This window comes from Harpia harpyja, chromosome 13 (genome assembly GCF_026419915.1).
Source record: "Harpia harpyja isolate bHarHar1 chromosome 13, bHarHar1 primary haplotype, whole genome shotgun sequence".
Taxonomy (NCBI): Eukaryota; Metazoa; Chordata; class Aves; order Accipitriformes; family Accipitridae; genus Harpia; species Harpia harpyja.
This window is the reverse complement of record NC_068952.1, coordinates 1,408,586-1,692,819: the sequence shown is the minus strand read 5'-3', so window position 1 is coordinate 1,692,819 and position 284,234 is coordinate 1,408,586. Positions and strand designations below refer to the sequence as shown.

General features: G+C 45.6%; 10 protein-coding genes and 1 non-coding gene across 21 annotated transcripts; 3 read left to right on the top strand and 8 right to left on the bottom strand.

Moving 5' to 3' along the window:
* Positions 1-24,766: 24,766 nt before the first annotated feature.
* TRNAG-CCC (transfer RNA glycine (anticodon CCC)) lies at positions 24,767-24,837 on the bottom strand. The gene has a single exon. It is a non-coding gene; the product is annotated as a tRNA-Gly (tRNA).
* Positions 24,838-55,645: 30,808 nt separating this feature from the next.
* Positions 55,646-84,728, bottom strand: DTD1 (D-aminoacyl-tRNA deacylase 1). The gene is made up of 6 exons (XM_052806162.1): positions 84,589-84,728; positions 81,737-81,827; positions 79,620-79,855; positions 70,298-70,395; positions 58,085-58,261; positions 55,646-56,259 (listed from the first exon to the last, which is right to left on the bottom strand). Exons 1-5 carry the CDS (start codon positions 84,629-84,631, stop codon positions 58,106-58,108), a joined length of 624 nt encoding a protein of 207 aa, XP_052662122.1. The 5' UTR covers positions 84,632-84,728; the 3' UTR covers positions 55,646-56,259; positions 58,085-58,105.
* Positions 84,729-88,443: 3,715 nt separating this feature from the next.
* SEC23B (SEC23 homolog B, COPII coat complex component) lies at positions 88,444-112,069 on the bottom strand. 3 transcript variants are annotated; one of them, XM_052805645.1, is made up of 20 exons: positions 112,053-112,069; positions 104,474-104,706; positions 103,361-103,418; positions 102,611-102,697; positions 102,170-102,406; positions 101,707-101,792; positions 100,772-100,916; positions 100,068-100,226; positions 99,133-99,248; positions 97,802-97,925; positions 97,216-97,296; positions 96,797-96,886; positions 95,885-95,991; positions 95,547-95,700; positions 94,057-94,134; positions 93,660-93,821; positions 92,717-92,803; positions 90,975-91,130; positions 90,063-90,128; positions 88,444-88,896 (listed from the first exon to the last, which is right to left on the bottom strand). In XM_052805645.1, exons 1-20 carry the CDS (start codon positions 112,062-112,064, stop codon positions 88,807-88,809), a joined length of 2,328 nt encoding a protein of 775 aa, XP_052661605.1. In that variant the 5' UTR covers positions 112,065-112,069; the 3' UTR covers positions 88,444-88,806. The 3 variants fall into 3 exon arrangements, with proteins under 3 accessions (XP_052661605.1, XP_052661607.1, XP_052661606.1); XM_052805647.1 differs by lacking the exon at positions 112,053-112,069 and adding an exon at positions 107,183-107,192; XM_052805646.1 differs by lacking the exon at positions 112,053-112,069 and adding an exon at positions 105,442-105,543.
* A 1,686-nt stretch (positions 112,070-113,755) lies between these two features.
* Positions 113,756-125,197, bottom strand: POLR3F (RNA polymerase III subunit F). Its single transcript, XM_052805648.1, has 9 exons — positions 125,082-125,197; positions 123,113-123,230; positions 120,947-121,014; positions 119,851-119,918; positions 118,984-119,096; positions 116,828-116,971; positions 115,968-116,075; positions 115,047-115,238; positions 113,756-114,431 (listed from the first exon to the last, which is right to left on the bottom strand). Exons 1-9 carry the CDS (start codon positions 125,135-125,137, stop codon positions 114,354-114,356), a joined length of 945 nt encoding a protein of 314 aa, XP_052661608.1. The 5' UTR covers positions 125,138-125,197; the 3' UTR covers positions 113,756-114,353.
* Positions 125,198-126,643: 1,446 nt separating this feature from the next.
* DZANK1 (double zinc ribbon and ankyrin repeat domains 1) lies at positions 126,644-152,446 on the top strand. The gene is made up of 21 exons (XM_052806406.1): positions 126,644-126,901; positions 127,855-127,979; positions 128,639-128,792; positions 130,174-130,291; positions 130,670-130,766; positions 131,534-131,658; positions 132,224-132,309; positions 133,009-133,126; positions 134,096-134,209; positions 136,493-136,585; positions 138,515-138,637; positions 139,681-139,845; positions 140,485-140,713; positions 144,107-144,210; positions 146,327-146,401; positions 147,340-147,436; positions 148,643-148,731; positions 149,959-150,039; positions 150,623-150,750; positions 151,182-151,256; positions 151,514-152,446. The coding sequence occupies exons 1-21, from the start codon at positions 126,798-126,800 to the stop codon at positions 151,677-151,679; spliced, it is 2,466 nt and encodes an 821-aa protein (XP_052662366.1). The 5' UTR covers positions 126,644-126,797; the 3' UTR covers positions 151,680-152,446.
* Positions 152,125-155,238, bottom strand: BIRC5 (baculoviral IAP repeat containing 5). 2 transcript variants are annotated; one of them, XM_052806409.1, is made up of 4 exons: positions 154,803-155,238; positions 153,725-153,834; positions 153,444-153,561; positions 152,125-152,784 (listed from the first exon to the last, which is right to left on the bottom strand). In XM_052806409.1, exons 1-4 carry the CDS (start codon positions 154,911-154,913, stop codon positions 152,701-152,703), a joined length of 423 nt encoding a protein of 140 aa, XP_052662369.1. In that variant the 5' UTR covers positions 154,914-155,238; the 3' UTR covers positions 152,125-152,700. The 2 variants fall into 2 exon arrangements, with proteins under 2 accessions (XP_052662369.1, XP_052662368.1); XM_052806408.1 differs by lacking the exon at positions 154,803-155,238 and adding an exon at positions 153,922-154,090.
* A 1,937-nt stretch (positions 155,239-157,175) lies between these two features.
* KAT14 (lysine acetyltransferase 14) lies at positions 157,176-176,885 on the bottom strand. 2 transcript variants are annotated; one of them, XM_052806056.1, is made up of 10 exons: positions 176,588-176,885; positions 174,023-174,141; positions 171,742-171,863; positions 169,000-169,181; positions 168,050-168,469; positions 166,503-167,074; positions 165,819-165,955; positions 165,130-165,305; positions 161,747-161,937; positions 157,176-159,054 (listed from the first exon to the last, which is right to left on the bottom strand). In XM_052806056.1, exons 1-10 carry the CDS (start codon positions 176,841-176,843, stop codon positions 158,881-158,883), a joined length of 2,349 nt encoding a protein of 782 aa, XP_052662016.1. In that variant the 5' UTR covers positions 176,844-176,885; the 3' UTR covers positions 157,176-158,880. The 2 variants fall into 2 exon arrangements, with proteins under 2 accessions (XP_052662016.1, XP_052662017.1); XM_052806057.1 differs by having other exon boundaries at positions 168,050-168,466.
* A 142-nt stretch (positions 176,886-177,027) lies between these two features.
* On the bottom strand, positions 177,028-182,290 carry LOC128150129 (protein PET117 homolog, mitochondrial). The gene is made up of 2 exons (XM_052806059.1): positions 182,128-182,290; positions 177,028-177,261 (listed from the first exon to the last, which is right to left on the bottom strand). The coding sequence occupies exons 1-2, from the start codon at positions 182,221-182,223 to the stop codon at positions 177,112-177,114; spliced, it is 246 nt and encodes an 81-aa protein (XP_052662019.1). The 5' UTR covers positions 182,224-182,290; the 3' UTR covers positions 177,028-177,111.
* A 13,684-nt stretch (positions 182,291-195,974) lies between these two features.
* On the top strand, positions 195,975-205,588 carry OVOL2 (ovo like zinc finger 2). The gene is made up of 4 exons (XM_052806102.1): positions 195,975-196,294; positions 196,968-197,158; positions 199,405-199,594; positions 203,424-205,588. The coding sequence occupies exons 1-4, from the start codon at positions 196,195-196,197 to the stop codon at positions 203,732-203,734; spliced, it is 792 nt and encodes a 263-aa protein (XP_052662062.1). The 5' UTR covers positions 195,975-196,194; the 3' UTR covers positions 203,735-205,588.
* A 1,491-nt stretch (positions 205,589-207,079) lies between these two features.
* On the bottom strand, positions 207,080-217,418 carry MGME1 (mitochondrial genome maintenance exonuclease 1). 4 transcript variants are annotated; one of them, XM_052806098.1, is made up of 6 exons: positions 217,292-217,418; positions 215,752-215,943; positions 211,765-212,366; positions 210,349-210,571; positions 209,745-209,877; positions 207,080-208,515 (listed from the first exon to the last, which is right to left on the bottom strand). In XM_052806098.1, the coding sequence occupies exons 3-6, from the start codon at positions 212,300-212,302 to the stop codon at positions 208,381-208,383; spliced, it is 1,029 nt and encodes a 342-aa protein (XP_052662058.1). In that variant the 5' UTR covers positions 212,303-212,366; positions 215,752-215,943; positions 217,292-217,418; the 3' UTR covers positions 207,080-208,380. The 4 variants fall into 4 exon arrangements, with proteins under 4 accessions (XP_052662058.1, XP_052662059.1, XP_052662060.1 ...); XM_052806099.1 differs by lacking the exon at positions 217,292-217,418 and adding an exon at positions 217,164-217,243; XM_052806100.1 differs by lacking the exon at positions 217,292-217,418 and adding an exon at positions 217,222-217,241.
* A 336-nt stretch (positions 217,419-217,754) lies between these two features.
* Positions 217,755-256,784, top strand: SNX5 (sorting nexin 5). Of its 4 annotated transcripts, none has more exons than XM_052805489.1 (13): positions 217,755-217,849; positions 226,919-227,023; positions 227,529-227,639; positions 228,215-228,336; positions 228,664-228,787; positions 229,417-229,512; positions 230,395-230,500; positions 230,580-230,655; positions 231,501-231,540; positions 231,629-231,715; positions 232,835-232,994; positions 233,753-233,838; positions 234,873-235,442. In XM_052805489.1, exons 1-13 carry the CDS (start codon positions 217,817-217,819, stop codon positions 234,918-234,920), a joined length of 1,194 nt encoding a protein of 397 aa, XP_052661449.1. In that variant the 5' UTR covers positions 217,755-217,816; the 3' UTR covers positions 234,921-235,442. The 4 variants fall into 4 exon arrangements, with proteins under 4 accessions (XP_052661449.1, XP_052661448.1, XP_052661446.1 ...); XM_052805488.1 differs by lacking the exons at positions 217,755-217,849; positions 234,873-235,442 and adding exons at positions 221,918-221,982; positions 251,428-256,784; XM_052805486.1 differs by lacking the exon at positions 217,755-217,849 and adding an exon at positions 221,929-221,982.
* Positions 256,785-284,234: the final 27,450 nt, after the last annotated feature.

The window sequence follows — 284,234 nt, the reverse complement described above, 5'->3', positions numbered from 1 at the left end:
TTAAGGCAGAGAGCTGGTGAGACACGCTGCAAAGACATGAGGTTTCGCCTTGTTTCGTGCTTTTCAAGAACAGCATTGCTCCATGGTCTAGTCCACAACACTTGCAAGCACCAAGTTATTCTTTAAAAGAAAATTAAACCCCAGAACAACTGTAGGATTTCACTGTACATTTGGAACTTTGTATTTATAGGGCTTAGAAGTGCTTTTTTCCCTCCAGAAGCTCAGTTGCCAGAAGGGAGTTGCAACCCCTAACTTGTAGGTACCACGAAAATCTACTGGAATCCAAAAATCCCACTTTATATGCCAAATCCTGTTTCCAATGGACATGGGAAGTTGGTTGCCCGTGTGTAGGATCCCCAAAACTTGGCAAACGAGTTACCTTGGCTGTTCATCAAGACAGACACAGAAGCAGCATGAGGATCAGAGTTAAAGAATTAACTCTGGACCAGAGGGAAGCGACCATCCCTGTATGGGAGCCACAGCCATGAATCCTTTGCCCCAGGATTTGCTTCACTTTTGTAGCATACTGAAATAGTTGTAGGAACACTCCTTCCCTCTCCTGAGGGACTGCCTGTGCTCATGTGTGCTCACAGCAGCAAACATGAAGAGAAGAACCCCATCCCCCCCCAAAAAAACCCCTAAACTAAATAACGTCTGTAATCAAAGTGTCCCTATAAACAGTGTTGCTTGATTTAATGAAATATTGATGTCCACATATTTGCCTGTGCACAACGCATCTGCAGATGCAAACTGTATCTATTCTCGATTGATTGCACACTGCTTGCTAGTTGGCTTATTCTATTGGAAACTCAGAATAAAGATCATTATTTCAATGAGGGCAGATGACCCAGTTGCAGAGTAGAAAGCACCAGAGTGCTGTTGCAGCTACCTGCCTACAGGGCCTTCCTACAATCCCTTCTTCATCTAAATTGGTTTTTTTTTTTCCTGTTTTCTCACTTTTTTTATCCACAGACTAAAACATCATCGATTGAAGATCGAAAGATTGAACTATCCAACTTCTTGCACACTTCAGCTAGCACTGCCCTCCATCCAGGAGCCAGTCCTTGCTGTGCTTACAGAGGATGGGAGACACCGAGCATCAGTTCCTCCCTCACCGGGAGAAGAAAACTGACTCTAATGCCCAGGATTGCGGTCCTTACCGGGGAGGATGGGAGACCTGTGGCCTATTCCCAATACACTCACCCATTTGTCAGAGGATATATACTTATGGACATAACCCAAGGCTTTCCTTTCTCCAGGGAACACCTGAATGATTCAGCTACGTAGTAATTCTCTTACTATTTGGAGCAATTGGTGCTTAAGTATCCTGTAGAAAGAGCTCTTCCCAGCAAGAGAGGGAGCGTGAGAAGCCTATTTCAGGACTCCTTATGGCCAGGTTGGCTTGGAAGTGTAAAATACGCATTTAGAGTCCTCCAGCAGAAAGAAAATTAAATCCTAGGACTGCCTTCACTGGCTGAAGGCTCTGCCTATTGTGTACTGCAATAAAGAAATGAGGGCAGGCAGAAGGAGACCTTCTGGATCATACACATTTAATCACCCAAATGTAGTATCTACTTTGTTATCAGCCACTTATAAACAGAACTTTTCTTGTGCAGAGAAAATAGCCAGAACAATCTCTGGACCAAAGGGAAAAATGTCACTGTAGTGATAACAAAGTATTACCAGCCTAGGCAGTGAAACTACCCAGGTGAAATTATCAGATTCCTAGAGGCTACAATAGACAACACTTAGGCACAAGCCTTATTGCCAGATAAATGAGGTGAAAGTACCATCACTGGAAGTAAAGTAGCTTTTAATGTTAAAAAAAAAAAATTTGGTAAGCATGTTCACCATAGACATCAGCGGAGGCCTGATCCTGTCAATTTTGTACTAATTCAGCTGCTTCAAGGATCAGACCTTGCGGCTATTGTCTCTACCCTGTAAATATGCAAACTGAAAGACTTCCAGACTCGCTAACATATGCAAAAGTAATTGCTTCAGAGACCCTAGATAATGCAAACAAATAACATGCCAATTTAACGTCTGCTTCTCTTGTTTGCGAGCACAAAAAACTGTCTCAGGGTTTTACATCTAACTATCCTAGATACTGAGGAGAAGATTTTTAATGAAGTTTTTTGCCAGGTAAAACTCTTCTTCCAGTATTTACAGATCCACAATACAAGCTCCCTAAACCAGCACACTGACAAAAAACACACATAAAAAAATATACCATGAGCACAGAGACAACACAACTTTCACAGAAGCAGGTTTTAGCATCTCCACCTTTGCCCATTGGGCCTTCTAATTTCTCAGACTCGGGGGGGGGGGGGGGGGTTGGTTATTGGGTTGTTGTTTTTTTTTTTTTAAACACTCTTGAATTTTTTATACAGTATATTGATTTAATATATCAAGAAATTAATTTCATAAATATTCTTAAGTGAAGTACATTGTAAATTCTTTACAACTAGAAAACAAAAAGGTATTTTTATCTCCAAAGCTTCTACCAAGTAGGTCCTGCTCTAGGGTCACAGGCTTCTGTGTATGAAGACTGTAAGAACAATGCTTATTGTGTACTGAATTCAAATTGCTTTTAAGTCTGAAATAAAGCTTTGATGCATGCACATGCTTAGTCATCTCCTCTTGAATCACAAGCAGAACATGGTTTTGCCACAGGCTTATTTATCTACTTCCAAAAACACTATTAACAGGGAAATTCATGTTTCTTTATTAAATGACCCAAAAAGTCAACCTGCTTCCCTGCTTTTCTAGTATGGGTAAGTCCATATCACATACAAAACATACCTGCTTCTTACAGCCTTAACTGCAGCACATAGACCAGCTCTGCAAAGTCATTATTTGCCAACCTTTAACACATAGCAGGCTCTGATACCACCTTCTTCCTATACAAGGCATGTATAGTGTTTCTATTATTTAAGGTCAACTCATTAGAAGCAATGACTACACCACTAAATTGTAATTGATAGGTTTTACGCATACATATTACATGCAGCAAGGCACCTCCTGCAAGAGCTTACAACCAATTCCCTCTTTAAGCATCTCTTAAGCTGCACACAGAGCAGCAATCATGAGAAGCCAACACAGGAGGGCATCTGCGACCCACGCAACTGGTCTGAAGCTTTAGCATAACTGGCAGCTGGGCCCAGCTTCAAATTGGTGCAGAGCCTTCATCTGTACCATCACCCAAATCCATCTCTGCCATCTCCCCCAGCCACTACTCAGCAGTATTAAACAACCATCTTTTATCCTCACCAAGTCATACTTAACCAATATCACTCTTGCTTGTTCTCCTTTTCATGGACTCAAAATTGCATGTTTTTCTGGGCATGCTACAGAAGGCTTTTTGTTCCTCTTGTCCCACCTAACTCAGGAACTTCGTAGGCAACCTGGCATCCACCCCACATACTATCTTTCAATCACAGGTGACTTGAATTCTCTTAACAATAAACACAAGCCTTGCTGTATGTTATTGCTCACATATTTAATTGCCATGGCCAAAATCGATCAATTAGTGAAAACCCAAAGGTTCAAACATAGGCAATGCAGGGAAGCTCTGACAATGCAAAGTTCACATCAGATGAGCTCATCAAGGAGCTGTTACACATGCTTACACGTTGTACATGTGCTTCCCGTGGGGTTATCGGAATCTGTTTCCATCACACTCCCCGTGAACCACACTTTTTCTTCCTTGGATTACATACTGAGAAATTGAATATACTTCTGTATATTAACATCTTATTTCATGCACCTGAACTCACTTCTTAAAAAAAAAGAAAAAAACAAACTAGCAACCAAGAGATACTAGGATTACCTTTGAGACCCACTGAAAGGAGCTAAAAAATCAGGCTACAGGCAGTGCAAGCACAAAGGCTGAGCAGGAGGAGATGTCTGCCCCCAGTGGCATACATACTTTCTCTGGCCAAAACCCAGCAGTACTGGACTAGGAAGCCAGACACAAGGGTTGGAAAAGTGAATCTACATCCTTTTTCTAACCTTTCACAATATTATTGCCCAGAAACTGTCCTAATAGTTCAGTAGGGTGAAAAGACATTTGTAGGGTAAAAAAAAAAAAGCACAGTCTGATATGTTGGTGTGATGAGGAGCTTCAATCCAGAAGGACAGAGAGGACAACTGAGAATTCAGGTGCCACCATGCAGAAATACCACCAGTTCTTTCCATGGGATTTGGAAGAAAACTATTGCAAGCACCCAAGTCAAATAAAGGAGCCAGGGAAAGTTTCCAAGGGAGTGGGAGGGAAGAGAGAACAAGAAGCTCTTCCAGAGCTAAAAATCCTAAAAATCTAAAAATCCTAAAATCAGTTTGGATGTGAAGAGTTTTGATCACATTCCTTAACCGGAAAAATAGGTTCAGGCTTCAATGTGTCTCTAGTTTAAAATATAGTCATAAATTTCACTTGAGCATTTAAAGAGGTCTAAAAAAAAAAAACCAACTTAAAAGCAGATGTGGATTTTTTACAAACATCTCATATACAATGTAGAAGAGCAAAGATTTTATTTTACAGTACCTTGGTCTGCAGGCAACAGTCAATTCATTTATTGGGTGCCACAGGCATGCAGCACATCTAGTGTTAAAAATAGACATAGAAACAAATGTAGTTTGTTGCAAACCAGCCCCTAAAGACAAATAAGGGCAGCATCTCCCTAGAGATGCATTGAGAAAAGACGACAAGAAAAAAGTGTCAAACCCAAGAGATATGAATCCAGCATGCTGGAGGCTGCAAATAATGCCACTGTAGTCTAGAGGCAGCGCTGTGCTTGAGGTCCTGGGATTTCTGAGGAGTGAGAGCAATCCTATCCTGGCTTTGTGGCAGGGCATGCGAGGAAGGAGTATAAAATCCCACGTGCTACAGTAAGGAACTTGGTCCCTTCCCTTATTCAGCTGCCATGACATTAGGAGTTACTTCATGTCTGCGAGGACAGTTTGGTGCAACCAGTGGACTGGCCTTCCTGTGAAATTCAGGTATAAACAGAATATAAAGACTGGTCACAGCCTCCACATCCTTTCCAGCTCCCTCCAAGGCTAAACTACGGAGGGGTTCATCCAAGATCCTCAGTCCAAGACCCAACCTTGGGCTACTCTTTCAAGAAAAGCAGCATTCATGTGGCTGCATCATCCTCACAGTACTTCCCTCAGCTCAAAACGCCTGGCAGCTTTCTCCTTACATTTCACTGACCCTACAGCACTCCTTGTAGTCTCTCCCCTAACTTCAGTGGTCCCAGTAACTCTCCTGGGCTGTTCTGTCATTCACATTTGGCCATAGTTGTCCTTTCCTTCCTTTCAGGTGGGAACAGACAGTTCTCTCTGCCTACCTCAAGCTCCAGGACCAGTCCCCCTCAAACACACATGATCCCATTTCATTTGCAAGTGGTATTTTATACATATTACAGGGGGGGGAGTTGTGGCAGAATTGTTAACAAACACCTTATACGCTGAAGCTCATGGTCACATACTCCAGCATTGAGTGGGGTACGTAGACAGAAGGGCTGGAAGCTGCAACTGGGCACTACGGGAAGGTGGATGCTCCAGGCTGGCAAGAAGAAGATGTGAAAGAAAGGTGCAAGCCAAAGGAGAGAGCAGCTACTCCCAGGGAGATGCGGGAGCACTGATGGATACGAGCTCCTGGGGAAGACCACAAGGACACTCTCACCACGGAGACAGAAGCTGACTGAGCAAACAAGCTGAGGGCAACCTCAGATGGAGATCCATGCCAGGTGACACAGGGAAATGCAGACCACCCCACTCCCTGGAGGACAGCGGGAGACAGGATGCAGAGGATGGACAGCTTATCATGTTAAGAGGGTCTAACAACTTGGACACACTCCCTTCCAAAGTCTGCAGCTGAATTTAGGACCACCAAGCCTCTACTTTCTTTTGCTGGGAATAAATTGATAAGAAACCTACTGGCAGGAAGGGAGTACATTTTATCTTCCTCTGGTTGGAGTCAAATATAGTGATCTAATATCCTGTTACCGTTATTTGTTATTCAAACAGCTCTGTGGTAACAATATGACCACACGGGCAAGAACCTCCTGACCCACCACAGTTTTTTTATTACTTTGGTTTGGGGATTTTCTCTCTTATTTTAATTTTTGAAATTCTCTCCAGATCAAAAGTCTTAACTTAAATGAGCATCTAAGCTTAAGTCCATCATTAAAAGACGGTGAAGCCCCTTAGGTGCATATGCATGACACCACAGCTCTTATTACATCAACATCTCTTTTTCAACGAGGTTCCTGCATAACTGCAGAATGGCTCTGTTATCTCTTGCTAACTAAACTCAGGAGTCAGTTAATGGATGGGGGAGAAGATTCATCTGACCCCTGTCTAGACACCCACATGGCAGAGGAACAGTTAAACACTTGCTAGGTGCTACACTTTCAGCATAATTTCTAACTTACGAGACTCTAGACATCTAAAGCTCAGCACCCTAACCTAGAAAGTAGTGACAGCCCCTCAGTCTCCTGGATGCAAAACAGGACTGTGCTGTTTCACAGGGTTTCACTGAAGGTGCATGCAATAATGTTCACGCAACTCTTTCTCCAGCATCTTAGGGGACCATGAAAACTTATCTTTGCCAGGGCACAGACATGCAATACAGAAAGGCCTTGAATGAGGAAAACAAAAAAGAATATTAAGTAATTACTCATTCTTTGAGCAGGACAAACATTTGCATTAGACCACAACTAGTAAGAAAACATTTCATGACACACATGAGGACTGTGAAGACAGGCTTCCTCCTTTGGCTTTGCAATCTTAATACCCTTTGCTTCCCTTCCTCTATTCCCTTTCCTGCTAAAGAAAAACTACCCCATCCCATAAGAGCAGCCAAAGGGGTATTTGTGACATGCCTGTCTAAGAAAGAGGATTAAATGGAAAAAATCCAACTGGGAAACTTAAGTTAATTCATCCCTCAAAGGTGTTTTCATCTTGGACTCTCATAGTCTAATTCCATAGTGGAGATGTGTTTGTTTTCTAAGCAAAGAAATTTATTTCCTGCCAGTTGGAAAAATTTGATACAAAATAGAAATTTAACACCACTCTTCAGAAAGAAGCTGAAAGGATGTTCCCTGACTGCGTGCTCATTTATAGTACATGTCTACTGATCTGCAGGGAAGCTTTCAGTTCTTTCTACTGTCATAACCCCATCATATGCCCATATGAACAGATTACATGGTATTTTCATTTGAGGTAATTTCTCCCATTTGTGCAAGATATTAGGGTAATGTTATTCAGCATACACGTAATGGCAAATAAAGTTTTGATCTCCGGCCTTCCCTATGGTTTCACTTACGCTGTAGAAGGCAATAACAGTACAGATGCAAGGCAGTAAATGATTTCTTGCAATAGTATGGGATATTTGACAGCCTAACACCTTATATGCCTTATTCATTCCAGCCACTGAGCTGTGCCAGGAGGAAGATTCAGTTAGTCATGGAAAAGCAGTGACAGTAAGGCACCAGGCCATTAGAACACAGAATTTCCACTTGGGCAGAAGAGTCATTAATAGCAAAAAACACATTCTTAGAAGGACCACACCAAACCCTACAGGAAGAAGGCACTGGGAAGGTCCAGGCACAAGCAGCCAGATGTAGAAAATGTAAATCATCTGGATGACACAATGCAACAACTTTTTGCACCTATGACTGACACCCACCTGGATTAGCAACACCAGGCAATTCAGTGAATTATCCTGGATCACCTCTCTGTAGGAAAGGTTTCAGTTCTAACACTAGCCTATTATAAAACACCAACATCTGAAAAAAAAAAAACATTTAAGATGCCATTTGATGCCTGTTTCTCCTTCCATAGTATCCCTTTGGTTTTTGTTTTGGGGTTTTTTTGGTTTTGGGGGGTGGGGGGAGTTGTTTGTTTGTTTTTTTAAAACAGCCCCTACTGCCATTTTCCTGTCTAATTAAATTAGACTGTGAAGAAGGACAGACATTTCCAGCACGCCTCATTAGACCACAATCAGAGCCTGAGGGACCCCACAACCTCGCAGCCCTCCACCACGTACCACAACTGCCACCGCAGCCGCGACTGGCTGCTGTTAGCCCTCCCATAAGGGAAAATATAGCAAGCATCGCAAAACAAGGTATTTATCACATTTCAGTGTTACACGGTGCAATGTAAAGCAGGAGAGACAGTTCCTGTGGTCATTATGACAAGTCATCCGAATAAGTTTTGCAGGAATAGGAGCTGTGTTCAGCCTGAATTGCCAAAACTCAGCCTTTCTTGGGGTCAACCTCAAGCCTCAGGCCCATGATTTCAGAGAATGGGTATGCTACACTTCAGTACTGGCATCTCGGCTATTCTGAACTAAAAAAAAGAAAACCAACCCCACATTTATAGAAGTCTACAATATGCAGAAGATAAAAGTCCAGGGACTGGTTTTGGCAAATACGGTGGCATCGCATCAAAAGGAAGCAACTGCGATGCTAATGTAGACAGTACATCTCACAGGGAAGCGTTCTGCCACGTGTCTAATAGATGTAGCATTTTGTATTTGTCTGACATGAAACACCCATCCAGTGTGCAGAAAAACAAAGCCCATAAAAAATACATGTAATGCTTCTCTTTTCTCTAGGTACCAACGTTACACTGAACAGTCATATAACTCTTCTTGGGCAGGGTAAAAAACAATAAGCTTTACTCCAAATAGCAATACATGCTCAAGAAGCTGGTCCCACTTTAAAAAGACTGATAGGAAACAGGATGTTTTAGGTGACCCAAAAGTAGTTCAAGAGACATAAGAAAAAGCCTATTCAAATTATTAAATCGCCAAACTACAAAGTAAGCATTTGCCCTTTCTCAACCCCTTGTTAGCCAAAAGTTACCCAGGAGATTATCCAGCCAGAAGGGGAGTTTGAGACACCAGTTTTCAATAAGAAGCTGTCATAAAGATGGACTGAATCAGTACAGGTGCATTTCATGAAAATTAAGAAAGCCCCCAGATGGTAGTGCTCCTCACTGCAGAGCTCAGCTGACTTGGGCAAATATATCAAGTGCAAATACAGCTCTGAGCAGCACTCTGGATGCTGCCAGCTTCAGTTAGCCAAGAGTCTGTAGGCAGAAAAAAAGAGTATCATAAAAATATGTTTGTCTGAAACAGAAGATGTTGGTTAACACACCAAACATATCAATGAAGGCAACTAAAAAAAATTATTCATATATAACCATATTGATGACTGGATAGTTAAAAGCATTCTCATTTGCAAACTTTTTGCTCCTGGCCTGGTTGATGACAGAGGAAGAAAGGACATAACATTGGCACTCATAACATCTGCATGCGGAACAGGGAACCCTCTAAAGCTAGTGCGTGGGAAAGCCTGCATATCAACCCCTCCGGGGATTAATGCCTGTACATTCCTGCACACACAAACAAGGCCAGATTAATTTCAGGCTGAGGTCTCCATCCACAATCAGAGATCCCAAACTGGGCTGCACTGGTGTTTCTCATGGAACAGCTGCTGGACAACTGCAAATTAGCATGGCATGTTAAAGAAAACAGGGATTTTCATAACACACAGCAACAGCTGTCTGAGCTGTGTGCTGAGACTTAGCATTGCAAAGCTCATTTTCCCCTCTGTTAAGATACTAAGCATGCTGCTATTTCAAGCAAGTATCCCAGAGATAATGCACACTGGAACAGAAAGAATCATTTCTTTCATGTTTGTTATGCATTACTAATAGAATGAAGATCTAGTAGTTGTTCAGCTGAGGAAACCCACCGATTTCTTTTTCACTGGGGACTCACTTAAATATTTCCAAAAATCCAATCCATGATGGAAAGGGCTTCCTGAAGCGTACGATTTCTAAGAGCAGGAAAGAGAAGAGCAAAAGGAAGCCAAGATGCTGGGTGAAACACAGCACAGCAGAGAATCCAAGCAAAGATGCTCTGGGGCAGGAGAGGCATCAGTCAGTAATTCTGGCTACGGACTACTACATAAGAGCACTCAGGTGCTGCTGTAATATCTGGTGATGATCGACTACACCCTCCCCCTGCCACGGCTCACTCCGAGCAGACAACCGGCCCGGCTGGGTTTTGGTTTTCCGACGTGCCAAGAGCTCCCCCAAGCTGCCGCGGGCAGCGAAACCCACCGCAGCCTTTGCAAAACATCTGGCTGCTACCGCTGGCAGCACGGGGAGGGGAGGGGGGGAGAAACGGCTGTCAGCCCTTGTAATTCCCGTTTGCTACATGTATACAACTGGCTGATGTGTTTAATTCCTCTTTATCTACGTCAGGTTTCTTTAAACCTGCCAGGCATCTGCTACTCCTCCCAGCCTTATCATTTTCTCTTTCTTTCTCCTTCTGCCGTCTTGGGCGTTTGCCATTTCTGTTTTTTCAGTTCCAGTTCCCTGTCACTCTCCCTTTCCCCTTCAGCCCCATCCCTTTCTCCTCACTGTACGTCTTGTTTTTAAGAGAAAATAATGAGTTATTCAGACATAAAAATCCATACATCTATTGGATTAAATAAATACTAGGATGTGTTTGACTCTGTGTAAAGAACCTGAACCTTTCTGCCCCTTTATTATGGTATCCTAGGCAACCTGAATTTTCATGCTGGAGATACAACCATCCAAGCTTTTCTTTTTTTAATATAAACATTAACCTTTGCACATCATCTGAGAATTTCAGAAAGCACATAACCTGATTATGCCTAAACTCCATGAATTATTCATTTTGTCTGCAAGTAAGAGAGATCAGATTTAATTACATTGGAGGGGCATCTTCTTTAGATTTAAATGGTGAAATCCTCATTTGCCTACCTAGCAGTTTTAAACACAACCTACATTGGGCATTAAATGTACATACATACGCACGGCATTAGTTCTGAAGACGCATGAAGGGAAATTAAAAATATACCAATACCTCCATACATATAAACAATAGACCTGTCTACTCAAGTCACTGGTATATTAAATCCAACGCAACATTATCTCCATTATTACAAAGTGAAACCAACAATAAATTAATAATACTACATTATCTAGAATGTGGCCACGGGTCATATAAAACCTTTTTTATGCACTCTGCTTATAAGATCAATTTCTTAAACAGCCATAGGCCAATGTTAGCCATCAAAAAATGTGTATCAATCACAAAGTAGCAGCTTCTTGTCAAATTTGGCACGCCTTAAATCAACTTCAAATGACAGACTTTGTAATCAATATTAGTTGTCTGTGTAAGCACTTTACAGAACACTTTTACTGTGAAACACTGACGAAAAGCATCTTACAAGAGCTATAATAATAATACAAATGCTTTCACCATTTCAAAGGAACTCATTGCCAAAACCTAAGAACACTCTGTTCCCCTACCCCATCAAAATTATTTATTTTAAGGGCTGAATCACCACTGCATTAATCTAATTTCACACACATGTGTAACCTGGAAGATTTCAGTGTAGCCATTCCCCAGTAAAACAAGCAGCATATCACAGTTCAGCAGTCTTATCCTTTCTCTGTATTGAGGGGTCAGCTTTAATTTTTTTTTATTTGGAACTGCTATTATAAAACAAAATAATTGACTGGCAGAGAACGCTTTTGTTTGTAGGGCCTGATGTACAGACTAGTTCCCTTCTGATGGCCAAGTGACCTATAGCCACAATCACAGTGTCTCACTCCCACAGCCAGCACTACAGGCAACCGGCAGGTGAAGAAGTTGCACTGCCTGAGTTTCTCTACCTAAAAAAAAAAACCTGGTGATATTGAACTTTCTTCATTTAGTATTTCAGGATCTACTGAGAAAAGGCCTGTTTAAGAGGCTGCTATTCTTAGCTGCTTACAGAGTAGATTTCCAAAGCCAAAAAGAGATATTGCTTTTTACTCTTATTTTCTGGTGGTGTGGTTTTTGTTGGGGGGGGGGGGGGGGGGGGGTGTTTTGTTTTTTAATGGAGTTAAGCGTAACTTAAGTATATGAAACCCTCCCTAGATGTTTGGCTTTTCAAAGGAATATAGAAAGGATTTGGAGAGCAAGCTAAGCTCCTCATTCTTCCAAACATTGCAGCTTTAAAGCCTGCAGCTCTCTTACTCCAACCATACAACTGCACTTACAAAAATTCATTTGAATGAGAAACAAAAGTAACATTTAGCAACAAATAAAGGATAAGTCTTCCCGGACCCCTGCATAAAACAGGCAATTCAGTGTTTGTGTGGCGCACACACACACGTCACTAGGTATATGACACAAGCAGTAGCTCTTGATGGTTTTGAACTGAATCAATGTTAAAAAAAAAACAGAAATTTAAAAACCCTAGGCTGCCCAAAACTTAATTAAACATTTAGTATTTCATTACCATCCCCCGATCACTACTGGGGGAAACAAGCAAGTGACAGGAATTGATATTAGATATGGGTCAATACTGCAAAAATCAGATCTGGACTTGGAATCCCCTGGAGACTGCAGGGGTGGGATCCCATATTTAATAACAATATACAGCAAAGGCTCTTCTCTTATTTATATGCCTAGGACAGCAGGAAACATTATTTTCAAACCCAGTAGCCTAAATCTAACCCCCTAGTTTTTGAATCAGAGGTCTAACTTCAGGGCAAGATGAGTACCATAGATACCAATTTATCAGCTTTCACTTAGTCTTTCTTGACAAATCTCAGTTGTGAATCACCAGTAAAGCAAAAATGAGCAAGAAACCCTATATGTACCTCAGTCACTTTCTCTGCCATTTGGCAAGGAGGAGGCCACAGCAGCTTAAGGTATTTTGTTCCAAATGTGGCACATTTTCACTACGGTAGCCTGAAGAGGTGCCTACGCTTGGGATGAAGCTTGGTTTATGCTACAGCTGGTATCTTACAAAGGACAGAGACAAACTGTTCAGCCTTCCCTGCCCAAGGCTTCACACAGGGAGCAGTGGTTCACAGGAGTAACCCCATTAGCTTCAGTTACTACTCAGCAGTTGGAATATCAGCATCCCGCTAAAGCATCTCCGTTTTCTGCCGCTGAGCACTCACACGTGCTCACGGAGCCAACAGCTCTGAAAAGTGTGTAATTCTGCCTTCAGGAGGCCAGCAACAGGCCTCTGAACGTGACTGTTATAGCTGGTGCAAATACACACAAATAAGTTGTTGTAGGTTTATCCCAGGGTACAACGTATAGTTTAAATATGTATGGCTGTAAAACCAGAAGTCACCCTGAAAATTGCTTCCCTTCTCCTATCTAGCACCTTTTTATACCACCAAAGCCTCACACGTCATGTAAATTACAAGTCTACCCTGATGGGTTTTTTCCTACAAGATGCCTTCTTGCAGTTTGTTTTCCATTGCAAGGCTAATAGCTAACATTGTATTTTAATATACAACATTTCATTGTTTTGTGAAATATTAATGAGTCCCCAATGCATCCTTACATAACTGCTGTAGGTGTCTAGACTGCCTGCTTACTTCAAAACTGCTATGCTGCATAAATTTACGTTTTCTGTTACTTTTCTAAATGCATCATTTTCTGAAACGAACACCCTGCCTAACATATATAAAAAGACTTTATGGATAATTGTCTTCACATGGCAGCACTCTTACAGGCTGAGCACAGGGGTCTTTGAGCCCACAGTCCTGCCAAGATTCATAAAAGAATTTAAGGATGCACAAAGTTTAACCTGACTCCTGCAGTACCCAGATAAATATTACGTATTCTCCTTTCATAAATCAGGATATTGCATTATATAAACATGCTCCTTCAGAAGTCACAATTCAAAAGCACCCATGTAGCTCCAACACCAATTTTAGCAGAAGCTAAAGTCCCAGAGGTACTTACACTCGTGCCAACATGAAGCCTCAATGGGACTTTAAGCACATGCCTAAAGCTAAATCCATAGTGGGTCTGGCTGAATTGAGAGAGATGCAAACACAGGGGCCCATGTGCTCTCCCAAGCTGACATCAGTCACCTGCAAAGGGCTTGTCTGATCAGGGCCAGCCCATGCAGCAGGGCAGGAGGTTTACTCTGGTTTCTTTCTGGTTTGGGGTTTGCTTTTTTCTTAGCAAAAGCAGCTAAGTTTTTCCCCACATGGAAAGATTTGAACTTCCAAAATTCTCAAGAGCCTTATCTATCTGTTCAAAAAACCCTCTGTTTGCTTGGTACCTCATTTCCACTTCTTTCTTATTCCCATCCCTAAGGCATGTTCTGCTTTTTTTATTGCTAGTAACCCACGTGATACTAATTTCATACAAGTTTAGGGAGATGGTAAAGAGCATAAAGTCCATTAACCACTCAAGTTGCCAGCACCTGTACAACAACTAGCACCTCGCCAAATCCTAAAAGCTCAACAGCAAGAAACTAAAACCAAGGACCTGCTACCATTCTCCAGTAACTCCCCACAGCCCTCCAGCAGCAGAGCTTGTATCATTTGCTTTACAATCAGCCCTCCAAATATTTTGCAGTCCTTCCTCCCTTCTAAGCTTGTAATCAAAAGTGCCATTGAAGCCCTTGTTTTACATAGATTTTGCAGGCAAACTTCGGAGCCTTTCTCCAGCTTGATGGAGCACAGGCTGGAAACACTCCTGTGTCACCCTCAGCCATAGCATACCTGCATCCTCACTGCCAAGACACACCTCATATACGGGGCTGGGGGTTACACATGGACTGCATAGTAACCATTTACATAGAGGTGGATTTCCACCAGAACAAAAATTGAAAGTGTTTGGTTTACTTCTTCTCTTGGGTGGTCTCAGTTTTTATCTCCATATGTCCGCCTGAAACAAGGTATGTCATGTTTGTCACCTACACGGGGTTGCTTATAGCTGTCTCTTTATCCAACACAGAACAGAGGATGTTGTACCAGTCTCTAGAAAGTTTTCATATGAGTCTGTATTGTAAGTCAGACAGTTACATCCCCACCCCCTGAGTAGAATAGTTTTATAACTTCATAAGATCACCTACAAAATTTACTACATTTTCTAACCAATTATAATATATGTGCTGCAGTTCTTCCCTATACAACATCGAGCTGCCAAAACCACACTCATTCTGGAGCAATTACACACACAGAGCCATAACCACAGATGCTGTACAGTCACATTTAAAGTACAATCATTTTCAAGGGGCTTTCCCTCCAAGACGCAGTGATCTTGCATAAGTGTTACACAGCCAATGTTAACCTTGAACGCAGCAAAGTTTCCAAGTCCACAGACATGTTTACAGACCCCACATCTGCTCCAAGAAAGGACAACTCATACTTGAGGAACCCTTTTAGCAATGCAACTCCCATCTGCCCACCATTACTCAAAGATAACACAGAGGAGAAGGTCTGTATGGTTTCAGTGCCTAGCAAGGCAACTAAGACCACTCTCCCAGCACCACCTAAGTCACACTTTAGCATTGACTTCAAATGCAAAAGTTTTCCTCCAGCTCCTCCCTCCAAGGAGCCTACAACACACAGCATGCTTTGCAGCAGCTACTCACTAAAGAACAAACTCACCTTTTGCTCCAGAGCTTGTGGGGGCACCCCCTGAAAAGCCAAAATATAGAGATCCCTTGATCGGGGGGCAGCTTGTGCAGATACAGAGAACTTATCTCACCTTCTAGTAAGAGCAACCACCAGACTTACTACTTATAGGTGCATGGAAATAAAAGCTGCTACAGCTGTGTGTATTTAAACAGTTCATGCCCTTTTCACTGATGAGTGATATGAGGAAGCTGGGAGAGTCCTAGTTCTGCTTAATAGAGAACAGCTGTGAAACGGTAGGACTATCTTCATGGGGAGACCTGTAGCAACATACCACCTCCCAGTAATCCAAAAAGGCTAAAAATTAGCTACAGGTCTTCAGAAACCAGGGAACCCGCCCTGGTGCTGCTGCTCTGGGCTAGAGGGCTGCTTGCTTATTCTGGAAGAGTAACGCCTCTGAGATTTCTCATCTGGCTTCTTCCAACAAGGCACACCCACTAAGATAAACTAAAATAGAGACTTTTTTGGCAATCTTGCAGGGACGGTTTTCTTCTGTCAGCAGCTACCACACTTCTTCAACCCCTCCTCTTCATGTACATTGCTGGAAGGGGGCTGCAGGTGTCCTCACCTCAACTGCTGAGCTTGTCCCTCCTCTCCTTGGCCAACCTGAGAAGCAGCAAAATTCTGGCTGTTGTCACAGGGTAAGGCCTGCGTGCAACACAGTCGTATCACCCTGGTTTCCCACCAGTGCAAAGCACCGCACGGCCCAACGGAGGCACGCGGCTCTTTCCTCCATCACGTCCTTGGCTGTGGATACGAGGTCCCAGATTTCCCCCCAGAGCATCAAATTGTTCCCAAGCACACTGCAGTGTAGTACCTCGACCCCTAACAACACACAGGTCCCCCCATCTGATATGCATCCCATCCCTGTCTGCTAAGCAGAAAGTCTCAACGCAGTCCCTTTGCAAAGGATGCTCACGTTTTGCGTGTCTTTACTTACCACTATAACCTTAGGATGTGTACAGCATGGAGCACGTAGGACAGTCCTTCAGACCCAGTGTCTGCGTAGCGAAGGTACGCTCTCCCGGGTTTAAAGCATGGGAGTCTTACCTTGTGGGTGTTCGACACCTTCGAAAGTCAAACAATTCATTGTTGTCACCTGAAAATGGACAAAAAATACGAAATAGGAGGTTCCAACCTGCGTGATTTGTTCCAGATCATGCAGCCAGAACTAGTGAAGACTATCTCCTCTTCGAAAGCACTCTTGATTTAATGAAACCACAAGTATTTAAAAGCAGTGACCAGAGCTCAGAGTAGCAAATTATACCTACAAAGGTGCCTTTATGAGCCCATCCAGCCCCCACAGAAATCAATAGGGTCCTGCCCGTGTTTAGCTCAGACCCTGGAAGACAGATTACCCTCCTTGTAGGAGTGATCCTTCACACCAACACTGTCTGAGCAGGGAAGAGAAGGGAGAAATTCTTTCCCCATCAGACGTGTTCCCTGGGCCAAATGCTCCAAGGCGCTCTCTGCTACATAGGCATGGCACAGCTGCCCTCTGTTTTCCAAAAGTTTGGTGTAGGTGCGCATGCTGCAGGTTAGCACAGTTTTCACTCCAGTTCAGAAAAGTGCCTCTTCCTTATCTGAAAATATGAAAGGTCAAGAAAGAGAGGCAGAAAAATATTAACCTGGCATTAAAAAGAAAAAAAAATAGAGGGAACTCAAAGCCATTTCAGATTTAATGGATAAGAATGAGGCATAGAGGTAGGGAGAGCAAAAGCGATGCACAGCCGTTCTCCCTAGCCTTTTGCCCTCCTGTCTGAGAAGGTGCTAATTTTTTCTGCAAACGCCATTATTCTGTCTACCCCAGTAGGGAACAACACTGTTTCTAGAATTAACAGAGCTCGTTAAAGTTACCTAGAGTTAATGCTGCTGATCTTTAGTCCCCTTTGCTCCATTTCATAACTGCTGTCATATGAAAGGCGTTTGAGCTGTGAGTTCACTTTTGTTGTATTTCCCTGTAGACAGGCAGTGGCCCTTTTGTGGAGAAACCCGAAACGAACTCTGAGATCCTATTAGGAGTGGCAAAACCTCCCTGGATTTTAACAGGGTTGTGATTTCACTCATGCTCTTCAGAAGACACTTTTCTGCATGGCAAACCCGCTGCAGAGTTTGGAGGGTTGAGCTGAGCCCCTCGGCAGAATTGGGTATGTTCCTTGCTTAAGTCTTACCTACACATATTTCTCCTATGAAACCTCACTTCGTTTTGCCTGCTGCAGTTTGAACACCATAGGTAAGGGTCCTGTCAGCCTGTCTCCTTGAAGATTATTTTATTGTCACTTGTCTAGACTGAACATATTGGACTCCCTGGTCCGTGCTTTTATTGCATTCTTGTAGCATATGGCCATATGTTTTAGTACTTTCTGCTGCCTCCAGAAATCTTTCACTTTTGACCCCACCAGGTCTTCACAGGAGATAATTAGGAGCACTGCAAAGCTGTGTGAAGGTGCCCCAGCCCAGCTTGATGCCAGGGTGTCAGTGACAGTCTGCCTCCCTGACCGCAGCCGTTCATAGGAGCATTGTAGCATCTGCTCTGAGAGCAAGGGCCAAATTCTACAGTCTTCATTTGAGCTCAGCTTGCGAGGCAGTCGGTTATTAAGGAGGGCAGGTTACCATCAGTGGGCTTTCTTCTTTCCTTTTTGGGCCCAGCTGGGGGTACAGGAAAGACTCCTGTTGAAGTTAGCAGAGCTGAACCAAGCCCTGGTACCAGGAGGGATTACACACCGAACAGCCCCTGCCTTTTAATAACACCCCAACTATATGGGCTCATATAAATTTTCTAGTATGCAATTTTAACGGCTAACAAGCCATATCATTTTTATTACTGAGATAGTAATAACACTTTTATTAGTCTTAAATGCTCTGCTGGCAGGCAGAGGACTTCCTCTTCTGCAGAGCATCTCTTGCTCACAAAGTCTACTGTCTGCTGATAGATAAGCGAGAGCTGCCCGTGTTTGGAGTGATCGCAGTGAAGACATTGGAGACAGCAAACAAGAAAAAAGTGAAGAGTGTGCTTCGATTCAGAAACCTGAATTAATCAGAACCAAATTAGTTCTGCCACCCCACAGCTTCCCGCTGCGCTCCCAGAGAGGCAGGCATGGTCCCACCATGGCCCCTCGGAGCTAGAGAGACAGTACATAAGCTTATGGTCGGTGTCAAGAGACAACATAAATGTGCTTTCCACTCTTTTTTCTGACCCTGAAACTTCTGCTGATATGTTTCTACATTGCCAGGTTGTAACATGAGACACCACCTTTTAAAATTTTTCTTTTCAGGCACAGAAGTCAGACTCAGGTCAGAGTTTCCGCAACATCAGGAAACTCTATGCAACATGCTCTGAAGGTTAAAATTTCCCCCTATGGTTTCCTCCATTCTTCCAGTCTCCCCACCTCTTCCCCAATCCAAAGCCCATGCTCTTGTTAGAGAAAAAGCTGCAGTCACTGCAACTCCTCCCCAGAGTAATATCTCGTCGTAAGGTGACTGCTCTGTAGTTGCAAAGTCCCTGCTAGTTTGAGATGCAAATCATCTTTTGCAGGAAGACAGCTGAAGACTGAGAGACTAAAAACTCAGGACGCTCATGAGGGTTAATAACAGGCTCAGGTGGTAGTATCATACCAGTAGAAACAGATTTTGCATTTTGTTGGCTCCGTAAGGTTGACATTGTTCCTTGTGACATTTGACTAGGAATTTTATTCACACCTGTTGCCAATGCCTGCATATATGCATGTTATTTTTGGTTGTCTACAGTAGGGTCTCTTCATGTTGCTTAGTTTCTGCAGTGCTGCTGCTTGGGTTGGCTTTGCTGCTTTTCTAATAATGGGGGAAGAAACCTCAGAACGATACACAGGGTTCAAACCCCAGGCAGCTGGAGGAAGACAACTGAGCTCCAAAGAAAATAGAGTGGAAAAGGAAACCTGCCTTCTGCTGAGAAACTACAGAGGATTTAGGCACAGGGTAGACAAGGTCTCCCCTTCCCAGTATCTTCAATATTTGATTTTACCATCTTACTCTCTCCCTCCCTTCACCCCCAAGTATTTTTAATACATTTGTGTGGGTGCAACTCTCTTAAGATTTTTCATAGGAAGTCAAAACTAAATTCCATCATTATTCATATGGGCAACCAGCAGCGTTGAAATCTTTGGACCCAAGCCACAGACCTTTACCTGCCAGGTCCTTCCTTCTGTGGTATGTCCAGCAGCTTCTCCTTGCTTGGAAAGTTTCACTGAAACCACAGGGTTTCAGGGTTTCAGGTCCCTGTTTTCAGTTTGGATGGCCAGGTGCTAGAGCCACCCTAGTCACAGGAAAGGTCCAGCTCTGTCCCAACCAGAACATGCTCAGTGCAGGCAGCTTTTGTCAGGAAATTAAGTTCCTAAAAGCTAAACAGCCTCTACGTTATTTGCACTACCTGCACTGTTTCAAAGGCATTTCACTTTTTCATTCTTCGAGAGTGTCTTCCCCAGAGCAGAAAATCGTCCACCTCCGACAAAAACACCATCTCGCCCAGAGCAAGGAGGAGGGAGAAGCCACCAGAGATGGACCACAAAATTTCAACCATGGCAAAACATTGGTTTTACTCCAACAGCTTAACGTGACTGAAGCAGAAACTCAACGCAGCAATTACCATTTAGCAAAACTCTGAGAAGCCAGGAATAGGTTAGATGAACACTAGCCCATATGTTGCCTTTGACACTGATGCCCCACAGGGAAGTGGCTTGCTATTTCTCCTGTTGAGACAAACCGCTTTCCATCGGTTGCGTCCCAGGACTGAGAAGGTCAATGCAACACTGGGGATGGAGACACCACTCCAAGAAGTGCAGTGGAACAATGTGCAATTTTCCCCTATCTTAAGGTATATTTAAATACCTTGAGGGGGATGTTGCTGAAAGTGAGTAGTTGGTGTGTTATATCTCTCCAAATGTGTGTACAAACACACTAGCTGGGAAGAATATACAGAAGAAAATATATCAGTGACAACCAGGGCAGCTTACATCTGCCCTGACACTGTTAAATGTGTAAAAAAGGGATTTCCTTCAACACAGTCTTACGAAGTGAAGTTCCATTTATTCAGCTTGTTGAAAAGGAGGTTGAGAGGTGACTCAATCGTTGTGTATAGGTAATTACATACGGAAACAGTATCTGATAGCAAGGGACTTCTTAGTCTCACAAAGAGCCAAAAAAATCATGTGGCTGGAATCTGAACAGAACTGCACCAATTCAACCTTGAAATAAAAGTGCTCCTGCCATTAGCAGTGTAATGGCAATTAGGGACTGGAAAAGAATATAAGGGGAAGCTTTAGAGTCGTTCGCTGGAGGTGTTACGACAAGATTAGGTATCACTCCAACAGATAGGTGTTTTATTTAGATTCTGAGGCACATTTTACTGGCTGCATATGCAGAGTCCAGGTGCACCATTGCGGCAGTCCCGTTTTGCCTTGAGACTGCCTTCCTGCACAGTCTCTTTCTTTGTGTTGTCCCTAACATATTTGTCATATTTATAATACTACCACTAAGATAACTACCACAATTTCACATTTTGGAGCATCAGACAACCTGCAGGATTTAGAAACACCGTCACTTCATATCCCACACACTCTGATTCTCCACTGCTGAGGCATATTCATCTTCTTGTTTTTCTATCATCTTACTTTAAAGAAAAAGGGATTGGACAGACCATCAATAAACAAGATACAACACACCTGGAAAGACCAATCAGAACTGCAAATGAGGAACACTCTTAGACACACCACTGGCATGCATCCCTTACATGTGCAGGCAAAACTAATACCAGCTTTGGGTAGCTAGGAAGGACCATCGAACAGAAATTGCCCTCATTTTTTCTGATGTCGTATCAGATATGATCAGCACAGTGGATATCAGCATAGGGTCAAACAAAAGAGCAAGAAGATAAATCAATCCATTAAATAACATTGTTATTGATATTTCACCTGACTTTATGCATCTAGTAGTCAGGCATCCCTTCAACTAAAAAGGAATACCATGAACGGGGAGTATTTTGGTCTGTCCTGAATGGAGATGTCTCTGGGTTTGCCACGTGCTAGAGACAGACAGAGGCAACTGGCTTGAACAGAGCGTGCAGCTTCCAAAGTCAGGTCGGTTGGACCAGTTTCAGAGCTGCCCCCTTTCCGGCTAGAAATGTGGGGAGCATAAAGCAAAAAACCATATTAAAATAAAAATATAGTCAATCTGATAAGAGCTCTCCAACATGATTTTTTTTTCTCTGACATTGTTTTTTAAACAAGAAGAGCGGTTGCTAGCACAATGAAAATTCATTGAGGTCAATGACTGCAGAACGAGTATTATTTACTAATACTGAAAATCTGCAGTTTGGTACAGCTTAGTACATAAGCAAATATTTAAACATGCAAAATTCACAAGTTAACCAGATTTTATGCAGCAATTTATACAGAGAAGAGGATCCCATTGATTCTATAACTCATTGTCTGTGAAAGAAACAGAGACTTTGAACCGCCTTCCTCAGCAAACAGGAATGAAAAACTGTAAAGCTATGAAATGCACCATTTTGTAAATTCATCTATGTAGCAGGTAAAACATAAACTGCTTCCATAAGCCTGGAAAAATGCATAGTTAGTTATTGTTCTATTCTAGGACAGCCTTTGAACAGAATAAACCTATCTTGGAAAATTTTCATCATGTAGCCATTACACATCTCCCAGTGTTCGATTAGTTTCAAATATCTCTCAGATCCTGGCTCCTAACACTGTCAGATAATTTGATGCTCCATATTTTGGATCAGTTGTTTTCTCTTGAAGAAAAGCAAGATGCAGATTTGGTTTCTAGTCCAGCTTTGGGGCAGTACGTGTGTGGCTGAACTGCAAGGGGTTGTCCGCAAGAGTAAGAAAGACCTTACAATTATGTTCTGCTTAGTGCACTTCTGAAATTCTTGGTCTGCCATCCCTCCCTTGCCCACCTTGCAGACAGGGACACAGACCACAGCTATCATGATGGGTACTGGGAAAACAGATTTTTTTGTACATGAGGAGACCAAAATTTTTACAGAAGTTCCTTTTATAGCTGGTATTTGCAATATACTGCAAGTCACATTAAAATTAAATAACAAAAAATAACATTCAGGATGAAAGACATTTGAAACTGGGATGTAATGTGAGTTACAAGGCTTAATTCCATCTCTCCAGTTCACAGATGCAACTCATAGAGGCTTCGCTTAGAACTGTAACTTTGTATTTGAGATGCAAAATGTATTCTTTAAAGAATCCTCACTCCAGATCAAAACTGTAAACATTCTGAAGGAATTATGTTGTTGATATACTAGTCACTGAGTAACAGAGACAATGAAACCTCTTGACTTTGAGTCATACTGATTTACTAATAATATTCCAATACAAAGATGTGCTCTTTGATAAGTATAAAAATGTTGACAAAAAGCAATAGTGGAGTGAAACAAGTGATAACAGATATTACTTTGCCAAGGATATAAAAAAAATGGGTCAGCTTTTAACCTAATCACAATTCAGAGCACACATTGCAATTGCTATGAAGTGAAAGGAAAAAATGTACCCCCAAAAATTCACTCCTGTGGGTTGGTTTGGTGTTTTTTCCACTGATATAAATGTATAGAATACATGTATATACAGGTCGACTCATTATATAGGTGCTACACTCTTTCAAAAAGCATTTAAATATCCCCCCCCTCTTTTTTTTTAGAATACATAACTACAAATTCTGAAGTCATTCTGTAGCACTTAAGTTCTTTTGTACAATCATTCCAAAATATCATTGGAGTAATTGTTAATTCAGACACTGATATGAGCATTGTATATTCTACTAAAGTAAACATGTATAAACCTGATCCACATTTCTTTTTAAGTGACACAAGTTCACGTTAGGTGGACAAAAAAATTCCTTTCAGAAATAGGAAATGTTTGCAGACTTAGAAAACTAGAGCAGACTTTTTAAACAAGTACGTGGTACAATGTGCAATGAACTTCCAGACGTGGTGCAAAACTGCAGCACGAGAAGACGTATTACTACAGACAATTATTTCCAGGAGCTCGTCTCTGGTGTCTGCTAATTCCCATAATGACATCTGCAGCTCCAGCATTGCGTCATCACCTAACACCAGCATTTCACGTTTCCCTCTCCTCTGCACGGGCAGGACTCGTTGGAAGAACTGCTTCCTCCATTCCCCAAAAAACCACCGCTCGTGGACCAGGCTGTATTGGGTTTGTGTTTTAGCTGGGGGGGGTTACAGGGGTGGCTTCTGTGACAAGCTGCTGGAAGTTTTCCCTATATCCGACAGAGCCAATTCCAGCTGGCTCCAAGACGGACCCGTCGCCGGCCGAGGCTGAGCCAATCCGCGATAGTGGTAGCACCTCTGGGATAACAGATTTAAGAAGGAAAAAAAGTTGCATGGCACACAGAAACGGCAGCAGGAGAGAGGAGTGAGAACCTGTAAGAGAAACAGCCCTGCAGACCCCCAGGGCAGTGCAGAAGGAGGGGGAGGAGATGCTCCAGGCGCCGGAGCAGAGATTCCCCTGCAGCCCGTGGGGAAGACCACGGTGAGGCAGGCTGTCCCCCTGCAGCCCATGGAGCTCCACGGTGGAGCAGATCTCCACCGGCAGCCCGGGGAGGACCCCACGCCGGAGCAGGGGGGTGCCCGAAGGAGGCTGTGACCCCGTGGGAAGCCCACGCTGGAGCAGTGTGCTCCTGAAGGACTGCACGCTGTGGAAAGGACCCACGCTGGAGCAGTTCGTGAAGAACTGCGGCCCGTGGGAAGGACCCACGCTGGAGAAGTTTGTGGAAGACTGTCTCCCGTGGGAGGGACCCCACGCTGGAGCAGGGGAAGAGTGTGAGGAGTCCTGCCCCCAAAGAGGGTGAAGCGGCAGAGACAGCGTGTGATGAAAACCCCATTCCCCATCCCCCTGCGCCGCTGGGGGGGGTTAGGTAGAGAATCTGGGAGTGAAGCTGTGCCCGGGAAGAAGGGACGGTGTTTTGAGATTTGGTTTTATTTCTCATTACCCTGCTCTGGTTGATTAGCAATAAAAATTAAGTTAATTTTCCCCAAGTGGAATCTGTTTTGCCCGTGACAGTAATTGGTTGAGTGATCTCTCCGAGAGTCCTTATCTCAACCCATGAGAGCGCTCTCTCCCAGTCCTTATCTCAGCCTACAAGGGCTTAAATATATTTTCTCTCCCCTGATCCAAGGTGGGGGGGATTGATAGAGCGGCTTTGATGGGCACCCAGCCAGAGTTAACCCACCAGAGTCTTTTTTTGATGCGCCGCCCGGGAATCGAACCCGGGTTGCAAGAATGGGAATCTTGCATGATACCACTACACCAGCGGCGCTCACGCTTGATAGATGCCAGTCCTGGAGACAAGCTCCTGGGCAAACCGGTCACCTTGTAGATGCTCACTCTCTAAAATGGACCAGATAACAAAAAATGAGCCAGGGAAGCAATAAAATAAACATTTTCGCTTTTATCAGAAAGTTTCATCCAACCAGCCTACAACAGTTGCTTGGGGAGAGAGAAGCCCATGCCGCATTACCAAAAAATCAAGAAGAATTAAGTCTAGAAAGGAGCAAATCAAGCAATAGAAACAAAACCGGCAACATGACGGAAGACTCTGTTAGAATAAATATTAAGTAATAGCCTGAGTCATCTATTATTGTTCAAGTTATTTTAAACTAACTTCTCTTGATGTATTAAAACCTGCTAAGACTCCTAATTACATTTTGTACACATATAAATCATGTTAGCTTGCATGCGTCAAGGTGAAATGAGAAACCAGTTCTTGGGAACCTTTTTTCTCTCGGTCTTATGATATATAATGCCAGATGTTCTCACCGTGTCTAACGCTGCTAAACAATTGGGGTAAGGATAGGCAGTGTGCTAAAAAATACACAAACACGTCTGTAAACATGCATTCACTCAAAAAAACAAACTTCAATACTCTGGACCAGCATATCCTAATGCAAGCCTGACATTTTTGTCGCAAATATGGTCAGAGAGACCCGACAGCAGAGTTAGCAAAACTTCAGACTGCAGCCCCCAGAAGGACTTCTTTTCTTCCACTCGCACCTTTGACTCCTTCACAGAAAATCTGATTTCTCACTATCTTTCATGACGTTTCTTGCTGGAGACCGACACCCCTTGCCCTCATTCCCGTTTACTGAGACACCCCTTCAGCAGCCCTCTGCCAGCGCAGAACGGTTGTGGTCACCCACAATTATATTGCACCTTTAATAACCTGAAGGTTTAAACCAAATCAGAAATATTAAGCCAAGTCTTTTTTCCAGTTACAACATGAATATATTTAAAGGAATATATACATAAGAGACTATATCGAGTTCTTTCTAAATGGACCTTGTAATGTCACAGTCAAGCCTCATAACTTCTAGAAAGTTGATTTAAAATTTGACTGCAGGAGGAAAAAAAAGGCTCATTTAAAAAGGGAGGCTTCCTTAAAACTTACCTACAAAGGAGATTTCTGTTTCTTTAGATGTTATAAGTGTGATACAATGACAAAGAACATAGATTGAACTAAAGTTGAAGCAGGCTGAAAAACATTAAAGGAATCTGCGCCGGGCTTTCTGCCAACAGCATTCAATGGCAGAGAGCAGGCGGGTAGCAACAGAGCCAGCAAAAGGTGTCGGGGCTAAATTTCTGGAAAAGAGAGCCTGGCTATGAGAAAAGTTCAAATAAGAAGGAAAAAAGCTAGAGAAGGCGGCATCAAAAGTAGCAGAGGACAGCTTCTGCCTTTTCGGTGAACTGACAAAGGGGCAAGTTATGGAAGAAAAGGTTAATTTAATTAACAAAATACTCAGGTGCAGACATGACTTCATGTCTGCTGGCTGACAGGAAAATAAAAACAATTTCTGATCAGAGTTTAACATAACCTTTTCAGTACTAAAAGGTGGTATTTTATCTTCTTGTTTGTCTATTTAGCAACTGACGATCACCCACTGCATCTTCACTATCCGTTCCCCGAAATGTCTGGTCTGTGGTTATGTGGTTTCCATAAGTAATTGGCTGACCTTTACTTCGAGAACAGGAGTGCAGCAGAGCAACAAGAGCATTTAGAAAATACAACAATGCATGTAATTGAGAGCTTTAATTGGGAAACAAAATTGTATTTATGTCCCCTATGCCCAGATAGGATGAGCCTGAAGTCCTTTGCATCTCTAAGCAGACTCAATCTATTCCTGTCGGGATGGAGGGAAGCCCCAGTCGTCATCTCCGACATGCAGCACGGGAAAATAAAATAGTTAGAATAATCTTGCCTTTGGAGTCCTCTGCTCCAACCTTTCCTTTAGTCTCTTTTCCCAAGATCAACACGAGCTACCACCTTGTGGATGGCCCTTGGTTTGCCTGCTTACCTGGGTGGGGAAAGCACCTCCTCCCTTGACAGGGATACAGCCCAAGAAAGCAGTCGTTTTCAAAAATGGACATATTTGGTGTTGACCACAGGCATTAGTGAGCAGCCAGGAGTCAAAAGGATCTCGCTGAGGAGGAGCGAGGGGAGCTGCTGCAGAAGGTCGCTGCACCCAATTCCCGAAGCAGTGCACTAATCTCAGTATACAAGCTATCGTCACCCTCACAAATGCTCATCTAAGACCAAAAGCATATATTATTTAGCAATTTTTCCCAAAATGATGATTAAAAACAGTGATCTAAAATTAAGAAGATCGATTCCTAAAATACTACTCCAGGCATGACAAATAACTCGCACATCTGAGCAAAAACTAGAGCATATGGTATGAGTCAAGAATAAACTGGCAGTCTTTAATACATATTCTCATTTGAAAATGGCATCTGTGGTTTCCTGTATGTATGTGCTTTTGTCGTGCACAAACTTGACATTACATATTTCTGGGAACCAGTTAACACCAACAATCACTCCAGTGCCTCCGAACCCTTCTAGAATTGCTTCCCCACTTGGATTATCCAAAGAAATTGAAAATATTTACTGCAGTTATTTCTGCCTTACTTATAAAAAAAAAAAAAATCTGCTTCAGTTTGTTTATTTTTTATATGGTTCAGGCTAGAGAGGCACCTGCTATGATCAAGCCCATCTTCCTCGTGGAGTTGGAAAATTTATCCCATAGAATAAGCACCTTCAGCGGCACGCTGCGGTGATGCTCCCCACAACAAAGAGCGCTTTACATTGCAGAGGGATACCTAGAGTCTCCACTTTGCAGACTTTCCTTCTAAAGGAAGCAACATTATTTATTTACTGTATCTCTGCTTTTTTTTTTTTTTTTTTTTTTTTTTTTTTAAGACCTTAAAGATGTTACTTATTGCCTATGCTGGGAACCGGTCCTTCCCAAACTTTCTCTGTAAATCCACACACCTCACCTGATTCTTTGAAATTCTAATTATATAAAAGAAACTGTGGTTGTAGGGGCTGCCATCCCTCCCAAGAAAAGACAAGACAAATTCTTCTGATATCCAAACAAAGTTTATCTGTAATGTTGATAAATCTCATGGCATTTATTACACGTTATATAACAACATTTGGTATATACGTTCTTTAAAAAGTTAGCTCCTGAGATGGATTGCATGAGAATAAGTACTGTTCCTAGAATCAGAGAAAATAAAAATATAAATTCTAAATATTCAAAGCATGAAGAAAAAAACCCACTCATTTCTTCAGTTCTTTGTTTTAAAATCATAATTTTCATTTAACTTCCTAACCAAGAGGGAGGAACAGGGGAGAGAGGAGTAATTTTAAGCTAATATTTGCAGCTTCTAAAAGCCTGGAACTAATATCTGAATGGCTCCTGTGTTCCAAAATATTTCTGAATTTAAAATTGGTAGACAAAGTGTGGAGACTGTCTGCAAGCAACACTGTGCTAAGAACAATAGTTCTTGGCAAGTAATAGTTATGTTCTTTGTGGAAAAGTAAGCGTCTACTGTTATCTATAGCCCAATCTACTGTCATCACTCCAATGATACAGAATTTTAGAACGCTCTCTTTTTTTTGTTTTAATGAAAAAACTTTCAACATTCAAAGCAGCTTGGTGACATTGTCATTGCAAACAAAATCCAATACCTAAATTATACATGACCTGCTTTCAGCAAGAACATTTTTTATTGCTACAGAAGCCAAAGCACAGTGAACGCAGCTGGCCAACAGCTCATAATCATGCTCCCAGAAACTAAGGCAGGCTCCGTTTCATAGATCAGGACCTATCATAACATGTAATTGAATACAACATTGCATATAGGAACTATACATGCTACACATTTAATGCTGTGTAACAGCTACGGATAAGTATTAGTTACTTTCCTGTGTTGAACAAGGAGATTAATGCTGGAACTCCCAGTGGCAAACAGCAAGTCATAACACTGATCAATAAAGTACAGAGGTCTCGGCAAGAAGCGTAGGATAATTATACTGCTATCATACTGTGAATCAAAAGCTAGGGATTTTAGCACATCGTCACCAATAAAAATGTGGCTTCTTATGGTAGTCTCCAAAAAGCACTAATGTCTGTTGCACTTCTGTAGCTTTGATGTTGTTTTCAAACAAAAAAGCAGTAGCTTTCCAAATCAAATCTTAGCTCCAGCCTACCACCCTAATGACCTGCATTCAACTTTATTCACTGCTTCCACAAAACAATTCCATTTAGTTGTATTTGCAGTCAAAAACATGAGTAAAGGTTTTTGAAAGTGATGTTTGCTTCACTTACTTCAATCATAATATTCATATGTTTTACATTACCTTTTGTGTTGTAAAATGAAAGTCTTACTTCAGGCAGCAGCAGAATTCAGCTTCTTGGGAAATTCTTCCATTGCACACTTGCTATTTCATATCATAACAGCATACTTTGAAGATGACTGCGTACATATCAGGTCACTAAAAAGTTCTTTCAAGGCAGAAAAGAAGCGGGAGGTTGCACTGAAAGTTTTCAATTTGTTATCAAATTTTAAGTACCGCGCAGCTCAGAAGTTACACTACATATGAAGTGAAAAGATTCACTCTTTTTCTTTTCCTGTAAGAACACAGCCCCCTCTTCCTAAAAAAGCCCAAAGTCGAGAAGAAAATGAACTCCTTCTTAAAAGGACAATAGTGATCAATGTAACAGCTGCAAGCAGTCACTATCTTCTCGAAGCAAAACTTTTTTTTTTTTTTAACAATATTGCAGGGGTTCAAAGAAAAAGCTTAAACATTTCTAAAAAGATAAATTATTTTATTATGTCACCTTTTACCCCCAAACCTCACTGAATAAACTTCAGGATAGGGAAAGACAAATATGAAGCATAGCACAGCATACACATGAAACAAAATGGCATTTTCTATTAGAAAGATGGGAGTCCACTTCCAGGCAACTTGATGGAGAAGCAAAATAAAAGTACTGCAGATTCTGTGGTAACTTCCTTGTTTTGTAAGACAGAGATTTATTTATCATCTCTGACGAGCAATGCTAAGACAGTCAGACTTCAAAGAAGAAAAGGAAAATCTAACAACAAGTAATGCCCCAGATATATGTCCTAAATAGCTCCTGCAAACTGAGAAATCATATTTCTGAAATATTTCACAATTGCTTACTTTTGGAACTTGACTTTCCCCTTTCTTAAATGGTAAAGAACATTCAGTTTTATCTTTGGATGATGGTTTACTCTTAAACCCTAGCTGCACCGTGTTCTCTTTGGTACGTACTCCAGCACCGGCAAGGCACAAGCAACACCCGCTTACTATTAACATGGACATCACATTCCAGAAATCAAAATAAAATTAAAAAAAAAAATAAAAATTAGGCATCAACATCACCATTCTTCCACAGGTTATCTTATATGTACTGATCCCCAAGCGAGCAACTGCCTAAGACCTTGCTTCTACCACGTGACAGAGGGAAACTGCGTGGTAGGGGCTGGGTGCCAAATCCGGGCTGAAAGAATGAAAAAGTGAAAACTTTTGACTTTTCCCCCCACCCCGCCTCCTCTCTTTGTGTTTGGTTACTGGATACTGAGCCCGCTGTGCGAGGATATAGCTGCTCGTCTGCTATAATTTCAGTAAGACTTCCAAGGATGGTTCAAAAAAGCCTGGGCAGTACCAGCTGCCCGCCACATCCTTGCTTCTCATGGAACGTAATTAAGTCCAAACTTAATTATGGACCCACTCTCATGGCTTTTGTTCACCGCGGTGAGCAACTTGCATGCACATAAAAAAATGAAAGTCAGTAATTATAGTTTTCGTATGTAAAGCTTCAAATAGCAAAGGAAACAAAGAACGAACTCCAAATTTCCCCAGGTGACCCCCCTTTGTCACTCCAAAAAACTTATGCCAATTAGCATTATATATAATATTACAAAGAAACTCTTCTCTAATAACATTAACATAATTTTAGCACCTTTCAAAGAAGAATTTTGTCAGAAATTAGTCACTACCAAAGGCATTTGAGCACAATTTTTTCAATAACACTACATACGTCCTATGGCAAAGTCTATATGTGAAATCTGCTTTTCTGGAGGGTGGCATTTGCAGACAAACAGCTGTTGAATTTTTTTGGCTCACCTCATTTTGATTATAGGATTGACAATAAGCTGTAAATATTTATTATGATAATTTACGTGGTTTGTATTTTAATGACTATCAAGTGCTAAGATAGCAGGTTAGACACTTTGTTATAAATACAAATCAAATTCCAAGACTAATAAACAAAGTCAGTGGGATATTGTCTAGAAAACGTAATCAAATAATATTCACTATCTTCTCTTAACCCTCCCAAGAGGCTGAAAAAATCGTATTAGGAGGGTGCAGCACTGATTTACATTCACTCCCCGTACTTGATTTTTCCCACCCAAACTCCTCCGCCTCGTTCCCGGAGTGCTTCCGTAGGAGCTCCCACCTCCCTTTGGGTATCAAAGGGAGTCAACAAAGAGCAAGGCCACGTCACCGTCTCCCAGTTCCTCACCTAAGCGCGGAGAACTGTGCCGGGAATGTACGTTTGCGTACATTTGCGTACGTACTCATACGGACACGCTTGCAACGACACCGTCCCCTTGCGTTCACGTGGACACGGTAGCTCATATGAAAAAGACCTCCTCGAAACACACCGAGTACGAATTAAACACCAATGCATTCACACATATTTTTTTTCCTACAAAGGTAATTACTATTTCTTCTCCCCAGTTTCTGGACATGAAATTACTATCGACTATTTGACTTTCTGTTGCTGTTGTGCATCAGCACAAAGAGCTGTTTCCCACTTCAATTCTGGAAACCGGCGTATACAGAGGGATTTTTTCTAATTGTACCGCTTACCAAAGGGACTGCTGGCAACCCAGGCAGCGTTCTTTCTGTGGCCTCAAAGGTTTTTCTCCACAGCTGAAGGGAGTACCTCCCCGCTTATTAATTCCAGAAGGAAGTCAAGGTCATCCTCATTCACAGGACAAATCCTACATAACAAAAATTTTAACATTTTACACAATAGCATAAAAATAATGAGAACAATACACAGAAAGCTTTGCTATCTTCTAACAAATCCTTACCAATCTACGTCCTAAGGACAGAAAACCATCAAAGACACTTCTGAAGTAATTTTGACAGCATAACCCTTGCTAATGCAATTAGGTCTTCCTCTGTTACTTTTTAAGAGTAAGTTAGACTGGTAGAAGAGGTATCTGCTTACAAATGTACATGCCTCAGTAGTAGGCAGCACCCTCCTCTGCAGCATTTTGTTATTCCACCTAAGCTCTAATAAGGTCTCCTGTTACCAGGGCTTTATAAGCATTTCCATCACATTTCAAGAATAAAAAAAAAAAAAAAAAAAAAAAAAAAAGCACCAGATCAACTATATTTAGCTTTTTTTTTTTTTGAATTAACAAGTGTTTCGAACTCTCTTTCCAACAGAGATTGCACTTGCACGTATTCCAAAATCGGTCTGACTTACATTTCAAATCTTTATAACATGTGAAGAACTTTCAACGATAGCTTAACTGGGTAATGCAGCAGGTATGAGCAACTGTTACAGTATTATGTATGATAAAAAGCCGTGTAAATTCCCAGAAGAAATTCCTGCTGAGATGTATGCATTCCTGAATTTCCATCTAAACGGGCAACTAAATGCTCTAAGTGCACAAAAATATCAGACCAAAAGTCTTTAATAATTGGCTTTTTTCAAGACATTCATGTCAAAGGTTATTTTATGCACTTTCTAGTCTGGTTTTTAAAAATTATTTCCGTTTTCAACTTTAAGGGACTTTGTGTTTGACTGCAACCAGCAGAAAATCATTTTTTATACAATTACCAAAAAAGCATACAAGGGAGAGACCCGATTGCCTAGCTCTCTTTAAGCAAACGGTGACTTTGCTTTGCCATTAGTGACAGTGCCATTAAAACCAGCAGTGCACTAGATTGACCAGTACATCATTGTACAACTGCTTCGCACAGTGAGCCAGAGACAGTTAATCAGCCATGTGCATAAATGTCATTTATCATCTATAATCATCCTGGTATTTTCCAGGATGAAATAGCTAATACTGCAGTTGAGCTTACAAAAACATCAGTTTTCTAGATTATGATATGACAAGCACTATTTTAAAAAGCAGATTTTTCAACAAGGCAAGCAATCCGTATAAGCGCGTTTGTGGATTATGCAACAAAAAATTAAAAAGCATTATATATGATATAAATGGGCAGCCAGGTATCGTTGTGCTGGAATTGCAATTGTGTAGTATGGTTACTTTTGCAATTGCACTTAGTCTGCTATATATAAATATGATCTACAGAGCCACAGATATACCAAGCTTTAAGTATACTCCTCTGACTGCTGCTTAAAAAGCATGAATGCCAATGAATAACAGCATTTCACTAGATGCAATTAAACCTACAAAAAGCATAACATCAAGCTCTTATAAGCATTTTTAAATGTAACTTTTAGCTAAAAAAGGTTTTATTGAAACACATTTTGACATCTTAACGGTATCCAAAATATAAATCAATATTTAAAACTAAGTAAATCTTAAAATCTTGCTCTTTTCATATAGTTAAGTAGTAACTTTAATGACATTATACATCTTAAATTATGTTGGTAAAAGCTCATAAACATGGAAGTCTAAGGATCTTCTCATGGATAACAAAAACCAGAGGAAAATACAAATACTCTTGGATTTTAAATACAAGTTTAATTCTATAGGACCTAATTAAGAGCTAAACATTACCGCACAGTTATTTCTATGTGGGAGAAATACAAAAATCAGACTGGTATTTTTGCCTTGTTGTTTTGTTTCACACGTTCTCTAACCATACCCATTTCCTTCCCTCCTAACCTTGGTGCAGCTTCACTTTACTTTCATCTCCTATCTCTCCAAACTTCCTTCTACACATTCAAAATTATTCTTGTTGCTCAACAAAATTTGTGGGCGAATAAGAGACGTTCAATGTAAGAATAGAGAAGTGATGCTTTTCTCCAGGGTAGTAATAAAACAGTTTTCATTACAGCTTTCTTCCTAAAAAGGGGGAAGAAATATATTTTGCTGAATCTAGCCTTCACCCATTAATTTTTTTATTCCAGATTTTCTATAACCCTCACTAAACCTGATCATGGTAACGAATTATCACGTACCATCCTTTGAAAGCACATGTTAAACTAGCCAGGTAAGAGCTTTGGAGATTAGCATACCATATTTAAATAAGCAACATGGTATTATCTGCTCACCAGGGTCTGCACAGTAAATTCAGCGGATTAAAACCACCCGAGAACAGATAAGGCAGCCGTTCCTCGTGCTGCTCGTGTGCTTCAACTGCGTAACTTAAGCAGCATCAGAATAAAGTAAACTTTTCACGTTACGAGGAATATCCTAAATTAACCCCAAGTAGGGTGACTGCATGTTTCAGGAGTATATTCATTAAATCAAAAACCAAGAAACACAAGGAACAGCACATCCTGTTGGTGCACCACAGAAAGCATTTGCCACTTCAGTTCTGCTAATTACCACTGAGAAAGTAAATTGCCTTTACCAAAGACACTCCCTGCCAAACCACAGAAAAAAACCACCAAGGCCTCATGACTGCGGTTATTTCTAGGCAGCATCAGCTTAAAATAAAAAAAAAAAAAAAAAAAACCCAAGTTTCAAAGACGACAGTCCTTACATTGAACGTGTTTGTTGGGTTTGGGGTGGTTTTTTTTTTCTTCCCTCCCCCCCAAAAATCCCTTCAGTTCGTTGCCTCTGTAGGGCTGCGGTGCCAGCCGTGCTCACCTGGTTTCTGAGCAGGGCTGCCTGGGTGAGCTGGAGCTGCCGAAATTCCCACTCCTCACATCGGGTACAGGGAGAACGGGAAAAACTTGGAGTCCTCCTTTGCCGGCAAACCTCCGTGTCCGTAACCCAGGGATGCTACCGCTATTCCTCGCCCGCTGCGGGCTTCTCAGGCAGGCAACGTCGTGCCAGCTTGCTTAGATTTTGCCTTAAAACCGTGCCACGTGAAATATCAAAGCACTGCGTCTCAGAAATAGGGACTGTCCTAATACTGGGAACTTTTTTAGGATTTGCAGTCAGCTGTGTTTGTTGGAGGCTCTGCCACCCGCTAAACTTCTATTAAAAAAAAAAAAAAAATAATTGCTACTTTTAGATTTAAAAAAAAAATATTAAAATCATTTTACAGGATGCAATGAAAGTGATGGAGTTTAAGCGTGCAAAAGCTGTCAAGCAAGAGCTCATGATTTTAAGTACTGTTTCTTTCCACCCTTAATTTTATGACCAGGCCTACAGACGAGAAGGTCATACGTACTCACAAGGCCACTGAATCCACAGAGCGTATTTTAACTCACACAGTAACTCCTTCCTTTGTGCCCAATAAAAGACAGAAGGATGTTGCCGAAATAATTTGCTTTCCTTTGCCCTCATTGCAGTTAGCAGCAAATCACATTTCAACATTTTATTGTATTATAATTAATGCAGAATAATGAACAACAGATGAATTTCTGACCAATAATTTGTGTGTTCCTTTTTACTTAGTAATACCACTGCACATCACTTTTGTGAAGTGATCTGGAAGCTACCGGTCTCGGCTATAGCACATTTTAAGTACAGTTATCAGGTCTCTCTTTCCTAAATTATTGTATCATACACCAAGAGCAGGACAGAACACGATGTCCAGGGATGTTTAAAGACACTTTCCAGGAGTTTGCAGTGAAAATCATTAATAATAAATCCTAAGCCTTCACTTCACTGCAAACCTCATATGTCATTTATAGGAGATGCAGTGAAGCCCGTTCTGTTTATTATCGAGACGGGAGAATTCCCGTGCACACTCTGGGATGTGGATGAGCTCCTGCCTCAAGCCACCCACTGCCACTCACGACCTGACCCCAGACGCTGTGGGCTACTGTAGGCACAGTCAGGGGGACATCCTTCATTTTAAAAAACAAAAAGCAAAAGAACCCACACCGTCCCCTTGCTGATTTTCTCCCCTGAAATAAGCCCTTTTAGTTGAAGCGGGATAAATTCAAGCAAAATGTTACTGCAGTCTCTTTTCTTTTAGGAAAATTGCAAAAATGGCAGGTTATTTATTAAATTCAGGTACCGTCCCCAGACTGATTACCAACATTTGGTAGCATTTTTAAAATACTTCTTAAACCAACCGTAAGGATGTGCAATCCTATTAATTACTAGCAGGTAATTCTCAAGAATATTTGAGTGAAATGCAATCATATTTATTTAGAAGCACTTTGTCTCATTTAACATTTGAGATCAATACATACTCCATATCCACATCCACTAAAGAAACTTCAAAAAGCAACTAAAAACTTCAGCAAAGAATATCCCAGCCACACTAATTCTTTCAAAGGCTTTCCTCAGCGAAAAGAGGTGCACCACCTCAAGACCACCATTTTTAATGAGAACAGGTTTTTTTCTCATACCAGGTAACTTCTCAAATACCCTCCCCACATCTACTGTATTTTGGCCTCACTTGGTTATAGGAGTCAGGTTGCAAGAGGCACTTACTTTAAATTTTAGTATTTTGGCTAAGGAGCTTTGCAGATAAAAATGTTCTGGAATCTAATAACGGTTAAAGTGTTGCTTGCTTAATTTGATTTTTCTTCCTTAAATAAAGTAAATCAGAGCCAGTCACATGTGGAAGAGAAGAAGAAAAAAATGAGACACTGAAATAAGGATTCACAAATAAATGTAAGCCAGCCCCGAGAGCTATGGTTTCGATCAAGTGCATAACTTGTTGGTATTTTATAAATAGAGGATGAACTAAATTCACTGCTATCAAAAATTCATGAGATACTACATTAGAATTTGAGTTTAAAGAAGACTTAAAAAGCCTTTATGAAGATGTTTTCCTTCCTGAGGCACACTAGCCACTTGCGTTACTTCACTTCATAATGCTGAGAACTGTCTGTAAAGCGTGAACTAAATTGAATTCTGGCAAAATATTAATTGAAAGATGGCAAGTAGCCAAAGACAAAACAAAAAAAAATCATTTTTCAAATGTATTCTCTACTACATGAAAGTTCTTGATTTCTCTGTTGTTTTCCAGCATAAAGCAGTCTCACATGCATGGACTCAAGTCGCCATCAAAACCTGTAAACTCATTGATGCTATAGCTCTAGGCAGTACGCAAAGCTCAAAACTTCCAAGAAGTGGCTGAGATTTGATGCTACATCTTGATCTGAGCTGTGACAATATTTAATCCTTTAAATAATATTTTATGCATTGAACCTGTTTGGTGAGAGGACAAGGAGAGCTCAGAGAGAGTAACATAAGTTTTTTCAGAATAATACCGTACTTTGCCATGAATTAATTCCTGTAGAGTTAGGAATGAGAATCTGTAGTACTAAAGGAAAAGTCAATGATAAGGACGTGAAGGCAGCTCACTGACCTACCGTATATATATATGTATATTCAAGAGCAAGGTTTTTATATTCTGTTCTTTTTTCCTCAGCAATTATAGTCATTGCATTGTAAAACAACCTTTATTTTATTTTCTGGTGTACAGCAGGGGGACGTGCCCCACATGCCATGCAAAAAAATGCCTTCTGTTGTGATCTAAAAGAATTTATCATTCAATAATTTCAAGTCCTCATTAGAGCTATTGTGTTGAACTGATATTCTGCTTGCATGGCATGGTGGTCTTGTTGCGAGAATAATGAAGCAGGGAAGGTACAAAATGTGTGGAGGGCAAAACTTTAGTTATAAAAGTATGTCTAAAACTTATGTAGCTTTATTTTTATGCACAACACTGGCATGCAGAGAAAGTAAATCAGTGTTTTTCAATAGCTCATCCTTACTGAAAAGAATCTAACTAATTAAGAGCCTGCTTGATTCAATTACAGCATCAAGCCAAGTTCCCAGAAGACAGAGATGGGCTGATACGGCCTTTTGAAAGCACAAAAACTAGACTGCAATTATGTTGTACAAGACTCCTCTTCGAATTGCTGAGCTTCCCAGAGGAGGTTTCAGCATGGTGGTTTAGCTCCTGCATGTGACCCCAACCCTGCACATCATCCAGGTACTAAAGGTGTAACTTTGTCATCTCAAGACTTAAGGAAGGAGGGCAGGAAAACTCTGCACCTCAAACCGAAAAAAAAAGGAAAAAAAAAAAAAGGAAAAATGAAGGCCAACACAGTTATGAATAATTTCAAAATCTAAGAGGTAAACTTACTCTTTTTGAAAAGCTGCACACCAGAGCACGTGATCTGCAGCCAAAGGTCAGGCACTTTTGAGCATCTGGGCTGGAGCCTTCTTTAAGTAACATTTCCAAACATTCCTCATCACCACCACAAACTGCGGAACACACGGGGCTCACTTTTTCTGCTCCTTTGTCACAGATCTCCTCAGTATTAGCGACTCCAGAATACTGCAAATATTTAAAGTCACTAATTATTTGCGAGACATTATGGCACATTTTCTGGTCATTTCTCATACGGTCATTAAGAACAAAAATCCTGCCTTAAGAACAAAAAATCCTACCTATTTTTTTCCACTACTCAGTTTGCTTAAAAGAATAGCATTTATCATTCAATAATATGCTCATAACAAACGGTGTGCTTCGGCACTGCTTTACATTGCTGACTGGCTGTATAAATTACATTGCCACATACAGGCTCAGGTGCCTCTAAAATCTTGTATTCCATTATCCGAAGTAGGCAGGCAAAAAACGTGTTTTAATTAGAATCAGAGACAGATATTTGATATTACCCAGCAACCCCTTCTACAGCAGTACTGGGTGCCCGTGTGCGCATTTAGATCCAGGCTTCTCTGGAGTTTGGAGGTTGTCGTGGTTTGACCCCAGCCGGTAGCTAAGCACCACACAGCCGCTCGCTCACTCCTCCCCGCTCCCAGTGGGATGGGGGAGAGAATTGGGAGGGGGAAAAAACAAGTAAGTAAAACTCTTGGGTTGAGATAAAGGATAAAGACAGTTTAAAAGGACAGAAAAGGAAGAAAATAATTATAATGGTAATAAATAATGCTAACAATAATAATGATGATGATGATAATAAGGATTGGAATATACAAAACAAGTGATGCACAATGCAATTGCTCACCACTTGCTGACCGATGCCCAGTCAGCTCCCAAGCAGCGATCCACACCCCCCCAGCCAACTCCCCCCAGTTTATATACTGGGCGTGACATCACATGGTATGGAATACCCCTTTGGCCAGTTTGGGTCAGCTGCCCTGGCTGTGTCCCCTCCCAACTTCTTGTGCCCCTCTAGCCTTCTTGCTGGCTGGGCATCAAAAGCTGAAAAATCCTTGACTTCATCTAAACAGCACCAAAAACATCAGTGTGTTAACAATATTCTTCTTATACTAAATCCAAAACATAACACTATACCAGCTACTAGGAAGAAAATTAACTCTATCCTAGCCAAAACCAGGACAGAGGTGAAGCGAACACATGAGCTGCAGACAAAATTAATATTTCCTTCCGTTGAAGAGCACTCACCGAGATACTGAACCGGAAAAATCATCTTGTTTCATAAATCGCCCCTCTGCCCCACGTCCTTCCCTACTAATGAGGATTGGTGAACAAACACCAGTTCCTTTGATTCTCCGATTGGAAGCTACGTATTGTTGGAAAAGCTACGACGGCAGTATTTAATTTAAAGACGTTTCTGGAACTGACTACTTTGCCAACCCATCTTTCATTCCCGGAAAGTTGAAGGAAGAAAAGCAGCGCGCTCAATATCTGCTACAGCCTGACCTCCTCATCAGCCTAAGCAGAGTCCTCAGTCTGCACACAGCTTCAGTGACAGCTCAGCTGATGATCCCCTTTTCCTAACAGTTAAGATCAAGCACCTGATGATTATTTTGCAGTTTTAAATATCCTTAGCCTGTATTAAACATCTTTGCTCCTAAGTGCGGCCAGCCCCGTGCAGATCGTGGCGTTCCCAGGAGAAGCTTCTCTGCGGTGACCTGCTACTCTGGGAATTGCTCACCACTCTTGGTTTTCTGCTGCAAAAGCTACTTATTTCTTAGGGATCGGGCACATCTAGAAATACAGCAGGGGTCTGGGAGGTCTGGATCTGCCCCTTGGCACGGCCATCCCGTGCCACGGTCCATAGGGTGGTGGCTCTTTCCTTGGCTTGGCAGTTGATGCTTGCCCATGTATTGCATGGTAGATGACTACCATTACAACAGCACAAAATAAACAACACGTTGCCCTTAATTGGTAGTTAGTGACGTCCCAGAGCGACCTCACCATTTAGCAGTTTGTCCATAGCAATAAGGGAACCCTCAGCAGGTTGCTGCTGTTGAAGCCGTCGCTGCCGCAACGTACCAGCAGACCAAGCGACCTTCCCGACTGCTGTACTTGTGGCTTGTGGCAACAGGTTTTCTCTTTTCTATATGTAAAGAATTAACTTGTCTTCAAACGACAGTATTTTAAAGAGGATTTGGGGCCGTACACCTTCTTTAGACCAGCACAATTGTCTGCTGAAACCATATTGATCACCCTATTTTTTAAGTTAATCATAAAATACTAAAAAACGCAGTGCAGCAAAAGAATGCAATCCTTTGGTATTAGTTATTTATGCCACACTATTAAAATTGCACTAAAATAACATAGTACAGAGGAGAACCACTTTCTCCATGCAGAGGGCACTGCCATTATTCAATATGCCAATAATCTTCCCCAGCTGACAGATTGTTAGGTTCATATAGCCGCAAATTATTAGCAGCATATTGTACGCTAATAATAAAAAAAATGTGTAAGAAGTGGAGCTATAAATCATATTCATTGCTTATTACTATCTACAATCCTACTTAAGCATTACGTATGGTTTTCTACTCCTACTCGGAAAGGAGAGAGACTGGGGGCACCAGTTGAGCTCCCTGAAAGATCAAGGCAACAGCAGATAAACAACTGGCAAACGTGCTGGAGGAAAGGCAATGGGATGGATGGTATTTCTTTGCCATACTTTGTGGGTTGTTTTTTTTTTAAATATCTATATGTATATATTCCCCCGCAGGTACTGACAGACCAGTTCGTGTGATTTCTTTGGTTAGGTTAAGGCACCTTCATGTTTAATAGCAATCCATTTAATTTTGGTTGAAAGGAATAATTGCACTTAAGTTTTATATGTCTGTGTGAATGGAATTATTGCTGTCACTTTAGGACCAGAGAGAGATTATCTTCACCAAACAATATCCTATTACAGAAACAGTGTTATCAGAATCAAACTGCTTTGCTAGTGCTACTGCGGGTGATTAGTAACACCCTGAAATTTGGTCTTGAATCTATTCACAGGTTTGATTTCCTCTTTCTATTACTTAAGGGAAAATATATCAAATTACTGAAACAAAAAGATTTAAATAATTAGTAATGGTTTCGCATACCTGCATGCAACTAAAATGAAACTGAAAATATTGAAATTTGACATTACAACGTCCAAAAGTAGAACTAGTACTGTAAAACTGTATCCAATGATGATTCAACGCAAGTTTAAAAACCCAAGCTAAAGGAACGACAACCATTACCATGGGATAGAAGCTTTCTTAAATTCTCCAGCTCTTTATGCTGAGCAGCAACAAACGTGTAATTCAAAATCATCCTCACATTCCTTGCTCGCTCCTTTCTCTAGAAGTATTTTTATTTTTTCAGTGTATCCCTAGAATAAATATTTTTGCTCTTAAAAAACACTGGGGAACTGACATAGCCTATTTTTTCCCCACACATTCCAAACAGAAATCAGAGATATGCAATATATTCAATACTCTAAACATAAGCTGAAAAATTAATGGTGGAACAAATTAGACAAATTTAATTTAATTTTTCACATTTGCTCATTTACCCAATAAATAGAAATGGAAATTGAATTAGTTTATTAGAAGTATTAAGCTAATATATTTCTGTTCTGGAAATAGGTCATATATCTCACTTATGAAGAGATACTAAACAGAACTCTTTCTCAAAAAAAATCTCATAACAGATTCACTTCCCAAATATAATAAATGAACTCATAAGTACATGCAATATTTATAATACTTAAATAATTATTGCTTTCTAACAGCTGATGTAGTCTCAATATGCTCTTGTAGTGCATTTCAACTCCATTACCATTTAGACTGCCTTACAGCTGTCAGGGTAGGTTAGGGGAAAAAAAAAAAAAAATCACCCGATAACAATGTAAAAAGTATACATATTATCATTCAGAACACAGCGGTACATGGAAATGAGATGATAGACTTACAGGTTACCTGAAACCAAGCTTGGTGCAAAGAATTTCCTCCACACTGAGGATGGTGTCCATGAACATTGGCTCCGTGTTGGAGCAGACCCTTTGCAATGCCTGCATGCCCATTTTCAAAACCTTCAAGCACAACAGGAAGGAAAAAAAAAAAAAAAAAAAAACCAACAACATTCTTATTAAGGAGATATAATTAAAGGATTCAGTGCACAGCTCAATGGTTTCATCACTAAATTCTCACTGCAATAATTGTAATTCTTTTGCTTTTACCCTCCCCTCTCAAACCAAAACTAATTTGTCCTAAATGATCACGCAGCACTCATTACTGTGATGTTTGCAGTCTGGTCTAAAAATCAGACACACACCCTGCCTTCTACTGAGTTTCATGTAAAACAAATTCTTTGCAACATTGCTTAGAGACAGGACAAAATATTTCAGGCTCTGAGATGAAAATTAAGGTATAGTCAGTGATTAGAGAAAAGGAAAGGGGAATCCCTTTCTTCAGGAGGCACAGCAATAGAAATCAAAATCAAGTAAACTCATCAGTACCTAAGTTCTTACCCTCAGAATTAAGGCACTTTATTTTAAAAACACTCATTACGCCCACACACAACATTCATATGGAGACGTTACCACAAATAAAGAAAGGCAATCACTTGTGCAAAGCAGTCAGAATTAGTGTTAATCTTACCATTTGATAATATTTCAGAAGTCCTTAGCAGAACATTATCTGTGTACCTTCATAAGAAACTGCTATTTTTCTGACTAATTAGAATTTCATCAGACTGGTCTAAAAAGTAATTTGAAACTGTAGGAACTTTCTTAGGCTTCGACGTGGGCTGTAATGGTCCGAATATGTATGTAACAATTCGGACCAGCCACCTTCCTCGTGTCCATTGCGCCCAACCCAGATCTTGCCAATGCAAACTGCAGGTAACAAGGGGTTTTACTTCTGATTTGCACTGCAGGTGGTGAGCACAGAATCAGTCCTATTAGCACTAGAAAAGATTCCTTATTCATTTTCATATTAAAGAGGATGTGTAAAACGTAACTACACCTGTATAGTCATTCTAACTGAGATAAAAATCAATATATCAAAAATACCTGCAAACCGTTAAGTCCCCAAAAATCGATCACTGGAAGAACGGGACACCCTTTTCTCATTAGATCTACTACTGATTCACCCTGCCAGACACTGTGAATATTAAATGTCTCTGCATTTTGCAAATATAAGACAAGGCTTAATAAACTTTGTGCAGCTTTTCAGAAGGCCTGAAAGCAGAAAGCAACAGGACTTGCGAGAAATCCATGTTGGACGTCACAAGATCGCCCTGGTAAACGCCGTTTCACAGGATGTACCTTTGTCTTAAAACGTTCTGAACCCCAACAACACTAAGACAGTTACCTTTCTCATACCTCAGCTTATTAGCATGCATTACTACACAGGAAAGCTAATATTTTAATGGGACTGTTAAAAGAGTATCAAGCTAACTACAGTTTGGGTTTGGTATGCTGCATTTCTGGAATTTATACAAGCACGTTTGGAAAAATAATATCTAGTAGAAGTGTTTATATTGGGGGGGAAATCAAAGTACTGGCAGCCAAAGCAAGCAGCAAGGAATTCACCAACAGTTGTCTGTGAGGGAAGTTAAGAAACATTTGCATGCAAGAAGTCTCGTAACTCCAAGAAGTCTCTAGAACAGCTACCAAGGAAGGCTTAGGTATCAACAGAGAAGAATTAGAAAAAAATACAAGTGTACAAACAACCGTCCAGAAACTAGCTAAAGTTAATTACTCCTGACGTAACATTTCTCATTCTCCAGTTTTGCTTCCAGAAGCATCTCCTCCTGAGAGCTGGAGCTCCTGCAGATGTTCTAGCAAAGCCGCTCACCCGCGTGCTCACTAGCACCAGCCGTTGTCAAACACTTGTAAACCCAAGGACAAATTAACAGGGAAAAAAGACGAAAAGAAGGAAAAACTATGTCATTTTACCCAGAGGTTTGTCAAAAGACGTGTAACACAAAGAGTATTAACAATTGCGGATGGTGACAGACTCCCCGCTCCTGCAGCCGTTCAAGCTCTCATGGACCTACTAGGAGAGATTAAAAAGGCAAAGGCAAAACCTTAGAACTGAGGCAAGGGATCAGGCTCGTCTGATAAGACCTGTCCTAGACACTGAAGGCTTTCCCAGAGACACCAATAAAGATTAAAGGCATTATTCATCACATGAAAACCTCAAATCCCTCAGCCCACGAGTCTAATTTGAGCCTTATTGAGATGCCTGAAGAGGCTTCAGTAGGCAAACGTGACTAAGCACTGATCCCAAAGCCTTATATCAACCCAACACAGTGCCGAGTCCAACCCAACCGGTTGGACTGAGCAGCTCAGTCTAGTAGCCAGGGTCTACCACCATGGAGCACAGCTTCCTAAGGGCCCACGCAGCTGTCTTGGAAAGTCAACATGCAAAAAACACCCATTTTTTTATGAAAAGCACGACTGTTTCCTCAATATTTTTGAATCTCTCCCTTTAATTCATCTCGTTGAATTGGGAAAGCAAGAGACCAGCGCGGCTCGCCATGCGGAGTCAGAAGCGGGCAGCCCGCCTGAGCGATGCTAGGGCTTTAACGAGCAACAACCAGAACGATCATAAAATAAAATGAGATGTTGCAAACTTCGACGTGCACTGCACCCCTCAAGGAGAAAGTCGGAGTGAAGGAACAAGTAAAACTGCTCCTGCGGGCTCTCTGGTAAATGAAACTAGTACAGCAAAACGTAAAGGACCTAAATATATATTCCATATATTCCACTTTGTTACAGAAAAGACTATTCAGTATTTCTGTAAACAGTGGTTTTATAGGTGAGAACACAGATCTAGGTCAAAATCTTTTGGAATATTATTATATTATGTTATGCTATATTGTACAGTACCTTTCTGGATTCTCTTTGAGAAGCAGATAAGACAGGGTGAGCTGAAACCAGTGGTCCCAAGAAACAAGCACTGCAACTTCAGGAAAACCCCCACGCTGAGCAACACACCTTGAGAGACTGGCAAGGGTAGAAGTAAATTCTCTTTGAGAGAAGATTTTGTTAATCAAAACAGACTGGAAAACAGAAACAAACAGAATTCAGCACACCGTGTGAAGCAAAAACATGCTGGACCTGCTCATGTCTGTTATACAAGCACATCTCTAATGCAGTCAGCACACGCTGAAGCTGCCAAGTGACCTTTAAGGTTGTTCTTAATAAGAAAGTACCAGAGTATCCCTGGCTGGAGGCAACAGATGCATATATATATGCATCTTCCAGCAAGATCTGCTGGAAGGAGAAAAGTTGGCAACTCTCAAACCAATCACAAAGAGAAATGCTGTATGAAACCCTGTCGCCGTGAGGATCCAAGAGATACCTTACATTCAGTAACCCAAGCTGATTTGACAAAGGCACAGCATATTTCCTGAATACAAAGATCAGCTGCAGTTTCACCAGTGTCTCTGGATTTCCCCATCAGGAGCATCACTTTCAGCTTCTTTAAATTAATCCTGGTGATGCAAGAAAAATGGACTAACTGAATCGGATAACCAGAAGAGCTAGAAGCAAGAATCATTACCGTACGAAGAACACCACGGCCCAAGAGGTCTTCATCAGCATCTCCGGTGCTTTCTGAACGGGGGAACAAGAGCAGAAGGGGTACAGGACACTGTGGATGAAAGGTCAGGGTATGTGTGTTCTCCCTCATTCCTCTGGTATCATTAAGGAGTCACCAGTCCACCACCAGATTTTTGGCCTCCATAGGAAGAATACAAGTCCAAAGTAAGGTCGGGGCTTGATATAAAATAGACTTAATAAGAGCAGCATAAATGGGACGGCGGGCAAATCTCAGAGCTCAAGCATTACACTTCAGAGACATACAATTACTGGGGACTGACTGCTGAAAACGATTGCACCGCACCAAACTAGCATTCCAGCAAGATGCAAACAAACGTTGATGCCCCAAATTCTTGCTACATGTACATTTAGAGACTAGCAGATGGTCCACCTACAGACCCCGCTTCAGAGTTCTTCAGACCACGGGTCAATGTATTTTATACTTTATTTACAACAGCCTTTCTGGGAACACCATTATAGCATATTTAATTCATCCCCTATGGCATTTACACTTGGCAGTACTGGGCACGCTGCCATTAGTCTAGAAACATTAAGTTCGTACATGAGGCATCTTTTACGCCACTTGGTTCCCTCTGAAGAAAAACCTCACAGATACCACTCGAGCTTCTAGCTGCTTCCCCTTCCCCTTACTCCCCATTACCCCACTGGGGCATCAAAACGATTCATGCCTGCACAGGTAAATGGCTTTTCTTCCTTCACAGTGCCTTGTATGTTATTTTTATATCCTTCTAAATATTTCCAAAACCAACACAAAACCCACTTTGCAAGCTGTGCTGGAAATTGCACTCATGTGGGACCCTTGGTGGGATGGATCCACCTTTCAGCGTGGGATTACAAGAGATGGAGCACTACGGAGGACCAGAGCCGATCAGCTTGATCGTGGGGAAAGAAGAGATGCTGGAAGACCAGATAAAATGTACTCAAAAATCAATGCATCTGGGACCTTCCCTATGAGGCACAAGGCATCAAATAGGAATTGAATGTGTTCTGTGTTTATCTTTACAAATACAAGTATTTCAAGTCAGAAATACTGGAAAAATTTTGCTGACTGCCCTCATAGTAAGATATGCAAAAGCTTTCTGCCTTTTCCAGTATAGGGCGGAGGATAACCAACACTGGGACCTGCATCAGGAGCGGCACCGCTTGTCCTGGCCCGAGATCCAATTCGCCCTGAAAGGTTTCTAGGGCTGCTACAGGTGAAGAAACAAGTGAAACCGCGTGAACACAGAGCACAGTTTAAACGCCAATGCAGACAGCAACAAACAAGTTTCGAAGTTGAAGTTAAGAGGTTGTAGCCAAAACTTCTGGGCTATTTTTGAAACCTTTTTCCTAAACATAATGAGTTCCAGTTTTAATGTCAGCATTTTTATTCTTGCAAAAATGCACTGTGTTGCTCTACAAGATGGTTTTCTTATCAGCATACGACTACATGCTCCATGAACTTGTCAACGATAGTTTCTCCCAGGCAGAGGACATTAGTCTGGAGATACATACTCTGATCATTTTTCTTTATGGATTTTTAATCAATAATGGATTATATTTCACTGTAATTATTTGCAGGACCATTCCGTTTAGCTCAATATACTTTTAACAAAGGAGCATAATGGAAAATACACAATTCCTGCTACCATCAGTAATATTTCTAATCCGTTTTTACAGCAAAGCAACATGGATTTCCCCAAAACAGGGGTAGGGAAATGGAAATTTAGTCATAAAATGTTTAGTTAGACCTGTTAAAAATATACCTATATTAAACTAACAGAAAATAAAAGCGAGTTTCTCATCTCCCTCTTCCCCCCTGAAACACAGAGGCAGTTTTGCAGCAGGCAGACAATGACTTGATGGTTGCAGTGGACACCTGAACTTGTGAAGCCCATGGATACATTCCAACAAAGTCCCTAAAACTTAAACTTTTCATTGTTATTCTTTGTAACCAATAATAATTAATAAACATCCCCATTGCTCCAGCCTCCCTCCCCTCTCATGGAGTCCTCACTATGCATTAGGATATCAGAAACAATTTTAGCAGGTTTGGGTTTTTTTGTTCAGGTTGCTTTTTTAAGAATATTTATCAACTGCTTTGAAATTTTCCACACTGGCCAGGAGTTCTTTGGCTGGGCCAGGCTTCATAAAGTTGTTGCCCGTATTGCTCCACTGCCTAACATATACCAGAGAACATTATCCAGTTGATCACTCGTTGTACCTGCTTCAGGACTAGCAAACCCCAACGTTGTGAGACCATAAGAAAACATCCCAAAGAACACAGCAATCAACTCTCCATAGAGAGAAATATTGCATCTAACCACCCTTTTGAAGCATCGTCCTGAAATGATAATTTCCAAAATGCGAATGTATTTTAGGATTAACAACAAACGCATTTGCTCTCTACCTTCCTGTCTTGTATCCTCCTAACCCAGGTGAAACAACAACAACCCCACACTTCGAGAAAACTTATTTGAAACTATCACGAGCCTTTTATTTCTCTGTACATACAAATAAAAATCCACTGTACAATGAACAGTGTCTGTCTTCTGAGTAGCAAGGACATCTCAAAGAAACAAAAGCTCAAGCCATAACAAAAAATGTATTCGTAGCCTAATGTAAACTGCAATGTAACTGCACGAGCAGAGGGAAAATAAAATGTCCAAAGAAGCTTACCCAGAGCAAAGGCAACCTCCTCCCCTAAAAGAGAACTTGTACACTTGTATTTGAGTACAACCTTACTCGGTTTTTATTCAAAAGGCACATGCCTGTTCTTGTAGGCAGGTAATTTGTTAGTCATAAGGAGTGGTTACAGTATTTGTAAGCAATGAACTCATCTCGGGAAAAGCCACCTTTAAACCCCTGCCATATATAATGGCAGTGCCAAAATCACCGCTGTCTATCTTGACAAATGTTTTAAATCCAAAATAACTCAGAGTCCAAGGCTTCCCCAGAAGTAACGGAGACGATATGGGTGCCAGCAGCAGGGCAGCCTATGCTGGGGTAACGCACCTCTCGTCCAGTTACAGCTTGTGCCCCTGCAGCTTCTCTGCAAGGCTGAGGAGTTTGCACAAATATAACGCAGATCATACGGTCAATACGCAAAAAATTATTTGAACAGAGCAGCTATCTGGAGAAGGATACAGATCCCACTTGTAGGCAAAGGCATAGACTCTAAAGAATACAACTATATCAAATATGGCCAGAATCATTTTCCTTCAAGGAAGGAGAAAGGAGCCTTAATGCGCTGCAGTGATTTTCGGTTTCTTAGGTTTTGCTGACACCTGGTGGCAAAGGAGAAAATAGTCTTAAAGCAAAAAACACCCGTGCTCCTGCTCCACCAGCTGTCTCACACATTAACCTCTCTGAATAATGACTTGGCACTTCTAGTACTGCAAGCCAATGTACTCAAAGTTTTAGAAGAGCTGCCATGGAAGTCTTTTAGAGGTTCAGCCTTGACATAGTAACATCTACCATATGAACTGTTCGCCCCCAAGTACGTCAATCTTTTGCATACCCTCATCTTAGTGCAAAAGGATTAATAAAAAGATTCATATTCACGCCATAGACCCACAAGCTTTTCAACCACCCATATGAAATGAATCCCAGTTCTTAATAGGAAAAAAAAGTTTGCCATCATACCTCAGCTGGCACTGGTTAACATCCCCCAGATAACCTAGAGACAAGAGGAAAAAAAAAAAAAAACCTGAATAGGCACAGATTGCAAAGTACTCTCTTACCCAAAGAGTAAATCTCCTCTCCATACATTGCGACTGAGCCGCATTCCCTGTACGGCAGTGCTACAATATATTCCTTATATCAGTCGGAATATTTTGTTGTCAATGCAATAAATGGAGCAGCTCTAAAACATTGTGAGTCTGATGTTAAACACATGAAGAACAAAAAACATTTTCAGATACTGTTGACTGCAAGTATTAAAGTATTTATGAAGTCAGAAGAGCTCTTTGAAACAATTAGCATGGAAAAATGAAATATTTGAATGTTTTGAAAAAATATTTGCTTGAAACACAAGTGCCTTCAGTAACACTACGGTATTTATTCAAAACAGATTTTATAAGGATATTTGCAGTGTGGCTTTGTGTGATTCTCAACAACACACCCCAGACCACAAAACAGACCCTTGCAATTCAGCAATCTCATTGAGACTTCAGCAGCATGAGGGTTTATGAGCAACTCTGACGTTGTTCACGAAGCTTGTTTTAAACGCCAATCTCAGATTTACTTTTTCATGCATACACTCATTTTTTTCATTGACACATTCCTTGACAGGGCCTCCTCTAACATCCCGTTTCATCCTCAGGGTTTTGCTGCCAGTAAATCCACCGAGACGTGTTTCTCGTGTAAAGGCGAATGCCTGTGGTGGGGACGACGGCTGTGCCCGTCCATCCCTGCCACTTCCAGAGCCCCGGTGCAGCGGCTCACAGAGCTGGGTGGCTGGCACAGAGACCTGGAAAACCCAAACACACATTTTTCCCTTTTTTAAAAATCTCTTGGCAATGCAACCCCAGGTCCGTTCCCTGGTCCAGCCTGGCCTGCGCAAAGCGCTTGGTGTTAATGACCATTACCAAGCATTCCTTTAAAGAAGATTTGTAGGTTAATGATAATACATTTAGAGCGCACACAAATTAGAGATCAAAACCTTCAGAGAATTGCGAAGAGCGGGCTTGAGATAACGCCCTGACAAAGTAATTCTGCTTTCCTGATTTTTCCCCCGAAAACCCAGCGCAGGAACAGGCAGGGGAGCAGAGCGGGTGCCGCCGACTTGCTCGTGGCACCCAAGTCACTCCGTGTTTCGCTCATGGATCTGCCGTCTCCTTCTCTCAAAATCCTGCCGTTTCACTGATGTTACCCTGCCGCGTTGAAATCACAACACATCTCTGTAGAAACGCCGGGAGCGATTTGTTCAAGCGACACGTGATAAAACCTGGAAGATTTCGAGGAAGAGCAAGGAACCTCGGCATCGGTGGACCTGGCAAAGGTGAGGAGCCTGGCAGCACACCCCGCTTTCGAGGGGCTGCACTGAACACACAAACCTGCACACGGGGAGCCCTTAGCACACACGGAGACACACTGCCTTTATCCTCTGCCCCAGCCGGTACAAGCAGAGATGCTCAGCCCCTGTTAAGCCGTGGCTCCATCCATCCCTGGTATCCCATATCTGCCCACGCTGTGCTGCTCCGGTCTCGGTCCCATTTACATCCGTGGCTTCCTCAAATATCCCGTGCCAATAAATTGCATGAGGGAAATGGGATTTTTTTTTTTTTTTTTTTTTTTTTTTGTTGGGTTTATACCCGTTCCATCAGCCCTTCCACGCTGGGTGCGGGAATCCGAGGTCAGCTGCAGCTCCGCATTTCCACGATCCATTCTCAGGGAGAAGGACACTGTCATCAACCCCTCAAGCTTCAGCCTGACTCCTCGTCCCTTTAGGAGAGTTCAGCTTGGAGCTAGTTGTGCCAGGATGAACAAGAGGCCAGTTTTCATAGGAAGGATCAGGATTTAGCCTAGCAAACCACAGATCGGGGAGGAGACAGCGTGCTGTCTTCTTATGGCATTGGGAATAGCATTACTCGTGATAAAATTGAGATTGGCATGGAAACGAATGGGTACTCCTGAATATGGAAAGGTGACCAGCCTTAGGATCTCACGCCTTATTTCAGAGTTTGTAATACTAGTTTGTATTTTCACAACATCTGTTCTGTTTTCTGCCAGGGGTCTGTCATCTCGCTTTCACTGACAATACACGCAAAAAGTTTAGGAGGCTCTTTTTTAATTGTCACCAAACCTTTGTTGCCTGCAGAGTCCGTAGTTGCATGCAGCTGAGTTGACAGCTAAGCGTGGTGAACGACACAAGCACAAAATTGACTGAAAAACAGGCAATTCTAAGCATGGACCAGCAGCCAGGGCAGAGCAGACACCTTGCACCAGCTGAAAACTTGTTCCAGGAGGTCTGGCTCCCTTTTGCTGGGCACGTGCTGCAAGATGGAAACTCCTCTAGCCAGAGCAAGGGTGCTGGGTGGTGAACGGGAACAGCCAGAATGCCAGTGGAGCAGGTTTCCCCTCTTTTTTTAGAGCCCTGTGGGTTTCCATACTGCACCATGAAAAGGTATTTCTGCTCTCCTCCCTCTTCTGCAAGCTCCGGCTCTCTCAGGTCAGTCGATAGCAATGTGATCACTGAAAGGATTGCAGATCCGCTTTAATTGCACGCCCCTAAATGCACCCGAGTGGTTTTCCCTGCACCACTATCCGGCCACGCTAGATTTCATTTTTGGCATGCTATTGAAGCATGGTTTGCAACGGGCTGGAACTCCCCCGGTCCTGGGGAAGAACCATGGGAAGGTGTATTTTAGCAAAGTGCAGCAAATTATTTTGAAAGTGAAACCCATCGTCACACGGCCACCAGATCGGAGCAGAGAGAGGGAGCTACTGCCAACCTGTTCAAACATGGATTCTCCAGGGACTAGCATCTCTGTAAGTCAGACCAGTTTTAATTCGTTGTCCGCGCTAGCTTCTAAAATTGGAAACTGTGAGCTTATCCATTGAGCATTTACATCAATAGTTGGAAATTATTTTGCCTTTAATTCATTTGTACTTACACACCAAATTAAAATTATCCGATCATTTTTCCAAATAGCTTTGTAGGAGCATCACTTACTCTGACTGGTCCATCCTTAAAGTCCTACTTTTTAAAGCAACTGAATCTATGGATTATGTATCTGAATGGAGATGTTTACAAGACACCTACAAAACAGTTTTCTACTGTTGTAATGATTGTCTTTTCTGGTTATAGCAATCAATGAAAATTAGCAGTAAATTTTCAAAGGAGTCCTAGCATAATTTCTGTTTACCAGGGAGATCTCCTTGGGGAGTCTTCTGTTGAGAAAATAAGGCTGGGAGAAAAATACTACCTGCAGCAGAGTGTCCGAGTGAGAGTTTCCATTCAGAATGGTTTGCAGACACTCCCCTGTTAGCTAGTACTTTAAACAGCAGTTAAGGAAAATATCTGTATTCAGATTTAGATTATCTCCCAGATACCTGCTGGGAACTTCAAATGGGAAAACCCAGCGTGACTTTCTTACAAACCTCTGTCACATACAAACGCTACCGAGCATTTGCAGAAATCCTACCAAGAATATTTTCTGTAATTTTATGCGTTTGTTGTAAAGGCAGAATTGCTTGTTGACCACACTGTAGGTGTATAGAGACTGTAAAAAACAATAGTGACACATGAACAACTGAAGCCACAATGAATCAAAAGACTAATGAGGTTTCTTTGCTCGAGGACTGTAACACTGACCCTCACTTGCCATTTTTATTATTACCATGGCCCTCAGAGATTGCCCAGGCACTTCTTTGAGAGGACAATTTTTGCCTGAGTTCACGAGACAGCGCAAGGCAAAGAGACACCAGCACAGGAGGAAGCAGAAAGGAATCTGAAAGATTCAACCAGCACCCTTGAAGCATTATCACAAAGACGAACGGCCGCAGGACATTGGATTTTTGGGGCATTCCCCGCCATGTCCACCCTGTAAGTTCTGCCTGCAGAACTTTAACCCTGGGGCAGGCAGCGTGCAGCTGGAGATCAGACACTGCAGGGTCTTTGAATCGGGAGCTGCTTTATTATAGCTAGCAAACATTGTCTGTAGCCCTCTTAGATGGTCATCTTCTGACTCCAGCCAATAAATCACAAAGAAGCGAACTCTGGCAAAACTGCTCCGTGAGCTGGGACAGGAAAATGGGGAAAAGCCTGTAAGTCTAAGTCCCTAGAAAAGGGAACACTGAGCAGCAACTCATCATTCATCAATACCGTGCATTTTATAATTTTTTAACATTTTATAAACATATGAAACAAACACGCCTTTTTGCTAAATAAGGTCATTTTCAGCATTTAGGAAAAAATAAGTAACATTCCTTCCAACTAAAAACCTCATCTATTTCACAAACAGACAACAAAAGCTCACCAAAGTGCTAGAAACGAACCATGCCTAAGAAATACCAGGCGGAAGAACCGCGACAGGAACTCAGCTCTCCTGGTTTTTGCTTACAGCTCACTACGAGCAGGAAAAGCCATGGGACAGATACCGAGTTTCTGAGCCATTTAATTGCACTTGGAGAAGCGGCCCTTCCCAAGTTTTGCTGCCAGTAGAATAGGGCAATAACTTTTGTTAAACAGCACTTTTAACAAAGTGGGCTCAGCTAGTTGGATTTTTCTTGAATCCTGAAATAAACCACGGTACATGAAAATACACTGGGCACAGGACAACGGGAAGCATCTGCCCAAAACATACAGCCTTCCTGGGTATTTCCAGTTCCCAGGCCTCCATCACCACACACCATGACCGTATCCCAATTTGTAGTGAGCTTGCCCTCACATCTCCCACGTGAGGCAGGAAAATTGATTAGAGAGACTCAGAAAGACCACGTAGTCCGGTCACTCAGAGACAGCACAGTTGAGCAGAGCCAAGCATCAGGTTCCCCCCATCTTTGGCCAACAGCCACTTCTTTGCCATTTATCTCTGCTTACATACAGCTGGAGTATCACCTCTTGCCTCCTGAGACATATTTATGATACTTCTTCTTTTCAACCTTTATTATTCTTTGTAGTTTAGCTTCTACCAACTTACCTTTCAGGGTGCAAAGAGGCTGGAGGACTTTCTTCACACCCTTATCTTCTTAAGAACAAGTTGTAAAGCAGACGACAACATTTCAAAGATGCTGGAGCAAGCAGGACACTTAAGCTAGATGAGATAGGCCTGAGAACTTCTTCAAGAGCCACGTCTACACCTGAGAGGTAAGCACTCTGCTGCCTTCCCAACTGCTTTTGCCCTTTGCAGCCAATTAAGCAATTAATCTGACAACAGCCTATCAGGCTCAGGCTGTAGTCCCAGGTGAGGGAGACTCTGAAGGGACACGACACAAGACGTGTACATGGAGGTGGAAAAGCACTGCTTGTGACAAGGCTGTCACTTCAGGCAAACTAAATTGCATATAATGGCTAGATGAAAAATTTTGTGATTATTAAAGGCAAGTTTAACATATCAACCTAACCTGGCTATTCACTGTTCTTGTTTAAACACCAGGTGTGTAGCTTGCCAGAGCTTTACTTAAGCTTCATGTATTTTAAAAAACCACATCAGGGTGCAGTTCTGAAACTCTCCCGTCTTGGTTTGACTGATGCTTTACTAAACAAGCAGTCTGCAAGAGGAAAGTTTAAAAAAAACCACAGTGGTTGCACAGACTGCAGCATTGTAAATATGATACGCATTTGGATTAAGAACAACTGTCACCAGTTAGCCCCATAATCAGGTGAAGACAGTCGTGGTGTAAGCACCCTGGCTCTGACAGTGGCGATGGCAGATAGCTAGTGAAGGCTGTAAGGGCAAGGCAGACCTGCTGTGTAAAAGGTACCACCGTCACCTCTGAAAGAAGGCAAAGATACAATGATTTGCAGTCTTTCATTTCCCCTGAAACTTCCTTGGCTTTAACACCCACAGGAGAGCAGTTCTGCAGCTGCTTCTCAGCTCTTGTTGTTTGCCAGCAGCTTCCAAATGCTGTTCTGCCTCTGATCAATCTGACAGAAATGTCAGCAGGTGCATGATGCAGTATGTGGAGCAGCTGCTGCGGCATTTTGATGGCCACCATAAAGTAACTACAGGACTTAGATGTGTTGGAAAGAGCAAGGATTTCAGGTCAGCAACCTGCCTTCCAAACTTCCAAAGGAGAGGTGGATGAGTTACATTAGTAGGTGTTTCTTGGCTTGTAACTTCTGCTCTGCGTCACTCACGTTGTTGCACACATGGCTGTACCTTAGGGAATGCAATACACAAACACCAACAGGCACTCAGCTAGCATCATTTGTTTAATAAAGTCTTTTCTGTTTTTAAAAAAGTTTACAAGACGGATGTGTTCCACATGATAAACGACTAGCGGCTGATCTTTCCTTTTAATAACTTAATCCATGCAGAAAGACTGGATTGCCTAACTTGGTGTTACGTAGCAGCTGAACAATATATTAAAATATACACAGATCTACAAGCTGCCATGAAAACAGGTAGCACATGACACCATAGAGTGAGAATCAAAATACAAGCCTGCTTGGATAATTTTCAGAATTCAAGTGTAAGTTTAAGGAAAAACCCTGATTTATTTTTGAAATGGAGCTTATGTACTGATAGTGAATGTCCTGCTACAATCTGCCTACAGTCACCCTTTATTCAGCAGTCATGTGAAAACACATACACAAAAATGTTACAAGTCCTTTTTACTACTGATACTACACATTAACAACTGAATCGGATAGCATTGCTTTGGTTGTTTCAATACAGAATGATGTAAGTTTCTAATGTCTTAGTTCTGTTTTCCCATTTTCCATTCTTTTCCGAAGTCGTTGAAGAGTGGTTCTGAGGTGAATGTCTGTTGGGTGTCTCTTCGAGAATCCAGTGTAGTTTTTGTATGAGAAACTGTGGAAGGCAAACAAACAGGAACATTACTATAAGTAGAGTAGAAATACGGTAGGATTCCTTCAAATCCCATAGAGAAAAGTATCTTTACTTATTGTCACAGCATGAAAATTAATGCTAGGCTATCAGTATATCACATTTTATAAACGTTCAGCTCCCTAGAATTTCAAATGCTATCGGAAAGGTCAGACTGGCCAAAGCACTCTAGAAGGCCTGCAAACTCCTGCTCTCTAAAATGTTCTTATTTCAACGCACAGCACAGAAACAGTCGAGGAAACCTTGTACTCCTGTGGCACAGCAGCAAGGCCAACAGCTGCTGAGAAATAGTACATCCTCGCTTTATTTTCTAAGAACATGTTCTCCTTCCCAATGTGCCTGCTCATCTCCAGTACTAAAACAGGAAAGTGCACTGAACATAAAGCCAAAGAGAGTAGAACTCGTGTGATTCCAGCTGCTGTACGATATGACAGTCCACTTTTGACTGCAACCCAATTAACGAACAGAACCATTTCACACCAATCTTGAAGCTGCTCTCCATGAGGCCAGGGAAAAAAAGCCTGTGGACTTGAAAGTTTCTTTGATAACTTTTCCAGGTCAATCCAAAACAAATTAGCATATTTCCAGAAATCTATTCAATGCCTTATGCAATTTCATCCATATTAGTACCACGCAGATAATATGAACTTCTGTAAAACAGAAATCATTCCCCAATGTCTGAACCCCAGGAATATTCATGGATTTTTTTTTTTTTAAATTTATAAAAAGGCAACTTTCTGAGTAATGCGTAATACTGGATTGTATAAATCACAAGCCAGATTGAACTCTAGGGCTGGGAAAATGAAAGAAAGGTTAGACCTTAACTTTGCAAAGCTGTTAATAATTAAACTGCATAGCCAGCTCAGGGCTTCAGTGTGCAGATGAGGCAAATAATACTTTCCTGAGAGCTTGGACATGTTTGAAAGTTCAAAACCAGCAAGGTAGCTTTTGCAGGGGGGAAGGCAGGCAAGGAAATCTGTGTTCTGAAGACTTAAAACTGACTGGAAGAGTATGATAAATACGTATCTACATATGTAGATAATTCATGACAAAGGATTCAGGTCTGTATTTAGTCTAATTCCATTCACTCATGCCCAGGCATGTCCTGCAGGTCAAGCACCTGAAGGGAGAGAAAATCCCAGTACTCATACTGAATTCAAGCAGCAAGCCTGGCTCTCAATGCCTGGCCTAATGTTCTTATTAGATGGTGAAGATATATGAAAAAGCCTGTTATCGAGTCATCCTGGGAAAGAACAAACTGAGGAGGGAGGGGTAGGAGCCATGACAGGAGTTGCAGTTCTGGCCTGTCTCCAACCTCTAAAACATTTTCCACTTCCATTGCTGGGGACTATGTGTTATTTGGGTATTACAAATGGTGGGGGCTGTTCCAGAATGACCTGCCTGCTAGGTAAAGGCAGAGGGAGAAACACAACCACGTATCTCCGCTCTGAAGAATACAAAGCAAGATTCTGAGTGAAGTCACTGCTGTGTTATAAGACCAAAATTTTAGATTTCCTGAGTCAACCTGGAAACAGTCGTGGCTGCGCCAGACTCACAGATACACACCTCCAGCCAAGCACACAGCTGGGAAGAGGTTTTCACCCACTTCTACCTCCTGGTGTGCCAACTGCAGATAGAAGCGAAGGTTAACCGCCAGCAAGATTATCAGAATTTCACCTTTCAGCACTTCTAATGCAACTCTCTGCATGGGCTGCTTCAGTAAAGCACCCAGGGTTAGAGACGGCGAAGCGGGAGGACACAGTTTTACAGAGGAGTGAAAAAGCCAAACCTGAGGCCTGCTTTGGATGAGCTAAGGCTCTCTTTCTGAAGATACATCTCCTTCTGCTCCGCTGCTTGCGCTGGGGTCATCCTTGTTACGGGGAGCATTTCTTTCTCTACTTGACTCAGAGGGCACCTTGGTTCTGGTCTTCTCTTTTCTTTGTTGCTGTTTTTCAAGTTTTGTCAGCTATTCACAAAGTAAGGAGAGCGAGAAAACATTTCATGGAATAAAGTAATTTCAGAAGACTATTTCTAAAAAATAGCAACTGTGAGCATTTGTATAAAACTTGCAACTCAGATTCACAACACCAATACATATATCAATAAAACAGAAAAGAAAAAAAAAAAGCCCAAGGCTTAGATTTTCAGAAATTTGGAGAAGACAGTAAATTATCATCATATGCTAACATGATTACCCCCTGACTATAAAAGAGAAGTGCGCACATTCAAAGGACTACCCTCAGCTTTCTACGGTTCCTTCTCCAGCCAACACAACCTGCAAATATGGAAAAGAATAAAACATAAGGACCAAAAGGGGGAGCTGGATTCCACCAAACTCTTCTGGTTTGGGTCTTAAGTGGCAGTTTTGTACTTTCAAAGTTGCTGACAACAGATGTATCCCAAGTTCGGCCATCCAGCACACAAGAATCAATTCATTTTATTCTTTATCCAGAGGAAGAGATATATGAGCCTTAGCATCACCTAGGATATAGAATAACCATTTCAAATCAGCTTGGACAAAACCCTCTCCTAACACTGCCTTGCCACCTCTCAGTGGAAATGCTTTCAATGCTACTAAGAGTCAAACTAAGTTGCACGTAGTTGTCACTTCTACATCTCTTGCCCATTTTTCAGAGAACCAGGTTGCAGTAAGTTTTGGGGACACTATATATTGATAGCTACTTAAATCACTACCCTTTGTGCAGTTTATCCATTTGGATAATTTCTGTAATCTGCTGATTTTCTCCACTGCTTCCACAATTTCCCCAAGATAAAGCATACTAGTCATAAATCATAATTTCATGGCCAGAAGATCTCTTCTGAGATGAAATCCTCACAGAATAAAATAAGCTAGGTTATGTGTGTCGATTATTAACTAGACAGGCTCATGGACGAGGCATACAAAGATGTAAATCTGAGCTCCAAGTCAGTAAGAGCTAAGAGCGCAGACCACAGAGCCTTGGGAGGAAGCACAGCATTCCCTTGTACCTTATCCCACATATACACACCCTCCTTGAACACCCGCACACATGGACTTCTAGCCTAACACAGAATATTCTTAGCTGGCTATTTCAAAACTAAAAATAGTTTATTTTTACTACGTGAAATGACAGAGTATGATTTATCTGTTTGTCTAGCATGACCCAGTCCTCAAGTCACATGCACAGATCTAACAGACGTGTTAGGCATGATACACGTAGTAGCTGAACATTCAAGTCTGACAACATGCACACTGCTCTTCTGCCAACAAGCCTATACACACAGCACATGAATGTTAAAGGTAATCGAGAAAGTGAGTGCATCTGCGGGAAGGGAGACAAAAGTTCATGAGCCCCTAGTATTAAAGGTACTTAACCTTAATTAATGGTACTCCCATGACCTCTATGCAGTTGCGGTTTACTTTTGCAAATGGTATTGGGGTCATCCAGCTGCTGAAATCAGAATTGGGGTTTCAATGATTTTCATGGCACAAAAATGTACCAGAACAGGGAAGGCACACTACGTTAGCTGCAGGCTGCAGAGACCCCAAAGCACAGTTCCTAGGTTTCAAAATATAGATTTGTACACATTTAAATAACTACGTGAGCAGGTAGTGCATATTCATCATTCCTCACTGGCCCTCAACCTAGCAGTCAGTGATTGCAAAGTACCCCCCACCACAAGCACCCCCCAACAGTGAGCCAAACCACAGTCAAACCTGCTGCAACAAACCTATAAACAGCTGTTGCAATCTATACCCCTTTCTTTTACTGCAGCATTGAGCCTCCTAGCAGTGACCCTTTTTTGACAATAATGATGTCAAAAAAAATTTCCATTACCTCGTAGTTCTGTAACTTATAACTCCATGAAACGTCATTGTTTCTGTAAATGATGTGATTACTGAACGACATGATATCCCCTCTTCTCTAACTAGTGTTTCTCATTACTTGAAAGAAGAAAAAGTCTAAGACCTGACACCGACAGTTTAAATTGAGTTACCTTTATCTTTGAGAAGGCTGTGAGCTAACCCAATAAAGCTAACCCTGGATTTTCAAAACATGAAAAAAAGTAGCGTATTCACGCTATGAACCTTGTGTTATGTAATACAGAATCCACATCCATAATGTATATTTCTTCGTATATAATTTACATATAGAGGCAGAAATGGCTCAATATATGATAGCATGTCGTATTACCATTTCAAACCTGCCTACACTGGCCATTTTCCAACATGGTCTTGGGGGCAAATAGCATGCTCACTAAGACTTCTGAAGTATATACAGTTATATATAGTTTTATAAATACATATATATGTGTACATATAGTCTGATGTACAAGGGGACCGTATTCTCTGTAGAAACAGGAGTAGCATTCATATCCTAGAGTAAACAGTATGCAACAGATGGTCTCCAAAGTTATGACATGTATATTTGTCACGAAGTACCTCATAAGTTACCTAGTTCTGTAACTCATTAGTCTGAGAACAAGGTAGTGCAGAGGGCAAACAAAACAGCCAACATGCAGAGAGAAATCCAGATCCATCTTCACACCTGGTTCTGCAGCAGACCCAAAGCTCTACTCATGACTACTCAGCTACATCTCTTTCTCACAGGGCAACATCTTTAATAGATGGAGAAAAAACAGGAGCAGGAATAACCTTGGAATATTAGAACAACTCCCAGGTTGGCATGATCTGACAGCAGTATTCACCCAGCTCAAAGAAAAATGACACAGAAAGTTCATTTAGGTGAGGGGAGAAGATAATTTGATAAGCTGTATTTATCCATGTCTCATATGAGCAGGATTTACTTGTTTTTTAAATTATAACAAATTAAAGGTAAAGTTCATTTATGAACTGTTTCATCCATCTAAAACTCAAATAATACTGAAATAGATAAGGATTTGTATGTACCTATAGACATAAACACACGCATGCTCTCCAATCTGTGCATACACCGTGATCAGTCTATGAACCAAAGTTCAGACACAAAGATTAAAATGCATTTCTTTGTACTCAAAATACAGTCTCGTTATTATACGGGCAACAAAAGAATTATACATCTCATTTTTTTCATTTTTGTGCTTATAAGGTGCTTGAGTAATTCAAAAGGATGTCTTATAGGAGTACGCTCCACCACAAAAGACCTGCCAGTGAGCTGAAAAAAGTTACAACGGTTAACTTTTTGCTACTACAGCGAATAAAACTCTAGACGTACAAGTCCGGTTCAATGAAACATATCTTTAATGCTTCCCATGTAAGCACAGAGTGTGTTCCATACTCATCGTCTCATCTGCAGAAGTATCATGAGCTACTGCCTTATGATGTTTGCTGGCTAGCTGTGGAGATGGTGCACCTGTACAGAAAGCGTCTAACAGCTTTACATCTATAAACCAAAATTCCTTCTTTTCTGAGACATCTTGGAAGGCTCCTAAGGATTCAAAGTGTAGGCACCCTACAGCAGAAGCAGCACTGTATCACAGCAAAAGTACTGCATCTGCCTAAGATGTAATGCTGGGCTGGTCAGGAGCGTGTAGCAGTTACATCTGCACAAGTGCTGAAATGTTCACATTTATAACAGGAGACCTGACATCCTACGCATTGAGCTATGACATGCTGCATATAGGCAAAAATTTGTGCACAGGATTAGAATCAGAGCCCCTCAATCCATTGAGACAGTCTTAAGCTATAGAAATAACAGGAGTAACTAAGCCTGAAAACTCACAAGGAAAATATTTCAGATGTAAACCTGTACACATCAATCCTTTATCTCAAGCCACGGTACCCTGGAATCACTTTGTGTTAGACTTTGGCCAGAATCAAAACCCACAAACCAAATGGCTGTTCAGAAGCCGTCCTTTAGGGTCCCTTGCCAGCAGTCAAAACCTATGCTTTGGGGATCAATACCTGTCTGACCCAATTGCTGAATATCTGAAGCATGAAAGAAGTCAGAAAAGTCTTGAAATACCTCAAGTGTTTAAGACCATCTCCCTTGTGACCACACACAAAAATGCAAGAGTCCTTAGTCCACAGAAGCCAACTTTTCTCCCATTGTAATACAGATATATTACATTGCTGAGACACTACTGATGGACTAATCATCTCAAACTATGTGGACATTGCTTCTTCCCCAACAGATTGACCAACATATAAAGTAATAGTTTTGAAAAAGGTCAAAATTTACATTAGGGTTGACAGCTGCTTTGACAAATTCTAGCTTGATGCAATTTAATAGTACACCACAGACATGAAATTCTAAAAATTGAATAATGACAGTGGAAGGCTAGACTGCACTGTGAAAGAAGATTTCACGAAGGCAGAAACATCTGCCATCATGTCAGCTGTAATACTGTCACATCACTTTTGCAATCAATTTGCTGTAGCAAAACTATGCAAACAAACTGGCACACCAAGTCCCCCACCTGAAAATGCTAGCAATTCTCCAGGTTGGTTGTTTTGCTGAAGTTAATTTCCCACATTCAGAAATGCCTTAGTGCCAACCTTCCTTGAAGTTCTACCTTCTTTAATATAGAAACATATCCTTTGTTTTCCTTTTTCTCTGTGATCAGAGTGTACACAGAGGTTGATTGCTGCTCTAGAGACAGCTTTTCCTTTTGCAATAGCTATGAATAACACCAGGAAGAAGTGAATGACACCAGAAGAGAATTATTTTGTTAGCAGTCTGCCGGAAAATCAGTGGCAGTGAATTCATGTTTCTGGAACCTCAAACCACAAGAAGAGCTGCAGATGTAGGTTTTAATTTCAGCAGTGGTGTGCCAAGCTGCTACAATTTCAAATCTTAAAAAAAAAAAAAAAAAAAAAAAAAATCACAACAACTTTAAGGACAGGTTACATTTCAGGAAAAGACCAATCCTTCAAAATGCTGTAGGGCATTACAAATCTAGCAGTTTAGTACTAATGCCACTAAGCAAATGATAGCACTGGATAAAATGATTATCAGAGGTCTACTGCAAAAATAAATCAATGGAAATGTCGTGACAGAAGAAGGGTAGTCTTCACAATCCGTTAAGGAGATGGCAGATCATCTGACTTTTTCCTTTTCCTTTCCACACATCTATACCTTAGACTTAGAATCAAAGTGGAGCTTTTTTCTCTTGAGAAGAGAACACAATCCTCCTGGCCAATGAGCAGCTCACGCAAGGAATTATATACTTCATTTTGTTCCTAGAAGAAAACTGAGCAGCACGCAATAAAGTTACACCCTATGGGCCCAAAGCCTAAGGCAAGAAAAGTGCTACCAGCCCTTCATCAGTTAGCCTGGTCTAACTGGCTGCCCAGGGTCTTGGAAAAATTCCCTAGCCAAGCAGTTTATCAGCTGCATGGCTTCCCCACCCGTTCTCCTTAACCGCTCTTTATCACCAGTGATATAGATAACCAGCTGACCTCCCTTTGGTTCATTTTCCTCAGCAAAACTTTCAGTGTAAGAAAATTAACTCAGAGGTTTGGGATTTTTTTCTTCGAAGTAAGCTCAAAAACAGTGCAACTGGAAGAAGAGAAACATCCAACGTTGGCAACACAGCATCTAGAAAAAATGTCACCTGACGGTGCCAAGGAGAGGGCTGTAGTTTATTTCTCATAACAGTGCATATGTTCACATGGGAAGGAAGAAAAACTAGGTGACAAAAAGCAAATCCAAAGACAACAGGAAAAATCCATTTGCTGCAGATGGAGGCCCTCACTGTACAGTCATTTACCGTAGTTTAATAGCATAAAATATTTGACACCAGCTGCATCAGGACTGTGCTACTGATCACACAATTCCAAGGCAATCCCCATCTCTCCCTACAATGAAAATGCAAGCTGAAGCAACGCCATACTTGGGGAACTGAAACACCTTCAGCTACATTATATTAAAATGTTCCAACTCAAAAGTGATAGAAAAGTTAAAATACTAGATTTGGGTTTTCTCCACATTCAGCAAAGAAATCACTTTTGGTTACACAGTTATGAGAAGTTTTTTAAGGCATAAACAATAGAATATTTATGTGGAATTCGTTTAATGGATTTTTCTATAATCAAGATCCTCCTGCCATTTAAAAATGTAAGTTACTTAAATGTCAGTCTTGAGAAGTTCCTCTCTCATCCAAAACGCTGACATTTCCAAGGGGCATTACATTTTTATTTACTCCTCATACAGACAAAGCGTGTGCATGCTGCTTTACCGTACTGACATAGGCAGGTTCAGTAACAAATATCTGCTCCAATGCTTTCATTCTTCTTATCCCTCCCACTACAGTGTCCAGTCCCAAAATATGGTTTAAAATACAATGTAGTTTATTTCATTCTGGACAGTAATGGAACAAACGGGCCCAGAGAGATCAGTTCAGCGTCTAATTAGAATACACGCATTAAACACTGAAACTGCTATGCCACTTCCCTTAGCAGAAGAAATAAAAACGCTCAGAATATTTCCAACCTGAATTCCACAATTATCCATAATGCTTTCAAAGTTCAAGGGGCTTTTTTTGAGTTGTCACCATGTCACCTCCCACAGCACCCTCTAAAACCTCTTCCTGCTCCATTTCTGTCTGGCTACTTCTACTAGCTACAAATTCCTATGAAAAAATACAAAGTACCTCTCCCTAACCTTCCCCAAAACAGGATATAAACATACAAAGCAGTCTGGGCATAGCTAACCTAATCTCAGCAATGATCGCAACAAACTTCATCAAGGCAGCACAGAAATTTGCTACGCTCTTAGGGCTCACCTCTGTAATTATCCAAATGGATGCATATAAGTTCAAAAGAAATTATCCAAAATTTGTTCACCAGCTAAGGCTGGAAAGTACAACCTTGTGATTTGTACTAGAACATTAGGAAAAATCCTTTTGTTTTCTGCATCACAGCCAAGAGTGAAGAGAAATACTTGATCTACCCTCACTCTCAAAGACTATGTAGGAAATGTAGTCACTATTACTGAACTCAGAACAGAATCACCGCATGCATATAATGACCTTCTCTCATTTAATGCCTTTTTGTTTTCACATTTCTTACCCAGTTTCTAATCCGAGGCTTTATTTTGCCTTTCAAGCAAAATTTCTTGCACATCAGACGTACCAAAAAGGTGCTTTAACAGTTCAATCAAATGCCAGCCATTTTTTCTTTTTCTATTATTCCATTCACATGTCCAAATTCCAAAATAATACCAAATCTTCAGGAAGGGCCCAGCAATCACTAACTACTGCTGGTGTAAGACTCTTCTGATTTACTTCATACTTTCAATTCATTTGCTTACTGTTAAATCAGACAACAATGGAACTGAACAGTTGACAACAAATTGAACTGTAGTAGCTTCCTCTGCTTACTTGGGTTTTGCAAACAGCTGGGATATTCTCTTTTTTATATATATATACACACACACATATTATATATACATATATACACACATTTTTTTTGTATGAGGATGACATTTTTTTTAATTAATTCTTTTATTAATTCTGTAGGTGATCTATTTATACCTCTCTAGCACAAGGAATATAAAAATACCTTTGGATTAATTAATCCACAGGTATTTTTACTAATTACATTGCTAAGGAATTATAAGGATCAGATTACCAATTACAACCACAGACAATCACTCAAAAAAAAGAGGTATTTCACTGTCACATCCAATGACATAAAAGAGCTATTCATCAACTATTTGTCTAATCTCTTTCTGTTAACATCACATTAAACACTGCAGGATGGTTTATTTATCTCTCCTTGCTAAAGCAGAACGCAAAAAAGATAAAAAACACACCATCTCTAAGCCTTAGTTCCCATGCTACAAGCAAATCAACAGACTGTATGACAGCAAAAAAAAAATGCAACGGGCAGGGAAGAGAGAAGAGAATGGCAAATTTAAATTGGTTCTTCTTCATCCCACATCTTCTATGAGGGGTGAGAGAAGATGGCAGACATGTCAAATAATATCCAGAAAGGATGCTTAAGAATGTCAGAAACAGCAGTGCCTCCAACAGTGTGTGTTAAGGTCCCGATATGAGCTGGAAAAGATACTCAGTTAAAAGAGCTGCCAATTTTCAAGGAAATGGGGTTCTTTGAAATGTGGCATAGATTAAATTCTTTGTGCATTCAAAGCGCGCACGGCTGGATTGCTTTATCAGTGTCTGTGCCACTGTAAGAGCTCATCCATTTCTGTGACAAACAGCATCGGGACTTGCAATGAGGGGGAACTGAGGGTGGCTCATGAAATGTGTGTGGACAACACACTGCAGAAGGAAGGTAAGCAAATTTACATTACTCTTATATGTCTGGAACCCGCTCAGCCCGTAGAAGGACTCTCTCTGTCCTCCTTTTCATAGGGTCCAGGCACAGACCCAGTAAGAAGATACTTGGTGTAACCTTACCTTAGGATAAATAACAGTGCTCTAAGCACATCCTGCACAAGAAGCCTCATCTTTGCTGATGAAGAATGAGGTTTAAGGAGGAAAGGAAGGCAATCAGCAGGCAAGACTTGAAGCAGCATCATTCAAATTAAACAGGGAATTCATGCCAGGCAAAGTTTGAAAACCAGCATCCTTCCCCGTCTTCAGCCCATGTCATGGCCACCAAGAAGGTGTTGTCAGACAGGAAAAGCAGGCAACTGTGAGGACAAAACCCTTAAACAAGCCAATGTTCCCCAAGAAAGAGATGGAAACTTGCCAAATCCAGCATGCCCTGGTGAATCCTCTTGGGTTATTTTATACCCACACACAGGACAGCAGGCGTAAAAGCTCTCTCAGTGCTCTACATTTCAGTCAGAAACTGCACTGTGCCATCCACCTACCCTTATACCAATGATTCCCACTAGACTACTTGAGCAAAAAAGACTGGTCACCAGTTTTTCCCTAGAGACCAAGACACCACGGGGCTCCATCTCACAGTCACAGGCAGCAGGACACGATGCTGCCATCCATCCTGCCACTAACGCCCTCAACTGAAGGCCACAATAAATGCTGCTATACAAAGGATATAGCCATCTGCACCTGAGACAGAACCATGCAAGAGCATGGAGAATTTGTGCAGTAAACGTTGCTCATTGGCATGAAGGGAACGTGCCTCTACCTATTTCACAAAGAGCTGGAGTGGCAAAAGCAGAGGGTCAATACTGCCACAAGTACCACAGCTAAAACCTCAGCCTTAACAAGTCTATAGCATAAATATGGCACCTGAGAACACTGGGCTATAACTCTCTTGAGGGTTGATGAGCAGTTCAAGGGCGACATTAAAGCACTCCATTTCTCTGCCACCCAGCTTTCTGCAGACTCTATTTCCCAGGCAAATCAGGCAGCAGCTCAATTCCTCCAAGTAGGGAGGAGTAGTGCTTACATCTACAATCATTCCTCACTCCAAAGACAGAGCTGCTGCTGCTAATTATGCATGGTTTGGGCTGAGAACTCTTTGTGCTAAAGCTATGAGGGTACAGAAAGAAAAATCAGGACCAGATGTAGTTCTTTCAGGGGCTGAAACATCACAAAAGGATACAGAACAGAATTTGGAGGTGAAACGAAACTGACTCCAAACCAAGATACCTTAGCTATTTAAAGCAACAAGAGATGCTTCTTTAGGCTTTCCCATGCTCTTTTCCCAGTAGGCTCCAAATGCCTTCAGTACGGTATTTTGAGATATGCAGAATTCCCAGGAGATGCATCATTCCCACTGATTACAGCCACCAGTTGCACTGCAGTTATCACAGAACCTATAAGCAGGCTTTAAAAGAGCAGGTATAAACGTACATGGCTGACTGAAAAACCCAAATGTCTGATTTTTAATTCAGAAGAGTGATGGTCAGATGGCAACTCAAGGACAGACCCGATCAGCAAAGTGATTTTATCTCGCTGGTCAACTGGTCAGGTAGTTTGGTAGGATCACTGTACATGGGACAAACTGCAGCTAGAAAGGTAGAATAGAATAGAATAGAATAGAATAGAATAGAATAGAATAGAATAGAACAGAACAGAATAGAATAGGATAGTTTAGTTCCAGATGGAAGTGACCTACAACAATTATCTAGTCCAACTGCCTGACCACTTCAGGGCTGACCAAGAGTTAAAGCATGTTATTAAGGGCATTGTCCAAAAGCCTCTTAAACAGTGACAGGCACTGACCACCTCTCTAGGAAGCCTGTTGCAGTGTTTGACCACCCTCTCAGTGAAGAAATGTTTCCTTATGTCAAGTCTGAACCTCCCCTGGCGCAGCTTTGAACCATTCCTGCATATCCCATCACTGAACCCCAGGGAGAAGAGCTCAGCACTTCCCTCTCCCCTTCCCCTCCTCAGGAAGCTGTACAGACCAACGAGGTCACTCCTCAGCCTCCTTTTCTCCAAACTAGACAAACCCAGAGTCCTTAGCTGCTCCTCATACAACATTCCTTCCAGCCCTTTCACCAGCTTTGTTGCCCTTCTCTGGACGCATTCAAGGACCTTCACATCCTTCTTAAATTGTGGGGCCCAGAACTGCACACAGTATTCAAGGGGAGGCCGCACCAACGCTGAATACAGCGGGATGATCCCCTCTCTTGACCGGCTGGTTATACTGTATTTAATGCAGCCCAGGATGGGGTTTGCCCTCCTGGCTGCCAGGGCACAGTGCCAACTCATATTGAGCCTGCTGTCGACCAGCACCCCCAGATCCCTTTCTGCAGGGCTGCTCTCCAGCCACTCCTCTCCCAGTCTAGACTTGTGTCCCATGTTAGCACATCCTAGGTGCAGAATCCGGCATTTGTTCTTGTTATATTTCATGCCATTGATGACTGCCCAGTGCTCCAATCTATCCAGATCCCTCTGCAAGGCATCTTGGCCCCTGAGAGAATCAACAGCACCTCCCAGTTCGGTATCATCAGCAAACTGGCTAACAGTGCATTCAACTCCTGCATCCAGATCACTGATAAATATATTCAACAGAACTGGCCCTAGAATAGAGCCCTGAGGAACACTGGAGGTGACCGGTCGCCAGCCAGATGCAGCCCCATTCACTACAACCCTTTGAGCCCTGCCCTTCAGCCAGTTCTTCACCCAACGCACCGTGAACCCACTCATCCCACAGTTGGACAACTTGTCCAGAAGGATGCTGGGAGGGACAGTATCAAAAGCCTTACTAAAATCCAGCAAAACTACATCCACCACCTTCCCTTCATCCACTAGGTGGGTGACCTTATTGTAGAGAGGTATCAAATCCGTTAGACAGGACTTCTCCTTTGTGAACCTGTGTTGACTGTGCCTGATGATTGCATTGTCCTTTAAATGCCTTTCAATAGCACCCAGTATAATCTTCTCCATAATTTTTCCAGCTACTGACGTTAGATTAGCAGGTTTGTAGTTTCCTGGTTCTTCCCTCATGCCCTTCGTATAAACTGCAATAACAATTTTAACAAGGTTAAGTAAAGTGTTACACAAATAGGGTTGGTGTGGCCACGCTGAAGCACAGTGGGTAATAACAATCCCTGCCCCTTCTCTTTCAGCCTGGGAAAGTTGGTCACTGTTGTGTTTAGAGAATGAGAAAACCTCATCACTACATTTGGTTTTCAGCATAGCCTGTGCTGTTCCTCAGCAGAGCTAACTCTGCTCTCCACTCAGACTTAAATTCAGGAATTAAATTTGCTGTTCTCTTGTTTCTGAGAAAGAGGAAGCTCTCCAGCTAATTGTTCCATCCAGCCACCCACGTGCAAAAGCCCCTAAATGTCAAGAAACTTCACTAAAAAAAAAAGGGGGGGGGGGGAGACACATTAAAAACATAGCTAATGAGTCATGATTAAACAGCAGCTTCAATGATGAGCAAGAATAAACTGTAAAAAGCTGTTTTGCATTACACATGCATGACCTTTAACAGGATGGCTGGCAGCTATCAACAGGCCAGGGAACTGAAGAAAACAATGCAATTATTTAACTTTTCAGAGGCTGCACAGAAGCACAAGGTCCTCATGCCTAAGGACAGGTACGCTGCTTCATAACAGGAATGCTACAAATTTGCAGAGGAGGCACAGCCTATACATCCACCCTTTCCAGACAGACCTTCTGGCTCACTTACCTGTTTAGGGTCAACAGTGGCAGCCGGGGACTCCAGTTCTATTGTTACAGGACCATCGTTCTGGATGTGTACCTGCATGTAGGCACCAAACTTGCCATCTGAAAAGGGAAGGGACAAGACGTGCTTAGGGCTCTTGGAAGGATAACTCATACCAAAATCTTTACCAAATGTGCTACTAAAAAGAAAAAAAAAAATACATAAAAAGACAGCCAACTATCAAACTGCAGAAAGCTACTAAGAAAAAAAAACAATCTGCATGCACCCAGCTATGTGGTCTGACATTCAGAGAGGACCAACACACAGCCAAGTACAGAAACATCCATGAAACAAGTCTACAGATAATCAAGGTGCTCACAGTTCAGGATAGGCAGGATAGTTCTCACAGGCAGGAGATGAAATTTTAAAAGCTGTAACAGCTAAGCCTAGGGATCCAGTCCAGCTAACCAGTTGATGTTTTGAAGAAATCTTATATATAGGCGAAAGATAAAAAGACCCGAAGCCTACTCTGAAGCATTTGATATTGAATACTCTAGAGCAGGGGACATTGATGTGCAGCTCAGTCCCAATCTGCTACAGCAATTTCTACATTCCTGTTTGCGACCTAGGCCATTCTTTGACAGAGTTTGGCAAAAAAGGTGGAAAAAAAGACAGTATCTACTCCGTCAACCCTGCCCACTTCACAGGAATACACTTCTAAAATCAGAAATGTCTATGTCATTTGTCATCAACGGCATTTATTAGCACACCAGCTGAGGCACAGACCACATTTTTGGTAAGCATTTGAGAAGTTTCCATCACAACAGACCCATGACTTTTTTATCCTGTATAGTCTACAAAAACCATCCCTTTGTATGCTGTCTTCATCTCACATCTCATTTTCCTTTGTGCAAACTTTCCTGCTCCATTTTTCCTAGTCCAGCTTTCTACTCCTCAAACTCACCCCACCCCTGGGCTGAGCCTACTTGGCTGCTGACTCCCACATATTCTCTTCTCCAATCCCACACACCTGGATAGCCCTTCTAGACCTTCCTGGTAGGGACAGCAACCAGAACAGACACCACCATATCAATACAAATGCATAGAACAGAAAAAGGTTTACTGCAGCAAGCAGACAGCAGTTATCCAAAGACTGGAACAGTCTCACTTACTAGGAAGGCAGGCCTGGAGCCTGCTCAGCAACACAACCAAAACTTCTTCCAGCACCACCTCGGAGAGTGAGCAAGGACATGCTGAAAGCCGTAGGCTCAAACTTCAGTGGAGCAACCACCCATTGGGAATATTTGCATGAGACTTTGTATAGCTACACAGCAGCTTTCCATGGCAACATGTGACATCCCTGACTGAACAGAGGTCAAATCAAACTGTCCTGACTCTTCATTAATGTGTTACTAGGGACAAATAGCTCTGGAAGAGTTTTCAGTCTCTCCCTGTCACATCCTGCAAGTCGGATAGAAGTCTGGTATTTGCTTAAAAGAAAAAGGAAAAAGAAAAGGCCTGTCCAACACATATGGGCCATATCACGACACATCTACTGCCCAACAGCTTTTGCAAAGGCTGCATGCCACAAGCCACCCCGTGCAAAGCTCTGGCAAAGCCAAAAACTATAGCCCTGCACAAGAGACTGCTGCCAATGGTCCAGTGGCCAAGGAAAAGGTTCCTGGACTGACCACTGAAGAATCACAGCAACAGAAACGCCAATGGGAAGGGGGCAAGCGCATGATACAAGGAAGTATTTCTATGAAAAGGAATGTGATTTACTGAACAAAAAGCTGCACAATTTTACCAGCTGCGCTCTTCAGATGTTTTCTGCCACAGAGGAGGTGGCAGAAGAGAACCTGTGTCCACCGTCCCAGCTCACTGTCTCTACACAGGGTCCTTTGATCAAATCAACCTTCAGTGTTCACATGGGCTATGTTATGGGTGTTGACTCTAGAAACCTGGCAAAGGCATGGCTGCCACAGCTGCACACCCCCAGGTCCAAACAGTAGCAAGGTTGAGCATGTATTCCCAGCAGGCAGACACTCACAAATACATGTATGCTACACACACACACACACACAACCCCAGCTGCACAGATATCAACAAAGATACACTCAGCACTCACATGAACACAAGTAGCACTTACAGCCTCACCCTGGACTCCTTGATGGCTGATCAGGATGAAGGTCTACTAGTGGGAAATATGTACAGATACATAAATGCAGACCCCTCCAGTAGCAGGGCTTAGATAGTCTGCCCAGTAGCTGCCTATGGATCTTGGCCTCCCCAGGTGCTGGCACCTGGGGATACAAGTCCCTGAAGCCTGCAGCCCTGCTCCAGCTGCTGGTACAGACCCCCCTCGCACACATACACACACACACACACACACATCTACCCCCAGCCCTCTGGCAGTTTGCTGGGCCCCCCCGGTCTTACCCTTAGAGACACACACATGCACACACAGGTCTCGCCCATAGACACCCCTGGTCTCTCAGCAGCTAGCCAGGACTCCTCTAGTCCCTCTCGTAGTCAGCTCCTCCTGTGGTCTCACCCTCAGGGACACACACCCAGACCCAGCTCGCAGACTACTGCACCTCCTCACCAGCTCGTCCTGCTGGGTACGTACTCACCCACACACTCTCACTCACAAACACGGGCCTCAGACCCGTGGTACCACTCCAGTTGCTGCACTCAGACCCCCATTCACACACAAGCACACAAAACAGTGGGTCCCACGAAATAGGTAGAAATAGACTTTAGTAAGAAGCCAAGGCAGACCGTGCTGATGGCGTGCAGGGCATGGCCACAAGCATACTGATCAGTCATTGCTTACATGCGGCTGGCCCTTTTTATACCTGTATCTCTTCATTTTCCCATGCTTGTTCCTCCCAAAGTCACCTAGATCCACTCCCTTCCCTGGCTTTGGTTCCTCACCTAAACATCCTATAGTAAGTCTTGTGTGACCCTGAAATGCTCTCCTCCTGCATGTGTCCCGTATCCCTAGGCAGTGACCCCCCTCAGTCCGAAAGGTGCTCCAGAGAGCCACTCCTGTTGACTCCCCACGATGGGCATCACACCTGGACCGCAGACGGGACTGAGGGTCCCCCAGAACTGCCCTGGGAGGGGCCCGGACAGGGTTTGCGATCCTCCAAGTCCAGAATTTGGGTTCCCCTGCCTGCCTCTGTGCTCTTTTGTGTGTGTGCAGACCAGTTTTGCATCACATAACCTAAGAAGAACTACTACAGCAGGAGTGAAAACGTCTCCCCATCTACTCCACTGTAGGGTCAGTACCCTCTGGCGGGAGGGGACAACTGAGGCTGCGGTGGCATGAAAGAATGGCACATCAGAAGTTACTGGCACATCAACAGTTACTGCAGCTGACTTGATTGGGTAAACTGGGTAAATAGAGATACCATGAAGCTGACAGTATTTCAGGAAAGGATCAGTGTGTCCTGAATGCTAGCTAACAGTGCAGAACAAAAAAAGAAGAGCGTTACTAAATAATTGCAGAAAATAACAGAAAATTTAGGAGACAAAAGTATTTACAAAGCAAGTGAAAAAAAATCAGCAAAACCTGTTCTCATTTTATAAATCTGCAGGAGCCTGAAACATGTAAAGGGTCCCACTGAGAAAAGATGTCAGAGCAATCAAAAACCTAGTGATTATCATTTTCTAGCACAGTTTTCAAACCCTTTGCCACCCATGATAGATGAGAACGTGCAGGTAAAACCCAGGCAGTTTTTCTCTAAATCTGTAGCTTATGGTTTCACTGGTGAATCATGCAGACATGCATTTTCAGAGATGCCTACAAATGACTCTCAGTTGAAAAATAAAAGCTTGAAGAATGCTTGCTGCTTTTGGTTAGCTGTATCTGCACATCTGAAGTCCAGCTACCATAACGTGTAAGAGTCTCAGACTCTTACAAATATTGACTACAGCTCAGGAATCTCACAGAATTGTTTCCTGCACAGAAAAAGAGAGTTTCTGCATCTGACAAGCACAATAAAACAAGACTCTATACCTTCATGCAATGAGGGAAGGATCTACTGACATGCTTAGAAAGTGGTTATATTGCTTCTTTAGGAAGATCAAGCAGACACTACTTGAGCTGCTGCTCCTAGAAGGGTGGTTGTTGTATTGACTGTGCATACGGAAAGAGATTTACCTATACACTGATCACATAAACCAGTCAAAACTAGTGCATCTTTCTTTAACAAAACAATAAACAAAAAATACCATCTTGAACTTAATTAGTGGGAGCACAACGTTTCAAATAGCTCTCTACATACCATATCATCCCTCTGCTCTACTTTACTCACAGAAAAGGACTGTCTTTTGCACTTCCCATACATGTATGGACCTAAAAGAAAAAGTAACCTTCACAGGCCCCTTTTTTCACAGGAGGATAAAGTGGTCAAATAAGCCCCCACCTTTACCAGCACACTCAAAGCACTCCCATGTCACAAGCACTTTCTATCTTGTTTCAGCATCAGAAATATTATCAAGGGACATCTTTCTGTAACAGCTCCTTCCCATTCTCCTCATACTTAAACTTCCAGTCTTTTGACCCAAGGTCACCCCAGGTCAAGGTGACTCACAGCTCAGAAAGTTTAAGATTTAGAGCTAATAGAAACAGTACAGTACTTAAAACAGAAATGTCTGTTAATGCTGCCCTCCTCTCAGACTTTCCCGTCAAAAACAGGAAGGGTCTCGGCGCCTTGCAACCACCACAATATGAAAGGCAGTGTGGGTTTCAGTCTCAGCAACCTCATTCTCCCAAAGGATTTAAAAAGCCAGCTGAGGGAGAATTTCTTTATGCATTCCAAAATCCCTTTATTGGTCTTAATCCACAATGTCTTGCAGACCACCACACGCCCCCATCTTCAAGCCTTCAAACATACTGCAAAGGTGATGCTGTTGTAAGAAGCAGCTGCCACCCTTATCACAAATTGATATGTCCTGTAGTTTCAGGGACCATGGTCCTCTGCACAGTATGTGCTTTCGTCATGGGACACTTCTGAGGTTTTGTGCTGGCAGTTCCCTTATACAACAAAACCAAAGGGTTCTAGTGTCCATTGGTCCCCATGGCTCTTTTCAAGAAGTGGCCCCACTGTAACACAGCTTTGTTCTCTGCAGCTTCAGGGTCTGGTCTTGCCTGAACGAACAAGGGAAAGCTAAAACCTAGTTTCACAATTTCTTCTTAAATCAATGCCTAATCCCTCCTTAGGAGGAGATGCTTCTTCAGCAGAATCTCGCCCAGTGCTGGCTGCCTGCCTCAAAGACATGCTCCTGCCTTCCTTCCCTTGTCCCAGTGGCTACTGTAGTGTCAGTATATGGCAATTCATATAACCTTTCGGAGAAGGCATTTTTCATTTCTGTGTTATGGTTTCCTGAAGAGGTAAGTTGAGAGACAAGCCTGACTCCCCTAAAACAGACTGACATCTGTGGTACCACCGCATTTTGTGTTCACCTAAGAGCACACCAGTGGAACACATCACCTCTGCGGCGCTCGGGCAGACAGGCCGCAAAGGAGTTGATTGTTCTGCCCTTGAATGCAACTTCTGAAACTCTGATGCAGACAAATCCCTCTTCTGCACAGGACTTCAAAGAAACTGAAGACATCAGCTCTTCCATCTCTCTGTTCCAAAAGTCTGTCCAGGTTGATTTTCATTTTTCAGTCAGAAGGAAAGGAGGAGAAAGAATCCACCCACCTTGGATGTTGGGTAAATTTACCTTTACTTTGGGTAAATTTATCACATGACCCTGTACTGTCCATGGGAGACACTAACAACTTACCCTTAAATACTATTTCTTTTCCTGCTTTTTATACTACAATGCTCTTCAATGTGGTAAGTACCTTTCCCCACTTTAAGACTTCTTGACTGATCAAGTCACCTCCCTGCAACATCCTCTGCAATGAAATAGGATCCTACAAATATAATTAAATTGACAAGTTTATTCTGCTGGACACCCATGTCTTCAAATTCCTTTTCCCTTAGAATCTGGCATGCATGCCTTCCTCAGAGGCAAAGATGATCTTTATCTGAGGTGAGACAGAGAAGCCAAGTCTGAGATGTAAAGACTTGAAAATGAGACATAATTTACTTTCAGAATATTTTTTGGACATATCTTAAGCCTCATGACCTGGAAACTTCACACTGGTTTTATTCAGAAGTCACTTCTAAGCTTGTCTACTTGGAAAGTTATTCCTAATTAACCCCATGCGGGTACTCTTGCTCCAGATCAGAGCACTTATTCCAAAGTGACAACACTCACGAAGGGAATTAGTCAGAGAGAATAATTCTGCTCTCAACTTGCATCAGACCTTAATCTGAATTAACCTCCTCCTTGTGGAACAGTCCTCTCATATTTACTCAGATATTGCTATTAAGGGAGTGAGATACTTCACACTCTTTGCCATGCTAATCCTTACTGCCTCAGAAGACTAAATCCACATTCAAGACAGAGAGCGAAGGCCCTGACACACAATGAGAAGCCTTGGTAGGCCAAGTTTTTGGATATTAGCATGTACAACAGAGTACTTAGACCTGCATTCACCAGCTCTGCTCCTCAGAGTGGAGTGAGGTGTTTAAGAATGAATTTCACACCGAGAAAGCACTGAAGCAAGACAAGCAAGCACTTATGATGCAGCCTTCTCTTTCCTAGACATGGGTACCCGTCTGCAGTCTTAAGACATCTGTGTTAAACTAGGACCCATGGCTCTGAGCCTTCTCCAAGATTTTGTTTGTTAAACATCCCCCTGCTCTGGGTGTGAAAGAATGGTTTGCGCTTCTCTTTGGGGAACACTTACCATTCTGAGCAACTAGATGGCAAGCTCCAGATAGACCAGATACCAGACGGAGGAGCTGCCTGCCCAGCACCTACAACAGTGGCACACGTAGTAGCTCAACTTCCAACAGCCAAATTAGTCTACTGAAAAAATACAGGGACTAGAAAACACAAGGCTCTTGGGCAATATGGCAATTATTGATCTGTCTTTGACTCAGCTACACAAATTCCACTTTAAATTATTAACTTATTCCTCTAAAATGCATTAAGCAATTTGTAAGATCAAAGGGAAGGGCACCTACAGCAATCCAGAGAATCAAACCCTAATCTCCCAATAACTACAATTGCATGTGCACGTATGTGTATGTGTAGGGGAAATACATGAGTACAGATTTTGAAGATAGAAGGTAGAGCCTCATGCTGATACCCTAAGCCTATTTTAATAGTCCAGCAGCTCATTCAACAGTGCTCCTTCCCAGGGCTCTCCCATCACCCTTTGTGACACAGTAGCATGCAGGACAGCCCCCAGCAAGTCAGGTTCTGATTTCTTTAGGACTTTTTCAGGGCAGAATTCAGTATGTTTGCATGCCACACTAAATCACAGCCCAAGTATTACAATTTCACCAAGTTATGCTTACACTCAAGCAGTCCTGCTCACATACAGCCTGCCAGCGCATAAAGGCTCTGTGCTGTAATACACCTCAGCTCAGGGAAACTGTAAACTCTGGTGATGCAACCACAGGACTTAGCCTACTACCCATGAAACTGCCAAGCTTCAGAAACTTTGTATGCACAAAAATAAATAGATAAAACAAGCAAACAAACAAAAAAAACCTGGCAAAGCAATTGGCATAACAGAAACTTCGATCATAAAAGTCTAACAGACTTGGATGCAGCACAACATAGACTGGCACAGCCTAAAAAGTAAGCAAAATTATAAATTAACGGGCGGTTGCAGTGCTGCCAGCAGTTTCAAATGCATGTGTTATCTAACACAACAGCACAGGCAGTCACTCTTGGGTTTCTAAATCTGTTTTCAGCATGAAAAAAAAAAGCAGAAATGAAAGCTCTTTTTGCAGGAAGCATTGGCAAACAAGTGCCAAAATACGGGCACTTAACAACAACGGCTATTCATTTCAGGTGTATAACTGCTATTCACTGACAAGAGAAGTTAAAAAAGCTGCTGTCAAAATATAAACTGATTGAAAGTATTTCAGAAACAGAGCATTTTGCAAAGCCCAAGGATAAAGATGTAGATATACAGAGATATATCAATTTTTCCACACCTCATTTAAGTGAAAGAAGAAAGTCCATACTTGCTTTTAGTTTACAAGGACATAAGGGTCTAACTCAATCAAATCTTATCAGAGCAAACCTTATTCCCATTGACTTCCCAGGAAGTTCTGTTACCAGTTTCAGAGGCACAGGAACGGGTCCTAACTTAGTCATAACTCAACAAAGACGAAGATTCAAAAAGCTCGTACTCTGAATTCATTAGAACAGGAGTTTCCTATGTTACAGACTGAAAGGGATGCAGGGAAGGGCTATCAGAAATGCATTCCTTATCATCAACAAATGTTGACTGGAAGAACATATCAAGCTACTGGAAAGCTAACACAAGATGGACATTTTATGTGTGCATTTCACTGCACCTCCTTGGAAAGCACTGGGATAATTACCTTCATCTACAGTCAATATGGAGATGAGCCTCTAAATCTTTCCCCAGCTATCAGTATTCTGTCCTTTTCTCCTTTTTTTCCTCATAAGGAAAGTAAGGCTGACCATTATCTATTAATAGCCCCCATTTAAAAAAATAGTCTTTTCTAGACACTTGTCTTCTGGGCAGGTGTACCAAAAATTCAAGTCTAAGTATGAAAACAGCCAGAAAGCAAACAGAAAAGATTAAGGGTGGATAGAGCACAAATGCAAAGGGAAGCCAGGCATTTTCTGGTCAAGACAAAACTGTTGCATACATGGCATAGAGTTGAGAAAAGACAGTTTAAATCAAACACTGTTCTCAAGTAGCACATTACACCTCCCACTGTCATCATTACTGTTTAACAGAATGTAAAACTAAAGTGACAGATGGAGCTACACTGTCCATCGCACACTGGTGACGCCTCAAGTCTGACTAACCACATATGCCTCAGAAAAAATGTTCCTCCTGGGTTAATCTAGCTACACAACACAAAACATCCAGCCTTTGAAGGAGCCTGACTCCAGAGCTTGTTCTCATGGCTGCAGCCTCTCTGGGTTACGTCGTCAGAGTCATTGCTCACATTGTACAGCCAATAACAATACAAGAACATCTACATGTCAAACTGTTCCAGAGGAACACCAGGGAATGGCTTGGCTAGAGGAAGACAGGAGTGATCACCCTGCCAGGCTGCGAGTGAAAATACCGTAACATCCCCTTATCTATTGCCACGTAAAGACAGCTCCTGTGCAACACAGACAGATAATTGCAGAATAAAGAAAGTAACGATCAGGGAAGAGCACATACAAACAAGGTCCACTGGTCACATCAAGAACCTTACCAACCTTTTGCCCTTACCTTTAATAAGCTCTGGTTTGTAGGCTTTTCTTAGCTGCTCTAGGAAGTTGTTATAAAAACACTCCGCCTGCTCTGTAGGCATTGCCATGTGGTAGTCGGGCTTGTTTCCTTTCAGGATGCACTGCAGAGTAAATTGGCTCACACACAACACTTCATACTCTTTATCCATGACGCTTTTGGACCAGTGCTTCCCGCTTTCATCTTCAAATACTCGCAAGTTCAAGATCTTTCGAACCCTAGGAGGAGAAAAAGATAATTCCTAAATTGTCCCAGGCAAGATCAACAGGTACAAGTTAATGCCTACCACACGGGATGAGATAAAAGGGAAGGCAGATGCATATTCGTTCTGCCTCCACATAACAAGATACCCCTTTGTCCCTTCCTTCCTAAACCATGGGAATCTCGTCACATTAGGCAGAGCCATAACCAAGAAAGCCCTTACACACATATATAACATTGTCAGACTATTAATTAACATCATCATTTTACAGAGCATGAGATCAGGACAGAATAACTGGAAGTTACAGGGTGACATAAAGATGGCATAGGAAGTAAGAAAGCTTACTCTTTACTATCTGATTTTACGTGTCACAACATTATTTAATGTGTGAATAACTTTGGGAATTTTAATCCTCCCACCACACTGGGAAATCACACTCAGTATGAAACGACTATAAATAAACTATGGTTGTTTCCAAACATATATTCCTCCAGCTCTGTCACCTCCTAGCACTCTTTCCAAACCCAGCCCTACAAGCCAGATGAGGACAGCACTTTTTCATCAGGATCATAGAATCACAGAATAGTCTGGGCTGGAAGGGACCTTTAAGGGTCATCTAGTCCAACCCCCCTGAGGCACAGTCACAAAAATCATCCTTGCCAATTTGTGCATGTCAAAGACAAATGGAGTTGCTTCCTGAATGAAGTGGATGGTCAAAAGCCTTGGAAGGTGTCAGCACATAGGCTTAAATCATCATCACTGCAGTATTTTAATGGTAAAGATGTTTGTTGTTTCATTTACAGGATTACTAAAGTTTCCTTTAATAGGACTTGCAAGAGCCTGGTTAAGCTGATTTCTTTCATTCCTTTTTTTCAGATGCTGGCTTCCTGCCTTTCCTGCGTCAGTCATCCAAACAACCTGGTGTTGAGAGCACAGTCGCTACAGATCACCCGTTTGCAATATTCCCAAGCAACTTTCACATTCACCAAGGTAGGAATGAGAAACAACAGAGCAAATGTTACACACTGAGGAGGCAAACAGTAAGGCAAGCCAACCGAGCATGTCATAATAAAAACACCTTCAGCTTTGCTGCAATTCTCTACAAGTTTCACATGTTTATGTGAGATCTTTTGTGGCCTTTAGTTCACATCCCCACTGTCTACCTTCTCTTCCACATCTGCTAAGGGTTGTTCTCACCTTCGCTCAGATTCTTGTCTCTTCACTGCTTGAGCTTTTCCTCTTCTTGACACAAGTTAGCTCAATTACCTGTTTCTTCTTTGCCTTCATAAGAACTGAGGTCAGACTTAGAACAATGAACAGTCCGAAGGAGACAGAGAAGCCCCTGGAGAACTCTCTCTTGCATGTGTTTGCTGGGCAAATCACAGTATTTTGTGGCCATGGAACAGATGGCCAGAGCCAGCCCTCCAGGCTGCCAAAATTGATTCACTTTTACAGAAAAGGAACTGACAAGACTATCCAGCCTTTTGGAAGAACAAAACTTCTTACATGCAAGCTAAAATGAGAGTCTGAGGTTCCTAATACAGCCCATCCTTAAAGGATGGACTCCTCCTGGGTAAATTCATACAGTAAAAAGGACAGACATTCAATAAAGGGAGATCAGAAAAAAACAACATGTTGATTCTTCCTTTTTGAGTCAGTTCTTCATAAAAAACACACAGACAAGCAATGGCAACAGATTTTTCTCAATGGAACATAAAAAGAAAACTCTAATTAAGAAAACTGTATTTAGGGTAAAATCTGAAGAGGAACTAAAAGGCAAACCCGAGTTTCCCAACAGGAGTGCCCCATTTGTTTGGCTACTGCACAGGTATCACTGATTCAGTGTCAGAAACGCACAAATAAAAGAGTACAAGGCAAAAGGAAATATGTGACTTACATGTGCTCCAGCTCTCTTTGCGTATCTTCCAAAGAAATGCCCAGCAGCACACAGAGGCCTCGTCCTATTGAACTTATTTGTTCACCACCCACTGGGGAAGAGGGGGAAAAAGAAAATTAAGGCTAAATGCACTGTCTCGTTTTATGACACAGGTGAGTACTGATTTCAGCTGGCAACTGTACAACCACCAAAGAAAACATCATTCTAAACCCTTCTTCTCTGTCTTAAGTTTGTTAGAGAGTAAAGATCATATAGAAGCCCTCTTTCAAAAGTTTTCCCAATAGCCTTATTTGTGAGAGACTAGCTCAAGATGACTACTCCAGCATTTAAAAACACTGTACAAAGATTCTTTACTACAACTGATCAGCAGTGCTAACCAGAGAGGTGGCAGAACTCTCTCCAATCCTTGTAAAAATTATCCACCTGGTTGATATCAAGTGTACTCAATTTCTTTAGTCCACCACACCTACTTTGCATTAGTTGTGAAAAGGTGATTTCTATTTGATATAGTCCTCATGGATTTTTTGAAACAAGACCTGCAAATTCTACCCTCCTAGCTAGCAACAGCACCTCTTTAATGACATCTACAATAAAACACAAACCATCACAGATCCACTGTGTTTACCTAAGAAATGTTTTAAATTATCTTAATTTATCTTAATTTAAATTATCTTAACATGCTTGAGCCTGAGATGACTGTAGTTAGATTTAAATGAGATCTTAAAATCAAGATAAGCACCCGCTACCCAGCTGTTAAAACTATATCCAGGCTTATGCAACTGGGAAAAAAAGCCCCAAACATTCCGTAAAACAAAAGGAGAGCAGGCCCCCAGCAAAAGCTGAAAGCTTGTGTCTGTGCACCGGTGACCAGAGCTGGACTATTCCCAATGGGCAGAAGGAAACCAGGGGAGAAAACTCCTCCCAAAACCTCTTCCTTTCCATCCGATATGGGTATGAGCCCTCCAGCTCAGAAATCTATCCTCCCACTAAGCACAGCACTATCTCCCTCACAGAGGGACATCTCAAACTCTTTTAACAGCCAGAAACAACAGTTTAAATTCTACCCAGAAATGTGGCAATAAGTCAGCCACAATCCCAGTGCTGACAGGGTCTGACCGCTATTGTACCCTCAGTGCACAAAAGCTGTGCTCCTTCCTTATTCACAGGCATGCTCTTCCTTCCATTGCTTATGGACCATCCACACACAAGCAGAACTATTTCTTTAACGTGCAGGCTATCCTGCTGCACACCACCTTGCCCCTGGGCCCCACAGCAGGCACACTTACTGCCTCATACGCAAACTTCTTGGGAATTTTAAGCATTTTGAACACCGAAGGTCCAACTGGTGCAACAGCCAGGACATACCGCCAGGACACACCATTCCTACCCGCAGCTAAGCACGCACCAGGGCCATCACTGGCTTCCTTGACCCACATAAGCAATGCATGGTGGCAACTGGGACAGCACTGCCGACACACGCAAGCAATGCAAAAAAGTGAGTCAGGCTGCACTGCCAACACGCTTGCAATGCAAGGAGGTGACTGCGACTGTAGTGCCGACACATGCAAGCCATAGGAGAAGGCAACAGAGATGGCACTGTCACGACACACAAGCAATGCAAGGAGATGACTGTGACTGTAGCGGCAGCACATGCAAGCCATGCAAGGAGGTGACTGCAACTGCACTGCCAAAGCACGCAAGCAACGCATGGAGGCAGCTCTGATTATAGTGCCGACGCATTCGAGCCATGGGAAAAGGTGACTGAAACTGCACTGCTGACACACACAAGCTATACAAAGAGGCAACGGTGCCAGCACGTGCAAGCCATGCGAGGAGGCAAGAGGGACAGCTCCATTGACACACACAAGCAACGTGCAACAGTAATCGGGACAGCCCTGCCAACACAAGCAAGCAATGCAAAGAGATTACTGCGGTTATAGAGCCAACGCATGCAAGCCATGCAAGGAGGCAACTCTCATTATAGAGACAACATTTGCAAACCATGGGCAAAGGCAACGGGGACAGCACTGCCAACACACATCAGCAATATAAAGAGACAACTGTGACTGTAGTGCCAACACATGCAAGCACTGCAAGGAGGCAACTGCAACTGCGCTGCCAACGCACGACAGCAATGCAAGGAAGCAACTCTGATTATAGTGCCAACACATGCAAACCACATCCCTGGCAACTGGGACGGCGTTGCTGACACATGGAAGCAATGCAAGGAGGCAACTCGTTACAGTGCCCTGACACATGCAAGCCATAGGAGAAGGTGACCACGACTGCACTGCCAATACCTGCAAGCAATGCAAGATGACAGCACAAGCCAGCCACGGGAGGATGCGATTGGGATGGCGCTGCCAACACACGCAAAAGAGTGCACGGCGGTAATCGGGACAGCCCCGCCGAACACAAACCAGCAACGCGAGCCGACTGCGCCTGCCGTGTCAAAGCACGCAACCCACTCCAGGAGGCAACTGGCCTGCCAAACCCCCGCAAGCCACGCAAGGAGGCAACTCTCATTACACAGACGACACACACGCTAGTGGGCCGGCACCAAGAAGCAAGCGAGCCGACCCACGCCAAACCCACGCAGGGGGACGACGGGGGAGGGGAAGGAGGGCCACCCACGCACGCCAGCCGTGGGTGAAAGCGAGGGGGACGGTGCTGCCCACACACCCAGAAGGAAGGCGAGGAGGGGAAGGCGCTGAGGGGCCGTTGCAGGCCGCGGCGGGGAAGGGGGAGGCGGGGAGGGGGGGGCGGGCGGAGCGTACGCTCCGCCCGCCCCCCCCCTCCCCGCCTCCCCCTTCCCCCGGCCCCGGTGACCCTCCCGGTGGCGGCACACTGACCTGTGACACTGGCCTGGGCCACCCGCTGAACGATGGCCTTCATGGTGGCGCGGCCGCGCAGCGCAGGCCCGGCGCCGGTTACCGGAGTGGGGAAAGGCGACGGCGCTAGGCAACGGCGGCCGCTCCCTGCCGGACCGCGCTGCTTACAGCGCCCTCTGGCGGCTCGGAGGTGCTGCCGCAGCCTCCGCGTGAGAGCCGCTGTAGGTCTGTAGGGTATGTATATATATAGGGTGTATGTGGTGTATGGCATAGGCATAAGCGGTGCCTGTAGGGGTTTCCCCCTATAGGAAGCCTCTGTAGAAAAGGGAGGTGTGCCCAAAGGCAGGCGAAGGGTCGACAAACGTTTTGCGTGCCGAGGGGCTTCCTTTCTCTGAAGGGAGTTGATGCCTATAGGGTCTTTAGCAGGGGGTGCCTATAGAAAGGAGCAAATGCAGGTAACCAGGGCGGCATCCTCTATGGGTAGGGCTATAGGGGCACAGGGGGGTGCCCATAGAAATTAGTGGCTGGGATAAGCCTTCTGAAAAAGGAGGCGGTGGCTGTAGGGACCAGAGGAGTCCATATAGAAAGGCGGGTCTGTAGGCACATAGGCTGGGCCTCGTGGTATAAAAGCTCCTATAGAAGCTGGGGGGTGTGGGCAGAGGGGCTGGAGACAACAAGGTGGTGTCTGCAAGGACTGTGAGGAGATCTTACAGACACCAGTGTCCTAGAAAAGGCTATAGGGACAGCAGGCAGCTCCTATAGAAACAGGGAGGTGTCTGCAGGGGCAGGGAGAAGCCCCTACAGAAAGGACGGTCTGCTTGTGCAGGGTCTCGGGTCAGCTTCCTCTAAAGGGAGGCTGTATCTATAGGGACTGGGGGAAGCCCCCTGTAAATAGTAGAGGCTGGGGCAGCCTTCCAGAAGTGTAAGTGGTGGCTGCAGGGAGCCCCTATAGCAATGAGGGTCAGCAGTGAGAGAAGATGGGGGAAACGCCTATAGAAAACAGTGGCCAGAAGCAGCTTGCTGTGAAAGGAGGTGATGTCCATAAGGACCAGGTAAAACCCTATAGAACGAAAGTTAGTTACAGCCACAGCAGCTGGGGGGCAGTACCCTACAAGAGGAGGTAGCATGTGTAAGGATCAGGGAAACCCCTATAGAAACAAAGGCCTGGTGGAGGGCCTGGAGCAGAAAAAGTTTTTAGCTTACAGTAGTTTCTCTGCACTTGCAGTTCCTCTCTTGTAAGCTTTTATTTGAAGGACGATTAACAACTCTCATATCCCAAATGTTCCTTCCCGTTTACTAATTGTTCTTAAGTACCCGTTTCAAAGCTGACCAGTTGAGGAGCCATTCTGGGTACATCCCGATCACCCAGGTACGTCCTGCACACCAGCTGGGAAATGAACTTCACGAAAATAGCCGCAACAGCCACCTGGTCAGAGCGTTGGACCCAAGACACCAGGCAGCGTGCAGATTCGTTAACATCTCACAACACGCCTAGTTGAACCCAGTTCATGTTTAGTAATTTGAATACACATGCAAAGAACAGCAGTGATCCGAGCAGATGAGAAGATCTGCAAGTTCTGCGAAGTTGTGTCAGAGATGGAGCTGTCGTTTCAGCAATGGAAGAGAAAGTTTTCCACCGACGGTCTGGTGCCAGGCGCCAGGATGACTTTCTTGGAGAAGCCAGCTCCAGCACCAAGTTCTGAGCTTCCAGACCATTCAATTTTCAGAAGGAGGGCTGTCATTAGGATCAAAGAATGATTTCACACGCCTGAGCAGTCGAGTAATAGGAGGTTGAACTTCCTTGTATGTTATTATTGTTGTCACTTTTAATCCTAAAGCTGTTTCTCTAGTGAATACTTCCTTGTGGGCTGCTTGGTTTGCCTGAGGATCACTTTCATTCTCTAAGGAATAGGGAGGGTAAGGGGGGAGAAAAAAAAAAAGAGCATAGCAATAAAAATGTTTTATCCCTTCATCATGGCAAAACAGCAGCTGCATAGGCATTCGGTCTTTCTTTTTTTGCTTTTTCTTAAACTCTGAGAAACAGATAGCGAAGATCTGGTGACTGCATCGACAGAAAAGGTGATTTACTAGGGTAAGTTAGGTTGCTGCACTGGTACTGAACTAGTATCAGTACTACAGTAGCAGCAATAACAACTGGCTTCCAAGTTATGCACATTACAGCTAGCTCCACGTTACTACACCTCAATAAGCAGCAGGCTGCTGAGGAAGAGCAACAGGAACACGGAGAGCCGATATAATAGGATGTTTTCAGTTGGAAGGGACCTACAACGATCATCTAGTCCAACTACCTGAGCACTTCAGGGCTGACCAAATGTTAAAGCGTGTTATTAAGGGCATTGTCCAAATGCCTCTTAAACACTGACAGGCTTGGGGCATTGACCACCCCTCTAGGAAGCCTGTTCCAGTGTTCAACCACCCTCTTCGTTAAGAAATACTTCATCGTGTCCAGTCTAAACTTCCCTGGGTGCAGCTTTGAACCATTCCCACAGTGCAAATAAAAGCACCAAGTTGGAAAGGGTCTAGAGGTCTAGAGCCTGTTCTTGTCACCAGAGATAAAAGCACATGCTTTTCCCACCAACACGGGATTTATCTCCCTTCCGGGTAAACCTCCTCGGGCCGCCCACCCTACCAGCAGGAGCCCTCACACCCGGCAGCCCCACAGCTCCGAGAGCCCCGAGAGGCAGGCAGGTAGGCTGCCAGGGCAGTTCAGCGCTGGCAGCACCCAACGCTGCCGTCCTCGGATGAGGGAAGAGCCAGAACCGGGGCTGGGGGGGGAACCCCACCGCCCTCAGCGCCTTTCCCGCGGGCTCCGGAGAGCGCCCGAGCCCCGCCCCCAGCCAAGCCCCGCCTCCCTTAGTCAAGCCCCGCCCCCTCCGCCAAGCCCCGCCCCTCAGCCACGCGCCCCCTCAGCCCAGCCCCACCCCCTCGGCCGCGTCAGGCACCCGCCGCCGCCGCGCTGCGCCGAGGTGACCCCCAGGCGGCGTCCCCGGACTCGTGGTCGCTCTAGCCCGTACCGGGCTCGCCGCCGCTCTCGGTGCCGCCGCTGTTGAAGCTGTAGTGGAGCATGGCCCCCAGCACGGTCCAGCCGCCCAACGAGTAGAGCAGCGCCGCCCGCGCGTTCCACACCGCCGCCCGCATCGTTGTTCCCCCCCCCCGCCCTCCTCAGTAACGCCCGCGCTCATTGGTCGGGCCCCGCCGCCAATCGGGCGGCACGCGGCGCGACGCCCGCGCGCGCATGCGCCCCGGGCGGCGGAGCGGGAAGGAAGCGGAAGATGGCGGCGGGGAGCGAGGGGCTGCTGCCGCTGCCGCCATAACGAAAAAAGCTGCGCTCCTGCTGGAAAACACAGCGGCTGGGGGCGGTGGGAGGATGGCGGCAGGATGAGGGGCAGAGCGGGTTGCGCGGCCGCGGCCGAGAACCCAGTTTGGGCGGGAGCTTCGCGACTGACGCGGCGGAGGGGGTGTGAGGTGATTCAGGCCGGCGCAGGGAGCCCACCGGGAAAACGTCTTAACTCGGGTGCAGAGCCCGAGTTAGCAACAGCTGCACCGCCGGCTTTCAAGCCTGTTCATGCTGGGCTGAAGTGAGAGAAGGCAGGGCCTGACGTGACCCTGAGGCACTGCTTCAGCATGCCACGGTCATGCTCAAAGCAGAGGTTGTATATCTCGCCCCGTCCCTGCATCTGTCAAAGCGTTCTCCACCATTTCATACTTCTTCTGCACTGCCTTACCTTTAGGAGCTCCTCAAAATTATTTTCCAATAGCATGTACATACCCCAGTGTTACTTTTCCAACAATGAAAAGGAGGTAGGCCGAGTCCATTGCAGATACAGCTGAATTAGGGATAGCACTAAATAGCAATGCTCTTACCCGGTTTTATTTTTCATTAATACAGTCCCTGGTTGCTAAAAGACACCTTTTAGGAACACACAACATTAAAAATTAAGCTAAAGACTGTTAAAACCTGTATTGGCTAAACCATCCTTTAGTTCTAATTCCAATGTATGAAAAATGTGGAGTAAATAGAATATAGACAAAAAGGAATACAAATAAATTAATATCTAGAAGGGCCAAGTAAAAAACTCTCCCTGAATATTTATTTCATTTAATATTTAAAAACCTTGGTCTAAAAGAGAGAGAAGGAAATGTAAATAAATTGCTCCACTTCTGTCATCAACATGATCTGTGTAACTCTTCTGCTCTTGCTTCTCGGTTTGATCAAAGTCATGATGCACTTGAAACTGCCAGCTTTTTTAGATGGTCCATGAATACCTGGAGACTAACATCATCTGTCAAGATTGGAGCTCCCGATTCCTGCAGAAAAATAAATAACGAGCCTAAAACAGTGGTGTTAACACCGGGGACTAACTGAAAGCAAACCAGATGTCAGCACTCTGAACTAACTGCCTGCTAAATCAATCACCTTTTTTTCCTGCAAAGGACAGATCTAGTGGAAAGATGCTACTCTGGCAACAGTACTGACACTATCCTCTAGTGCAATCGGAGCTACTGGAAAAAAGAAAGTCTCTTCTCTCTAAAGCATTAGGAATTTTGCTGCGCAAGCTCTACACAAACAAGGTGAAGAGGATATAAAAGTCCAGTATTCTCAGAAAATTCGATCTGTATCCATATGCTAGTTACTTTTTCCAGAATACTGAATACACAGCGACCTAAGGGTTTTAAATCATATTTGTAGGGAAGGGTGAGGATAACTTTCTACATCAGGTCATCTGAAACTTGTAAGAACATATTCTGCATCAAATTAGCTGCTTCCTTCAAAAGCAGCCACCGCAGAAAATTCTCCTGGTCTGCCTGTGCCCCACGTGTAGCTGGGATACAGGAAGGGAGATCAAAGAGGCAAAGCACTCCTTGTGGACACCACTCATCTCCTGCCATCAAGCTGCTGAGGTACTGAGCTGTTGTGGCAGCGCCTCTATGTGGACAGCCGTTCCTTGGATATATTGAAAAAAAGCCCCAACGCCAGCTGGATTTTGCTGAAAATTTGGGGGGATTCAGTACAAGAACAGGAACACGAGTTTAGTCAGCCAGGCTTGAAAACTGTATTCTGATCATCTTGTCATCTAGTGCTCCCCACCAGTACTGTTTATCTAACCAACAACCATGGACTGGAATAAGCACGCTGAATAGAAATCTAACCTGCCTAAGCTTTAGAGACAAACCTAATATATCAGTTGCATCTTTTAAAATGCTACAATTACTGCAGTCTCAGCTGGTAATTCCATTATCGGATCCTTTGGTACATAGAAATAACCTTGTTTCCTTGCACCGCAAAGCACGGTAAGATGTTCAAATCCAGTCACATATGCCTGCAAAAAGCTCTTGGGCAAGAAGTGGAGGACAAATGTAACCTGCTCCCAGTTTGTGGCCATATGATGAAACAGGATGGCTACGGCATAGACAAATACGTAATTGTACAGTTTACAGCATTCCCAAACGTGACCAGCTCTTCCATTGCTTACCTGTCCCCATGCATAGAGGTTATTGTGGGTCTGAGAAGGGTTCACTTTAGACAAGAGGAACCGGGCCTATTAAGACAAAACATTAGAGAAGTAGTTTTGCAAAATGGGAGACCTGTCAGCTCCCTCAAGACTTCTTACCGCCTTTGATACGTGACTAGTGATGTTCCTCTGCTTTTGCAAGCAAGGTACTAATTTAACTTAAACGGGTTTCAAGTCTAGAAACAGCCCTGCTCCACAGAAAACTTGTCTCCAAGGGGCACAGAGTGCTCTGCTACAGCAAGCGGCACTCGCCTGGCAGAGCAGCTCTGGTTCCATGCGACACAGGCATGCCCCCATCTGCCTTTCAAAAAGAGGTCAGTGGAGGACCAGCATAACATGGTCACATCAAAAATTAGTACCAAAATCTTTGGTTTGGAGCATGAATTCCTGCCTCTTCGCTGCTACAAACAAGCCAGGCACAGGCAAGCACAGCACAACTGCAGTTCCAGGAAGAGCAAAAATAGGAACTATTTTATATCCTCATTCGGCATTAGAGAATAAAGGAACAGATGGTCAATCATTCAGCATAACTTGCTGTCCTAGCAAGCTAAGTGTCCTAGCACTCCCTGTCTTGGTTAAGTTTAGATACATAGCCAAATCATTTCTTTCCCACCTCTTTGGGGGACAGAAAGATATTTAAGCTGGCTTTCTCTTTTTTTTCCATCCTCAGGTTTCAGAAGCATATCCAGCAAGTGACTGGCTTATTAAAAGACAAAGTTGTAGTAAAAGCTCATGAGAAAATAGCAGGCTCTGTACTTTGAAGAGATAAATTACCACTGTATTTAACTTACAGAACCATCCTTTTAGTAAAGCAGAAAGACAGCTATTTGCTCTATTCAACAACAGAAAGAGTTCCTCAAGAAACCTCCTTACCTGACTGCCCCCATGTTCCGTGTGGATGTAACGCGGCATTGGGAATCTAGTCTGCAAGATTTCCTGGGCGTCATCCAGTGGGGCTTGCAGTAGGTGCTTGAAGTTTTCATATTCAGGCATGTCTTGGTAACCAGCTTTCTGCCACTGTGCAATAGTCTATTGAAGGGAGGAAATGAAAAAATAGTAGAGATGTCGGCAAGCCTCCCCTTTTTAACCCACAGGTCTTAAGGCAGCAGAATGTTACACGTACTTCTGCTTACAGAGCACAGGGCAAATGCACATTTTCACTATTCTGGCAATAACATTATTTAGTTTCTGTTCCTGAATTTAAGAACAGGCATTCAACACAAAAGCTAGCAGCAATTTGTGCAGTGCAAGAGCAATTTGTTGAAAGGGATCTTCAAGCCTTTATGTTTCAGCCTGCGCCAACATAGAAACACAAAGCATTTATAAATCACTGATGTTTTGAATCTGACTTGGTTTTACATGAAGCAGCCATTGCCTTACAGTATTTTCAAGGTACCCAACCATATGTACCTAACAGTTGCTGTGTACACATGCAGATCACACACTTAGCTCTTCCTGTGACTAAATTCTACCCAGTTGCTGGGTGTCTTGCTCTGCAACAGTAGGTAGAAACTGTTCAAGGTAGCTCTAGAAGATTTATTGTCATTGTTGAATCAAGCATTCAACTCCTGTCTGCGTCAATCGGGTATCCCTGCTCAATTCTCAAAGGGGACAAATCCTATATAGAGTGAGGTCGGGAGCTAGTAATGGAGCTGCTGCAAACTATCGTGCCAAACTTCGAGCATTCTAGTAGCAGTCATTAAATGAAGTAGCTTAGTTCAAAAACAAAGGGAAGAGTTAAAATGCCTCCCAAAAAGTTTTCACTAATAGGAATGTTTGACCATAAACCAAGATGGGTTTATTTAAACTACTCCAATCTGATGCCATGTTTAGGTAGAAGAAACTGGATGAGGGCCACTACCCAAGCAGGGCTATAAAGGATATCAGAGATTAAAAAAAGCATCAAAGAACAGGGAGATTTCCAGAGAAAGAAGTGGAAAGCCAGTTTCCTCTTCATCCCTTACCCCACAACTACTTTAGGATGTGAGACATTTCTATTATCCAGCTACAGTAGCGTACCACTCCCTTACAAAACCTGACAGGACTGAAATACAGATCTACAGGTCTGCATACTGAAGAAGCACTGGAAAGCCACAGCTTTGGACACTGGTATAAATCTGCATGTTTAGAAAGGGCCAGTACCTAGGCACTTACCTCAGTCACCATCGAAGGAATACAAGAGCAGCTGTCAAAAAACATCCAGTATTTAAAAGCAAAAAGTGGAAAAATTTCTAACTGATTTCTTTAAGAGCAGCATTATTTAAGTGTCAAAACCCAGCAACCAAGTACGTCACTTATCTGAAAACCAGACTGCAGCTCTCTGCCCTGCTTAGTTTCAAGTTTCTCTGGCCTTTTCCAGGAATGGTAAGGGACCACCTTCATTACCAAGCTAACATGACAGCTGTTACTCAGTGCAGAACATGCTTAGCAGCTCCAGTAGGACTTTTTTGTTAACTCAGTGGGGAAATTGTATTAAAACTGGCAGCATGTATGCAATGTCATTACACTAGTGTGGGCTTTGCAAGCAGCTTATTTTCTGCTAACAATGATGCTGTCTGCATGCGTGGCAGGAGGGAGGGAGTGCAAACAGAGAAAGAGAATGTATTTCACCATACCTCACCAAGGTAGATAACTATCTGGAAGAAAGTATCCATCAGTAGGATTCTGTCAGGGAGAATACTGCTGCTGTCCAAAAGCACTGGCTGGAGAAAATAAAGATGAAAAGTCAGGCACCACTAAGCCTTCAGAACTGTGTTAACCTTCATGGCTGGCCAAATAGCTTGCTCAGCCCTGCCTGTATAGATAGATGCAACTCCACCAACGGCTGCTCAGTCCATGTGAATGCCCTGCAGAGCCCAGTCAGCCTCCTGCAGCATCACTGAATGGAGCAGCATGCTATCAGCGACTGTATGAAGCACAGGATGCGAGAGCACAATTTCTATGGCTATCCAAGTTCAATTTGAAATGATCTTGAACAAGAGTATCTCAAGAATAATAAGAAATAACACGTGGACTCTGGCAAATGCTGCCAAAAAGGTTTCCAAGTGTTACTCCAGCAGCTCCTGCGTTTCTTTCCTGCCAGACTCATTTCACGGAAGCTGTCAGTATAAGGGAATCCGTGTCTGTCCATTGAATACTTGCACATAGTTAAACGCTGCTACATAAACAACTGAAAACAAGCAGCTGGTGGAAGATTATGATCTGGAAGGGCTGAGGCCTGCTGACTTACACAGTGGAGACAGCAGCCTCTGGCAGAGAAGCAAAAGTGATACTGACAGCAACAAGATTCACTGGATGGCGGGGGCCAGGGGCTGTGGCTCAGCAGGGGTGGGGAGGTTGTTTTGGGGGCGTTTTTTTGGTGGTTTGGGGTTTTTTTTAATCGAAGCTGTAAGCTTACTGAAAACACAATTCATATTTTACATTGCCCCATCTCATCCTTTAATAATTACCTTGATTAAAAAAATATATATAGGGGCCTTTTTGCTGAAATAGTGTTACTCTGACTGAATACTCATTATTTTCGATCAATCCACCTCTTCCTGTTAAACAGGGACTCACCTCAGGAGGTCCATGGAAAGAATAAGCATAAAGGATGGGCTGGATCATAATGAGAGACTGGGTCAGATCTTGCCTAGCAAAGTGGTGGCGGTAATAAGAAGATTCATCTGGACTGTTATTGAAGACCTGCAGGAATGGGGAGCGTCGCAGATGGAACATGAACTGCACCAGAAAGATGAGTGAGAAGAGAAATGTCAGCAAGTCTACCCTTTATTAACTCCTCAGAGTTCTTCCCTTATCAGTCATTCGCAGCACTGAACTACAGGACCAGCCCACCAAATTAAGAAAGCATCTGCTCCTCCCCTCTTGAATCTGATAAATGGTACAAGATGCTTTATCATGACTCTCACTCATCCTTGCACACTTTTCCCACGGCTGTGGGAAGTGAAGTTCTTACCTGGGGATACAAAGAAAATGATTCTGACAATCTGAAGGAGTTGGGATCATCTTTGTTGTATTGTCCAAATTTCTGACACTGTTGGAAGCAAAATGGATACTTTGATTATCTCTCTCTCTTTTTTCTATTTTTTTTTTCTTTTTTTAGAACTGACACCTTTTTTTTTTTTTTGGAAGGGTGTTCTTTTGGTTGTTTTTAAACAGAGCAACCAAGGCATGAACTTGACAATAACAAGTAATATAAAATTTACAGGCTATTTTTAAGTCAGTGGTTTCTGTATCTTACTGAAATGAGAATGATGATTTGATCTACTTATCTGTTTTTATATACATATATATAAAATCTAGATTTGAAATTACCTAAGAATGAAATAGTGCTTCTAGTACAACCCAAATTTTTCCATTAAATCAGGGACACTACGTTATACCTAAGCTGCTTTGTACACTATGAAACACTTCTGCAGCAACTCTCCTTCCTTCTACAGCAGCAGCAGACTGCCATTTCACCAACTGCTTCACTGAAAATAAGAAGCATCAATGGTTTTAGCAATTTAACTATAATGACTCCACAATCATTTCACCACGCAGCATGCCCGTGTGTGTTCTGGTGCTCAAATCTTTATTTGATAGTGGCCCTGTTTTTTCAGTGTCTCATGTGCCATATCTGTTAGTATCAACTCCACATGGGTGTTTGGACAAAGCCAGAACCGATTTAGGCAATTGAGGCTTGTGAAATTCAAAGCAAGAGACAGTATGAAGTGGTGGAAGTGATTACTACCCTGAACTTGGCACTGGTGAACTTGGCACATCCGAATGCTGTGTACAGTTTTGGGCTCCCCAGTGCAAGACAGACATGGATATACTGGAGTGAGTTTAGCAGAGGCCACCAAGCTGGTCAGAGGCTGGAGCACCTCATGGAGAAAGAGAGGCTGAAGAAACTCTTTTTGTTCAGCCTGGTGAACAGTGGGATCAGGGAGTCATATCGCTGTCTACAGCTACCTGATGGGTAGCCGGAGAAATGGAAATTCTGATGGGGGAGAGAAAAAAAAAAAAAAAAAAAATCACAGTGACTGTGATCAAACATGGGAACAGGTTGTCAAGAGAAACAAGAGAAACTCCATCTTTGGAGATCTTCAAAACACAAGTGAACAACACCTGAAGCAACCTGCTCTAACTTCAAAGCTGGCCCTACTTTGAGCAGGGGAGTTGAACCAGAGACCTCCAGAGGTCCCCTCCCACCTACATTATTCTGTGTTCACTATCACTTCTTTAATCTCAGGTTTAACCCTCTCAGCATAATGGGATGTTTACCTACCCCATCACAAGTTTGCTGACCATACTGGCTTCTGAGCTATCGCATACTACAACTATGTGACCATGATCAGAGCACAAATGAAGCAAGTCAATCTGGAAAAAGAATGCTCTTTCCATTTCCAGAGACCATTTTTACTAAAATCAAGAGTGCATCCAACTGCAGTCTATTGGTCTTACCAGTCTGATCAGCTGTCTGTCCAGCCATCGCAGAACATCAGGTCCCTCCTCCGATTCAGCTCTGTACACTCCCAGTCGTGCCATCAGCACGGCAGCTGCTTCCTGGTCAAATGCAGCTTCTATATGCTGGAGCTGACTCTGTGCATCTGCCCAACTACAGGGATAGTAAAGGGTTAGTGCTACGTGCATACACCTTCAGCAAAACCCAAACCAGATTCATCCTCCCTGTGCCAAATACTCTGCAGCCAATGCATGCAACAAAAAGCTAGAAAAATTCCAGCACAGACTGCGGCTTAAGTTTCTGCCATTCTGCCAAAGAACTGACAGGAAATACTCACTTTCTGGCTATGGTGGTGACACGAATGCGTTTCTGTGTACTGGAGTGTTGATACTGAGTGACAAACTGCACTGCTCCTCTGCCTCCCTGAGGTATTGGTGCGTTGTGCTGCAAATGAAACAAAGTAAGCCTTCAAAACAGGCTGGCTTTTCCATTGCTCTGTACACTACAGAGAACTCCAGGGCATCATTTGAGCAATCACAGAATAAGTACAAGCTAGAGATGGACCAGAGAAGAGAGACATGTCTGTTAGTATTGTGTTTTCCAGCAGCCGTCAGAGTCAAGTGGTGCTGGGCCCATTTAATATTGGGCATGACACTTCCTCAGCTTGTCCCTTAAAGGATGGCAGCAACTTATCATCTCTACAGCAATGAATGTAAGAACAGCGTTACGAGGTCTGAGCAAAAGTCCTGCGACTCCACCATCCTATTCCCTACAGTAACAAGCCCACACAGCAGAGAAGACAGACACACACACACGTGGAATAGAATTCCTTTGGGGTAGCTTTCCGAGCTTCTAGCTGCCACACACTCAGAAACTTCCCCAGCCAAAAGTTACTTCTCAGCCATCAAGTTATTACAGCTTGGAGGACCAATTCTCCAAGAATTTGAAGCTATTCATATTTTTATTCTCCACAGCACCTACCGGCAAAAAACAATTTCTTCTTCATTAAATAAATACAATAGAAAGAAGACAAGGAAACAATGCAGGTTTCATACAGAACAAAAATGTTAGGCAATTTATGCATATGAAAACAACCCCTGAGGCTATTTCTTTGGCACAAAACACTTGGTTGCTTTGCAACCATCCGTCTGCAACACAGGGGATATCATTGCATTTTCTGGCCCTGTTACAAACAAATACTTCGGTGTGTAAAAAGGATGACCAAAAAAAAAGAGAAGCCAGGACTAACCTGATTTACCACTTCAAAATAAATGGCCAGAGTTGTGCTGGGATCCAGACTACAAATTTTCCATTGAGATGTTCCTCCAATTCCAAGCTCCTGCACAGAATTGAAAAGAAAGCAGCATTTTTGTCTCTAGCAGCAGATAAGGCAAGCTTACCTTACATTCTCATCAGAGGTACAAGTTAAGGCAGGCCTTCTAGATTTCTTATCTTTTGGGGGTGAATAAAGTTACTGAAGGCCATACAGTTAAAAGAAAGCCTTATGGGGCAAGAATTCAGTCTAGGGAAGACTCTCTTTTCCTAGGGATGCTTCCAAATTGTTCTTCTCCTTGAAAACTCTGACATTCTAGCCGAGCTTTAGGTCTAGTCAGAAACTTTGCTCTGTTTTACTTCTTTATTAAAGATTTTTCCATGTCAGAAACTTACGTTTTCAGAGACACACGGCCCTTTAGCATTCAGGGATATGCATGGTCCAATAGCTCCTGCAATTTTCAGCTCCCTAGAGGTCTAGAACAAGGTAAAAAAAGTTGTTTGTTTGTTTTTTTTTTAAATCAAGTCAGTCAAATAGAATACCACAGACTAAATCAGTTGCTCAGCTTTAATCAGATGATGCATACACATGGCTGTCAGGGAAAGCATCTCTGAGTATTCTCCTAGATCACCTACTGCTACAATTAGCAGAGTAAGAGAATCTACATAGTCATGTTTTAATAATGAAGACATATTTATAGTGACCCCAAGAGAGTATGAAATGTTCCTTGCTGAGTGAGGAGAGGCTGAGCTCAGCTGCTTTTTTTAAAAACAAACAAACAAGCAAAACACACACACAAACTTAATAAGCTTCCAAACAAAAATCCTCCACTCACTCCAGTACGGTGCTTCTCCCAAAACAGGCACTATGGCTGACCTCAAACATGTAGAATTTTCTACACTCCAGGTACTTAAATCAACTTTTGAATGAACAGCATTTGTATTTGCCAGTTAATGTAATCCAATAAAACTAATCTCTCACCTTCACATCCAAACTTGCACCAAAAGCCATCCGAAATTCCCCATTGAAGCCTTTGTTAAATACGCGCTGGAATGTCTGCTTGAAGAGAGAAGTGTTGAAGGAGTCCCCCATCACCATGTGTCCTCTGGGAAAGAAAAAACAATACACAAGGGAACTGAAGCAACTGGGAACTAGAAGTAAAGCACAAAGGATACATCCCTCCAACTCTCACGCATGTGAACACATGCAGAAACTGTTTTAAAGCATGCCTTTGCATAGGTAGATTTTACATCAGGGAACGCAGATTCATGGATGCCTCCTCCAAAGCCAGACAAGTTAATGCTCCATCTTTGCCAGCTTGCTTTCTCAACTATATTTCTTGCCATCCCTTTAGCTGCCTTAAAAATGCTCATGTTCCACCAGTTAGAAGTATCTCAACTCAGGGAAGAGCTTTGCTTAGCCTCTTCCCCTGAGCAGGGCTGGAACCACCCACACTACAGACAGGATGGCTGCACCACTGCAGCATGAGGACGGGTGCACGGGTCTGTGCTGTGCCTCCCTTAAGTGCCTTGGTAAACCCAGGCCTGATCAGATGGAGCCGAGTAACACAACCAAAGGGTCAAACGATCTCTCTTCTGCTTACTGAGCATTATGTGATTATTTACAAATACCTTGCATTTGCTCAAACCACCCTCTGACTCCCTAGACACAGCAGATTTTAAATGGCCAGTAAGACATGCCGAGTCCCCAAAAGGCCCGGTTTGGTACACAGCCTTCCTCACAGAGACCATAACGTTTTCAGCAATATAGAACACAGACATTTACCCCTTAGAGATGTCACTTAAAACTAGATCCAGGGAAGCCAAGAGTCCCTGGAGAAAGCACAAGTGAGCTGTTAAGCAGAGAAAATCTGGCCCTCACGAGGAAAGCTTCTACCCACCACACCTGGCAGTCTGCTCTTCTGGTGGCACTTCAGTCATGCACAAGACACAAAGCACGGCATCTCTATCCCATAAATTCTGGAAAGGATACTTGCTATCTCCCAAGGAGGCAGAAGGCATTTGCAAAAGACATATTGCACCATGCTTTAGAATACCTTTCTCAAAGCAGGACATCAAGTTTTCTACCAGCAGTGCTAATTCACATGCTGTTTTGAGACTTCAGAAATGTGGACTGGGATCAGGTGAGGTTTGCCATATAATTCCTGGCAAATTCAAACCACAGTTTAGAATAGAATGATAAAAATCTCACCCTTCTGCCCTGACAGCAAACTTAGCCGCTTCCTGAACTGTTCTCCCCCTCCAAAAGAAAAATACAGGCGCCAATTTTATGCTCTCCCACTATGAACATACCCGGTAAGGTTTGCACAACACTTCATCTCTAGCAGTCCAGTCTGATCCAGGGCACAGGCATAGATGTCGATGCAATGCCCGTTGGCTGCAGTGCGATTAGCCAGAGTCTCGTAGTGCTAGGGAAAACATACGTGGTGTTTAGGATGCCACAATGGGCAATTTTTCTACTGCTCTCCAGCTGAGGCCAACATGTGAAACACACGGTACAAATGAAGCAGTTACCAGTGTTGTGGTAACTAAACAGCTGTTTGCTCTTACTGCTCTGCTGGAGCATGCTTCTCCCTCCTAGGATGTTTGCACTTGGATGAGCTTGAGTTGCATGTCACAAATACAGTGAGTGTATGAATTGCACGGGATCTTTGCCTGTGGAAACCCAAAGGTTTCCAGGTGATAGTTAAGAGAACAGCTGTCATACTGCTTTCTCTAAGCTGACAGGCACATTTCACGTCTGACCTTTTTACTATTTTAACTGCTGTTTCATACGTCGAGAAGACAAAGGAGGCTTTCTGGAACTGGCCAATTCTTGGAAGACAGGTTTTCTCCTCCCCAGAAGGAGATACAATGATGCTGACAAACAAACTCTCCACCCACCATCAGCTAAGAAACAACACTGAAATACTTCTTTCTCTGAGAAGGCACAAGACCGTGCTGGAGAAGTAACTAGGAGGAAGTTTTTTTTACCCTTCCCTTGACCATTCTCACAATTTAATGTACACAAAAGGCTCAGGCACTTCAAGGACAATGATGCAAATATCTGGATATACTATTCCCCCATCAAGAGAATGGAACATGTTTCTTCCCTGGGGAAGGACATTGGGCAGCTGTCAACATAGCAGTGTATGTAGGTTTGTGTTATATCCTTTCCCCCCATTTAGTGTTCTGATACAATATTCAGGTTTTGTTTTTAAACACACCCAGCAGGCACTAGCACCTACTTTTGTGGCCTTCTTCATGAACCTTGCATTGTCCTTCTCTATGTCGTGCCAAGAACGGATGGGTGTTTTCAGTTCATCTCCTACCACCATGCCTGGTCCTTGTGTTGGTGGCCCACCTGTAAACAGCATTATTCTGGCCCCTGTGTTTGGAAATGTGCCCTAAAATAAAAACAAAGACTTATATCAGAGTGGGGAGGGGAGAGAGACTGATTAAATGGCAACAATGCTTTCTTTAGAGAAGCATCTGCATGTGTTTCTGCCATGTCATTAGGGACCTGTCACTGCTAAAGGTTGCCTTGATAAACAGCGATGCATTTCCTGACAGTCACAGCACCCTCAAGTTTAGACTCAAGCTACATCAAGCTTCATGTCTTCGTAACAGGAAGCAGGCAGCTTCTGTTCTTTTTACTTACATCTTAGATGACCCTCAGATAAACCCAGTGCATCGTATCACGTCCACATGCTGATACACACAGAGACCTTTAAACACCTGCATATTTTACCACTTAGATATAAACTCCCAGCCCACTCTACACCAGCTGGTGCTAATACGTGTCAAATGTCAGTAGAGAGAAATTGCACCTCTGCAGCCCAACGTAACTGGGCCACCAGACCAAGCTGGACTGACACCTGCATACGTCTCAGCAAAGACAGTCAGGTACTTACTCTGACCAGCTCATCTCAAACAAAAGCACTAAGAGTACCTCCAGTAAGCCAACAGCAATCGAAAGAGCCACTCCAGTGGAACGTAAAGGCCTCTTTCCCTGGGTCACTGGCCATGGGTCCCTTTGCAGTTCTCCAAGCAGATCTGTTAAATTCATGTCAATCTTATGTACTGGCTGCAGAAACCTGCAAAAATTAAAATAAAATGTTTTCCTGCTTATAAGTTCAGAGAAAAAAGAAAGTGCCTCTTTGTTCCTGGCACATATAAACTGCACCAAGATAGTTATCAGAAGCAAAAAGTCATGTGGCATGTTCCCTTCTTACATCCAAACCTTCCAAGATAACAGGCCTGTGCAAAATAAAAAATTTGATCAAAGCAAGACATCAGGAAGTGACAAGAAGGTGAAGTCACATACAGCACAGGAAAGAACTATAATGGTGATTTAGTCTAGCAAAACGCACAAGAGCTGCCACTGAAAAAGAGGAGCTGAGAAAGAGAAAACTGTATTCAACAGAGGCAAATACAGCTTTAGTGTTCAGGGGTCACTGCTTGCCTGTCGATCATTTTTTGGACTTGCTGGGTCAGGGGGTAGGAAGTGGTATGTAGGATTGCTGTGCATGGACCAGGCACCCCATTGGCTGGTCAATCAAAAAGACAGGCCCTTGCTCCAAACTGCTCCTGAGAAATATGCTTTCCAAAAACAGCTGTTTTTCAAGTAGAAATCTAGCTTGCCAAACTGGCAATCATGTTCTCGCAACTGCAAAACCAAGATACTGTAGAAGCCTAATACCTTGCCTGCAGCTCTAGTAAATCCCATCCATATGCATCACTTGATGTAGGGAAATAACTGTGACAAGACAATACCATTTAAATCTTCTTACAAAGACCCCTCTTGGGAAACCCACGTTTAGAAGCATGACCCCAAAGGGGCATAAAACATCTGCCCTGCTCTTCTGCTGTGCTGGTGCAGCTTACCTGCTTGAAATAACAGGTTGCTCCAGAGTTTGAAGAGGTCTTCCCTGTTGAATGGGGACAGCTGGCCTTGAAAGCCCAAGCATATCCTAGAAAGTAGTAAAGAGGAGGCACAGGAGATGTATTATTCAAACACTAAACATATTTGCTGTCAAGCAGTACACCCTGAGGCCTGCAATACTGTAGCCTTAAACACATTAAAATCTGTGAAATTTAATTAATTTTCAGACTGCCATTAGGAACGGATCAATGCCATTATGCGAGATACACAAACTCTATCTTGGACAAGCTTCCAAGGAATTTACAAAGGCAAAAAGATAGGACAGATATTGGGAGGAAAACAGGCTAACAGTTAAGAGCACTGAAACCTCCTTCCTCCCTGAAAGCCCAGCGCTTGAAAGACCAGCAGTGGTGTCAACAGAGCTAACAGGAACAAGCCACTAGCCTAAGAGATGGCAGAACATACCTGTATTTGCTTAGCTGTCAGGTCTTTTGTGCCCCTAAACACGTAGCTCTTGGAAATCCCTTCGCAGCTCAGCTCGTGAACCTGGACCATTCTGCCAAAAGTGATAAGCCCCACCAGAGCATCGGCAGGCAGCAGACTTAGGGACATCTGGAGGGACTCCTTCAGTGCCTGCAAGTCCTCCTCTTCCAAGCACGTGTCAACAACGTACAGGAAGATCAATGGCGTCTGCGGACCCCGCTAATGTAGAAAGAGATGGGTTTACTAGGTGCGTGCATATGCCAGATGACACTTCAAATGCCTTCAGGAAGAAAATGAGCCCTATCTTAAGCACCTTGCAGAAATGTTATTTATTTGCATTAACTTAAGGAAATCTAATACATACATAATCTGTCACAAACAAGACAATTCTGGTGGCTTCAAACTTTCTTATGATTCATTTACCTGCACTATATATTCAATTGTTGAAAACTGAGGCATAAGCTCTGCTGGTTGGTTGACTTCAGATATGCCTGCATATGCTGGAGGGAACTGAAAAAGAGAACAAAAAATTAGGACAAGGAAGTTGCAGGAGAGAAATGTAGGGCCCTCCTCTGCAGTACAGAGGCTGCCCTGCTCATGATGTGTTTATTCAACTCTGTGTTTAGTGCCACTGCACCAACCTGATTAATTCATGACAAGAGACCCATACCGCTGTTTTCCTAAGCACAGACAACAAGTGGCCAGCAGGATGGACAGCTGCTCAACCCAGTGTAAATAAAAGGTAGGACTAAAGCAGTGACTATGTATTAGCTGAAATTCATTTAGCCACGTGACAGTTTCTGATGGCAAAAGTCTACTGAAATCTAATTAATTTCATACTTGGCAAGAACAGTAAACGTCAAGTGCAAAAAACACACTGGAAACACATGGGACAAAATAGCATTTTTATCTCCTTCCTATGCCCTGCATGCTGATAAAATCACTGGCAAAACTGAACTGAAAATAGACAAGACGTCAGGTAAAAGAGACCCATTAACAAGTACTCTGGCCTGTGTTCAGCAAGAGAAAAAGGCCAAGGGAAGGAATCTAGAAAAGTGGAATTTATGCTTAACATCCTTCACCAGGGAAGGCCACCAGGGGAGGCCACCAGGGGAGGCCACCAATAAAATGTTCACTGAAAAGATAGAAGGGCTGATGGTTTTTGCAACTTACCTGATTTCTCTGAAAACAGAAGTTACAAGCCCAGAGCTTGGCCCGATAGTCAACTTGGCTGCAAGGGAAAGATGAGATGTCAGTATAACTATAATTTACAGCACAGCTTCACAATTATCTATGCTGGTTCACAGCACTAAGGAAAAAACAGAACATCAGACACTCCAACTTGAACGACAAGAGTTTTAGGGATTCAGACTCTTGTTCTATTGCCAGAAAGTCCCTTAGCTTATCCAGCCCTGCCACTTCCAGGCTTGTCAGCACGACAGACCACTGACAGCTCTCCAGAGCTAAGCCTTTGGAAGACAAAGACTTGGGTCTAATCATTCTTTCACTACCCTTGGGCTTATCTCAGTCATCTTATTGTTTGTACAGCTGTAGCACACAAGTACTCCAGCCACAGAGCAGCAGGAGCCATTCACCCAGATGCTGCACAAACACTGAATAAATAGGCGGTTCCCTGCCCCAAAGAGTTTACTCTCCTCAGCCCGTTACAACACGCTGTTACTGCTGGTGCAGTAAAGCCTGGCCATATTCTTACTTCACAGGCCTGATCTCATTTTACTTTCTCTTCCTGGCCTTTCCTGCTCTTTCTCAGTCCAACACTATGCTCTGACTATGTATGATCATCACATGATTTTGGGGCCGAGATTATTCCTCTTAAATTCTCAGCAGAACTTCAAAGAAAACCTTGATGCTCATGCCGGAACTGACCTACAAGCAGCTGGATGTGTAAGAAGCTGGAAACCAAGTGAACATCACAGCCCAGAGGACAATATCGGTATAATCGGCATCTTTGTTTATTTTAAGTTTCATCATTCACCACCAAATTCTCTGGGGTGGTAAGAGGATTGGCCATTTCCATACCATCTCTGCCTTAATAGCCTCCCCAAAGGCACTCATCTCGCCTCGGGTTCTGGCAGCTCTAGTAACAGGCTGGCATTCAGTATATCTTACTAGGCACACATGGATTTTAACAAACCCACTACCTCTAAATGAAAGAGGCTGCCAGATACAGGGCAAAGAAAAAGGGGAACAAGGAAGTAGTGAAGTTCGGATAAAAACTAGGTACCATCCAGCCTCTCTTAACATCCCCGACCAAGAAATTCGTACCAGAGTGGGCTGAGCACTGCTTTGCAGGTTGGCCTGCTACAAAGCACCGGTTCATACTGCACAGGTGGCAGGTCAAGACGCTCCTTCAGTGGGGTCAGAAGACAGGCCAGGGGGACAACCATCCTTGTGGCCTCCAGCCTGCTGGAAGGCCACACGTTCCAGCTGAAACGGACTCCATCACGCTCCTCGTTTTGCTGGATGAACTCCAGGTACGTCGCCATGGGACTGCAGCTCTGAAAGGACGTAAGCAACACACGTTCAGGCAGCGGTCGCCTGTTTGGACAACGGTCCTGCAAAGGAGGTCAGCAGATCAACTACATATAGGCACAAGACATTGCTGGACAAAGCCAATATATTACAAGGAGTTAATCCCATTATCAAATGAACCATGTGACTACATTAATCTCTTCTGTCCAGTGCTCTCATCAACATTCCAGACAATTAAAACACCACCAAATCCCATGAAGAAACAAGGAAATCTGACACTCAAAGCCAGAATGCAAGTTGGTTTTTTTCTTCTGATCCACATTTAACATTCCAATACCCACTCAGCCTCATGCTGGCCTCAAGGCAATCCTGCCTGACTCAGGTCAGTAAAGTAAAACAGGTCAGATTTGCAACACATCCTGAAGCCTTCAGCTAAAACCTTGGGGGGAAAAAAGGAGGCCAAGTCTGAGACCAAGACACTCATCACAAATGTCACCCGGTTGCCAGCCTGACCTGCTTGCAGCTGGAAAGGAGCACATGACAAAAGGGTCAGAAAAGGTCTTTGGTGATTTTAGACACCCTCTGTCCGTGGCACCATGTCCCACTCCCAGTAAGGGAGGAATTAAGAGTCCAGCAGACTTCAGAAAAGACATGCTATTCAAGGAGAGATATCCCCAACACACCAGAGAAGTCACTCTCTGTATTGCCTTACTAAACTCTGAAAAGTAAGATGCCAGCAAGAGCGCCCAGGCCATCGGTACCTTTGATGTCTCTGAGAAAGGGAAGGACAAGCCTACTGAAAAACTCACTCACCGAATCCAGCCCACATACAACACAGAGCACTGGCAGCAACTCAGAGCCAAGAGCAGCAGCACCACAACCCGCTCTGGCCAAGGTAACTCAGAGGTTCACCTGCGGCTGCAGATGCTCCAGGACTACCTTACTCCTGGTCCTCACTGCAGGCGGGAGATTCAGGAGGGCCATAGGCATGAGAAATCAGGAGCATCACCTCGCCCAGCGGAGGAAAAGTTTTGATGTAACATTTTCCTACAGACCTCCAAACTCATTGACGTTTTCTTTGTCCTTGCTATTAAGGATGTAAATCAAGCTCGCAGGGAATTGCCCTGTATTTCAACCCCCACCTCTGGATGGACAAATGGAAGGGTTCAGCAACACATCCCCACCACAAATGGATCCTTCAGAGCTGAGCCTCCCTGTAAAAGATCCCGCACATCAGAACACCAAGACAAACGCCTGACATCTCAGGTACACAGCGCAACTGCAATGTAAATTTACTCCATGTTCCTCCAGCTGCAGCTCAGCACCACTGCCCTGCCCCAGGCTGAGCCCCGATTGCCCGGCTGGGTTTTGCCTGGGCTGTGGCCCTGCTTTTGGGTCAGGATGGCAGGAGGGGAGGTGCCCCCACCCCCATGAGGGCTGTGTAGGGCCAGGTGCCTGCCCAATATGCCAGCCCCCCACCAGTGCAGGGCCCTCCAGCCCCAGTCCCGCCATGACCTCCAGGGCCCATCCTGGCAGTGGGGACATCCCAGATCCCCTGTCCAGGAGAGGACAGACCCTTCCAAAGCCACAGCAGATGAGTGGTAGTAGCATTCCAGTCTCCGTATGGGATCTGCTATAGGGCACGCTGCTGACCCCCACTCCTTCCAGCAAAGCTATAGGCGATGCTGCCGCTTCCTAGCAGTGCTATAGGGAATGCCACAGATCACCCAGCTGCTGTGCTCGGCACAGCTATAGGGGACACCATACAGATCCCCAGCCCGTCACCAGGAAGCATATAGAGGACACCAGAGATCCCTAAAGAAGCCATAAGGGCCACCTCTGACCCCTATGCCGCTGATCCCCAGCACTGCCATAGGGTGAAGGACTGACCCCCTGCACTGCTACAGGTAGCACTGCTGACCCTCAGCACAGCCCCAGGGAACACAGCAGACCCCAGCCCGGCCCTGGGGGACCCTGCCAGGCCCCAGCACCCTCAGCACAGACCCGGGGGTCACTGCCGATCCCCGGCCAAGGAAAAGCTCCTGGGGACACGGCTGAGCCCCCGTACTGCTCTATGGGACACCATTGACCCCCCCAGACCCTCCTGTAGGAGCCAACACTGACCCTCCCCAGCACTCTCCATAAGGGACACCACAGACACCCCCCCCCACAGGGAATAAAACAAACACCACCACCACCACCCCCGCAGACCCTCCTCATCGGGGACACAACAAAACTCCCACAAACCTCATTCACAGCGGACACCACTGGCTCCCCCCCCCGCCCCAGACCCCGCTAGAGGGGACACCACTGACCCCCAGCCCTCCCTCACAGGGAACGCCACTGACACCCCTCCAGCCCCCCCCGACGGACACCACAGACCTCCCAACGCCCCCCGCCCCCCCAGCCTCCCCTCACGGGGGACACCACCACCAGCAGTCCCCAAGACGACCACAGGGGACGGGAACCCCCGTGGACCCCCCCCACACACAGAGCACCCACCTGCCCGCGCCGCTCCTGCTCTCTCCCGGCAGGCCCCGCGCTCCCGGCAAGGCCAGCTCAGCGGCACGGGGTGCCCGCACTCAAAATGGCGGCACCAGCACGGCCCGCCCTCCCCCGCCGACATCTTGGCTAAGGGCACCCTACGCGCCGTTCTGACGGAGGGGAAGCGGCGTGACCTTAACAAACATGGCGAGGCGGCGGCGTCAGGGAGGCCATCTTGACTAAGGGTGCTAGGGGCAGCGTTGGAATGGAGACGAACGGGGTGCCCCTACTAAACATGGGGGAAGGCGTCGCCTTCGCGCAGCGATGGGGGTCAGCACTTTGCTCAGGGTGCATGGCAGCTCCTTGGGGTGCCGTCGTGTTCAGCAGGGAGGGTTGTTTTTGTAAGAGGAGAAACTCCTGTGAAACAGACACTTTATAAAAATAAACTGCAAGCCCCAAGCAGCCTCATCTTTGCCTCAATTTTCTGGCCCCCCTCCTTCCCCAGCCACGTTGGCTCCGGGAAGCGTGCCAGGCCAAGCTGTGAGGCTGCCCAGGCCGTGCGACGAGGTAGGGCCGGACAGCTGGGGCAGCCGAGCCGGGGGGAGCTGGAACCACTGAAAACGGAAAAGAAAAAGACCGACACGCAACATTTGCCTGATTTGGCTTGCCCTGAGGACACGCGCCCTTTGACAGCACGTCTCCCGCCATTCACGTCCCTGGTTGCAGGTGTTTGCTTTCAAATAGGCCTGACCCACCTAAATTGGATTTTCCTCCCTCGCTGTTGCCAGAAAAGAAGTGGGAGTCTGCTTGACCCTCACAGCTGGCTTGAGACCACAGTGGTTCATCACTCCGTGAGGAAACCTGTACCCCAACCCGCTGGGAAAACCCCAGTGCCCAGACCTTCTGGTGAGGAGAGATCCAGGGACGGCCACAATATCCAGAAATGCGACATGCTGCCTGTGGATGTGTGGTAGAGGTTTGACCAAGTCTGACCAGCCCCAGAAACTCGTCTGTGCCTTGAAACTAGGCAAATATGTTCCCTCTTTCATTGCTTCCTTCTCTTGTTGTTTCCCACAGTCTCTTCTGAAGCCAAAGAGGCAAAGCCTGTTCTAGTGAGACTGGTGACAGGAATCCTCCACTGCGGCTTCGTGTATGCAAATCCCTCTCTGAACGCTGCAAACTTTCACACATACTTCTAGGGGCAAAGGCGTTGTAGTGAAACATCTCGGCCCACTTCTAATAGTTTGGGTGCTTGCCTTAAATTCATGCAGTGGTCAGCCTATAAATATTCCCTAGGCTTCTGTGTGAGCATCGCTCCATCCTTGCCTAAAGGAAATTAATGCCCTGTGAACAAGTTCACTCACCCATGCACTGTCAAGCTTTGGGTTTTTTCCTGTTTTCTCTCTTTTAAATGCAACAGAAGTCTATGTTTTGAATATTTTGTATTTTCTTAAAGTCATTGATTAGAAGAACGCCTAAAGTTTGTTCTGAAGTTTTTTGGTAACACTCAGCTTAAAACAACAGGAGGAACATGTTTGAAATGCTGCACAGCAGCGTGGTCCTCTATGCAGGTTTGATCGCCAGGTTCACGTTTTTCTCATGTATGTCAGAACTCACCCAGTTATCATGTTGGTGTCTGCCTACACCTCCAATATGGCAGATGAAAAAAAACAACAGAGCCAGTGGTATGGAGATCTACTGATACATGTGGCATTGCCTCCCTCCAGTTAACTAGCACAAGAAACATAAAAGCTGGCCAAACCATGGAGCTTAGATTACTTGTAGAGTCTCTCTGTTGTGAGCAGCTGCAGGGTGATGTTCCTTCTTTCTACTCTGAGCTATGTGGGACACATCTTACACTTTTCTTAGCTATATGAAGGGTTTGGTAAGACCATGCATAGGAAATGGGGCCAACTTTGACATATAATAAGCAATTAGGAATATAAATATGTTTTAAATGTTACTGTACAGTCTACAATGGAATGCTTGGCTATTAAAAAAAAAGGGGGGGGGGATCTCTCCTCAGCCTTCAAGCACCTGTACAAATCTGTGACTGCTCCCAGTTTGCAGTCTGTGCTAAGAGTTTGTTTACACTAGAAATAGCAAGAAGTTAAACAAGCCATTGAGGAGAGAAGGGCAACATTTTCAACTCTGTGCCCCTCAAGATGCTTCAACAGACCCTGGCAGTGGAAGAAGATCCAATAAAACTGCAATTGGGCTACTGTAGTTTGGATCCATCGGCACTCCTTCTTCCCTTCCCTGGAAAGGACAGAAGGAATTGGCTGATAGATATAGAGCAGAACTGCAAAAGTACACAGATGGGGTCATCGTCAGAACACTGAATTCCACAGGGAGATTGGCATTATCCAGGGAATGCTTGAGGAAACTGCTTTAACCAAGAGCCATTCCTTCCTTCTTCCGAGGGCAGAACAGGTATATTTTCTACTGGAACATCTAACAGTGGAGAGCAATGTTCCAGATCCAAAGCAAAGCAAAATGAGATGCTGTCTGAGCTGAACATTGAAATTGCCTTCCCAGCTTCTTGACATAAGGCAAGTTGTGTGCTCTGCAGGTGTTAAATTTGCTCGTGTAAAATCTGAACATAAGCAGAAAGATCACAAATTCAGTGGGAATAAAAAAGTAGAAGAATGCTACCTATGCTTATATGCTAAAGTGTATAAAATTCAAATTACTTTAGTACTATTGTTAACATCCTCAGACCCAGGAGTTGCTCTCCAAGCAATATCAGTAAGAGGCAAAGCAAATCTGCTCTTCTGGAGTTGCTAGTTTATCCTTCATTTTACATCTTCCTCACATTGCCATGTCTCAGAAGAAAAGCACAGCGCCTTACTGGGACCCAGGGCTTCAATGCCATGCTGTACCCACCCTACTAGCATTAGGTTAATTAAAACATTAAACAACTATTGTGAGATTGCAAGAGGCACAAAATGGCTAAAGCCCTATGTTTCTATACCAAAGAACTGAAATAAAAGCTTTCCCATTCTGTTTTCCTGGAAAAAATCACAAGCTTGCTCAAAAAGCAAGAGAGAGGGGAAAAAAAAAAACAAAACAGGCTACCTACGTAAGCCCCAACTTGTTTTGTGTTTAACAACTGAAAGAGGGGAATGCTTTGAGCTCAGCTTCCCCTCCTTCCCACTCCCCCCAGGATCTCTTGAAGAGTGCAGAAGTGCAAGAATTAACTTTCTCAGGGAGGAAGTGAGCATTTTCAACAAGAATTTGGACACCATCCATGGAGCTTCTCACAGGACCTTTTTGTCCCCTCCAGGCTGCAGGCTAAGCTGGGCTCAGCACAGCTGAGGGCCTGACCACCCATTTATCACCAATGAAGTGTTAGAAAGTCCCAGCCACGTGAAGCAAGAGGTGGAGGTGGTCTGTGCGTGGTGGTGGACAGCCCTGTTTAAGGTGTCTATACTCTGTTTCAAAGCATGAAGTGTTTGGCAGCAATAGGAGACCTAGCTACCCCCGCTCGCTGTTGTTTCTTCCCCAAAACTGCTCTGCACGGGGAGGCAGAGCAGGGTTTAAGAGCTTTCTCTTTCCTTTCCTGAGCCCTAGGGTAGCCATACCAGGACAAGACAGAAGATGGCACTCGAGCAGCACCAGATGAACCACCACCACGCTTAACACCTCTTACAGGGGCCAGAGTTACAATCAGAGTAAATAAAAACAAAACCCAAAAGCAGGAAAAACCGAACAGCCACTCAGCCACGGCGTAAATGTTTTCACTATCAAAGCTTCAAGTTTGCCATTAATGTTAATATTTTAAACTTTGGACTGTAAAGGCTGGACACGTTAAACAGTACCTCCTAGCTGTACTCTCCCACAGTTCACAATACAGCCTGGTACTGCAGTTAATGTTTCTCTTGCAAATAAAAAGCAATCTTGCATTTGATTCCATGTGAAAATGGCATTTAGGTGTGACCACACTCCAACTTGCCATCGGACAGTCATCACCACTAGTGAGGAAACTGCTCAGAACAGCCTGCTAGGTTCACAAAACCAGGGATGAGCTTTCTGACCCGGCAGGTACCTCCTGGTCCTGCAGCAGCTGGCCTGTGACCTGCTGTATGAGGCTTGCATAAAGAAATGAGCAGATCAGGCTTCTAAGTGCTCATCCATGTTTTGAGGGTTAACTTTAGCTCTCAGCTTTCTACACATAAGTATTTTCATATTCAGTACTGGAGCTAATATAGTAGCTTCCTCAAAACATTACATTTCATACCAGTTTGTAAAAGGGACAGCTTTGGCAGGTTGAAGAGAAGACTGAAGAAACTCGGGGGGGGGGGGGAAGACTAGACTATTAATGTCACCTTTTAGCACTTGTTCCCTTTTTAAAAAAGAATTACAGACTGATAAATTAGCCAGGTTCATGAAGAACCAGAGTGACAGAAAGATCATTTCTCTAATCCATTTAGTAATAGATCACACAGATTTGTGTTTTACAGACAGGAAAGTGAAATTGCTCTACTTTTCTCTATAGCCATGGGGTTTTTTCCAAATTTGAGAAGGACAAGCTGCAACACTAAGAAGCTTCAGAGACCACAAAGGTCATCTAAACCAGATAAACCCAATACAAATAAGCCAGAATTTAGAGAGCTTAATAAACCAGCCTTCTAATTCCTAAAGCTGTTCACTGAAGACAAGCTCGCTCTCCTTTTTCTTATTGCCAATGTATCTGGTTATACTGCATAAAGCAACATACCTGCATGATAAAGACATGTTGTTTCCCTGAAAGCTATCTTCTAGCTGCAGTAGAGCACAAACACTGTGTTATCTCTGCAGCGGCAGGATTCAGGACCCCATTGTGTTAAGTCCTCTTTGAACGCAGGAGGACAAAGGCAATGCCAGCCCCACACTTCAATGAAATTACCTTTGACGACATAACGGATGTCTGAAGCTGAGGTTAAGGCTCCCTCCAGTGAAGTGAGCAGCATTTTCCCCAGGCTTCAGTGTGCTGAGTGGTTAAAGGGGGCAGAGAAAGAACAAACATCTGATCATTTCACCCCCACATCGCTTTTGTAAGAGCTCTTCTGCCTCTGTAGAGATATGCATCCCTGTCACCTTGAGACAACACTGCAACAAAAGAAAGAGCCGGCTGTGGGTGCTCACACTAGCTAATACAATCAAACTCCTACCATGGACACGCCAGCATTATCAGTACTCATTGTTTGCTCCAGTCAGAGACAGCATGCCTAGCTGCTCCCAAACAAGGAGCCTTTGCCTCTGTATCTATACCCTCCCTGTATGGGACAGGAACCATATTTTTTTTATTCTTTGTACAGCACTTACCACCATTAGCCTTCTGTCCATGACCCACACTACAAGTAGGAAAAGGGGAACTGAGCAAGATTTGAACATTTTGTACGTGATCCAGACTGCTGTATTCAAATAGCTGATGTAAAGTCTTCTACACTTATTAGGTAAACTGTCTCCCCAAATGTCTCTGTGTTGGCCTACTGTTTACTACTCATGGTCAGATTACCTGGTGGCTGATAACTTAGCTATAGAGGTGCTTGACCATTGCCCTCCCAACGGTGTCCAGGAAGGTTTATTTTCAGAGATGCAATCTTGAAAGTAGCTAGATGCAACAGGTCCAGTGTTGTGCTTGATCCGCTAATTGTTTTCCAGTGCTGGGAGGCTGTCATGAAGATACTGAGTAGTTGTGTAGAGATCCAGCCTGGACACAGCACGATAAGCCACAGGTAGGAAGTTGTACCAGGACCAGACTGTCTCTGCACAGTTCATGTGTCTACACTGCTCTGCCTGCTAGTATGTCTAGCTCTGCCAGCCATCTGTTAACTCTGGATGGTGGAAATGCTGGCTGTACCATATATGCACAATATTTTTATTAAAAAGGAGCTGAATTTTTTTTTCCCCTAGAGGTTGCTTGATTATAGGTTAAGGAAGAGGTGCAGTAGCTAACTAGTCGATACAAAAATCTGTTTACTTCCCAAGTGGGATTTGAACCCACATTTTCCAAAGGCAGTATCGCCCCTCTAATACTGCCAGATGGACAGCAATAGCCAGAGGAAACTAGACACAGCTCTCCCAAGAGGTCCATGGCCTGGCATACCCTGGGCATGAGGCTGATGACAACACCACAGTCTATATGTTATTGCAAATTCATCAGTCCAGAGTCACACAGAGAAGGAGCCAGAGAGGTCACACTTATGAGAAACACAAATTGGCTCCACATCACAGGAAAAGAAGATTGAGCTTTCTGATGATGTGCCAGTACCATGCCTTTCTCAGATCACAAATCAAGGCCAGAGGCCATATTTATGTACAAACAACGGTCACTGGCATCTTTCTCAACCCTGAGAGTATTCAGATAATCTATAAAAATTTTCCCTGTACCATCAGACGAGAGGAACTCTCTTTCTCTTCTGGAAAACATATCTTCCCAGAATACTTCTACTCAAAATTTCAGCTGACATATCCACGTATGCGATGTAGCTGCCAGAACACACCAACATAGATTTGATGATGATCTTGTAGCTGTCAGAGGAAGGAATAAATACAATGGATGCATCACCAGGGAATGGCAGCAATGGAGGAAATGAAGCACAGATGTACATGAGAAAAATCAGGGTTTTAATGATAAATTAGTAGGCAAGAAAGATAATGAATCAATGAGTTCTGTTTGACATATTTAGGATCTTTCCCACATCAGATTCTTAGTCTTCAATTAGATGGTAACTATCATGGGAGAAAAGTGTCAGCTTTACAGCTTAAGCACCCACCAGTAGCATTAGTCTGAAAGCAAAGTTTGGGATCTCATTCTTGGCAGCACTCATTAGCAAGTTTTTCTGATCAGCTAATGACTTACTTTCTCTCATTCAGAATAAGCATCTGTGGAGTACTCGACACAATCCTTGGAAGCGATGCATCACCACCCAGCTGTTCTATGGCACTTTTCAAGTCACACAACCAATTTTTGGTACAAGAATGGATTTATGTTTCTACTTCAGCCTTAATCTTCAGTGCTGACTCTACTTTCAGTCCACTCACAGGACTGCTAACGCAACTGATATGTTGCTGCTTTATGTTTCATTAAAACCAAAGTCACTCCATGTCCTGAAGTTGCTCACAAATTTAGAAGTTCACTTTTAAAAAAGCAAGCTGCTTTGTCACCTTGGCTGTGAAGCACGAACCCAGTTTACAGTTTTCTTTAAAATTCCAGCCACTCTGTCATATAAATACAGTTTGATGGAGAAATCTCACCACCTTCATGGCAATCATCAAAAACCTGCAAAAGAAAGCCCTATGTCAGTAATTATATACAGCAAGCACGATCTCACTGGAAGTAACATGCTCACATGTCTTCTGCTCTCTGCTCCTTCCCCAGTAGAAAAGCAGTAGTCTAACAGAGGCCGAAATCTAGTAAGTCCAATGCCAGCTCTGAGGAACAGTAATGTGAGCATAACAAAGCAAAACAGACCCCACCATAGTAAATGATGCAAATGGACACATTGGCAAGTTTTACCTACATATCAGTTTACAATCTAAGCAGGAGAGACCAAAGCTAGGCAGAAATAAGTTAGCTTGTTAAAAAACATAAATAGGCAAACTTGAGATCAGAAAATAGAATAATCTGGAACAGGCTAAACTCGACCGCACCCTTTCACATACAGTCCAGTAAAGAAGCAGGATATAAGTGGGAAACATCCTGGTCAAAACTAAAAAACCTGCCTCTTACACCATAGCTAAGGCATCACAGATAACACTCATAAGCATAGTTGGTTTAGAAAGCCACGAGGATCACTCACAGGCATAACCTTGCAATGTGCTGGCTGGCCATTTGCAGGATTGTATTCAAAATTTGCATGCACCCGCCTATTCATATTCAGAATTAGTTACTTACAGGGCAGAGTCCACAGGGTGTCCTGACTAATCCAGTGGGTTGTATGAGAGGACTAACAGCTCTGTACAACTTCATCTGTCCATCCACACTGCCTACCGTCCCTTCCTTTGCAGCAATAATAGTCATTTCCACTTTTCCATCATATATTAGCGTATTTAAAATGGTTTCAATGTCTTCCATTGACAACTCGACCTAAGAAACAATTTTTTAAATAAATATTAGGAAAGACACATGCTAATAAGTCCTGCAAGGAGGAAATGAGCAAACACCATGAGAAACAAATCCTTAGAGTTCTAACGTAGCCCAGATAAAGGCACTGTTCTCGCTAGGCACTTCATGGGGTTGTACAGATAAAAAAAGCAAAGCAAATACCAATACCTCCTACCTCCCAAGCACTTTTGGGTCACACTAGCCTTGGCTTCCCCAAAAGAACTTCTCTATGCACCTCAAGTGTCTACATCATCCTAGCACGATACATTTCCAGTTTTACAGGAAAACAATCATGAAAGAAGAAAAAGACAAGACTGCTGAAGCTATGCCTGTTGATGATGACCAATAATTGCAGGGTTTTTTTCCTCCTCTAAACCTGCTTGAAGTACATAGGCTAACTTGAGAGAAATTATGAAATATAAACCAGTTGAGATTGTTAAAGGAAAACTCACTCCAGTTTCCATCAACAAGGATGTGAATGCTAATTCTTTTATACGTCTTTGAAAACCCACATGTACAAACTATCCTGAAATCCCATGCAGCACTGAGGACACTCTTCAAAAAGCAATAAAGCAGCAAAGCCCACTTCCAGTACAGTAACTGTAGGGTACTAAAGCACTTAACGGACCCTCGCCAAATTTGCAGGACCCAACTCCTGCAGCTAGTCATGCACTGAGAATTTTGAGAGTAGTAAGATGAATCTATTCTGACCTTACTGATGCCCAGTTCACAGATATATTTCCACACCTCATGGGATGAGGCAAATGAGCTGTTCCTCTGTATCATGGGGTTCTGTTTGCTCTCTCGAGCTGCTTCTGCCTAAGAAAAAGCAAAGATGAGTTACAGTCAGTACTCACTGCCATGAGTCTCCTTCGTGGTTCAGTTTCAGGCAGACTGAAGTATAAAAGCTGATTTCCAAACCATTTCTGGAACATGTTTTTTATTTAGCATTTAAAGCTATGTCCTTAAGACTGATGCATGTGAGACAATGCAGTGCACAACCGAACATAGTTTTACACTAAATATGACAGATTAATATGAAGGAATATTAGCATCTGATGTTTTTTGACACAAAAGAAGTTTCTGCTGTATCTAGAGCCAGTTAAAATACATTGTAACGGAATAGAGAAATGCTGCAATCTGCATAGGACTTATTTAATGGAGAGCAGGCTTCTCCTGCAGTTATACTAGAGAAAATTGTCTTTTAGGCAGAGCTGACTGACTATTGCCTTCCACCCTCACAGAAATTAGGAGATCTGCAGGGAAAACAGTGACTTTTGCTAGGTTTTTTGGTCCTGTGTTCTTTGCTGCCTAGCTTGTCATTAGACCTTGGAGACTGAAGGCTTCACTCCCTGTACAGGGTGTTGAAAATATGCATTATTAAAATGCAACACCATCACACTTGCTGTGACAAATACCATCCAGTACAAATTTGCCAATCCAATTATAACAATTGCCAACACTTACAGAAAACACTATGGAAAACTTAAGCCTTGCCTGTCACTGGTTTTATAAAGAAAATAATTACTTGCACAAAACAAATGGAAGGTGACTTTAGTAGTGGCACTCACCTTACTCTGCAGAAATTTAAAACACTGTTGATTTAACACCTCCACAAATTCAGACTCAAAGTCTTGGTCACTGTACCAAGCCCCACCAGTCACTGACCGGTCAGGCTGCAGGTTATATAGCATATACACCTTCTTCTTGGATGCCTGTTAGAGAAAAGTGCACAGCTCTTAACAGCTGAAAGTCTTCCTTAAGAAAGGAAGATTTAAGAAGATATCTGCAAAAGAGATAGTTCATTACCCCTAAAAGCTAGGGCACAGTAATCCAGCTGACTCGAGCTATCCTTAACATGTTTGACCCTCAGGTAACATGGAGATAAAGAGAAGATCAATACATTTGGATTCCTAATCATTTTATAACATAGTGTTAGAAGAGAGAATCCTACTAACAACATGCACACAATACAAACCTCACTGAAGATCTGAGTTTAATTTTAGCCTAGTGACTCTAATCCCCCTCCACAGTCGGAGGAGGGCAGGAAAGTATCTTTAGAAGACAGCAAAGACAAACTTAACGGAGAAGCTTTCAACTGTTTCTGCAGCATTCATCCCGCACACTGATGATAGGAGGATCCTTACATGATTAAACCCTGCAGCTAAAGTTAACCCTTGCGAGCCCACTCCTTGCTGCCACACCTAGATGGGGTGAATGTGAATGCTGCTTCAGTCCTGATATTAGTAGTCAGTCAGTTAAAGGACAATGGTCATCCAAAGGACTACTCAGCAACCACTGAAGCAATTTTAGCAACGTTACGTCCCCTGTATGACTAGATGAAGCCAGCACCTCTCACAAGAACATGAAAAAGCTACTGCTTCTCTATGTCCAACTTCTTTATCTCCATTTTATTTTTATTTAGGAAGTTACCCTCACCTCTCACTCCACCCTGCCCCCCCCAAAAAACGCACACACGCAAGCCAAGGTATTGCCTCCATGGTGCGGATGAGACTGGCACATAGAAAAGGCACACAACATAAAACTTCCAAGAGTTCACAGACAAGTGGTCTTCCTGGTGTTCCAGGCCCTGCCACAAGACAGAATCTCTGCTGGAAACCAGGAGAGTGTCCAAAGAACATGCTAATGCCGATGATTTGTAATTAAGCAGGTGAGGGAGAGCAGGATCCTGCATGAGCATTATAACAGTGTGAGAAAAAGCATGGAAAAGCGTAAGCCCTACTCTGGTACGTGGACTATTTGCACAGAAGATAAATAAGTACTTGAGTAACTGGAACAAAGTAGAGGAACATAGACTAAGACAGAATCAAACGTCTTAGAAATTGTTTAAAGTAAACAGTACAAATCCAGTACGAACCAGATAACTGAAGGGAGTTTCAGGATCTCTGGGGGAGAGGAACCTTGCAAGGTCACCTGCAGCTAGGTAACCATATCACTAGTCCCGTATAAAAGGCTGAGATTGCTTCAGTACCAGAAATACCAAATTGTGGTACAGCAACATTGGGACCAATGGAGAAAAAGTAATTACGAGCACGTTGCTTATTTGAGTGGAGACAGGAGAAAAGGGTAGCAGAAGAGTGTTAAGAAACAAAAAAGGAGAATAAGGTATAAAAATCAGAGAACAAGAGAGGGCAGGATCTGCAGACAGCGGGAGTGTGGATGCGTACAGACAGCAGAGAAGCTGGCCTGTGGACCTAAGCCCATTGGGATGCTGGAGGGAAACACACCAGACTCTTCCCTAGGTTTATGTCCTAAAGACTAGGTATGGAAGCGCAGAGAAAATGGTGACAGAACTGCAGATTAGTAGTACGCAGTGCAAGAGGTTTGTGCAGGATAACAGAACTATAACAACAGCTGTGTGCAATAAAGAATGACAAGAACTAGAACTGCAATTTGATAGTAATGGTGTGTAATTAGTAGCGGTTGGAAGAGAAATAAAACTCTATATTAATAGTGATGTGTTTATTAATTGGATTATTAATCAGTTTGTTAGTAGTATGTTGATTATTTAATAAACATTTTATAGCCTCTCGTTTCTGTAGCACCTCAAACCTGCACACTAAAGGCAGAGAGTCAAACACTGGTGCATAGTCAGTGAGATAGCTAGAGGCAGAACGAGGTTTCTCTGCTCCCAGTCCCCTGTTCAAGCATACACAGCATGCAGCAAACGTTTGAAATTGTTAAAAAAAAGTTATAAAATACTCACTGCCACAGATTTAACTGCTTTAATTAGTTTCTTGCTTTCCAAGTTTTTCAGTATCTTGTTGATCTCCGTTAAAGGCAAATTACTTTTGTATCTAATATCCCTGCTCCAAATACCTGTTTAAAATCAGAGAAGTGAACAGAAATGAAGAGAAGAAACCATTTGTTTCTATACATACTCACAAACCAAAAGTCACATCACAACATTGCTTGACTCACTTGCCAACCATAGGATGTATCCTCGATCCTACCACTCCTGGCAGAAGGGAGGGAAGGGACAGAAGGGGATGGAACAAAGAAAACAACTGACAAAAAACAAGAAATGCATACCACAACCACCACACTGTCCTTCTGCCCTTTATCTCTCCTCCAAGAGCTCTTACAAGTGGACCCCATTTCACTGCCAACATGAGTACATCACAGAAATGTTCTTGTATTTTTAGGTAACTAGTGTTTGCTTCAACAAAAATATGACAGCCAGTTCTACCTGCCATCTCTCAACCATAGTGTGCAATGACTGCTATGAAAGCCTAGTTACTAGTGGCTTCTGCTGGCAGTACACCTATTAAATCTGACATAGGTATCACATTTTCTTTTAATTAGTGTTTTGTGGATTCCTCATCTTGACAGTCCCATAGATAACTCGTAATTCATATTCCAAATATTCTGAAAGAGCCCCCACCCAAAAGTCAACCAGACTTCTCTTTGGTTTTTAAAAAGTGGACACATGGAACATTAGCTAGAGACCTGGTATGGGGACTCTAGATTTTATATTTGTATTGTCTGGACAAGCATTTAAAAGTTTGGACAGGAACAGTTCCATAAGTAAACAGAGTTAGTACCATTCACAACTATAATTTATTTAAACTACCTTTGTTGCCTGCATCTTCTATAATTTGGTAAACCAGCTTCTCTTGATTGTCGGAGCCTTTCATTTTACTGTAAAATAAGAGAGCCATCAAGATTTTTGAAAGGTCCAAAATTTCAAAGAAGTTGGATTTGTCTTAAACTGAAAACAAGCACTATGAAAAAAAACAATGCACAAAGGAAAAAAACCCTACACAATAAGCCAGCCATTGGCAAATATAATACATGACACTAAACCTCTCTGGATCAAGCCAAGCTTGCCAGTGAGAAGCCACACTAAAGAGAAAAGAGCACAGTATGAAAGAAAAGTGACTAAGTGGGAGTCACTCAACTTGTCATAACAATGGGGAATTTGGAGTCACTTATTAACACAACTGTGGAAGGTCAAACACAGCACGGAGAATAATTTAGGGTAATCTGTCTCTAGACAGAACGTCTACAAAGGGATAGTAGCATGCTCCCAACTCTAAAACATGCCTTTTCACTGGTCTGAGAAAGCCTGAACTTCAGCAATCTTTTTCTAAAGCACTTGAAAGAGAAGATGACACGCCTGCACTGAGGATAATTTTGAAGTATATTTCTTTCCAGAAGTATGTCTAAGGCATCTTTTACTCAAGATTTACATAGGCATCACAAGACATGGTTTAAAGGCACATTTTAATAAATCAAAGAGCATGAGTAGCAGTTCAAGTGGCCTCCTGAACAGCTGTAACTACGAGCCCTGATCCTGTAACATGAGCAGTGAGGAAGACCACAGAACCACAGTTTGCAGAGGGTATGGTCGGGCTTCAGCTGGATTTCACCTGAGCATATACATGTTTGCACAGATCACTTTGCTGTCACCTCGACCAGGAAGTCTGCTAGCATGTTAGAACTGTAGTCCCATGGCACCCTCTGTTCAGTAGAAACCACTATACCTAAAACAGTTTTCAGGATCAGCTCAGGAGACTTACGTGTACCCTCCAGAAACGAGCAGTTATGTTCTGTAATATCCACATTACAGAATCCATATTACATTGCTGAGTGTATTCTCAACAATGCTGCACGTGAGTTACAGAATTGTGTTCCAACTGTATTTATCCAACAAATACAAGGCTTACCTTGCATTTTGAGACTCTTTGATTCTATATAGGAGACCTGCATTGCTCCTGAGAAGGTCCAGTTGCCCCTAGGAGAGATGGGCACAATGCATTTACTTTCCTTCAAATAGCTTGTTTCAGAACATGGCAAGAATCTTGTAATATTCTAAATTAAAAACTTTATTTCATGTCAACTGAATAAAGAAAAGGGAAAACTAACATTTCTAACCACTGGAAACAATAATACCCCTGAGGATATTTTTTCCCTACAAGTACAGTAATACTCTTGAGGATATTTGTTTTCCCCTACAAGTATCCATTTATCATCAGCTATCAGAAATAACAAATACAGTTCCCGTCCCTTCCCACAACATCTATGCACTTCCTGTTATTTCTCCTAACTTTCACTATTGCACGAGGGACATCAAGTTCTTGTATACTTTGCTCTCCCTTTCCACCAAAACACTCATTTGCATGGCTACCCAGAAGTCACGCTGGAGCTCTACTGCACAAGTTTTGAACAATTCTGAGTTCCAGTAGCAAAGTTCTATTTTATACTAAGTAGAGACCACTGGAAAACCACCAGCCAGGATTGATAGTGCCTCTCAGAGACAAATTACCAGCATCTCTCACACACAAAACGTCTGTTCTCCCCTTGACACTTCTGCCTAGGCCAGGAAAATTCTTATTTCCTTTTTTGAAGAGGCAAGCAATTAGACAAGCCCAAGAGCATAACTGTGTATAACAGCATTAACATTCACTCTTTCGTTGCCAGCTAATCCCTTCCCCACAGTTACAGCCTTGCTTCTTATAGATTTACATTATGTCATTGACTGAAGATCACACCTCAAGGTGATCCCCTTCAATGCTTTTCTACAGATGAAGTACTTGCAGCCTATCTCAAGTGAAGTACCTGATGCTTAATAAGGCTGAGCGCTCACTGCAGTTTTTCCCCATGTTTGAGGTACTTATTAAATCTCCCCAAACACCCCACACACCCCAAGGCATCTACCTGAAACACATTCTAGAGACTTCACTATCTTTGAAGCCTCATTGTGAAATTTGGCCAACCCATTCAAAAGTTCCTGAACACACAAGCTCACATCCAATGTATTGATAAATCACATCTATAACAGAAAGACCAAAAAGAGAGAGATTAGATTACTTCCAGTGCCACCTAGTATGGTCCAAGTTAAGAAGTTTCAGTTATTAAAAAAAACCCAAACACCGCACCTCAGTTTGGATACTTTCCAACACCCCTCTTTCTGAGAAAGCCCCTCTTTTTCAACAGTGCTCTCTCCGCTACACCACCCAGTCTGTTTTATTGCCTGACTTCACATGCCCATGAAGCGGCTAGCTAAGGAACCAAAAGGAATCTTGATCTTTAAAGACCTTGAACATTTAGCTGACACTCAAATTTATGCCACACTGAGCCAACAAGACTAAACGACTAGTGTCTGTTCCTGAACACGTGGCAGAAGTAGTTGACAGTGATTCTCGCTCCTGGCTTAGGCTGACTCCTGATACAGCAAAGGAAAAGGCCCAGTGAAGCGTGGGAAATTTAGAGAAGATGCAAAAAATCCCTGGAGATGTTTCATCTGCTTATTATCAGAGTAATCCACAACCTTGGGATTTTGTGAGGGGTTTGGAGAAGACCTTCACATATAAGGGCATGGGATAACATCCATTCTTTTATCTCTAGCTAATTCATTCCCCATCATTAATGGGCCTTGTGGTTATCACCTGTGGCTGTCTTACCACCTGCTGAACCACTGCAACTACACTTGCACCTGACGGTTACATTAGACCACTGTATCGTATTCTGCTTTACAAAGTAATGCACAGGGAAAAGAAGACGAAAGAACTTTAGACACATCAAAAAACAAATGTGGTACTTCTCAGCGGTAGCTTCCTCACCTAGAAACCCACAGAGATATACCCATTCATGGTAACTTTGTATTACAGAAAGGAAAGAGTAAGTTGAGTATGTTTTAATAGGCTTTGGCAATCATAAGTGCTTATGGCAACCAAAAGTAAGTTATGGTAACTGTACATAATGGCAAATGCCACTAAATCCAAAAGGGATTAATTTGCTAGCCCTGCCCAACAGGTTGCTACCATGCAGACAGTGTGTTCAAAGTGCTCCGGGTTGGCCGAAGTGACACAAGGAAGGCGAGATCACCCTACCATTGAGAGCAGCCTGTTGATTGCCATGGCTCGCTGCTGGGCTTCCATGTGAGGCATATCATTTTGAATCACCTGGTCTGTGATACCATGAGGGAACTGATGACACAGCTCAATAATCCTGGGGGAGGATGAAAGCAAGTTTAAAATCATGTTCTGTTACATCCAAAACCAAATCCAAACAGTATTAGAGTCGGAATGGAAGAGAGGGAAAAAGAACAATTCAGGGAAACTGTTTCTCAATCATACCTATTGAGGGAACTTAGCATCTAATCCCTATGCTGACAAATAACGCCTCTGCAACTGCTGGACAAACTAAGTTTGCTCTTTGTGACAACACTGAACATGGTGCTCCATTTCACTTCTCTGTTGCTCTCATTATTAAGTATATGGGTTTAGAGCTCCCTGTACAGTTTCATTATACAAAAGGTTCTGATGGGAAGGAATTGCTAGCTAGTCAGAGAACGCAAATACTGATGAAATACCATTTAGAAACCAATAACTTAATGCAGAAAAGTTGCAATTCCCCTTTGTAAAATTTTCCAAGAACAGAAAGACACCAGGGCAGCCGAAGGTAACCTGATCCCATCCCTCGCTGCCACCTAAACACCTCCCAGCCTGTGATGGATGCACTCAACGCCTTAACCAAACTAGCAGTAGTTTGGTACAGGCTCCAAAGGAGGTAAAGGCCTGAGCTGTAGCCAGGCCAAGAACTCCTCCAGGAAACCCCCAAAGGAGCAGAGTGACACAGTGAGCATCGATACATATGAGCTTGGAACACAACCATGTGATTAACATGTGAATAGCGGGTGGCTTTTCCAAGACTCATTTATCAAGGAACAAAGAAAATTGTGGGTACAAGGAGTCTGATGCACACCTTTCCTATCGTATGCAATTTGACTACGAGCCAACCACTTTATTCCATAAATATGACATCCTAAGTGAGCCTTCTCTGAGCTCTCCCTGCTAGGCAGCGTGGCTGCATGGCGGTGATCTCCCCTTGAGCTGGGACACCTCTCAAGGTTGCTCCTCGAGGCAGAGAGACATTTTACTAACGACGGATCTTTGGATGAGTCCCAATTCGAGTTCTCCCTGAACTGCAACTGGACTGCATGCCAGGTGACTCTCCCCTTGAGCAGGGACGCCTCTCAAAGTTTGAGATTCCTTACCTGAGGCTCAAAGATCCTTCTTTACCCAAGGTGGAAAGATGCCTTACTCACAACAGACCCTTGGTAAGTGACTGATAGCATGCTTAATTAATACTAATGAAAGCAATGCTCAATATTAATTATTATAAACTTTGTAAAGATAATTCCATTAGACATAAACCATTGTCCAAGTCTGAGGCTAAGATTGGACCTAGCCGCCCCTAAGCTCCATCAGGAGTTTAGAAAGCAAGGGGGTCCACTCTGAACCTTGAGCCTCAAAAGGGCAGTCTCTCTTACCCTTTTTGCGCCTCCAGTCTCCACGTAAATCATTCTAGCTCGATTCTAACTCGATTTTCCTTTGCATGTTTCTTCCACGTAGTAAGTAATAGAGCGAACCTTGCCATCGAACTTGGTTAAGTCACACTTTTACAAATTCATATTAAACCCACTTTTGTTAATACCTCTGACGGCGATTCTTTAAACGATCTAAATCGCTCCTCCGCGACCCAGCCCCAGCACAAAACACACGGTACCCCCAACAGCAAGCCTCTCCTTCAGGACTTTTTCCCTGACCACCACCCGGGCCTCCACCGACACCCCCCAAGGCGCCGGCACGCTCTGTACCCTACCCACTCCCCTCACATCCCTGCCGCCTCCCCCCCCGCCATGACACCCCCCTCATTTCCCTGCCAGCCCCCACAGACACCCCTCTTCCCCCCGCCGCACGGGCCCTCACCGCCCGGCAGCCTCCCCCCCGCCAACACGCACACAATACCGCCTCTCCTCCCACCGGGGCGACCCCCCGGCACCACCCAGCCCCGCACCTGTTCTCTATATCCATGGGGTCGGGGACCTCCGGCTTCACCTTCACCTCCGCCATGGCGCGGCGGGCCCGCACCGGCAGCCGCGGCAGCAAACCGGCCCCGGCGCGGCAGGATGACGTCAGAGCAGCGCGACGGAGGGGGGGACGGGGTCGGTTGCTAAGCAGCGGGACGCGGACCAATGGGCGGGCAGCGCTGGCGGGGCCGAGGGCGGGAGGGAGGGGCGAGGGCGGGCGCGCGGCGTCTGTGGTAACGGGAGGGAGATCGAGTGGGGTGGGATCGAGTGGGGTGGGCAGGGATCGAGTGGGGGGGGATCGAGCAGGGCAGGCAGGACGCTATAGCAGGGGTCTTGTGGGGAGAACAGGGATCGAGTGGGGCAGGCAGGCTGTGGGATGGGATTGAGTGGGGTGGGCAGGACTCTATAGCAGGGATCAAGTGGGGAGAACAGGGATCGAGTGGGGTGAGCTGGGCTGTGGGGTGGGATCGAGTGGGGCGGGCAGGGCTCTATAGAAGGGGTCTTGTGGGGAGAACAGGGATCGAGTGGGGTGGGCTGGGCTGTGGGATGGGATCGAGCGGGGCGGGCAGGGCTCTATAGCAAGGATCTTGTGGGGAGAACAGGGATCGAGTGGGGCAGGCAGGCTGTGGGATGGGATCGAGCAGGGCAGGCAGGACGCTATAGCAGGGGTCTTGTGGGGAGAACAGGGATCGAGTGGGGAGGGCAGGGCTGTGGGATGGGATCGAGCAGGGCAGGCAGGGCTCTATAGCAAGGATCTTGTGGGGAGGGCAGGGATCGAGTGGGGCGGGCAGGGCTGTGGGATGGGATTGAGCGGGGTGGGCAAGGCTGTGGGATGGGATCGAGTGGGGCGGGCAGGGCTCTATAGCAGGGGTCTTGTGGGGAGGGCAGGGATCGAGTGGGGTGGGCTGGGCTGTGGGATGGGATCGAGCGAGGCGGGCAGGGCTCTATATCAAGGATCTTGTGGGGAGAACAGGGATCGAGTGGGGCGGGCAGGGCTGTGGGATGGGATTGAGCGGGGTGGGCAGGACTCTATAGCAGGGATCGAGTGGGGAGGGCAGGGATCGAGTGGGGTGAGCTGGGCTGTGGGGTGGGATCGAGCAGGGCAGGCAGGACGCTATAGCAGGGGTCTTGTGGGGAGAACAGGGATCGAGTGGGGAGGGCAGGGCTGTGGGATGGGATCGAGCAGGGCAGGCAGGGCTCTATAGCAAGGATCTTGTGGGGAGGGCAGGGATCGAGTGGGGCGGGCAGGCTGTGGGATGGGATTGAGTGGGGTGGGCAGGGCTCTATAGCAAGGATCTTGTGGGGAGGGCAGGGATCGAGTGGGGCGGGCAGGGCTGTGGGATGGGATTGAGCGGGGTGGGCAAGGGGGTCAGTAGCAGGCATCCAGCAGGGTGAAGCAAGGCTGTGGGGTGGAGTGGGATGAAGTGGGGTGGGCAAGGCTGTGACTGGGTTCGAGCAGGGTGGGCAGGGGCTCGGTAGCAGGGATCGGGTGGGGTGGGCTGGGCTGTGGGATGGGATCGAGCAGGGGGGCAGGGGCTGTACAGCAGGGATGGAGTGGGGCAAGGTGTGGTGGGCTGTGCTGTGAGGGGATGGGAAGCAGGGCTTGACCTGGCAGGGCAAGTGCAGGCAGGGACGGAGCCCACGCTGGGACAGGGGCCGTGAACGCTGGGGTTGCCGGCAGGACTGGTTGTGTCCCACCAGTGATGGGCTCGAGAAGGCTGAAATGGGGCTCTGTGCTTTTTTGGTCCAGGTGTGCCAAGAGCCAGCGGGTCCTTAAGGAAAAATACTCTCTGCCCCCTCGCGTCAGGTAAAGATCTGATCCACCCATTGTTGCATCTCCTGTGCCACTGCATGCAGCCCAAGAAAGTTTGGCTGAGAACTGAACAGCTACTTCGGGCAACCCAGCCAAGGAGATGGGCAGCTGCAGGCAGCACTGTGGCTTACCTCCTCGTAGCCCCAGTGAGAGCGTGGACTTACAAACACCTCCCGTGCTGAATCATTACTGTCTGCATTGATGAGTAGCATAAGAGACGTTTCTGGAGTATTGAAGGGTTGGTTACAAAACCAAATGCTTCTAGTGTAGACATATTTCCTGGCCCTGAGTATCAATTCCCAAGATCTGGAGTACATCTTTTTGTATAGTAAAATGTTATCGTATCCAAATGCAATTTTTCATTCTTTAATTGTGTGACACAATAATGACTATGTAAATTATGATAAATCATGTTCGGCACCTGTTTTATACGTATATTCTTAATGCATACGATAGCTGAGATAAGCTTAAGCAATAGTTATCTTGATTTAGTCCTTTTCAGGACATCTTGTATGTATTCAGATGGCCACAATGAAACAAGAGGCTGGTTCCACATCTGCCATGATTAGGGTGGAGGTACTTCGCTGTTACTCTCTCCTACCATGTGTCACTAATGTATGATGCTAAAGCTGTTTCACTTGAATACATGGAAACCAGACTTGAGCAAGGAAGGCCAAAGTGAAATGAAAGCGACAGTGCTCACCTCAGGCTTTGTTTACAGTTCTGAAACAGGAGAGTAAGTCGAAGTGTGATGGTTGTTAGAATCTTGTTCCTTTTCAATGTGAAAATCATGCAAATATTGAGAACTAACAGTTTAAAGAATCCAGTGTTCCCTCTTTTAAGAGAAACAAATGAAGACATGGAATCACATTAAAAGACCGTATTTCTCAATGCATTCTTCTGTTTAGAAAAATTATTGTCTGCCTTTTTGTTTTTCTTTTTTAAAGATCACTACTGAGAAAGATGACAGCTGGCTCTGTCTCAGTTCCTCAGGTCATACCACTTCGAACCCCTCTTCCAGGGAAGGCTAAACATGAAATAGACACAAATACTCTCATAGAAATTAAATCAGGTATGAATAAGAGCTTTGACTCTATGTAAAACCTTTTCTTATGTGTTCATTTGAAACTTTTAGCCTCTGTACTTTTGTTTGCATTTAATTATGATTTTTATGAGTGCCCACCTCCTTAAGGAACTTACAAAATTAACCAATGTGTTTTGATATGCCAAATACACTTGCACTTAATTTTATGCATTCAAACAATATTATTGACATACGAGTTATTTCATGTATGTTAGCAGTCTTAATTGCTTCTAAGATCAAGCTCTTAACCTGTTGCATTTCTCTTTGACTGCAAAAACAGTGCTTGAAAGTATCATATGCCAGGCTCATCCCAAAGGTTTTCCTTACAATTTTTGAAATGTCAGCTTTCACTGTGGGAGAAAATATTTTTTCTGTCATTAGAATGGACAAGCTGTTGCAATGTTTTCATACAAAACCATTACACAGCTACTTTATGAAGAAAAATATTGCTTATAATGAAGTTGTGTTTGTTGAGTAATTTTTCATGGCAGAAACCATTTTGGTCCCAAACATTTAGTCATTTATGGAACTGCTTTATTTTGTTTATGTGAGAAAAATCAAGCACAGTAGTGAGTACTTTGAAGCATAGAGCTTGTTTTTCACAGGTTGAATACAGTTTGGCTAATTACTTTCTCTGTGTCTTTCAGATACACCCGAGGTCTCTATTTATTACACTTTAGATGGAAGTAAACCAGAACTCATTAGGAAACCTCGCTATGGAGAACATAACACTTTTAAGTATAAGGGTCCTATCATATTACCAGTTGGGAAAATAATGGTCAAGGCACTGGCAGTTACAAAGTAAGTATTCTGTTTTATTTCAGTCATATTTTGGCAAGGGACAGATATCCCAGTCATGGCTTGGAGCCATGTCGTTTAAAGCACTCCATACCTTGCAAATGAGAGACACCCCTTTCCCCAGTCAGTTTGCAATCTAAGTGATCTGCGTCGGTTGCATTGACGTCACTTTCTCATAATGCTTTTTATCCATTAAGTGTTTGTGCAGTTGGACTATCTCTCGGATGTTCATCTCCTGGGCTGTGGAAGTAGGCCAGTGATGCGTAGAGGCTGTGGGTGAGAAACTAGTAAAATATCCTATACTTAGAGCTCATCCTTTTGAGCATGATCATTAGAAATGCCAGAGGAACTAGTATGGTGTTTTCTGGGTTCATCCAGTGAGTCAGCAGATTTACAGAAGTTGGTCTTCCCAGGGATTTGCTTTGTTTCTCCCAAAGGAGGACCAAATGCTAACCCTCACAGCTTAAGTAACAATGTCGTATGTGCAAAGGTAAAGTAAAGATAAAATACATAGAAAGCAAGCTGGATTTTGCTACACAGCCACCGACTTTCTCCAAACTTCATGCTTAGAGAAAGAGAGAGGACACATAAATTCTCTGTCTGTAATCTGTTGCATTATCTTTTCCCTTATGCAAGGGAGCAGAAACTTTCATTCCAGCCAGGGATTTGTGCTTGCTGTTCCCTGCTATTAGCACCTGCAGGTAGCCTTTGCTTGTGTCTGCACTGGAATCTAACAACATTATATTCCCTGTGCAGGGACTTGCAAAACCTAGACCTATATGTATTTTCTGATATCACTACCTAGATTAACACTCGTTTCCAGTATGTTTTTATCAAGATGTTTTCAGGTGTGCTAAATAGATGCTCTAGAATGACAATAAATCCTAAATGCATGGTTTGGGCATTTACAGCAATTTCAATGTTACTACTGTAATCTAATAAATAGTAGAGAATGACAGTTGTTTTATCAAATAAATAGCACGCTACCTGCTGTTTGACTAGGAAAATGAATATGGTATTATGAATAGAAGAAAAGTCTTGCTCTCCTCTATTTTCTGTAACTCTGGCAAACGCTAGTTACCCCAGAAAGCAGACACAGGAGTATCAAGAGTTTTACATGTAAAAGATGTTGAGGGATTAAAGTATCTGTATATTTTATTGGTAGCTTCTTATCGTGCACATTTTAAACTTAGAAAAAAAAAAAAGAACAAAACAAAGCAGTAGTTCCTGAGAGTATTGCCCAGGATTATACTTATCAACTGAAATAATGACTTAGAAGCTTGATAGAGATGTTCCAGCAAATGAGCCATGTTCATCAGTGATTTACTTGTTGCTGCACATGGGTTTGTGGCATGTACATAGCTTTGTGAACATTGATTTTCAGGGACTGCAGGGAGAGTACAGTTGTAACAAAGGTGTTTCTGGTAGAGTACAAGCAACCAAACATCCTCTTCTCTGTTGAAGATGATGACAAGAATTTCCTAAAATATATCGCCACACAGGTAAGTTTTAGCAATTGTAACCCTTTGTGTGAATATAAAATGTTGTATGTATGATATTACTTAGAGATTAAACCTTGACTGCCTATACTTTTAATATATTTTATTTTCTCTCTTTGCCCATCTTTGCTGCCTTGGTCCTTTTTGTAATATTAAAATTTCAAGGGGCACATTATTTTTTTCTTTTTTTCACTGGTCTTTTATGACCAATTCAGGTCAAATATTTTTAAAATATATTTATAATGTAAGCTTTTCAAATGCTTGTATCAGAAATAAATACCTTAATCATGTATTTTTGAAAAATAACAAATAACTATAGCAGGAGAGGATTAGAGCAAAACCAAAAATTTCATTTAGAATTCAAATGGAATTACTTTTTAGGAGAGGGAAGCTGGAATGTTTACTACAAACCCAAAGAAGAATGGAGTGAATGTGGAAATCAAGCCTGCCTGGAGTGAAGCACCCCAAGATTTTCAAGGTATAGTATAACTTCATAAAACTGAAATAGATTTCTGTCTTAGTTGAAAATAGTGTAAGGTTTTCCCCTTATATCATTGGTAAAATAGGGGTAATTTTAAAACCATCTCAGAAGACAGAACATCCTCTGGGAATTCCAATTTCGATTGCTCAACACTGCAAATAGAGAACAAAAATTACCTTCCATACATTTCACATTACCTCTTAAAAACATACGAAAATGTCATTCATTTCTCAGCAACATGACAAGGCCTAGTCTATATTTCCCTTTGTGCCAGAAAATGCTGTTAAATTGATGGGATTGCAAATCCTTTACGGAGTTCTTTACTGATGTTTGCTTGCAGTAAGATTCCAAAATAAATACACAAAGCAGAAATGAAAGCTTGACCCAGATTTTCTCTATAGATAAAGCCTGTTATTCCATGGTAACGGCAATGAGACTGTTTAAGAGCAGGGAATCGTATTAATGTTTACTCATTAACTTACTCTTAGGAGCTGGGGTTTTTCTGAGCTTGGGGGAAGGAAGAAAACCATAAATAGAGAAAAATACAAAAGTAAGTTCTTTCAGAGAGGAATGAGGTTTCTGCTAGTTTGATTTCCTGTAATTCCATGCAGTTTATTTGAACCGAAAATCTGGATGTCAAATACATTTTTAAATATGCTTAGCTATTGGATTTTAAAATGAGAGCAAGTAATATTCCTGTGAAGATATATGTTAACTGACTGCATGAAGTGAATGACAGTGGAATCACAGGATTGTAATTTTAGACTCGGAAACAGAAAGAAAGACTACTCGCAGGTCCCTGCAAGGACCACAGCTCCTTGCCAGTCATTTGGAAACAAAAGAGTACAGAGAGGAATCCGACTCAGCCCCACCAATAGAGTCGTTACAGGTAAGCAAAGGGGTGTTGAGGAAAACTGTAAAAGGCTGTCATCAGAACTGAGCTCTAAAAAAATACAGATGTGAAGATTTGTGATCATTCTCATATAACCTCTCAGAAATTAATGCCTTTGGCTGTATTACACACTACTAATTTAAATTTACTGGTAATGAGACGCTGGAATAGGAATGCCCAAAGCAATACACAGTTATCAGTAAGGACAAAACCAGGCAAAGCAAATTAACAATGCCTGCATTCCTACTAATTCTCTTCTAATACATTACTGAATCTGCAATTAGCAAATACTTATTGCTATAGGTTGGCAAGTTGATATTTAAAACTTAATATTCACTAAGGCTGTCTTGGAAGTAAATAGCAAGACATTAATTTGTTTTTATTGGAAGAAGCTGTAGGTCCTTAATGCAACTAATAGGGGAATCAAGTGTAGTAGATATTCCTTGCAGCAATATATTTCAGTGCAGTTTTTCTCAAATAATGTCTTTAGCTGATTTTGCTACTCTTACCTGCATTTTGCAAATATTCGCTTACTAAGGCCAAAGCATTACCTTTATTTCAGTTTGCTAGTTCTTCTGCAGTGACTAGCCGGAAAAGCTTAGCAAGCACACAGGTGGCAAGGATCCAGAGGGAAACAGACTTCCTCAGGTAAGTAAGTGACTTCTCCTCTTAACGTATTTGCCCTTGGAAAGTAACAAGCAATTGCCTTTTGCAACCAACTTGATAATAATGTGGGGCTCTGTAAAAATGAGAAAAGCAAAGACAGACACTGGCTCATAACGAGAATGCGATCTAGGTAGGGCTTTGAAAATTCTTTCTCTTACATGTAGGTTTATTTATATCTCACCATACACAGTTATCAACTATCCTATCATCCTTAAAAAAAAAAAAATTCCTAACACCTGTAGGATCAGAGGAAAAGCTGTCTTTTCAAATTAGACTACAGCCCTCACTGCTGTAGGTGAAAACTGCTCACTGGAGTAGTCTCACAGAACGTTAGTGCTTATCACTATTGAAAGGGTTATGTGATCTACATCAGTGGTTCCCCATGTTGCAGCAGTGAGGCCTGATACAGATTGTGTGTCAGGAGACTTGTTTGCCTCACATGATGAGGAAGAAAGTATGAAACCCCATAGCAGCCAGAGAGCTTTCTACCTTGCAAAGCTGTTTAAGAGTCCAGAACCTCATATCATGGATGCTGGGGCATGGTTCGGTGGGCCACCATAGCTTGGAAACCACAACTGAGAAATCAGTGGCCTAAGTCCTGTCACAACAAGTTCCAGATTAATCATTATTGTGCAGCAGTACAATACGAAAACAAGTCAGCCAGTTTGCTCTTATTTTCAGATGTGCATACTGTTTTGCACCTCGCCTGTCTGACCCCTTGGCTCACTTCTGTCAGGAATGTGGATCTCCTATCCCACCTGTGCCAGTACGTCGCTTCCCACCCCCTGAAGGAGCACAGGTCAGCAAAACATCGTAACAATCAACAAATCCTCTTTGGAGGAACCAACTTCCTCAGCAAATCACACGTTCAATGCTGGCAAAACCATTATTTAGTCACACTCATTTGGGAAGCTCTGTTCTGATTGTTTTATTTTGTTCAATACCTTTAGCAGTGGACCCAATGTAATTCTTAAATGATGGGCAAAATTAACCATAGATTGCTTCAAGTGCCATGTATTTTAATAAGGATAACAATGAAAAAGTAAATTGTGTTTTATTCACTTGTGCCAGGAAACATCACCAAATTCAGATTCCTCCTCATCCTGCAACAACCACCACCACATCTTCAGAACCTGCATATGCATCTTACTCCAGTGCTAACTAGTGCAGTTAGTTAGTTAGTAACTAGTGCCTATGTCATAGCTGTAGAAGGTCCATCTAATATGCCTGAAACCTTAAACGGTGCCATGTGTGGGCATATGTAAGAGCACCAAGTTTTTACAGTAACTGTAACTGTAACTATCTTCTCTAAGCTCTTCCCAAGAGATAGTAACTTGATCTAACAAGTCAATGGTGTATTTTTTTTTCCTGTATCATCAGAAAGTTGTCCTGTCTGGGGCAACGCTGTAGTTTCAAGTGATGACTGAGAGTATTCAGCAACTCTTTTGATTAGGGTCATAATTAGGAGAATTTGAACTACCCACACACATTTTATAGCAGCATTTTAAATTTACTGAAAATTAACTTAGTACCTTTCTGGCATATTTTTAGTAGTCAGCAAAGCATTTTTTTTCCAGTTGTCTTCATATTTTCTCAATAGCCTTTGATCTTTAAGGATCAAGATCAGCATCTGTTGCTGTCAGTTGCTGTGTTTCCAGTGACTTTGCTGCTGATGTAGACTCTAATCAGGAAAATATGGAAAACCTCATTATAATCTTAATAATCTCATTATGGTCTTTAACATGCTGTGATGTGGCTTTTTCTTCAGATGGCACCATGTCTTGAATGCAGACATCTTGTGCCAATGAATACACCCACTTGCATTGTATGTGAGTCGCCAATAGCTCCACAGCTGCAGCCCCAAGCCAACATCTGCATAAAGGTAATTGAGAATAAATACAACAAAATAGCAATTTACCTCCTGGCATGCATTTTTCTAACAAATGACTTCATTACAAATATTTTGATCCAACTTGGGTTTATGTAATTACATTATGGCAGCTTTAAGTGTTAGTAGGATTAAAAACACCTTGAATAGAAATAATCATTGAAGGTAAACCACATAAGATCTGGAAGGCAGGCTGAAAAGCACATGATGTAGCAGTGTGAATGACAGGAATGCATGCACTTGTGTTCAGTAGAGAGATATTCTATGATTCTGTGATTTATGGCCTTAGTATTGCTAAGCATTTGGAGTTTATTAAATGTGTCCTCATTACACTGTGTACCTCATTTGATTGTGAGTGCTTAGCACAGATGGGCTGGCAGGACTGGGGCAGTGGGTAGGTATATGCCCACAACGTTAAAGTGCAGTCTTAGTCACTGATCCAAAAGTGCCAGTGGTCTTAAATAGACAAAAGTTGCCCTAAAAAATACTCCCTATCCAGGGGTATGGGAACCCAGGTAGGGCCCTTCCTCAGTCTCCCTGGTCAGAGGAAAGGGTGTGAGGAGGAGAGGACTGATACTGCATGTCCACAAGTGGTTGCTTACAGGGCAAAGGTGTCTTTGTCAGCAGGAGAGTTGGGCTAGGAAGAAGGGTTTTAAACGAGAAACAACAGGGGAAGGGAGGGTTACCAGCAGCCCTGTGAGGGAGTGATGGACAGGGCTGACAAGCAAAGGGTCTCGAATGAGGTGGACAAAAGGGAATACTTAATCAACAAAAGAGAGCTTAAGCGAGGTCACCTCAAGCAATTGCATGTAAGCAAGGAAGTGCCCATAAGGCACCCCCCAGACGCTTTCTGTGAAATCAGCATGCTGGGGTGCCTCTCTGAAGTGCCTGTACACTAACGCAAGCAGTATGGGGAGTAAATATAAGGAATTAGAGATCTGCATGCAGTTGCAGGGCTATGATCTTGATGCGACCACAGAGACGTGAAGAGATGACTCGCATGACTGTATGGGTGACATTGTAGTGGGTGTCTGCTGTAGACCACCTGATCAGGAAGAACCAGTGGATGAGGTCTTCTACAGACAGCTAGAAGTGAGCTTACATTTGCAGGTCCTGGTCCTCATGGGGGACTTTAGGCACCCTGATATCTGCTGGAGGAACAACACAGCAGGGCATAAGCAATCCAGAGGTTCCTGGAAAGCATTGATGACAACTGCTTGATACAAGTGATAGAGGAGCCAGTGAGGAGGGGTGCTCTGCTGGGTCTCATACTTACAGAGAAGGAAGGGCTTCTTGGGGATATGAAGGTCAAAGACAGCCTTGGCTGCAATGACCGTGACATGGTGGGGTTCAGGACCCTGAGAGGAAAGAACGAGGGCAAAAAACAAGATCATGGCCCCAGACTTCAGGAGAGCAGACTTTGGCCTCTTCAGGGATCTGCTTGAAAAAGTCTAATGATATCCTGGGCTGCATTTAGGAAGTGTGCCAGCTGGTGAAGGGAGGTGATCCTTCCCCTCTACTCAGCACTCGTGAGGCTGTATCTGGAGTACAGTGTCCAGTTCTGGGCTCCCCGGTACAAAAGAGACATGGACATACTAGAGAGAGCCATCCTGTGGTTCTGTGATAATTGCAAGGGAACATTTTTGGAAAGAGAAGGATGCTGAAAGGAACCTATTGACTGAAGACTATCAGATAACAAAAGCGATTCATAATCTGAGGCAGTTATCAGCTTGATGTCAAAGTAGATTATAGACATTGGCCCAAATTTAATGTTTTATGACAACCTTCATGTAGGTGCAAAACCAAACCTGAACTAATTGGTCCCAGCAGTCAAAATATCAGACTCATTATTCTTAGCCCTGGTAGAAACTCACTTGTTGATAGTGACCGTGCTAAGATCTTTTAGGGCACCCTCATGGTATATTATTATTATTACTATTATTATTAATTTTCCTTGCAGACACTGGACTATCTGTTTTGTGTGAGTGCAGTGACTAAGCAAACTGACACTAATACATAAAAAGGTCTGGATGTATTGATGTTGGATCTCCTGATGGAACTGTACCATAGTTTTTAAAAAAATGTCACCAAGATATGTAGATTTGTGATGACCAGGCAATATGGTCATCTAACTGAAGTCTGAAGCCCACTTGAAGGTTCTCTTCTATCTGCAGGGCTGAATAAGCACAGTACTTTCTAAGATCAAGTCCTCTTCTTATTATTGTTGTTCACGGTTTTCAAATACCATGTGAAATATATTCTTTCTCTGTTTAAAAGGGTAAAGTAATTTGTCAGGTGTGTGGCACAGGGAATCCTCTTCATCATAAACACTGTGTGACTTGTGAAAGCAAACTGCCTGAAATACAGACGGTAAGGCTTCTTGCATCAATTGTACTAGAGTTAATCAAATCAAAGAATAACATTCTTTTTCTTTGGAAAACTGAAGTCATATCCCTGTGTGCCTATGTTACAAAGGCAGAGAATCCCTCCCCTATGGCATATTCAAGCCCTGTACTCCCACAGATGCTCCATCACAAATGTCCAGCTAAACATAAGTGTATCATATACCTTCAAGTTTCTCCTGTGGAGGTCAGCATTGCAAATGCCATTGTGAAAGCTCAGGAGGCTCTTAGAAAATGAGTAGTCTTAGCTTCAAGGGAGTCTTGTTTGTGTTCAGATTATTTTCAATTGCAATAGAAAACTTGAGTATATACATCAGGAAGATCATTATTGTTGATTTTCAATTATTTTGTGAAAATAAAATATTCTTTTACATTATTTTTCTTATCTTCATTTGCTGCTTCCCTTATGTGCATACAGCTACTATGCTTGTATTTGGCTGTGACTCTGCACAGAGGTGAGAAAAGCAACAATAAATCTTCCCCCTAAAATTGCTGTCAGTTTCAACTCCCCATTTAGCTTGCTCATTTGGTTCCTTAGAAGAATTTTACTTTCACTTCTGAAGACAAAAGTCTTGTATGAAAACCTTATGGTACATTTCACTTCTCTAGGTTGTGATAAATACAGAAATGAGAGAAGAATAATGATTTGCAAGTTAAAATCTTCTGATTATATTGGCAACATCCTGAATTCTAAAACTGTCAGTAGCTAGAGGCAAAGGTCTCTTGTATAGCCACTGAGGTGTCATTTCAAAGTGAATTTCAGTAGGAATCTGTATTTACCTAAGATAAACATATGTTTAACTGCTTCACTGAATGTAGATATTAATATGTAGCTGCATATGTAGTTAGGCATATGACTGGAATGGTGAGATCTGTAGTAGCTAAGAGAGAAAGTTAAATGCTTACTGAATTATTATTAATAGTAATCAGAAATTTTACTAATAATAGTGGTTAATTAGTGATAAAAATAGCCATTCCTGAATAATTAATAATTAGTAATAATGTTGATATTACTATTAATGGTTATTAAATAATTAAGATTTAGAACATGTTTAGACTTGTGCTCTTGTAAATTTTATCTTCCAAACGAACCCCCAAGTTACATCATTCAAATTGCAATGCAGGCCACAGATGAAAATAGGGCTATTTCGTGTTTGCTCCCTTGCCATTTTGGTGTCTGTAATCAAAATAATTTTCCTTGGGTTCTGTTCCTTATCCATATTCCTAATGCAGAGAAAATAAACTGCATAAGCCCTGAAGCAAAAACCTAACAAAACATTTTAAGACCTATTTGTCCTAACTAGGATCTGTAATCAACCTCTAGATGTTTCAGCTAGAAAATCTGTTTTCTTTTGCATACCTTATAAGTTAATTGTAGTAGGAAAGCTAGGTAATATATAACTTGTATGAGGTAAAAGAGTGCAAAAAAATATTTATGTAGCAAACATCAAACTGAGAGAAAACTCATTGTCTGAACACACTCTCCCTGCCATACTACTACAAAGAAAGGTACAAAGAAAAATAGCTGTTGTGGTTTGGATTTGAAAATACAAATTTACCTTCCTCTTAACTTCAAGTGTACTTATACATGGGGACATATTAATAAATACCCAGTGTAAAAGGACACGATTGATAGGGAAATTTTTTTTTTTGCGCTCAGTTCTGCTAAAAATATTTAAAAATTAATTCATACCATATTTTACTGTGATTTGTAATGAAAAAATTACAGGTTAGAAACAAGTCAGTCTGTTGCTTATTCTAAGTTGAAATAATTCTTTTAGACTGAATATTACTTTATGTTATCAAAGTAGCTTGCTTTCCTCTTTCCCCTTATTTGGCTTGTGAACTTTTCTTCATAAGAAGTATTTTCTCCCTCATGCTTGTTTTATTTTATTAGCCCATGTTTGGAGGAGACACCCCCCCACCTTACCACAGCCAGCAAAGGAAGACAGTTTCGTGCTCAAAATGCAATCGTGTTAACCAATGTGATGCACGTTTCTGTGACTGGTGTGGAGCCAAGGCACGTGCTCTCGGTGTTTGTGTTGACAAATCTGTTTTTACTCATCTGTGATCTGCAGTAATTTCAAACTTCTCTTTGCAAAACTCTTGTCAGTTAGTATACGGCTTATTATTATCAAAATACTAGCTTAGAGCACATAGGATTCTGTAAAGAAAAATGAAAGGCTTAGATGACATCCTGACCCCACATCAGTCAGTGACTTAAGGGTTTAGAGATGTAAACAAAGTACCATGGGTCAATGAGCACCAGCTCATTGCATCAGTTGGGATGCAATAGCCGTATACTCTGCCAAAGTAACTTATCCATCAAAGGTTAAAGTATAGGCTAACCTAATGCAAGTTTTCCCGTATCTACTTTGGGTTATGATCACCTATACAGGCAATTAACAGAGATGAGATGATGTATGTAATTTTTTTGGCTGAAGGCCTCATTAACTTCAGTAAAGACAAGTACTTCACTGCTGCTCAGTAGAGCTTTTGCATGGTACAATCAATGTAAACAATTTCCCCTGGCACATATTTTTATAGGTATAATGTTTCAATCTAAGATCACACTCAAGGAGAATATTTTTTTTTCTGTGAGCTGAGTCTACATAAAATTTGAAACACGCCCCTATATGCATACATAACCATTGGCCCTGTACTGTACCAGGGGACTCGGGGTGGGGTGCTGGTGGTGGTGTTAGAATTGAACTGGAAAGAATTGCAGTCATATTCAGTATCAGAGCACCAGACTAGTAATTACAGGGCTTTGCCAAAGAAAATAAGTATTTTTGAAAGTAGATGTTAAAAAGATAACATACCATAATGCTAGATCTGTCTGAAAAAATGTTTGCCTCCATAGCATAGTGCTGAGATATCTGAAGATTTACTGTCTTTCATCTGCCAGTATGTTAACAGTGTGGTATCCTGGTTAATATTTCTAATCTAATAGCTTTAGGTAGTGCTACTTTACTTCCTTTTAATTCATGCCACTGCTTTTATCATTCCTGAACCATGCGTCATATGTGTCTGTAGTGACAAGTGTTTCATTGACCTTTCCAGCCTGGACCTCCTCCATCCTACTTTACTTGTTTCAAGTGTGGTAAAAGCAACCATCCATACGCTCGCTTCTGTGGGTCCTGCGGTGTTTACATAGAGCCCCCATCAAGGGTGGGTTCTTTGAATGGCAGTCTCAAGGATGCCGGGGACTCACTGGGGTTTTCTGAGGTAAGACACCCAGTATTACAAAGCCAGGTTTGAACACAGCTAAAAGGCTAGTCCACTGCAGGTATAGATCAGCACAACTCCATTCATTTCCTCTTTGAGACAATGTTGTGGTCTGTGAGCTTGTTGAGGGCAAAACCGAGGATATGTTTATTCTGAGAACTGCTTTCTGCTGAAAAGTAGCCTTAGCCAAGGCCTTAATCCAGCCTTATTCTAAATAGCAAAGTGAGAAACAATCAGCTTTTCAAAAGTTTTAGCTCTAAGTACTTTTATCTTATTACTTGTGAATTATTTGTGTCCTGCTGATACAAGGTATTCTTTTATGCATATGTAACAGTGTTTTTAAAACTCTGTTTTAAGAAAGACCATGATACTTAGCAAAGCCAGTTTTTGTCCTACAGAAGCATACATGTCATTCTGCTGGCAATCATGAAGAATTTTGCTTTTGCTTGAATATTTGTGATAAGTTGCATCATTGTTACAGACTGGTAATTAAAACCAAGAGTTGTTAATGATTCTTCCTGCTAGCTTTTTCATTCCTTTACAATTTTGTGTACTGTTCTAGTTAATTTCTGCTTGTAAGCCATTTAATTATATCTAATTATATTACTTACACTTTTCCTTCCCCTCCATCCCCCACAGGCTAAACAATTTCAAGCTCAAGTTGCCTGGCAGCCTCTTCCTATTTCCTTGCCCAAATCAAGGGCAGAAATAAAAGAAAGAGAAGATAAAGGAACCCAAACCATTGGACTTTTTTACCCATCTAGCAAACTGTTGGAAAAGAAGAAGCTTGAGCTGATTTCACAAAAAGAAAAGCTGGAAAAGATGAGTGATCATAAGCCTCTCCTGACAGCCATTAGTCCTGGAAAAGGTTAGAAGGAGTTTTGATTTTTTTTTCTAAACAAAGCTGCAATGTATGACCTTGCTTTTTCTTGAAAAGATTATAGTCTATGGAATGTGCCATCAGTAGGACACTGATCTACATGTTTACAAGTCTGTCTTCTCGCCAGTCACTTGTAAATGCAGCGCCTTAGAATTCAATCACTGATCTCCATCAATAGCTAAAAGAAAGCCTATCAGCAATATCAAAATTTTGGTTACTGACCCCTGTGCAGCCTTACTAATTTGCTAGTACTTTGATTTCCTCAGACCCTACAGGATCAGGGACAGGTGTCCTATATTTGAATTGGAAACCACTGAACGACAATCCCACCTCCCAGCACCTTCCTCACCCCCAACAATATGAAGTTCAGTAAGAACTGCGATAATGTCTGCTGGGAGTATCGTTAAACAGAACTCTGAGACACAGGGGATCATAGCTCTTGAAAAATATGATGAGGCTTGTCAATGTGAAGAACTTGTTTGGGGTGCTGTTGTGGAATAAATTATAGAAGTTTTGGAAGCAAAGGAAACTAAACTAGAGAAAGGGATTCGTAACAGGATTACAAAAAATAGGGTTGGTAGAAACCTTGAGAGCTCTTGTAGGCCCCATCTTCCAGCCCCCCAAGGGTATCAGTACATCTACATCACTCATTGCAGAGACTGTCCATGCACAGATTACTGTGTCAGTACTGCAGACAACTTTGTCTCACAGTCCCTGGTTTGGTCAGTTAGTTCTTTGTGGAATCACTTGACTGTTTGCTGTCATTAAAAAGTTTGCAATTTTTAGAGATTTTAGATTTACTATCCTGGGAAAACTTTTATTAATTAGGGACCTAATAAATGGCCCGATTTGCAAAATTGTCTTTAATCTCACAGGGCAGTCCAGCTGTGCAGTCCAGAGAATAAATTAATTTTAAATCACTACAGCATCAAACCATGGTTTGGAGGAGCAGTTACTTTTTTGGATCCATTTTCCCATTTCTAGCGCTTTTCTACAATTAGAGGGTCAACTCCTCAGGCTGTTACCAGAATTATTTATCTATTGGGTAGAAAAAGTTGCTAATGAATGTTAGAAATTCCTGTTTGACTCTGTGTATAAATATCCAGATGATGCACTCTTATATTTCAAATTATCACTAGGGAAATCTGTTTTCCTACACCCTTGCTCTGAAATGTGGCATGTTCTCTTAGACATCACCGTAGGAAATACAACACTTGACTCAACATGTCAGGGAGCTTAATTTAGTCAGAGGTAATAAAGGATTGGCCCATAATAGTGCCGAGAGAAAAAAAAAAAAAAGGTAATACTGAACATTCATATATCTCTAACAGAAATACTGCTCTTGACTTGTGAGTGAGAACTCCTTTCACTGGGAAAGGTTGGGAAGAAATTCTGTACTGCTTTTGAACTATGTTAATTTTTATCCATTTAGCAGAAGTAACTTTGTTGAAGTTGCACTGTGTAATGTATTCTCCTTTAGACCCTGCCAAGGACTGAGGAACATATTTCATTCTGTAAATCAATAAATGTCTGTTACAGTCAGGTCTTTCACGCTGTTCCCTTTGCTTGATGCTGAGCTGTATATATGGCTTGAAACTACATGTATCAACAGGACCATATGCTGTCACCCAGGAAAATCTTGTTTATAAATGCCAAATGTCCATTATTTCTTCAATTCAAATAGTATCAGACATTTGATATTAAAGTTTTTAAATACAAGTGATTAAATAAGGTGGGATTTTTTTATTTCTTGATCATATCGGCCATTAACTAACGTTTTTTCTTTTGTGAAGATTAAAAAAAAAAAAGTTAGGACATGGGGAAATAACAGCAGTACCAAAACACTAATCCTCTGATGTACTGTATTTCATTTTTTGCTGTACTTCCAGTCTGTTTTGAACAGGAGCCAAGTCATTTACCAGGTAAACTTTACAAAGAAGCCTCCCCTTTTCTACGATAACAAACAGTAAATCAGTGTGATATAGGTGTAATCAGCTATTGACAGCATGCATTAAAGTATTCCATCAGTGCTGTCAAAAATCCTTTTAGATGTAATAAAATGTCAAACATGCAGGAAAATGTTCCTGGCCATCTGGATTGTTTTAAATAAAATCTGGGTACCTAGGCTAGTTATGAACCAGCTTATTGCAAATACTACTGACTTCCCTGGAGGGGTCACTCACCAAATAGTAGTTTAGCTTAGATTTTTTAATTACTATTTTCAACTTGTATTAGTTTTTGCATGTGAGACCATGGCAGGGAACAATTTATATTGCTCTGTGGATCCTTCTTTTTATATTCCTTTAAAGCTGCCTGACAAATAAGACTTGCTGTTTTGCTGGTTTAGTTTGTCATAGTTTCTACCAGTTAGATCTTGGAAGAGTCCTCCAAGCACAAAAATCCTTGTGCACTTGCCTTCTCTTGTAAAAGTCAGACAGCAGCACTTCTCTTCTGACTTGGCTTTTTTTTTTACTGTTTTGAGCTTCACTTAACATGAAGGGAAGGATAAGGTCAGAGCAACTTCACTGTGTAAGTTAAATGAGGTTACCAAGCCTACACTATTTATCTACAACAAAATAAATCATACTCTGTACTTTCCATAAGTATGCTCAAAAATAAAATTAGCCAGATCCTGATAACAATCACTTAAGAATAAGAACAAGTCCTTTTGTTTCTTTCTCTGATGAAAACGGAATGTTGCTTCGGAAATACTTGGACAGGAGCTGCAAAAACTCTGAATGGCTTAAGACGAGTTTTTAATCCAGGCGCATTCAGTCCCTCATGTTTCATGCCCTGTACCAGCATAAAGGAATGCTGACTCTGTCCCAGAGATCCTGACAGGCAAAAGAGCAGGAATGCTCAAGCTTTTAATATGCTCTCCCATATATAATTGTAAGGCGTTTATTTGGGGAGTAATTTACACAGACCAGAATGCTGTATAGGTTGAGTTACTATGTCTGCAGTTTTCAGATTTGGCTTACCTGTTAGTGATCTCAAATCAACTAAAAATCAGTTGAATAATGCACAATTGCTTAGCTGTAATATAGAACTTTTTTTTTTTTTAATGATCTGGAATAGTGTGAGATTCTCCTTTACACAGGGCCAGTTTTGATTCCCAAGGAGGATTCCGAGACATGGTTTTGTTGTGAATTGAGGTGCCTAGGAATGAATTATAACCTATGGATTAGACAGTATTTTACCTTTTTTTAGGGTATAACTTGCTTCTCATTTTCTTGATCAGATGAATTTTCTAAAGAAAAATTCAAATTCTTTTTTGTCTCGGTGAAAACATGCTATCTTTTAAATCATCCATCACATGAGTAGAAGAAATGTTAATCACAATTTTAGGGATTTTTCTCCTGCTTAACTCTCTCTGATCAGGTTACTGGAGAAAACAGTTGGATCATGTCTGTGCTCACCTTAGAAGCTATGCTCAGAACAACCTTGAATTCAGAGCACTGATCGGAGAACCTCAAATGGGAAAGGTAGGAAGGAGCTTGTGAGTAATGTCTTCCTGCGGTGTGTCATGAAAAGATTATTGTGGCTGCTAGATAAACACTGGAAAAATAAATGCCTCCCTTTTCTTGAGACCTTGACCTGTCTCTGTGTGTAATTTGTCTTGTTTTGTTGTTCCATTTTTTGCTCAGTCTTTTACTGAAGATTTTTTTTCTGCTTTCTTTCCTGTGGCAGTTTCTATTCTTCTCTCACCTCACAGCTATAAGAGAAGTGATAGAAGTGAGAAGGCCCTTGCCCAGCTGCTTTTATAGTATCCCACAGCAGACAATCAAGAAAAAGAAGAGATCACTGACATCTATTTAGTTGGTCAGTTAGATAAGCCCTGCTAGCCATGGGATTTAGATTATATGCTTGCCTTTGCTCGGGGCTGGATGATACCAGCAGATAGCAGCAATTCTCTTTGGCTATATAGTCTACTTCTAGTGTAAACTATACCAGTATTACAGGAACAGGGTATTGCTTTTCTTACTGGAGATGTAGTCTTTAGGATTTCACCAAACTGCATTAAAGTGATTAAAGGGGTGATAGCAAGAAGGTGGAAACTGGAGGTTCTTCCTAAAGAGTCTTAGAAGATAGGGCTGGTATGACTGAGAGATCATTTGGTCCCTGACCTGAGGGAAGATCAACTCTGCCTAAACTGTTCCCAACAGATGTTCCTCTCGAAGCTTTTCAAACTCACCAACAATGGAGATTTCACAATTGCCCCAGGCAGTCCATTTCTGCCCTCAATTACCCTTGCTGTTCAGCTGCAGTACTGTATTGCTTTCTCTGGCAGCCCTGCTGGGTTAAGGAGTTGCATCCCCTCACGCTGCTTCCTAGGTGCCGCCAGCACAACTGCTTGTGGCAATGTCCTGTGGACTGGATCAGTGACTGACCCAGGCTAAAAATAGCTCTGGAGGGAAAAAAAAGGGCATCAGTGCTAGTACAAGAGTAGGTTAGCAGCAAGCAGCTGGAAGTGGGATGCAGGCAGAAGTAGGGTTAGGGACTCCTTGAACTGGAATAGCTACTGGGAAGCTTTTTCCCAGTGTCTGACCTAAGTTTCCCTTGTTACAGTTCAGGCTCACTATTTCTTACCCTGTCCTGACTGATTTGATGCACCAGTCAAAAAAAAACCAAACCAGTTTTAGCACATAGAAACAACTACAGAAAAGTGTGTGAATACTGGGGGGCAGATTACACTTTTGGGAGGTATGACGCTCCATCAGATACTTTGCATCTGAATGCTATAGCCACTGAGACCTATTGGGTCCACCAGTACGTTCAGAAGCTGTAATACAAGTATTAATATAAGAGATATCTGCTTGGTGGAGTTGAGGTATAGGTCCACTGCAACTTGTTTCCTTTGCTAGAAGATTCAAAAGGATATGCCTGAAAAACATTAAATTGCCTAGAGAAGGCTATTCCTGCTGCTTCTTGGCCTTTTGTCATCCCATTGTCTTGAAACCACTGCCCCCAAAAGTAACAGAAGTGATTCAAAGTAGATGCCAACTATCTGGGTTTAATGCTGCTTTTTCAGTTTTCATGTGGATTAGAAATATAATCAATCTTATCTCAAAATTCTCAGCCTGCTGCAATATAACCTTGTCAGCTTCATTCCACTTCTTTGTAATCCCCTATGCACTCATTTTTGTGTAACTTCAATAGTCGTTCTTGCCAGCAGCATTGTCTCAATGAATTGATATAGAAAGTTGCCCACGTTTTACTACACACTGTGCTGCTACAGACTGGAACAACTAAAGCAGCAACCAGTTCTCCAGGGGTAAGGAGTCCCAAGAACAACACGGCCTTTCATGCAGCTGCAAAATCTGGGTGGAGAATGACTGAACTTTCATGAAACGTAGCATTATTACATCTTTTGGATTCATTTGGCGTTTCAGTCATTCTGATATTTCCAGTTATTCAAAATACCACCTGCCCCTTTCTCAGTTAGATGGGAAGTGTTGCTACAATATCACAAGTAGGCAAAGGCCACATGTGTGATTTTGTGTATTGGCTCCATAATACACATAATCAGCAAGAATTATTCCTAAAACTATTTCTGTGTACTTTTTGTAAGAGATACTAACGGCTGCTCTTTCCCTCTAGATTAATTCTGCTACCATCTGTGAGGATGACTATGAAGTCACTATTACATTGAATTACGCTCTTGCTATTAACAAGGTCAGTTCGGGGGATGAGGCCCATTGTTAGGCAGCTGGTCTAAAGCTGTCACTAGACCAGTCAGTGTAACGCTGATATATTTTAAATTCAGGTCTAAACAAGAAATTCTTTTGTTCAGAGGGTGTTAACTCATCACTTCAGAGAAAGGAATCTTTTTCTTTTTCTGTTGGAGCTGGCTGAACAGGTATCTTTATCTGATTAAGCCAGACTTCATCATTATGTTGCTATCATCTTGCATTTCATTAGTTTGCTATTAATATTAACATTCTTCTTTCAGCTGATGTTGTTTGATGATTCTAGCACCCCTTAGCTCTTGATCTTAGGTCCTCGTTTTCTTCAGTCTGCAAATTGTGCTCTTAAGAAACAAGCTTAGTAATTTTCAGTAGTTTGGAGATAACGTTTGCCAGAGCTCCTGTTAACTGTATCCAAACACCTGAAATCCCTACATCCAGAATTACCATGTTCCAAAAACCACCCACGTATTCATTGCCAGCTTTTCAAAGATGAAAATCTACCATTTCAGACATCCAAAATTCCAACTGTATCTCTTGTGTACAATCTTAACAAGCTTACCTTGCCATGTGGTGCCTGAAAAGGTATGTCACATCATTTTGCAAGTGAGGAGTTAATCAGATCTCTCAAGTGGTAGAAACACTTTCAATGAAATGAAGATTCTCATCCAGATAAGTGAGATTGTGTCACTTTTTTTGTTTTCTAAATCAAAACAAATACCTAACACAAGGTTGAGAAAAAAAAATGCTACGTTATTTTCCCTCAAAACAGAGTTTGATTACATATAATAATTTATCTTGGGCTAATTTGAGACTGATATTAAAAGCCTATTTTTTTTTTATGCAACACCACTGTTTTGTGTTACTAAGATTATAACAGCATTACATGATAATCTTACTAACTGCCTGCATTTGATGATTCTACAGGATATTCATACTAATAAACCGGTGAAGTTCAGCAGTCATTACCTGAATACAGTAACAGAAGTCAGAGATGGACAGGATGGCAGTCAGCCTACTTTTGGTGAGATTTCCACTCCCCCCCCCCCCCCCATCTTTACAATAGATCATAAACATAGTAGTCAAGAATACAGAAGTAGTGCTTGGAAGGTTAGACACCTAGACAGGCAAACTAATATATTGGCACATTCTGCACCTACTTAAGTTGATCTTTAAGTCTCAAAATGCAGCTGAGTTGAGATTTAAGCAAGGTACAGACTCTGTCAAAAACTCATGGGAATGCTTCATCCCTAGAGGACAGCTGGAGAGGTCAGTAAACTGCAGCCACAGCTCATAGCAGTGTTTTTTATTATTGTGATAAATCTTTAGATGCTTTGCATATTCTTTTACAATAGTAGCCATAAATGTCAATATTATCTCTACTTTTGAGCTGTGCCAGGGACTTCAGCTTGGGCACATTTAGCAAAGGTAAGAAATGATGAAATACATTAATTCTACACCTGGTTTTCAGAGGTGCTTAAATTGCATCTTCCACTGGTGTCAGTAACAGTTCAGCATTTTAGGCATCTCATATTGGACTTAGGTTTTAGTTGTAAAGTCAGCATTAGAATTCAGAAATTCCTGTAGTGTCATTCGACATACTTCAATTCACGTATAAGTTTCGTCCACTTTGTTTTCCAGTCTGAGACATGTCAAGAGGCAGCCACGGCACTAGGAGCTGGTTTTCTGAAGTGTCAAATGTGACTGTCATTCCAGGCACTCTTGTAGCACCAGCTCAAAGGGTCCCCACATGCTGTGTAATTTCCTTATCAACCCTCCTGCATATTGGTAGATTACATCTCTTAAAAATAATGGACATACATATCTACTCAAGGTCCTCTAGTCCTGTTCTTAAGCATTTGGGAGCCAAACAGCATTGAAAAAGTGTAAGGTTTTTGGTCAAAACAATTCATGAATCCAAGTCAAGCTTGTTGAATAGCTGCAGCTAGTTAAAAAAAGACACAAACGCCCCAAACTCCACATTTCATTGAATCTTCATTTCAAAATAGCAAGTTTTTGAGACTGCCTGAGTGTAAACCTTTTGTTAAAACCGGTCTGATCTGCAACAAATATTTCATCACTTTCTCTTGTAGAAAACTGATAAATATTGCTTTCATTTCAACACAAAATAAAATATTTTTGTGGATAAATTGTTTCCATATCTCTCCCCCAAGTTCTTGCTAGGATACTGACTTTGCTTTGAATTAACACTTGTTTCCCTTTCTGGTAGGCAAAGATGATCATAATCTTTTCCATTCAAGAGGCAAAATAAAGAGAACAAAGTCAAGAACACTTACAGAAAAAGAAGATAAGCTCCCTGTACGTATCTTCTGCCAGTACAGGAAAAACTACCTATAGAGCAGCACTAACATGAAGGAGGGCATCCAAGGATAAAAATAGAAAGCTTTTAACGCTGACTGGGGGCAGGGGAAGGGGACAAAAGTCCAACTTCATATAAAACCTGAACATTGGTAACTGACATTTATTACAGAACTGGAAATAACTACACTTTGTTCCTACTAAGAGCTTAATTAGATTGTTGCTCTGATTTTCAGACCCATTCTGTTTTACTGACACAGCATTAGGCCTAAAGACTGTTGCAGACTTGATTTTGTTACAGGTTTTTCTCAGAAGCAACATCAGATGGAGACATTATTGTCTTCCCTTGACCCTACTACTTAGTTTGACTCCACAGGACATACCCTTGGCTGTGCTAGAACTACTGTAAACTAGACAGGAGATGATGATCTACGCAACAAGCTTTTAGGTCAACTCAGTTTCCCCATCAAGCTGAGATGCCAGCACAGCTGAGGGCCAGTTTAATGCAAGAAGCAAGGCTTTACTTCCACTAGAGGCCAAGTATCCTGGAAGCACTGCCTACTAAATGGACTGTCAGTAATGGCATGGAAAATTTCAAAAGGGAAACATACATTAATCTAAGCTTGGATCAGTTAGCCAACTCAATAGGTGGAAGAAGATATACAGCTTTCTGATATGACTCGAGATAAAAATGCTTGGTCAAGTGATTGGGCTTTCAAAAGGGAAGATGAAGGAGGCGGAAGTCTGGGAAGAAATAAAAGGAAAAGGTTTTAGGTTTTGTTGTTTGTTGGTTGTTTTAAGATTTAGTAAACTAACTTCTGAGAAACAAAACATATTCATTTTTTAAATAAAATACTTCCACAAGTTCTGGAAGCTTCAAACTTTAATCCTATAGCAAAGAACTTGTACCCATGTTTAATTTTACTGTGGTGAGCAGATCTTTGTACAGCCCCGGAGAGCTGCGTTGATGTAAAGCTAATCATTTGCAGATATGTTTGCTGAATCAAGACCTCAATAGTGAGATATTAGCCTGGGTTATCCAACACTTGCTCGGATTCAGAAAGACATTCCCAACAAAGGGTCATGGATTAGTAATACTGAGGCTCAGCTACGCTGCATTCATGCCCCTGTGTGCATTTTCCACCTCTACTCAAAGGCAAAATATGGCCCACCTACTTGTATTTTCACTATGTGAAATGTTACTGGCTGTTTTCTGTGTTTCCACAGCCAGAGTCCAGACAACTACTAGAAGAACTGGGTCCAAATGGGAAAGGAAGAATCACCTTAGTAGAACGATTGCTCCAGGAAGTAAGTTATTGGTTGCTGAAGTTTCCCTTTCCAACTCTTTGACCATTTACTGCATGAATATTCACCTGATATGCAACTTCTTTATGCTTAGGAGGCAACATGCTTGCAAGACAATTGACTGTCTTCAAATTGAAAGAGCATTTTAGAGAAGAAACAGCCTATTTTACATTTATATACATTCTCCCCAAATTTCTATTTGGCCGGCGCGTAAGGCATTCTCCTCTGGGTTTGTCAAGGCCACACAGAAAGAAAAATATATTAATTTTATAGTTTAGGGTCAAGTCCCCTGCATTGCAAAAACAAGCATAACCTCTTCCTTTTTGCTGTGTGGTAAGGTGCATCCTGACTGTGGGATCTAGTTTGACTGCTCTTGTTATACACATTTACTCTGGCTTTGAGCTAGCAGACAACAAACATTTTCAGAAAAGACATGAAGGAACAATACCACACAATTTGAACATTTCTCTGTCTTGAGCCTAAAGTCCATTTGCCAACTTAAATCGATGTAATATTAAAGCAAGGCGGAAGCTGGAGAATCTTTATGGCTTTTAACAGCTCACCTTCCCTCTCCTGTGCATTCTAGGGAGCCGACCCAAACTGCATCGGCGATGAGGACCGACCTGCTCTCACAGTTGCTGTCCTTAACAAGCATGCGGAAGCAATCTCCCTTCTTGTGCAGGAAGGTGCTGACATTGACCAGCAGTCAGGATTGTAAGTGAGCACTGATTCTCTGCCTCGGGTATTTTGAAGTTTTACCAAAAAAGCACTTGTGCTCCAGTTTTAGAGAGGATTAACCTCCCACCCCTCCTCCACAAATCTGTAGTCCAGGAGCTCCTTTCAAAGCCAAATTTAAAAAAAAAAACCCAAGCTGCAACTGAGCAAAGATAATAGTATTCACAGTCCATCTTTCAGTTGCCAGCTTTGAAGACTTCTCATAATTTCTGTCAGGAAAGCTGCTGTTCTATTCAACTCCTTCCCCCATCCACTTCAGCTTAATTCAATAAACCACACTAAAGCCTACCGGCAAAAAGTCACCGTGACTCCTACTGTCATTTTCCTTAGTTTAATTCGCTAGACCACTTCTCCATGTACCAGGACAGTTTCCTTAGGTAATAAGTACATTGCTCATTCCTCCTTTGCAGGCACAACAACACCGCTCTCCATGAGGCAGTTCTGCTCGGATTGGAGGGAGAGGAGTGCATCCGAGTCCTGTTACGGTACGTATCGTAGCTGGGCCTCTAGCTCAGCTGCAGGCTACCCACAGTCTGCTTGCACAGATCTAGTTGGCAATAGTGAAGGGCCAGAGCCTGCCCAAGGCTCAGCGCTCTTTTCTCACAGTTATGTCCCTGCAGAAAGAGGCATCCAGAAATTCTGAAGTTACTCTGCATCAACATTTACCTACAAGCCACTTCACTTATTCCAGTAACTTGGAATAAATTTAAGTAGCTTAAAACAATCTGTTCTTTATTTACAGCTGCAATGCAAGCGTAAAAAAGAAGAATGCAAAAGGGCAATCGGCATATGATTTGGCTGTTACAGCTGGAAATAATGAAGTTATTTCATTGTTTGCAAGTGAGCTTGGACAGGGAACACTGGACAAACTTACGAAACCCAGGAACGTTGGTCTCGTCAGTGTGTGATTGCAACCGCCTTTTCCCCAAGATGGAGCTGGAGGTTCTTTGAGTTTGGGAGCACCTAAGTGCACGCGTCCAGTTCTGTCTGCAGACTTCACAACCCTGTACAATCAACTCAGGCCCCATAACAGCCAAATATTTTGTAGGAGATTCCCCCGTTCCTTCCCTGCAGTTCAGAGTACAATTCTTCACTGACCGCAGTCTGTCCTGCAAGATTTCTTTTCCTTTCCAAACCTGTGCAAGGAGAGGGACCAACCAAACCTTCCAAGGCACAAGGACATTTTAAGGAGACCTGACGAATACCACTTGAGACAGTTTGACACTTGAGCAATAGCACTGCAAGCTGTACTTTGATTAGCTTATTTTCCACTTTGAAGTTAAAACTGCATTCAGTGCAGCTCATTGCATTAAAGGTCAGATTCTTTTCCTCCAGAAAACTGAGTAAAATTACTTTGCTTTTTTGCCTTCAACTTTTATTTATAAACACATCAACATGAGGCAGGAGCCAACTAAAAATAGAAGTTTACAAGGATACCAGGCACACTAAGATTTGGTGTAATTGGACATTATTAGCCACAATCCTAAATCCCTGAAGGAGTTTTAAAACTCCTTCCCCTTTTTGTTTCCAAAAGTATCCAAAAGCACTGGTATATTCAGTATAAAAATGGAAGTGCCTGCCAGCTCTTGCAAGAAACACAAGTTTTAGCACCAGAGCTACCAGCATCTCCATAACGGAAACAGCTGGGCTTAAAAAAAAAAAGAACAAATAAAACCACAAGTCGTAATCCTTAATTAAACCAACAGGAAGAACAGCAGAATCCCTGCAGAAAAAGATTACGTATGCAGTGCATCAAACCCCAGCTACTTCCCGGACAGACTCAGGTGAGTGAAGGAGAATTCGGTCTACTTCTCACGGAGACGGGCATTCTGAAAGCAGTCTCAGGAAACACAGCCATTCAGCCAAAGTGGCAGTGCCAAAGCACACATACAAGACAGATGTCACCGGCAAGTGAGAAGCTACAGTAGCCTAGGAGACCAGATTCTCTATTTCACGACGCACACTCTTGGCTGCATCTTCAACCTCGGTCACCTTCTGAGAAATTTCTTTTTTCTGCAAAGAATAAAAACAACACATTACCGTCTACCACTAAGTTAAGCATTGTTCAGCTTCAAGGGGAAAGCGGGCTACGTCTCCCAAAAGGCAAAGGCTGAGAACCAGGACGGGACACGCCATCTGATCCAGTACAAGTCAGGATGCAACAAACCACTTTGGCAGCACTGCGGTAAGGAACCAAGGGGCCAGCTAAACAATCATAGAATCATAGAATCATTTCGGTTGGAAAAGACCTTCAAGATCATCGAGTCCAACCATTAACCATGGCCCCTAAACCATGCCCTGGAGTACCCTGTCCAGTTGCTTTTTGAATACCTCCAGGGATGGTGACTCAACCACTTCCCTGGGCAGCCCATTCCAATGTTTGACAACCCTCTCGGTAAAAAAATTTTTCCTAATATCTAACCTAAATCTCCCTTGCCTCAACTTGAGGCCATTTCCTCTTGTCCTATCTCCAGACACCTGACAGAAGAGACCAACACCCACCTCACTACAACCCCCTTTCAGGTAGTTGTAGAGAGCGATAAGGTCTCCCCTCAGCCTCCTCTTTTCTAGACTGAACAACCCCAGATCCTTCAGCCGCTCCTCATAAACTAAATAACTCTTCCAGCATCATGGGGGCGTAGAAAAACATCACGATGCTGATGCATATGTACAATTGCATTTTTCATTCGTTCTTTGTCCAGCTTCAGGAACTCCTGCAGCGTCAGGCGAGTAGGATCTTTCTGAAGGGAAAGAAACGCACAGCCCGCAGAGTGTTTTTGGTGTTCCTCCCTGAAAAGGAGCGAAAATAAAAAAGAAATAAAAGCACCTCACAACAAGACACACGCACACAAGACGCGGCCGGAGCGGAGCTGCCACCGGAGGCGGCACCGCGCTCCCGGTCGGGGCAGGGAGCCGGGGGCAAATCCTCCCCCCCCACCCCGCTGCTACTCACAGGGGGTCGTCGTCGGGCTCCCAACCCTCCAGCTCCTTGAAGCAGAAGAAGCACTGCGCCACGTCGGGGCCGTTCTCGCTGGGGCAGTGCACGAAACCCGCCGCCGCCATCTGCGGGCAGAGAGGGAGGGCCCGTCAGCGCCCGGCCCCGACCCCGGCCCCGCTCCCCCCGGGTCCCGCTAACCCCGCCGGGCTCACCCTCTCGGGGGTACAGGCGCAACCTTCGGTGAAGGGCCAGTTACGGAAGGTAGCGGCGCGGGTGGGGACGAGGTAAAGCCGCCATTCCTCGGGCAACGCCACCGCCGCCTCCTCCTCCGCGTTAGCCGCCATGGCTCAAGGTTCAAACGGAGGCGGTTGAGGCGCGAAAGGCAAGGCGGGAGCGTGGGCGGCCGCGAGGGCTGACGGGAGTTGTAGTCCCGCTGCCGGGACCCGGGGACCGGCTCTGCCCCTCCCGGGGGGCCGGTGCTTCGGGAAGGCCCCGGCGGTCGGTACCGTGGCTGGGAGGAGGGCAGGACAACCCCCCCCCTCCTCCTCCAGCAGAGCCATGGGGCCGGCACAGCGTCAGCCATCCCCAACCCAGCAGCCGTGAGCCGCAGGTTTTGTGGGAGAAGAACCGCGCCAACCCAAATCTGCCTCTGGGCCTTAAGGGCCTCCGCCAGACCCGGGGCTGATGTGGCAGCCCCGCATCTCGGCATCCCCTGTGAAGAAAGGGGGGGCCGAGCCCCGCCGCCACACACCACCGCAGCAGCGCTGGCATGGCCAGGCGAGAAGCACCCTTGTCATTCCCGAGGGGTCTGACGTAGGGCCTGAGCCAGCAGGAAAGCCTCCAGCACAAACCCAAGGGGAAGGAGGACAAGTTTGCCAGCACGACCTTTTTTTTTTTTTTTTTAATTACACCCGTAAGAAGGTGCCGCGGGTTTCCGTGTTGACAGAGCTGGTAGAGAAGCACAGCGGGAAGGGTCCTGTCGAGGCAGGACCCGCGCAGATACGCTCCCACTGCTCTGTGGCCGTGGCCGCCTGTTCTTGCCACAGGCAGCTGCCCTTCCCTTCCCGCAGGCAGCAGGAGCAGCTGAACTCACCGTCTCTGCCTGACTAACGCTGCCTGGAGAAGGAAGCGGGACCTGGCAGTCTGGCTCGCTGCCGCAGGGGCAGGAGGCAGCTGGTTTTGCGGAGAAGAACTGGCTACGCATCCATCGCAGCGGCAGGGGCTCGGTTTCCTGCACTGTCTGATGCAGCAGGCGGTGTTTGCTGAGACAGAGTCTCCTCCAGAAAAAACGCAAGGGTTAGAGGGAAGCAACCCCGCGGACCAGGTTACCTCCTGGAGCGAGCTGATGTAAGCAAAGTAGTCAGAGACAGAGGGATAAAGGCAGCCTAGCTCCACCACTTGCTAAGAGCTTATCATCACAAGCAGGTGGGTCTGCAAAGAAGCACATCCTCACACCCTAGGTGGCAACAAATGGACCAAGCAGACTTCTGCTTCTTCCCCCAGGCTGGATCTGAAATGTGAAAAGAAGCATTTGGCACATATGTGTGCAACATCAGGACTCTCAGGAAAGAGACTTCTCTTTCAAAGTAAACTGCAAAGTATTACTTCTACGAAATTACTGACTACTATGCAGAATGATGCCAGTATTTACCCAGCTCAGCTACTGTAGATCAACAGGCATGATAAGCTGACCACAGTGGGCAGCTTCCTGGTTGTGAGGTATCAAGCATGTGGAAAGGTTTGGGCTTTGCTGCCCTATTAGGAAAGGGTGAGGTTCCACCTTTATTCTCCAGGAAAACTTTGTTCTGTTAAACTGAGCTGCGTTTGGCAACCGCAATTACTGCTACAGTCACTGCACAGCTCAGGGAAGCGTGGAGTAATCGTGTCATTAAGCGGGGTAGATGCTGGCTTTTTAATCACAGCTAACGTAACTCATCACACTGGTCTCCGAGGCACAAAGAGCAGAGAAACTGAGGGCTAAGAGCACCGTTTGTTTCATCGCGTGCCTCGGAAGAGCCTCATCCGTTGCAGAGAAAGCCAGCTGTGTGTGACAATTCAAGCAGTGGCCTTAAGCTGCTACGAGCCATTCGGGCTTCTCATTATTCAGCATTTCGGGGAGGAAACGTTCTCTTGAGAGGAGGCTGGTAGTGGTCCCTGTGCGGCCATAAAAAGAGAGGTGGAGCTGCAGCAGCTATTTTATAGCCACTCCAAAGGCTGCCTAATTCTGGTGGTGACCTACTGAGGGCAGGTAGAGCTCCCTGGCAACCCTGGCGTGTTTCCCCAGGGCTGCCAGCCCCTATCAGATTGCACACCTGACTTCACACAGTGCCTGTTACAAGGCTGGCCTCAACCTCTTGTCCTCAGAAGACTCTTGCTGAAAGTGGGGTGTGAATTTCTGCTCACCAAACAGTGCCCCGTGCTCAGTGCTCACCCATACAGCCAGCAGAGTAAAAGAAACCGCCTCTTACAGACAGCTTGAGTTGCCAAGAGGAAATAATGCACAGGTACCATAGGCTTCACCAGTGTCCTTCAGATCTGGTTTGCTGGGATCCCTTTGCAAGTCACAGAGTTACGGCTATTCATCTTTGCCCAGACCATCAACAAAGTGATCACTGAGCCAGCCACGCTTGCACCCTGTTCTCACCAAAGCTGTTAGGATCAACAGGGAAAGTTCTCATGGAAAGCAGTTCAAAGCCATGCCAGATTTTCACAGGCAACACTAAGGAACAGGGTGTGGAGTGTCCTCCACATAAGATAATACCAAGGGATCAAAACTTAAGCCTATAGTCCTGGGAGTGTGGGATACAACAAGTCTAGCAGTTAACTGCCTGATTTTCCAAGAAATATGGGCAAATTAGCAAGAAACAAACCATGCCCACATAAATGCTGGTGGACCTGTGAAGTTGTAAAGTGATTTTGTGTTTCTGCAGCCTGCAGAACAGTAATATTGATCTCCACCCCCACCCCCCCCGTAACCTTTAACGAACTCATTCTTACCAGTCTCCCTGAAGAAGGCAAATGTTGGTATTTGTACTTTTCCAGGTGAGAGACAGATCCAAAATGGCTGAGGTGCAAAGGCTCAAAGGCACTTCATTGCCTTCCAGGATCTGAGGGTAAATGAACCGCCTGGATAAAACAAGCGGTCTGCAGCACAGCAGAAATCCCAGGGCAGTTCTAACAACTTCTTCACTTGGCATCCTCCCTCTGAGGGGCAAAGCCACAGAGGCATAAGCACAGAACAAGCAGCTCCTCAAAATCTTCACAGTCACCTTCAAGGAAAAAGCCTGCTGGGGCCTGCACGTGTGCAGCTTCTGTGTGGATGCCCAGTAGAAAAATAAGGAGTTTCTTGCCTTGCTCCACTGCCCACACACACGCTTTGCACCCTCTATCAACCATACTTGAGTTTGTTAGATTTCAATGAAATACGATGATGGAGAGGCAGCTTAACAAACAGTATGACTGCAGGTAGGCTTTTCCAAGAGAAGGGCTTTAATTCCATTCATAAAGACAGATACTTTTTCCTTCCAAGTACAGCTAACTCATAACATCAGTAACATCGAAAATTTTCACATAGTCATAAAGCAGGCGGAAATGTGCATGGATGTTAGGGCACACAACACTTGGATGGGTTCTTTTTCCCTCCCACTAACACCATTTTTGTTTTGGTGACAATATACATTGGCTACGCAAAAACATACTTTGTGTCCATCTCTCTGCTGTTACCAAAATGAAGACTCCATTAAGGCAACTACTACTATAGCCAGGCACCCAACAGGTATACACAGTGGATTAAGAACAAAGAAGTCACATTTGTTGTGTAGCTCTCCGTGGGGCTTGATGTGAAAGGAACAGCACAGTGGATGTGGTTCGTATTTAAAATGCATGGACTGACCTTTGGTCAGGCAGTACAGCAAACTGCCAACTTACTGTTCATCTGCAATAAAAGTCAGGGAGAGAGCAAAGCTGCTAAACTATGTAAGAGGACTAGACCCCGCTACCACAGAAACTGTTTGGGGTTTGTCTTTTTTTAATTCTTGGTTATTTCTATTTATTCTTTGCTCTCCTCTTTACTTACACATAAAGCCATGAAATCACAGCCTAGATGCTTTCAAGAACTGGAACTGGCCCACATTTACGCTCTCCTCCCTCCAAGCTCCAAACAGATTGCTTCTATAAACCAGAGCATTTCAAACATCACCACTGACTTTTTGTTCTGGGTTTCTTCTAGCCAGAGCGTCGGTAGCAGGAGGAGGTGGATGCCGGAGCCTGCGAGGCTGGCTCTGTGGTTAGAGGTGTGCCCAAAGGGCTGATCTGCAGCATCAACAACTGACAGATAGGTTGTAAGATTTCAAAGAGCTGATTTGGCAGCTGTTGTGTCCTACCTCGCCTAGCTACAAACCCGCTTGACATCTTGTTCCTGAACACAAAACACTGCGCACTACAAGAACTTCACACTGAGCACAGGGTCAACGAGGGGAAAGGAAGGCAGTAGGGAAGGAGCAGAAGAAAAGACATCTCCTCTGAGCCTTCCATTCGGGATCACATGAGTTCACACGCTCTTCATTATTCCTAAAACGTGGCTCCAGTATTGCTGTTCTGGCATGTGTAGAGCTTTCCTAAAGTTAGCATCCAGCTAGATGCACCAATATCTTATTTCCCTTCATAGATTCAAGACACAAGGTTCCTAACAAAGCAATCAAATCACAGAAACACTGTGGATGATTTAAGTTAGACATTCATTTCCCATAAACAAAAAGAGAAACAAAAACCCCGCGGCTTTTCCTGGATAGGTTTCAAAGTCTGAAATCCATGCGCCCCCTCTGAAGTGACAAGTATTTGGGGGGGGGGGGTGTTTGTTTGTTTGTTTCTCAATGAGGCTCTCCAAAGTAACAGTGGCAGGAAAACTCCCCATAAAGAATTTCAGTCTTCCAGTGGTTTCAGCATGTCCCGGTTGGCATTTCCAGGCCTCTCCCCTTGGAGGGTAGGAATCAGTCCTCTTGGATTGCACTTTCAGCACACAACATAGCACTGTTGATATTCGAAGTCCTAGGAATAAAGGCATTGGTGCGTTGCAGCTCTCACGTGGCAGCCAACGTCCTCCGCTGAAAGCTGTGGTAGTTCTTTGCTTGACTGATTGGGCTTTTCGCAGACCCCCAGACAGCTCGGACGGATCAGCGCCGCAGCCTGAGAAAGAATGCGTGCTTGCACTCCTTGCTGTCCAAGGGATAGTATTTGTCATAAAAATCCAAAATGTATTCTTCAGTCTTAAATCCAAATTTTTGGTAGAGCAGCATAGCAGGGTTGCTTGCAGAGACGTGAAGGGTTACGTCTTTGCCCATGCAGGTCTGCCAAGGGAGGGGGAAAAAAAAAAAAAAAAAGAATCAGAGCAAGAGAATGAGACAGCCTCTGGGGGAATGCGGAGGTGAAGAGCTTCATCAGTTCAAGTATTTAAGTTACTGAGGAAATGTGAGAAAATCACAGGCCTCGACACAGAAGTTACCACACATAGCAACAGCTGAAAGGCGAAGGGAGCGCTGCTGTTCCTCTAAGCCTTTGTTTCTGGGAAACGTGGACTCTCTGACAATGAAAGCAGGTTTTGGATTATAATTTGTCAGCTTTCCATTGTCAATTGCTAAGTAATTGTTAATTAAAAATAATCTCGGTATACAGCACTGATCTCAAATACTTATTAACAATGGCCTGAAGAAAAGACAAAACATGCCAGAGGATCAGGCGCCGTGCTCCTCCCCATCAGCAAACAGAGCTGAGCTCTCTGGGACCGCGCAAGCAGCCCCAGCGCACCTCTGGGCTGTCACGCTGGAATTCCTGTCTATCCCACCCAGCTCCTCTCCCATCCTTCAGGGCACAGCGCTCGCCTCCTGAGAAGGCAGGGAATTCAGTTCAGACAGCAAATGGCATGGCTGAAGTTACTTTAAAGATCCAGATTATTCTAACCAGCAGCGCTCTGATAAAGATGCCGATATAATAATTTTTTCCTGCTTTCATCTTGTGTTTTAATAGCATTCTATGTATATTGAATGGATTGTAACTCTAAGTGGGAACAGTAACACCCTTTAGGAAATTTCCAAGGTAGATCATTCAAAGGGAAAGCTCTCACAGGGATTTAAGCGGGGGGGGGGGGGGGGGGAAGGAAAAAAATATAATCAGGAGCCATTTTGGGGAAAAGGTAGTTGGAATGAGATTATTAAGAAGATGCAGTTTGGTCCTCTGGGCCGGATGCATTAGAGGGTAACTTCTGACAACAAACCCAGCATCGAGGCACCATTTGCATCAACACATTTTCTGTTAGATTATGCTGTTCCCAAGAATTCATCCCCAAACTCAGCATGCTGATCCAAGAGACAGAGAATTACCCTTTATCCAAACAGTGTATGAAAGTGGCTCTAGCTACAGAGAGCAGACCCCAGTGTCAGCCCAAGCAGGCTACGAACCAGCACATACAATCTCGCGATTGAGGAACAAAAAGTCACAACCACCATTTCTTCTCCTACACGACTAAATGCCTCCTACCACTGACAAATAGTCAGCAATGGAAAAATAAATCTAATGCGAGCCGAATGTACAATGGTGATCTCTCATTGCTAGTGAACCTAATCAGCCTCCAACCTGCCTGGCTCTTCTCAACATGCTAATTTTATGCTAGTCTACCTGCAAGCAGAATTAGGTTAATTGGCTGTGATACATTCTACAAAACGCTGAGATCCTTTTCTACAGCTGACTTGCCAACACCTCCCAGCTCTGCTGCAGAGACATGAGTCCAGCTGCTGGATCCCTGCAAACCTTGGCGCATCGCTCGCGCCTGTTCTCACTAGGTGTTGACATCTCACATCAACAGACTACAGTTGAGGGCAATTTACTTAAACACTTTACACAGAGATGCTCGGGAATTGTAAGGGGTGAATTTAAAGTAGATTGGTTAGTGGCCTGTGTTAACACGTAGAGCAAAGAGAGGTGGACACTGCAGAGAGCTGTGTAGGTAGGAGAGTTACTCTCAGGTGGCCCAGAAGAGCTACTCTCAGTGGAAACTGCTTTTCCGAGGTACAGATCACTGTTCCCAAGGCTCTGCCAGCACTCCCTACCTCTCTTCAGCCAAATGAGTATGAGGAAAAACAGTTTCAATGGCGAGTTTTTGCTAGTGCAGCTCATCTCGACTAAAACAAGTTAAGGAATGTTTCACACTGGCAGCTCTGCCAAGAGAGTTCAGGGAGTGGTACAACTGTGGGCCCTGAAGAGGCACAGTTGGGGTCTGAAAAGGACATCTGTCTGCATCCTTACTCAAAATTAAGCTGGCTTTCCTGCAATTTAATTCAAGAAAGTGAATGGAATTAAGGCCACCTGAATAACAGTATTCATTCAGAGATTTCATGAAGTTTAACTACTTTAATACCACCCGTTTAGTTAGCTCAGACTAATTTTCCCAAGTGTCCCTGTGGAACAAAGCCCAGTACAAGCTAGTTTGAACAAATTTGAATGCGGTTGCAAACACTTATTCTTTATCTTCAACTCAGCTGGATTTGAACCAGAGTATTAAAAGTGAAAGAGAATGATTAAGATCAGAAAGTGATTTAATGCAACGACCTTGGTCACGGAATAAACCTCCAGGTGTAGCCAAGAAAGCTGCAATAGATTCTAACTGAACCTCCCCACTATTCTCTCACTTTCTCCTTTAAACCCCAAATTTACAGTATTACTGTTATGTGAACTACTGACCACTGAAGAACACAAAGTTAATCCCAAGACAGTTTAAGTCTATAATATCTCACTAATTCTGAGGACCTGACCAGGATGGTTATTCTTCTAAATACATTTTAGTTTCTGCTTTTGAGGTTATTTCCCCCCATAAATGTTCACACAGGCTGCTGACAATCCATGCAGGTGTGTAAACAGAGAAAGGGCAAGGGGAAAGAGCCAGAAGGAAAGAACACAACACTACTTACTCTCTAAGATTTGCGTGTGTACACACAAGGAGGAAGGGAGACCTGGTTCTTCAGCAGAGACATGGGACTTTTTCATTACCTGGATAAGATGGTAAATCATGAAGGTTGCAATCCCAGCTCTTCTCCACTCAGGGTGAACTAACAGGAAAGAGATGTAAGCTTCATTGTATTTCACGTCTGGCACCATAAAGCCAAAGGCAATGATAACTTTCTTGTAAAGGACGACAACGCTGAAGTCTGGATACTGCAGGCATTCTGACAAATCGATTCCTACGGAGAAAGAGAGAAACAGCAGTTGAAAGCATTGCAAACCAAAAGAAAAGTGTCACACTTGCACGGAAATTCAGGGGTTTAAGGACTTTTAGAAACACTCACTTGATACCTTCCTTTTACCTTTATTTCAAAGCTCCGATATCGAAAGATGCTTCAACAAAACACACAGACAAAATGAGACCTGCTTACTAGTGGGGATTCTTGCACGGAGAAATTAACAAAGCTGATTTCTTCCCAAATGACTCAAGGATGAAACTAAAACTCAAAGAGCACGTTCTCTAAACCAGGGTAGTTTTAAAAAAAAAAAAAAAAAAAAAAAAATCACATGATCTCAGCACCCAACTAATCTTTCCATGGTTTCTACTCTGAGCCATATCAGCAGACTCTGCTAAGGACCCAGTTCTAAATATGCACGTGCAATTGTTTGCTGGATTGGGTCCTAGTAAGTTTGTGCCCCTTGCCCGGGGCTCCTAAGGGCTGCAGTGACGTTAATGGATAAGGGTTTGCTGCTTCATTTCACCCGGGCAGGGCCAGCACCAGGTTGGTGTACACCATTCCCATTCCAGTCAGCAAATGCCGAGGACCTGCCTGCAGACGAGCAAAGGGGGTGATTTGGAGCCTGATACACCGGGTGAACCATCCCGTTCTTCCTGCAAACTCTCTCCAGACGCAGCAGACATGAAACCGAGCTTCAGCTTTAGTAGCATTACCTGCCAAGGGTTCCTATCTCTTTTCTCTACCTGGCCTTCAGCTCCCGCTGCTTCCTCTTGTGCACACTCAGCTCTTTGCGGAGCTGCACTGTGAACCCGACCACAGCTTTCAACACTATCAAAACATTTGCTTTTAGCATGCAAATTCCCTCATTTGGGGCGTGAAGCAGGCTCTCGGGCAGTGGTGCTTCTGTGAGTCAGAGGCTGGACAGAAACACCTGAGGCTGGTGACTTGCGAGCGGAGTTTGTTACCTTGCCTAATCGCATTGCTGCTGCAGCCTAAGAGCAGCCACACAGCATGTTAGGGCCAAGCAGTGCAGTTCAAGGCACAAAAGACTGCTTGGTAATTTGTGTGGACAGGCCCTAAATGAGGTGCAAGGCATAGCGGAGCTGTGCCATAAATGTTAGTTTCAGCCTCAAATTGGCAATCGCAGATATATTTGGAACGTGGTGTAACAAAATAGCAGAGTATGTTTTCCAGTAATGTTTATCACTCTTGATGAGATGCAAGACTTCATAAGGCACCAGGCACAAATAAGCGGGTGAATTATTTTCTTGCTCGAGAGTAAGCTGGGTGGAGTAAGACGTGGGAGGAATCGATTGGCAATAGGGAGCCACGTTAATTATCTCAAGGCTGCCGTTGACTGTGAAGTGCCTTACAGCGTGTCTGTACAGGAACGCTACATTGCCCTGAGCACACTGGCGTCTATGAAATGGTGCCGTCCCCTCAGCACGCAGTTATTCCTGTAGGAAGATGCTTAGCTCAGTATGGTTTACCACTTGTCTGCTCAGGAGATGTTTCCCGTTAGGGCATGAAGGCACAAGATACCGTGAGAGACAAGGGGGAATCTTGCTTCACATCAGCTCATTTGCGGTAACTACCTGCAAACTTGTTTCTGCCTTGTGAGAAACAAGAGCAGCTCTGACGGGAAGGATTTGGAGAGGCGCAAGAACTAAGGCCTGCACTCACCCCACCTGGTGAAGCGCCTAAAACTTAAGAATTCAGTCAATGAGAGCATCGCTATTAGAAGGCAACTGAGCACACCTAAGATGTCATTTACTGACGACAGCATTCCCCAAGCACACGTGCTTCGGATGCCTAAACTTAGGCGGAATTACAGCCATTTCTCTGAACAAGGGTGCTAGCTTAATGATGCCCTCCCAGCTGCATATCCCACCCCCTCCTCAGTTGTACCAGCCCGTTGTGAAGCTAAACCCTTCGCATCCACAAAGACACTGTGCTTTATCTCCTGAAGTATCACCTCCTCGCTTACCCCTCCTGCTAAACAGAATCAAGGTGCAATGCATCATATAATCCCAGCCTCAGAAAATTTACACCATGGAAGAGATTTTGATTCCTGTTTGGAGACTGATGGGAGTGTCAGCTTTCTGATTTAATGATGAGCAGTTCACAGTCAGGTGGAACACACCCACGCTCCTTACATTAAATAAAACAGGGTGAGTCCTGAAGAACTTAATGAAGGTGCGACCCAACTTGGCCAGAACTTCAAATGCGTTATCAGAAGAGGAAAGACTGTGACAAAGAGGTTCAACCTCTGTTGGGATTGCAAGTGTCTCTCAAGAGCTCCAAAACAGCTTGTGAAAGGGAAGGTATGCCACTTTATCTCCCCCTGAATTGTACAATTTGGACAATGAGTAGCACAAAGAGCTCCGATCCTGACTGCAGCATATGAGCGCTGCTGAACTACAAACCCTGTTGAAACACTATCTGCAAATCAAAACGTAAAGCAAACAGTTACTTGGAATTAAGGTGTGTACTGTTTGTACTGTGCTTTTCTAAATTTGTCTGCCGCGTTGTTTGCTGATCAGAAGCTGATCCATGCAGTAGATGAACATCACTATTATTATTTCAGAAGAACTAAAGACTACAGGCTCATAACTTTCCCCATAAAGGGCAGCCACTGTCCCCAAAGAGCCTACAGTTCAAGAAATTACACAGAAAAATCGATACCCAAGCTTTCCCATACCTTGCAGATACTGAGGCTTGAAGAAATAAAGGACATCGCAGTGAAGCTTGGAGTTGTAAGTGCGATTCCAAAACTTCGCTCCAACAACATATCCAGCTTATGGCTGCTAGGAAGAAACTTTCTCATGAAGCTAATGAGCAGTAGATCTCTGGCATAAAACTGTCTACTTCAGCCCCTGATTCTGCAAAACGTTTCATTGGACGCTTTAATTTTAGTAACTGACTACTCCTATTGGCATCAATGGTGTTACCCAAAACAACCTATTTCTTTAAGTGCTGTGCTAATTAGGGCCTAATTGCCCAGTTCTAAATGATCTCAAAAGACAAAGACACCAAACCCACGTCTCCATCTCAACTGCATTCCTATGACATCAGATAATGGTTTTCTAAGAACCGAGCCAGACACCAACTGAAGAAAAATTTGGCCCAAGAATATTTTTTCTGAACAAAACTACTTCCTTCTTAGAAAACCAAGCGTTGAAGGAATCTTACCAGGCCAGAAGAATTCGTGGCACATGGAGTTTATAGTGGGGATGTGATTAGGGCGAACATAGCAGTAATCAACGGGTGCTTCTGGCTCAGCCTTCCAGTTGAGATCATTCCTGTGTGGATACGCCCGGATTTCTGCCAGCAGCCTGAGTTTTGGGGGCTTTGTCTCATAATCGCGCCTGCCAGTAACATGAAAAGCAAACACAAAAAGCAAGTGAGCAACAATAACTGCCACTGCAGCTGAATGGGTACTGCCCATGAAATATTTTCTGACACGCTCAACTTGGAACAAAAGAACAGTCTCTTCCATTCATGTGGGAAAACAGCACCCAGCTCAGCAAAAACACCCTTGTGTCGGAGGCCAGGACACCTCCCGGAGCAGCAGCACACCAAGCCAGCCTCTCCTTATAGCAAAGGCAAGGAAATCATGGTTCTGACCCAAAAGCAGGTGCAACTTGCATTGAATGACTACGGTGATTCCCTCTCTGCCCTGTCCTCTCTTGGAGATTCCCCTTCCCAACGCAGAGCCAGTTTAACTACTCGGCTAAATAAAACACTATCCTTTCAGCCCTACCATAGTATACTGGGTTGTACTTCAAGGATGAGTGAGGAGCACTGCCCAGGAAAGGTGTCCTCTCCGTGGGCTGTCGGTTCACAAGCCAAGAGCAAATTCAACCTCTGACCATCTGTACCTGATGTAAGGTTTCAGGACACGGGATGTGTAAGGACTGACAATACTGTGGTCTGTCAGCAGGTCTTCTGAGCCTACCAGTCGATACAGAAACTTCGTTGTCTGCTGTCGATATCCCTTCATGGCAGGCAGCATCGTCTACATGTACAAAAAAACGCAGAACATTTCAGGAGGATTAGTCAATGACTTAACACAGGGGAATCATATCAACAGAGGGAGAACAAGGGCCCTTCAATGGGACAGGATGGACTGGACCCACAGCATGACGGTCCCACCGCAGAGGACTCTGCTGTGCGCTCTCAGATTTAGCACCCAAACCTACGAGCTGCACACATCACTCAGAAAAGCACTGCAGGTGATCTCCCTCCTACAGAGCATGAAAGAGCAACCGCCTATTTGGGTACTTCCCGGCATCCACCTTCAGCGTTTGGGCAGGGCTGGAGTACAAATACATAAACATTTGTGTTGCTGACACCGACAGACAGCTGCGCTGTACGAGCATGTCCCAAGAAGAAAGGGGCTTGTGAGATCATTGGTGGGGACACAGCCCCAAGTCAAAATGAGTCTTGTTCACATAATCCTTCTCACTTTGGGAGTCAGATAACCTGAAGGTGACACCGCTGTCTGCAGCAAAAGCTCTAAAATAACCAGCGCCAAAAGCTCACTTAGATTTGGAAACGCTCACCTGGTATCTGTCCAAGATCCTGAAGTCCTGGCTAGTAGTTCTGTACGTCGCTTGCCCTGCTGGGGACCTGGAAACACCTCCTTCTTTGGCTCCGTAAATCCCATCAACCAAGAGCAGTGCAGCGTTCACAACTTGGTCCAAGTCAAAGAGCGGCAGTCCTCTTTCCCTTTTGGCCTGCCTGACGATCAGCTTGCGCCTCAGTCTCCGGGCCTCTGGGGTCATGCTCATGGCATTGGGACAGGCTTCCAGTCGCTTCAGCAGCAGCTTTTCCTCATAGATGCTAACAGAGGTATGCTTGGGAGCTCTGGGTTTAGCATCCTTCTCCAGCTGTGGCTTCCTCTTGTCTCGCCCCCTCACCTGCAGTGATGCGTTTGACTCTTCAGGATCTTCACTGTCACCTTCCATCCTTTCTGTTTTTTCTTCTTCACTCTCCACTTCTTGCTTGATCTGCTCAGCTGTCTTCACTTTTTTTCTACTTGCTATCACAGTGCCGGCACCGGCTGTCCCACTGGGAGGGGGCACGTACTCTATTCCTGGGTCTATGACTCCATCTCCTTCCATCTCCTCATCATCTGTTCAACAGATCAAAATAATCCAGGAAAAAAACGTCAACATCAAAGCCCCATTTCAAAAAGGGTTGTCACAGGACTTTTCTGCTAAGGAGAAATGATGTGGGTCTACCCAACACACTCCATTTTCTATATACTTCTGGACCTCCTGGTTTTGGACAGGAGACACTGTAAGGAGTCCAATTTCAGGACACACAATCAATCCTGCTCCTAAGGTGTCTTCCAGTCTGGCAGCTGAAAACATAGCACTCCTGAGCTGCAAGCTCATGCCCTTTGACAAATGTGAAATTGTTGAAAATTCCTGAAGACTGGGGATCAGATGGTCAAGCTGGTGAGCTATATCTTCAGCTAGCATACCCTGGAGAAGTTCTGTTTAATCTGAGGGAACAATTAGGAGTTACAGAAGCACAGGATTTGTCCCCCTACAGAACCTGACTATTCTTCTTTCCATCAAGAATTGCTTTATTCTCTACTTTACCGATTAGATTGAGGTCTGGCTCCTTAAGGAACTAACAGCATTCAGCCTGCATCACTACTTTGCAACCTGACTGAAATCTAGCATCTGTTAATCGGCGTGTTCAAAATTACAAAACTAGTGGAACATTACCATGAGAATAAAATTTCTTCCATTTAAAAACATTCAAGACAAAATTAGAATTGCTATCTAACAGTGTAATCTGTGTTGTAGTGAAATGCTTATGCAGAGCGGTGCAGCAGTTGCTAGGTGAAATCTTCTACCCACTGTTTATTCAGGATCCCTCAGAAGATGATAACGGTGGTTTCTTCTGCCCTTAGAAGCTGGCTATACAACTATGGAAAATTAATCAAGACTTACATGTAACTAAGACAAACAGATTACCGGTTACTTTCCGTCTGATCTTGAAAAGACCATGCAGCTCATTGGGAGGTTTTTTTTTTAACATCTTCCTAGACAACTACATGCGGCTCATTATTAAACAAATACGTGGCGTCTCTTACCATGAAACAGAGCCTGTGGTGGCATGACATCTGGGATGAGATCTGCTTCTGAGAGAAGGCTGGGAGTAGCTGAATGCGAGGCTGGAGTGCCAGGAGCAGAGAAGTCCAGAGATGGGGAAGGAGAAGGGCTAGTCAGAGGAGTACGATCTGAAGAGCTCAAGGAGGAGAAGTCGATCACCTCTCCTTTCTCAAGGACGATATCGGGACGACGGCCTCGACTGGTGAATTTAACGGGAGTGGAGGAAGTACTCCGGTCCAGGAAGCCGGCTGCCTCCTTCTGGGCTCTCCGAATATCCTTGGCTTCCTGAGTGCGAGATCTCTTCTCCTTCAGCTCCATGGCCGATTCGACTGGATTGCGGCTTACCCGCTTCCTGAGTCCTTCCACAGTAATGATGGGATCCAGAGGTGGCTTTGAAGCTGCTGAAGAAGTAGTTTACTTATTCTAACAGACCCTGAGCTCCTCCAGTCACTGGATACATACTATACGGTCATAAAAACACATCGACTACAAATCTTAGACGATGTGTTTTCAATAGATACAAGAAATGCACTCTGGGCCATGTAGCATAACGCCAATGCACCACTAAAGCCTCATTAAAGCCCCAGTCTTGCTCCTCTGCACAGAAGGGAATTTGCATCTAGTGACAAAAGATAAAACACCCTCCCCAGGGTAAAGAGGAGCAGCGAAATTGTAGATTTCAGCTAAAAAAAAACCCTGCAAAAATCTCAAAAGTCTTTAAATCAGTCAGCACAATGCTAAAAGGTAATAAAATAAAACAGGCTTCTCACACTACAGTATATGCACTGTAGTCCTCTGAAGTCAACCATTACAGCAGAGCAAAACTAAGAAACTGTCCATGCACACAAACACATGGTTTTAAGTAAAATCCTCTCACGTCTTCCAGCTCTGGCCCAGCTTGGAACCTACACACCACTGGGGAAAGAGTTACCTTTTGCCTTTAGTGCAGACGCAGACAGCTTCTCTCCTTCAGGTTTCATTGTTGGGGGTTTATTATGAACCAGTTTCCACCATCCCGGTTCTCCAAACTCCTGTGCCCCTGAGCGGAAAAACAAGGGGCTTCCCACAGAGAGACAGCCAGCAACTGTGCTCCACCATGTTGAGGTCTTTTTCCTATGGTGGGCGAGGGGAAACCAAGCGTTAGGTCCCCATTCACCAGCTGGATTTTCATCCTGAAGCCTCCTCCCTCCATCAGGATGGAAAGGGCAGAGTGCTCCTGCCACTGGCACTGATGCAGGGGGATGACGTACTCCCTACCCCCCCACCCTCAAAGAGGCGAAAGATTAATTAATTTCTTCTCAAACAACCACTCTGAAGGGCAAACTACGGTGTACTGGTGGGCTCTGATGCACAAAGCGCTGCGTACGTAGGCTCCATGAATGCCATGCAAATGCAGCATGGCAAGACGCAATTTTTGTTTTGTCAATGAGCCGCCGCCATACGCTGAGCCTACAGAGGAGAGGTCTACCCTGCCACTGGAACCTCCAGCTTTCAAATGCCGACGTTGCTACCTTCGTTAACAATTTGACGATACAAGAACGGGAACAGGATCCTAGTGATGGCTGTGTTGACCTGACACTGCAGAGCCCTATTCCATTACTGAAGACGGCAAACAGGACTCTGGGTGTACAGGATGGGAGAGGCAAGGGAAAGGTAGTAATAAAGGTCTCACTTCACACAGAAGGAAAGACAAACTTAATTTAAATGCCTGCCTTGACTACTTTGAGATCTCATTTAGCAAAGCACGAGCCCAGAGCTGTAGGACAGGATCCCTAAGGCTGAATTCACAAAGGGGGTTGGGATCCGACCGCTCTGCCCTCCGTAGCTGCCGCCTTGTCAGGCGCTGCAGAGAAGCACAGTTAGGGATCTGAGAAATAAATCACTGAAGACAATGGAGCTGCGGGAAATGGCAAGGTAACAGGGTATGTATGCTTGTCCCACGGACGCATGCATGCGATATGTACTGGAGCTCTGCCTCTGCTTGGGGTTTTCTCCCATCAAACCTCTCCTGCAGCATGGGGAAGAGGATCCCTACTAGTCAACGTACCCATCAGCCACACTCACTGAACTATTTTTGAAGCACGTTTTTGGCCACTTGGAGGCAAGGAGCTGCAGTTAAGCCTTTCACTCTGCAGGGCAGTGTACTGGGCATCTGAGCACTTTTTGTTCCTGGTCACAGGGCTAACTAAGATGTCGTTTAGGGAAGAAGTGAGAAGAAATCTTAAAAAATTGCCCCTGTAGCCAGTAACTGTGGTACTCCCTTGGACACTGGAGAATTAGGTTCACGGTGTAGAGTCTAAACCTGTATTTGCACAGGACCTCAGGATTCCTTCTTGCCTTTGCACACCTCCATGGAAAAAACTTCAGTACTCGGGCTGAGCTTGGCCGAGCAGGTATTCGCTGCTGTCCGAGTGTTGCAATTACACACCTTGGGGTACTGACCCTCAAATGTGGGGGATTAAACTCAGGTGCCCCAGATCAGAGTCCAGAGCGTTAGAGTAAGTCTGGATAAGCTGTATTTTAGTATGCCGAGGAAGTAAAGCATTGCACACCTTGAACTGCTACACATACAGTTCAGCTGTCCCTGCTCCATCAGTGGCCTGTCCAGGCAAGTGGGGAGACTATATCTGAGGCCAGTGATCATTTCACCTGAATTTTAATCAAGAGTAAGGAGTGCCCAGTTGCCAGGACAGGTCTCAAAAGGCAGCAGCAAACTCTGGGAGGTGGTGGCTCCCTGAGCAAGGGACAGTGGGCCATCCAGCTGCCTTCCTGTCAAAGTCCCCGTGGTTTCCAGAGAGGACAAATACTAACATTTCTGAGAACAGAGCAAGGAGGGACAGACCAGCAATGAAAGCAAAGCCAAAGAGCAAAGCTGGCTGGGCAGAAAGGCCAGATCTTACAACAGAGAAATCCCCGGGGAAGAAAAGAAGCTATGAAGTCAATCAAATCTACAACTTCGAAGGCTTGCTCAGTTCCCTCCCTGCCTCCGTAGCGCGTGCATTAACAGTGAAATTTGGGTTTGACACAGCTTCAGCACGCTCAGAAAAAATATACTGTTCGTCTATACAGCACACGACTTATCGTGCCGCGAAGGCTGCCCTTTATGAGAAGGGTTCTTCCTCTGGCAGCTTCTTTCTTTACACACACTGAAAAACATTTCAGTGGTTTGTAATGCCTGCTATGTAAAAGCTATTTTATTAAGATCCAAAACAATCTAAGGCCCAATGAGGCCCAATTTTCCTTTTTGGAGAACTTGGTCCCTGCAAGCGTTATAGCCAAGTAACATGGTACTTTGCTGGACCTCTTTTTTTTCTTTAAAGCCCAGTGACATCAGGACTAGCCCATCCGTTGTGACTATTTAGAAAGACTCAAAGGCTTTGCAGGTTCATACACTACCTAAAGGAAAATAAGAAATAATCCAAAATATATGCATTTACATTGCTTTTGTGTGACATCTTGGGGTTTTTTTCCCCCATTAAGAAATGCTTATTCTTTCTCAAGAGTACCCTTCATGCCTACATTCAGGTTCTCAATATTAAATCCTCCAGTTTTCTCACCAGTAAGGCTCAAAAGAGACATCACCAAATTAACCAGGATTCTTGTCCACCTGTATAACAGGTTTTAATTCCTTTGGCTCACCAACCGGACCCTCAGGGAAGCATCACGTCTTTACCTGTTCCCTAATAAGAAAGTCCAGTGTTTCTCAATAAAAGCACAAATATCTTCTTTCCATCTGAAGTACCCCTGACGGCCTGTTCCTTCCAGAGACAAATTGTACATTGCCAGCATGACAACCTGGAACAGAAAGTGTTGGATACAAGTGAATCTCTTCTGCTTCATCTGCTGAACTGCCCCCCACAGCCGCCACACACACACAAATTTTTGCTCCCTCATAAATATCTTATTTTTGCAACATCTCACAGGCAACTTCTGCAATCCATCTTTTTCCTGCTTTCATGCTGCCCGTTCTCGTCTTTCTATTGTTAGATGCACATTCTCCCAGAGATTGCTCCATCCCAAGGGAATAACAAGCTGCCTAGTTATGCAGGTTTATGCTGAGATACAAGCTTTTGCAGCGGCTGTAGAAATGAATTATATCACAACTGGGGTCTGAATGTAGTGTGGAGGTAGGGAAAAAGTCTTTCAAAAAAAATGGTCACAAGTAAACCCACTATCTGATCCATCACAAAGGTAGTGACCACAGTCCTTCTAGATACTTACTGTTACATTTCAAACTGTACAGACCGTAAACTCTCTGTAAAATTACATATCTACTAATTGTTCTGGGTATGCAAGAATTAAGTTTGTCTATAAGAAATAAGTTGTCTCCAGGTGATTTTCATTAAACACAATCAATTTACAGCTCACTTGTGTTTCACAACCAAATTCAGTCTCACCTATTACACACCTAAACTAAAGGGTAGGTTTGACAAATATCACACCTCTTTGTAAGTAAATCCTAGGTGATCAACTGTTAATTACATTTACCCAATTCATTTGAATACAACTCAAATCAGCTGGGCTGGGACCATCTTTCAACAATCACACAGCCTCGGATGGATACTACTTCCAATAGAGACTTGTTCTTCACTGTCAGAGAAGTTTGAAATGTGTTTTTCGTAGGGAGTTGGGTCTCCTCGCAGTGGGCCATAGCTTTCTGGAATGCATTGCTGAAGATGCCAAAATGAGGAAATACAGACAGCTTTAATGTTCCCTGGACCCTATCTCTGCCTCGCAACCCCTCTTAGTTTCATAACTATTTATCTAGGACTTTGTGGTTTTTAAGTCAGGTGGGACAGTGTCTCAGGACTTCAAAACCAATTCTCTTCTCAACTGGCTAAAGAGAAGGATCTGTTGAGGCCACATACCCTGAAAAAAATCCAGAAATCACTGTCCCCATTTTTCCTACGTCAGAGAAGTTGATTTGACCACTTCCCTCAATTCGACTTACCCAGAAGCAGCAGCAGCAGCAGCTCTGGCTGCTGGAAGCCTAGGGAGATGGTCTCTTCACTAGTCAACTTTCTTCCTCACCCATTTTGATTTTGTCTGTCCCTTCCCCATGCCACTCTGAAGAGACCCGGCTGTAATGCTAGCAGCCTTTGCTCTCCAGATCTGTAACGTGCTGAACCTCTGCTGGTCTGCTAGCCACAGACTGCTACGCCAACCTTTTCCCCTGCACTGGGCACCAGGAGAAAGCACTGTAGGAGTTACAACTGATGTTTTAAATCATCTATTACGAGACAACACACCACTACTGTCCCAAAGGATGCAAATAGATGTCTCGCGCATACCGCCCGATGCTCAGCATGTGGAAACACTTAATGCTGAGCAACAGCTACTGCCTGGTCAAATTCGTTTTATGCCGAGGGAGCCAGCACTGCCCGCCTGCCCCTCCAGCGCCCTGCTTAGAGCTAGATGATGTACATCAGTCTACCCATACGGTGGTTGCTGTATAATGGAAATTATTTTGATTGCTCAGGTGTGCAAGTGACCGAAATAGCAAATTCCAGCAAGGACTGCTGCTAATGAGTAAGCAGCCAGGTTGGAGCTTTGTGTTCAGGGAGCTGGCAAGCTTTCTGTTTGTATGTTGCCACCTCACTAGTTTTACATTTGCTCATATACACAAAAAACTGTTCATGCCTAGCAGCCAAATTGCATTCATTTTGCTTTTCCAAACCTGCCTGAAGCCACGAATTCATGAGCAACATAAGGGGAAGAAAAAAAAAAAAAGAAGAAAAAAAAGGAATGTGGTTTGTATGATTATCTTTCAATCTACCTGCCAAATGCCCAAGTTCTAATATGCAGGCAATCCGTAGATAATTAATTTCTGAAGTTCATGCATATGTTTCTATGTTACCTATACCTGATCCTCCTTTTCTAGGTAGCACATACACAACAAACAACAATTTTAGAAAGTCCTGTGGTTGTTCTGCTGGCACAAACGTTTTACTTACTTGTTGCCATGTTAATCTCAGCCGTTCAAATTGCTCCTTCCCATCTTCTGAGCAATCAGAGCAAGTAAATCTGAAAAAGTTATCTCCTTTGAGGTAGCTGAGCTGTTCTCTCAGTTGACCTAAAATGAAGAGGCAAAAATCAATTTCTCAGTCCTTTTACAGGAAAAAGTGCTGCAAAGGAGATTTGGATTTCCTACAACATCAGGCAGAAAAGTATTTTTTGCCTTTTTCCCAGAGTCCAGAGGCCCAGACAGTTCCCACGAAGCGTCAGAACTCTCTGCGATGGAAGGCGCAGGTTCATTTCACAGTTCCAGCAGCCAGCAGTGACCAACTGAAGACCACAGGCATAAAAAGGGGCATTCTACTTAACATCTGAAAGCAGGTACAAAGCCAAGGATTTCCTTGTTTCCACTGCATTTCTCATTCCTTCTTGCTCCCCAGGATAACCTATATACTTCAATAAATAACTGTTTTCCCACTCCACTTAAAAAAAAAGCTGACCTGTTAGAAAAAGGTATGCCACTGCAAAAGCTATCAGAATATACAAGCATTCTCTTCCATGTCATCTTCCCACTCACTGCTGCATGTCTTTACAGCTCTCTCTTCCCCTGTCCACGAATTGTTACTGAAGTAAGGTTGCCAGTCCCTGTTTACAGCAGCCTCCGGCATGCACTGGAGCAGACACGGTGTGAAGCTTTAAGGTATTTATTTCTCCTATCAGGGGAAGATCTACTTTCCTTGAGCCAAAAGAACAGCCCAATGTTATCAGCAAACACTTTTTCTTTACTGCAGTTCATGCATTAGATCCCAACTCAGCAAGGCACTTCAGCATATGCTTTGCTGTGTAAAGCTAACCCTGCATAAAAGTTTGTCTGAACAAAAGCGATCTGCTGGGATACAGCCACCTGTAAAACCCGAAGTTACAGGCTCTAATTCTATGTTTCTGCAGCAGAGAAAAAAGACATCATATGAATCAGAACTTCTAAACTCACCAGGGGTTAATTTACACAAATATGAAAAATTAAAAAATAAAATCACAGGACAGGGAAACAGTTAAGACTACGGGATTTCTGAAAATTCACACACAAAAGGTCTTTCTCTAAAAGTATGACATCTCTTTTGCTGTATAATGACACCAGATCAAGCATTTGTAATAGATGCTCTACTTCCATAATGAATTATAGAATCTAGCTATTAAAGTTGCACCTGTGTCCGAGGGGGGAAAAAACCCCACACTTAGTAGATTGACAGAATTTCTACATGGCAATTCAATGTAAAAAGTGATTATTTGTCTGAGCATGTTGGTGCTTTTCACAAGTGACAACTGATATCCATATAACTGAACAATTAGCAAAGAGAACAGTATTTCCCTTTTCCAGCTGGTTTACTTTGCACATTTGTATCTAGTTACTGTTGCTCTGTGATTGGCTTTTTCTGCTCTTTGGATTTGTTCCACAGCAACGAGAGAGAGGAACATCTTTGTAAAATAAAACAAATTAAGTGTTAAATCAAGGGCTGTAAGATGAGATCTCTCATGCTACCTTTAACTCTGCTCCATTTTTTTTTTTAATTAATGCATTTCAAGTTAATATGTCCCTTTAACTGCATACTACCTTAATCGTATGATGCTGGTTCCACCACATTAACATCCAAACACTCACTAACATGCCTTGAGAGGCGATTTCTACACTGTAACTTCTGGCAAATTTTAAGATGGCAAAAAGGGCAGCTCTGACACATCTGCAAGGCAGGTGCCACCTGAAGAGTCACAAACACAAAATAAAAAAACACCAAAAATTTAAAAAAAAACAAACCCCCAAACCAAAACCAAAACCCAACCGGTGCTTGGCAATATCTAGCTTTTCGATCTAATAATAGATCCGATAATCCAGAATTTAGAAAGTATAGTCTAGTCCGTTACGTTGCTAACGGCATGTATCTAATGTCAAGCAGCAGTAGCAGAGGGATCGAGTTCTGCAGCTTGCTGCAAACGCCTCCCAGAGCTAGCTGCTACAGGCTGGACACGCTTCTGTGAAAACTAACTTAAATTCACATTACCGGGAAACCATGAAGGTTGAGATTTAGCCATATGCTCCACAGATGTGACAAACTGACCAGAAAAAAAAAAGAAAAAGCAACACCATCCCAAAGCCCTTTTCCTCCACAGAGCTTTGCACCGAGGGTCATTATCTTTATCCAAGTGAGCACAGGGGCCAAGTTGCTTGGCCAAAGTCCCCTAAATATGCCAGCGGCAAGGCTCGGGGAGGGCGTGCGTGTTTCTGAAGTCGTACCCTTGTTCTCTACTAATTAAAGACGCCAGTCCCATTTCTTTACAGGGAATACCAGCTTCGGACACCCATACAGTTCATGGATTGTAACGCACACCGCTGGCATCAGGCTGCGGGGCTCCAAGCAATGCCAAGACAGCCTTTCTCCTCCAACATAGGACGGGACACAGCTAAACAAGGCGCTGCCCAGTAAAACAGGTACGCGGGACAGCGTAACCACCTTGCACTCAACAACCGCGGCAACGTGAGCGAGACGTAACACAACCGGCAGGCTTACTTGCTGGAATCCACTTCTGGCACTTCTCGCAGTAATAGGACATCTCCTCCATCCAGGACGCGTCACCTTCGTCGCTGTTCAGAGAGTCCCCGCTCTGGTCGTGCGATAAATCCACCGAAGCCTGGTCCTCGGACTCGACGATCAGGAGGGTCTCCCCTTCCACCTCCCCCTCCTCCAGGCCCTCTGAGGTGGAGGTCCTGGTGGCTTCGTCATCGTGGCGGCTCAGCAGCCCACTCATGTGAACGTTATTAGCCATCCTAGATGGTGTTTGCGTAACAAGGAGCTATTCCTCCCCACATTGACAAGTCCATCCACGCCAGCCAAGCCTCCACAGTCAAAGTACCGACGACAGAAGAAATGTTTTGTGTCCGCCCTGTAGCTGTTGGGACTCGATTATAACCTATACAAAAGAAACAGCCTTTCACAGATTACCTCGGCTTGCTGAAACACTTGCAAGTAGTTAGATAGCAAGGATCTCCAAATGTCTTTCATCAAACGTCTTTCATCAAACCTCAGGTCTGTGCCTAGGACTGCTGGGACCCTTCTTCCATTCGCGCCTTCTCTCTTTCTTCCATAAGCTGCTTTGTCAAAGCAATCTGCTCTTCCAGCAGGCGAATATTCTCCTTTTTCTGACGTTGACGCTCAAGATCTCGGAGAACTCCGCTGTGCAGCCTCTGAAAACACAAGGGACAGGGTTTATCACAGCCCGTTGGATGCTGAATGCGATTAACCCCCACCCAGGCTCTAATCCCTCCTCCAGGGCCGTTTACCATGCTGCCTTTGCAAGTCCTCTGCCACCGTCTGTAGCCACAGCCACTTACCCTGGTTGGAATCTAAAACTACAGGAGCTGATATCTGATATAGATAAGCTAACGGTACTACACCAAAAAGTGCTTTATTTGTACTCACTTCGGATGGGTGGGTTTACTAAGCGGTAAAGCTATTGAGCAAATAAATGCTATGCACCCGTAATTCCCATGCTAGACAGGATGGACATGATCTATAAAATCCTATTACCTCTGCCCTAAATCTTTACCAAATCAAACTAATCTCCCCAGAACTTCTCCTCTGCTTGGAGAGAACTTGGTGGCAAACTGGAAATGATTTTAAGAAAAACTGCCAGGTGTCTTCATCTGCTTCTTTCTGCTCATGTCTTCCCCTTCAAAAAATACCTTGTAAACTCTTGCTGCAAGGCTGATAAAAGTTCCATAACCTGCTTATGCCGAGCTCTTGGAAAAGCAAGGCACTTCATTCAAAAAATATCCCCTTTACCTAAGACGTTCATGATAAATAACACCTGCAACACAGACCAGCAGTTTTCAAACTGGTGAGTAAGCCCCACCATGGGTGTAAAAAGCTCAAAGAAAATCCCAGATGCTCTTTGTTTCCTCCATATCCTTTTTTCTCTCTCTCTCTCTGCTACCTGGAAGTTTTTTTTTCACTCTGATAATTAGGTGAAACGTTTAACCTTCACCTCTCTTTTTTTTGCCTTCGCAAAGCAAATCATACTCTGCTGATTTAACTCCCAGAGCTGGCTAACCAGAGACAAGTGCCAGCGCAAAGGAGAACACGGGATGCCCAGTCCACTTTGGTGGTTTGGCTTGAACTCCTCGGGCAGGCGATACGCTTTTAGATACTCAGACACTTAATAGATTTCAAAGCAACAGTCATAAGCTTATCAGAAAATATGATACACAAGGACAGAAATATTATAAATGAGTAAAAACATGAAATGATTGTTGAGAGCCAACCCTGGCTCATATCTAAACCAAGCTGTGTGATTGCAGTCGTGCTTTAGCCCAACTAAAGACGAGAATCTTTAGTTAAGTTGAGTTAAAGCATTATCTACCTGCCTAATTTACCAGCTCATGCTCAGCTTGGACTCAGGAATGAGAAAGTTTCACAGGTACCAAGGTTAGCTACTGGATACTGGAGATATGAATAAATTATTTAGCCTAATGGCAAAAAAAGATGAATAATTTATTTGACCTGTTTGAATGATGTCAAAATGCACCTGCAAATTATTTGAAAGCTGACCCTGAATCCTTTTAGAAGATGTTTGTGATTATTATTTGACAAGTTCTCACTTGGGAGTGTTTTACTCCTCATCTAGAATGCCAATAACTGCACATTTCAAAGGCACTTATTTCTCCTGTCAAGATTAAAATAGAAAGGTTTTGTTTAAGAAATATTTTATCTTGTTAAGAAAATGCACAGACACATATGTCAGCCAATAACGAAAACTCTCTCTGGAAGTTAATCTAATAAAAACGGTTCCTTCCCATCAGCTTCCATCAACTGAACTCAGGTTACAAATTAGTAATCGCTACAGACAAAGTTCATAAACTCATTATTTCATTACTATTAGCTAATAACAATAAAGACTTGGGGAGGTACAATGTAATTGAACAATTACATAAAGAATGTAATTCCTTTTCCTTCACAAAACACAGCTATTCTGCAATCTTTCAGACAGTGAATGCCTTTATAATTTGAGTATCACGAGTGAGAAAGAGCTCTGATCTTCTCACCTTCCTCTCTTCTCAGAAGTTCAGCCTGCTTGTCTTCTGCATCAGTTTAGATAAATGCGTGCAAGCTCAAATCACTTTGTGCCTGGCATATCAATTTCTAGAAGTCAAAAGTTTATTAATGTGCATAAAGATAAACCTGAAATAATCCCTACGCCGGGACTGCAGAATAGCCACATTACTTATTTCCATTACATTATCTAAATAACGGGGTCCCTTAAACCTGAAGCCATTATTCCCTGACTTGAACATGAAGAATTATAAAGAGAAAATCTCAGATTTCATTTATAAAAGATAAGCTTTCAGCTTTAGCACTTCTGAATAGCGATTTAAGATTAAGTTGAACTGATTGCTGGAAAAAAAGAATTGAGCATTTTGGCTTCACTTCTGCAGTGGCAGCATCTTGAGGAATGATAATATCCCGGCAAACATACACAGATTAGCATCAAATTCAGCTTTTGGGATCACTTCTAATTCTTCAGGCACCTCTGCAGTCATGAGTTCCCTACGCAGAGTTCACCGGCTGTGCCCGTGCCTGGGTGTTAGGAAGGATAGCGAAGAATAGACACTGGATCTGTCCCCCAAAAGGTTTTTGTCGTTGACCAACTGGATCCTTTGAGCCCTCCATCTCGATCTCCCCAGGCAGAAGCTTGCAGCAGCGACCTCGCGTGTAACAACCAAAGCAATTTAACGTAATTTTGCAAACCAAGCAACAGCTACAGCAGAGAGCAACAGAAACAGGCAAAGGGCAGCAAGTCCCTGTGTTCTTTCTTGCTATCGTTAGGAATATACGAAGCAACCAGAGGGCATTAACCATATCAACTCATTGGCCGATCCACCGCTCCTGTTACTAGAGACGCATTTCGTACCCTGGTAGAATGCACACTGCAAACTTGCAGCCGTGCCCTTAATTTACCCGTGTTTTGCACATGAGTTACAACACGGTCTCTACGTAGCAGGGGACCGCTGTCTTGCTCAGTGCTCGGCACGGATCCTGACCAGGTACTCGGTGTTTAGTTTCACATTCCTTGTTCAGCCTGTTACCTAAGGTGCTACTTCATGATACACAGATCCCGCTCTGATGGTGGCATTACTTATTTACCCGTCAACTGTTTTATGCCTGCTACCCCTATAGAATATGAACGTTTTGTAAACGCTAATTTATTTTCACCGTCTCTCTACAAGATGAAGGAGAGACATTAGCCAAAGACGAAGGTCAAAAACATCCATTAAGTTTCGGTGTCTCACCGAAACACCCAAGGGTGATTTTTTTCAGAGCATGTGCTGTCCTGGAGCACATGCTCAAAGTGCAGCTCCACTTATTTCAGCTGTAGTTTAGGAGCATTTAGTACATATTCCTGCCAGACCTTCAATGGCTCGAGGCAGGCACACTGAATTAGCTAGCAACCACCTCCAAAAATCTGAATTTAAGTGATCTACCCAGCATGTATATCAGCTCTGGCAAATGCAGAGCCGTTACCTGCTGCCACTCCAAGGGACCAGCCTTCCTCTTCTTCCTACCGCCCGTCCCATTCGGCGTGTTTTCTAACTTCTGCAGCAAATTAACCTGCCTCTTTCCTTACCCAGATCAGTCTCATCCTCCAAGATCCATCACTTTCAAGTAGTGATGGAGACAACCTCTCGAGGGAAAAAAAAGTAATCCTGGAACTACCGACTGCATCGTAAAGCCCGTGCAACAGGCAACTGAGCTGGGGTATGGACTAGCAACTTGAACTCTGGTGGTTTTTAAGTTCTGACTGCTTCAGACCTTTAACAACAGTCATTTAACATAGGCTTTTTTTGTGTGCATTTTCTAGATATTTTTGTAAATAAGGGCGGGGTAGGAAAATTCAGACGTGTGCCCTCCTATCAGTACCCATTTGGCTCATCAGCAGGGTCTAAACCTGCACGCTCATCGCCCAAACTTATCCATTCTGCAATCAGACGACTTTTAGTCCTGGGCAGGATTTCTTTGTATAGAGACTCACCATCACCTGACCTGCCACTTTTGGCTGCAGGGCTCTCTTCCACAAAGGGTACCTGCCAGAAATTACCCAATTTTTGTAAATATAGCACAGAAAACTTCCTTGTTTAATTATCACAGGGTATTTCTGTTAGCTTGCACTCTGCCTGTCCTGTCAGAAGGAGAAGGGAGCCGGGGCAGGCTGCTCGGCGCACAACCCCGCTCTTTGCCCGTCAGCGGGAAGCATTTCTGGAGCTCGGGAAAAGCGGAGCATGCCGCATTTGCCGGAGGACCGAGCACGGCCAGACAAGGAAAAACCCTGGGAACGCTTCCAGGATGGTGCCTTTGGGCTTGGAGGGTGCAGGATTTCATCCTTCCTGCGTCGTAACCCCCTCGGCTGCTGCCGGGGATGAGGAACACCGCCTGCAGCCAGCCTGACGGGCCTCACCCTGGAGTTCTTAGCTGCTTGCCCCTGAAGGGGGGAGATAAGGGGGTGAGTGCAGGTCGGTGGCAAGACGCTGGGGCAAGTGGGCGAGTGAGAAGCAGGGGCACGGGCAAGAGATGGGGCAAGGGGCGGGGCTTGGCGCACGCAGGGGCGGGGCTCTGGGAGAAGGGGCGGGGCTCCAGGAGAGGGGGCGGGGCTCCGGGAGAGGGGCGATGCTCCGGGAGAGGGGGGCGATGCTCCCGGAGAGGGGCGGTGCTCCCTGGAGAGGGGGCGTGGCTCCGGAGGGGGCGTGGCTCCGGAGGGGGGCGTGGCTCTGGCCAGACACCTCGGGTCGAGCCTCCAGATGAGGGGGGCGTGGCATCGAACGAAGGGGCGTGGCATCGAACGAAGGGGCGTGGCATCGAACGAAGGGGCGTGGCATCGAACGAAGGGGCGTGGCATCGAACGAAGGGGCGTGGCTTGCCCTGGCGGTGGGCGTGGCCGCGGGCTGGGGCAGCCGTAGGGGGCGGACCCCGCTCGCCCCCTCCTCCTCCTCCTCCTCCTCCTCCTCCTCCCCGCTCTCCCCCCCGTTCACCCCCCCCCCCCCCCGCGGCGGGTCACTCACCTCCCGCTCCCGCCGCTGCTGGACGTGTACGGCCACCACGGTGGCGACGGAGAGCAGCGCGGACACGGCCAGCACCGCCCGGGAGTTCTTCGACATCGCCGGCGGCGGCGGCGGGGCGGGCGGCGCGGGCCGGAGCCGCCTTGCTCGCCGCGGGGGGAAGGGAAGGAGGAGGTACGCCCCGCCCCCCCGGTCGATCGCCGAGCGTCGTCGAGGCAGGCCAGAGCAACGGAGCGCCGATGCGGGGGTTAGGTCGAGCGCCGCCCCGTCTTTGAGGGGGCGAGGGGGGAAGGCCCGGGTCGAGGCCCGGGGCGGCGGGAGAGGGGAAGGCGAGTTGAAGCTGCCGTCCTCGGCCGCTTGCCCCGTTCCGTGGAGCGACCCCCGGGGCTCCCCGGCTTTCCTGACGGGGTTTGGGGTAGCTTTGCGCCTCACGGGCCCGGTGACGGGGGAGCAGGCCGCGGCCTTGGGGCCTGCGCCCCGGCGCTGAGGTGCGGCCCCTCGGCCTCGTCGCGGTGGGACGAGAGCGGGAACGGCGTGGAACGGCCGGCGTTCGCCTAACCTGACCCTTCCCGACCGACCCCCTCAGCGTCACGGGTTGGGATTTTGCGGGAGGGTCGTCACCCCACCACGGCCGGGCGCTTGCACGCCCTTCTGAGCAGAAAAAGCCAACGTTGGCAGAGAAAAGGGAGCCTTCGCCCCATCGACGCTGCTCCTGGGGAGAGCCATGGGTGGGAGGGAGGGCAGCCGGCTGGTCCGGTGCCTCCCGGTGCCTTTCCGGAGGGAGCGTTTTTTGGAGCTTCTTGCTGGCGTGTGTTTGCATTTCCAGTGCGGTTGCAGCTCTGAAAAACAAACAAAAGGAGATTTCTTCTGAGTTCAAGAAAGATTTTTGCCTTTATTGCACGAAGACCTCCAGTTCTGCACTTCCCTTGCCCAGAGAACCCAAATTGCATAGGACAAGCAGCTGGAGAAAGCAGCGCTTCAATTGTTTGGTTTCTTCTCATTGTTCAGTGTGTGGCCTTAGGCCTCGTGTTTGGCAGTTTTTCGTGCTCTGAAGACAGCATTATTCCTCTCCCTGGGGGCTTTTCCCTGGCACCTCCTCACTAGAGTATCCGAGTGCTTCACAGACAGAGAAAAATTTATGTTCCCAGTGCTCCCGTGTGAGGGCAACAGATGGCTGTCGTGAATGACTTTGATCCACCATGTTCAGATGCGCTTCAGGCTTCAGCTGGAGGACTTCAGCCTTTCAGGGCACTTTCACCCTCTAACACGTTAAAGCAAACTTCCCCCTGGCTACTGTGGAGCAGGCAGAGGCTCAGGTCACGCTCCCAAAAAGCAGGGAACTCCTCAGCAGTCACTGTCATCTGCTGCGTTGCCACCCAAACGAGCACATCGGAGGTGCAGAAGAGTGACTCTTACAAATGTATCAAATAAAAGGATGTCTAGTGGAGAGGTGGGATATACTGTGAGGTCTCTGTAAAACCCTAAAGAAGGTCAGGGAACAATCATTCACCATTTCCTGCAGGCCAGGGGTAACCAGTGGGTGTGTGGGTAGCAAGCTTAGATCAAGTAAAAAGAAGGTCGCACCATGTGTGAGCGAGTTGTGGAAGTCATTGCCCCAGTACTACAGAAGCTGAACTTGCCTGTGAATTCAGAAAGGAACTGTACAAATTCCTGGGGTGCCCTCGATGCCTGGGTGCTGCTTTTGTCTCATGAACTCCCTAAACCAGAAATGAACTGGAGGGTGGGAGGTTTATTGTGAATGATGTAGGCTTGTTCCCGACTCCTTCCTGTATTTTTTTCTCCAAGCATCTGCCACAGCTCGCTGCCGGGCAGGATGGTGGGGCACAAGGAATCTCAACCTCGGCAGGTACCACAGTCCCTGTCTCAAAACCAGGCTCGGATATTTCCAGTTAGAGCTTAGAAGAGTTGCAGAGCAGCTGCAGCGAGGGGGTGGCGGGGTCACATCCCCAGCCCCGTCCAGAGTGGAAGAGGAAAACCGAACGTGTGAAGCCGATCCCTCCTCGTTACAATCTTTTCCATCTGTCTGCTGAATGGATGTGATTAAAATGAAAGGCAAAATTAGTGGGAATGATAATATTTCAATTGAGTCTAATAGTTTTGCTCACATTGGTGTGTTTACTGTTATTAAGACTTATGCATAAGTGCTTGTAACGTGTCCAAGGCCACTAGAGTGCCAAGAACAGGGTTGAGCCAGATGCACGGCGGATGTGAGCCAGCACAGCGCCCTTGGCACCGGGGAAGGGCGCAGCTCACCCCGGCTGGAAGCCGAGCACCTTTACCCAAGCCTGGCATTAATCACTTGAGGGGCTAAAACCCCAGGCGGGGAACGTTCAGGCTGTGCTTTCACAGCCTGAGTTTCTTCCATGGTAGTTCAGGTGTTCTCGCTCTCCTCCCTTCCATCCCAAGGGCTGGCTCTTGCTGAAGCACTCGCCGTCCCTGCCGTGGCCCTGGTCTTTTCCTGCTTTGGTTGGTTGTCCCCTTCCCATGCTCGAGGTGAGCTCCTGCAGGGACGCAACCTTCTGGAAAGCCCAGCCGTGGACCAGATTAGCAGCTGGGTCTGGCTTAAAACCCTGCAACAATGTGGAAAAGGCCATTTACTTTTTCCTGAGCCACTTTTCCCGCTGGGTTGGGTAAGCCTGGCCAGAGGCACGCTGCAGAAGCAGGGAAGTGGGGGTGCTGGAGGAGGGAGGCAAGAGCACCCAGCGGTGGTACCGCTGGGGAAAGCCTTTTTAGCTGGCGGTTGGCAGAAGGACAAGAGAGAAGGAGATTGTAGAGTTCCCCCTAACGAACACAACCTTGACCGCCCCAGGCCCATTGCAGAGATGTCTCGCGGGGCCGACGGGGTTTGTGAGACTTGGCAGAGCAACGGTGACTCCTTGCAAGGGGCCGAGCTGCATTGCCGATGCTCTCAAACAGAGACCGAGGCAGAGGATGAGCTTGTGCTGAGGGAAATGTGGCTCAGGAGGGCCTCTTTTTTTTGCTGGCTCTGCTGGTTGTTCTCCACATGAGATTTCCTCAAACAAACGCCTTGGCTGCCAATAGCTGGTTCCTGGTGTGTGATGCCCATACCTGCCTTTGATGCCCTCTTTCCTGTGCCCTGGTTCCTCCTTTGCTGGCCTGGGCGTAGCGGCACGCGTCGTTTCGTGGAGACGGGGTTGAGCACCAGTCAGGGAAGGGTTGACTCACATGTGAAGGAGACTGTGAAAAGCTGAAGGCCATTTTTCCCCTGGGCAAACAGCTCAGATCTCTACGGTGATCTTGGATAACATGTCTGAAGTCAATGCTTAGGGGGCATTTTTTATCCTGGTTTCTGAAGAAAATGAGGCTTGTGCAACCTCTGAGCCTCATCCACCCCCTCCCTCCCCTCTGTGCTCTTACACAGGCATTTGCCAGCCTCCTTGGTAAGGCTGCGTTGCAGGTCCTCAGTAAGACTTCCACGTTTATTTGCCCGTTCCAACCATTTTGACAGATGTGGAGAAGTTCTGGCTCAGCTTTCTGTAATGGGTGGTTACGCCGAGCAGGCTAGCATCCCATGAAGGGAAGGGGTGGCAGTGTCAGCTCAACCCTATATTAGCCACCAGAGAATCCATAAAACAGGGCGCTCAGTCGTAGCTTGCCTTAGCGCGTCACCGGTAGCACTAAAGCCTAAGGAAAACCCTGCAAAATATGGCAGGGGACGGAGATAAAGTTGGAAGTGAGCCTGTTTCCAGGTTCACGGCCTGAACCACAGCCCATCTCCTGCTCCATTTCTCCCATGAGGAACCAGTCCCTCTTATCAAACTGCAAACAAACAAATAACAAGTAAAAAGAAAAAAAAAAAATCCCAAAGGTGTGTTTTCACAAAGCTTTCAGTTTGTTGGTTTTTTTCCCAGGGGTTTTGGTGAGCTAGCTGTCCTTCCCTTTTTGCAGAGCCAGCTCTTCCTCCCTCCCGGGTGGGCACGCGTGTGCGCTCGTGTGGGTGAGTCCGCGTGCACCCAGAGCACTCCACCGAAATGCAATGGTTCGGCTACCTCCGTTGGAAAGACACCCCCTTCCTCCCAAAAAAAAAAAAAAAAAAAAGCCCAAACCCGAGCTAAATCAAGTTCCCATCCGCTCCATGAAACCGTTGAAGGAGGTTGCCGTTAGGAATTCTCCCCGGAGAGCCCAGCCCAGCCTTCTCTCTCGCACGCTTGGCCCCGGGCCAGGGTGGGGGGTCTGGGCGTGCGAGTGCCTGCACGCCGTCCGTCCGTCCGTCCGTCAGCCAGAGGCCTCGGGATAGATACGGAGCTGAGCACGCTGGAGAGCCTACCGAGGAGGGAAGCACGCTGTGCCCGCTGTTGTTGGCTTGATTTTTTTCTGGCAGCGCTAATAATAGCGGCGAAAAAATAGGAGTGCTGTGTTGTAGCGTATGAGAAATGGAATTATTGCCCCCCCCCGCAACGGTGGCAGCGTAGGCATCGATCGTTCAGGTGCAGCCGTCCTGGCCAGGCTGTAAATGTTTCTATCATCAGATTTGCTGGGGCAGGGTTGTGGTGTTGGTATTCAAAACCTTGAAAAATGCAGAGGGAAAAAATGGAAATGTATTGAAGTTTTTGTGTCCCTCTTCTGCAGTTAAGAAGTAGGGTCACTGGGGGCTTCTCTGTGCACAGCAACTCGAAAAATAATTTAAAATAATGAAATGTATGTATTAAAAATGCCTTATTTTGACCAGGTTAGCCTCCTCTGCAGGCAGGCGGAGGTATGCCTGGCTTGGGCGAGTTTTTTTTCTGCCGGGCATGAATGAAGTGAAAGCCACCATAGCTCATTCCCCCAACGTGTACGTGGGCTTCGCAAGCCTCTGACCTGCTTTCACCATCAATTCAGATGAATTCTGCTGCTCGTCCCCTGCGGACAAGCCCTGGGTCCCCGATAGATCCTTTCAGGCAGGGGAAGCGACTCTGATCCTCCTGAAATCTTAAATGATGGGGAAAAGAGAAAACCGGGGAGGGGCAACCCTTCTCTTACTCCCTTGCTCGCAAGGGAGCAAGGAAGCTTTCCTTCCCTTTGCAGGGCAGCCTGCAAAACAGTTACTTTTGATTTTAATTTCCCCGTGCGCTTCCTCCTTCCAGCGAGGAGGACAGCCGCTACGCGAGCCCTGCCGGTTTTATAGCCGGGCGATGTGTGGTTACACGTTAGCCAGCCAGCCCCGGGGTTGGCCGCACCAGCGGGTCACCTCCAGGTAAATAAACTAAGGTGTGGGCTCGGCCGTTCGCCCCGCCACGGCCTCGTTTCGCCCCGGCTGGAGGGTGCGAAGGGGCCCCCCCACGGCCCCAAACACCCCGGGTCTCCTTCCCCAGCATCCCTGGGATAGGGTTGGGGAAGCGAGGAGCGGGGTTTGGCTGCTGCCTCCCCCAATTCCAGCATCTCGCCCCGCTTTTCCCACGGCACGCGCCCTTCGTTTTGGGGTGCCGCAGCAGGTAACACAACCCGGGGAGCTGCACCCCGGTTCCCTCCTGCACACGCTTCCCCCTCGAGTGGGGATGGGCGGTTGAAATGCAGGCAGAGGCCAAAGTCTACTCGCGCGGCAGCGAGGGGAGGACGTAAACCCAGCGCTTTATAATTATATTGGCGGTAATCGCACAGACCCTTGCCCGCGGACGGCGGGAGGCAGGTATTGCGGCAGCGCTGTTGGGAGTCGAGGGCAGAGACGCTTAGAGGTGTGGGGCTGGGTTGGTTTTTTTTTTTTTTTTTTTGCCTGGCAAACATTGTAAAAGGCAGCGGGAGATAAAAACTCTTCTGCAAAAAAAAACCCAACCCAAAACGCTGGCGGAGTAATTCCGCAAGCAATCACCCCGCAGCTTGCACGGCAAAGGTAACCCTGCCCCAGCTGCAAAAGCAGGGAGGTGTGTGGGTCCCTGGCACCCCAAAGCAGGGTGCACCCCCCCGGCTCCCACTCTCCCGGGGCTTCCCCAGGACGAGGAAGGTTTCTTGGGCTTCGGCGGTGCAGCCATGCGGGGAGCAGGGAGAGGAAAAGCTGAAGTCAGGGTTTGGCCTTAAGCTGGATGGGTGCGGAGGGGGCAGAGGCACCCATGGGTGCTGCAGCTGGCACCGAGCACCCCCCCCCTCTCGCTGTCAAACCACAGCTGTAGGGAAAGGAGCCCGGCTGGAAGCGGCACCGCTGAGCTCCTTGGGCGATTTCATAGGCAGCGGGTGCGTATCCTGATGCTTAACTCATCCCAGGCGTGTTGGAGCACATGCTCTGCCTTAGCGCAGGCAGGACGGGCAGGGACTCTCCGGCAATGGCACTGGATCCCTGCTGGGAGCCGGCCCTGCCGTGCACCCACAGCACCAGGACGGGGAGCGGGAAAGGTCCATCTCTAACACGGCAGCGTTTGAACACGGGTCGGGACATCCCGACCCGTCCCCTGGCCCAGCTTGGAGCAGCCTTGGCCAGTGGTGCCAATGGCCGAGGCTGTCCTGGTAGTCCTCCTTGTTGGAGAGGAGCTGAGAGGAACCCAGGTGGACCTCATCCTCTCTTTCTGCTGCTGCCAAAAACCCCCAGAGAAACTGCGCTGCGAGGGTGCTTGGCCAGGGTGGCAGCGGTGGGACCGTCCCCGAGCACCCAACCAGTTATTCCTTCCTCTGGCTCATCACTGACCCTCTGTGCTCTTATCCCTGCTCCATCCCACTATTAATCTTGCCATTCCCCTCCAGAAGGAGAAGGATGGCAGGGACAGCACCTACCACCCAGCCAGCCCCTCTCCAGGTTTTTGAAATGGTAAAGAAATGCATAAACCCCATAAGCATACAATGGGGGTTTATGGCCCCGGTCATCTCGCAGGAATGTGGAAGCCTTGGGGGCCCTCGGAGGTGCCATTTGTCCTTGGGGAGGGGACAGATTCGAGCTTGGAGGGGGATGGCAGAGCTGGCAGGGCTTGCGGGAGGGGGGAAGCGCAGCCCCCCGTAGCCCCCCAGGCGATGCGGCAGCTTATCAGCCTATGCCAGCTGCGGGAAGCGGGGATTTTAAAGGCATTTCCAAAGCACTCTCCTAGTTTTCAGGAACCGGGGAAGGGACTGACTGGGTCAGACCCCAGTTGTGGCTCACCCAGCTTTTTTCCACCAGCACCAGCTGACACCCACCTTTTTGGGGAGAGCTTTCCCAAGCGAGCTGGGTGACTGCCGGCTCCCTAACCCCCGATAAAAGGTTGTGGTCCCAGTCAGCTACTGGGACAGGCTGGCCTTGCCCAGCAGCCAGGCTTTGCGCTCTTTGCTTGGAATCTCAGCCTCCGTGAGCACGTGCAGCGCGTCCTGATGTGCAGCACATCCCAACAGCAGCGCATCCCAACAGCAGTGCATCCCGATGTGCAGCGCATCCCGACAGCAGCGCATCCCAATATGCAGCGCATCCTGGCAGCAACACATCCCAACAGGAGCGCATCCCGACATGTAGTGCATCCCGACGGCAGCGCATCCCGACAGCAGCACATCCCGACGTGCAGCGCATCCCGATGGCAGGGAAAATGTGTCTTTTTGGGGGTGATGCCTCCTGTTTGCATGGCTCACCCCGCTGAAGCAGGGACCGGCCGGGCGGTGAAATGGGCACATGGAGATGTGGTGATGGTGAGAGCCGAGCACAGCGCGGTGAGGGAAAATGTTTCTCTCAAGGATAAAGCCAGGGCGTGGGGTTTCGGCAGACCACCCGCAGTAGCCTACCCACTGCATTCGAGCAGCAGCTGAGAGGCCCCTCGGGAGGTGGATTTGGGCTCAGACAGGGAAGCTGCTCATCTTTGCAAGTATCAACACCCGCTCTGGCCGGACCCACCTGGCCGAAGTTTTCCGCGGCCTCCTTCCATAGAGAACCCAAAATCCAAACCACCGGTCAAAAAGGACGAGTGGCTGCCACCCCATTTCTTCGCTGCTCACCCAGCTGTTGGGTTTGGCGTGCAGAGAGATCTCTCTTGTGAAAACATCGGAGAAACCCTGGGGATTGAGGACCACCACCACCAGCAAGTGGTTGCTGGAGGAGCTGGAGGGGCTCTGACTTGCGTGGATGTGGCTTTTGGAAGTTAGAGCCCATGTGGATTTGCTGGTGTCTGATAAATGTTGTGCGTGATTTATTTTTAAGCGCAGCAGGAACATTAAGAGGGAGTAGCTTTCTGTCCTCTATTTAGCTACTGATTTGCAGGAAACTCCTGGGATTTCACTACCTTTGCAACTTCTGCTGCTGTATCAGGTTTGGTAGGAATGCACCGGAGTTCCTGGGGAGGAAACACTGGGCAGACAGTGGGATCGCAGGAAACCAGGCAACAAAAAAAATAAGTTAGGCAGTGCAGGCAAAGCTGGGGAAGGGGCTTCAGAGGGCCGCCAGAGACAGATGCGCACGCGGTCGTGTTTCTACGGCAGAGTCTGCAAGCTCGGGGCTCTGCTGACCACCTTGTGAGAGCGGACACCTCTCCAAGGGGCTCACCTCGCACCTCGTCCTCCCAGAGCGGTGCTGGACCACGTGTGGGGGACGTGGGATCCTCCAGCAGCCTCTTCCCCCCCAAGCCTCAGGGCTGTGGGTACCACCGAGGAGGATGCTCGGGGGATGCTGCTGGGGTCCGACACCCGTCACGGGCTCCACGGGGGTGACTGGGTGCCGTTTCCACAGGGAACGGGACTCAAGAGTCTCGGCGGGGAGCGGCCGGGCATCCTGGGGTGACGCCGGGCGCCCCGAGGGAGCGGAGCCACAGCGAGTGGGCGGCCGGAGAGACAGCGCCGAGCCGGCGGTGGGGAGTGGGAAGGAAGCGGAGGTATCGGTGGAGAAAGACAGGGAGACGCTGGGAGTGGCAGGGGCCGTGGGAGGCAGGGAGACGGGAGCCCGGTGAGTCAGCCTGGTGGGGTGCTTTGAAACCCGGCGGGGAAGCACAGGCAGGGCAGGTTCTGCCGCAGCCTGGGGAACCATCTTCCCCCGGCTGGCACCTTCTCCATCCCTCCTTCCCTGCTCAGCCAAGGAAAGCAGATCGTCCTCCAAAGCGGGGCAGCTTGCGGAGCCGTTGCTCTCTCCTTCCGAGATAACGCTGGCGCGGAGCCACCCTGCCTCCGTCCGCTGCGGTGAAGTGGTTCCTCATCTAATCAGGGGAGCTGCCAAAACCCGGCTTGGAAGCAGAGCTTTCCGTTGTTCGGGCTTGGCCCCATGGCCGGTGGCACCGGGGAAGGGTGTGTGTTGCGCAGACGTGACCAAGGGCAGTAGCTTTGCTCTGGCAGCCTTGTGCCACCCCCCAGCAATGCTCCCATCCCCCTGACCTCCAGGGGACCGTGGGCCGGTATTCGCCTAAACGTTGGCATTGGAGATGCCACACTTTGGGTGGGAACCTGCCCTCGGAGGCGATGGCAAATCCCTCCGGCAACGCACGGTGCGTGCGTGCAGGCGGCTGCTGAAACCCAGCTGAGTCACCCCTGGAGCTGCAGGTGTGCGATGGGGCGCGAGGCGGGGTGGAGGGGAGCATCCCCCGAGAGCACGTCGGCTCTTCACAGGCAGATGCTGAGCTACGAGACCAAGGGCAGGCATCCAGGTGGAAGGAAAGTCGGGGCTGGAAACAGCGTGTGCCCCAAGCGAGGGTTTATTTTAGAGCGGGGGGGGACCTTTCCTCTGCGCTCTTCTGCGGGCTTTCAAGCCACGGTCCTCAGAGCTCGCCGCAATCCTTCTGGGAAGACCCTGTGGCATGCTGGACCTCCACCGGGTAATCCAGGGAGGCAGCAGGTTGGGAAAGGCTGCAGAGGAGATGCCCTCCCTTGTTCTCATCTTGCCTTGGCTGCAATGGGAGCCTCTTCCTTCTGCGAAACCTCTCCCTGTAACGTGGCCGGGGCTCCGGGTGGCCTCGTGGCATCCGTTCCTGGGTGCCGGCACGGGCTCCGTGCTCACCTTCCCACCTCCTGTGGGGAAACGTGGAGCGTTTCAAGGAAGGGCTGTCACGCCAGGATGCCTCTCGCAGAGGACCGGGCAATGTTTTGAGTCCCATCCTCCTTCCCGTCTCTCCCAAAACGCCTCTGGGAGCAGCGTGGTGGGGGGGGTTCACCAGTGAGAGGGAGTCAGCTGGGTGTTTGGGTGATTTGCAGCAGCCCAGATGTACCAGCCCTGGTGTTTTGGGCACACCGCAGACCCCAGAAGATGAAGGTTCATCTTCCCAAGGATACGAAGCTGTGGCCCCTCTTGCACGGTCAGTAAACTTGCATAAATCCCCCCATGTGAGCTCTGCTGGGAGCCACAGACCAAAGGCTGCGCTGTTGCATCGCCTGTACCAGCCAGGGTCTCGTCTCCGACCAGCCTGGTTTGGCTCAAAATCGTGAGAAATCATCAGAAAAGGGACACTGGGTGACTGTGCTCTCAGCCTCGTGGGCAGAGCATCCCCAGCACAGCCCCTGCAGGTGTACCCGCTGGTGTCCCTCCGCTTCTGCGCCGGAGGGGTGATGGTTGCGGGCGAGATCCCACGGGGGGCCGAGCGTGAAGGTCCATTTGCTGGACTCCGTGCTAAAAGCCCAGCTCAAAGACATTGCCGTGGCATTGCCGAGGGACTGTGCCTTTCGGCGGCGTCCAGCTCTGCCTGGCTGTACGATCGAACCCCGTGTCCCTCCACCTTCTGCAGCCAAACGGTGCTGATCGTGGTAAAAAGTAGCCCAGGCAAGAAAAAGAAAGGACATGGCTCCCCAGGGTCACAGCTGAAATATTCCCTTTTCACAGATAAAACTGAGTCATCGTCCTCTGAGCAGGGGACTTGTGCCTTTGCTTACACCTCCTTTACCGAGCATCTCTCCCTCTGCTCTTCTCTTCTCAAGCCCAGCTCCTTCCCTCGCTCCCTACACCCAGGTCCTTGCCCCCAAACACGCTTTCCCCGCTCCCTTCTGGGTGCTCTATCAACCGGGGTGAGGCTGGCAGTGAGAGGGACTCCTCCAGACGGGACGAGTCCCCCGTGCCCCTCGCATGCGGCCATCGATCCGCTCCCTCCTCCAGCCGGGGTTAGTTTGGGAAGGAGCGGGGTGCGATTGCGACAGCGACACATGGCTGATTCATTGTTTGATCCCATCTCTCCCTCCTTGCTCCCAAATGATTCGAGTCAAATGAAACACATTTTAGTAGTCAAATCTGTAAGGGTGGGTCCCATTGTGCTTTGACCCTACAGGGCATTTTGTACATTTAATTTGATTTACACCCAAAATGTTAATTTAACGTACTGGGTTTTCTCCCACACCCAACTAACGCTGAAAATTAAACAAGATCCTACAGAAAGGTTTGTGTGCCATTATCTCGTTAGCGTTGTTATTTATTGAGTAATTACAGCGCTCGGGCTGTATGTGCAACGTTGCTCCAGCAGGCGTATGGAGAGGGACGCCAGCCGCCCGGTGACGTGTCCGTGGGCTGCCTGGCTGAAGACGGCGTGGCCCCAAGGATGCCGCTTCATGGTGCCCTGCGTGACTCCCTGCAACGGTGTTGCTGTGAGCGTGCTCCCCGGGCTCGTCCGGCTTAAAAAAATATCAAGGAACGGTGTTTTTAGGAAGGGCGGTATGGTTTTCTTCTGGGCTATGGCCAAGCAACGCCAAGGCTTGGTCGACAGTCTGTATTTCCAATAGCTCAAGGGGAAGGCAGCCCACCGCCACCAGAGCTGAGATGCTCTATTTCGTGTGGATGGTGCTTCTCCATCCAGCTCCCCTTGCCTTGCCGGAGGCTCCAGGACTCTCTCCACCCTGTGCCTCCGACGGCGCTGGGCGCACCACAAGCCCTGACCACTCGTGTCAGGGCTCCAGAGCTGATAATAATAATAATAATAATAATAATTTAGTTCCTGATTCAGCCGTGCTTGTAAGTGCACGTCTGACTCGGAGCACCCAATTAAAGTGAAGTGTGTGCTCCAGGACCTCGCTAAATGGGAACCTCAAAGCAGGATTTGAAAAAGCCCAGACGACATTAAAGTAGTCACAGCAAGCTCTTGGTTCGGGAGCGTTGTGATTAATGTCATTTGCTACCTCTTTTGGCTTAAAAGGCAAGGAGTGGTTAAAATAAAAGAAACCTCAAGTTGAAAGCATTGCAAAAAATCAATTAAAACCCATGTAGCTGCATTTTGACCTGGAGCAAAATCTCAGACATAACAGAGAAATTACATAGCCTTAAAGAGAAAGAAAGAAAGAGAAGGTTTTACGTGTGGTATTGCTGAGGTATTGCCCGAAGGCGTGCTGAGGTGGCTTCTCACCCCGTACCTGCGGAGACTGTAAACTCCCTGCCGGAGCAGGGGGAGCGAGTAGGTGCCCCCCAGCCCTCGCCGTCGCTCCCAGGGCCTGTCCCGCGGGTCAGCGGTCAGGGCTTCAAAGCCTTCCTGGAGGACGACGTGCCAGGTGCTGGAGTAACTCCTCTGCTGGGATGAAGAGGTCCGCGCCTGTGCATCGCTCCGGTAGACCCTACCGAAACGGGCTACTACGGCGGGTAGGGCTGCTGCGGCTCCTGGGTGGGATTTCCCGGCTGGAAACACCGATCGCGTTGGGATGCTCGGGCTGGAGGAGCTCGCTGGTGGTGCGGCACCTGATGCGGGGCGCGGGGCTCGGGGCTGGGGCTGGAGCTCCTCCATCCCTGCGGCTCCAAGCCGACAGACAAGAGCTCACACCAGTTTGCTCCTGGATAAAGTCCCCGACAGCCCCGCACCGGTGGTCCTTGCCCCAAAGAGTAACCGGGGACACGCGTTAAGCAGAGCTCTTTCATTTGGCCGCCACATTTGAAGGCGCGTCCTTTCCAGAAGCTCCAGATCCAGCCTCTGAAGTTAAATCTTCGTCCCAACGAAACCAACGGTGAAACTCCCATCGATTCCCTCTGGCCTGCGCTTTGCTCTTTGGGAGGAAAGCGGCAACCTTGAGAAGAGCGATGCCGTTTGAAAGGCTTCTTCACATGGGGAAGCGGCTCTTGGTGCTCAGTCCCACCAACCTGCGCAAACGCTCCAGCGCGGTGCTGGCTCTGCTGCGAGGATGTGCTCGGGGACGAAGGCACCGAGCGCGTTTTCACTGCGTTTCATAAAAAAGCAGATTGAATAGTAGGTGTGAGGCGGGAGAAGGCACCCCTGAATGCTGTTAAATATCCATGTGCGGGCTTTGCTGTGCTTGGAGACTTTTTGGTGCAGTTTTGTGGGTTTTCTTCTGTTTCTTTTGCTTCCTCCCCCCCCCCTTGTCTTTTGTTTCAATTCCACTTTGGGAAGAGGGGCAGAGGACAAGAGGCAAATAAAAAAAAAAAAAAAAAGGAAGGGGGGGGGGGGAAGAAAAGGCTGAGGCCGTGACACGTTTTTCATTTTAAATAAATGACTGAAACAGAATAAAGCCCCCCCTTTTTTTTTTTTTAACAGAAGAAAGGCTTGTCATTAAGAAAAATAATAACAACAACTTTCTCTGCCCGCTGCTGCCCCGAGGACAGCTCAGCCTCTTTCCCCGGAGTCCTGGGGAGCTCTCCCCTCCGTGGGCTTGCCCCGGGGGGGGACAGACGGACCCTCAGAGCAGCCCCCAAGCCCACCTCCTCCCCGGGACCCGCACCCACGACTGGGGAGCACCCCCGGCACCCCGTTACGGCACCGGGTCCGGTCCCCGGGAGCGGGCAGGCAGCGACGGCAGGGCTCCCCTCCTCTTTTTTTTTTTTTTTTTTTTTAATTTTCAGACGTTAAATTCTTTTGCAAACATTCATGCCTTAGGAAGGGCTGGAACAAAGCTCAGCTGCTCCAACCGGTCGGACAGGTAAGCAGACTTGTTGACACCGTTATGTTTGCAGCACGCATGCTCCTTCCCAAGTTTCCTGGTGCATTTTTCTATTCCACCTTATGAAACTTTCCTCCCCCCCCCCTACTCTCCCCCCCCTCCCCACTCCTCCCAGCTTCTTCCCTTCCCCTCCCCTTCCCCTCCCCGCTCCTCGCTTGCTCTGCCCGGTGCGTGCGGTCCCGCTCCCCGCGGGCTGCGGCGGGCGGGCGGGGAGGGGGGGGGGGACACATACGGAACGGGCTAAACCACCGCTCCTTTCTTTTCTTTTCCGTTCCATTCCGTGCCCAGCCGTGGCCCCCCCCCCCTCCCCTTTCCCTTTTTGCCCTCGCCATGCCCAGAGCTTTTCTGGTAAAGCGTCGGAGCCCGCAGCCGGCGGTGCGCAGCTGGGATGGGTTGCCCGACGAGGAGAGAGCCGACACCTACATCCCAGGTACGGCTCCCTTTCTCCCGGTACCGCTTCCCACCGGGACGAAGGAAGGATCCCAGCCCTCGCTCCGGTCCCTGTGGGCTAGCGGAGGGGATTTTGCCGGCTAGGGGGGACACCCCCCCACCGCGAAGGGGCAGACGGGTCGGGGAGGGCTGTTAAATGGGATGGGATGGGATGAGATGGGATGGGATGGGGGGGGGGGGGGGAAGCGGGTGTCGGCCCCGCTGGGTGATGCACCCCCCATGGCTGGCACCATCTCCCACCTCGGGGAGCCCCCGGGCATGGGGGGGGGGGTTGTGTGTGTGTGTCCGTGTGTGTGTGTGTCCGGGAAGGTGGGAAACCTCTTTTGCATGAGAAAGGTGGCGGGGGAGGAGAAGAAAGAACCTGGGGGGGGGGGGGGGGGATGTACTCCTGGCCTCCCCCTTCCCTCCTCCTCCTCCTCCTCCTCCTGCCCTTGCCCGGGGTATAACGGGAAGGCGGCGGAGCTGGCTTGTTTGAACTTTGGGACCGTTCGTGTTTGAGTTTCCGATTGCAGCGGGAGCCGCGGATCCTCCCCCCGCGGCCCGCCCGCAGGTTAAACACCGGCGGCTCCCACCTCCCCTGGTCCCCCTTTTTTTATCACATCATCCCCCCCCCCTCCAAGACACCCACCGACCCCCGGCTTCTCTCGCTGCAGGTGGGATCGGCTGCGTGCTGCTGGGCTGCGAGGACAGCTGTAGCCTGGAGAGCAGCGGGAGCAGCGGGACCAGGGATGCGGAACCCAGCGATCCCCCGACACCCCAACCCGCTCCCGGAGAGATGGGCACGGCCGGGGGGATGCTGCTGGACCTGGCCGTCAAGCGTCCCACGGTCAGGTCGAAAATCAAGGTAACCGTCCGTACCCTCCCCGCCCCACACCATCTCTTCCCCGGTGATGGGGTGACCCCGCTTCAAGGCCGGGGACGCCGGGTGACAACAGTCCCTCAGGCTCTCTCTGCTAGAGGTGACAGCACCCATCCCACACCCCGAGACGGAGGCCCGCGAAAGCGGCTGGCCGTGGGATGGCGGCGGCAGGGCAAACCTCGTAAGCGATGTACCGTAATCTTCCAGCGCCCTTTGCCTTCCCTTACCCCTGCCTGGGACATGCTGCCCCTGACCTGCTTGGCTCGGGTCCCGCAGGAGCTCTGAACCCAGCCAGGAAGGACCAGCCCTGGCAGCTAGAAGTCATGCCCCACCGGGCGTGGGTGGATCTCGTTCCTTAACGTGGGGCCTCCTTAAAAGGCCGCCTTCCAGGTTGTAGTCGAGCCTTCGCCACGGGGGGGGCTGTGTGGTGAATGTTCCCGCTGCCCCCCCCTACCCTCTTGAAGTATCGAGATAGCAGCTAGGAAAAGGTCTTCCTCCGAAGCTGTGAAAGGCCGTTGCTACCTTGAGGTGGACCCACAGGCTTGGGTGAAACGAAGCAATTATCTGTCCATTAACTTTGCTGAAGAGCCTCTCTGCTGCATGGGCAGGAGCTCTGGCTGTCTGGCTGTCCCCCGGGCAGAGCCGGCAGAGCCGAGCGGTGATTTCCCTCCCAAGACCGAGAAGGCAAATCGCTGACGGGCTCCTCGTGGTACCCGAGACGGAGCTCCCGAAGCGCGGTGGTGATGCGGATGGGGTGGGAGGACCGCGTCCATCTCTGAACATCCAGGGTTCCCCTCAGCAGAGGTGGAGCCAGGCCACCCCGGTGCTAAGAAGGAGGAGATGTGTTTACCAGTGGCTAGTTAACACCTCGTTAAACCCTGGCTGTTGCTTTGCTGGATGGAGCTGTAAAAATTCCCACTGTCTCTGCTGGGATTGACAGCCTTTCGGCCACCATGTTATTAATCTCGTGATTAACACTAGGTTTTCACCCTGCTTATATGCGGCCCCATGAGGTGGAGTCCTACCTGTTGCCCAACAGATACTTCCCAGCCGGTTCCCCCTCTAGTTTCACACCTCGTGGTTTCACAGCTGCCTTTTTTTTTTTAAATCTTTCGCTACAATTTCAGGTAGCATTGCTTCGGTAGTAAGCGAAGGAGGAGGATCGGGAGAAATAACTGGCTCTTCGGGAAAAAGAAACCCCAAATGTATTCCTCTCTTTGTGAAGAGCTTGCCCCGCTGCTGTTTGACTTTAACCTACTTTGTATAATTTAAGCTGGGCTATTAGCAACTGTGACAGTGAAACCTTGTTTCGGCAGAGTTGGGTTTTCTCAGCGTGCCACAGAAACTCCTCAAAAGCGCCACGAGAGCCGATGGATGTGTGCGCACGGTGCCGCCTGCTCCGCTGGCTTTCCCCCATCCCGAGCGGCTAGCGGCGAGCACGTCCGCTCCCCCACAAATAATTAAACTAATAGCGAAGTATTTGCATCTGCCAGACGTTAAGCCTTCCTTCTCAGGAACGCTTTTCCCAAGAGCTGAATCATCAGTGTCTCCCTTAGTCAAGTTAGGTCATGGTGTTGGCGCAATATTTTTGGTGTTAGGAGCAGGAATGAGGAGATTAACCCCTAATGACACTCTGCCGTTAATTAACGAGCCAGGGAGACCACCGGGAGGAGATTAGTGCCATTGTTTCGGTCTCTGTTGAGTCAGCACAACGTGCCTTTGGTTTATCTCACCAAACCTACCTTTTTTTCCCACCGCTGGCTGGTTTTCGAGGGACCCATAGCAGCCGGCAGGGTGATTGGCAAAGGGACCGCATGGGTCCGACTTTCTCGCGCCAGGGAGGGCCTCCCGGCTCCATCCAGGAGCAAGCACACGTGCAACCCCACGGAGAGGTGCTCATGGCCTGACCCCGTGTGCTTATGGATGTAGCTGGACGAGGGTCCCTGCCTCTGGAAGGTATCCACCACACGGGCTTTGTTTGAATCCCTGAAGCCAAGCTGGCCAGTGTTGCATCAGTCCCAAGCCGTGCACGTTAAGTCAGCCACTTGATCGCAAGGGCAGCGTGAAGGTTTCACCCGGCAAGAATCTCCCGAATGCTTTCACTTTTCATTTTGAATTATGTCCCAAGAATTTTTTAACGCCCCAATAAGCCATCCCTCCTTATTTTGTTTGTTTTCTGTCGGTCTTTGTCATCTCGATGCCTACTCACCCAGTCCTTTTCCATTCCTTAGTTCACCACCGGCACCTGTAACGACGCTACGGTGCATAGCTGCGAGCTGTGTGGCAAAGGCTTTCGCTTGCAGCGGATGCTCAACCGTCACATCAAGTGTCACAGCCAGGTGAAGAGACACTTGTGCACCTTCTGTGGAAAAGGCTTCAACGACACCTTTGATTTGAAAAGACATGTCCGGACCCATACCGGTGAGAACGCGATCCCCAGGGGCTTGCGGGCGGCTCTGGGTAGCAGGAGATTGCAGAAGGGGTGAGATGGGACAAGGACGAGGAGAGGGTGAGGGTAACCCGGCAAGACAATAATACAAACCCCAGGTAAACGACGTTTTCAAAAAATAGCGGGGATGCAGTGGAGGAAAGGGAAAGACCTGAGTGTGGACAGATGAAAGCCCTGGGACTAACGAAATCTAATGAGAACTAAGGAAATCTTTGTGAAGCAGTGTGGGTGCATGAGCCATCCAGATCTGGTGTAGACACAGCTGCGTGCTGCCGTGCCTGGGGCAGCGAGACCGGGATAACCCACCGGGGATAACCCACCCGGGATAATCCACCTGGGATAACTCACCGCATGTTATTGCGAGTCCAGCGTGTACCGGTGAGCGGAGGCAGGCGGTGGATGAAAATGCTTTGCCCTCTAGAGGCAACGAGCAGCAGTTTCTTGGTTTTTAGCGGTGGCGAACCTTCCCCGCTGGCCGTCCCGCGGGATGGGGTTATGGCTGGATTTTGGCACCGTCTGGAGAAACCAGAGTGTGGTTCATGCGGTGCCTCCAGCTTCTTTAGGGAAACTAGGCAACACACCTGACTTCTGCTAACTTTGCGTGCTGCATCCCTGCCTGCTTCGGGCTACCAGCTTCTCAAATCCCCTTTCGGAGCCGTTTCGCTCTGCACATCTGGCCGTCCAGATCAGTTTGGCCGCCGGCCTAACCCATCTCTATTCACTCGCCGTACGGGTCACAGCATGGGTTGAAAAATCTCCTGACAGCAGTTCCTGCTCTGGATTGGGGGGGCGGCAGGTAAAAAAGTTGCCTCGAATCTGGGCTAGTTCCCTCCTCCCTGCTTGCATCTACACCAGGCGTACAAGCACAACCGAGGGTGCTGTGATTTAAGCCCATGATGGCACTGGAAGCAAGAAAAATCGTCCCTTTCCCTGCTCTGCTCACTCTTGCTCCTGTATCGCTCCCCCAGGCTGGAGGGATGATGCACTTTCCGTGGCCGCTCTGCAGTGGGGTCAGTTCCCGAGCCCACCCCAAATAGCGGCGGTTGTGTTTCTTTGAACGGGATCGGTTGCCTCAGATCCAGCTCACTGGTCACAGAAGTGGTTATCCTAACCTGGAGCAGGGAGAAGGCCGCCTTTTTGTTTCTCTTTCTTAGCGGAAGCGATGGCTTAAATACACATCAACCCCATCCTCGCCAAGCAAGATGATTTCTGGCAGGCCAAGCTGGCTTTGCTCAGGAGGCTTGGACTTTGCACCGTTGGGCACCTGGAAGATGCATCCACCGCATCTCCCAGGCACGTTCCAACTTTTCCAGATCTGCGGTTACCTGTGGGACCTGCCGATTATTTCGGCTTGCTCTGCAATGCCCCTGTTCTGGCTTAGGTCCCATTAACCAGGCGAACTGCTAGAGGTGATGCAAGTATGTTGGTAAGCAGAAGCTGTTTCTTAGCAGTAGAGCTCACGAAAACAATGCCGCCCGTTTCGATGGGAAAGCGTTGGCCGGAGCCAACGTTTTGGGCTGGTTTGGTTTGTTTGTAAAGCTTTCATGTGGAAAGGAAAGCTGCTGGCTGTGAGCAGGGAGCTGCTGCTGGGGTATGGCCGAAGTGCGGAGTCGGTGCCTCTGAAAGAAGTGATTTCTCAACCTGTCTCCTCATCCTTTGAGATTCAGAAACTAAATCCAAGAGGGTCTCTGTTCAGAAGCTAAAAATATATGTATGCTGAGGCAGGTAGGGCTGAACTCGCTCTGCAGGAGTGGAGCCAATTTTGCGAAACTGGAAGGGAAGAAGGATCTTTGTACTGGACAGGAGTGAAAACCCACTGTCCTGGAAATGTGAATCTTATGGATAGATTGTCCCCAAATTTACTAGAAGAAATCTGGCATCACTATTTCTCCTCTCCAGTGTAAAGCCAGGATGAACGCTCACATATACTGTATTTGCCTGGTGCCTTGGGTCATGGAGGGGGATGACGGCTGGCTGCAGCAGCGGTACCAATATTGTACTGGCATGTATCTTCTCCAGGCTGAAATACGGCACCTCTGAAAGCGGTGGCATCTTTTATGTCAAAGTTGATCGCTGTTCAGGAAAGCTGGGCTATATTTGAATGTTAAAAAGAAGACAAATGGGCTGGAAGAGGTAGTGTGGGCTTTATTTTGTAGCTACGGGTGCTCACCTACACGTGCTCTACTGAATGTCGGTGTTTCAGTGGAAATTGTCGTGCAGCGTTTGTAAGCAGACTGTGCAACAGTAGGGTAGCATCAGAAAGAGTGAAAGCCACACGTCCTAGTCTAGCTTCATGGCATAAGCAGACTTAAACATTAATAAGTAACTTATATACACAGTAAAATACAATTTTAAAATGATTCCTAAGTAATGAAGAGGTTCTCGCAGCCGTGATGGGCTGTGCCATCCTGGCACTATCCCTCTTGTGCTTGTATTCGTGTCTGTGCAGCACTGTTGGCAGCAGGAACCAAGGATGGTGAAGGTTTAAGTGGCCTTCAGAGGAGCATGAAACTGCACCCAAAATGCTGTTTGTAAAGGATACACTTCTGTGTGTGAATTCTAATGAAGATTTGGAGTTTCTCTCCAATTGCAGTTCAATGTAACTGAAGCAGTCTCACAGCAGTAGGCGTGAGGAAACGCTAGTCTTGATAGTTTAAGCCGGTGCACTGGGATAACCTTCTACAAGACTTGCAAAAATGCAATCAAGATGCTGCTTATTGGTACGTGTAATTAGTTTGGATTTCTGGTTGAAAGATCAGCGACTGAGTGGTGAACTTAACACAATGCGATTACGAAGTTCCAACTGCCTGTATGGATGTGTGTGCTTTGCCTTTTTTTGCCTGGCTCACCATAGGTGCGATCTTCCACACGCTCACGTTTCACCCTTCATCGGGAAAAGAGAGGGGTTGAGGTAACTCCTTGCATCAGTTTTAAGACTGGTGTTTGCTTGAAAACTTACTGAGCTAGTCTAGTAAGTAAAATCACAACTGGTTTAGGTTTTTTTCAACCGTCGCCAAACCCTCAGCTATTTGCCGTTCAAGTACTGGGGGGGTTGTTGTTAAATCAGTGTTGATCGGTGCTAAAATGGATGCTTTTTACTGCTCAGTATTTTTTGTAATGTTGGTTGTACTGAACAAAACTGCTCAGGTATTCAAATCACAAGCCAGCCCCTTCTCCCTCCTCTGGAGACACACATACGTATTTCTTTCATCTTAATGCACTTCTCTTCTAGAACTTGAGCTTGTAATCTCGATCATCAAATCTATATTCTAGGAAAACACTCTCACTCCTTTGAAGTACTGTGATTGCTGTATGTTCACATTGGGCTGCCGTTCACTGAAGCCTCATTAAGCTTTGCTCGCTAAAAGAGAAAAATTAACATCTTACCGAGATACAAGATTTCATTCATTATAAAAGCCAAAATGAAACGTTAGCTGAAACCGACGGTTTTATGTAATCAGAGGACTTCAAAAAGTCAGGACTCTAAAGGAGTAAGTTTTGGAAGAGTTGATAACGGCTTCTTCTTTAGGACCAAAGCGCCGACGGGCACCTGTTAGCGTCTGCCTACGTCTTCTTGAAATGTTTCTAGGTTTTCTATGCCTAAATATATCAACACATTCATGAAAATTTTATCCTGTAAGAAAGATGTTTTATTTAGACGGTTCCTCAGGCTAGTAGCTCCCTGCTGCTAGGTATTTGCTCAATAGCTGATATGCCAGAGCCTTGCTCTTAGCCTGTTCTTTAGTCAGCTGTAAGAAACATAAATCAGAATGGTAATCGCTGTCTTTTTTAATGTTGCAGGAATTCGTCCTTACAAATGTGAGGTTTGCAACAAAGCCTTCACCCAGCGCTGCTCCCTGGAGTCCCACCTTAAGAAGATTCATGGTGTGCAGCAGCAATACGCCTACAAACAGAGGCGAGATAAACTTTACGTGTGCGAAGACTGCGGCTACACAGGCCCCACGCAGGAGGACCTGTACCTGCACGTTAGTAATGTTCACCCCGGAAGCGCTTTCCTGAAAAAAACCTCAAAAAAACTTGCAGCGGTTTTGCAAAACAAACTGAGCCCTGTTCTGCAGAGGAACTCCAAAGATGACGACAAAGATGAGTAACACGGTGGATTACAGTGGTCTAAAGGAATGAAGTTTACATGTAGGACTATATATATATTATTTTTTTAAAACCAATTTTGACAGAAATCCCTGAAATGAAAGGGACGCTTTTGTTAATGGGACTCTCTTGATTTTGGTAGAACCTCAACTTGAAACAAATATTCCCATATACGATGCAAACATCAGGCATTTTTATCTGGCCCAAAAAATGGAAAGCTTGGAAGAGGCTGTCACCTCTTGGATGGAATGTTTACTGAACTGACATTCAGGCAACCCGTTTTCTGTTTCAGCTCTACCACACGTCCGAGTGGCCACTGACAAATAAGTTCACCTTTCCCCAGTGTATTTTGTAAAGATAATAACCATTGCCTCCTGTACAAACTACTTTTGAGAGGTTTGGGTGAAAAGTGCCGTGTAAGAGCAGCTACTAGTACGTTGTTCTATGCAAAATGAATTAAAATGGTCTTAAGAACAGGACTACATTGTATCAGTAAATAAGTTAAAATGCACAGATGAGCTTTAACTCTGCCCCCTGTGCAGTACACTCACAATTTATGGAAGCGTGATCCAAGGTGAGCTGAAACTTTTTTTAAAGGATGCAGAACTTTTTCCTCCCAAACTTTCTCTACTAGCAAATGACATTCCAGGGCAGACTTAAAGTCGTGTTTTAGGTACTTCAAACTGTGAACTTACTTTTATCATGTTTAGATTTAAGCGTAACCTTAACTCTGATGTTCCTGGACTTGTCACGCTCACTTTGGGGATTATTACCACAGCCTTCTAACATACATCAATATCAACCCAGAAACCCAAAGAAAACACTTCAGTGACTTGAAGCTATGTATTTTCTGTCATGATGAAATGCTATTTTGTGTGTATTTTAAGGGGGGGGCGTGTGTGTGTGCATGTGTGTGTGTGCTTGGAGATTTTTTTTTTCTTTTTAACCATCAAGTGCCTGCTCGCTAATACAACGGAGCAGTGCAAGGCAGTGAAAAGGGAGACTTTGTCTGTCGCTGCCTCATGAGATCAGTGCAAAACTGTAGGCACAAATCTGGCCTCTCATCTGTAACCAGTCAGTTTAGAAGGCTCCTAGTGAGACTGATGGTACAAGGAGGTAGCGATGATGATGAGGGACTGGTACTACATCTCTGCTTTCAGACTTCCCCTATAGTCCTGCTCCAGCTCCTGTTGACCCAGGACAACCAAGAGGGTAGCCTACAGGGACTAGTGAGGGTGAATTTAGGGATTTAAAAAAACAGAGGAGAGGGATGCCCACATAACTCATGTTGCTGAAACCACCTGACACTTTAAGGCTCTTCAGAAGCCGCTGCAGCCTTTACTGGGCACTTGGGTGTCTGTATTAGGAGCGACAGGGTGGGGTGGTAACTTCCTCAGCAACCACAAAGTGCTCTGGTCCAAGCGCATGTTATTCTGTCTCTTAATGGACACAGCTGCCAAACAGGTTTTACATCAATTAAAATGCATAACAATTAATGGATTTCATTTGTAAATTCCAAAAATTCATTCCGTGCTCAAAATTACATTCGGGGAGGATGTGCTGTATTCTATGTACATTGAAACAACAGCTGAAAAGTAACCCACCTAAAAGACAGAGTCATAGCCAGGACCTTCATAGTCATTACTACTAAAATGAGATTCTGAGCATCTCTGCAAGAATTGTAAAAATCTTCTCAATTTGCCTCAGTTTTGTACAGGCATCTGCTTGGGTTTTTGTGGGGAAAAGCTTCTAGGGGTTTTAAATCATTTCTAATGATATTAATACTTTATTCAGCACAACTGTTGGTGCTTGGGACCTTGAAAACAAGGATAATAAAGCGATGCTACTGTGTAAAGAACAAACTTGTCATCCTATGTAACGGGAAAGTTTGCAGAATACTTTTGAATAGTATAAACGGAAGGTTGCTCACCGCGAGCGCAGCTTGCGCGCTTGCAAATACATTGACAAAATTGCCTGGCTAAGAAAAGTGTTAACAGCTGGTTCAGCCAATTGTGCTGGCAACACTCCCCTGTAACCCGCTCAGCGAGGTCTCAGTCATGAAACTTAACAGTTGAGTTCAGCTCCTAGGTGGGACTGTTCAGTACAGTCCACCTGAGCAAAGTGACTCGCGTTCACCTAACTGCAAAGGATTCGTGTGCTTAGCTCTGCTGAAACCTCAGCCCTTACACTAGAGCAGTGGAGGTGCGGCTGAAAACCTCCTTATCTAGCTGGAGACACATTTTGTGCGTCTATGCATTGTTTGCGTCTGTATGTCTGGCTGGTTTTTCTGCAGAGGACAGATAGTGCCTGTAGCAGATGCCTTGGGCACATCAATTTAACAGTCTGGCAAGTTAAAGTGGTCACAAAGCGGGTTTGAGTTTGCATGACACTGGCGACAGCCAGCTGCCAGTTCTGTTATGGGACAAAACTGGCACTAGCTTGTGCCTCTACAGAAATGTTCCAGAGCTCACACAGGGGTGCCCAAGGCAGCCAGACTTTCAGAAGTCCTAGACATGAGTAACTTCCACCGCTGCTGTCTTTGAAGGCTGTCTGCCTTCTCCTGGCTCTCTGATGGCACAGACTCATCCGAGACTTAAAGATAGGTTTACAAACTGACGTTGCCAGTGAAGCTGGCAGCATTCCTCAGACACAAGGCTTTTGTTAAACAAATGGACACAGATGAAGCCAACAGGTGCCCACGTTGCCCAGGCTCCAGACTTGTCGTTATTTACTAGGAGGCAGGACGAGGCTGAAATCTTACATGGTTCAGACATTTAGTGGCTGTATGATGCACTGATGAAGGCAGCAATCCCTCCCAAACATTGCCCAACTGTTCCACACACTCTTGATTTATCCCATTTCAATCAACACAGGGAATGCGGCACATTTTATCACCTCCTGCTTCTGCCCCGAGCATCTTACCTCTTGCTTATGCCCACCCTCTTTGTATCCACAGAGCTATCTTTCACACAAAATTGACCGTGTTCAGTGACGCTGAACCACCCACTTGCTAAAATTCTGTGATGTGGGAAGATACTTGTAAAACGGGTAGAACTTCTGAGCGCTCACGCAGCGTCGTCGTGGTTAGTCACCTCTGAACCCAGTTTCTCAGTCTCCATGGTTTGTCTTTTTAGATAGAAATCTAATTAAGCACAGAGTAATCAAAACATCACCAGACTAGATTTAAATAAGCAAGTACCACTATAACTAAGTTTCATTGCACAGGTTTCCACAGTTCAGTACTCTGGAGGAGCAGAAGATTAAGCGCTACAGGGGTTTAAGTTTCTTCAGCAGCAAGCCCGCCCACTGTTTTTTTTAGGTACAGTTCTGGCTGTTTTTCTTGAAGCTTACGGGTGGGTTGTATTTTTATTTGTAATCTGCAGTGGTATTATGAAAACTCATACATACAATTCAGAGAAAACAAAGAACGAGGAAAAAAGCTTTCCAGGTGTGCAACACAAAGCAATACCACCTGACATCAGCAAAGCTTATTCTGTGTCTTATAGACTTGATTTTACAAAACAAGCTACAAAAGTAACTTCTGTTTTAGAACAATTATTCACAAACTTTTTTAAAAAAAAACAAAACAAAAAAACACACAAAAAACCAACCCCCCAAAAAACAATCAGCAGCTCTTCATTCCTCAGAAGGCTCGGCTTCAAAGTCACAAGCCTGCTTTTATAAAGAAACTTACTCGCACTGGCAAACGCTATAACTTGACACTGGAGATCGTTCCACATGGGCAGGCTCGTCGTCAGCTCAGACCCACAGCGAAGTCAGGAGAACTCAAGACAGTTGCAGACTTGGCCTGCACAGCACTTCATAACCTAAGGTACAAAGCCCGTTTACACTCTCTCAGTCTTTATGTGGGCCGCACAGCCTGTTAAGAAACCTGCAGGAGGAGCCACTACAAGTAGTCAAACTTCCTACCTTTCAGAACACTTGCTGGAAATTTCTAAATGTATCGGTTATAATTCTGTCTCTCTTTTCCTAAGCCACTTCTATTAAGTGATAACTTTGCCTTAATATTTTAAATAAGTGCTTATGAGAACTTTGGTTATAATTCTTAGTGCAGTTTTTCCAGTTGTTGCTGTAAGAAAAACCACAAATAGTAACAAGCCTGTTAATAGATACCTTTGAGATGAGCAAGAACTAAGCTGACTGAAATCCAGCCTACTATATTCATTTGTTTATTGTTTGCATTTCTCTCAGCTCAGACAATGCAGATGCCGTTTTGCTTTAGTTCACCAACTTCATTTTCAAAGCCTCAGTTCTGCATTGTCATTTTTTTTCTTCTCAAAAATGACAAAAGAAGGATGATTTGATTTGAACTGTTTAACTTGACAATAGAAACTTTCCTATCAACCTCAGGTTGTATAAACGGTGTGGGGAAAAACTGAGATTAAGAAAGTTGACTTTGTCCTGGTCCACTTAAGTCACCTACAACATAAGTAGATACACATTCCCCATTCCAAATTTCCTTGCTTTTTTTTTTGGGGGGGGGGGGTGGGGTGGGAAGAACCCTGATATTAAGAAATTAGCCAAAGTTACTCAAAAAAGAACGTGTATTAAAATAGCAGATTTAAACAAAGGATTCTCGCTTCGGGTCTGTGCTCAGACCACTTGCCTCTGCATAGCTTAGTTCAGGTCAGTTTTTGTCCATGTACTCTTCAAGGCGCAAAAGCCACTTATTCCAGTACTGTGAGCACAGATCAGGATCCATGAAATGCGGATGCGCAGGGGAGCCGTTCTTATAGGCAACCACAATGAGTCCACAACTAACCTACAGTCAAAAACAGAAGGCTGTCAGAAATTCAACATTAATATGCAACTTCAATCAGCAATTCTAAAAACTAAACCTCACTGCAAAATGTCATCTTAACACATAAGTATCTTAAATAAGAAATGGGGGGAAAAAAAGAGCAGTAATTCACCATAAAATACTTGAAAACTAACATTCAAACACTCCAAAGACTCAGTCAGAGTCCAAAGCTCTGACTGACTTTGGTGAAAACCAGAGGACTCGAACTCTGAGTATCAGAGTGATAGGGTCTATTTAAACCTTGCAGATGCTGGTAAAGTTCCCAGTGACTGATGAGGTTTTGCCTGGGGTCATATAACCAGACTGATGCCATTCTCCAGCATCAGTCTGAACGGAAATGGTTATTTAGGTGTGTTCTGACATCTTTCATACTTGACAAACATCTAATCCAAATTCAAAACAGCCACCGGCATGAAGAGAAAGTGGTGGGTGACAGGAAGCTAACAGCAGAATTCTAGAATTACTGCCTATATTTCACTCTGTAAGGATCATGCCTGTTAAGTGCTTGTGTTTACTGACCTCTATGGTATTCTAGAAAGTCCTTTGCACAACCTATGAATTACTCTGCTCTCTTCTGCTTTATATTTTCCCCCCTTCAATGATTTGCATTGAAATAACAATCCTGCAGACCAAGCAGGCCTGGCTAGAATTGCGTTTGGAGTCTTTACAACACACTGCTTTCCTCTGAGGAAACACTGTACAGCTTCCAAACACTTTAAGTAAATCACTTAGTCCCTCATTTGCTAGTGGGATATAGCAACACATGATGCAAGCAATGCCCTCCCACCCCATTTCCCTGTTTGCAGGCTCTTTTGCTTTACTTCTCCTCCCCCTTCCTACTCTTGACACAAGCAAAAACCACACAGAACAAAGCACTGGAGATTGTCCAGATGCCAAGTCACTGTCAGTTCACCTGACCTCCTAAGACACTGAGCATCCCTCGGTCCCACTGAGCAGTTCCTTAAAACCACTGAAAATATACTGCTGACAGGCAAAGGCAGCAGGATTAGCAAGAGTACTGGGGTTATTTCACAGTACATCAGCTTATCCTGATCTAAGACTGGGCTGCTTTGTTACAAATCCTACCAACAGTTCCATGATGGACAGCAGGTGCTAAAGGCAGTAGGTGGGGAGAAATGAAAATAACGTGGGTGCTGCTGCTTGTCTTGGCAAGTAGCAGGCCTACTGACCTGGAAGTCGTAATTGGCATCATGATTTATGGCTCCAATATATGCTGCAACCTGTAATGGGTTGTCAAAAGTATTCTTCAGAAATGGCTTTGGTTTCTCTGAAGTTTTCCAGTCAATCACACACAACTGGCCTCTGCAGAAGAGAACAAGATAGGACAATGTTTTAAACTTAAGTTTAGTTATAAGTAAGAAGTAAGGGATGAGACAGCAAAGAAAGTCGTATCACTCTCTGCCCGTTTCACCCTGATGTCATGTTGCTCATTATTATGTTTAAGCATGTCTTTTCCATATTGGTAGTTTAGATCTCAAAAATCAAGACTTACTGATATACATGCTGCCGTTCCTGGCAACTGCTGAGGATCACTTAACCCTGCCTCACTCATACCCTGCCCCAGTAAGGAATTCTCCACAAGAAAAAACAGCACTTCTGTCATCAGGTTCATCCAGGGGAGTTCATCCATTTCGCCACTCTTAGAGATGTGTCCAGCTTCCCCCCAACACCTCACCAACACACCTGCTCCACCCTGGGACACAGCCTCCCACGTGCCACAGAGCACCATGCAACACTGGCATTATCAGGTTTCTTAGAGAACCAGTACCTCACCGATACTTAGCCACGCAGTCTACCAGGCCCAGATACTGAAGAGTCTCATGATGAACTGCACTTTCCAGAGCTTTCACTTCGCTGATATCTTTTAAGACATGCTGCACACTTGATAAGTAGCCGGAAATAGCAACATCTTCTCTCTGCTCCTTAGTTGCCATCTCTTCAGACAGGAATATAGATTCCAAAGCTGCATGAAAGAGCTCTCCTTGGAGGAAAAGGTCTAAGAAAAATGTGAAAAACCCCACATTTTAGACACTACTCATAATACCTGATGGACTTGTACTCTAGATATTGCACAACATAGCTCTTAAACCAGTCCTGGTTTTGTACTGAAAGCTTGAAGATGCGGGGAAGAGAAGGGAATGAGACAGAAAAATAAAACATCACCAGTGAAATTAGAGTATCTCTTATATTAATGCTTACTGTACTTTTTTGGTCTTGCTAATTACTCAGAAACAAAATATGATTTTTAATTTATTCTTTATTCAAAGGCATTTGCAAATTTCTATGAATTAAAAATATTATTCTAGGCTGCTTTTGCTGCATTTGCTTCTTCTGCTGTATTGGTTCATTTGAATGGAACTAATCTCCTCCTGAAATGGGTGGGCATAGTTCCAGGAGTAAGGGCTTATCTCAGAAATGATTCCAGGAAAGATAAATTTTAAACAGTTATGTAAGGTTTGTTATGCCACCTTATTCACTGAAGTGCTTAGTAACTCAAAAAGCATAAACACAGGATACTCAGTTTTAAAAAGCATAATAATTTATGTAAGCAGCGCTCGGGTATTTATCAACCTCGCTACAAGAGGCTACCTACTATCCCCCAGGTCCTGCCAGATCTCCTTCAGTCCTACAGCTTGGAGGAAGTCACCTTTGTAGGTCTTACGAAATGAAAACTCTAAATGCACGGCAATTTCATAGAAGAGGCTACATATACTGAATAAACTAAATAGTTACTGAAGAACTGCAACATAAACAGCAAGATACATAGGCTTTTAAACACTCAAGATGGTATGATTTCAGAATGCTTATTTCCATCTCATTACAAAGTAGCTTTGTATCTGCAAACAGGCTCAATAACATCAGCTGGAAAACACCTATTTGTAAATAGATACTAGCAAAGGGAAAAATAAAGGAGAGGCAGGTAGGATACAGCAAAGAATGTCTACAGTCTAATTCTCATGTCCCACACATTTCTAAATGCATTTTAGTGGTCCTAGAACAACGATCAGTGTTTAGATTCATTGGTAACAGGTGTGCTCATAATATGCTCTCTCCCCTTGAAATGGAAACAACTCGATGGATTTCCAAAACACTTGACTTGAAGGGCCAGAGACTGCAGCTATGCTAGCACATCCCAGCCAGCTATCCAGACTATTGCTTCTACTTTGCAATTGCACTGTGTTTACTTACTTTTAGTATACTCTGCAAAACCATCTTTTCCAAGTTCCAGTATCATTTTCTGCTTCCATCTTTCCAGATAAAAGGCTTGCTGCGGAGAAATAGTCTGTTGAAGAATACGGGTAACACTGGGCATTTTCGTTTTTTGCAAAGCGATTTTCATGGGGAGGTTTGAATCACTGTTGAGAAGGGGAATTCTCTTGTTGGGGTTTATTAAAGGAACGCAGTTCTTGGGAGTTTTTGTTTCAGCTTTAACTGGAGGTCTCTGTTTATCCGGTGGCCCATATAACAAATTGTCTTCTTTAAATATTGTCTCTGGTGTTTGGGCGCTGGTTTTGTAAGATGTAACAGAGTAGACCAAGTTCTTGTATTTTTCTTGGTCAACTTGTTCATAACTGTTCATTTTTTTCTTCTTACTACAGAGACATGCAGAGGTAGCCAGACACATATATGGGAATTGCTTTTGGCAAAAAGGTATTTGAAAAAGCATTTCCAGTTTCCCCGGTTTCGGGGACAGTAGCTGTAGGAATTTCATTCTGACAAGAAGCATTTGTGAGCAGTTAGAGTTTTCTTTCTTCTGTTAGGAACAGTCTGTAGGTTACCATATTTTCCCCCTGTGGGAAAAGAAATTTGTGATTTCCAGAGTCGTAAAACTCCACCAACAACCTATTTTTGCCCTTTGCCAAATAAAGAACTGCTATGGTCATAAAGCGTCTTCATACACTTTATGCCACCAAAATTCCTTTAGATAAATAATACAATAAGAGAAAGAACCAATAAGCAATGGAAAGAGGAAACGATCCCGAAAAGAACCGGTGCTGCTCTGCGAAATCTCAAACAGGGCAAACACATAAAGATGATGCAAGTAGCAAAAGCTGCAGCAGAGGATGCTCTTACAGCAACAGTATCAGAAGTGTCATGAAAGTAGACACAAAAAACTGATCTGCAACAAACAACCCCCCAAAAGATGGAGGGGAAAAAAAAAAAAAAAGGCTATGCAGAAGAGAATGAAGCAAATCCATTGTTGTTAGGTATTAAAAACATGCAAGTTTATAGTGGATCCCCAACTTAAGGGGATTGTGGGGACAAAGTGTCTTTTGGAGAATAAAAACATGTTTTTCTTTTGTATACCTAGGAGAAAGCAGACAGCAGCAGTATATGCATTCTGAAATGGGGAGACACAAGACTGGGAAAGCCAAAGAGAAACCAGCTGTACTGCAAGTATCTGCAGATTCAAATAAATCTTTTAAAGATCAGAGTAAAACATAAAAGTACTTTTTCTAAACTGAGCTTCAAACATAGTTGTGTTCTAAGACACTTAGGAAGTTTAAAAGCAAAAACAGTATACCAGAAATATTGTTCACAGCATAGCTTTCAAAACTGCATTGTAACTGCAGTGCTAAGTCCTAGGAAAGTTAACGCACACGGATAAAATGTAAATACTTGAATAGTGGCATTTAAATCAACACTAAATACTTGCAGAATTGAGGCCCTATTCTCCTACTGAGACCATTACAAAGTTCCCTTCCATCCACTGCAAACAAAGAATACAGACAATGCACATTGCCAACTAACATCAGCATTTTGCTCCTGACAATACTTTAACATCACTCCTTTCCTTCCCCACGCTTCTTACACAGCAATTCATACACTGTCCAAGCTGTAGGCCCCACAGAAAATAAAAACAGTAGGAGGAGTTATTTTGTACGGACAGATCCTGCACTCATGCAGAACTGCAGTGACACCAACGTGTGGGTGCAGGCATCTGTCGCACAGAACAGTTTGCAAAAATGGGGCTGTATTAGCTACAGCTGATTAGATCAAGGCATCTTGTAACAACAGGCTGAGACCTTGGACTTGAGTTCCATAAATATTGTTCTTCATCTGTGAAGGACAAAACCATCCAGATGTAGAAGTTTAATCAGGAGTAGGCAGATACACTGCTTTTTTCTTCACTGGCTTTACATTTTCATGCTGACTTTGTATGGTTTGGGCAAATAATAACTGTTCTTTAACCTAATGGCATGTAACCCGACACAAAATTGATCTGTCAAAAGCAAATCTGAACCAGGAAAACACAATTAGGTTGGACCAGAACTGTGTGTCATGTAGCAGTGGCATTTCTGACCCAGCACCAGGTGCCCTACAGCCAGATTTGCCCTACTGTTGTTAGATGGTCTCACTCAGTCTTTAGTAAAGGGTTCCCTACAATTACAATGCATATCAATCAAAATAGTTAATGATTTAAAAACTGCTTCATTGTCCATAAGAGAGTAACAGAGGAAAATAATGAAAGTACCAACTGGTTAATTCTGCTACTGACTTTTTACAGTCTGATTAGCCATAAAGCAAGCTACTTCACAAGGGAAACCTTACCATTTAAGATACTTTGAATGTGTCACTTCCCTTTTTTTAATCATTACATTATACTTAATATCAAAGCAAATCTAAATCTGCTTTCCTTATCCAGCAGAACTAGGGCTAGGTGGAGCTGCACTTGTTTTCTCATTTTCCAGTATTCAACAGCAAGAATGGACATGACCCTTTGCGCGTTCCCTGACCTTCAGATTCCTGTCAAAACTACTCTCCTGCCTGCACATGAGAAAAGCGCAGTCACGTACATTACGAAAGGACAAACCAGACAATTTCAACAATTTTATTGCCACAAAAGCATCCAAGTTTTGCCAAAAAATAGAACAACCTGCTTTAGACAGGTTACACAGCAGCAAGAAATTGGACTGTCTATGTTCTGTAACTTAAGTTCTGCCCTGCTTCATTTCATGGACATGTGAGGAAGTTTTACAAATTTAGGTGAAACATAACCAAATTTTATGTTACCTCTCATTTCTTATATGATGTCAAAAAGCTGTTTCTACAGCTTGCTAGAAATTTGTAACAGCACAAAGATGTACTTTTTATGAAGTATACATGTTTTCTCCTTGGGTTTTCAGTCAGTGAATTTTGTATGTCTTCACTATCACTACCAATTGTTCTAATAAATTTATTTTTAAGAAGCTCCCCATGTTTTGTCATTTGACTATCATAAAGCAGCTCAATTCTGCAAAGCCGCTATGCCAGGATTTACAGCAACTCATTCTTCTCAGAAGACTATCACAGTTTTTAATAGATTTTTCGGTGTTGGAATGGGATCGGTTATCTGACAGAATCTGCCCCTTGCTGAAAAAGAAATAATGAACAATGCTAGCACATTACAACAGGTGTCAGTTTGCTGCGGGAGGTAACAACAGTAAAAACAGCAAAGGGATACGTAAAAGTCAGGCTTTAATATGATAAGTAAATTGCTTCACCGTATTTTTTCATCACGAAAAGCAATGCAGAAAAATTAATCTCTCCTCTCTTGGGGTTTACCTCTAAATAGAGCTGCTGAAGCTGTGATTTAAAATAAAACAGGAAAAAAAATACTCTTATTCCAGTGTAATAGTATCCAAGCTCATAGTTTCTCAGGCTATTGTTTGATGACCACTAATATGCTTACCTAAGTGTATTAATCAGAACAGAATAAATGCTGGGCCAATGACTGTGTGTTTGTGACATTAGCCAGAACACAAAAGAAAAAGTTTATTCTGGCCTTATGTCAGCTGCAGGAATCAAGATGATACCTGATTCAGCATAAAGTTCACTTGTAGTAAGCTGCCCCCTCAACATTTTTTAAGGAATGAATTTATACCAGATCAGTGTTTTGAATCACAGGGCTATTAAAATACGCAATATTATGAGCCCTAGAGCTAATTTACTATAACAATGATGCAGTGTTTCAGTAACATCTAGTATGAATTTTAAATTTAACAGCCTATATCATTCTGGAGTAATATCTGTGGAAATGTTTGTGCACACTATGAACTGAACCACCAGGAAAGGGAGTTTATCAGCTGCTGTGCTGTTCTACAAAAGGAAAGCGGTTTTAGGACTGCTAAGAGCTAAAGAACGCTTGTGTCTAGCAGAATAAAACACAGTGGCATTTGTGTGCAAATAACTTACGTTTATAAGAAAGAAACGGAGTTGGAGTGGTCCGGATCTACTCTCGTATATAAAGAGCAGAATTTAATTGATATTTCTCTCTGGGGAAGCATCTCCCTTCTCTCTGAAATGGTTTGTGTTCGAAGACTGGTGGAACTGCTTCAAGTATTGCACGATGAGCCACACTGGTGAGCTGAACACAAATAAAATAACCTGGGAAAAACCAAAACAAAACAAAAAAGAAGGAGGACTTCTCTTAAGTTTCCAAAGCTAGTTGGCTTTGCAGCTCCAACAACAACCGCACTAACACAACTGAGGAAGTTTTTCCAGGATAGGAATGAGTGGCCTAAGTGAGGGAAACAAAAAGGGTTACTTAAGAAAAATCCATAAAAACCTTCCTCCAACTATGGTTTCAGACAATAATCGGTATAGCTTTTTCTCCACAGTCACCTATCAAGCAAACAAAAGCACTAGTTTACTTCCGAGATAATAAGAAAGAGCACTACTAAACACAGTTATAGATCTGTTGCCCTGTGTCCCTAATTTGAGGAGAGCAAATCCACTGATGAAGGTATAATTTTAAGTTAACGTCACAGGCTTTTCTCTGGGAAGAAGTATTACTATTTGATGTAGAAAGGCAACAGTAACCTATCTTCTTGGTTGGAATGACCACTTTCTCTTTTCTCTTGGTACAGCTTAATAATGCAGGGCTTTGACAGCTATACCACTTTTAGGACTTTGCACACTTGCCCATTCCCTGCTCCCAACCTCTATTCCTTGGCTCCTTGCAGTTTGTAAGCTACGTCATTGAACCTATACAGGTCAGAAATACACCCCCCTCTTTTGGGAAGTTAAGAGCGTGGGGAAAAAAGGATATTTAAATTTAGCAACCCAGTTTAAAGCACAAGCCCACAGAGCTACACTGGACCAAAGGGACAACAAGCTTCAGCACTGGGAAGGAAATTAGTGGGAAATAGGGTTGTAACACAGTGTCAGCGTTTTTAGCAAAGCAATCGTGAAAGAGCTGGCCCAACACTGGTGACCAGCAAGTCCCCTCCAGCAGACAGACAATCTTTCTGCATAGGCACCAGATGCCTGAAAATCCCAGATAGCGCTGGATAGCCTATGCTTCCCTCTCACTGCCTCAGGCATAAGTCATTCTGGACAAGAAGCCCTGCTCGATGCCGGCGTGCCCCACTGCCTCCGCGGCCATGCCCACCCAGCCCTGGGCAGCCCCGCCATGAGGTTACAGACCCGGGAGCAGGGGGTGGGCACACGTTTGCCAAGCGTGCGGTTGGGGCGCAGGGGTAGGCCACAGGAGGAGGGAGCTGCAGGCCCAGCAGCCAGGGCAGGCTGCAGCTCGCCCTCAGCTAACCCAGGCCTGGCGGAGCGGCCGGCGTTGAAGGGAGCACCCTTTCACCTCACCACCACACCTATCAGCGGCCGAACAGCCCCAGTCCGCCTTCTCCTCCCCGCGCTGCAGGTGCCCACCGAGCCGGCCCCAGCTCCCTCACGAACAGCAATCCCCGGAGAGGAGAAACCCAAGGCGACCGTTAGTTACCTCAGCGCCGCGCTTCCCGCCACCGCCACGGCCACCAGTGCGCAGGCGCGCTCCGGCCGTGGCCGCCGCCAAAGCGCTCAGTGCGCAGGCGCGTCGCCGGCGGCCTCCTGGGATTTGTCGTTCCGCCCCGCCGCTAGCCCTGGCCCCGCCCCCGCGCTGGGGCCGCCGAGAGCGGTGATGAGGGGGCCGTGCCTTCTCTCTTTCGCTTTTCTTGAGCGTTCTTTGAAAACGTCTACAGAGAATAACCCAAATCTTTAAAAGCAAGGGAAAAAAGGAAAAAAAAAACCCACAAAAAACCAAACGGTCGCACCATTACGCCGCCATCTTGGATGAAGGCAAGCAGCATCCTGCCCTCACCCAAGATGGCCGCCGCCCTGAGGGGGCGGGAGCCGGGCCCGCGCGGGGGCCGCCGGGACGGTGAGGGTGTGTCGCCGGCGGCGTGAGGCGGCCGCGGCTCCGCCCCGGGTTATATGAGGAGGCGGCGGCGGCGGTGGCGGGGAGGGTGGCTGGTCGTGTTCGGGCGATATGGCTTTGCTCCGGGAGGACGCGCAGAGTAAGGTGAGGATGGTGGCCCGGGTCCTGGCGGAGGCGAGCTGTGGGGGTGCGGTAGCCCTCGGTGCCGAGCTGGCCCTGTGGGGTGTGAGGGAGCTCCCCGCCCTCTCTCTCCCCCTGGAAGCACCGGGGCGGTGACGGGTTTTTATTTGTGTTAGGTTTGTGGTTTTTTTTTTTTAATCCCTGCGCTGCTTGCTCCTTGCACCCGAGGTCCTCTGAGGGCAGGTGGTCAGGGCGCAGCCGCCCAGGGTGAGCGTGGGCTGCTGGAGAAAGATAGAAAAGGGGCGGGGGGGAAGGCAGAAAAAACCATCCAGAGTGGGAAGGAGGAGAAGGGAAGGGCTCTGCAGCTGCCATAAGGCTGTGAGCGGAGCACCTAGTTTGTGGCAGGAGCAAGGGGTGACAAGCGGGGCCTTGGTACTGCGGGAGCTGGGCCTGCTCGTCAGGACCTGTGGCAGGGCACTAGTGCTGTAGGCACTCCTGCTAGAGGTGTTTAAACTTGCTGTTCTTCAGTGGGTCAGCTGCCTTGTGTGTCTGTGACCAGCCTTCCTGGTTGTGTGGCCTGTGTTATTTAGTCTGTCAGCTGTCACTTCAGCTGTGATGCCTCTTTCCTTTGGTTGTCGTGTTTGTAGCTGACTTGGCTTTCCTTTCTCCGAAGTAGTAGTCTTGAAGCTTTAAGTGCTGAGGAGGCTTATGTCTTGTCTTTGGAGCATGGGGTGTTACCCAATGTTAAGACTCCCAACTTCTCCGATGAAATGCAAATTAAATGCTAAAACAGGAACTTTGTGAATTAATGTGTGTGTGTTTAGAATTTTTTCTCATACTGGACAAGGTGCCTGGCTTACTCTACCTAGTCTACCTGGTTTAATAACTACCCCCAGCACACCTTGAATAGAAGATAAGACAGCCCTGTAACAGTCTGTGAGCTGCCTGTTTGATTTACATACCGTTGCATCTGAATGTAGTTTTGCATTGTGAATAAGCTTAACTCACTTACAGGAAAATGACTTGTGTTTTAAGTGGTTAAGGGTGCACAAGTCTTGTCAGCCTGTGTTTTCTTCAGCTTTTTGGAAGATGTATGTCAGCTGACTTGAGGGCTAGAGATACACCTGCCTGTACCTTTTTTAGATAACTTCCTTTCATGTGCTTCTTTTGCATTTTAATATTTTAAAATTATTTTGATCCAGTAGAACAGGCAAAAGTTTGTTGAACAAGTGTTTTCTAGTTAATTGCTTTGAGCTGTGAACTAGCCAGTGCGTTAACCTTTTTTCTGCTGCATGTGAAACTATTAGTATTTAAGTTTACTATTAGTATTTAAGTAAACTATATATCTCTGCCATTTGAGAATACAGAGTGCAAGTCTTCATAGGCTTGCAGGACCTGCAGGTGATGGGTGGAGGGGAAGGTAAAATATCATCTGTCTTGCAGCAATTGGTAACTTTGTTTATGTGCCCGTTCTAGCTTAGCAGACAGGAATATTGGGGGGAGGGGAAATTCTCCCACAGTGAGGGCTGGAATAGCTTTAAACTCTAATGCTCAATGGCCAAAGATTAACTAGCTTGTTTCAGGTGGTAGGGCTGTCTTGGGATTCCAGCAGCAGGGGGGAGGATAGAAATACTCCTATCTTGTCTGTTCCTGTTTAGGTAATGAAACAGCAACATGAAACTGGTGTGTGGCCAGTAGATAAAGCCTATGCCTATAAAGGAAGCTTCATTAGGTATTAACCTTGAATAGGAATCATTGGTATGTACAAACTAAAAACTGACCCTGAGGTGGCGAAGCAGGAGAGGATCAGGATCTGTAGGAAGAGGAAGGGAGGGTAGGATAAGGGTGACTGAAGTGCAGTGGGAAAGATGGTGTAATCTGTCATGGGGAGGAAAAGGCACTTCAGAAATTGAGTAGTGGGACTGCCAAGCTAAGCTTGTGCAAATACCCTGGTATTTCTTAATGTCAATGGCTTGATAGTATTTTAAAGGCTCCAGTCTGCAGCTAAACTGTTCTAGATCAAAATACTGAGAGTGAGTATTGTAGCCCCTCTTTCTCAGAACAGTCAGTGGAAGACAAAATGGCACGTCATAGCCTGGGACTTGCTGTTATCAGTCCTGAACAGTGGTTCTCAGTGCTGGACAACTTCTGCTACGTGTTCTGGAAAGAATGAGAGCCTACCAGATCTTGCTTATTCGTTGCAAGAAAACTGCTTCTGCATGCTGCTGGGCCCAAAAGCAAGTAGGGAGATGAACTGCTAGCAAGGTGAAAGCTACCGAGTAAGGGTAATGTACTGTCAAGGATGCATAGCCTTCAGGAAGCTGGCCCAGCAGTTTGGGCTAATGACACAATTTCAGATCCATGGGAGGTGAAGAGGGCATGGTGAGGCTGTATTGCTGAGACTCCTACCTCTAGCTCCAGCCTTGCTGCACAAGGTCAGCAAAACATTCTTGTAGATGCTGACTGTGGCTTAGGGGTTTGCTTCTGTTGCACAGTTTCCATTTTAGCTGGGCATGCTTCATGTTACAGATGGCATATGGGCTAAAAGTGCTTAGCCAAAGGCTGTGCTCTGCAGGCAGACTGCTGCAGCAGGGTGGATTTGGCCTGTGCTGCCAAAGCTGTTGCTTGACCCTTTGAGCTGAGGAAGCAGTGGGTTGGGTGGAGGTGTCCTGTGTGGAGCAAGGTGAGATAGAGAGGCTTTTGCTCAGAATATGGGATCCTTGAATGTTGATAGTGTCTTTCCCACAGCTCCCTCCTGTTGTGTGGAGGTGTGTGACTGCTTGGTTCCTGCAGAGGGTGATGCAGAAATCCCTCTGACAGGAAGGCTAAGTGATCAGGCCAGCTTATTGCACAGCCAGTGGCAACAGGTGCTCTGGCTATAGAGGCTGCCTTCTGCTTACTTGGCAAGCACTGCACTTGGTGAGGAATGCCGTTTCAATGCGACTAAATTGAGCTGTTATTCACTCTTTATCTTTGTTTTAAGCAAAATAATTCAGTCATTGCATCACGAGTTCTACAGTGCAAAGTCACAAATGTGGGAAAGCATTTTCTACAGCATAAGTAGCAGCATGAAGACTTGTTCAATTTTCCTTGTTATGTGTAACTCAGACTACTTCAGGACTGTTTCAGCTGAATGTCAGAGAGCTAACAGCAAGTCTGTCACCAAGGCTGCAAAACCAAAGCTTCATATCTACTGTATTGGCTCTTTACTGCTGCATGCGTGCAGTGTACTTTCAGACATATTTTTAATATCTTGATTAAAGGGAAACTTAAGCTACTTGTGCTGAATATGACTGAAAGGTAGTTCCAGCACCTAATGCTGCTAATATTTGCAGGCCAGATAACTCTGAAAGTCTGCTGTTTAACTCCTGGGTGGTGAAACAAGGTCCTCTGGAACTGAGGACTCTGTATAAACTGCCAGAAAACATCATGATCTTTTAGTGCTCTCTGGAGAGCACTTAAACTGGTTTAATTAGAAAGACTACTCTGTAAAAAGTAATGGATTCTGGGTAGTGGCAGATGTAATTACTACTGAAGTCTTGTTTGTGGCTGTTGCTTGAATGACAGCAGGGAGGTGATCAGTAAGAGGAGAGGGTTTTTATAAGGTAGCTGACAATAAGCAGAAGGCTCTGTGACATGTAAGTCCTTGTGGAAGGGCTCCTTCTGGGAGCCCAGCTATGTGGAAAACCCCAGATTAATCTGACTTTGCGAATAAATACAGATTCTTATTTCACTAGCAATCAGATGTTGTACATGGCTGCTTGCACTGGCAGATTCTTTTGTTAGAATGCAGAAGTAACATCGAGTCATCTAGAGCTGATGCTAAAACTGCAAAGGGCGTAACTTTAAAAGCAGCCGTTCAGGCCACTCAACAGAAGTGAGCGGCCTCGGTGGCTGAGGGCATATCCTTCCACTGGATGCCTGCAAGCATGAAGATGTGTTTGCATTGGGTGAGGCCCAGTAAGAAACTTAGGTCTGTCAAGCTGAAGCCTGGGTAGCTGATGGTCATCACTGGATTGTACTTCAATGATCCAACTCTTTTGTTGTTTTTTTTAACATCTCTAAGCAATAGAAAAAAAAGCAAGTGCTGTAAAACTCTACCTGGATTTGTCACAGCAATGCTCTCTGCTGTCTCTTCTCTTGGGCTTCCAGATCAGGTGATTATCATTGTGTCCTAATTAGTACCATAATATCTATTTTTAGTCTTCTGGTCCTGAAGCCTAGAAACATTAATCAATATGATGACTGTGTGTTATTCTGGAGGGCACTGCTTGATGTCTTGTTCTCATTACCAGGTCAGACAGTTGTGGTGGACAGTATCTTTACTGAACAGGGAGAAGTTCTTCTTGAGTCTTTAAGAAACCCTGGGGATCCCAATACAAAAGGCATGAGCCTAGAAGTGGAAGGCATCAGAGCAGCTGTAACAGTTGCTGTAGTCATTGCAAACCAGAACCCTCTAAGCTGTTTCTGAGAAAGGGAAATGAGAGGTGAAAGTGGGGGCACTGTGATGAGTTTGGGTGAGTGTTTCAGTTTGCAGCCCAACCCAGCTGTTTCCCCACTGTGCTCCTCCGGGAGTCACCATCCTCTGTACCTCTTTGGGCATGTGCTGCAAGTAAGGAATAATCTCTTGCCAGCTGCTGAGCTTGGATTATATCCCCTCGAGGGTGTGGGGTGACAGACTGGTTTCTGGTAACTGGCATGGGGAAACTTCAGTTCTGCTGCCCACTGCCTGGAGTGCAGGAAAGAAGCAATGATGTCATACCAGAGAAATGCCTCCAGATATGAAGTTGCTGCCAGACATGGCAGGCCAGAGAGCTAAGATGGAGTGGTTTCCTGGGAAGGCCTTGGGTTGGGTGCCTGCTGTGATCCAGGAACAAGCCTGGGGCCTGGAGATGAAAGTCTAATTCCTTTGGTCTGCACAGCCTTCATGTGACCATAAGCAAGTTGGTCTTTGTTCCTGCTTGTAGGATGGGGGATGGTGGAATGAAAGGTCCTGAATGATGAGCTGCTAATGCTGCAGGAGCAGGTGCTTGTGTTGGTGTGAAACATCTGCTTTAGGTGCTCACTGGGTTAGTGCTTTATAGAGCTGTGGTAACAAGAGGGGAGCTTCTTGCTTCTGGTTCAGTGGAGAAATGCTGCTCCAGCACTTTCTGTAGGGAAACAAAGCACTCTGTCCTCCTGAAGTCAGACTGTGTGTATGCTCTCTTTGTAGTCTGAGCCTTGCTGCCATGATTGTGTAATCCTAAGGGTCTCTGGCCTGGAGTTAGGAGCCCACAGTGACCTTCACAGGACTAGAGCAGACCAGTGGTTTTCATGAGCCTCTGTTTCATATGGCTTCAGGTCCTTCACTGAAGACCAGACTCCTGAAGGGTAGTGGTGACAATCCTGTGCTGTTGTCAAATAGTGATATGCTTGATGTTTTAGCCTGCAGTGGCCTCTAAGTATAGGCTGGGTCATGTACCTTTAGAGCAGATATTTAGGATAGGAGAGGTAGAAGATTTTTTTTTTAGCAAGTGCCTTCATGTAGTCCTGAGGGGCAGAATCCCATCACTGTATATAGGGGTGTTCTTGACTTTTGTCCTGTTTCTGGGCTGCTCTCACACTTTGGGCTGTATGTATAGCACACACTGCTCTGGAGTGCGCAGCTGAGCATGGCTGCTGACTCACAGTTGCTTCTGTGTAAATAAGGCCCTGCTGGGGCAATAAGCTCTCCTGCAGTAGCCTTCCTGGGGATTGTTGAAGCTGTAGGTTATGTGTTCTTGCCCCATTGCCTCTGCAGTTTATAGTGCTAGTGCAGGGGAGCAATGCCTGTGACATGGACTGGTTTAATCAGACAAAGCAGTACCATCTTGTGTCTATACCTGCCCATCTCTTGTGCAGGCAACTACTAGGCATGGAGGGGTGTGCAGACAGCATCTAATCATGGGTTACTTTCTCCACAAGACTTAATAAGAAAGTTCACAAATTCAGGACTGGCTGATTTGTGTAATCCTTTCCTTAGTTTAGCTGAGAGGAAGCAGTTTCCTTTGGCTTATCATACTTTCTAGACTCAGCAGTTCATATTGTTAGCACTGCTGATCCTGTTTGGACAGTAAAGATAAGTAAGCAGGATGAAAAACACTGGGGTCTGCATCTTGCTGCTTTGGCTGCTAGTGTTATCTGGCTGGGAAACACTGACCAACTTGCCTTTCATTCAGTTGGCAACAGACTGTGAGCTGTGCTCCAGGTGAAACTAATGTCTAAATGGTGGCCTTCTACCTATCCTTCCTCTAGGGCCCAAATGGGGTAGCTTCTGCTTACACCAGTGTCAGTGACCTCTGAGTCATGCACCTTTGTGCTGTTTGGTCTGTGCCTTCCTAGCAAGTGCCAGAAACACATGCCTGTAGAGGAATGTAATAATCTGTCCCGTGGGGTGACTGGAGAGAAGTGACTATACTGTTGGAGTCCCTGTTGTGTTTGGAGTCCTACCATGTCCATTTGGATGCGAGCGGTGCTGGGACTGCTAGGAACTGTGTTCCAGGGCATGCTCTGTAAGCTCAACATTCTTGCTCGTTGCCAAGGCAATACCCAGGATGGGATAAAAGCCTCCTGTCCTGCAGAAGTCAGAATGGGAAGCTCAGTGTGCTGTGTATGAGGTCTCTCCATAGTCATAAGGCTTAAAGGTGTATCTCTTACCTACCTCCTCCTAACTCTAGCTAACAGCTAGTATGCAGCAGGTAGAATTCTTTCCAGTGTGGCTGGAAGGATGAGGGTACAGTGACTGGGGTATTCCTCACTTACGCATGAGAGCCCGATCATAGATGATAGCAGTAACCATCAGTGGTAGGGGAGTCTAGGCAGGAGCAGGCTGGATAGAGGCAAATGCATGCTAGCCTGACAGCTGTGTCCTCTGCAGGCAGCCAGAGAGACTTGTCATCTACCAGATCTGGACTGCAGTACACAGATGGCCAGACTGGGGGGAGGGAGTTTCCAAAGCTTTTGGAAGCAAAGATTCACCTTACAAAGGGCAACCTCTCAACAGTTCTTATGTAGCTTTACAGAAGCTTAAGGCAGCATTCAAGCAATCTGTGATATGACAGGCTTGTTCAGATGTTGTCTGGCACAGTTTGCTTGTGGGCTTCAGTGCTGAAACATGCTTAGCAGGTAGTAGGGGCAAGCTCCGGGCTGGTGGGGTCTGTGCACTAGTATGCTGCAGGGTGGTGAAACAATATTGGTTGTGGCCCAGTTCTCTAGCTTGCTTCCTTGGGAAGGCATTCAGAATTATCTCTAAAGGATAACCTTGGGATTCAGCCTGGCTCTGACAGTCACTCTTCGGCAAACTTCCTGTGTTGTGACCTTGATCTCTGGCAATTTCTCTCTTATGCAGAAAATAATTCTTATTTGTTAGGCTGCAGCACTGAAGGGAGGGCCTCTTAGAAGACAGGTTTCATAGCATAGGAACCACTATAATATGATAGGTTAAGGTTTCTCCATGCTTCTGGACTACTGATGACTGAAGCTGGTGATCACCAGTGTTTAATAGCTTGTAAAAGTCTATTATTTGGTACCTAAATACGTGATTCTACTTGATGTAAGAACTTGGATGTATGCATTAATCTTGGTAATCTATGCTGGATATGCCTAAACTTCTTTGCTTGCTTCTGAGGTCATGTAGGGAATTGAAGCCTTTTGTCTTCAATGGTTGGGTACAAGCAGTGAAGTATGACTTGATAAAGAAAGTTCAAACTGTAAACCAGAGGGAGAAATGGGCTGGTGGCTGCTCTAAGTCAGAAAGCTCTGTCCTTGTAAGGAATTTCAGTAGGACTATAACTTGAGGATGCTAGTGGTGTGTAACCTAGAGCATCTTCAACTGAGAAGGCTATTCCACTGCTCTAGAAAAGTTTAAGTACAGTTGAATTTATATTCTGGATGTAGGCTGTTGGAATGAAGAAGTAAGTCCCTGAAGGAAGATGCTGGCTCTGTTTAAGGCTTGTCTGAAGCACTGGGAAGGCAAGTCTGGTGTTTGTTGAACCTGGTAGGCTCTGAGGTCTCCTGTAAAGGATGCCTCACATAGCATGCTCAGAAACATCTTCCAAGCTGCTCTGAGTAGAAACAAATAGCATTAAGATGTTGCCAGACACAAAGCTCTGTCTAGAAAGGGTAAGACAAAACCTGCATTTGGGAGAGGAAGAGACTTGCAGTTACAAGCAATAAATAGCTGTTTGTAAAGCAAAGTTTGGATATCATTGAGGCTATTTCTTGTATCAGCTTATTGGGGCTTTCTTTAACAGTAAATGTGCATTCTAGCAGCAATGAGTAATATGATGCCAGGTATCCTGAAAATAAGATTAAACGGATGCAGTGATAGCGCCACAGTGTTCTTGGGTTTTGTTCCTGTTTCTGGCAAACAGTTGGCTCAGACTTTATGGGAGCCTAAAGAGGCTTTGTGTCCCCCTTTCTCTAGGATCAGAGAGAATGTAGCCTCTGCAGCTGTCAGAACAGCTACTGGAACATGTGCAGTAGTTTGGGGAGATCAGAATGGCAGTGGTGACCAGTCTGGGCCTGGTGAGAAAGCATCAGGCTCTTGCTTATGGCTTGTAATAGGTAAAATCACTTCATTTTTCTTGCCTTAGATTAAAGCAGCATTCTGATCTAAGGGTGAGGAAACGGATCACAAGGCTAGGCTCTTAAGAGCTGTTGTGCCACATATTGTGGAGGCACAGGCTAATGGAGAGAACTATTAGGGTTGTTGCTATCTTCTAAATGGCATAATAGGCCTTGGCTTGATGTGCTCCAAGTAAACAAGCTGGAGAAGTACTAGAAGGAGAATGCTTCTTTTGACATAAGACTTGCCAAATACCTCTAGTGCAAACTGTAATGATTGGTTCTTTAGACTTTAAGCTAACAAGGCTTTTTCCTTTCCTGTGTTTGGAAGGAAAGGCTTGTTGCAGTGATGTCCAGGTAGTGTCAAGGCTGTCATGCTTGCCCATATGTGCTGTTCTTGGAGGCAGCAGTTTAGTGCAGTGTGGTTCTTGTTGACAGCTGATGACCAGTCTAGCTTCACTAAACCTACTTGATGCTTGAACAAGGCTTATACTGTGAATTCTGTTGCAGCTGAGGTCTGTATCTGTAGACCTGAATGTTGATCCTTCTCTCCAAATTGATATACCCGATGCCCTAAGTGAAAAGGACAGAGTGAAGTTCACTGTACATACTAAGGTAAGATTGTGGGGTAGAAAGAGGTCTTCATAAATGTTATGCAAGTAATCTGTGTATTTGTAATACACGTACCTGTAAAGATGGGCTTGGCAATGAAGGAAATCTAATTAGATGAAGGTTCTCCACTTAAAGGTGGCCTGAGGGTGTGTATATATATGCAGAAACTTCAGATTTCCTAAGGCTGAACACTGTCTAAATAGAGACAAGGTAGCTGATATACTAAATTGGCTTTGCTAAGGAATCCTAGCTTGACACCAGAAGGCTGGGGGGTAGGGGTGGGGAAACCAGCTACTGTGAAACTTTACAAAATAAACTGCATTAATGCTGTTCCACAACAGTGTCTTTTCTTTAAATAGTAGTAAGGCTCTCAAATGAGTGCCAGCTCAGCTAAAAGGGAGTAGGCGAGGCTCTTACTAGGCAAAATAGCTTCCTTTGGAAACAGACAGAACTGTTTCTAAAAGCACTAATTTACAAAACAGTAGGGCTTCTATATCTTCTCTTCCAGACTACACTGCCAGCTTTTCAAAGCCCTGAGTTTTCAGTTACAAGGCAGCATGAAGACTTTGTGTGGCTGCATGATACGCTCACTGAAACTGAAGAGTATGCAGGACTCATTGTAAGTACTTCCTAAAAAATTTAATTCTAAATGAAAGACAATGGCAATTTAAAGTGCATACTAATAAGAGCATGAAGTTTGCTTTACCAATGTTACTATGATGACTTGGGTATTCCGTATCCTTCCTTTTGCCTTAATTCCCAAACAACTTGAGTGGGGTGGATTTGTTAACTTTCCGTATAGCTTGGAGCAGCAAAACAAGATTGATACTCAGAGTCCCTGACTCTATGGTTGTATTAATATCTGCCTGAAGATGACACAGTGAAATACTCTATTAAATATAGTCTTTCCTATCATGATTCTTTAGGAGGTCCTGTGGGCCACAGAAGATGGCTGGATATGGGGTGGATTATAGAGGTTGTTCCTCTTGGTTGGTTTCCTCCTGGGGCAGGGGTAGCACAGACCTGGGAGGGGCGAAGAGGGACCTAGACATCAACATGCCTCTAGAATTCCTGGGTGCAGAGCCTTCCTGGCTTGCCATGACCAGGCAAAAGGGCCTCCTTCCAGAGGAAGCTGGAAGTAATTTTGGAAAACTTTATTTGCTAGCATCTATCACTAACCAATTCCTTGGCTAGATACCTCCAGCACCTTCAAAGCCTGACTTTGATGGTCCCAGAGAGAAGATGCAGAAGCTAGGGGAAGGAGAAGTGTCTATGACAAAAGAAGAGTTTGCCAAAATGAAGCAAGAGCTAGAAGCGTAAGTAGAATGAGTCTACTGCCAAAAGCTGCACTTAGAGAAGCCTCCTGGGAGAGCAACCTATTTGGTGATAACTGATCTTGAGTGTGACTGTTTTGAAGGGTGTCTGCTGCTGCATAATCTTTAAAATCCTGGAGCTGGGGAGCTGGCAAAAGTTTCTCTCAAACTGGAAAACTTCCTAAAGAGATTGAAAATAGCTTCTCTATCAGTAGCTAGCTATTTCAGAAGTGTGCAGTTGCATATTGTCACTGGCTAAACTTAAAGCAATTCTTTGTATATTGAAGAAGGCAGTACAAGAGAGGATCTCAGTCTGTTCTTTCCTTTCAGTGAATACCTCGCTGTCTTCAAGAAGACTGTATCGTCACATGAAATCTTCCTTCAGCGGATTTCTTCTCATCCTGTGCTCAGCAAGGATCGCAATTTTCATGTTTTTCTGGAGTATGACCAGGATGTAAGACACTTTATCTCCTTTGAGTGAGGCAATATGTTAGGAGTGCTGTCACTTTTTCTGGGCCCAGTCAGAATGTTATGTAAATCTATGTGCAACACCAGCAAGCAGATATTGCCGGTACTTCTGTGAGATGATTAAAGGATGAAAGCCTGACAGTTAGACCTTTCTCTGCCATAAATCTCATAGTGTTTCTTAATCCTAGTGAAGTTGGTTAGGAAGCCAACATTGTGTGTCTTTATCTTAGGAACAAGTATGGTTCAGGTGTACCTGTGCTGTGTTGCATGGTCCTAAAATGGAAGAATGAAGGTGTATTAAAGTTAGTACTGCATCTCTTTTGTGACACCTAATTATGAGTGATAGATGCTGATCCAAGATATGCAAGGAGAAAATTAGCTGTTTCTGGGAATGGGAAAAACCTGTGGCACAGAATAGTTGAACAACTTGTAGTCAAGCCATATGTTACATAAGCCATGTTTATACAGCTTATACAGGTATTATGGAGAGCTTGGAAATCAGCCTGCTCTGTCATATGCTAGTTATAAATGAAGTTACTGCACTGCAAGTGTCAAAATAGTCTCTTTTTCCCCCCTTGGGATAACTTTAAAGCTGTCTTGGCCTCTGTGTTGCAGCTGAGTGTTCGGAGGAAAAACACAAAAGAGATGTTTGGTGGCTTTTTAAAAAGTGTGGTAAAGAGTGCTGATGAAGTTCTCTTCTCTGGAGTCAAGGTAAGGTAGTTGGTTTACCTCTTTCTTACCCTAATCTTGATTATTTCTTTCTTCCTGCTCCAGGGAAGTTAGTTATGTCTGCTTCAGTCTTGATGTGCGTGAGGCTTGGTTAGTAATGCTAACCTTCCTTGTTACTGCTGTCCCAAGTTGGGTGGAGTAGCCTATATTAATTTTGACTTCTGTAGAAATAAGACATTGAAAGCTATAGGCTGTTAAAAATTTAAGTGTATACTTAAAGTTTCTGGTGGATGCAGAAGAGTTGCCTTAACACCTGGTACTGGTGGGGAGGAAGGAATTACACCTTCAGCAAATGTGGTCATGGCTTTTGTCTACCTTGGAGCTCTGAACAGACATGATTTATGGGCTTCTGCTTGCACTAGATGAGATCAAATACCAAAGACTTCTGTAACTGGTCCAGCTTCAGCTTTTCTATCGTGTTGCCATGGCAGCTCTTTCTAATAGAATTGCTGTCCTAAACACAATGTCATGAAACATTACAGTACATATGTTTGGTGGGGATATGAGGCAAGCTTGTAAGCTGCTTACTGCTTAGCTAGTGTGTTGCAGCAGGCCTGGGAAATAAAATTCCAGCAGTTGGTAGCCCTAAGGGCTGTCCAATACCAACTTACTGGTTGCTTGTTGGTTACTCAACTTGACACTAGTTGAGTGTCAAGTCTACCCTCATTGCAAAAAAACCTTGCCAAACAGCTTGGTTTGTCATACCCTTGGCTGAGGATCTTGTCTTGAACTCTGTTCTTCAGTACAGATGGATAGGTGTAATGCTCAGGTGGCTATGGTTATTTCTTTGGCCCTTCCCAAAACAAGGAAGAGCTTGTATTCTGTGGTAATGTAACTGACTTAACAGGTCCTACTCTCTTTCAGGAAGTAGAAGACTTTTTTGAGCAGGAGAAGACTTTTCTTGTAAACTACTACAACAGAATCAAGGATGCATGTGCAAAAGCAGATAAGATGACAAGATCTCATAAAAGTGAATCTTTTCAAAGACCTTTCTAAAGACTTTGCAGTCTTGCTGATTTCAGCCTGAAAACCTTGTCTTGTTCTTGCAGATGTTGCAGATGACTATATTTATACTTCAGCTTGCTTGAACAGCCTGGCATTAGAAGAACCTACGGTTATCAAAAAGTAAGCAATTCTAACTGTTCATAAACATATCCTGAGTCTGGGAATATCAAGTTCCTTCTGTAAAATCCAGGGGATTGAGTCATAGCTGGTTTGAGTTTCTTGAATTGCAAGCAAGTGGCACTGAAACTTTCTTTCCTCTGATGCTCCTGGTGCGGCAGACCTAAAACTATCAATTGCATCTGACTCTTAGCTAGCTGATCTTTTGCCAGTTGTGCCTTAGAGCTGAATTGTGCTGGTCATCAAAGCTCCTTCTAAACAGAAGTCTCCTTGAATTTTTTTCAGGTCACAAACTCCCAGAGAATATGGGAGAAAGGGGTTATGTATCTGTGTTTTAATATGCTGTTAAATACAACCACAGCTTACACTAGGCCTGTATTATCTCCTGGACCTTTAAAGTTCCAGAATAGTAGGAGTTTTTTAAGCTACAGAAACCTAGTCACCTTTTCTGAGGTGAATTCTTCCACCTCTCTAAACTCTGCTCTCAGTTTACCCAGATCTTATTAAAACAGAGTATATAGCTGAATAAATAAGACAGTTCATCCTTCTTGGAGGGTAGCAGTAGGGAAATTCTCCACAAGACCTTTATGCCCTAGAGATCAGTGTTGTTACTTTAATGGTGTCTAGCTGCTCAACTGTACTAGTCTGTTAGGCTGGAATCCAGCACCTCTTGCATTGAACCTTTTGTCCAGGTCTTTGCCTAGACCTGAGTTCTTTTCAAGCCCTTGTCCGGGCCTGTAGGCAGGAGTAAACGCCAGCCTCCAGCTTTTTTGTTTCCTGCCAATTGATCCTGGCATTTATCAGACTAAGAAGTATCTAAAACTTCCTTATGCATTTTTTTCCCCTAGGTACTTGTTGAAAGTTGCTGAACTCTTTGAGAAACTCAGGGTAAGAGAAGCTTTTGGTGGGGGGGGAATCTCTGAATCTGGATGTTGCTGTTTCCTCTTACATACCAACTATCTCATCTTTTCTGCAGAAGGTAGAGAGTAGAGTTTCATCTGATGAAGACTTAAAGCTCTCTGAACTGTTGAGATACTACATGCTCAATATAGAAGCTGCTAAGGTGAGAACAGTTTTCTTTTTGAAGCTTAGTTTTATTACAGGCATCGTGACTTGCTCATGGTTTTCTTTGTGCTTTAAGATGACAGGAAGGTGGACCCTTGCTTTGCTTAAGAAACCTGGCAGTCCTAAACCACAGCAGAATATAGAAGCTATATATTGGCTAGCTGCAGTCCAGCCCACTTACAGAAGGGCTGTTTAAGATCTCCAACCAGTTTTTCTCTGGCATGTAGAGAGGAAGAACTCTTTAAATAATCTGTAAGTAAGTTAGAGCAAACCATTTGAGTCTGCAGCCCTAACCCTTCCCCTGCCTGAGTACTTGACTTGTCAGTAAAACCAATGATGACTAATTACAAATCTTGAAGTAAATCCCACCTACTAAAGTACTTTGTCATGAATATGCAGTAACATGTGAAGGCTATTGGAGTCTAGACTTCCAAGAGGGGTTTGCTAGATTGATGTGACTGCAAAAGCCTTGCCAGCAACTCTTTTCTAATCAATACTTGACTTGGCAAGGGGGTGACTATGCTGAGAAATGGTATCTAGGTATAACCTGATGGGCCTCTTCACCTAGTGTCATACCTCTAATGTCATGTACCCTGGAACATTTGCTACGGGCTCTCTGTGTGGTGTACTGCTGTTTAGATATCAAGACTATACTGCTGCTAGATTAGAAGGGAATTGGTCCTGAGACCTGTACTGCTTCTCATGTCTAGGTTAGTATATTGCTTTGCTCAAGCTTCACTGTCAGATCTCCAACAAATTAAATGATAGTGTATCCCTTCTTAGAAGTAGACTGAGGGAATTCAGAAAGTGCTATTCCTCCTTAGTGGAGAGGCCCACCTCATAAAAGGATAAAGCTACTTTAAGGGAAGAAGCGATGTCTACAGTAGCCCTTGGACTTCTTTGACTAAGGCACAAGTGACTGTCCTGAAAACTTGGCACTGCACTGGTGAAAGGCTCCTGTTGCTATGCTAAGAGCATAGCAGGTTATAATAGCTTGTTGAAGAAGCAGAATCTGGCGCTGAAAGAAGCGAAACCTCCTGCTGCTAAGGTAGTTGTAACCTCAGTTTGGGAAGTAGTCCCCTTAAGGCTTTGATGCACTATTTCTGTTTACTTTCAGGATCTTCTGTACAGACGTACAAGGGCTCTTGTTGATTATGAAAATTCGAACAAAGCTCTAGATAAAGCCAGGCTAAAGAGCAAGGACGTCAGGCTGGCTGAGGCACATCAACAGGATTGTTGTCAGAAGTTTGAAAAGATTTCAGAATCTGCAAAACAAGGTAAAACAGGCTTTGCTATGTTTATGCTGAAGGGAGATCTTAATGCAGTCTGTGTCTCCAACTGACCTTCAGCTACTGAAGGCTTCTGAGCACTCTTCTGAAGCAAGTAGTCTGAAAATCTCAAGGGCAGTATAGATGCCTGTAAAATTAATGCAGCTAAATATTTTCAAGAATGATTGTCTGAGGCAGAGCAATGTCAGTACTAGACCAACCTTAATTATAAGCCCCTAGAATTTGCTTTCCAGACCGAACTCTTGTTCTCAGCCTCCACCTGAAGGTAACTATTCAGGCTTCTGATTATCTCAATTAGAACTGTGCAAACAGGCTTTTACTCTGTCCCAGTATAGCTGAGTGCCTCATACAGAGTTTCAAACACTGGTTCTTAGCAGATGCCTTTGGACAATATAAAACAGAGGAAACATGCTTTCATGGTACACATGCTACTCCTTTAATCTTCTTGGTTTTTAAATGTTCTGTGTTCTCACAGAGCTTGTGTGGTGGCTTACTTTTGTTTTATTCCAGTTGTCTTTCTACAAAACCTTTCTGTCTTAGACAAGCTGTTTCCTCACCAAGATGTCAGTGTCATGTGATGAGTGCATTTCTGGCTAGGAACAGCAAGACTAACTCTTGAACCTTTTTGTGGTCAAATACTGTAACTAGAGCTGTACCACAGAACTCATTAAACATAAGGGGCATTACTGAAAATTCAGTCACACTTTGTGCATGTCTCATCTTTCTTTGTTCTTTTTTCCCTACAGAACTGATGAGCTTCAAACAGAAGAGAATAGCAGCATTCCGCAAAAACCTAATAGAAATGGCAGAACTGGAAATAAAACATGCAAAGGTGTGTTCTTTTTGGAATTTAACAGGCATAGCTTGAGGGAAGTGAGTACTGTGTAACTTGGAGGATTTGCTGGGTTCCCTTTAAAACTAGGAAGTGTAAAATAGAACAGCTGGGCTCTTCAGCTGAGATCTGAAGAGGGGAAGGAAAGGAAGTGTAAAGCTATAGGTGCAGTGCATACAAAGAACAAATACTGACAGTTATCTGTCCTGTGCAGAAAGTCTGTTTTCAACCTGTCACTCCTAGGACATCAGCCTATTGCACTGCAAGTAAGAAGTCTCAATTTTGCAGGTAGTACACAACAGCTTGCCTAACTTGCCATCAGGCAGACTCATCTGTGGGGTTTGACACCTCCTGCATCTAGAGGCAGCTGCTGCTTGAAGTGTTCCTGAGTGCTGTGAGAGCACATCCTGCAGCTTGTGATCTAGCTGTCAGCCCTTCTCACTTGGCTTGTCAGTGAAGGAGAACACTGGCTTTGTAGCAGCCTCTGCCAAGCTTTACTGAGCAGGCTTGAAGTAGGCTGTGGAGACCACACCATGTACTGCCAGCTTAATCCAGGAAAGTGTACACAGGTTGCAGGGTCTGTTAATTTAGTGTAGAGAAAGCAGGAAGAGTCAGGAAGAGGTAACTGTATCTTCAGCTCCTTTTGAAGAAGGAAAGTCTAATTTCCCACTCCCTGAGAGTCCTGGAGTTCACAGGTAGCTACTTCAGCGCTGAGCTTGAATGTGACATATAAAAGGCTTGACAATAATGCTCAGTTTGGCCCACTTTAAAAACTTACTGCTGTCTCTTGTCCCTCTCCTTCCCACAAACTGAGTCATGGTTGCAGGCCTGCAGGAAGAGGCAGATTGCAGACTCTGATCTGATTTTGATGCTTTACTGCTTGAATGCCTGTCTTTGCAGTATGAGCCCTTTAGCATTGTCACAGGCTACAAAATCCTGGGATGGACTTACTATTTTGGAAGCCACTTCATTGTGGAAGGCAGGATTTAAATTATCGGTCATACTCATCTGAAACTAATTCTCTTCCTTTCCAGAACAATGTGTCTCTCCTGCAAAGCTGTATTGACTTGTTCAAGAACTAAGGCGCCTTATTCTGAAAATGTGAAAAAAGCATCAATTGCACTCAATGGCCAGGGGCAACTTATTGGCTTGACTTCATTAGCTTAAAATAAATATTGTCACTGAGATTGTTTAACTAATACTTAAATATGTTGATAGTGATACGTTGACTTTCTTGGTATAAATGAAAGCCGAATTGTGTATGAATTGTCTGGATGTAGCTAACATCCTGTTGGCTGATAACTCAAAATGAGTCAAATGTAAGAAAACAATTTGCTGTTGACTGACTTCATCTAGCAGAAAATGTTTTCTGAGAAGAACTCCTTTTTTGTGGGATCATAAAGTAATCTGTCTCTTCATAGCCCTGATATATTAAACTTGCAAGTGGGAGTGACTTATATAAGTGTAGTAATTTTATAAAGTAAATATCTTAACATTCCACTTCCCAGACAGATTTCTACTACAATATATTTTGAATTTCTATAACTACATTCAGTATTTGTACACTTGGGCAACACAGCAAATAAAGATGTCTGATACAACAAGCTGTTGCTGTATGGCAAGACTTTGTGAGATGTAAAATGACAATCTGAGTTTTCAGGCACAGAACTATTGCAAATTACTCATCTACTGGAGCTCTTCATCCAGAGCACTAGAGAAATATTAGACTCAATAGGATTGTTCTTGAAATGGGTGTTGACGTGAAATGTGGGGACTTCAGGTCAGGATTCTGTTTGAGTAGCTCTCTTAAACTTTTACTTCCTATGTGCTGCATGTGGAGGAAACCAAGCCTTTCAAAAGCATTCATAGGTATAGATGGCTTGGACTCCTTCAGACTACTTCACAGTGCTTCATATTTTGCCAATATTCACACTTCCTGCTAGCAACAAGAGGCTGTTTAAAACTTCAGGTCTTCTAGAAGCACAGCCCTAGCCAGTCTTCTGTAAGATAAACCTCTTTAAACTTAGTATGGCCAACTGGGCATATGCTGCCATAGCTGAGGCAACTTAGCCTATAAACCCCAGGGTCATCTTTCTACAGGTTGGCTATCATCTGGCGTATGTGGATCTAGGTCAGTGAGCCATACCCTTCTAAAGGCAGCTTTGAGTAAGATGAGTATATGAGCCTTGCTTAATTTCTTGTGACTAAACTTCTAATCATGCTTGAAGTAGGCTATGTGGCTATGCTCTGGGCAGACTGCCTGAAGCAGCTTCAACCAGAGAAGCTCTAAGAATGGTCAGCTCAGCGGCAGTATCTAAGGATTGTTCAATTGTTTACTTTTCTGTGACCTATTGCTCTTTCTTTGTAGTACCCCATGAAAACTGAGCAGGTCTTAACAGCAACACCATCCTGCAGCAGTCTAGCTGAAAAATGTCTGAATTCTGTCTCCTTTTACCTTTGTTTGACAGGAACAGTTTGAACTTCTGGTTGATTAAGGTTTCTGGAGTTCATGCTCAGCTTCTGCCCAAATAGCTCAGTTCCAGCAGCAGCTGCATAAGTATATTGCCTGTGGATATATGGCCCCTATACAGAAGGGAGCTAGTAGGTAGCATTGCTGTTACCTATGACAGATGTCATACAAAATCTTAGCTACTTGTCCTGGGGCAACTAGTGGTCCCAAGCTGGACAATTCACGCTGGCAAATATTTGGCTTTTCCTAAAAAGGCATGCTGTGCCTCTTGCCTTCTCTTCTGGCTGCTTCATCCTATGCTCTGCTGATCTGCCAGCTGTGCCAGGATGAGCTTCTCCTAGTGTGCTGTGGCTCTCAAGCCATGGTTCATGCCCTTTTGCATCTATTGCCTATGGTGTAGAAGTAGCATCTTGCTTATGCTGTTTTACAGAAAGACCCAGCATATAACAATATTTTACTGAACCTAGCTCCAGTAGCTGGGTGGTTTTTGTGAATCAAAGTCAGTAGCAAGGAACTTGCAGCCTATGCACCTAACTGCCTCTGGGCTGAGTCTGAAGAAGTTGAGCTCTGGCTATGTTTATCCTAAACTACTTCAACTCAGTTCAAAGGCCTGCCTTATTTTTCAGCCAGAGAAAGGCTGCAGCTAGTATCGACATGACAAACAATACTTTATGTCCCTATTCCAGAAGTAGTCTAGACTATCGTGGGCTTCATGCACTGCCAGTACCAGTGTGTTTGAAGCTATGCGAGACACCCTTTTTTTTTTTTATAATATTCTTTTAGAGCTTTTTTTATGAGATGCTTGCTTTTGTGTGGTTTGCACTCTAAATTCTTGGCATAGCTTAACTTGGATTAAAGTATCAATCTGATCAGATTAAAAGTATGTAAAAGACTTTAAATGGATGTAATTATGGCTTTATACTGATGTTGTAGTTACTGTAGTTACAGTTAAAATAACTGCAAGAAATGGTAGCTATAAAGCAGTCTCTGCCAATAACACCGTTGCTCTGAAGGAAGCTGTCTTGTGTCAGCTATGCCAGTAGAGTGCACTGCAGTCAGCTTCAATGTCTGAAATGTGTTGATATGGAAAATACTAGTCACAGCACGGATCACATTCCTGGAGGCCAGTGGGTGGCAGGCTGGGACAGCTGCTGATAACTAATTGCATGATGCTTACCCTCAGACTGAGTTGTAATGAAGTACTGGAAAGGCTGCTGCATACCCCAGTGTCTTACCTGGCAGCTGGACATATGTGGGCAGTCTGCTCATAAGGAAGGACAGAAATCTTTAACTAATGTAATAGGACTGAATCTGACTTTCCTTGTAGCAGGGCCTTGAATAAAGCCTTAGCAGAACAAAGATCAGCACAGGCAAGTCAGTGTGATAAGGCAGGTTATCATCAATGTGAAAACAAGTTTTTAGAAATATTGCTGAGACTTAATTTAAAAGGCTGGTTGTGGGGGATGAGAGCAGAGTTTCACACATGTCCCAAACAAGGATTGACTCTAGTGTACATTTACCGATCACATCTGTAAAGCAGTTTACCTTTACAAGCTTGTTGCTCTGGTTATGGGTTGCAAATTGGCTTTTGAGAACAGGCACAACCCTCATCACTGTGATGGTAACTGATGTGAAGAGCCACGCGCCACAGATGTCAGTTCTCCCTCCATTTGAATGAGGTCAGAGGGAACGCTAATGTTTGGTCAAGTTTACTAAGGTTTGTTAGACATCCCACTCTAGTGTTGTTGATGAAGGCAGATGCTGCTACTACCTGGAGCACAAGTGCTTAGGTTAGTTTTATACAATCCCTTCCAGCCACGTTCCCTCCAAGAGTTTAAAAAGCAGGTCTCTGCTAATCCAGCTTGCCTTTCCTGAAATGGGCTAGTGATTTGCCCAGTAGTAGTTCAGCAGGTGCAAATCTCCAGCCTGGAGTCAAGGACATACTCTGTTAACACAGCTGGTAGCAGAGGTGCATCCCCTTGTACCTTGTGCTTGTGGCCTGTGTTACAGGAGGTGGCATAGAGAAATGGCCCTCCAAGGGAGAATGTTTCTACAGGTGTGCAGCTGCTGGGCTTTGTAGGGTGTTATAGGATACAGTGCTCCCTTCTCCACATGGTAAGTTTGGAGTCTAGCTTTTTCTCTTCCATTTTGGGGAGGAGCAGATGTTTTTTGTCCTCCCAACAGAAGTATGGATCCTGAGGAATCGAGCTGTGTGATCAGCATTACAGAGTAAGGAGGTCACCTGTGTCCTTGGACAGCAGTAGTGCATCTCTGCTTACAGAGAAGCAATGATGACTGTTGGGATGGTGCAAGCAAGGTGGACTAGAACCAAGTCCTTGGGTGCTGCAGGTATCTGGCTGTGTCTGTCTTCAGTGGAGCAGAGCTAACAGTTAAGATGGGCACAGAGCAGTGGATCTGGATCACAGTCCAAACGTAGGAGAGGCTAGCAGTGGGATAGCTGGATGCAGAAGGCTGCAGTCCTGGTACGGTGCTTGCAGCAGGTCAGGAATACTAAAATGAGACCATCTTTGGGGTGGGTGAAACAGGTGGTGATTGTACTTAAGAAGTTGACAGTATCTGGATATTGGAAAACTGCAGATGGGAACCAACCTGGTTGCATAAGAGAGGCTCATAAATGTGTCCTGTTGCACAAGATTGTGATTCCAGATGGTGCAATAAAACAGGGTTTTGTAGCCATAGAAAGGGAATGATTAAGTGTCGAGTGTACTTCAAGAAAGAGCTGGTTTGCCCTGGTTTATGCAAGTACTCATGGTTCTAGGAAGACACATCACTGATGCTAAGGCTGGTAAACCAAGCAGAGAACAGTTCCTGTGCCTTTGGGATACAGAAAGCCTGGAGAGAGCTGTGAGCATGGACTCTTACATGCTAGTTGTTGCAGCGTCTGTGCTTCCCACAGGAGTTCTGCAGCTATGACTGGCTTTACAAGCCTGAGAAACTCTGCTAAACACCCTGGCCTGACTGGGGGCAGAAATTCAGCTGCTGTCTGACTTACCTTGGGATGATTACTGATGTTTTAAGTAGAGATTTGTCATGACTAGGTTGTTTTTTGTTTTGTTTTGTTTTTTTTTTAACACGCTCCCCATTTATTCCCTTCCTCTCCATTCCATCCTGTTTCTTCCTGACTGTACACTCTGTAGGGGACCTCTGGTCTGAGGCTCTGACCTTTTAGCAGTTTTGTAGCCTTGTGCTACACTTCTGATAGCAGCAAATGTGAAATTTCTCAAAATATGGAGCTGTGAATGTTTTCTCAGCAGGTATTGACAGTTTCTGGCACTTGCAGTCTCTCTCCAAAAGATCGGGAGGAGCTGCTCGTTTATGCTATGTGAAACGAAGAGCTCTGCAGAGTTCCCATTCTTGGATGTAGCTTTCAGTACTTTCCTGGTATCCCAGCACTTGCTGCTATGCCTGAAAGTACAGTTATGAGTTATTTCACCTTGTGCTCTTAAACACCTGCGTCATCGCTTGGTGACAGTGGAATATCTGAAATGGATTTGAAATCTGTCCGTTTGCAGCTCACTGGTCACCAGTGAATGAACGCAGGCACTGGTGATCCATTTTAATCCCTCAGATTGTTGCCTGGCTCCAGTTTTGGACCTGCAGCTCACTGTTTTCTGAAAACTGTGGTTCATCTGCTATCAAAATGCTGTCCAGTGGCTGAGCTGTGGTGTGGGCTCAGCCTTGCTTTTTGTTTACTTTTTATATTACAAAACCAGTGAGAAGGTCTAGCTGAGATCAGAGTCCAGCTCAGCTGGGTTTTTGTGCTTGCGTGCTAAAAATAATCCCTGCTAGGACTGCTTTGTAACTTGAACAGACAAACAAGAACAGTGCCTATTTTGCAGGGGAGGGAATTCAGGTAGAGTGCAGAAAAGGTGACTTGCCTGTTGTTCCACAGGGAGTTTTTGTCAGAGCCAGAAACTTAAAATGGATCTGAAATTCCACTCCAGGGCTCCTGCTGTCTCAATCCGCTGCTGCTGGAAGCGGTCAAATGAGTGCTTATGATTTTAGTTTGGCTGTCCCTTGGCTGTGGTTTACTGCTCTTCTGTGGAGACATGGTAACTGCTAGTGTGACTGGTCTGCCTCCACTCCAGTGCAGTGAAACGTGTCGGTTTAAATGACTTTTAGTGCTCTTTTCTGTGGGTCTCTCACTTGGCAGTGGAATTGCAAGGTCACGTTCTGCAAGAGAGGGTGGTGGAGTCCTAGGCAGGTATTGTGAGTGCTTCTCTGCTGACGCTTTAGCTTCTTGTCAGCACTCAAAGGTAGAGTGCAGCAGTCAGATTGCGTGCACTCACTGTTTGCAGCACCTTAACTTCTTTTAGGTAAGACTGTAGAAGTCTTCCCCATCAGTTAAGGGATTCTCATTCCCTTTCTGTGTTTAGTATTGCTTTGCTGTTACTTAAAAACTTTCCTAAGCCTGTTCTGTGTGGGGAAAATGCCCCTGAGAGTCTGATTCAGTGGTATAAAATAAGCATGAAAAAGAAGTTTAAGGTTCCTGTTTAATGCTAGCCCACTACCTGCTTTGAGAACAATGTACTATTTTATTGTGTCTGGTTTAGTTTGGATCAAGTTTGTTCTGCTCCCTCTCTGGGAGATTTTAAAAGAAAAAAAGAAAAAAGAGAGAGGAAAAAAGAAAGCCTGACTCTGTAAAACAGCACAGGTTTAGATTGCACCTGCGGCTCTGCCTGAAAATATATGTCAGGTTTGGTATAACTTAGTCAGGGGCTTCCAGCTCTTTCTTGAACTGCTCTTCCTTGAAGGCCTTGCTAAACAAAACCTCTTTAGGCTTAAGAGGTTAATGAGCAGGTTAGCAGAGACGTTCTAGTAACGTGAACTTGTCTAGTTAAATTTGAGACAGTGATGGATGTAGTTTCATCACAAGCTTGCTGCCACTGAAAGGGGATGGCCTCACTTCCCCTCCTGTTTTGTTCCTATTGCATCCCTTGGGCTGGTCCTGATGTTCGCATGGCCTCATGCCAAGCTGATGTAACTCACTAAAATGGCATGAGAGGGGCCAAAACGAAGACGGGCTTTTCGCCAAGTCAGTGCACTGAATCTGTGTTCCTGGAGCAGAGAAACATGCAGGCCTGTGCAAGGGACACTCAGAAGGGAGGGAGAGGGGACACCTTGCTGGGGAGGCTTAGCTTAGCTCAGCTGTGTTTTGAAACTGTTGGACCAGCAGTGGTCCAGTAAGTGCTTCCCTTTCAGGAGAGGGTGGCAGTCGTTACTTTTAAACTTGCAGTTGGAAGACCGGGGCCATCTAAATCAGGTGCTGTCTGCATGATGGGGACTACCTTTGGACTGGGAACTGTTACTTTCTAGAAAAGCTTGTCCTTTGGAAGGTGCATAGACAGCTCTTGCTTGGGAGGTTGGTGGTGGCTGGTGACTTCTGAAAGATTTCCATCACTAGTGCTTGAGAAACTAGTAACTCCCCTTGCGTGGGCAGTGCAGCACTGGAGATTTACTCCCACTCACAAACCTTTTAAGGAGGGCAGCAGAGTGGTTTTGGACCACGGGTGTGGAAAACATCAGCAAGTTGAAACCCTGAGCTAACAGGCAGTGCCACTTTAAAATTTTTCATTCTGCTGTGGAGATTATTGGCACAGCCTCCTTCAGTAAATGCAAGGTTGTTGCCATGGAGGACAGGAAATCCCTCGTCTGCACAGAGAAGGAAAACATTGGAAACTGTCCTACTGTAAAGCACAGCTGCATCTGTGCTGGGAGAGGGGTGCTTGCTTCTTCTACGGGGTGTTTTCCAAAGGTCTCGGGTTTTGTCTGCAAATCTTTGCACATATTTGCTCTGTTTCTTAGTGGGCTGCTTGTGCGTTTGAAGAAGAGTTGGACAAAGGAAGGGGGAGCAGCTGGTTAGGACTAGTTTTAAAGTGCCCTGATTAATGTGAGAAGCAGGAGGGATTTTTCGCTTGAGAGTAAGATACTTAGCAAATTTACAGTATCTGCCTCTCCTTTTAACTCTGCAGCTCCTCTTATTCCTGTTTCCCCACTACTGTTTGCAGAGGAAGGTCTCTGCCTTTTCTTGCCTTGCTTCCTGCTCTAAGAGGTCCATCTCTGCTGTGGTGGATCTGTGTTCTCTACCTGGCAATCCGAGATGTATCCTGGCTGCTGTTGCTGGAGGTGGGAACACCAGTTTAGGCTATGTGTGCAGATCTAGCAGCTGGCCATCTGTTCCTGCAAATACCTAGCTGCTTAGAGCTGGCCTGGCCTTATGAGATGGGGAAGAAGTAAGATTTGAGGAAGATCTTTCAGGACACGTTGGTGCCATCTTTCCACGGCAGGCTCTGCAAGAGGACCCAATTCTCTCAGGAGCTGAGACCAGACAAGCCTGTGGTGGGTTAATCAGCTTTGTCAAGCCATCACTGTTTAACATCAGCAAGTTGTGTAAGGGTTGAGCTGCTTCATTGCTGCTAGGCAGGAATACCTAACCCATCACCAGTACTTGTCCTTCTTCCCTACGGTCTGCTTCAGAGGCCAGATGAGCAGATTCCCACTGATGTACACCAGTGGTTATTGATCACCTGCAGATGGATCACTGGATCAGGACTTTCCCTTCCTCCAGAGACGGTTTCTCAGTTGTCTAGTTCAGGTCTGGTTCTGTCCCATTGCTGGCCTGTCTGTCCACACTGTTGCAATTCTGAGTTGTGTTAGGCGCTGAACAGAAGCGGAGAAAGCCGTGTCCGACTCAGTGAGCTTTAACCTCTGCTTGGCATTGTTTTCTGGGCCAAGTTTTTGTGCTGACGCTCATGAAGCTGAACTTGCAGTTTCAAAGCTCCAAAGGATATTCCTGCATGTAGTCCGTGGCGTTATGGGAGGTGTCCTGGCTGGAGAGGAAAGGGAGCTGTGCTCTTCAACTTCTCATTGTACACCAGTCATTGTTGCTTTTAACGTGATGTGGTACTTCCTTTATGTTCAACTGTGGTGTTCCTAATGCTGCATGCTGTTAAATCAGCAGTGAGGCCTCTGGGGATACCTCTTGGGAATTGCTCACAGGGATGGTATGAGTGAATTTGAGGCACCTTTGGCACCCAGTGTGATGGGAACAGCGTCAAAATCCCAGGGCTGTGATTGTGGGGGTTAAACTCCTGGATCCTTCCTGAAGCTACTCCAGGATTTCCCTGGCAGCTGTTCCCAGACTTGCCACAGCCCAGCTTTTATGCAGTGCAGAATGACGCAATCCTAGTTCAAACAACTCTCTTGCACTGTTTCTTCTTATGTTGGGAGAGCGTCTTCTGATGTAACCTGGCATCGTTATGTTGACTTGCATGAACGCAAGGCTGATTTACACGGATAGGGCTCTCTGGCTGTGTTTGCCTAGCCCTGAATATGGCGGGTTATGACGTCTGTCTGGAGTCAACATGGAGTGACCTGATTCACATCTTCCTTTTATGACTAACCACAAAGTGCCACCTCCTCCTTTCTGTACCAGCCCTCCCTAGCTATATTTGCACAAGTTGAGTCCCACCCTCTGTACTGCTTTATTTTACCATCGATAGCTGATGGTGTGCGTTAGATATCTTCACCTTGACATGATGTGGTTCCTGTGCCTTGATGTGAGGCTGGGCTTTTTAGGCTTTGCATCCATCTATTGCAGAAAGCGTGCTTCAGCCCTGGGGCTAGTGTTCTGGGTCTGGGCTGGCGCCATTTGGCCCGTTGGTGTAGGGCCTGGCTGGGTTTCTTTAAGGCTGCCTGGACCTCACAGCGTTTCTAGTCCTACGGCCTGTAAAACATGCAAGGTGACATGGAAACTGCTCACTGATGTCAACAAGACAATGGGAAAAAGAAAAGCCCTGCCTGTCCCTTGTGTGTGCAAAGGGAGAAACAAAAGGGAGGCATTAAAGGTAATAAATGAAAGCAGAGATGGTCTCATGGATCTTAAATTCAGTTGTCAGTGACAACCATTCTGGCAACTGTGTGCAGCATGGAGTCTACCTTTTATTTTCTAGAGGGACCAGGCCATCCTTTTATTAAAAGAAGAGGCTAAGGAACGTGGCTCAGGGGAGAGTGAATGAATCATCTCTCACATTAGACCCCAGGACAGTGTCTCCTTCCTCTGTGGCAAGGATTGGCAAAGAGGACAACCAGAGTTTGCCCTTCTGCAGGAGAAAGGAGGGAGGCAATGCCAATGCAGGCAGTGCTCCAAAAAAAGGACTGATGGGTGTGTGTCTGCCCATCTTTTGCATTATGGATGCACACACCTACGAGGCCTCCTTTGTCAGACCCTTTGAGGGGCTCTGGAGAGGGTGACTTAGAAAATCCTCTTGGCCACATTAAACCAAGTGCAAAATGTAATGTGGCACCTGGATGCCGTGCGTGGCTCAGCATTGGGTAGAGGGGAGGAGGGAAAATGCAACATTTATTTGCTGTCCTTGGAACTGTGCACGTAATGTTTGCCTGCTTGAGTGAAATTGCAAGCTGGAGGATGTGCGCTGAAGGAAGAAAGATGATGTTTGACTGAAAAACTTTCCTCAGGCAGGGTAATTTAGTCTACAGAAACTGGTTAATCATAGAAGCTGTGTGGTGTGCGAGTACGCAAGCCTTCAACCGCCAAAGCTTCCTCAGTGCACCCAACAACCAGAGGGAGGTACAATGCAAACAGGGAGTTCTCTGTGGGAGACAAACATCCCTGTGTCTTAGTGGAGGAATCTTTGTAAATAAACCACCTGGCTCTGTTTGGTTACAGAGGAGCTAAAAAAGGAACAAGGACACTGGGAGGACAGGCACCCTGACTGATAGCTGGTGAGAGATGGATTGCTTTGGTGAAAGATGGAGGTGGTGACAGCTTCCTCCCTTCTTTCCTCCCCCAGCTTCACCCATGGCAGGAAGGATGTAGGAATCACGTTATTGCACTTTAGCATCGTGCTATTGAATATTCCTGCTTGGTGTTCAGTAACCTGCTGTAAGGTGGGTTGCGCAGATAAGAAGGGGCCTGCAGCGTGGCTTGGGGAGCAGGCACAACAGCCCATCTCCTTGCTCTTGGAGCAATGGGTCTGGGGTCTTCTGGCAGCTCCCCCGTGGGCTGGACAGGTAGAGCACTTCGGGGAACACTGCAGGAGGTATGAAAAGGGATCAATTCTTTTGAAAGCATAAGAGGGAGAAGGAAACGGGTGCCTTGAGAGCTCCTCTTGTCCTCTTGTCTGCGCCGGTATGCCAGTGTGTGCATACCCTCTGCCTACCAAAGCTGCAAGATAAGGCAGTCCTGCAAGGAGACGTGTTTGCTGAGTGAGTGACTCTTAGCTCTGTGCTGAAATTACACAGTCCTTGTTTAAGCGGCCATTATGCAATTCTGCAAAGGTGTAACAAAGCAGGCAGGGTAGAGGTGGGCAGGTGGCTGTCCCCAAGATGGGTGCAAAGGGGAGTCCAGCATGCTGGTGTGTGACATGGGGTGCTGGTTCCTCGCAAATTTGACCAGAGGTGTGGCAGTAGCTCCCGGTTTCAGCACTCCCCAGCAGCATCGTAATGTGATTCTTCAGTGCTGAGAGATGGTTTTCCCTTGCTGTCCCAAGGAGGCAGGGAAGGCGCTGTGTTGGATGGACACACCGATGTGCAGGCAAAGGTTGTCCAAGATGCTTTGTCCAGGGCGTGCAGTGGGGAATTGGGCAACGAGTCAATGCCCTGGGCAAATCAGTGAGTTTGGGAGCAGGTTGAAGCCTGCTGAGCTCTACAGAAGAGGCATTTTCTGTCCCTATAACCTCAGCCTGGATGTATTGCGTAGCACGGATACGTCATGAGTACACTGGCTTTACATAAAGCTCTCTTTCTCACTCAGCAATCTCGGCTGCAAAGCTGCTCAAGACAGGCAATGGCCTTTGCTAGTGTTTGTGTAACACCTTGCGCGGAGGAGTCCTGATCCCAGCTCTGAGCAATTGCCCCTGGAGCAGGCGCTTTTCAAGCCCTCTGAACCTTTGGGGCTCTTTGCTCTGCAGGGCTCTGTAGCCAGATATGTGCTGAGTGGTAGAGAAAGGAGGAGGCTCCGCCAGGGTTTCAGCTGCCTGCAGACAGTCTCTGTGCTAGTTATGGGAGAGACTTCTGCAGAGCTGGGCCAGAGAAAACAGGTTTATCCCCTTGGCCTGGAATTGCAGGGATGCTTAAAGGAGAAGAGTTGTAGCGCTACAGCAAATGAATACAGATTGAAGCGGGGGAAAGAGCGAGCTAGTGGTGCCCACAACATTGGAATAAATTAAGGATCCCCTGGCTGCAGGAATAATGTGATGTAAGGCCTCCCATCAAAGCATGTAGAGGTGAATGTCTCCATATCCATGACCGTTATTTGCCGATGAGGAGTGTACATGTGCCAGCCACTCGGTGCCCATATGGAGGTCAAGCTTGTGTTGCTTGGCGGGAGGAGAGGGTAAAGAAAACCTTTGCTCTGCCCTGAACCTCCCCATGGGCTCCACTGTGGCCTGTATCCCTGCCTGGCTGCTCCGTTAGGTCTCCTGTGCCTCCCCGTTGGGCTATGCAGGATGTGTTCTCGCCATATGGTTTTTGTTGCCATGAAAGAGCGAGGCCAGAAATCTGATATGTGAAAGCAATATCACGGCTGATTTCCTGGGGCTGGTAAGGACAGGAATTGGAAAAATAACTTGGCATGTTTCAGTGAGGTGCTTCTTGTAGCATAGCACTAGGCTGGGGGATGAAAAGCAGAAAGTGGAGGGTGATCAGCTGTGACAAGGACACCGCAGCAGGTAGGAGAGTTTTTTCTAATGTGCGTGTTCCCATGCTATGGGATTGTGCTGTAAATTTGGGAGGAATCTGCTCCTTTACTGAGGCACAGCTGGGTGAAATTCTCCCTGTTAAGCATCAAAGGCAGGCTCTGCTTCCCTAGCCCATGTTCCCCTCGTCACCGCAACTCGCTTTCCAGCCTTGGAAAAAGGAGAAACCCCAGGAAACTGGCCTGATGCTTTGGATGGCTGCAAAGGTCAGATCAAAGAGGAATTCGTGAACAAGCCTGCAAAAACTGGAATGAAAGAGAGTCCACCCACCCCAGGGTGCTTATCCTTAGGTCTCCAAACGCAGAAATGAGCATATGGGGGGCTACATTGCCATAAAGAAGTTAAAGGTATGCAGGAGTGTTTTGTGGCCGGGTTTGGCCAAGTCTGTGTGTTTATTAAATTACCTCCAGAACAGGGTAGCCATGTCCATGCTGCCTGCTGGAAGTGCTGTCTGGCCCATACTGTCTCCCAAATCTGGGATACCTGCAGAACGAAGCTACTTGGCATGGGCTGAAGCCACACCAGGGACCATCCTAACGGTCATGGTTCCAGTTCCCAGTCAACCCAGAAACTGCCGCCTCCTTCCTTTGATCCAGTGGGAGGCTGGTTTGTCCTCCTTTGGTCTGTGAGGGCAGGGTGATATTCCAGCTCCAGGACTTGCTGGACAAGGAAGAGACTGAACATATCTAAAGGAGGGTGTTTGGGGCATTTGGTGTTGTCTGGGAGGTGATGGTAGGGGGTTCCTGTGGCCGCTGGTCTCTCCCGCAGCGGTCCCAGCCTTTCCTACTGGCCAGCAGGCTTGTTGTGGCACCGGTGCCTGGTGTGGGGTGTTGTGGGGTGAGCTGGCTAGTCTGTGGTGTGGCTGGTGTGCTGGAGAACCTCCTGTATCTAACCAGGGCCTGTGATTGCTCGGCAGGTTAATGGGATTGCTTCCCCTGCCCTCAGCTGTGTCCAGATCAGCATCGGAGCTTCAAACCAAAAGCCTTGAAATGAGCCTGAGGGGAAAAAAAAAAAAGTTTTGCTGCTGAATCTGGGATGTGCTGGGTCTGTCTCTGCAGCAGGCACAGGCCACAGGCACCCTGGCAGCTCTTTGCTGCCCAGCGGCACCCGCAAGCACAATGTCTGGCAGAGCTCCCACCTTCGCCTTGTCTGTAAATATTTGTATCCTTCCTTTGTCCATCAGCAGCCTGGTATTTTTGCAGGGAGAAGGTAACAGATGTTTGAAGAATTAATTTTCTGTGCAGCCCGTTCACGGGAGCTGTGGAGGAAGGCTTCTTGGTGGGACTGCGGTGTAGCAGAGCGGAGGAAGCAGCGGTGTTTCCTTCTGGTGTGTGATGCTGCCAAGGGGCATGGTCTCAGCAACGTTCATCGGGGGATTAATGGGGCACTGAGCTTATCTAGCAACTGCCTGCAAAACAAGAGGCACTTTCAGGTTGAAGCACTAGCGCTTGTAGGCTGCCACAAAGAACAGGGCTCTTCGTAAACTGATGTGTCTAATCTCTCATCTTTTAATGCTTTCCTGAGTCAACCAGTTCCAGTAGTTACAGATTTACTGTTTCTTTTTTCTAAGACTCACCGTGGGTCTGCGGTAGCCCAATTGCCCAGCAGCAGGACAGGTGGGCAGGCATCCCTCGCTGGCATTCCTGCAGAGCCATGGGCTCTCTGGGATCTGCAACTTGCTGCTTTCCCTTCCACTCCCAGTGCAACGGGTGGGTTTCTGCTGTCAAGTGGAGCAAAGGGAGACAGCGGGGCTCTGATCTGAGGTTCCCTCTGTGGTCTCAGCAGCCTTAACTTCTTGCTCAGCTGTCCCTGCTTGAATACCACCCTCCCCTCCATCATGTCCATGGATTCATCAACACTGCTTCGGTTCCACAGCACGAGGGTTGTCACCCACGTGATTTCTGCCCAGCCTTGCCCCATCAGTGGCTGTGCAGTGGATCTGCTCTGGCTTAAAGTCCTCTTCCCTCCTGACAGATCCTCCATCATCCCCCCAAAAACCCAGACATACCTTGTTCCACCGTATCAAAAAGTGTCTGATAGTTTTTGAACTGTGGGGGTCTCCTAATCCCACTCTCAGAGGTGTTAAAAAGGAGAAAGATGGGGATACAAGCCAGGCACAGTGAAAGCAATTAGCTTAACTTCTTCATGTCTAAACTGCTGCAGTCACTGTAGAAGTTGTAACATGCACCGTAAGGGCATGTCTACATTGCAGTCTTTGGACAAAGCTGGTTTGAAACAGACTGGTGTGTGGGCTGCTAATACCACCCTTGCAGCAGCCCGGAGCATGTCAAGCATCCCAAGTAGGATGGCTGCTCTGGTGCTGATTGATGTTGGGGGTAGCACTCTGTTACCGCATCCCTCTGAAGTGAAGGGAAGCATCCCAGCTTGCATCCCTGCTTACATCCCTGGGCGTTAATGTACTGCTAACTTCTGCCAGGGTCTGCTTGACAAGGTTTCATTTCCAGCCTTTTTCCTGATGCTGTTCAGGAATACCTGCCCTCTCCCTGCTTAATCAAAAGAAGCTTTTTGGGAAACATTTGCCAAATATTTCGCTTTGCAGCAATACAGGCTTAAGCAATTCTCCCTGTTCCTGCCTCCCTGTTTATCTACAACACCAGTTTGTGGGGCCAGGAGTAAAACGGAGCAGGGAACTGACCCAGGCTAAAAACAACCCAGCAAAACTGATGGCTTAGGTGTTGCTGCTGATGCTCCTTGTGAAACTGTGGCCATGGTCAGGGAAGTTAGGTGGGTTTTCTGAGAACTGCTCTAGGTTTCTGGGCACAGGCATGTTTTGTCTGAAAAGCTACAAGGCCGGTATCAGAGAAGGGTTTTGAGAAATATGCTGCTGCTTCGGCTGATGTGCCAGCTCTTGAAGGTAACAGCAGCATGTTTCAGAGCAAGAAAGCCCCAAACCCTCCATCGCACCCAGAATTGGCCAAAATGAGTGTGAATGATGCACCAGCCCGAGTCTGATGTTGTTCCATTTTCTGATTGACTTGTTGGGGAGACGTTTGCCCTTGTTAGAGGGGTGTAACGCTGGCACAGAGTCAGAAACTCTTTCTTTTGACCTATCGAAAGGGAAGGGAGCAGCAGAAGGGAATTAGCCGGCGTTAGCCCCCGAAGAGGCAGGAGGCAGCTGGCATTTTTACTGGTAAGTCCCGGCCTCCTCCACTCGCGTGTTTTCATGCTGTGTATTCCCACTTCCTCAGGAAGTGCTCATTCTTTTGACTGTAATAGCAGTTTTAGTAATGGCTTTGCTGGGTTGAAAGGAGGGGTACTGGTTGTTCAGAAATGGGCTGTCACTCTTCTGGCTCAGTGCAGGACAGCTGACAGCTCTGTCTTGGCAAGTCTGGCCACAGTCTGCCCACATCTCCTGCCTGTCTTGGGGCACTGGAAGGAAGATTTTTTTAATTTTTTTTTTTTTTTTTTATTCTCCCCATTTTTCACCTTCCTTCTGGGTTCCACTGTGGGGGGGACCTGGGTGAGGAACTGGCTTTTCTCCCTTGCTTGAATGTGAGGAAGGACAGACTGGCCTGTGTGCGAGAGGTCCGGTCTGCACGTCCTGCTACATGAGACAAGGCCAGTTTGTCTCCAGCCTGGTTGCACGTGTGGCTTGGTTCGTAGCCCAGTGAAACCAAGCAACGCTCTCTAAGACACAGCTGGGGCACGGCTGGAGGTGGTAGCGTGCAGCAGGCTGCTCTGGGGGGTTCGTACAAGTGCGACTGCCCCAGGTTTGCCTCCCTCAACCACCCCCACACCAGGGCAATAAAACCTGCTTGCAAGAAGGGCTGTAGCCTTCATGTGATCTAAAGAAATGGTAATTAAAGCCACAACAGCACTGGGGGGGGCTCAGAGGGAGTCCTGCCTGCTGTAGCATGGCACAGCTAAGCCCCATCTCGGCCTTGACCAGAGGTTGGTTCCCAGCCTCGCTTTATTTAGGATCAAAGGAAGCATGGAAACCCTTAGGAAGAGCTGGAAGTGCTATTGCCGTTCTCTAGCAGGTTCTCCTCTTCCAGAGGAGATCCCAGAGTATGCTGGAGGCAGTAAACCTTTCCTCCTCTTGTTCTCTAGTAGGAAAACATGATAGTTTCCACCCAAGCTGGGCAGCATCTTTTAGTATAATTGAGCTGAGTTAATCCATTGCACCTTCCTAGGCCACATGTATCTGCTGTTCAGCACAGCCACCTCCGGACCAGCCAGACCCACCGAGGGTTGTCACAGTTTGATGTGAAGAATGACTGTACCCGTTTCTTGGTTTTGTTTTCCTTGTTTCTTTCTCAGCCTGTTTGCTCTGCGCCCATCCTCAAAAAATGGTGGGGATGGGGGAGGTACAAATCTCTTGGCTACTTGCATCTCACGTCAGTTCTTCAAGGTTCACAGGAGGCTTTGTTTTACTCCTGAAAAGGAAAATGCTGGGAAAGCCCCTTCCCTCCGCACACCACACCTTAGCATCTCTGCGTGTCTTCAGAGGAGAGAGCTGGGATTTCCTGAGGACCAGAAGGGAGTTAGGTGCCTGAGCCTCACCAACGGGGACATAGTGTCTGCCTCCCTTTGGCCTATTTCAGTCGCTCATCCATTTGGTTTGTGGTATATTAGGAAAACCAAGCCTGTAGCATGGGTAGAAATTCACTTCTGACCTCTGTGGGCTTTGCACGTGGCCAGCAACAACTGGAAACATGTTCCCTGCCTCGGTTACAGGTAAGGAGTAAATTGCTGTGTATTTTCTGCCCTAGCAGATGTTTGGTGAACGTGTGCTTTTTGACAAATGAAAACATGGCTGGTGTCTGGGCTTGAGATGTCCTCAGTTTCTCGGGATGTTGTGGCATCTTGCTGTGAGCTGCCACCACCCGCTCCAGCCATGGCTGTGCCCGAGATCCCCGCAGAAGCAGCGGCCACGCTTCTCCCCAGAGGGAGAAGTATTTCAGTGCCGGGCAAGAAACCTTGTGTTAACAGCTGCCATGCTCTGCTCTCCTCCGAAGGTTACCAATTAATTCCTCACAACATGATCCATCTGTTCTCAGCCTGTAAGCTGCTTGAGATAGGGGCTGTCTTTGCCATGCATGCTTGAGCAGTGCTGCAGAAAGGGGTCCTGGCCTCAGGCACGATGACAAGGAGAACATTAAACTTCTGGGGAAGCGGCTGCGAGTCCTGGCACGCCTGTAGGCTGATGAAGCTGTCAAGGGAAAAGGAATATTCTTGTCCTTTTGACCACGTGCAGAAACCATCACAACTGCAGTAGTACGTCTAGTTGGTTTAGAAATGTTTTGCTATCCCCTTGCGCAGCTGCTGTCTTAGCATCTTGGGTACCGCTAAACCATGTAGGTCTTTTTCATGCTGGTTTTTTACCGTCATATTTTAAGTTTCTCAGGCTCTTTTGCTTTTCTGGAAGCATGTTGGAGGAGCTGAGATTTCTCTCTTCATCTGCGTGGTCCTCATAACCATATTGCAAGGCTCTGCTCTCCAGAATGAAGTGAAGGTAATGGTGCTGCTCATCACATGGCGGATCCTGTGCCACCTCCTGTCCTTTGCGATATTCGTGCCCTGGGCTGGAGGCTGTGGTTTCAGGGCTCCTGGTAACCACATCAAAAAATATCCCAGACCTGTGATGCAAGGCACTAATGACCGATGCAAACTCACTTTTCTGGTTCAGATTTGTTAAATATTTTTGGCAGGCTGACTGGAGAGCCTTGTGCCACATCAGGAGCTGCCTGTCTCCGTGCCCCGCTAACTGCATGTTGGACCGCGTACTGCCTCTTTTCCTGCACAAAGACAGCATAAACTCCATCACCATGGCTAATTGGGTAGAAATTAGATGTTCTGCTTGTGCAAAACCAAGATGAAATGTACGCTGTCGAGTAGTCTGGTGCACAGATGCTATATTCCTGACGGTGGAAGTGTAGCCTGAGGGTTCAGATGCCCTGCTTGGGTCTCGGCACAGCCTGCTGAGATGGGAGACTGGGTGTAATCCTGTCTTGGAGTAGGCAGTGCTGCTCCATCACTGGGTCTTCTCCACTGCTGGGAGTGCAGGTGCAGATGCTGATGTGGCTCAGCTGAGATGTGATCATCCCCTAAGTCTCCACAGTTTGTAGCATCTGAAATCAATTGTTTCTTTCACTGTAAAATTGTTGCTATGTAATTTCTCTTTGCAGCCTTCCAAATAGGCACATCTGTCAGATTTTGATGTTTTCAAGTGTTTTGTTATGTGGGATTTTCTTTTTATTAAGAATGGGCCTTTTACCAAACAAGCATCTCAATCACCATCTCAGTTAAAAAAGTACATCTCAAGGTCAGCTTACCTGAAGTCATCTTGGGAAATGTTTTAACTTAAGGATGGCATACAAAAACCCCCACTATCTATGACTGTAAAAATGCGACCAGCTTTCATCGCTCTCCAGGCAGTGGCAGAGAGATGATGTGATCTGCTTTGCTTTCATCCTTGGCTTTGCCTCTATGGATAATTCAACCTGTATTCAAACACTAGAAAAAAAAAAAATACTGGGGACACCTTCTGTGTATACATAAAACTTGAGTCCCACAGCTTGTGCTCTGACCTTCCCTCTGCTCTCCAGCTCAGTGATCTGGCATGCCACATCATCCCATGGGAGCGTGAGGAGGAGAGGGCAGGGGAATCTCTTAGCAATGTTATGATCATCCGAAAGTCAGTCCCTGCAGCCAAACTTATACCAGCGAACTCTTTGCCAGCCGCGTGGGCAGGCTTAATGCCTAGGTCATGTGGCGTGGATGCAAATTTAGTGCACTTGAAAACCGAGCTAAGCCGGAGGGCTGTACCGTAAGCCCGTGGAGACCAGCTGTTGTGGCAGCGGATAAAGGAGTGGGAAGGAAAAAACACTCTTTCCTTGTTTCAGAGAGAGAAGAATCTCTCCGGGTGTTCTGCGTAGGGCCCCGCCGTGCGAGGAGCTGCGGGGCTGCGTGTCAGGCTGTGGTTTGTATCACAGGATCAAGGTGGGAGCGACCGTCTTGGCTCTAGCCCTGAAAGGACGGAAAACCCCACGCTTTTGTTTCCCAGGGGTACCTAATACGTGTCCTGGGCTTTCAGACCAGCCGGGAAAGTGATAGCGAGAGGGTCCGGTGCCACCGGAGGAGCGGCTGAGGGCCACTTGGATATGGGAAGGGTTAAGCAGCCTGGACATGAGGAATGAGCTGTGGTGTTCCTTCTGTGATTCAAAGAGGGAAAAATGTGCCCTCCCTCTCAGATGCTTCCTTCTGTCCAAAAAAGGCTAAATGGGCTCAGTGAAAAACCAGCGGAGGCATTCCTCATATTCTCTGGAGTAACTGGATATAAAAGCCCGGATTTAAAGGGGTAGCTTGCAGAAAATTAAATGTGACTCTGAAAGGAATTCACCTTCTGCAGGAAAGCTGGCTGTGGTTTCGGTAGCAAAGGATAAGCTGGGCACTAGCTAGAGAAAGGCGAGGCTGTGTAAGAGATGAGTATTAACAAACACAGACGAGTCATTAGTCATCACAGATTATTAAACACAGGAGGCCAGTTTGTCGTCTTTATTTTATGAGGGACGGCTTACACGCACAGTAATAACCACAGGACTCGGCTGGGTTTGCAGCAGCTCCCAAGCACACAGGTTAATGGTATCGACCCTGATCCAAAACCCGTTCATGTCAACAGGAGACTCTCCCCTGACTTGGAGCACGACCAAAGTGAGTTTAATAAGCGATTTTAATATATCCTGTGCTCCTTCTGCAGCCAGACAGACTGCGTTGTCTTCTCCGGGCCAGGATTGCAGGCACTTACTACACCATTTGCTGGTGGCGGTCTGCCTGTTGTGAAACACACGTGAGGGCTGGTTTGCAAAAACACCTCCGTGCAGAAAAAGCCACCTCTGCCCCATCACCTTGAAACCCCTCCTGGAGGTCCCTCTGCCACCCAGCAAGGAGTCACAGGGGCAATCCGAGGCCTGAGTGAGAAGGAGGGGGAAGAAAAATCTTTAAAAGAGAAAGGAAAATTAAGGAAGGAGGAAGAAGGGAGGCTGAGGATGATTGCCAACGTCAACATGACATGGAAGGGAAGGTTCTCTGGCTGACAGGCACTGTGTTGCGGTCCTTCCTTCCTACCTCCAGCCAGCCGGAGATGAGAACAGCATGGGGCACATCTTCACGGCGGGTGAATTGCTGCCTCCCCCTTCCATCTGGACCAGAGCTGGAGAGAGGTCCACCCTGCTCTGCTCGTGGCCCAAAAGCGGGATTTCAAGAAGGCTGGGCTCTGAACAGGGCTACCCTTGTTCTAGGGAATGAGCAGGAAGGTCTCTGTAGGCCAAGGATCCTAGTCAGGCTGCTCATATCGGCTACTACGGAAAAGAGTAGGGTGAGGTCTACCGCATGTCAAGCTTTGCTATCAGGCAGACATTGGACACATGTCCCATGAGACTCTGCAACCCTCCGGGGGGGATGATGGCTTCTTTTCAGATCCCGGTTCTGCTTGAGGTGGATTTTCCCACTCCCATCAGAGTGCCTGAGCTGCCAAAGAGGTCTTGGTTGGCCAGAGCATCCCTAGCGAGCATGGTTGAGACTGCATGAAAAGTAAAGATTAGGGGAGAAAGTAGGGGAAGAAGGAAAACATTCAATATGGGGGCTGGAGGAGGTGCTCTGGGGCATGAAGAACGTTTCGGTCACTTTGGGGGAGATTTTCTTATTTCCCTTGGGCAGAATGACTTTCTGGGTGAGTGGGATGCAGAAGACCAGGTTTCTTCATCCCTGAAGCCAGGGCTGACTTTGCTTCGATGCTTATGTCTAGGAGAGAGGTCCCAGCTGGGTATCCTGAAGAGAGACAGCCAGGGCGGGGGGGAACGGTGTCCCTCCTTAGCTGATAACTGCCTTTGTGAGATAAGGATTAAGCTCTTCACCTTGGTGGCTTCTGCAAATGCCAAACCTGGGCAGCTCATTCTCCCTTGCAGTGCCTGAACAGAAACGTTGTAGTTTCTCAGCATCAAACCTATGTCTGTTGGTGGCTTTTACCTTGCAAAACTTGGTCGCTTGTGCAGGAAGCCAGACCCAGGGCTGCCGAGCTGTAGGTCCTTCTCCGCTACCTGCTGGCAAAGTATAGTTTTTAGGGGGGTGTGATGGAGCAGGGTCTTCGTGCTGAAGGGTCCTACTGGAGCATCTCAGAAGGGTTGCAGTCCTTCGGTCACTTTGCATACAGCTTGCAGAAGCCTTGGGAGCAGACTGCATCCACCCGACGTAGGGAGTGCTCTCTGTCCTGGCTCCTGCACGCTCGCTAATTGGTCCTGACATCTTGACGAGGACTTCGTGCGAGGCTGTCGGGAGCGGTTACTGATGCTTGGCAGTGCTTCCATGCCGTGAAGGCTGCAGGTCGGGTCCTCGCAGGGGGCTCAGCCGGGTGAGGACCGTCAGGGTGTCAGTGCCTGGCAGTTCCCTGAGCAGTTTCCCATCCGACTTCTGTGTTTATTGTGTGCCTGGAATTTAATATATATGCAAGCCCGTTTCTAAGGAGAGGTGTTAAAAGTTACTCCCCTGAGCAGCAGTGGTTGGCTTGACTTTTTATTACTGGGGAAAGGAAAGAATTGCCACCAAAATCAAGTATTTTTTAATGTAAACTTGATTACCAAGTGCTTACCTGGTGCAAGTTTAAACCACCTGAGCAACCACCCTGTCTCTCTTCCCTAGCAAGTGCCTGGCTCTAAGTAGCATAGACCACCCTACAAAATCTCCTAGATCATTCCTATTTGGTGAAGCGTTGCCCAGAGGTGGGAATACCCGCATGGCTTTGCTGTGGAGCACAGCCAGCCCCGACAGGGTTATGAAGTTAAACAGGAGTGCGTTTAAAGGGAGGGAAAGGATATGGTTCGCCTGGGCTTTTCCTTGCAAGGAAATGCCGTTTGAGAGGAGCCCTGGGAGAGATGGATGCCAGGACTTGGGGAGCAGGACGCAGTGACTGCCAGAAGCTGCAGAGGGGGAAGGACTGCAGTGAGGTTAATTTGGACCTCGGGCAAATTAAAGGCTCAGGACTGATGGGAGGGTGTCAGGGGGTGATTTAGCTGGCTGCTCTGCTCTTGAGTGCCTGCAACACATTGCAGTGCTGTTGAAGGAGCTTATTCAATGGCAAATCCTGGTTCGGTCCACCTGAAACTATCCAGCTTGGATTTGCCAGATGTGTTTCAGGGGAGACCATTCCCGGCTGGCTGACATGGAGGGTCTAAGGGATCTTCAAGCAGGCTTGCTGGCACCCCAGGGCTCGGAGCAAACAGTGAAGCTGGGGACTGGGGATGGGTGGCTGAGCCAAGAGCCGTGCCGAGAATCCCTGCCGTCCCGGCGGCTTCCCAGCCCTTCCTCCCCATTGTGCCTCGGTGCTCAAGCGCATTGTGGGCTGCACGGGCAGAGCATCCTACTGGGAGGAGGGAATTGCTGGCCCTTGGAAAGCAAAGGGAAGCCTAGTTGATGTGGTTTAACCCCAGCCGGCACCTAAGCTCCACGCAGCCGCTCGCTCCCTCCTCCCCAGCCGAGTGGGGGAGAGAATCGGAAAAGTGAGAAAACTCATGGGTTGACATAAAGGCAGTTTAATAGGTAAAGCAAAAGCCGTGCACGCAAGCAAAGCAAAACAAGAATTCCTTCACCACTTCCCGTGGGCAGGCAGGTGTTCAGCCATCTCCGGGAAAGCAGGGCTCCATCACACCTAATGCTTATTTGGGAAGACAAATGCCATCACTCTGAATGTGTCCCCCCCCTTCCTCCTTCTTCCCCCAGCTTTATATGCTGAGCATGACATCCTATGGTCTGGAATATCCCTTGGGTCAGTTGGGGTCAGCTGTCCCCGCTGTGTCCCCTCCCAACTTCTTGTGCCCCCCCCAGCCTGCTCGCTGGTGGGGTGGGGAGAGGAGCAGAAAAGGCCTTGGCTCTGTGTAAGCACTGCTCAGCAATAACTAAAACATCCCTGTGTTATCAACACTGTTTTCAGCACAAATCCAAAACACAGCCCCATGCTAGCTACTATGAAGCAAATTAACTCTATCCCAGCCAAAGCCAGCACACTAATTTAAAATAGCTTTGTTGGTGAGATCCGTTCCAGCCCGTGTCCCTGCAAAATCAGCTAATTCAGTTAAGAAAATAAAAAAAAAAGGGGGGGTGGTGGTGAACTCCTGGTTCCCCAGACCTGAGGGTGGGTAGAGGCACAGGGCTGCCCTGTGGTCGCTGGTCGGGCAGGGAAGAGGCAGTGCCCGGTGCTGCTCCCCGTGAGGCTGGCCGGGGGCTGAGTCGGAGCAGCGAGCAACTCCGGGATGCCCCGATGTGCCCAAGGTATCCATCCCCTTTGCAGAGAGAACCGGCCAGCTCCAGCAGAAGAGAGGAGACAGCAGTAACAGCAGGGCTTTGCCTTTTTTTTTTTTTTTTTTTTTTTTTTTTTTAGGAGTCTGACCCCTTCCCTTTATAGCATTGGAGCTTTTGGGTCAGCATGGCTGAAATGTGCTGCGCTGGCCTACCCTGGCACGAGAAGCCAAGCCATTTCAAGCGCTGATTAAGTCTGCTCATCCCTTCAGAGCCTTCTGCTTGCTGGTCAAGACCGCAGGCTTTCCTTGGAGAGCAAATACATGTTATTCAGCTCAGCACACACGTAAAAGCTACAGCTGATCCGCCTGCTGTGACCAGAGAGGTCAATACTAAAATCTGTGATGCTTGTAAGAAGAACAGGACCTGTGGGTGAGTCCAGGCGGGATCACGGCACGATAAGGCAGTGTGTCAGACGAAAAGCCATTTCTTTGTCAGAGAACGCCCACGATACGTATGGAGAGAGAAATGGAGTGAGTTTGGCTTCAGTACAGGGCGGAGGTGTGGGAAGCCTTCATCAGCCTGCACAGCGCTGATGCCAATTTGCAAATCGGTCCTTGGCGCTTGCCCTGGGTTTAGACTTTCAGAAGGACATCAGGGTGATGCTGGCCGAGGCTCTGCTGTCAGTATGCCTTGAACAACCTGCAAGAGAAAGGGAGAGGAAAGGCAGTCAGGAAGACGAAAATTAAACGGAGAGGATGAATCTCCTGTCTGCAGTGAGTCTTTTTTTCCTGTGCTGAAGTTATTTTTCTCTCAACTTGCAGACTTCTAAGCTGTTTGGCTTGTCTTTCCCCTCACCCCCCGTTTTTTTCTTGTTCAATCTAAAAAAGCAACGGCTAAGTGAAACCAGCCAGTTGGGACAGATTTAGGAGTGTGACTCAGCCTTCACGACTGCGAGTACCCAGGGCTCCCAGCTGTTGAACTTGCACAGCTGGGTGCAGGTGAGGTGCTCAAGGGCTTTATTTTTTTGGCTCCAAGTCTCTTATTTCCCTCAATTTTAAATTGGCTGCTGCTCTTTCCGGCTGGCGCTAACTGGCCTTTAAGGGAGCGTGTACCTGGATCACGGACATGGGCAGGGTAAAGGAGTCGGAGTACATTTCTCCAACCCACCTCATATTCCTGGCTCTGAGCAGGATCCTTTTCCCAGCTTTAGCCTGCCTTTTATTTGATTTTTATATTGCAAAGACTTAAGAGGCGGTAGACTGAAATCACGATGTGTATCTCTAGCTCTCCTCCCTGTCTGCTAATGATATGCATCAACTCTCTGCAGGAGGCTTGCATCTCCGTTTACCCTTAGGGAATTGGGCTGTATTTTTCAAGTGAGCTAAGGAGAACCAACACCTTGATTCCTTGGGGACCAGTAAAGCCCCTGACCCGTGAGCATCGCTTTGCTGCCAGCTCAGAGTGTCAGAAAAAGAGGGACTCGGAATCACAGAAGTGCTTTAAAAACTCAAAACAGTGCCGAGACGCACTTCTTACAATTCTTTTCTCCGTGGGCAGAAGACTGTGTGTCTCTTGTATTCCTGCTGCTTTAGACAGCAGCGGAGATTTTATTGCAGTCCCGACTCTGGATGCTGAGTCTTTGAGGGAGAAGCCCCCACCACAAGAGTTATGAGTGTTGCAAGCTGGAAAATATCTTCCGCTTTCCTTCTTGTCTTGTAAAAGGAAGCAGGTAGAAACCCTTGCTTCTTTCCTTATGTCAAAAAGCGCTTTGAAAGGGCTTTGTGGTGGAAAACACAAACCCGAGGAAGATTTCACGTGACCCCTTCCATGTGGCTGCCCCTTTCCCTGGCCGACCCGCGTCTTTTCCACGATATTTCCTATTTGCATCTCTGGGAAAAAAGCAATGCCTTGAGGCACACGTTTTGGCTGTCGAAGCGGTTAGCGGGGTGGGTTTCCCCCCCCCGGCCTCGGCCGCCAGCCCCAAGCCCTTTTGCCGGCGCTGGGCTGGCAGCCCCACGTCGGGGTGATGACTCAGTGCCTGGCAGAGGCAGGGAGGGCAAGCGGCGGCCCCCAACCTGCGGCCGAACAGGCTCGGCTTTGTGCTGGACAGCTTAAAAGGAGCTTTATGACTCTTCTCGGCACGGCATGAGCCCCAGCTCCTGCACAGGCCCCTCTTTGTGGGGGGGGTGACGTGGTCCCGGGGTGGAAAAGAAGCTGGGCGGGAGGTGGGGAGCAGCCCCGATGGCGGGGTCCCTCGAAACTGGACCGAAACTGGGAGAAGGCGAGAGCCGGGATGGGGAAGCGAGGCCCCTGGGATGCTTAATTCTCATCGCATCCCAGGGGAGGTGGGTGCCCTAAGGGTACGCCAAGGGTCCGGCTCAGCCCCGAGTTGACGGTGGTCCCCGAACACTTCAGAGTCACCGGACGCATCGTTAGGCACCGAAGACTGCAACTCTTGCAAGCTGCTGTCAGAGGTCCCAGAAATGATGGGGCAATACTTAGGAAAGCACACCTCGCCAAGTGTCTCCTAATTACATGTAAATATGCGAAATCTCAGCTCTGCGAGGTTTTTGTTCGTGCTTCCGCTGCTCAGTTTCACATTAAAAAAAACCCACCAAACCCTCTGCAGCTGCTTTCTCTCTCGGTTGCAGGGACAACTCTATGAACAATTGTTTTTACAGTTTGGCTCTCAAACCAAAATATAAATTTTTGGTTTGCCTGAACTAAACAATTTCTGGGTTACTCTTTCTGGAGATGGTTTCTCACTCTTTTCTCATCCATTTACTTCTGTGGGTAACAAGAAGTTACCCAATGCCTCTGCCAGGGTGGCACGGCTCACGTGTTCGTGCAAGGCACTTTGTTGGGAAACCCAATGGCCAGATTCCCCCTCGCTGCCTCCCGTGCTGGCCGTGAGCACGTTAATCTCTCCCTCAGCCTCACCAGGCAGACATCTGCTGCTGTTTTTTCAGACGGCATCATGCCGGGGTGATAAAGCACGGAGGCTGCCTCTTAAGACCACCTAAGACCTAAGCCCACCGCTGCAGTCGTGCTACAGAGGTAACAAACGCTGAGACCCACCATGCAGCCTGCATTTCGCAGTGCCAGAGGGTCTCCAGGAGGGGAATTACTCCACGCCGCCGCTGATCAGCTCCTCTCCTTCCTCAAGGGCTGGACTGGATCAAGCCAGGGTGATACCCGCCTGTTGATGGGACTTATTGCAATGTAGGTGCTGGAAATGTCCCTTCTGCAGCTTTTGTCTAATTTGGCTTGAATTCCACTAAGCTCCACAACAACTCCCAGGCAAGGAGCTAAAATACAAGAATTTTTAAACACTGCTTACAACCAGCCCGCTCCCCTTGATGCATTGCTCCAGTTTTAGTGCTTCATCACCTCTGTTGTGTCACCTCAGTAACTGCAGGGCGTTTGCATGGCAGAAAGCCTGGAGTGAAACAAGATGAACCCGGCCTCAAACACGCATAGAAACAGCCGAGATGATTAGGTAATTTGTCTTCTAGGTATGCCACCGAGCCTGAAGACAGGGCTGCCAGGTGCTATGGCAATGCTCGTGCGATAACAGCAGCCGTGCTGAAGTCTGCCGGTGCCGGACTGGTGCCCAAGCGGGAGTGGGAAGCACTGGTGATCTGCGGGTTGAAATACTCCTGCTTACAAATCCCGAGCTCGAGCTGGGTTTTGTGTCCTCCCGGTGCCCTGCAGGTGGGTGCAACGGTGATGGTAGCACGGACCTGGGGATGGATCCGCAACAACGCTCTGAGCCAGTGGCTGCGTGGCATCCCAGACCCCCAACCTCAAGCGTAAGCCACTCTGCCAACCTCATGGCACGCTTGGATCGGAGCTCACGTCTGCGCTCAGGGGCTGGCCTGGATGCTCACGTACGCCTCCAGCTCCCAGCCACGCAGGTGGTGTCCCGGTTGGTGAGTCCTTTCCTTAAAACCAAGCACTTTGCTTAGAGGAAGTATGAATAATAAAGATAATCCTGATATGACTTAAAAGAGAAAGCCATATGCAGGGCTCATGGAGAAGGTAACAAGCTACTGCGTGAACAGTTGTGCCATATCCCCCTGTCCTTCAAATGCCACTACGTCCCAGATAAGAGTAATTTGTGGGTGCATTGGGATGGCTGGGGAGTCCAGCAGCAGAGGAGGCTGCTCAGGTCTCGGTGCAGCTGCTTCATTACCCTGGTGGTGGCTCTGTACGTGTACCAGCAGCTTTGGGGGCATTTTCAGGCCCCAAATCATACAACATCTGACTCTTGCACCGGGAAAAGTGGGTGCAGAGCTTGTCATGCTGCCAGACTTGCAGCGGTGTAGGAGCTGGGACCCATCCAGGAGGTGCTGTACAAGCACCCTTGCGCTTGCATGGCTGGACGTGGCACCCACGCTGTTCCCAAGCTGCTGCGTCACCAAATTTACACACCTTGAGCCTTTTCAGGGAGCAAGCCTGGACGGGCAGAGTGGTACTCAGGCGTGCAGGAACAAAATCATACGGGGCTCTCCCCTTCTTTGGGGTTTACCTGGGAGCTGCACCAGGAGCATCAAGCTTGTCGAGCTTTGGTTGGGCCACCCGGTATATACAGGCTATAACGTACAGGGGAGATCCTGGGACATCCTTCTGTCTCAGGTTAGTCCTGATGGTTCTGGACTGGACGGAGTCCGTAACCAAAAGTTTTGCCCCAAGCCCAGGCTGAAGACACCAGCCCCAGAGTGCTCGAGGCCAGCAGGATGGGACCACCTCCATTTGCAGGCCTGGAAATCCTGGTGCTGGGCCACCCCTTGGCATTTTTGAGAGGCTTTTTAGAGAAATAGCTATTTTATGGGGGCCTCTGCCCAGAAACCCATGCAGGTGTAGGGCTGGGAGGAACCGGAGCACCTGAAACTGCTGCAGAAGAGCACAGTGCTATTTTTTAAATGCCCCCTTTGTTGCGGATTATAAGCTAAAACGTAAAGTGAAAAAAGATATGAGATAACACGCTTCTTTAAAGCGGGAAATAGCTCACTAGCAGTCATATGGGGATGCTAATGCCAGGCCGACAAGTAAATTAATACAACTACTACAACTACTAGCCACATTTTTAGTTCTTGAAAGTGGCAGGGTATATTTTTAGCACCAGGCTTTTAGGTCTTTTAGGTCTGAAACCACCTTCAGGCTTCACCGAGCCCTGTAACTGCACTTGGGCAGCCAGGCATTAAAAAAGAAAAAGCCACGTAGCTGGAGAATTGAAACAAAACCTGTTGCAAACCTCATTTGCTGGGAAGACGAGGCAGGGCCGGAGAAAAAATGGTTAATGGGGCATTTTGCTGCTCTCGCACCTCCGTGTTGAGGAGGGTTTGGAGGGATTTAGTGAGAATAAATGCCCGGCTCCCACAGCAAGGGGGATCACAGCTCACCAGGGCAAGTACCGTCTTGCGGCTCTCGATTTAGGTGATGCACGGAGTCTGGGTGATGAAAGCTGAGCTCTTAAGAAAGGAGGGAAGTTTTAATCTGGCACCGTGAAACGGCTTGCCTTTGCCAAGCTATTTGGGGGAAATAACTGACTTTTGTGAGAGAGATTTGTGAGCAGGTCTGTCTTATAGGTTCCTCTTTCTGAGGAGCGGCATTTGGGCTTGTCACTGTCTGTGGCACGGATCTCAGTTAAACTAATCCTGTAAAAATGCTGCAATATCCTCTTAATTCCTTTTAAACCGGACTTTCCTCAGGACAGCCGCAGCAGAGCCCTGAATCCATGCCGGTTGGATGAGCCGCGCTGAGATGCTGGGTGGGGAGCTGGAAGGGCTGGTGGGGCTCATGCTCTCCTGCCACGCTGTGACAGGGCAGTAAATTTGGCTGGAGGGCCTCTGGGATGGCCAGGCTTATTTTTCTAGATGAAAATTTACAGGAGGGGGAAAAAAAAAAAATAAAAAGCAACCCTAAAACTTCTTCTGTCTCCCAGCTTTCCACAAAACTCCCAGCAGAGCAAGCAGTCACTTGGGGCATATGCAGGTGGTCCACCCAGGTTTGCTGAGTCAGGAGACAAGACATCAACTCCATCCCACCAAGTCTCAGGTTTCAGTAAAACGCTTTCTTCTTCTTCATGTCACGAAGGACATTTCCCTCAGGTGAGAACACTGTGCCATGCAATTTTGCAGGCCTCCCGCAACAAAATTTAGAGGGGAGGAAAATTCCTCCCGTTTCACAGGTCCTGATGGAGCAAAAGGTCTACACCCAAAGTGATGATATTCCTGCATCGGGATCCAAGGCTGCTGGTTTTCCTTGGGGCTGGGCTGGAAGAAATCCCACAGGACTTGGAAGGAGACAGGGAGGGAGGAGGCAAAGAGAAGATGGAGAGAGACAGAGAGGCTGTTTGAGATGTTGAACAGACTATTGAGCATGTCAAAATCATGTTTCTTGGCATCCTGTGTAAACCTCCCATGATTTTACAGGGACTATATCCACGGTTTATCAGCAACAGCAGTTTAAGTACGACCCTGAGACTGCTCTGGTCCTTCGTGCTCCTGTGAACACAGCCTCACGCATCCCGAGGGCGAAGTCACACGTGCATCAGCAGAGCAGGTCCGTCAAAGCAGGGCTGGCATCCCATGAGCAACCTCATGTCCTGCTGCCGTATGGACCAGGGTTTTCACCCAAAGGCTTGGTCCTGAGTCTCTCACTCAACCGGTTCCCCTTCTCTGTTGCGAGAGTGCTAGCCAGAAGATGCGTTTGCTCCTCAACGTCCTTCAGATGCTTTAAGGAGCTGGGCTGAGCCCGGTCAGGGTCGGAAGGAGGGTTGGAAGGAACGTGGCCAGGCGGGTTTCTGGTGGCCATCCCTGGAGCGGGTGAGGTGTAGGTCAGACGATGCCAGGAGAAGGTGGGCTGTGGTGGTGGAAAGGTCACCTAGAGAAGCCCAGGAGGAACGTGGCTCCTCCGCCTACGGAAAAGAGAGATGATAGCAGTATTTGAGGTAAACACTTTGTCTCCAGCTGATTTATGTCGCTGATTCCCGCTCGCTGACCCTAGACAGGCCTTTCAGGGAAAGTCTAAACATTAACAAAGCAAGCGGTGTGCACACAGCGGGGCAGCTCAAACACAAAGCGTGGGTGGTATGCTGAAGGGCATTCACACACAGACATGGCGGAGGGGGTTCCTCCCCGACGCTGGAGGTGCAGTGTTCAAGGCTGCCTTGTATCGACTCGTCAAATATTTGTTTGCATCTGTGACCTTCAGACATTCCCATCATGGGGGTGATTTCGGCTGCAGGCGTGCTGGCAGCCACTTGGAATTTCAGCACGGGCCTGTGAGCAGGGCAGGATGGACATTCCTCTCACAAGGTTTAATTCCAGCTGTCCCCAGTGCCAGGCCCTGATAAAACTCACCCCTGCCCCAGGGGCAAGGCTCTCACCAGCACGTTTTTTTGTTTTTTTTTTTCCAAAAGTTTTTCCTAAGCAAAGGTGGTGCCAGGGGAACCTCTGCGCCTACGTGATCCAGGCTTGGCCATCCCTATTGCCAGCTGGCAGAAATCACTGCCGCTCTGAACCTCAGTGGGGAGCAGTGATTTACCCCTGCTAGGCACCCCATCTTTCTCCAAGCAAGCAGAGGGCAGACTCTCCTTACTGATGCAATGTGGTGGCCAAAGTCCTCTCGGTCAGTTCAGGGCAACAAAAGCACAAACCCTCTCGTGATGCTTTATGGGCAGGCGAACACCTCTACTCCCTTTGGATGTTTTGCTTGCCCCTCAGGGAGAATTTGGGGTAAGTGGGACGGAGCTGTTATGGTAAAGATGCTCTCACTGACACGTAGGAAAAAGGTGTCTTCCCTTCACACAGATTTTTGTGCTTTTTGAAACTGAGCTTCAGACTTTCACACCTCAGGGACATGGCCCTGCTATGCACAGGTAGCGGCAAGGTACGGGACAGGCTTTTCTCAGCAGTGGCTTCTCTTAGGAGCTGACTGACCCTCACTGTGAGTGTGCCTGCTTCCTTTTGTGTTTACGAAGTGTAACCTGCAATTCTTACTAATCACAGCAATATTCCCTGCTGCTTACAGATATTTGGGCAGAACCATTTCTGCACTTTTCACTAGCTAAATGCTGCATTGCTAACTAGACTATTTCCTGTTAATATTTTTTTTTCTGTGTTTCTGAGGAAGCTTCCCCTTATCCTAGACCTCTCTTCTTCCTAGCTCAGGGCTCCCTTCCCCAGCCTGGCTTGCTCTTGCCCCTGGGCAGGATGCCCCAGCTCTCTTGCAGAGTAGCCTTGCTGATTTGGTAACCTGCTTGCTTGCAGGCTTCTTTGAGCAGGGTCACATCTTTCTTGGCCACTCTGGGTTTGCCTGTTCCTTTGTAGCACGGAAAGGGAACGAGCTCAGCAGCTGGTGATGGCTGCGGCTACCGGCAGTGATGTGGTTCTTGTTTCAACTCCTGTTTCCTCTTTCCAGAAAGGCAAACTGCTATAACTGGGCTGTCAGTGACTGTGGGCAGAGGCCAAGATTTGGGCTGGCTGTGTGACTGTATGAAGGCTCTTGTTCTATGTGCCAGTTCCTCATGGGAATATCAGCAACAGGGCTACAAATCTCTGGTAGTCAAGACTTCTGGCAGTGTTGACCAGCATTCAGTTGGGTCTGTGCTCTGCTGTTGAGGTGCTGCTTTCGTATAAATAACTTTACCACTCCTGGAGGGTGCACCTTTTCCCCAGGACTTACATTTAATACAGCAGCTGGGCAGAGAAAAGGGCAACGATGCACTGCAGTGTTTTCTGGTATACAAGAACAAGGGTCCGTGCTGGGCACAGGCTGGACCTGAATCTGGAGAACCTGCCACAGGATTTCGGATGTGATTTGTTTTGGGCAATGGCTTAAATGACACGATTTGACACAGCAATGTACAGTCCACAGACGAGTATTTCTCTGTATTTGAAAACGCAGCTCTTCTCCCTCTCCTACTCCCCTTCTTAAGCTACGTGCTGCGGCTTGACTTCAGTCAGTCCCTCCTGGGCAAGGGAGGAGAAAAGCGACTCTTGCCCTAAGGGAAGGGGCTGCTAGCAACTGAAGGCAACTGCCTGGCTAGTGCAAGCATCTTACCGAAAGATTTACAAAAATAGTTTTGATTCAAACTTTTCATGCCTTTCAGGAGTTGCAGGGTCGGTGTCGTCTTCTCCCTGTCTTTCCAGGTGGCTGAATTCCTCTGGATGACCACATCTTCCATGAGGTGCTTTGCTTTTATCTCTGGAGAAGGTGCAGCACTACCATGAAGTCGCTCATAAGAGTCCATCCTGGGAGATGAGGTATCTCTGTGGAGAACACGGATAAGTGACCATCGGACTATGTATCATCTTGTAAATCACTGTTGCAGTATGTTTTGTATCCACCTGCTTGGGAGCGTTAGCCAAAATAGGTTTGGGGAATTTCCTTTTCCCATCAAAAAACACCTGAAACTCTCTACTAAGTGACAATTTTCATGAAAACATGCAAAAAGTGAGTTGGATACAAAAATCATTTTTTTCTAGTCTTGCTAGCAGATTTGGATCTGTGGGTTACAGACTGCACCCCATTAAGAGCCACTAATGACAATTTTAATCTGATAATGTGAACTTAACATCCTCCAGACAACATTGGGCTAAGGGATCAGCTGACCTCTGGCTGTCCCTCTACACCCCTCCACGTTTCGCAGGAGTGCTTCTGAAAGATGGGAGAAGGAAGGCAAGCAAGGAAACAACTATCTCCAAAAGTGACTCCAGAAATCTTGGCTCTGCCAGTGACCACCATGAAAGACCAGGTGTTTGGCCGACCACTGCCCGGCCAGCCAATGCATGGTTACCGCGAGGAGGTCGAACGGCACCGGCTTCTGGAGACACGCCAGCGGCTGCTAAAATAATAACATCAGTTCTGCATCTTCTTGCTTCTGGGTCATGGTGATCCACCGTAGGGGACAGCGTGGTGGCACGAATCAAGCAGGTCAAATGGAAATCTTCTCTAGCTCTCGGTCACTCACCATCGGGAAGCCCAGGGCTGGTTTTGAGGCCAGGAGAAAGGAGACCAGAGGTGAATTCACGCTCAAATATGCCTGTAGAGACCTGAGCCCCAGCATGAGGTTGGAGTGAGGATGCTCATCAGGGCGACTGGCTGGATGGGGAGGGCTGAGGTGGGTTAGGAAGTCGAGGTGTGGTGAAGCAACATAGTCTTTCCCCTCTGCTTCCCTTCCTTCAGCAGCCTGCTCACCTGGAAAACTCTGCATTTCAAAAGACGTAGCCTTGGGGCCATGGTTCCCCAGACCCGCTGGCGGGGGGCTGCGGACCCATGCCCGCAGCCACCAGGCTTGCTCAGATTTCTTCCAGATGTGGCTGTGCTGCCAAAGGAGCATCGAGTGTCCCACGGGGAGATAGTGGACACGATTTTGGCCAGTCGGCCTTTCACACCACATTCTGTGGCGGTCCCCAGCGTGCTTTGGCGTGACCTGGCCAGCAGCCTGACGGCAGCAGGCTCTGCCTTCGAGGGTGCGATGTGCTGGGACAGCAGAAATGCCTGGTCCCGGGGTGCTCCACAGCCCAGCAGCGGGGTTAGCATCGCGGTTTTCAGGCAGCGGGTCTGTCCTTCTGCAGCCTGGGGTGGTTGGGATGCACCCTCCAGGGAATCTGGACGTGCCAGGCTGGGCCCAGGAAACATCTCCATGCCACCGGGTTTGCTTAAAGGCACTTCACCTCCATTTCCCTGCACATCCTTTCATTCCCTATGTCTGTTTTCACGTTCAGCTTGGTCGCTGTCTCTGCTACGTGTGTTCACAGTGTCCGGCAGAACAGGTTATTGGTGCCAATTCTGGTTGCAACGTGCTAATTCAAAGGATAATACACCACGCTCTTTTATTCAGGTGGGTAAAAATCCCTAAGAAGTGCTAGTGTCTTCTAATATGTATATGTATGGCATCCCTTTGGAGACAGAGCTGTGCAGAAACATCTCAGGGGGGGTTACACTCACTTTTGTATACTTAATCTTTTTTTGTTTTAAACTCTGAACAGTGTCTGCCTGATGGACCTTTAACCTGTGTTTTTAAAGATAGCCATGTCAATATGCTGATCGCTCGGAGCTGCTGGAAGGTGGCATCTAGAATCATAGAATCACTTAGGTTGGAAAAGACCTTTAAGATCATCGAGTCCAACCATAAGGATGACTATCTCGGTGATCCACCATCAGCTCTTGCTTCATCTTCCCATTCTCCACCAAGTAGGGTGTTGCTTTCTGTCTCGTGCCCCCCAAACCACTGAGCAGTGCTATTGGTGTAATGCAGACTGGCCGCAGAGGTAGCAGTGGGATGGATTTGGCCCCTCTCTATGACATCCCAAGGTCTTGTACCTTCATGGCCATGTTGCCGTTCCCCTCAGGCCTCCTGGCTGGACGTTCGTGGTACGTGCTAAGCGATATGGCCAAGCTGTGGCAGGAGCACGGACCTGTCCTCCAGCGTGGTGGAGTCCCTGCTGAGCCTGAGCCTTGCGCTGTCGTCTCCTGCCACATCTGCAGGTCAGCGCTGCTCTCATTCAGCTCCGAAGCCGTTTTCATTCAGGACATACCACGTGGGGCTTCACTTTCAGGACTAGTATCGCAGTGTCTGGTATTGTGTCAGCTTGTGAGCTGAAATCCAAGATAAAAATGAGCTTGGTGGTGTTTAGGGAGATGTTTGGGTAGGTACTTCTAGCTGCAAAGGAGAAGGATGATGTGCAAGTCTGACCCAACACAGATGGGGGGGGGGGTCCACGCACACGCTGATGCCAGGGATGGTTCGAGTGTTTCCCCGCTGTGGAAAGCTAGGAAAGGCGGTAAGTTCAGCCTTTCAAAATACTTCCATGCCAGCCAAAACTCTTTTTCCACGTGTTGGAAAGACAAATAAAACAGAGCACCAGGGAGCAGGCAGAACTGGCCTTTTATTGCCAGCTCTTCTTGGCTAGTCGGCGAGGAGGAGAGGATGTTTCCCTCAGACCTACTCGACATCCCTCTCTCTTTTTTTTTTTTTTTCCCCAATAGGAAATTGTGAGCGCACGAGTTAAGCAGAGCCCCGGGGAACGGGAATCTCCGGCGTGGCGTGTGGCTGGCAGGGTGCGAAGCTGGCGGCCGGGGTAGGACACGCACGTACTCACCGCGCGCTTGGCATCGCTCGGCTGCTTCACAAATTCCTCCCCTTCCCCTCAACCCAGCCTGTCTCTCCCCGGTTCCCGTCGCTGCAGGCGGGTTGGGAGTAACGCCACCGCAGCGCCGTGACCTGGGGAAGGTCCTGCCTCTGAAAGTAATCCCTGCTCCTCTCTCCCCAGTACTGACTTTTTTTTAAAGCTGGATCCGTTCCCCGTGGCTGTGGGAAGCCAGGCAGCACAGGATCTCCTGGTAGGTCTTGCTACCAAAAGCACTGCCAGACTCAGGCAGGAACGGGCGATAGCTCTCCGCCAGTTGGCTTCCCGAGTCATCGCACTCTCTCCTGCATCCCGAGTCCATCCCAGTTGCAGCTGCCCTGCTCTCTCCATCACGGCTACGGCAACAGGAGCTGGTCCAAGCTGTCCGCGCGGGAAGGAGGTGATATCTTTCACCCCTGGCACGAGCTCCTACGATCTCTTGGGAAAATCAGCACCAAAAATACTGACTGATGCTCCCCAAGCAGCGGAGGCTCCTGGAGCTGGCACGGCTGCTGTTGCATACCCTGGGTGCCCATGGAAGCCAGAAAAGCCTGCAGCATTGGAGGGACAGGCCCTTGTTAATATGCCCCAGTGACATGCTGCCCTGTGTTGAACCCAAGAGCGTGTGCTGGCTAACGCACATCAGCACGGAGACCTTCCAGGCTGGCCAGGAAAGCCCCGGGAGATGAAGAGGTCGCGAGAGCTGTGCTGGAAAAATAAATGAGTGTACCTTCCCATGACGATTCGGTCTCCAGCGTACTCCTACACACCACTTCTCCCCTGCTTCTGCCCAGGATGTTAATGCTGAGAGATATCTTGTGTTATTTACTCAACTCTCTCCTGACATCACTGCAAGGAGCAGCGAACAAAGCCTGTGCTCTCTCTGCAAGATCGGCAGCTTCAGCCGCAATAACTCGGCTGCTAGAGAAAACAAACCTCCGTGGCTGGGACTGGAGGGGACACAGCCTATGCTGCTTCGGAGGGTATTAACAGCAGTTTCCAGCTGCTGTGGGATGGGTCCTCCGTTCGGATCAGCTTCCCAAGGAGTGAAATGTGAAGGGTCCTGTGTCTGCCCACGCATCTGGACAGCACTGGACACAATGGGACCTTCTCCTCGTTACAGGTCTGGCTGCAGAGCAGCTAATCCAATATTATTAATGACAATCAGAACAGACATGATGGAATTTAAACCACTGTAAAAGGATTACTCTTAGGTATTGAGCTGGCCAAGGATGGGGGAAAAAGCATTATTTTGTATATGGAGGAAACCTCCTGACACTTCCAAATGCTATGGGAAAGAGGAAATAACTGTAAGAAAATAGAGCAGAGCAGGTCTTCCTCTGGCAATCTGGTGGATGAGCAGAAGCACACCAGCTTAGAGAGCAGCAGAGATGTAGCTGCAGGCGGTCTGGCCTGAGGCCTTTCAACAGCTACTGGTGTGGCTCCCTGAAACGCTGCAAGGAGCTGGAAACCTTTGTTTTCAAGCAGGAATGTGCTCAAAAAGCAAGCAAGCCTTGGAAACTGCACAGTGTTGTTCCTTCCCCCTCCCGTTAGACCTGCCATCCAGCCCTTGCTGGAAGGGGAGGCATGCAGAGGCTTTGCAGGAAAACCTTACTCTGTGTGTGGATGCTTTAACTGGCCAGAAGAGTGGATGTCCAAATAACCGTGGATGCCTACCTTTTCCTGGGAATGCGGGGTCCAGTTTGTTGAAGGATGGGATTTCTGACTAAAGAGGGTGAGTGCGTGCCCGCTACAGAGCTGAGACCGTCGTGATTATGGCTCTCGCTTATAAATGCAAGAGCTCAAAAGCCTGGCCTGATGGAGCTAGGCTTGAGACTTGACTCCTTGCCACCCAGTTCCCAAGGTACGGGTTGCTTTAACCCTCTGGAGTCAGGTTGCTTTGGTGTGGGGATGGTTTCTTTTGCTTTTCCTTTCAAACACTTTTGAGGTAGTGGGTGACAGCACTCCCCTTCTGTCTCTGCAGGACATTTGCACTCGCTGGGATGTGCAGAGTTCTAAAGCTTTCACTCAAGGAGAAGGACTCTGCATAGGTCCTCATCTTCATATAGAGGGAGCCCAAGACTCTTCCATGCAGATACAGGGAGAGTCAAAGCTGAAACCCTGTAAATCTAAGCTGCATCTAGAGCTGGTTACAATAGCAAATACGAGCCTGAAAAGCTGGAGGAGATGCCGTGCTCGGCTCTTCTGGCAAGCAGTTGTAGCAATCTTCTTCAGGGGAAAAAGGGAAGGGGTCTTTTGGTCTTGGCCACCAGAGAAGTTAAGTCCTGGCATGCACCTGATCTGAGCCGCTGCTGAGATGGGAGACACGCAGCAGCCTTACTGACAGCTGTCTGTGTTGATGGAGAGCTGTCTGACTAGGGAATACTGAACCAAGCCTGAGACGTGGCTGCTCTGACCAGTTGTTCATCTCTCCTCTAATGGAGAGACGGCTCTCTATTTCTTCTGGGCCATTTGCTTTAGTTCTAGGTGGTCGTCTTGCATTTCTCTGTCTGCATCAATGTAGTTGGGACTTGCTTCTGTCAAACATCAGAAAAAGTTGCTTGGCTTTGGCCAGAGTATTAGGCTAGTTCTGTGCCTCTAGTCCTTGGACAAAAACCCCAAGGGACAGCCTGGGAAATTAATCCTTCCAGCCCTTCCTCTAGCAAAAGCTGGGCATCTCTAGCTCTGGGAATGGTCAGGATGGGAAATAATACCCCTGTAACACTGATGGCCCTTGGGCATGCGTGTCCCTACCCTCCCTGGCAGAGTCACAAACTCCACTTGTGAATGAAGTCAATAGAAAGATCAGCTGAAACACTGACGAATGCCAGAAGATCATACTGCGCCTCAGTAAAGGAAGAAGAAAGAAACCACCCCAGACTCACTCAGCTCGAATGAGAAGAAAGTCTGAGCACCGTGCCCTTCAGGCTGACGGTCGGAGGAGGTTTGGTGCTGGGGCGAAGGATAGCACAGAGAAGAGAGTTTCACTTTATGCACGTAACCACCATCTTCTGCAAAGCAGACCTGGCCAGACTAAGGAAGATCTGATCTGCTGCCTTTGATTTGGTGAGAAGTAAACCGTGGTGGGGAAAAAAACTGGGGAAAGAGGCATGTGAGTTTGCAGTAGGGGATGCCCCCTTGAAACAGCAGTAACCCACATCCTCTCCACGTTAGCAGTCACGAGTGGCTCCCCCCAGCCAGGGCAATGCATCTGCCGGGGCTTTCCCTGCTGCCAGCCAAGCGATAGTTTCCACGATGGGCAAATGTGGGCAAGCAGGAAGAGATGGGGCTCTGCTGTGAGGTGAAAGCACGTCTCACCCACCGTGTGGTTTTCCTGTGTGGCACCTGGCGAGGGCCATAATGAAGGGACGTTCCTCTGGAGTCAAGGGCTAAGTCCACATCATTAGCAGAACCCAGCCTAGACCTTCACGCTGTCGCACAAAGACCTGGCCTAAGCCCAAACCCTTCCAGGAGGGAGAGGACAAGGCATGGTCCATCCCTTGTCAGATACCCACAGAGGTCGTGCCACAGTGGTGGGGTGCAGCAGAGATCCTGAACAGGGCTGATTTTTGGTCTTGGCTCTGGACCCGTGCTGTTGATGGCATGGTGAGTGGGTCACAACCCACTGCCTGCCTCATTCACCGAGGACGTGACCTCCAGGGAGTGGATGGTAGGCACGGAAAACCTGAAATACCTCTGCCTTGAAGCAGGCTGTGTCATCCAGCCTTAACTTTTTTCCTTGCCCACAGGCAGACGCCGGCCACGGGTCTCATGGGTGGAAAAGCTACGCAGCTCTACAGCGTCGGATGCCCTTGCAACCAAGCTGCCTCCCAGTTGCTTCCAGTGAATAATCCACCGAATCCCTCCAGGCTCATGTCCGTTGCAACAAGGACCCATCCCAAATGGTTATGTCCACCCAGTGCCTGGGTCTATGGATCCGTGCCTTGCGATGGCTTCTCTGATGGCTGATGATGGTTCGGCTTGTGCTCCAGCCTCTCCGGTGGGGAGGGAAGGTTTCGTAGGAGCTCTTCTCCAGCTCTCTCCTGTCCTCAGAAAACTCACGGGAACTTACTATCTTTAGAAGCTCTCACCCTCTATCCCATCTGTTTGAAAGGGCTCAGTGGGTTAAAATGTTAAAAAGGGGGCAATGATGAGCAGATGTAGCTCTTGCTTAAGTTTTAATGGCCTTAAGAAACCATACTAAAACCAGGTTTAAAAAAAAGGAGTTGTTTCCAGGAAAAGTATTCCAAGGTCTCAAGTTGATTTCCTTTCCAGCGTCATGAAAGCTGCTCTTTGATAAATAACTGTAATTAAAAAACCCAACAGTCTTATTTTCCCTCCAATTCATTTTAATGTTATAAATTCAGTGGGGGAAGGTGGCACTCAGAAATAAAATAAGATTTTGCAGAGAAAAAATGTCTGTATTTTCTCATATAAACAGATATTTCTTAGGAAGACACTTTCTTCTTTGACAATGATCTTTCTGTTGGAAAACGGTTGCTTAGCTTTGCCCTGACCGCCCAGGGACAGTAAAACTTGTCAGCGTGGAGAAACTGAGTGGCCTGGCCGGGGGGGGATAACATTCATATTAACAGGGCAATTATTCCTCTAACTCCACAGCAGTGGTGCCAAGTGATCCCCCCGCTCCCCGTGATCCCCCCTCAAGCTCTAACGCAGCTGCTGACTTGCGGCACATTTCTTTTCCTAGATGTCACCTTGGGGTTTTTTCCCCCCCCGCCTTTCTGGATTTCTAGGATGCTTGAACTCATTTCTGACTGTGGTATTGCTGATGTGGATGGGCTGGGCTGCATTTTTAGGATCTGATTCAAAGCCCACTGAAGGCAGGAGCAATTTGCTGTTGATGTCAGTGGTCTCTGGAGCAGGCACTGTGTAACTGCTGGGTTTTTATCCAGACAATTGCAGTTAAAGGGAGCGAAGAAAAAAACCCCACATTTTATTTTAAAAGTAAAGCGCTCAGGCCAGGGCTACTGGCTGCTGAGCAGCTGAAAGAAGGATCCTGCTTTAAACCAGGTTATTGCACCAGACACCCGAATGCAGAGAGAGATACACCAAATTGCTCCTGCCTTGGGAAAATTGAGGCTGTCCTCTTTAAAGGAGAGATTTTACTTTCTCTCTTTGGATTTTGTGTTGTAAACAAATGAAGGGCTTTGCGAAGAGAAAGAAGGAAAAATTAAAACCCAATGACCTTACGGTGAGCATGTCAGGAATCTGCAATACATCCAGCCGATCATGAACCTCTGTGAGGTCTGGCCATGCCAGCATTGCCCGAGCCCATGGAAGGAGAGCACAGCACAACCCATACTGTCCATACCGTGAGCAGTAGCCAAGATTGTGCCTCCAAGAGAGGCCAGTGGCTTACAGAAATGTTTTATCAGCTGGGAGTATTCCTAGGAGGAGGAGGCGTTGCGAGTTATTCCTACTTTTTGGAATAATTTTAATATTCCTAGAAGCAGTTGCTCCAGCGGAGGTGTTTCTGCACCATGCACGTAGGTTGGTGCATGCCACCAGAGACTGGGTTCAGCGGAGAAAATTGTGGGCAACGTAGGCTGGATCAGCGAAACTCTCCAAAGGACGTTTCTACTGACAGACCCAAATTCCTGCTTTGCAACCCCATACGGCATGGGTGCATTAGAGGGGGTGGCTACGCCATCGGCTGAACCTCATTTGCCACGTGGCTGTGGGAAATCTGACCGTAAGATCCCCCCTAAAGATGAGGGGCTATTATTTGGAGGAGCTGATATCTGCCTGCTAGCAACAGGAGCCCAGCGGCGAGGTTAGATGAGAGCTGCAGCATTTTGGGATGGCTGAAGCTTGGGTGACTCCCCAGGCAGAGAGGGCCAGATCCAGCGCGGCGAAGGGTGCAGCTCTGCAGATGTGGATGGGGCACCGGGTTCACACCTCAGCTCAGGATCTGACTCACGGCCACGTCGTTGTCTTGGAGGGTGGACGACACGAAGTGATTCACCGTCATCAACCGTTGGCATTCGACGTGGTTGAGTCAGGGCCGGCGGGCTTAAAAACAGGCGGATTGGTTAAATGGTTTTGGAAAAGGGGACATGTTGGGTCTTCTCCTTTGCCTGCTGGGTTGTGGACCTCTGGTCGGTGGCCAGCTTGCATGCGATGCTCTTCCCAGCGAGGGTGAGGCAAAGCCAGTTGGCAGAGCGTGTAACCAGAGCTCGGTTGGGTCTACGAAGAGCTGACTTTTGCTGCCTCTCCTAGATACCTCCAGGTCCATCTTCAGCTGGGAAATGGGTGCCTGCAGGATTCTGGGGGCTTCCACTCCGTGATGGGTGCAGGGTGATGGGAGCGCATCTTCTTCAGCCTGGCAAGTGACTGGCTGCTCCTGTCCCGTGTCCTCTCCGTGCTGTGGGATGCCGGTCCCGGCTGGGTGATGCATGGATCCCACACCCCGGGTTTGAGCGCCGTGAGGTTACGTGGAAATTCGCCACTTTTGGGCTGCTCGGTTTTCGTTTGCTGCCTTTTGAAATCTTCAAATATCCTTGTAACTACAGGAGGCTCAAGGAAAAACACCAAATGCTCAGTCTCGTGACAAAGCCGCAGACACCAGAGAGCTGCCAGGAGAACAGGAGAGCAGTTAGTGAGTAAAAAAGGGCACGTATAGGTAACCCTCGGTACAAACTCCCAGCATGGGGGCCAAGCTGCAAGTGAAGAGCTGCCAGGGAAAGTGTGTTAGATTTGAGTGGCTATTTAATTGGGAAGAATCACAGAGTCATTGGGACCCGATCGCTTATTTGAGTTTCCTTGAGCTTCAGCCAAAGCCTGCTAAAAGCTAACATGATTTTCTTTTCCACTGGCTTCCATGGGCTTTGGATCAGGATCTTTGTGCCTACAGGGTTATCTCAATTTCCTGGAACTTGTTCGCTGTTTGAATTTGCTAAGTATATTTACTGCCAGGCTGCTTTTTTCTTTAACTCCTGCCGTTTGATTGCAAAAAGTTCCTGGCAGCTGCTGGTTACAGGAGCGGTGTTGCGCTCTCAAAATTGGCCATGCACGTCCCTGGGTGTCCCCTTTGCTGGCTGGCCACGTGTAACTCTTAAAAACAGCACAAGATCCACTACGAGCTTGCCTCTTGCAAACCATTCGGCGCAGTTAAAGAAGATTCAGAAGTGTCAGGCAGCATTATTAATTTTTTTTCCTTTCTTTTTGAGCCTCAGACACTCTTTCGCAAAGGCTCCCCAGAAGACACGTTTGCTCTGCCTTTATTACTTGTTTATTGGCTTGGTCGCAGTCGGGCACAGTACCAGCCGGAGCCTCCTCGGTGCTGCCTGCGCCTGATCCCTGCCTGCACCGATAATTGCCCTTTGATCTCCGCGTGAGCTTTGCCTCTTCCCGCATAACGGGAGGCATTTCTCCTGGGAAGACGGGAACACCTGAGCACAAACCTCCTTGTTCCTGAGCAGCGGCATCGGTAGGGCAGAACGTTTTATTAGGTGGATTAATGAATGTAGCTTCATCATCCACTCAATTAATAAACGATCGTGAATAAATCAAACGTTCCGATTGGCTCGGCTAGGGTTTTTTTGAATTAATGCAGGGTGATGGAGATAAATTTTGGGGTGACGGCGTATTTTTTCTAGGTGACCGGGGAGGAGGAGTAGCCTTGCGGTCACAAACCTGCCCTTTGGGCTGGGAGACGGGGGTTTGTGTCGGGCCCTCCTCTGACCTTGTGTACAGCTGGGTGCTGTGGTTTTCAGCCGCAGTGCAGGCGTGGAGACCTGTCTGCTGTCCTCTTGGAGTGATAGCTTTTTGATCAGGTAAGGGCGAAAAGCCATTTTATGGGCAACAAGGATCTGAGTTTGCACAGCTCATGCTACAAGCCCTTCCCTCCCTTTTCTAGTACTAACATAATACTAATAAATGAAGAAAATTTTCTAGTAAAAGCCCTGGCTGTAAGCGCTTAGCACCTTCTGAAGAACAACGTGGCCTGACATTTAAAAATAGAGGAACCCAAAGTGAGGGGGTGGTTTGGAGAGCAGAGGCTGGCGAGGAGCAGGGCTGAGCCACTGCGTTGCCCGTGGATCCTCCTTCTTGGAGCCCCAGCAGATGATGGAGAGCCGTCAGCGGAGACAGCCCACCCCACTGCATCTCCCAGGAGGTGGGTGGTTGTGTCACCTCCAGCCTCTCACCCAGGAGCGCAGGTGCTGGTGGTTGAGCTTTGATGATCCTCCCCGAATTGCTACCAAAATGCATTTAATCCCAAAGCTGCTCTTTGGAACAAAGTGCCCTCAAGTAATATCTACAGACTTGCAAACAAGGGTGTAACTTGCTTTACAACTTGGACTAGGGCAGGTTGACAAGTATCTATCTCGCTTTTTTAGGTATTAATGGAAACTTGACTCTCTTAGGAAAACGCATCGCATCCAGGAGTCAAGCTAGTCCTTTGATTTTGGGAACCAGATGGGAAAAACCCCAGCTTTTAAACCAGGCCCCTCTCCCCCATGAGCATTTCGGAACCCTCTAAGTAGACCCGCACTCCCATGTGAGGGACAGCCTTTTTGCATATGCCATTTATTTCCTGGAGAAGGTGCTGGTGTGTGAGTGTGGCGATTCGCATTTCAAAGCTTGACGAGGTAGTATACAATTAGAGGCAGAGGTAGCTTTGCAGACAAGCTTTACATTGTCGCTCTCAAGGTAAATATTTCCCTTGAGTACACAGGGTCAAAGTACAGCTTGCAAAACATATATATATATATATGTGTGTGTGTGTGTATATATATATATATATATATAGCCAGGGACAAACTGCAGCTTTCCAGCAGGGAGTATGCCAGCTTTATTCTGGGTCAATGCTCGCCCCGTCCTCTTCTGCCGTGCCGCTGGGACCTCTCGCAGTTCTAGCACGGGTGGCTGCCGCTGGGAAGCTCAGCTGGAAGTCTGCTCTTCCAGCAGCACGCGGCCACGTGAAATTACAGCGTGTGTGATCGTTTCTAACCAGGACAGCTGGGAAAAAGTCCGGAGAGCGTGACCTGCCGCCCTCTGTTAAGTTTTAAGCACGTGCTGCTGAGTGGGAAAGACCCCAAAATGTATTATTTGAAGGTTTTTTGAGATAATCTTGATATTTATGTCACATCTTAAAGCTCGGATTTTACAACACGTTGCTCTTTATAAGCGATTCCCACAGGTTAATTATGCTGTATGAAGAGATTAATTAACTTTACGAGAGTCACCGCCCCCGGCAGTGGAAACAGGAACCGCTTCTGCTGGCTGGGATGGATCCGCGCTGCGTCTGCACGTTCAGAGGGCTCGGGTGCTCGGGTTTGGGTGCTCGGCTCCCCGGGGGCTATGAGCCCACGGGACGTCTCTGCTGTGTCAGAGCGCTTCAAACTGACCGGTGTCATGATGACCTTACTCCCCAGCTTTCTCCCATTCAATCTCCTTTCGCTCTGGTTTTTATTTTGACGGCCCTTGCCAAGTACCGAATAACGCTGCCCCTCGCCAAGGCGATCGCTGGCCAGAAGTCCTCTTGGAATATGAACCACAGGCGACGGCTTCCGAGTGCTCGCGGCCGCGCCAGGAGAGCAGACCCGAAGGGCGAGCGGCTGGGGACGTGCCTCCCCCTCCGGAGCGGTTTTGGTTTCAGCACAGCTGAAGGACAAGGCGATGGCACTGAGGTTTCGGGCTGGGTTGGAGTCATTGGGGTGTTAGGTGACGCATGAATCTCTGGGGAACTTAAAATGTGAGCGGGTGAGGCAGGCAAACAGAAGGGGATGAGCGGCAGCGCGTCCCAGGGAAGAGATGGTTTGCAAGCATCCCTTAGAGCCGCCCTTGGAGACAGAGGGAAAAGCCTAGCAGGGAATTTTAGGATTTGGGGGTGCCTTGCCCCTGCCAGTATTCAACGCCGCTATCACAGGGCTGGCACAAGCAGCCACCCTGGTGTGTTAATTCAATACCGGTCTGTTGTCTTGGGTGAGAGGACAAGTGAGATACCTCAGGCAAACCTGAAACTGTACTTTGAATTTCTCCCACAACTCCCAGCTTCCCCCTGCACACCCAGTAATTTCCCCCAAGCCCCAAACCCCTGATGTTTTGACACCCCAACGTAAGCCATCATCCTGTGCTGGTGCAGCGAGGTCTGGGGCTTGCGTGGTCCAATGCTGCTGACATACGCCTTGGTTCAAACCCCCCACCTGGCCGAAATGTCAGCATGGCACCTGGGTGTAATCATATATGTACTCAGAGAGGTCTTTTTTTTTTTTTTATTTGCTAATATAAAAATCCCTGCTCTGCTAAGAGACAGGATCCTGAGTACAAAGTGTTGTGTGCAGGCAGCGAGCACAGAGTGTTCTTGGACGGCAGCGTGCAGGTACACGGCTCTGCCCTAAGAAGAGTAATTCAGAGTTAGGATTTACTATGGCATTATGCAGTGCCACCTCACACACAGATTTAACCTCTTCCCAAGCCTGAGGTTTCCTGCTATGTTTTTTGGAAGGAAAGCTGCTTAAAAAATTATTTCCTTTTTTTTTTTTTTAAATTTTCTTTTCTCCTTTTCTTTCTTTTCTTCTTCTTTTCTTTTTCTCCTTCTTCCCCTTCTTCCACTCAGGATTTGGTTCACCGGTCCCATTACAGAGTCAGTACATTCAGAGCACTCCCTTTACACCGGTTCAGCTTCTCTGGGTAAATAACCATTCCTAGGTGTGTCTGGTTTAGAGACCTTCCGATACGTTTCAATGCTGATGTGGCAGATCCCAGGCCGTCTAAAGCAAGGTTTTTCCAGCAGAGACGGAGAGGTGCCGCTGGCCCTTGGCAAAGCCCCCCCTGCAATAGCGGGTATGTGCTGGATGCCTGTGCTCAGCGAGAGAAATTCATCCTAAGGCGTGCGTGGAGGGGAGGGGGCTTGAAGTGACACAGAAATAAAGAGATTTAACAAAATGCAGGTGGAGGGATTGTCTGCTTTTTGCTAATGCACGGGAGCAGAGGAATAAGCAGAGGGGTGGAAGCTATGTAAGCTCGGGTGGTGTTGAGCTCAGAGGGTTTCTATCCCCCCCGAGCAGACCCGAGGGATGGCAGGGGCAGAAAGGACCCCTCCCAAGCACACCCAGCACCCGGTATGACCCCACTCCTGCACCCACAGCACGTCTGCACACCTGCCCGTGCTGCCCTGGACCAAGAGGGATCCCACCACGGCCCTTTCTGCATCCTGGGAGCTGATGGAGCACTCGTGTCCCGTGCTGGAGGAGAGGGTCCCCTGGTCTTCCCTCCGACACAGGCATCCGCCGACTCCCCATCTCCCCCCCACTGCTGACTCCCAGATCAGTTCCACACTCCCTTTGGTGCCCATCAGCTGAACAAACATTCAAACAGGAGAAAATCAAAGGGAAAAAAATCGCAAGTTAATTTTTTTCCCATAGAAAGCCCCTTAAAATTCGGGGTGGTGAGGCGAGAAGGGAATTCCATCTTGAAAACGGGAGTTTTTCTCCTCCAGAAAAATATGCCACTTATAGGGTGTATTTTTTTTACACGAGCGTGGAATGTGATTTTTTGGGGAGGAGCCACTGTGCATCAGCAGACATGAAGGGTGGGATGATGCTGTGTTTGCTGGTGAGTTAGCACGTTCAGCTAGGACACAGGAGATGCCTCCTGCCAGGAGAGACCTAGGAAAAGCTGCATCATCCCTCTGCCTGCGTTTCTCCTCCTGAAGAGTGGAGTTGATGGTACTGCCTTTCTATCCAAAAAGTGCTTCGTGGTGGCTTGTTATGAAATACTGGAAACTGTTATTAGCAGCATGTCCATAAAGACTTGACGCAAAGCCACAGGGAGATTTTTTTTTTTTTTTTCCCCCTGCAGGGTCGTGCTGAAGTCCCACCGAGCAGCCCAGGAGGATGACTTTAGAAAGGCACTGTTTGCTTTTCCTACTTCTCATCACTGGGCAGAACCCGAGGTGAGAGACACTCATGCGTGATAATTGCTGTGTGCTGGGGCGACGTGGTGGTTATAAATAAATACATAAAAACAAATTACCTGTCCGGAGGCGAGCGTCCAGGCAGAAGGCATTATCTCTGTCTGCAGCTTTGATTGCACCGTGGAGCAGAAGAAACCCCTTCAGGTCTTTGATCTCCCTTCCTGGCTCTCGTGCCAAGATTTTGCAGTCCCTCCGGGTTCATCCAAACCTCCAACCATAGACACGGTTCACACTTCCCCCCCCAAACTGGTTCCCAGCAAAACCAGCCCAGAAAGAAGAGGAGCTGGTGTGGCAGGGTGCTGGCTGCCATGCTTTGAGCAACCTCTTCCCTTTGGCCTTCAGGGCTATGAGTGTCTGGTGGCCCTCAGGCTTTGCTCTGCTGCTCTTCCCATGTAATGTTCAGCTCTCCTCCGCAACCCCCCGACTGCTTGTTGTGGCTTTCACCCAGCCAAAGCCCTCGTGAGCTCTTTGGGTACCTCTCCTGTGTGCATCAGCATCTTGGAAGCATACGGCCCGTTGCTAGATAGGTTGGAGATCAGCTGCTGATGGGAAGTAGAGGCACGGATCGCGTAAGCCTAGTTTTGGCTGTACTGCGGCGTGTCTACCCCTGCGGTATCCATGCCGGCAATTTCTTGGGGTCACCAGTCAGAGTCACCCTTCTGACTCCGTCCCCGACCGGCGTTGCCATCCGCATGCAATAACCGGTGTGGACACGCTCTCTCTCGTGTGCACAGCCGAAGAGATGGGCTGTCTCTTCCCACCCCGGTGCTTTATGCAGGTTGCACCAGGCAAAAGGTACCTGCAGAAGCAAATGCCTCTGCTCTCCCCAAAGGGTGCTTCGACCAGGTGAGGAGAGGTGTTGCACCGGTTTCACGTCTGAGGTGTGGTGGCAATAGGCAGATGAGGCTCGTGAACGTGGGAGAGCTTCAACCAGAGAAGCCTGCTCCCAGAAGAAGCACGTTTCTTTTAAGCCAGAGGTACTTTGTGGCCTTTTATTTAATCCCACAAGTGCATTCATGTCCTCTTGTTCTCTGTAACGCTAGCATCCCCAAAATACCTTAAATTCTCCATCTGGGGCCATGCCCTGGGATTTCTCAAAGCTGGGAGCTGTGTTTGTTTCTGGCGTGTTAGGAGGTCCTTCCTGGGCTGTTTTCAGTTGGATTTATAATTTCCAGATGTTGAGTCAGGCAACGAGCATGAACCCTGCTAAGATCATACACGGAAAGTGAGAAGAGTTCCCTTGATATAACCAGCGATTGCCTCATCGCAATCTGCAACGTCCCTGAAGCTGCTGTCCCTGAATCCCTGCAATCCATCTCACCAGATTTTCTAAGTCCTGAAGAAGTTTCTTGTTAAGCCCCAGCTCCTGGAGTCACGTGAGTTTGTGTCCAGCCAAACTTTCAAGAGAGGCATGAAGTTACAGAATCATAGAACCATTTAGGTTGGAAAAGACCTTCAAGATCATCGAGTCCAACCATCAACCATGCTCACTAACCCATGTTCTGAACCGTGTTATCTGGACCTAAAAGCCAGTTTGGGGATGGGAAGAGGGGGACTCTCCTGCATCCAGTGTGGATGAAGAGGGTCTACAGGAAAGAGGTCCCTATGCTTTTTTCCTTGCCCAGATGGGAATGCCCTTTCTTTTCTTCCAAGCTGTATATAGCCCTGATCGTGTGGACTGGGCAGCAGCGGGAGGCCAGGTTGCATGGTGAAGGATTAGGTAATTTCCTTCCCTTCTCTTCTGGAAGGTGTTTTGATTAGCATAACCATTGTGTTCCCAAATTAGCTTGTGTTCCTGGCTTTGCCCTTAGGCTGGCTTTTCCTGTTACAAGCCTGCTCTGGCACAGTGATAC

Bases quoted from the DNA above. Each gene is read 5' to 3' on its own strand.
- DZANK1 (XM_052806406.1), top strand. From the start codon at position 126,798: ATGGGCTCGAGAAGGCTGAAATGGGGCTCTGTGCTTTTTTGGTCCAGG. The intron at 144,211-146,326 runs GTAGGAAGGAGC...CTTTCCCTCTAG, and splicing joins GAGAACCTCAAATGGGAAAG to ATTAATTCTGCTACCATCTG. The intron at 147,437-148,642 runs GTGAGATTTCCA...CCTTTCTGGTAG, and splicing joins TGGCAGTCAGCCTACTTTTG to GCAAAGATGATCATAATCTT.
- MGME1 (XM_052806098.1), bottom strand. From the start codon at position 212,302: ATGCTTCTTGTCAGAATGAAATTCCTACAGCTACTGTCCCCGAAACCG. The intron at 209,878-210,348 runs GTGAGGTACTGG...TCTCTTCTGCAG, and splicing joins GACTGCGTGGCTAAGTATCG to AGGCCAGTTGTGTGTGATTG. The intron at 208,516-209,744 runs GTCAGTAGGCCT...TTTTGACTGTAG, and splicing joins ATGCCAATTACGACTTCCAG to GTTAGTTGTGGACTCATTGT.
- DTD1 (XM_052806162.1), bottom strand. From the start codon at position 84,631: ATGAAGGCCATCGTTCAGCGGGTGGCCCAGGCCAGTGTCACAG. The intron at 81,828-84,588 runs GTCAGTGTGCCG...CCTCTTCCCCAG, and splicing joins GGCCCAGGCCAGTGTCACAG to TGGGTGGTGAACAAATAAGT. The intron at 70,396-79,619 runs GTAAGGGCAAAA...TTCCCTTTTCAG, and splicing joins CAAACCAGAGCTTATTAAAG to ATGGCAAGTTTGGTGCCTAC.
- LOC128150129 (XM_052806059.1), bottom strand. From the start codon at position 182,223: ATGTCGAAGAACTCCCGGGCGGTGCTGGCCGTGTCCGCGCTGCTCTCC. The intron at 177,262-182,127 runs GTGAGTGACCCG...TTGTGTTTTCAG, and splicing joins AGCAGCGGCGGGAGCGGGAG to AGGCTGCACAGCGGAGTTCT.
- POLR3F (XM_052805648.1), bottom strand. From the start codon at position 125,137: ATGGCGGAGGTGAAGGTGAAGCCGGAGGTCCCCGACCCCATGGATATA. The intron at 123,231-125,081 runs GTGCGGGGCTGG...ATCCTCCCCCAG, and splicing joins CCCATGGATATAGAGAACAG to GATTATTGAGCTGTGTCATC. The intron at 114,432-115,046 runs GTAAGTAACTAA...TTTCTTTTGCAG, and splicing joins CACCCTGTGGACTCTGCCCT to GTTTTTGATGATTGCCATGA.
- OVOL2 (XM_052806102.1), top strand. From the start codon at position 196,195: ATGCCCAGAGCTTTTCTGGTAAAGCGTCGGAGCCCGCAGCCGGCGGTG. The intron at 196,295-196,967 runs GTACGGCTCCCT...CTCTCGCTGCAG, and splicing joins AGCCGACACCTACATCCCAG to GTGGGATCGGCTGCGTGCTG. The intron at 199,595-203,423 runs GTGAGAACGCGA...TTAATGTTGCAG, and splicing joins ACATGTCCGGACCCATACCG to GAATTCGTCCTTACAAATGT.
- BIRC5 (XM_052806408.1), bottom strand. From the start codon at position 154,053: ATGGCGGCTAACGCGGAGGAGGAGGCGGCGGTGGCGTTGCCCGAGGAA. The intron at 153,562-153,724 runs GTGAGTAGCAGC...GCTCCTTTTCAG, and splicing joins GAGCCCGACGACGACCCCCT to GGAGGAACACCAAAAACACT. The intron at 152,785-153,443 runs GTACATATGCAT...TATTCTTTGCAG, and splicing joins AACGAATGAAAAATGCAATT to AAAAAAGAAATTTCTCAGAA.
- SNX5 (XM_052805486.1), top strand. From the start codon at position 221,944: ATGCTCTCTGCTGTCTCTTCTCTTGGGCTTCCAGATCAG. The intron at 221,983-226,918 runs GTGATTATCATT...ATTCTGTTGCAG, and splicing joins CTCTTGGGCTTCCAGATCAG to CTGAGGTCTGTATCTGTAGA. The intron at 228,788-229,416 runs GTAAGACACTTT...TCTGTGTTGCAG, and splicing joins TTCTGGAGTATGACCAGGAT to CTGAGTGTTCGGAGGAAAAA.
- KAT14 (XM_052806056.1), bottom strand. From the start codon at position 176,843: ATGGCTAATAACGTTCACATGAGTGGGCTGCTGAGCCGCCACGATGAC. The intron at 165,956-166,502 runs GTGAGCGTTTCC...TTGTACATGTAG, and splicing joins GGATCTTGGACAGATACCAG to ACGATGCTGCCTGCCATGAA. The intron at 165,306-165,818 runs GTACAGATGGTC...TGTTACTGGCAG, and splicing joins GTCCTGAAACCTTACATCAG to GCGCGATTATGAGACAAAGC.
- SEC23B (XM_052805645.1), bottom strand. The intron at 97,926-99,132 runs GTATGTTCATAG...TTTCTTTCCCAG, and splicing joins TGTTGTGCAAACCTTACCGG to AGGACACATGGTGATGGGGG. The intron at 91,131-92,716 runs GTATGGTGAAAT...TCCCTTCAATAG, and splicing joins TAGTTATCTACCTTGGTGAG to ACTATTGCACAGTGGCAGAA.